General features: G+C 38.9%; 7 protein-coding genes across 9 annotated transcripts in view; 5 read left to right on the forward strand and 2 right to left on the reverse strand.

Moving 5' to 3' along the window:
• The first annotated feature begins 1,487 nt into the window (after window positions 1–1,487).
• Window positions 1,488–16,321, forward strand: foxred1 (FAD-dependent oxidoreductase domain containing 1). Its single transcript, XM_036142761.1, has 11 exons — window positions 1,488–1,851; window positions 3,276–3,496; window positions 4,903–5,013; window positions 5,980–6,098; window positions 7,535–7,629; window positions 9,613–9,714; window positions 11,050–11,126; window positions 13,390–13,550; window positions 13,708–13,837; window positions 13,928–14,032; window positions 15,094–16,321. The coding sequence occupies exons 1-11, from the start codon at window positions 1,680–1,682 to the stop codon at window positions 15,346–15,348; spliced, it is 1,548 nt and encodes a 515-aa protein (XP_035998654.1). The 5' UTR covers window positions 1,488–1,679; the 3' UTR covers window positions 15,349–16,321.
• A 5,054-nt stretch (window positions 16,322–21,375) lies between these two features.
• On the forward strand, window positions 21,376–25,656 carry kcnj1b (potassium inwardly rectifying channel subfamily J member 1b). The gene is made up of 2 exons (XM_012864419.3): window positions 21,376–22,058; window positions 23,849–25,656. Exon 2 carries the CDS (start codon window positions 23,856–23,858, stop codon window positions 25,002–25,004), a length of 1,149 nt encoding a protein of 382 aa, XP_012719873.1. The 5' UTR covers window positions 21,376–22,058; window positions 23,849–23,855; the 3' UTR covers window positions 25,005–25,656.
• Window positions 25,657–37,218: 11,562 nt separating this feature from the next.
• On the reverse strand, window positions 37,219–92,116 carry vps37d (VPS37D subunit of ESCRT-I). The gene is made up of 4 exons (XM_012864432.3): window positions 91,858–92,116; window positions 78,333–78,504; window positions 46,442–46,524; window positions 37,219–38,393 (listed from the first exon to the last, which is right to left on the reverse strand). Exons 1-4 carry the CDS (start codon window positions 92,083–92,085, stop codon window positions 37,854–37,856), a joined length of 1,023 nt encoding a protein of 340 aa, XP_012719886.2. The 5' UTR covers window positions 92,086–92,116; the 3' UTR covers window positions 37,219–37,853.
• A 9,438-nt stretch (window positions 92,117–101,554) lies between these two features.
• On the reverse strand, window positions 101,555–129,972 carry LOC105927523. 2 transcript variants are annotated; one of them, XM_012864291.3, is made up of 5 exons: window positions 129,899–129,972; window positions 129,087–129,205; window positions 122,486–122,534; window positions 105,442–105,518; window positions 101,555–102,101 (listed from the first exon to the last, which is right to left on the reverse strand). In XM_012864291.3, exons 2-5 carry the CDS (start codon window positions 129,196–129,198, stop codon window positions 101,575–101,577), a joined length of 765 nt encoding a protein of 254 aa, XP_012719745.1. In that variant the 5' UTR covers window positions 129,199–129,205; window positions 129,899–129,972; the 3' UTR covers window positions 101,555–101,574. The 2 variants fall into 2 exon arrangements, with proteins under 2 accessions (XP_012719745.1, XP_012719755.1); XM_012864301.3 differs by having other exon boundaries at window positions 129,087–129,208; window positions 129,899–129,963.
• Window positions 129,973–134,790: 4,818 nt separating this feature from the next.
• Window positions 134,791–181,393, forward strand: rabep1 (rabaptin, RAB GTPase binding effector protein 1). 2 transcript variants are annotated; one of them, XM_012864386.3, is made up of 19 exons: window positions 134,791–134,950; window positions 145,462–145,590; window positions 146,418–146,621; window positions 148,080–148,240; window positions 150,706–150,825; window positions 155,960–156,095; window positions 157,090–157,268; window positions 161,580–161,687; window positions 163,215–163,676; window positions 165,416–165,520; window positions 166,128–166,244; window positions 167,992–168,090; window positions 170,528–170,668; window positions 172,254–172,443; window positions 172,569–172,580; window positions 176,000–176,055; window positions 177,644–177,742; window positions 177,869–177,985; window positions 181,220–181,393. In XM_012864386.3, the coding sequence occupies exons 1-19, from the start codon at window positions 134,905–134,907 to the stop codon at window positions 181,319–181,321; spliced, it is 2,583 nt and encodes an 860-aa protein (XP_012719840.2). In that variant the 5' UTR covers window positions 134,791–134,904; the 3' UTR covers window positions 181,322–181,393. The 2 variants fall into 2 exon arrangements, with proteins under 2 accessions (XP_012719840.2, XP_012719850.2); XM_012864396.3 differs by lacking the exon at window positions 172,569–172,580 and having other exon boundaries at window positions 134,792–134,950.
• A 4,220-nt stretch (window positions 181,394–185,613) lies between these two features.
• On the forward strand, window positions 185,614–209,229 carry mpzl1l (myelin protein zero-like 1 like). The gene is made up of 6 exons (XM_012864407.3): window positions 185,614–185,769; window positions 192,861–193,042; window positions 196,570–196,780; window positions 201,542–201,671; window positions 206,921–207,026; window positions 208,835–209,229. Exons 1-6 carry the CDS (start codon window positions 185,697–185,699, stop codon window positions 208,928–208,930), a joined length of 798 nt encoding a protein of 265 aa, XP_012719861.1. The 5' UTR covers window positions 185,614–185,696; the 3' UTR covers window positions 208,931–209,229.
• Window positions 209,230–218,282: 9,053 nt separating this feature from the next.
• Window positions 218,283–218,509, forward strand: part of lrrc32 (leucine rich repeat containing 32) — a 16,658-nt gene continuing 16,431 nt past the window's right edge. The window contains exon 1 of the mRNA XM_012864374.3: window positions 218,283–218,509. This exon is cut by the window's right edge and continues 90 nt beyond it. The gene's annotated coding sequence lies outside the window, so the exon portion shown is untranslated.

Here is a 218,509-nt window from a genome sequence, read left to right on the forward strand (position 1 = left end):
ATGGTTTAATCAAGTAAATCAGAATCCCTCTTCAAGTAACTAAAAACAAGATATTCTAAGTTGCGGGAATTGTCACATTAGTTAGTCAAACTTAAATAATTGTGTTTAGAGTACACACAAAGTAAAGTTCACATGACATTACTTGGTTGTCTGAAATAATAATTCTGAGTAGTCTATACTAAGTCAGGAGTACATCTAAAGTTAATTGTCAAGTACAGCGCACAAAATGTCTTTAGTTACTTAAACTGAAGAGTAAGTATACTATACTAAACTGGGATTTGTAAATACAACATGCAATACCTATTCCACTGTACTTAGTTTTTTAAGTGCAATCGGTTTGCATGCTTTTTTTAAGTAAGGTTAACTAATCGGATTTTACAGTGTATATATATATATATATATATATATATATATATATAATGTCTTCTTTATTTCCTTCCTATGTGCTGCGCAGTGCTACCTTTAAGGTCCTGGGCTCTTTCTCCATGTGCATGCCTGGGTTCTCTCTGGGTACTCCGGCTTGCTCCCAGAATCCACAAACTTGACTGTTAAGTGGTTAATTTGTTTCTCCAAAATATCCCCAGATGTGCGTTTCTGTGTTGTTCGTCATGTTTTTCTCTGTGATGCAACCTCTCCAGGGTGCCTTGCCTCTTACCCAATGACCATCGGAGATACGCACCAGCTCCTCCAACCTGCATAGGTATAGACACCAGATGGATTTTTATTTTGTTCTTTTTATAACCAGAACATTTTTTTAAACAACAAAAAGCTCAGTTCTTTATAACTTTCATATGTTGCTGTAACCTTATCTGTTTACCTTATCTGTTTATAACAAATATGCGTGTTAAATATTAGATTCGTTGTCAACCACAGTTAAATATTAATAACTTCAAAGTTCTTTTTTAAATGAATGTAATTACTAAAAACAAAGTTAAACAGACCGGTAGGTCTTTCCTCTTCACCATTGGTTTATTTGGGTCACGTGAAAGCCACTGCCTCTCATTTTAGTCAAGTCAAGCCATTATTTACATCACAACTTTTTCTGTTAGATTTTCAGAATAAAACCCATCCCCTGCTACCTTTTCCCATCTAAAGAAAGACAAACTACTAACCAATAAATTATGCATCTTGCTAAATGTCTTTATTTATATTTTAAGTCATATTTGCATAGGTTGCATAAATGTAAAATCCCAAAATTTTTGGACAGTTATATTTCCAGCAAGAAACAGGGAAAAAAGGCTCATCAGACAAATAAATATCAGAGATTGTTTTCATAAAGATTAATAAGATATAATTAACATTCAGACGCGTGCTTAGTTTTCTGTATAATAAATTGTAAGCTTGTTTAGTAGCGTTAACAGTTGATAATGTTCCGCACATTTGATGCCAAAAAGCAAATTATCAATAAAAATCATCCCACCCGCTAATTTGATTTACAAAATTAGCGGGTGGGATGATTTTATTTTGAAGGGCAGATACATGAAACCGGATGTGTATTTAACTTCGCGCAGCTTACTGGTGACCTCACTGTCAGATTACAGACTTCGCTGACTTTCTGTTAATTCAGATGAAATGTAACTTTTTTTTGTTTGTTTTTTGTTCCTATTTCTCGGTCTGGTCCCGGGAACCAGCAGTCCTCCATCGGAGCCGCTGACTGACGCACTGCGCTCCCAGCAGGGATGTGTGCGTGGAGGCGGCTGCACGGAAGCGTGCGGACCCTCCGTGGATCTCTCCTCCGTGGGTGTCTCAGCTCCACAGCGGCGACACGGCGGCAGCCAGGCCGGTGTGGAGGTCTGACTCTCTGCCAGAGGCTGAGCACAGGTGGAGCCTTACGGAACGACTTCTTCAAAGGTGGGAACCAGGCTTCCGGATCCGAAGGGGCGCTAAAACAGGAGCGAGCCAGTTCTCATGTAAAATATATGCATATTAAAAATAAAACCAGTATATAAACATCGTTCCTGCGTTTATAGCTAAAGTACAATCATTTTCTTAACGACTTAAACCAGGGCAATTATTCGGCGTGAATTCAATAGACGTGATAATTATATTCAGGATTATAGTTAGATGCAATGTTACCAATTTTTGTGTTGAATTTGGTTTTTACCAAGTCTAATGATTGTAATATGCCGAATTGAAGAAAGGTTCAAGGTTCAAAAATTTTTTTCACCTTTTGGAGAACCTGCCATACCAGCTGAATAGTGAGGAAGTGATGTAAAATTATACCAGAACTTAGCATCAAAACAATATTTCAATAGAAATCTGCTCCAGTTACTTGGATGAATCTGTAAAAATATTTAAAAAAATTATGCTTTTATAATAATTATGAAATATTTAAAGATTAATTTTGAACAAATTAATAGTATTTATTGTTCTGATTACATCAGAGTTTATAAAAGATGTCACATTTCTGATGGTTATTATAATATTATTACTGTAGTTACCCTCGAAGTGGTAGTAATAACAACAATAGTAAAGTTTGGATTTTTCTAAATATGACATATTAATTAAAAGGATGATGACGGTTATGTTTACTCTCGTTGCCACAATAACAATAATAATATATTGAATATTTTTATTCAATATTTTTTATGGGTGCAATAATTTTAGATTTTACCAATGATCAACACTATAGTTCTAATAATAGTAACAATAAGAAGAAATGTTATAATCATTTTATGAAAATGAATTACAAAAAATCATTGATTAGTATTGATCTAACTGCTTTCTATAAATTTGTAAAAGTAAAATTGTACTTTTGCATCAACGAGATGATTCTTAAAAAGCTTTTTAGCTGAAAACCTGACATTTTTAAGCACCATGTGAAAACTGCCAGTATAATTTTACATTAATTAAAACGGTCAAAACTAGACAGGGTGACAAAAGACAAAGTTTAAAATTGCTAAATATTTTTTTTTTACACAAGTAGAAATAAGAAATAAAAATCATCAAAGACCAGAAACGAGACCTAAAAGACGTTCCATCATTCAGCTGATGTGTCCAGATCACCGACTGAGCCTCTGAAAAGCTTCAGTTAAAGTGGTTTGGTTTGTATTTCCTGCTCGTTAGTGTTTAGGAGACGTTTCCTTTTTTCCAAATTAGTCGTTAAAACAAACCAAAAATCAGTGGTTGGTGAGTAGATAGAAAATTAGTGAAAAAAAACTAATCAAAGTCCAGCTAAAAACCAACATAAAGTCAGACTCCTTGGGATCAAATTGATGGAAAACGTGGGGTTTGGGTTCTGCAGGTTGCTGTGAAATTTCTCACTTTTTGTTTAGATCTGGAAGACCAGCTGGCGGCGATGAGGAAGAAGGCGGCGGACGCTCTGCCGGGTAGCAGCTGGATGCCCTTCGAGATCAACCCCAACCTCCCTCCTGAGACGGCGGACATCGTGATCGTCGGAGGCGGCGTGGTGGGCTGGTCCATCGCCTACTGGCTGAAGCAGAAGGAGAGGCTCCCCAGAGGGATGCGGGTCCTTGTTGTGGAGAGGGACCCATCGGTGAGTTGTCCACCTCTGTGAATGGTTGAGTGATTCAAAAGGTCTTTGAAATGAAAGAGAAATAATAGAGAACTGGGCATTTACCAAATAAATTTAGAGAAATTATAATTATTTTTGCAAATATAAATTGGACCGGAAAACTCAGTCCATTGGTTTTGTCACTTGTGGTGGAATGAAGCATCTTAACTGCTTTGAATTGAAATTGGTCCCAAAGTTGTTGTTTTCTTAATGTTTTGTTCTGGTATTACTGTTTTTTCTGACAGACTTTTTTTATTTATATAGCGCCAACTCATGATACATGTCATCTCAAGGCTCTTTGCAAGGCTGACAAGCAGCATTCACTCCTCCTGAAAGAGCGTAGAGCCACAGTGGACAGTCGTCTGCATTGTTGATGGCTTTGCAGCAATCCCTCATACTGAGCATGCATGAAGCGACAGTGGAGAGGAAAACTCCCCTTTAACAGGGAGGAGAACCTCCAGCAGAACCAGAACCAGGCTCAGTGTGAATGGTCATCTGCCTCCACTGCAAAAACGGAACTAGAAATAAGTAATATTTTCTTAAAATTAGTATATTTGTCCTTGATTTGAGGAGGTAATTAAGATGATTTGCCAATAGAATAAGATTTTTGCACTTAAAATAGGAACAATTCATCTCCATCTTATTTCAAGTGAAGGATGTCTAATCTTATTTTACGGGTCAAAATAGTAACTCCATTGGCAAATAATCTTATTTACCTGCCCAAATCAAGGATAAATACACTAACTTTAAGAACATTTTACTTATTTTTAGATCCGTTTTTGCAGTGTCCACCCACTGGGGCTTAGAGAAGACAGAGCAGAGACACAGAAAGCACAGAAGCTCACATTGATCCAGTGGATGATCTGACAGAAAAAAGCACAATAACTGGTGTTTGCTGTCAAAAATTGTCCTTCGCTTAAGAAAACCAAAATCTTAAAAAAAAAAAATTAACTCTAAGCCCCAGTGGGTGGAGGCAGATGAGCGTTCACACTGAGCCTGGTTCTGGTTCTGCTGGAGGTTCTCCTCCCTGTTAAAGGGGAGTTTTCCTCTCCACTGTCGCTTCATGCATGCTCAGTATGAGGGATTGCTGCAAAGCCATCAACAATGCAGACGACTGTCCACTGTGGCTCTACGCTCTTTCAGGAGGAGTGAATGCTGCTTGGAGAGACTTGATGCAACCTGCTGGGTTTCCTTAGAGAGGAAACTTTCTCACCAACCTGGAGGATCTGATGGAAGCTGACTTTGGAAAGAGCCTTGAGATGACGTGTATCATGAATTGGCGCTAAATAAATAAAATTGAATTGAATTATGCCGCTTCATGCAGCAAAGCTTATGAACTGACTGTCCTCTGCTGCGTCGTAACTCCAGCCTCACCTGACTGTGTGCAGTATTCCCGGGCCTCGACGGTGCTGTCCGTCGGCGGGATCCGCCAGCAGTTCTCCTTACCCGAGAACATCTACCTCTCCTTGGCCTCTGCGGACTTCATGAGGAACATCAACGTAGGTCAACGTGCATAACGAGTATTTTTATTTTTTTTATTTTTTTTATTTTTTTTCCTAACGAGTATTTAAATGGTTCTTATTGTTTCCGGTTAGGCTAATCCTCCGCTTGTTGAATGTAAAGTTATAAAGTCCTTGGTAGGGTGAACCGGTTGGTTTTTATATATATATATATATATATATATCAATGGAGAAATTCACTCGTCACATCGGCTCATACAAGAAGGTGCAGAATAGGGAAGGTGCATTCAGTTATATACAGTGAATCTTCATATATACAATGGATCAAAAAGAATACCAAAAAAAAAAAAAAAAAAAGGAAATAGGAATGGGCATATGATGTCTTATTAACATTCATAGTGGTCTATATATATAAACATATATCTATGTGCCTACATACATACGTACCTACGCGTATATATGTGCATATACATTCGTGTATACATTTGTACATACATACATACATGTGTGCTGACTTATGTTCAGGTGTTGATAGCAGCAGAAGTCACTACATCAGGATTATTGCACGGGTTGTGGCCCAGTGTATTAATTAGATTATTGCACATTACTTATTACAGTTATGGTCACAATTACAGTGCAGCATTGTAAAATCTGATAGCAGATTTTACAATGCTGCACTTAAGTACCAGGGAGCAACCAAGCAGGTTTATGCAGTGGATGGATGCAGCTATTGTTGGCAGTCATGGTGTGGAAACTAAAGTCGCAACACCACTCTTAGTCGGGTTGCTGGTTAAAAACTGTGGTTTGTAAAGCAGCTGTGTACCTGCGCAGGTAGCCCAACTAATTAAGCAGCTAATATCAGCTTGTTTAAAGAGGAGAATGTCTAAAATGAGCGCGTAAACAGTTGGAAGCTACCATTGGATGTAGCGGCTCGTTGCTCTTTGTTGTCGCTGTGGGAACACGCCTGGGTTAAAACGAGCGAATCCCTCCTCCGTGTCCCAACAGGAGCATCTCAGCGTCATGAATGAAGACCCCGTGGATCTGCAGTTCAACCATTCGGGGTACCTCTTCTTAGCCAGCGAGGAGGTGGCTCACATCATGGAGGAGAACTACAACACACAAAGGTGACGCTCACCTCCTGCTCAGAGGAAATCCGAGCGCCTGATGTTAGGGGTGGCCGATATATCGAATATACTCGATGTATCTCAGGTTTTCCTCCACGCAATGGTTAAAATGACTATTGTGATCATCAAGTGTAAATTTTCATGGCAAGATGGAGCCGCTGTATTTAATTCACTGTGAGTTTAGTTTTTCCCACATGCAGTGAACGCATCACTCGCTCCTCCTCCAAACCAGAAAGCACTCTGGCGAACACACAACAACGAACCCGTGCGCTTAGTTATGTTAACTAGACAGCGAGAATTATGGCGACAGCGGGAGTTTCAGGTAAATAACAAAATGAGTCTGAAGAGAAACAGCGCTGGGTCAATAATCTGGCAGCGGTTTGGATTTCAGGAGAGGAAGGTAATTTATCAAAAATGAATTACAAAAAATAATTGATTAGTATTGATCTAATTGCTTTCTGTAAATTTGTAAAAAATAAAACACCTCCTGACGTATAATTGTACTTTTGCATCAACGAGGTGATTCTTAAAAAAGCTTTTTAGCTGAAAACCCTGACATTTTTAAGCACCATGTGAAAACTGCCAGTATAATTTTACATTAATTAAAACGGTCAAAACTAGACAGGGTGACAAAAGACAAAGTTTAAAATTGCTAAATATTTTTTTTTACACAATTAGAAATAAGAAATAAAAATCATCAAAGACCAGTGGGAGCTTCAGGTAAATAAGAAAATGAGTCTGAAGAGAAACGGCACTGGGTCAATAATCTGGCAGCGGTTTGGATTTCACAAGAAGGAGGTAATTTGCAAAACATGCCGTAACACCATTGCCACAAAAAGTAGCAGTAGCACAAATTAGTTCCACCTAAAACGTCATCCAGTGCAAAATGAAGACTCTTGTAAACTCTGCATGTCGACACCCCCCCATGAAGGAAACTTTAATTAAATCAGCCGTAAAACAGTTGAAACTGGCATCTTCCTTTGCTAAATCCCATATGACAGAAAAAAACGTTTGTTTTAAATTTCCCAGCACCTAAAGAGCAACGGAAATATTTTTGAGAAGCTCTGAATATGCAGCTGTAAATGGAAATATGTAAATGAAAATATTGTAATTTGTGAAAAGCTTCTATGTGCAGCGGTGGTTAAAACAATGGCTAAAATAAAACTTTTTAAATAAATTTTTATTTTGCAATAAATTTTTCAATCAAAAAAAATTGACATGTTAATATAAGATATACCAATGCAACTTTAGGCACTATTTGGCTAAAAACATTTGTTTTTTAAGGTTATTTGAACATATCGTGATATATATCGTGTATCATGATAAAGTCTAAAGATATCGTGATATTAGATTTTCTTCATATCGCTCACCCCTACCTGACTTGCTCTGAATTAGAAACGTTTTTCCGCGCTAATTCTGTCGTCATGTGATTCCAGGTTGGCTGGAGCCAAAGTCTCCCTCCTATCTCCACAACGAGTGAAGGAGAACTTTCCATGGATAAACACAGAGGGGGTAGCGCTCGCTTCATACGGTGAGAACAAGCACAGCATGAGCCGACGCTGATTTACTGCATGTAATTTAGCAAATTTACGCTCTGCTCTAATCTGCCCCATAAACGATTAAACAGCCTGATTTATATTTACGACACAATGTTTACGTAATAAGGTTTTATTAACCTCATTTTGTCACGGGGCTGTGTGTTTGTGGCTCACAAACTAAATGTCATCACCTAAAGCTAAATTAAATGTGCTGCTGGGGAGGCGAACAAACAATAATCCAAAACAAAGCTTGGCAACGTGACTAGGGCTGAACGATTTTGGAAAATAATCTAATTGCGATTATTTTTCTTAATATTGCGATTTAATGCGATTTTTTTTCCCCCAGTTTAATTTATCATGTCTTTTTAAACATATACAAACAACAAATCATTTTAGTTGCTAAAAGACCCACAGCATCTAAACTCGGAGCAGAAATTATTGCGTTCTGCCTACAATATATTTCAACCAAAATTGGAATTTTGACTTTTCTCTGCGTTAACCAGAAGCAACAGAAATGGCCTCTAAATAAAGATGTTTGTAAACAAGGACTATTTAAAACAAGAACTTTTAATGTTTTTAGAAATCAGAATATTATTCAAGAGAACAGCTTTTAATTTAATTAGACATCGATCCTTGTTGAACATTAAGTGCAACCAACAAGCAAGTCTATGTAATAAACTGATTGACCAGTACTTAATGCTATGTATGATTATATAAACTCTAAAACAAGTAATAAAATTAGATTATCTCACTGCTGCAACTGTCTTACCTTCCATGTGGAGGAAACCCACTTTAAACATTTTACCAACACCTAATGGACGCGTCTGATTCACTAATTGTTACATAGCCAAAAATTGCAGACTCTGTGATTTGGAAATTGCGTTTTTTTAAATTGCGATTATATTGAAAATGCGATTAATTGTTCAGCCCTAAACGTGACCCATGGAACCAACTCACGGTTACTCTATCAGGGATTAGCTCTGACCCATTTCGTGTCCGGAGTGATGGAAAGGTTGACTGTTGAGGACCGGCGGGAGTCCCTGTGGATTATGCCGTTTGCAGATGATATTGTGATCTGTAGTGAGAGTAGAGAGGGAGAAGAAGTAGCCGCTGAAGGTGGATGAGTTTGGGTACCAGGGGCCAACCATGTTAGCTAAAGGAAACATGTCAAAAAGGAAAATGATGATGGGCCTAGAACCCACCCCTGTGGAACGCCGCAGGTTGCAGAGGCGATCTTAGATGTTAACTTGTTTGCCATAAAAGAAAAAGTCCATCCAGATAAGTAAGAAGAAAACCAATCTAGTTCTGAACCAGAGATGGTCAATGGTGTAAACAGCTGCATTGAGATCACGTAAAATCATTATAGATTATTTAAATAATAGTAAGTGCATCTTTTTAAAATACCACAGAGCGTTAGGGCTGGACGATATAGAAAAAAAACACATCGATAATTATCAACAAATTCAAAACATATATATATTTAAGTGCAGCCCTGACCATTTTATGCTGTAGCCTAACAACCTTTTTGTAGATACAGATACACAAACCCTTTATTCAACCAACTTTTTACCAAAACTGCAAGTTTTTTTAAAAAGAAAAAAAAACGTGTGCTCTCTGAAGGGGGCGGAGCTTCTTTGGTCTGCGTTGTGATTGGTTGGGAGGATCTAATTACTATAATATTAACCTACATGATAGGCTAGAATGCAAAAGGAAGGTAAACTGTAATTCTATTGAACTTTTTATTGACCTTTTTTTCTATTATCTACTTCTATGAATTGATATATATTATTAAATTATCGTCCAGCCCTACTCAGCATAAAATATTTTATTTATTGGCTTAGTGAAATTATAGGGTTTTTGGTTGCTAACTGGAAACAAGCTACACCATAAAACTTTTTTTAACATCTTGTGAATATCTCTTCATTCTGCGTCTAGTTTTACTTCATTCTGACATGTAGGTGTTTCATGCTACGCAGGGCTGGAGAACGAGGGCTGGTTCGATCCTTGGAGTCTCCTGAACGCCTTCAGGAGGAAGGCCATCTCTCTGGGGGCCATTCAGTGCTTCGGGGAAGTCACAGGTGGGTCACTAGCACCTTCAGATGTTGTTTCACCGTTTAAGCTGAAGGAACCCTGAGGCCAGCTGAGAAACAAAGTGTCTCCAGCGTCTCCTGGGCAGATTTCTTTGTTGTTTATTTTCGCAACTTATAATGTGTAATAGGGCTGGACGATATAGAAAAAAACATATCGACAATATATAACCATATTGATCAATATCGATAATTATCAACAAATTCAAAACATATTTTTTAAGTGCAGCATTTTATGCTGTTGCTTAACGACCTATTTTTAGATAAAGACACAAACACTGAATTTAAACTCAACCCTTTATTCCACCACCGTTTGAACAAAATTGCAAGTTTTTAAAAAGAAAAAACAACGTGGGCTCTCTGAACTCTTTGAAGGGGGCGGAGCTTGGTTCCTGGGTCTGCGTTGTGATTGGTTGGGAGGATGTAATGACTGTAATATTAACCTACATGGCTAGAATCCAAAAGGAAGGAAGACTGTTATTTTATTAAACTTTTTCCATATATATATATATATATATATATATATATATATATATATATATATATATATATATATATATATATATATATATATATATATTGAACACTCCTATTGTGTAATGACACTATTATAATAGGTTTTTTTTAATATTACTGTTTCTACATTTGAGGACATTTGTTTTGTTGCTCTTGCTTTTTTATTTATTTATTTTAGTTTAGTTTCAATATTATTTTTTACCCTTTACATTTTTAATAGTTTATTCATAACTATCAGATTATTTTATTTACCCTATCAACCATATAATGGACTACACATTTTGTATGTCTTTGTGTCGGTTTAGCTATCCTTACTGGCCTTGTTTGTCTTGTTTAGCTTACAATAAAAAAATGGCGTAACACAGAGGCCTGTTTCTCTCTTCAAAATGATAAAAACCAGACAACATGCCATTTAAGTGAGGCAGATGAATGTTGATTCATCAAGGAATAGATGAAGGTACGCAGCTACTCGCATTGACTTGCTCATTTCCACAGCCAGAGTAAAAATTAATGCGTTTTAAAAGAAAAAGAAGTGTGAGAAACGAGGCTGTGGGCCTGTTGCACTTCTGCATGTCCTGGGAACCCAGTTAGACTGTGGGGCGTTAAAAAAAATAAGGACAAAGTAAAATTAAACTATACTGATTCCCCTCACTATAATTTAATTTTAAATGTTTTATAAATTAGCTAAATAAATGTGCTTTTGTTTTTTATGTTAAAGGAATATCAGGAAGACCCCCTTTTGTGAACTTTTATCATAACTCATCGATTTGTAATTGTCTGTAAAGCCGTTAATATGCTTCTCATCCACAGATTTTAAGTATACGACACATATAAGGACAACAGCCGATGAGGAACAACTGGAAACGAGGAGAATAAAATCTGTCAAAGTAAGTGGAAAATTCAGACCTGGCTGAGAGGTATTAGTAGGTAGTAGATGGAGCTGCTATGTAATTATTATTTTTTTTTGTTTTGTCATCAGTGGTGATGGTCTGGTTACTGGCAGGAGCCCTCATGGAGTCTAATGTTTGCAGATGATGTTGTGATGTATAGAGAGTATATAGAGATAATCTGGAGTTGTGTTTTAGGTAAATCTGTAATTAGAATACCATCGAAAAGTTAATTTATTTAATTAAGTCTACGAAGAAAAATTTTTTTAATCTCCTATTATATAAACTCCCTGCAGGTTTTCAAGTATTTTTTTTTCTAAATGTTTATTAATCCCTGTTTCCTTCAGTTTCCCGGAAAATTTAAATATCATGTACGACAAAGTAAAATGATGGTATGCTAGTTCTCCTCCTGCATGTAGTTATTAACAACCTCCACAAGGATGGTAAGCCACAGAAGGTCTAGGCTGTTCACAGAGTGATGTATCCAAGTATTTTCAAGGAAAGTTAGGTGGAAGAAAAAAAGTCCGCAAGCAACAGGCATAACTGCAGCATTAAGAAATTTGTAAAGCAAAGACAGAAACTGTGTCTAGATGGTCTTAAGCTTTGTTCACATGAAAGTAAAGTTTGCATTTTATTAGGAAATGATCTCAGAGTCCGAAGGAGCAGAGAGGCCCAGAATCTACATTTTGTAGTTCAGTCTAGCTTTTATTGTTTGAGGTCGATTAACAAAATTAGGCTCTATCTTCCCCTGAATGATCATTGAAACTGTTATTCATGTTTGTATTACCTCTAGACTGGACGACTGCAACTCCCTCTGGGATGAGCCAAACCTGTCTCCGTTCTCATCAGCTTGTCCAAAATGCTGCTGCGTGTTTGCTAGCTGGGCAACATGATCACATCATCACTGTTTTATCCTCTCTACAATGATTGCCTGTGCCGTTAAGAATTACTATTAATGCTTTACTTTTTGTTTTTAAACCATTTAAATGGTCCGGGACCGTCTTACCTCGTTGAAGTCTAACTAAGTCCTCGTAGGACGCTGAGATCTGAAGACTCAAAAGCGTTTAGTCCTTCTGAGGACTTTCAGCTGCAGCTCCCACTGTCTACCAGAATGGTCGGCTTTAATTGGCTTTTTATTCTGGGGAGCTTCAGCATTGACCCAATGTTGTTGTTTTTTATGGTATTATCGTTTAGTTTTTCCTTTTTGCTTGTATCGCATTGTTTATCCTGACAGAGACATTGTGTTTTATTAGTTGTTGCTTTTACCATTTTATTATTGAATTTAATTTGATTAAATTTTTTCAATTCATTTTTATTTATTTAGCACCAATTCACATCACATCATCTCAAGGCTCTTTCCAAAGTCAGATTCCATCAGATCCTCCAGGTTGGTGAGAAAGTTTCCTCTCTAAGGAAACCCAGCAGGTTGCATCAAGTCTCTCCAAGCAGCATTCACTCCTCCTGAAAGAGCGTAGAGCCACAGTGGACAGTCGTCTGCATTGTTGATGGCTTTGCAGCAATCCCTCATACTGAGCATGCATGAAGCGACAGTGGAGAGGAAAACTCCCCTTTAACAGGGAGGAGAACCTCCAGCAGAACCAGAACCAGGCTCAGTGTGAACGCTCATCTGCCTCCACCCACTGGGGCTTAGAGAAGACAGAGCAGAGACACAGAAAGCACAGAAGCTCACATTGACCCAGGAGTACTTTCTATGGTAGATGGTAATAGAGGATGATCTGCCTCCCCTGATGATGTCACAGCTAACAGAACGCCAGACCAGGTGTACCCTCTATGAAGGGAAAATGACAGAGAACAAAAAGTTAAAAGCTGAAATGATGACAATCAATGCAGATTGGAGAGCAGTAGGAGAACTCAGCAGAGAGAGAGAAATAGACCTTGATGTCCTCCAGCAGCCTAAGCCTATAGCAGCATAACTATAGAGATAGCTCAGGGTAACATGAGCCACTCTGACTAGAAGCTTTGTCACAAAGGAAAGTTTTAAGATTAGTCTTAAAAGTAGACGGGGTGTCTGCCTCACGGACCAAAACTGGGAGTTGGTTCCACAGGAGAGGAGCCTGATAGCTAAAGGATCTGCCTCCCATTCTACTTTTAGAGACTCTAGGAACCACCAGTAGATCTAACAGGTGAAGCACTGAAAATAAAAATAAAGATTAATTAATCGATTGACACAAACAAACCTGCCCCTCTTATGTCTCCTCTGGAGCAGATTGGCTTTGTGCATTTATGGGTCCGTGTCTCGCAGGTGCAGATGCCGAACAGCATGGAGTACCAGCCGGTGGAGTGTGCCATTGTGGTGAACGCAGCCGGAGCCTATTCTGGCAAACTGGCAGAGATGTTGGGAATCGGCCGAGGCCCCCAAGACTCCATCTATGGATTGCCCGTCCCTGTAGAGCCTCGGAAGAGGTCGGTCTCTCACCTGAGCTGCTTGGTTTTACCTTAAATGGAGGTTTATTGTGCTTCTACCATCTGTCAGCTTCTTTTTCAGAGTTTTATTCTTTTTATCTAAAACGGTGTTTGATTATATGTTGGAGAGTGAAGAGAGTATTTTGCTGTTTTGCAGATACGTGTATGTGGTTCACTGTCCTGATGGTCCAGGTCTGGATTGTCCTCTCTTAATTGACTATTCCGGTGTGTATTTCCGGAGAGAGGGCTTAGGAGGAAACTACATCTCTGGAATATCGCCCGAGGAGGTTGGTTTCATTTCCTGGCAGGTGTCTGTTTGTCTACACTGTAACCGAGAGATTACCTCATTTATTATCCTCCTCTGTGTGTCTTCTCAGGCCGAGGAGCCAGACACCAGCAACCTTGAGGTGGACCATCAGTTTTTTGAGGACAAGGTTTGGCCCAAATTGGCCCATAGAGTACCAGCTTTTGAGAAGCTTAAGGTAAAAATTGGAAATGTCACAATTCCTCTCTCAGGATCTGATTAGGGCTGAACAATTTTGGAAAATAATCTAATTACGATTTTTTTATCTTAATATTGCGATTTAATGCGATTCCCCCCCCCCACCCCCCAAGTTTAATTTCTGATGTCTTTTTAAACATATACAAACAACAAATCAATTTGTTTCCTCGCCATGTGGATTAGTTGCTAAAAGACCCGCAGCATCTAAACTCAGAGCAGTAATGATTGCGTTCTGACTACAATTTATTTCAACCAAAATTGCAATTTTGACTTTTCTCTGCATTAACCACAAGCAACAAAAATGTTCTCTAAATAAAGAAGTTTGTAAACAAGGACTATTTAAAACAAGAACTTTTAATGTTTCTATTAATCAGAATATTATTCAAGAGAACAGCTTTTAATTGATCAATCCTTGCTGAACATAAAGTGCAACCAACAAGCAAGTCTATATATTAAACTGATTGACCTGTACTTAATGCTATGTATGATTATATAAACTATAAAGCAAGTAATAAAGCTAGATTTTCTCACTGCTGCAACTGTCTTCCCTTCCATGTGGAGGCAAACCCACTTTAAACTTTTTACCAACACCTAAAGGACGTGTCTAATTCCCTAATTGTTACATAGCCAAAAATTGCAGACCTCTGCGATTTGGAAATTGCGTTTTTTTTAAATCGCGATTATATTGAAAATGCGATTAATTGTTCAGCCCTAGATCTGATTACCTTATACTTTAACATGTAGCGGTCTTTATCCATTTAATAGCAAATTCTTCTTCAACGGTGGAATTTTTTAACTTAAACTGTGAAGTTTCTAAAGGCTCAATATCAAGTCTTAATCTGCACACAGTAATATTGCATGGTGTGATCAGGATACACGGCTATGCTGATGACATGCAGGTCTATGCTGCTGTTTCCCCTGAAGAATTAGGACAAGTTGACGCAATTTCTAACTTTATTATTAATTTTAAGTCATGGATGGACATAAAAGAAACAGAACATAAATCAGCGTTTCGTGGTCTGACTCGCATTTTGCCGTCAGGTGACCAGCGCCTGGGCGGGTTTCTACGACTACAACACGTTCGACCAGAACGGCATCATCGGAATTCATCCTCTGATCAGCAACATGTACTTCGCCACCGGCTTCAGCGGCCACGGCCTGCAGCACTCGCCGGCGGTGGGCCGCGCCGTGGCCGAGCTCATCCTGGACGGAGGGTTTAAAACGTTGAACCTGAAAAGAATGAGTTTCAGCCGGATCTTCGCACAGGAGCCCATGTTGGAGCAGAACATCGTGTAACGGGGCTCTGCTGCAAGTGCCAAAGTTCATCAAGTCTTATTTTTTTATTTTTATTCAGTATGCCTTAAAAAGGATGCTGTCGCTTCAGAAATGTAGTTCTGAACCTGGGAACATGGTTGTCGAAATCAGGAATTATCAGATCCTCAAAACAAAAAGTCCAGGGTCCACTTCTGTTTCCACTTTATTTATTTTTTCCAGAGTGGATGGATCAACGGGTGACGCATCAAAAAATATTTCAGGCATGTGCAAAAGTCCCAGTTGTAGCTCCGATTAATGAAAGTCAGAGCTTCAGTGTGAAACGTTACCGTCTGGTGCAAAAACAGAGCAACTATTGTTGTTATTTTAGAAAACTTCTGTCAAAACGCAACTTTTTTTCTGGCTGAAGCTGTTGCGACTCTGAAGTTCAGTTTTATACGACGGTTATTGTTCCTGTGACAATGCCAATCAGTAGAAAATAAACAATTCTGCAGCTTACTTTGAAGTTTTCGACCCGTATGCACCGAGGAAAAGCGTTATATTCTGTCTTAATTTGGTTTTCTTTAACCAGGGACTCCCAGCAGACATGCAGCAGCTTTTCTTTCATTCAGTCCTGATCAAAATGACACCAGGGATTTAAAATAGACAGAAAAAGTACATGTTAATATGAAACAATGAAGGGGGAAAAAAAGTAATCTTTTAGCGAAATGACCTGCAAAGATTTTCTCCTTAAACCTAGTCTCCCCACCGAGCCTTTTACTCTGGCTGTCTGCTGTGTTTGCTCTTTGAGGCACTAATTTGGGCTGTTTTGTTTGCTGAATCTGGGAGGATTCTCCTCCTGCAGGGGTTCAACAGCAGAGTCCCAAATGTGACATAAAAGAGTGAAATCAGGCCAATACAACACTAATATCAGAAGGTTTTATAACGGTTAAGGTTTAAGAGATTTAAAAAGTTACTCCAGATGTTCTGGAAATGTGACACAGATGATAGTTACCGATACAGACTGCAGAGTTTAAGCAGGAGAGAAGACTTACAATTAAAGCCGGGATTCTGTCACAGTTTCGACTTTATGTGGAGTCACACTTAATCTTTTAAAAATGTATTACTGTGACAAACTTTATGTGAATTTCAACGATGCAGACTCCTGTGTTCACTGTGAGAGAACGCACCGGCTGGGTTATGATTATTTCACAGCGGTTACCTTTTACACCACTCTAAATTTCAGAGCAAGTTTGTAGAATGTGTGTTTTTAAAAATAAAAGCTTGCACAACTTGTCCTGTAGATGCATGCTTCTTTCATTAAGTTCATTAAGGGAGAATTGGTGAAAAGCTGTCCTTAGGTGTGTCTTTGTGTCCCTGTGATGGACCGGCGACCTGTCCAAGATGGAACCCGCCTCTCTTGCAACACATCTAAGAATGAGCGGGTACAGAGAATGAACCTCAGGGTTTATGTTATAAATGAGGTGTTACACTTTGATCTTTGGTGCTTTTCAGAGGCGGTACAGCAGATGGAGCTATTTAGTCCTTCACACAGACCGGCTGCAGAGCAATCAAAACGGCGTTGTTGTTTAAATCCTGGTCCACATTAAAGTATTTGCACCCTGTGAATCTCCTGCAAAGGGTTACGGGTCTTAGGTACCAGCAAGAGAAAACCAAGTGAAAACCTTCTGAAACCAGAAGCTTCACCCCAGGACGCCTCTGCATGTGGGTTCTGACGTCACAACATGATTTTATAAAACGCTTATCCTCATCCAAACTAGTTAAACTTTGAACATGTGTTTATTTTATATCTTCTTGTTCATTGATATTTGCCTTGTTGGGGGAAAATAACATCTACAGAGTAATGGTGCCTCCTAGAGTCATGACCGCAGTCATTAAATGGGGCAAAATTTTCATTTCTCAAACGTTTAATTTTTACTCAAATGTTTGTTTTTCAATGTAATATTTTTGTATTTTTAAATTAAAATGAATTGATCGCTTGTTTTATATTAATGCTTTCCGGTAAAGGTTACATTCACAAGTCCTTGAGTCTGAGTCGTAGGATATGTGTTAAAAATATATGAGATTATGGAATTTTCACATCAGAAACCAGCAGTAAATATGAAAAAAATATATTTTTTGGAAATTATTATTTACATTCAAATATTACAGTTACAAAATATGAAAGTCGATATTTCGATTTGTTCTCATTTCATTTTCATTTTTTAAATATGATTAATAACATCTTAAAAACATTAATATGCATTTTCATTTTTTTCAAATACTGCGACAAGCATGAATTGTGACTGTAGGGGGCGCTGTTTCTTCTGTACACCCTGATTTGCCCTCAAAGAGGATTTAACTAAAGACACAAAAAAAATACTTAATAAACAAGTGCTCAACCTCCATCAGGTTAATAAAGTGGACAGTTCTGTGAATAATAATAATAATAATAATAATAATAACCTAGAGAGTTATTTAAGCAGCTCAGTTTTAGCATCTTCATGGTGAATATGGCTCATCTCTAACAGGAAGCAATTTTGGTGTAAAGAGCAAATAATTTTTATACAAGCAGACACCAGAGGGTCAATTGAATAAGTTGGAGATTTAAACCATTAACTAGAAGACACATTTATGGTCATACTTTCTGTGTTTAAGCTGCTTTCTCTTCTTTTTCACTTGTTTCTGCCTGTTAATCAACTTCACAGCAAACCCATGTGTTGTCTGGTGACACAGCAGGGCACTGAGTAACAATCTGCAGTCAATGAGATAAAGTTTCAATCAATGACTTTTTTGTATTCCAAATGGCAGTTTAATAAATTGAGATTTGATTAATTTAATTTAACTAAAAGAAAATGTATCATTTCATTATTCACAAAACAGAAAAAACACAATTCAACTTAAAATATCTGATTGAAAAGGAGCAGAGCAGAAGAAAATCTTACATTATCTGCCTTCTAGGACAGATAATGTAAGAAATTAACCCAGTTCGTTATATTTTCCTAACATTGTGTCTTTATCATGTTTTCTAAACACAGTAATTGATTTAGCTTTTTTAATTTCTTTCTCCAGATTGCTCCACAAACTGACTAACATCTCTTCACTGCTTTAGTTCTGAACCTTTTATAAACATTTCACATCCTGTTAAATTGTAATTATCATGCTTTTTCAAATGTCTTTTGGATATTATTTAGTAAACATATTATATGAGCTTTGTACACCAGTTTCAAAACACTGTAATCAACTAAATCACCAAACTTTAATAACTAATTTGAGGAATAATGGATTGGATGGATCTTTATATCTTCTTCCATTTTTTTGTTTGTAGACTAGACTGGTTTTATGTTTGTTTTATGTTATTTCTATACAGTAAGTCAGATATAGAACAATCAAAGAATTATATAATAGATATAATGCATTTTAATTCAATGAATCTTTTACTTTATTCAACACAACAATTATTTTGACTATTTTTGTCATTAACATCGAGCTGTTTTCTTACCCTCTAACAGCCCGATTGATTTCTGGTTCTCGACCCAAAGCGATGACAACTGCTTTGCTCTGAGTTTCCTCCATCTCAGCAGACCTGTGATGTACAGAAGGAATAGCGCCACCTAGCGTCACACTGTATAATGGTTGCAGAATTAAGTGCCAGTTAAGAAATAAGGGGAAAATTGGCATTTTTATTCCTTTGAGCCAGAGATGTTATTTTTTTACATTTTTAAACAACCAAAAAGATATAAAAGCAGATTAAAATGTCTCCTCATCCATTTTAACCCCCTAAAAAAAACTGATATTTAAATATTGCACACTTTATTTTAAAATGTGAATCAGAACTTGTTCTGTTTTTCATTATTTGAGAGAATCCAGCTACAAAAATCTGCACCATCAGCAAAACCTTCCTCCAACCTGGGAAGAGTTGCTTTGGTTTCTTTCCAGAGATTTTGTTAAATGTTGGTTCAAATATTTTGCATAGAAGGGATTTTGGGCTCCCATGTGAGGAATCAATAGTTTTAGGGAATAAAACCTTGAATATCAAATTTACAATGTTCATATCTGCCAAAGTGAATTCTTTCTAAATTTATTTTTATTTCCCTTCCAAGCTGCCAGAGTTTCTTCTAGTCTATTAAACAGATCTTCAATGTAAGTTGTCCAGGTTTTCTGACAACCTTTTCTTTCTTTGGACTTTTTCTTTCATTTCCAGCCGAACATCAGAACATTTTTAAAAGAATTTTCTTAGTTTGGTTGTTTGGCCAATTAACTTTGACCCATGGATCCTTGAGGCACAGAAAACTCTAAAACTCACGATATGGACCAGTGTTGTGCTCACAGATAACAAACTACATAGAAGAGAAGTCATTGTAACCTAAATATATAGGAACTTTGTTAAAAGCAGCCCCTCATAAAGGAAATCTGCAGAATAAAGCATGGATAACCAGCTTTTATATGGCAGAAAATAATATTTGAGCTCCAACATGGTGACTCCCACAGTAGAAGGATGATGCATCTATCAGGCCTTTGCATTTAATTCATTTAAATACATTACTTATAGTTTTTAAAGTCTCACACTTCTTTAATCCTCTACTTTTGTTATTTTTAAAGACTGTGGATTATGCTGTCATGGTCAGGTACAAGGAATGGACTAAAAAACGAGTGAAAAAACAGCCAAAATCAAAAGAAAATCCTCCAAAGGCCTTCAGAGGGCTCGGAGGAACAACTGATTGAAATGCCTTTAAATTGCTGGAAAAAAAAGAAGGGTAAAAAACTTTTTTATCTTAAAGATACATGCAGATAGCACAGGAAATACATGACTTCAAACCAAAATGAAAGATTTTGGTTTTGCTACAGACAGCAGAAATTTCATGACCTGACTGATCCCTCTGTAAAAACAGGCACACCTCAGGGACGTGTCCTCGGCCTCCTTCACTTCTTCTTTGCCCCTTGACTGCCCCCGTCAGAACAGATTATCCACACACCAATTACTCCCCTTTAAAGAAATACACACTCACAAACTAAAAAAGAAGGCCAGCTGTATTTTGAAGGCCCACACCTTCGCCGGGCAACACCTGTTCCTCTCATTTCCCTCTGAAACCAGATACAGACTCGCCTGAGCTGCATAAAACAGAATAAAAAATAGCTGTCAGACGCAGAGAGGTAACAGACACCCGTACCCAGAAAAGTAATGAAAACAAAACGTTCATTTATATCCTGAGAAAAGTGAAATAACTACGCTGAAAACACTGGGATACTGCTCATTGGGCTTAATTTTATTTTTTTTATTTTTTTTGTGTAACCTGCCACAAAAAAGCAAGCTGCCAGAAACACAAACATCTCTGAGGTAAAAAAAACAGCTCCGCTCACCCGGGTGAATAAGAGCAAAGTTTCAGACGTGGAAGGTGCTTTGTAGGTATTAAAATGGACCATGTCCAAAGGTCGTGTGTAAAGTTGCCGTTAACTCTTCTGAGGCTCAATCAGAGGCACCCCCACCCTAAACATCGCACCAACCTGCTAAAATGTTAAACGGAGAAAGCATAAAGACACCGATACATCTTCCTGTACAGTTCCTGTTTCTATGCAGCACCTGAAAAAAAACTGTATATCCACTTATCGTGAGCATGGATGTTGCAAGAGTTTACTTTAATAAAATCAAAAACACAAGAAGTAGATCTTTTTTCATACTTTGTGCAAAGAGACATTTTTTAGGGATTACTATCAAAGCACCGATGTGTCAAAACAACAACAGCAATAAGGATTCTCATAGATTTTTCCTTTTTGTGCAAAGCTGTTCAAAACCTGTTTAAAAGTAGATTTTTCCCATCCCATAAATTTACAATAAATGAAAACAAATTTACAGAAAACTCCCGAATGGACACAGATTGCTCTATCTGGCTTAAAAGGGGTTTAAAAAATAAACAAAACATACCCGACCTTGATAAATTTGACATCCTTTGCATCAATACAGCCAAAGTTATGCAGAATTAACAGTAAGTTATTGTGCACACCATGTATCCTAAAGCCAAACTGATCCAACATATGAGATGGTAAAAAAAAAAAAAAAAAAAAAAGTCCCTTTTTTCAGTGCTGCATAGATCCATGTAAGAGTTTAATTGTTGAATAGTTCGGTGGAACCATCTCCTTTCGGTTTAATTTGGATGCACCACTGAAAGCTTATCTGATAGATGTCAGATTTTTCCCTTACGAGCAGAAAATGGTTCACAGATATAAAAACTGTAGCCAGCAGAACCAGGATAGCGAGGACACTGTGGTCCCTGCAGCTCTTCATTTTGATGTAAATGTGAGGCAACCTCGCAGGTTCAAAACTGGGGGAGGGGGACCTAAGGAAATGGAACTGGAGGGATCTTTTGTGTGGCCTCCTGTAAATCTCAAATGTTCTCAGAACTGAAAACAAAAACAGCATGAGCGCTGGTGCCAGCCAACTTTGGTCGCCTCAAGTGACGCACCTACTGCCCCCAACAAAGAAAAGCCCACTGAAGGCATTCAAACTGCCGTTTTCCAGACCATTCCTCCCTCCCCATCAGACTTTTACAGTGTCAAAACCATGAAGGGAGTCGCCCACCGGGAGTTCTGCAGCTGTACGAGGCCGGTGTACATGGTGGCATGTGGCTGGGATTAGGAAATTTCACTGTGGATTAAAATCTTTCCAACTCCTCCATGGCCACCGGCTAAAGGAAAAAGAGTCCAAAGCTCCAGCGCTGATCCAGTCAGCACTCCGGGTCCACAGTCTCACTGAGCAGGTAGGTTGAAACCCAACTTTTCCACTAAACTCCCATTGAACTGTTACTATTGGACTAAAAATGGATGGTATGTAAAAAATAAAATAAAGAAATAACATGCTGATTGGTAAAGTAGCTGTTTTCATATCGTCTTTTAATAATGTCAGACGTTTAGCTATATTTAAGGCTCCGTTGACAAGTTAGAGCATTTATTTATAATTACCGTATGTTGGTTGTTAACGATGGGAGAAAAAGCCGTTTTTCCTGTTTGATAATTATGACAAAACTGTGTTAACATTACAATTCAAAGAATGTTATAACGTAGCTCTTCAGAGGATAATAAATGTGCTTATAGAATGCTAGTTTTGTACTAAAGTGTAACTCTCATGTAGGGCCTGAACTACACCATGTGGTTTGTAACGCTACGGTGTGACATTGGACTAAACCACCATTCAGCAGGAGAGATGCTGAAAAACTAGTCCATGCATTTGTTACTTCAAGGCTGGACTATTGTAATTCTTTACTATCAGGAAGTTCACAAAATGCAGTTCAAAGCCTTCAGCTGATCCTAAATGCTGCAGCAAGAGTTCTGATGAAAATCAACAAGAGGGATCATATTTCTCCAATTTTAGCTTCCCTTCATTGACTTCCTGTTAAATCAAGAATAGAATTTAAAATTCTCCTTCTAACATATAAAGCCCTTAATAATCAAGCTCCATCATATATCAGAGCTCTGATTACCCCGTATGTTCCTAACAGAGCACTTCGCTCTCAGACTGCAGGTCTGCTGGTGGTTCCTAGAGTCTCTAAAAGTAGAATGGGAGGCAGATCCTTTAGCTATCAGGCTCCTCTCCTGTGGAACCAACTCCCAGTTTTGGTCCGTGAGGCAGACACCCCGTCTACTTTTAAGACTAATCTTAAAACTTTCCTTTGTGACAAAGCTTCTAGTCAGAGTGGCTCATGTTACCCTGAGCTACCTCTATAGTTATGCTGCTATAGGCTTAGGCTGCTGGAGGACATCAGGGTCTATTTCTATCACTCTGCTGAGTTCTCCTACTGCTCTCCAATTTGCATTGTTTGTTGTTATTTCAGCTTTGAACATTATGTTGTCTTGATAGTAGGTACACATGGTCTGGAGTTTTGTTAGCTGTGACATCATCAGGGGAGGCAGATCATCCTCTATTACCATCTAACATAGAAAGTACTCCTGGGTCAATGTGAGCTTCTGTGCTTTCTGTGTCTCTGCTCTGTCTTCTCTAAGCCCCAGTGGGTCGAGGCAGATGAGCGTTCACACTGAGCCTGGTTCTGGTTCTGCTGGAGGTTCTCCTCCCTGTTAAAGGGGAGTTTTCCTCTCCACTGTCGCTTCATGCATGCTCAGTATGAGGGATTGCTGCAAAGCCATCAACAATGCAGACCACTGTCCACTGTGGCTCTACGCTCTTTCAGGAGGAGTGAATGCTGCTTGAAGAGACTTGATGCAACCTGCTGGGTTTCCTTAGAGGAAGCTTTCTGACCAACCTGGAGGATCTGCATTGAATTCTGACTTTGTAAAGAGCCTTGAGATGACGTGTTGTGAAATTGTGTTATATATATATATATATAATTTAATTGAATAACTGAACTTAAATGCAACAGGACTACCCGATACACTCCTTATTGTATGATAAATCAGAAAATAATCTGCCTGTGTATTTGCTGTGTGGTGGCTTTACTGATAGAGGTCAGGGAACTGGGCATTTTCATCTTAGCGAGGCTGTCCTGTTTAGTGCATGTGTCATATTCTGTTACCAATCCTGTGTTTGTTTCTGCAGATCCAGGATGTTCCAGCTGCTCCCGGGTCAAATCCAGCAAACTGGACACCGAACCCGAAAAAGCCGTCTGGTCACCAAAGACGGACACTGTAACATTGAGTTTGGCAACATTGAGTACAGTAACCATTTTGCCTTCGTGGTAGACTTCTGGACCACCTTTGTGGAGATCCGCTGGCGCTTCGTTCTCCTCCTGTTTGTGGCTGCCTTCACAGGCAGCTGGTTCATGTTCAGCTTGTTGTGGTACTGGATCGCAAAGAGCAACGGGGACCTCGCCGTGCAGAACCGAACAGAAGGGCACGTCCGGTGTATAGACAATGTTAACGGCCTCACAACGGCATTCCTGTACTCGTTAGAGACCCAAACCACCATTGGATATGGGGGCAGGGCACTGACTGGGCACTGTGCTGGTACAGTGGCTCTGATTATTATCCAGTCCCTAGTTGGAGTCTTCATCAACTGCTTTATGTGTGGCATCATCCTGGCCAAGATCTCCTTACCCAAAAAAAGGGCAAAGACTGTCACCTTTAGCACCACAGCTGTTATCTGTTTGAAGAAAGGAAGTCTAAGTCTCCTCATCAGAGTGGCCAACCTGAGAAAGACTTTACTGATTGGAAGCCAGATTTATGGGAAGCTGCTGAAGACAACCACAACGCCAGATGGAGAGACCATCATCCTGGATCAGGTGGATGTTGACTTCATGGTTGATGCTGGCAAGGATAACTTGTTTTTTGTTTGTCCACTAACACTCTACCACGTCATTAACAAATCGAGTCCATTCTACGAGTTGTCAGCCGACACTCTCCCCCTACAGGACTTTGAGTTGGTGGTGTTTTTAGACGGGACTGCTGAATCAACCAGCTCCTCCTGCCAGGTACGAACCTCATACATCCCACAGGAGATCCAGTGGGGCTACAACTTCCTTCCCATCATCTCTCGCACTAAAACAGGAAAGTATCGAGTGGATTTCTCAAACTTTTCTAAGAGTGTCCAGGTCACCACGCCACACTGTGTACGTTGCTTTGAGACAGACGTAGACCAGAGAAACCACAACATCCACAACAAGGAGAACCACATCAACCAGCTGAAGTTGGGCATTGACAACCTGGGCTTCCAGGTGATCGACATTCACAGCCCTGTGGTTGTCACAAAGATGTGAGATGCTCCTGTTCTAGAGAAAAATTAAAAGCCAAGGAATCAGGATGTGGGTCGACCGTTTCTCTTTTAGTCAGACTTTTTCAAGTATTTCAAGTACTAAAGACAAAAGAATGGTTTTGTAATGCTAAGGGCAGTAGAAAAGAACGGTGAAAACTGTTACCTGACATGAATTAGACTGCTTATTGCAATATGACCCCCACTGGGAGTTTCTGTGGGGGTAAAATTTGGAAGACACTTTGAAGTTTTGATACGGTGAACGTTAAATAGGTAAAACAGTGAAAGGCACAGAGGGCCTTTCTTGAGAAGATTAGAGTCTGATCCTGTGCTAATGTAACGTTTGGGCCTTTTTAAGAGAACAAGCTTGTTAATCTTGGTTAAAAACTAACTCTGAGGTGTTTTTGTCATGTTGACAGATCCTGTATTTCATGATAATGAAGAAACGGTAAGGGTAGCTGTAAATGTCATAATTTAGTTATAGTCAGTCTCGAGTTTAGAGATGAAACTTTGTAATGCTGTAACATCTCAGGGAAAGTAAGACCTTTAGCTGGAATAAATCTTTTTTTCACAAGTATTTGTCTTACCGTTCATTATTGTCACGTTCAATAATGGGTCTTTGGGTGATTTAATCATAGCCTGTTTGATATAATCCCAAATGTACTGAATTTACGTACCTTTTCAAGACATACTGACCACTCATTGGCAACAAAACAGCAACACACCATGTTGTTTCCACCATTATGCTTGACAGATGGTATTTTCTTAGGTTTACAAGACTCACCCCGACTCCTCTGGACAAACTTCTTGTCCTTGTGGCGAAATAGTTGAGTCTTTGTGTCCTTTAATCATATAACAGTTTTTTTCCCAAAAGATATTTGGCTTCTCAGCATATGCTGAGACGTTGAAAGCGCACATCAGGTCCAATTTTCTGTCATCCGAGGGAGAAATTTGGACATAGGATATATCAATATGTGAGAACTGAATGGTATTATTTTGGTATAAGCCCAATTGCAGGAAAACAAACCATACATTAAGGACATGTTTAACAAATATTTCATAAAAACGAACTGATCATACATATAATTGTTTAAACAAAACAATTATAATTTAAATGCAGACTAATGTAGCACTTTCTCACTTAAATAAATTGTGTGTTTTTGTTCCACTCATTTTATTGGGTATACATTTGAATCTGTTTTTATTTCACCCATATGTCTATACGAGCTTAGCTGTGCAGGAGACCTGGTGCCTATCTACTGTCTGCAGTTATTGGGTGAGAGGCGGGGCACACCTTGGACAGGTTGCCAGTTCATCACAGGCCAACACAGGGTAAACAAGACACAACACAGGATTTGAATCTGGAACCTTAGGCGACAGTGCTACCAACTGTACCTCACATATTCCAGTATTTAAAAAAAAATGCATTTTGTCCATATAGCGTGTTCTAAAATGACTCTAGATTTAATCTAATTTCTTCTGAGCTTATCTTACATAAAATTAACCAGTTAGGTACATTTGGATTCTAATAATGTACTCAGCATAATTAGATTTTTATTTTAAATTGATCAGATTGCTGCACCAGCTCCCCTGACCACTAGAGGGCATCAGTCCCCTTCTTTGCTTCAGTGTGATCATGTAGTACTTCACTCAATTACTTCAACAAAGATTGTTTTTTTTTTTTTTTTTTTTAAATCTGTCCCAGTTCTGCCAACAGTCTCTCCTTCAAATAGGCTCAGAGAAAAGCTCCCGCCATTAAATCTCTGATGCTCACAGTGTCAGATCATTTTAGTGATATGGCAGCAGGTAGAAACAAACATCACCTGGCTGCGGCCATCGTCCTCCTCATGCAGGACGGACGAACCAAAAACACGGAGCCAAGTGGTTAACTGAGGAGCAGCTCCGACATGTTTTTGTCAGTGAAGCCTCTGAAACGGCTTTGATCCCATCTGGATTAGCGGGAGGCAAGTTTAACTGGGCCTCATCTGCATAACAATGAACAGAACTGTTGAGACGGATTGGGACAGCGGGTTTGAAGTTGATGAGACGAACAAAGGTGGGTTTAAGAAGTGGGACTTCCAACTCTGCTAATTAAAGACTTTAGAGACAGACATGGCGGCTGGAGCTACATTCCACGTCCTTAGTTACTGTTGCTACGCTGATCTGAACCTTCTAGAACCGCGCGCCAAAAGCCGTCAACGGTTGCTAGGTTATTTTAATGTTTTATTCAATACAATCACTGTAAAGATTAAATCTATACAGTGATTTGATTTATTAGTAAAAAGTTTAAAATTACTAGGGAATACGTATAATTTGTGACTATTGAGAATATAGCATAAATAATAATAATAATAAAAGTGTAGCATGGAATATAGCACCAGAGTGGTTAGCCTGTTAGCCTTGTAGGCTAATCTTAGCAATGACAAGTAATTTTATGGAACCTTCTAAGTGGCACCACCAACTCCGCCTCTTTCAATCTGCTTTCCTGGTCCAAAGAAGAACATGATAGTGGCCTTTGCTCCAGAATTACAATGGATGATAAAAATCTCTATTATGCTGAATTACCATTGGGTTTATGTTTTCAAACAGTTATTTCTATTAAACGAAACCTGTCATGCAAAATCCACTTTTTTTTTAGCCCTTCAATACATTTTGTTGTGTGCTTGGAGTCTCTGGGAGCGCAGAACCGTTAAATGTAGTATTTTTCAAGCCGTTTAGTTTTCTTTTCTTTTTTAATCAATTACGTCACAGTATTTGCTGCTGAACTGATGAACAAGGTCAGGGACTTCTGGCTTACCAGTCTTGCGGATCCACCATTTTTTCTCCTAAGAGCAATTTTCTTCTGTATGGAATACATAATTCATGGGCGGTTGGCAAACAACAAAATGCTCCATTACCGCCACCAACTGGTATTCAGAGCAATTTTGTAGTCCAAGCTGAAGGATACAAAAACTACAATCGGATAAATCATCGGTTGTTCATAACACTGGCTCCATCTGAATACCTTTATTGGGTAAAGATGCTTTAGCCAAAGTGGAAGTGTATCAGCTGTCGTCATGTTGATAAGTGCTGTCCAAATACTGCAGTCGGTAAGAAAGGAGGGAGGAAAAGGAGCCTGTAAGCTTCCTCTCACTGTTAAGTTAGCATGTGAACCTTGTGATGTCCCTTACTGGGACAACGCCATTCAGACCAAACGGTCAGTTTTTACAGGCCTGCAGCTCCCACTGAGATCACATTTTTAACCTCCTTTTTCTGAATACATAATGTATTGACTACTCAGGATAAAAGGACCGTTTTACGGCAAAAAGTTTTTCTGAATAGGATTACCAACTAAAGCTTTAATTGTTGCTCAGTGACTGAGATAACTGCTGTTAGCAACAGAAGCCGATATATGTGCATTTCTTTGCATTGAAGGAAAACAGCCTGTTAACTACATATTTGTTGTAAGGTCAGGTTTTGTGAGAAATACCCAACTTATCCATTAAAAATTCTGTCTTCAGGCGCCGTTGATCGTTGTTTCCAACTTAAAACTTGAAAGTACAGAGCTCTGGGTAAATATGGGAGCACAGCATCTGCCTTTCTGTGCGTGTCAGTCACATCTTTGACCTGTTGCCAATTACCCAACTTGTGAGATGTTTTACCAAAGGCTTTTTTACAAAACAACTCTCCCACTGTTTTGTTAGCAAAATAGAATCAGTATCTGTGTCATGATGAGCTGGGAGGACTGTGGGTTCTTTGTTTTGTGGAGGAACCACAATCTGCATGAAAACACATGACAAACGTACAATCCTTATGAACAATAAAGAGAGTTAAAACAGGAACTTATAGTATAGCAGTTTCTTGTGTTTTTCTTCTATTTGATGCGGCTCCTTTATCCTAGAAAAACTGTTTTCTGCATGTATATGAAATTCCAGAGTCCTGGTAACGGATGAAAACAACAAGACAAACTCGTCCCCGGTTCAAAATGGTTTTATTTACATCTCCTGGATCCACATAGGAAGCAAATGATGATTTCACATGTAAACATGTTGTGTAAGGTCACTTGAATGTTGAAATGTTAGCAGAACTGTAGCAACAAGAGACGTTCCCCCACTGAGAGTCTTCTTGAACAATAAATCAGCCTGATGGTGTTTAGCAGATAGCTTATGTAAAGCTCAGCATGCAGAAGAACTTTCCCAGCAGCCTCTTTTTCACCAGCTGAACTATTCAATGTGGATCAGGGAGAAAATGGGAGGTTCAAAGCCTTTTCTTCCTGTTTTTAGGGACACATTTTTATTCAGATCTTTTCTAAAAACAACAGAACCACATCCTGTGGGTTTGGAACTCATTATGTGGTTTAAAAGGCAGTTAAAGAGCATACAAACGATGACATTTTGGTACTAGTGGGAAAGTGACAAAAATGGGTTATTTACATCTCTGCTTAGATTCTGGAAAGAGGAAGGACATAGGAGACATAATTGGTGCAAGAGTCCTGCATTTTAATTAACCATTTAACAATTCATTCTGTGCAGCTACTTTAGTTTAGAACAGATTTCCGCCGTGTAATTAGAAACCGATTCAATAACTGCAGGACCCAGGAAGAATAAAGAGACCCTACGGATTTTTGAACTCTGCTTGAGAATAAATGTAGCAGTTTAATTTCCTCACCAGCAAGTGGCAGATAGAGATTAAAGGAATTACGATAATGTGGAGGAAAATAAATGATCTTTGCTTCGGAAGCGGCCCCTCAGCAAAGAGGACAATTCTGTAAATTAAATGCATTTGGAAATTCAATTTCATGGAAACATATCTGCAAACAGGAGCTGTGCCAGGAAACACATTTTCTGTGTAAAACATGTTTTACTGTAACAGCAAGGGTTATGTTGTCAAGTTCTATGTATTGTGTTCTGTAACAGCATCAGAGCTGGTTGGATATGCAAAAACTAAATATTCCTTAGCTGTCCTGGAAGCCTGGCTACGCTGCAGCATGAACTACTTTTTATTGCGGTACAATAATGCCTCGCATAAATATTAGCTGCAGTTTAACAGTGGGCTGTTAAAAACACGCCTGCCTCACTTGAATGTCATGTTATATAGTTTTTACCATTTTGTAGGGAAACGGGCCTTTATGTCACGTCATATTTATGACTCTGGTAAACAGAAAATCCAAATTAAACTTGGATTATAATTCAAAGTCCCTAGACACTCAGATCCAGTCAAAAAAGTATGGTTAATGCTTCAGTAACATTAATTAATTACCCAGGAATTTTTACTGGGTCCATTTAGCGCCACCAGTGATCTTTTAAAAAATGCTTAGCATAGATTTTGTTCCCAACTCAATATATACTGAATATAAAATATAAATCGTACTGAAAATAATCCCCCCTCCCCCTAAATTTAGTTACTAAAGGGCTGAATAAATCTTTACTAAAGGTGCCAAATGTCTGCAGGGTGCTGACAGTCCTGCAAAATGCGTGTCTGGGTAAAAGAAAATGGTGTCAACTGATGCTGTAACCGTTTCTGAAGACGCGGCGAGTTTTTGTTCAGGAATATTTTAATGAAGAGGCCAAGTTGATCCTCAAAATCTGGGTAAGAGAGAGACGGCGGCCCAATCCCATCTTCTAGGGTTTCTGCACTCAGGCGATGTGGGCGAGCAGAAACGGGCTCAGTCCTGCTGTTTTCTACCTGCACTCATGTTTCCAGTATATTCAGCATAGAAAACACTGATTATTGTAGGTTTCTTTTCTTGTACATTCTCTTGACCGTCTGTTCAAACACAGTGGAACGGTCTCTCTTATAAGACACGGAGAAGCAAAAAGGACACCTGCGGCCTTTAGGTGTGAAGGCATCAAATGAAGGGTTCTGGCTGAGGGCCTAGACTGAAGGAGAAATTATTTTAGGAAGTTGGATATATAAGTGCCGGCCCTCCAAATAGTTTGCCAAGGTAACATAAAAACAAATATTGTATCTGGGGGTTCATGAAAGTTTAGCCCAGATGTCTCAGTAAGCATCCATCCAGTCCTGAGGTGGCAGAGAGAGACGAAGCTTCTGGGGAAGATGGACGTCTGAACACAGGACCGCTTCTCAATCCATCGCCCCAAATATTTCAATCTGGACCGACCGGATGGATCTACAGGCCGACACCGTCCTCTGAGCCACGTTGCTAAGAATAGTTTTAGTTTTAAAAGAGAACCGCAGAAGGACTCCCCAACGTGAGTGAAGCAGCTGTTTCTGCGTTACAGGCGGTCCGTGAGGGTTCCTGAGCTCAGCTCCGATGTGAAAACCAGTTTTTTTGGGCGGCTGAATGAGAAGAAACGCCGCGTAGCCATCTTTACCTTCCAGGACTGAAAACGCCTCAAACCCAAACAAACGGACGGAGGGCGTGATGTACGCCATGTTTACGTCTCAGCCTCTTCTCAGCTGTACTGACAGGTTTAGCACAGTATGGCCTAATGTGCTGCGTATAAATTATTTAGCAGGTGGCCTGTTTTCAAGCTGTGTCTCAGAGGGAGGCTGAAGGCTGTTCGAACCCCCCTCCCCGCCCTTTAATGAGCGTCTCCTCTGACAGATGGCGAGATCTCAGAGTGGTCATAATTAACCCTCCCATCAGGACTATTGATGTAAAACAGCGACCTTTTAGCCACACACCTGCTCACAGGAATACAAGTGATGGTTTTATTGCTCCTACTGAACATTTCTGACCTCAGTCAATCTGAGCATGTGCAGTAGAGGCTCTAGTTCTGTAGAGCACAGGGCACACGTTTAACCACCCATAAGGTATTTATAATGTCGGCCTGTGGGGTAAAATTACCCCTAATATATGATTTTTGTTAATTTTTTGCATTTTGTAGCTTGTTTAATGTAACCAGATGTCTTTACAGTGTGTAAAAAGATAAAAAAAAAACATTTTTGTCACTGGGTGAGACCAGATTAAACGTTTCCTGTTTTAAAATCAGGATTGTCACGGCTTTTTAAGCTTCTGATAGGTTAATTCACAGTAAATGGAGGACCAGCTGTGGATGTATTTTATCCTTGTGTGACATCATGGGAAAATCAGGAGGCATCCAACATCTCAGATCCTTCTTGTTCAACAGCTGCGTTCATCCACTCAACCAGAACTCAATGGGCCAAAATTATAAGACCTTGTTGAGATGATGGCTTTAGGTGGTTAGACAGTTATTACCAGAGACACCATTACGCCACCAGCAGCAGAAAAAACAACAACACAGATTACGGTTTGAAAATGAAGGCAGGGACGAAGCCTTTAGAAAAATAGATGCCATCAGGAGGAAAGAACTTCTCCAGACATCAGCCAGGAAGTTAAAGCTTGGGCCCGGATGTAAGGTTGTCTAAAGACAACAACGTCCATGTTCTGCCCCGATCTGAGTTCTACAGAAACTCTGTGGACAGAGCTGAAAATCTGCGTTTGAGCAAGGCGGCCCAGTTCTGTCAGGAGGAATGGGCCAAATTTCCAGAAACCTTTGGGAAAAGGTTAAGGAAATCCAAAATGTTTCACCTAATCCAGACGGTTTAAAAGCTAATTCTACCAAATACTAAATAAAATGTGTGTAAAAATGGACAAAGGTAATGAAAATACCTGGCTGATAGAATTTACTATGATCACCCTAACCCACCTGAAACAATAAAGGTTCACTAATTTAAAGGAACAGTAAGTAATAATGACACCTAGTGGTTAAAATCGGAACAACACACACACAATGCCTTTCATGGACACCCGGCATTTACTCAACGGTCTGTTGTTGCACTGAATATTTATTTCCACAGGACGGGTCTGTGATGCTTCTATTCTGGTCCGCTTCTCTTACTGGCTTCCGTGTTTGCAGGCTGCTGCAAAATAAAATACCAAAAGCTGAGCTCTGTGTCGGGAACCCTGGGATCTCTCATATGATTGGCTGAGGAACCAGGAAGTAAACACGGGCTACACTCTGAACCAAAGTAGTTCTGGATTGAACCTCTAAGATATTGTTGATGATGAGGATTGATTATAGGGAATGTTACTAACATCCCAGATGACAAATGAGAATGATTTAGGTTGATTTTACAGTAAATATCTTACTTATGGCTCCTTTAATGACATACAGGGGATTTTAAAAAAATCAGTGTTTGTCATGTTTTCAACTACAGTTTAGTTGCTGGACTGAAAATGAGTAGAAAAGCATCTTATGTGTAAAGAAAATCTTGACAAAGTCTGAAAACCGAAGAAAATAGCTTTTTATACCTGTACAAAGAAACCTATTTAATCTGTTTTGACCCCAGTTTTAATCTTATTTCATTGAGGAAATTCAAGAAAATAATCATCCTGTTCGGCTTTAATTCATCTGGTTCTGACAGAAATCTTGAGCTGCATAAAAACTCCACTTTGTATCGCCTTAAACGTTTCTGTCCTCACAGAGAAACAGAGTTTCATTAAAACTATTTTCTGTGACCTAAAACTGAGCTGAAAAAGCAGAAAAAAAGGCTCAGCTCCTTCCAGCCCTCTAATATCAAACGGTTTCACTTTCAGCCCAGCTTGGATGCTGTTAGCAGAGTTTCAGTCTCCTTGCTGATCTGTCTCCTGTGATTTCCATCTGCACTCAGCCGCTGCGCCGTTGTCCAGACATTTTGGTTTAAGAGGCTGGAAAATATGAAATCTGCCTCTTTAGATAATTCAGCATAATGATTTTGGGTTGGAAAGCAGCATCGCTGCTTGTTACCGCCGGTCCTGACCAGCAGAAATCGTAACTATAAGAACTAAAAAAAAAAAGGCCTTTTTTATTGAAAACTGGTAAAAGCTTAGTTTAGCATCAGCTAGATAACCAGATTTGGTTTCAACGCGGGACATTTTATCAGCCGACAGCCAACATGAGGCCCTGCTTGCAGCGTAAGGACGTGCCTGAGCTAACTGGGATATTATTAGCGCCGCCTTACACGCCGCAGCACTGATGAAGTTTGACGGCGCTCCTAACCGTGCGGTGCGAGCGCCTGCAGCCGCGTTGGATTCCTGCGTCACAGTTAACGCTGCTGAACGTCTGACTCCTGGTTTGTGAAGCAGGAGGCTGCTGGGAGGAGCTCTCTCTAGAAAAACAGACGCATTTAATGGACGGACTGGACAGAAAACAAGCACTTCACATCATTGTCCGAGAACTTTTCAAACACATCCGGCCTTACACGAGGTCCATGCACTGCAAAAACAAAACTAAAAATAAGTCAAATTTTCTTGAAATTATTACATTTATCCTTGATTTTAGCAGGTAAATAAGATGATTTGCCAATGGAATGAGATTTTTACATTTAAAATAGGAACAACTCATCTCTATCATCTTATTTCAAATGCAGGATGTCTAATTATCTTATTTTAGGGGTGAAAATACTCATTTCATTGGCAGATATTACTATTTACCTGCTAAAATCAAGGATAAATGCACAAATTTCAAGAAAATTTGACTTATTTTTAGTTCTGTTTTTGCAGTGTGTAAGGCTTCAAGCGTCACAAACCACTATTACACACCAGCAAAGAAAAGAAATCAGCGCTGAGACACGACGATACCTGCCCCCTTCTTTTGGTAAAACCTCCCAGTTATGGTGGGATGTCTGGTGATTTGGTATCACAGTCTGACATGAGGTTCGTATAAATGACGAGTTCATGCGTGCTACACCTTATGAAGCCATTTTTGTTCTCCTCCCTAAGAACCTGAGTGGACACAGCATGTTCGAAGCCAGAGCCCAGTTGCATCACCACCCAACGTCCTCAAAACGCTCACAAAACTTTCTTTTGGTTCGTTCCTTTTAGTGAAACATCTACGACTGTTAGGGCTGCAGATGCAGATTAATTATAGACAGAGAGTGGAAGCCAGCCGTGTTCAGGGCAGCCGAATGGAACAGAATGAAAACTTTCAGAATGAAAAAGTTCCAGTCCTAAACTTTTAATAATTGTTGCTCACGAGATGTGGGGAAGATTAGGAGTTAATAACATGTTTGTCGGTCTTTCCAATTTTGCTCAATGGTGAGAGAAATGAAAGCAGAAACTGTGGCACCAGTCTCTGTTAAAAAAAAACAACAACTATTTCTTACTGGTGGATGTTGTTATTCTGTACTCACTTGATACTCAAATTAAAAGTTATCTCTGTAAAACGTTTCGTTTTTAAATGATTCTGCTGCCATAAACACAGTAAGGCCTTTAAAATGATTGATTTTGCCTGGTTCTGCTGGAGGTTCTCCTCCCTGTTAAAGGGGAGTTTTCCTCTCCACTGTCGCTTCATGCATGCTCAGTATGAGGGATTGCTGCAAAGCCATCAACAATGCAGACGACTGTCCACTGTGGCTCTACGCTCTTTCAGGAGGAGTGAATGCTGCTTGGAGAGACTTGATGCAACCTGCTGGGTTTCCTTAGAGAGGAAACTTTCTCACCAACCTGGAGGATCTGGATGGAGTCTGACTTGAAATGAAGTGTTGTTATGTGGCGCTTTATAAATAAAATTTAATTGAACTGAATCAATTTTCTGAGACTAGAGAAGGAAATAAAATCACTAATTCAGATCTTTGAATCTGTTTTTCGGATATTTTTTTGTTATTAGCAAATATTTACTAATTATTTTCAATCACATCCTCTGTGTCGTCTATAAATCTCCAACCTAGGAATTTAATTTCGTATCAGGGTGCAAATAAAAACAATGAAATCTGGAGCTGGAATGTGCCAGTTTCCACATTTTAATCTAATTTTCCTCATTTAAAAAAGGGAAAAGGTCCGTGAAGTTTCTATGTACCTGGAAAATTATAAAGAGATAAAAAAAAATTCTTTATTATGTTTAGCCCTTAAACCAGATTAGCCAAAAGTAGAAAAATTACTCAGTTTCTACGCTAAAATTTGTCGAGGAGGATGGATGTGAAACTTATCGCTCGTTAGTCCGCTCTGCAGAAACACTTTGGTCCAATTTACAGGAACCAGAAAAACCCAACAACGTTCATTTAGCTTCGTCACAATTTAAACAGCGAATTAAAGGACAAATGGGTTTAAAAACCTGAATGTGTTCAGATAAAAACACCAACATCAGCCTGTAGTTGCTACTCCAGGTATCAGAAAGATTTGTTGCTCTCCATAATCCAATAATTTGAGGCGAACAAAAATCTTTCTAACCAGAACCAAACTCGTCCCAGAGGTCCACCAGCTGGGAGTTCAGGAAGAATCAAACTCAACGTACCTACCGCCCTTTAAATAGTGGAAGTTCATCCCCGTTTACGGCTAAAGTTGTTTCCAGCAGACGTGTTTTGCAACTGGACGCTGGCTCTTTAAAGGCATTTTCATGTACTCCAACCAGCTGCTGTAAGCATGCACTTATGAGATATTGATGAGCGAAGAACAAATGTTTGTTAAAGAGCAGAATCCACAATCCAAAGTTTTTTTTCACCATAAAATCCTGCAGGACGGGCAGAGAGAAGCGTTTTGGGCTCATGGAGATTCATGTCCGCTCGCTCTGCAGCTCAGAAATGAAGTCTGTGGCGTCTCTGGAGAGGAGGAAGCAGCTCCTCGATGGAGACGACACTGAAGTCTGACGTGTGAAAACAGGATTTCTACGAATAAATAAGTCGCCCGGCGCTGTTGATGAAACGGCACCATGAAAACATTCCCTGTTCCTGGGAATGAATCCTAGCGAGAACGTCACAGTTTGAGAGGAAAAACATCGTGGTTAACGTCTAACGCTTCGTCTCCCAGCCTCTTTGTTCCAGGCTGTGTTAACCAATGAGATCCGTTTCCTTCTTCCCCTCAACATCAGTGTAAAATACTAAAATATATTATAAAATAATCTGGACTCTGTTGTTGTCACTGGGGGTGGGGTGTGATAGCAGCGGTGTTGACATAAATAGAAAAACTCCTCCAGGGTGGATTTCCACTGTCATTTACCTTTAACTGGATTTTACGTTCAGCGCCTTTTATAAACTGCAGCATCTTAACATGTACAACAAAACTTTATGAGTTTTCAGACACTGTAACGTCTTAAATTACCGTTACACTGCAAAAACGGATCTAAAAATAAGTAAAATGTTCTTAAAGTTAGTGTATGTATCCTTAATTTCAGCAGTTAGATAATATTATCTGCCAATGGAATGAGTATTTTGACCCCTAAAATAAGATATTTAGACATCCTGCACTTGAAATAAGATGGAGATGAATTGTTCCTATTCTAAGTGCAAAAATCTTATTCCATTGGCAAATCATCTTATTTACCTGCTCAAATCAAGGACAAATACACTCATTTTAAAGAATATTTTACTTATTTTTAGCTCTGTTTTTGCAGTGTAGTGATCGAAACTTCTTTTTTTCGTCCCGCCCATCGATGCACATAGTCAAATAAAAACCTGAAAACCATCTAAGATCGGATTAAAATGATGCATTTTGAAGGGGAGTGAGTGGAACAACAAGAGACACATCTCGCTAATAATAATAATAATAATAATAATAATAATAATAATAATAATAATAATTAGAGGAAAATTCCCATGAAAACGCACAACTCGGCCTAATTTGCTGAAACGTGGCTCAGCGGCGCAGAGTTAAAGGAGCGAGGAAGTTCAGACCGTCGCTTGGCAGCGGTTCTGGTTCTGTTTGGTTCTGTAAAGTAACGGAGTCAGACTCCCGGAGCAGCGGCTGGTCATCGCAGCCCACCCCCAGCTCTCCCTGCCTGCCGCCTCTCTAACCTTTCTGCTCCGCGTCTCTTCCCCCTGATGCCTCCGTGCCGTGGGTGGAGAACAGAAACGTGGGGGCCCTCGGGGGGCCGCCTGCGTCGGCCTCTGCCTGCGGGATCGGGCCCAGCCACCGTCCGGCTCCGCGGGTTGGAAGACCTGTCGGACACGTCTCTCTCTACAGCGCCCTGCGGGGACGCTACCGGTACGGCGGCTCCGGCTGCTGCGGGTTGGGTCTGTAAAGCTGCTGCACCCGGACCGGCCGCCCGTTAGCCGGCCAGCCGCCCGGCAGCTGCCCGATCACCCTGAGCCCGACCGGCTGGCCGTGGCCGGGGAGCGGGCTGCTGGGGCTCAGGATGTGGGTCTGCACCGCCGGGGAGTCGGAGGCGAGGGCGTTACCGTGATGCGGCGGAGCCGAGGCGGGAGGGGAGACGGGGTAATGGGGGACGAGGATGGCCGGCGTTAGCCCGTAGCGCACTTGGAAGACCCTGAGAGGTCCCTGTGGGGCGAAGCCGTTGGGCCGCTGGGGCTCCTGGTGCTGCTCCGAGTCCTTCTTCACCTCCGGGACCCGGTTCTGCTCGGCTCGCTTGCTTTTGTTGGGCTGCTTCTGGGCTCGGACCACCTCCTGCATTTTCTCCGCTTGAGCGCGGCGGATGTGGTAGGTCTTCCTGGAGCTTTGGAAGGAGTCCAGGAACTCGTCCAGGCTCACGTTGCCCTCCATGAACTTCTCCAGCAGCTCCTGTGAAGCGGGGCGGAGAGACAACGGCGGCATTAGAGGACCAGACAACACGCAGAGGGGGTCCGGCTGCAGGAAACGCCTCCAACTAATGCAGTACAGCTAGAAAAAAACAAGCTAGACCATGATTTAAACCAAAGAGTTTAATAATCATGTTTTTTGGGTTTCCTTAGAGAAGAAACTTTCTGACCAACCTGGAGGATTTGATGGAATCTGACTTTGGAAAAAACCTTAAGATGACGTGTTGTTAATTGGCGCAATATAAATAAAATTTAATTGAACTAAATCGCTTTTCTGAGTCTTGAGAAGGAAATAAAATCACTAATTCAGATCTTTGAATCAGTTTTGGGGATTTTTTCTTATGTTAGTTACAAATATTTTCAGTTTATTTTCAATCACATCCTCTGTGTCGTCTATAAATCTGAGTACAACCTAGGAATTTAATTTCGGATCCAGGTGCAAATAAAAATATTGATATATGGAGCTGAAGTGTGCCACAGTTTCCACATTTTAATCTGATTTTCCTCGTTTAAAAAAGGGAAAAGGTCCAGGAAGTTTCTGTGTACCTGGAAAATTATAAAGAAATTCTAAATTTTCTCTATTATGTTTTGGCCTTAAACTAAATTAGCCAAAAGTAGTAAAATGACTCGGTTTCTACGCTTAAACTAGCCGAATAGGATGGATGTGAAACTTATCGCTCGTTAGTCCGCTCTGTGGAAACTAACACGACCAATTTGGTTCAATTTACAGGTACCGGAAAAACCCAACAATGTTCATTTAGCTTCGTCACAATTTAAACAGTGAATTAAAGGACAAATGGGTTTAAAAACCTGAATGTGTTCAGATAAAACACCAACATCAGCCTGCAAAAAGATTTCCAACCAGAACCAAACTCCTCCCAGAGGTCCACCAGCTGGGAGTCCGGCTGCAGGAAACGCCTCCAACTAATGCGGTACAGCTAGAAAAAAACCAAGCTAGACCATGATTTAAACCAAAGAGGTTTAAATTATGTTTTTTGGGTTTCCTTAGAGAAGAAACTTTCTGACCAACCTGGAGGATTTGATGGAATCTGACTTTGGAAAGAACCTTAAGATGACGTGTTGTTAATTGGCGCAATATAAATAAGATTTAATTGAACTGAATCGCTTTTCTGAGTCTTGAGAAGGAAATAAAATCACTAATTCAGATCTTTGAATCAGTTTTTGGGATTTTTTTTTTATGTTAGTTACAAATATTTTCTGTTTATTTTCAATCACATCTTCTGTGTCGTCTATAAATCTGAGTACAACCTAGGAATTTAATTTCGGATCCAGGTGCAAATAAAAACATTGAAATCTGGAGCTGGAGTGTGCCAGTTTCCACATTTTAATCTGATTTTTCTCGTTTAAAAAAGGGAAAAGGTCCGGGAAGTTTCTGTGTACCTGCAAAATTATAAAGAAATTCTAAATTTTCTCTATTATGTTTTGGCCTTAAACTAAATTAGCCAAAAGTAGTAAAATGACTGTTTCTACGCTAAAACTAGCCGAGGAGGATGGATGTGAAACTTATCGCTCGTTAGTCCGCTCTGCAGAAACTAACACGACCAATTTGGTTTGATTTATCGGGTACCGGAAAAACCCGACAATGTTCATTTAGCATCATCACAGTTTAAACAGTGAATTAAAGGACAAATGGGTTTAAAAACCTGAATGTGTTCAGATAAAACAACAACATCAGCCTGCAAAAAGCTTTCCAAACAGAACCAAACTCATCAAAGAGGTCCACCAGCTGGGAGTTCAGGCAGAATCAAACTCAACGTACCTACCGCCTTTTTTTAGCACCTGATTTTTAGCTGCAGGTCATTTTATACCACTCCTGGGCTCTGTGTTGCCTCTGAATGGCTTCCCAGGGCGACACTGGTCCAGATGAACCAAACGTGGAGAACTTATTCAGAACCACAAACACATCAACAGCAGCTAACACAGATATACCTCCGTAAAGTTGAACATCGTCAGAATAAGAGTCTGTTTCTTTCAGTAATCCGATTACTGTGATGCGTTTATGCTTAATTTGCATCAGACCCTTTTTGCTGTGTTTGCGTGAGCCTGACAGGAAACAAAGATTTGAAGAAATAAAAGTTTAATCAACACTTTCCTAGAACAGCTAACAAAAAAAACATTTCCTCACTAGGGCTGAACAATTAATCGCATTTTCAATATAATCGTGATTTAAAAAAACGCAATTTCCAAATCGCAGAGTCTGCAATTTTTGGCTATGGAACAATTAGTGAATCAGACGCATCCTTTAGGTGTCAGTAAAATGTTTAAAGTGGGTTTGCCTCCACATGGAAGGGAAGACAGTTGCAGCAGTGAGATAATCTAACTTTATTACTTGTTTTAGAGTTTATATAATCATACACAGCATTAAGTACTGGTCAATCAGTTTAATACATAGACTTGTTGGTTGGTTGCACTTTATGTTCAACAAGGATTGATGTCCAAATCAACTAAAAGCTGTTCTCTTGAATAATATTCTGATTAATAGAAACATTAAAAGTTCTTGTTTTAAATAGTCCTTGTTTACAAACATCTTTATCTAGAGGCCATTTTTGTTGCTTGTGGTTAATGCGGAGAAAAGTCAAAATTGCAATTTTGGTTGAAATATATTGTAGGCAGAACGCAATAATTTCTGCTCTGAGTTTAGATGCTGTAGGTCTTTTAGCAACTAATCCGCACAGCGAGGAAACAAAATGATTTGTTGTTTGTATATGTTTAAAAAGACATGATAAATAGAACTGGAAAAAAAAAAAAAAATCGCATTAAATCGCAATATTAAGAAAAAAAAAAATCGCAATTAGATTATTTTCCAAAATCCTTCAGCCCTATTTCTCACTTCAGCTCCTTTAAAAAACAGACGACTCTGAGGCTGACAGGAGATTTGATTTATAGGATGACGGAGGATTACACGGAGTTTTGGTTTACTTCATCAGGTTTCTTTGTTCGTGTTGGTACCTGAGAACGGGTCGGACCCAGAGGGCAACAGAACAGGGGGGGCTTTTGGCCTGAAGCCCCGAAGGTTTGGATCCGTTTCTGACGCCGAGGCCAAGACGAGACCAGCTTTAGCTGATTTAAAACAGCCACAGTTACATGACTCTGAATGCTAGTGAAAAGAAAGACCGCCTCCGCAGCTACAGGTTCCCCATCAGCCATGAAAACTGAGACGTTTTTTTTCCACCGAACCGACGACCGGGCTCAATGCGAGACGTTTGAGATCCGAGCAGATAGTCACGGCGCAGCGAGACGCCTGATTGTATCGATTCAGGCTCACTAACTCTGAAGCTCTGATTAAAACACAGAGGAGAGAGCCTTTCATCTGTTTCATGCAATAATCACAAACCATCTCTTAAAAACTTGTGATTAATCAGATAAAAAAAAAAGAAAAAAAAAAGGAAATTAAAGCAGCCGGATATTTACTCTTGCATCCATACTGAGGATGTTTCAGCGAGGCGGCTGCTGGTGCTTAATCAATCAGTGAGCGGCTCCTGAAGGCATCGATCGCAGCCATGTTGGGGGGGGGGGGGGGGCTATGCATGCCTGCATCGATCCACAGAGCCTTTCGTCGGTAAATAAGCTGCGCCGAAGGTAACTGCTTGCATCAGCCTCCTCTCATGCACAGCAAAGGATTGTGGGTACTCCAGCAACACCCAACAGACGTGCATTCGGTCCTCCAATTAAAAAGAAAAAGATGAGGATTTGCAGGTGTACAGCTTCTTTCTGTCGACGCCTGCTGAAAATCAATTGACCACCAGCTCCAGCTCACGGTCATGTTTACAGACGTGCTGCTGGTTCCACGGGTTCCTGATCCGACTGGGAATTATTCACACCGTCTCTCACACGCTAACGTCTATCTGCACACTCCAGCTTCGCGGGGAGCATTTGGTCCGATGCGTTCGTGTAATTTAAACTGTTTAAAATAAAATAACATTGATTTAACTCTAGGGATCAATAACGCCTTGTTCCACATATTTATCAGATCTGCTTTTATTCAAATACACCATCCAGTTCCCGCAAATCTTCTTATAATAACCCAAAATTAGAACAAAAGCCCTGAACTAAGAGCAGCAGAGACTAAGGATGCTTTGCTCTGGCTTTTAGTAGAAAAGATTGTTTCTAATTTAACTTCATTTACATTTATCTGCAGTTTCAAGAGAGTTTCAGCTTATATTATTCTTAAAGGGGACATATCATGCCTTTCAGTTCTTCCTTTTCACATTAAATTATTTGTTAGTGGTCTATATAAAGTGGAACTGCAATGTTCCCCCACGTTTCGTCAGAGAAACTCCTTTTGCTGCCGTCTCTTTAAATCCTAAGGAGGCACTTCACACCCCGCCCCCTACAGGCCACACAGGGTTCCACTCCATCCCGTTCGGCCATTTTTGTAGTCTGCTGGGAGACGGTGTTCGCTTGGACTACAAACTTGCTCTCAAAAATAAAAATGGGGGGTTTGCCAGTCTGGTTAGCCAGAAATCTACAACCTTGTTTAGCAGCTCTGCAGCAAATACTGTGGCGTAATTTTTCAAAAAACGTAATAGAACAGAGAAAACCGAAAGGCTTGAAAAATATGAGATAAACAGAAAATAAAGATATCCACGCAGCTCCTGGACAAACTACATTAACATTTTCTGCTCTCCTAGAAACTGCAAGTACATAACAAAATGTGTTTAAGGGCTAAACAAAAGGGGACAAAATAATGTACATTTTATATATATTTATATTGATTTTGTTTCATTACCATGATTAGTTAACTTTTATATGAGCTGTTTGAATTAACAGATTTCCCTTTTTATTTAGATTTGTATTCCTCTTTTAACTACTGGTGATTTTAACACTAATTCCATTTTTTTAAAACCGACTTCTAAAGTCGTTTCATCATCGTCCACACAGTCTTTCAGACAGCAGCCCAGCCAATTACATATGGTGTAAGGTAACTGTCAATATACACTTGCCGTTTTCTTCTTGTTCTTTCTTTTCTTTTTGTTTAATGGTGGTTGGTGAAAAAGATTCAAGTGCATTACTGCCGCCAACTGGTAAGGAGTGTAAAACAGCTTCATCAGGGGTTGTAGACCCGTACTTGTAAATTTGCTTTGGAATCGTAAATTTGTGATTGTTACTCATAAATTTGCTTTCTAATTGTAAATTTATGATCCATACTCGTAAATTTGTGATTTTTACTCGTAAATTTCTGATTCAGAATCGTAAATTTATGATTTGCAATAGTGAATTTGTGATTCGTAATCGATCATTTGTGATTTTTACTCGTAAATTTGTGATTTTTACTCGTAAATTTGTGATTCGTACTTATACTGTTGCAAAGTTGTAACTCTTGAACTTGTGTCACTAACTTCTAAACTTGTATTCTGAGATAAAACATCTGATGTCACATGTATTTAAGAGTTGACAACCAGGGACAAATACAAATCTTAAATTCATTCACGTTTATTGACTTACATTTACAAATTCAGACACCTACACATACGTTTATACTGACGGTTATCTTACCCCATATTATCACATTTCCTTCATCAGCGTATGTAAACTGTTGCCCAGCAGTATAGCTGCTGCTCAACCGATAAACCTGGATCCTACACACGTCTCAATCCTTAGTTCCAAGAGGATTTTGTGCCTGAAACGTTTGTTCCTTCTTTCTGCCCAACTGTCTGATTTAGTTCTGATCCCTGAGATCAGGTCGATCCATTAGACGGTAAACATTTAAAGCATTCACCTTTTTGCAGCTATAAACGGTAACAATGTGCAGCCACTTCTGCATTTAAATCAAAACAACGCTGCAGTCCTTTTTAAATTTGAAACAAACAAGCTAAAAGCCGGGCTTCAGAGCAGCGTGTCGGCTTCCCATCCTTTGCTGCACAGACTTGCAGAAAACAGGTCCGGCTGTACGCTTCTGTTGTGAGCTCACCGTGGACGTGTCCGTGCATGCATGGAGGAGAATCAGTGCAGTTCAGTGATGGAGGCATGCAGCGCAGGCCTGCCATGCCGAGCAAACACAGCCGGTTGTTTTTTTTTTAGACACCTGTGAAAGCATCAAAGTCACCTGGCTAAACTGTTTCAGAAACATCGGTGACGTCCGGGCTTCTCTTACGTTTTAGATCTTCCAATGTTTTAATCATGAAGCAGCAGATTTGACCTCTAAAACAACTCGGCTTATTCTCTGAAACAAAGAAAAACTGAATTTGTAAATAAAGATGTTTTTTTTTTTTAAACAAGACGACCGTGGGGGGGTCAAAAATAAATCTCAAAAATAATCAGATTTGTATCAGTTTTCAATTTCGTCCCCAAATGATCACAAAATCATCAACAACAAAACTATTAAACCATTTCCCACCACACTCTGGTTTTAACTTTACTCTTATTTCAATATTTAACCTTAATACAAGTTTTAACAACTATCCAGGAGTCTTGGTCACTTCTGGCGGCTCGCATTTGAGCAACCTGCAGTTGGAGCGCTGCTGTTTTTAGACTTAGACTTAGACAACTTTATTGTCATTCGGTATGCACAAAGTGCGTACAGAACGAAATTTCGTTGGCATACAGCTTGCTGCAATTAAACACAGTTAATTGCAGCAAGTTTCAGGATAAAGATGCAGCAGCGATTATGTAAACAAATGAAATCACTTCAGCAGTGCTACCAGTTCAACAGGGCCATCCTCCTAGGTCCGGTCCAAGTCAGATGCAGATCAACGACCCACCGTCAGTGTCCTGGCTCGTTAGAGGCTATGGGTTAGTGTGAGTGGAGGACTTGTCCTGATAGGACAGTTTATTTAATCTCTATGGGATGTGCTGGACCAGTTTAGGTGAGTAGATCTTGTCTTTTAGACATTTCCAGGCCTATGAAGACGATGTCTCCCGTTTACTCTACTGAGGAGTGGCTAGGAAGAATTCAACGCGGTTTACTTATGCAGCGTTAATTCACAACACGTCGTCTCAAGGCATTTTACAAAATCAACTCTGTCAAATCATCCAGACAGGTTGGTTTAAACCTTTTCGCTCTAAGGAACCCAGCAGGATGCGTTGAGTCAGTAGCTACGTTTACATGGACAAAAGTAATCAGAATAAAACGGCCGATTGGGATAGAAACGCGTCACGTAAAAACACGGCGATCGGAATATTGTGATCGGATTAAGATCAATCGTAAGGAAATTGTTTTCCAAATAAACGGGTGGTTTATGACCATTGATAATCCGATCAACATGCATGTAAACGTTTGTCAGGATCAAGTTTTTCAGAATGTGGCAAACTGACCTGATGTAAAAGTGACGCATTTCTGACTTATTTCATATGTCGGGAAGCAAAACTGTCTCTGCTCTCAATACAACTATTATTTTCGAAATGTTAAGACGTAAAAAATTACGTCGCCCAAAATGTCGTGCAAGTCCAGCCTTGGCGCTCAGAAGATAAACATACTCGTATAATTCTGATTTGTTTATTATTTTTTTGTTGTTCAGCAAAGATGGAAGTTCTTCTTCTTTGTTTTTTTGTTTGTTTGAGGAATTTGATAACTGCGCATGTCAGAGTGGTTCTATTCTGAATAAAGGTGCATATAAACGCACATTATGATCGGATTAAATGATTGTGTCCATATAAACGGTACAACCAGATTAATTTTGTTACTTAATTCATCTTTACCATTAAAAGAGCGCAATGTGTCTGTGCAGTACAACCCCTCTGGCCAAAGCAGATTTCTCCCACTTTTCACTTTGAAAACCATGAAGATTGCTAAGTTTTTATTATCTTTATGAGATTTAAAAAATATATATATATTATTATTGACAGCAACTTCAAGGTCCAGACTAGGTTCATTTGCTTTTTTTGACAGTATAGAGGAACATCAGATTGTTTACCTAAAACTCTGATTCATTAAATTAAGCCTTAAAGGGGGTGGGCTTGCTTTGAGCGAGCGTACAGCGCTGGCAAAGCAGTAAAGCTCTGTTTTAAATAGTCAGCAGGAATAAAAAAAAAAAAAAATAAAAAAACAAGGAGCTTCTGCGTTGTTCTTACCTCTGAGTGCTCCTCGCCTCGTGCCACCTCCTCCTGCAGGAGGTTCTGCGCCGTCTGCAGGCTGCGCTTCTGCCCGCGAGCCTCTGCAACGACACAGAGAAACATCACTGATGCATGCCGAGTGATGAAGTATGCCTTCACTGGAGCTGGAGGAGAAACCCAGAGAGCCGACAAACCGCAGCAGAGGAAATCATTTTCCAGATCACAAAGAACCCCTCGTGGTATGTGCTGGAGAGGCAGCGGGCCGCTCTGGGCCTGAACAGCGCGGCGAAAAGGCAGCGAACGATGCGTTTGGAGGCAATTCAGCTCCTCTGGTCTTTTATATTTACTCGGTTTAAAAGAAAATGAATGAAGATTTAACAAAAAATCTAAACTCTATTACATAATTTTTAATATATTCCTGAGTGCGCACACAGTGTTGCGTAACATGACTGATTTGTTCGTGGCCACGTCAGTAAAATAAGAGGAGAGAGCCTTAAACAGACGGAGGAGGCATGGAGTTCCTGTCTGCACCAATCGGGCCACGGAGGATTTGAACCAGCATCCCGTCAAGAACCGAGCAAACGGCAACTCAGACTCCTCGACAAAGGCTGTGAAGTCTTAGTTCCTCTTCAAAAACGTTATTTCTAAAACGATTTGGCTCTTTTGGGTGAAGCTTTTTAGTTTTTAACGGTCTGGTTTAGCGCTGTGAACTCAGATAAATGATCAGTCGTCCGAGTGAAGCAGGGCGTTCAGGACTGATCAGGGTGAAAGACGTAGGTGAGTAAATCTGGGATGATTTGTTTACATCTTGCGGTTTTGGAAGGCAGACGTGGGAAAGATTAGCATGTTTAGCATTTCTGGGGATTACGGGAGGCGGCTGCCAGATGATAAACCCGTCTGGGTGAAATCATCCAGAACCAGGAATCTGTGGGTGGACTGAGCTTCTCTGCCGTCTCTTCAGCGTCAGCGTCGATGTACCAGAGCTCTGAGAGAGGAGCTTGTTGACTTGGAGACTGGTAGTAACAGCGACCCGTTTATAGCGTAAGAGGGAGCGAACACAGAAGGTCAAAGCTGATCCAATAAGCCGGACTGGAAAGTGGGGGAGCAATACGAGACGGGGCTCCCTCTGGACCTGAACCGACCTGCTTTCAGCTCAGCGTTCAGATCTCAGTGGGGAGCAAATAAACAGAGGAATTACTTTCAGCGGAAATCCTTTGAGCTTCTCACACAGATGTTACTTTTTAAAGAGACATCAGGAAGGCGAAAAGACTCCAACCTGATGGATACTGATAATTACGTGGGGGAACAGTAAAGCTAAACATTTCCAGTTCTTCTTTCTTCAGTCATTTAAGTCCGTATAGAAAATATAATAATTTGCAGCGAATGTTTCTGCCGAGGACAAACTTTACATACGTTGCCTGGGAAGCGAGAAACGGTGGGGAACAAAGGAAGGAGGTAGGGCTGGACGATAAAGAAAAAAAGCATATCAATAAAATACAAATCATATTGATCGATATTGATAATTATCAACAAATTCAAAACATATATTTTAGGTGTTCGCGACCCAATGAGGGATTAAGCGGGTCAGAAAATGGATGGATGGATATTTTAAGTGCAGCTCTGGCCATTTTATGCTGTTGCTTAGCGACATATTTTTACATAAAGACACAAACACTGAATTCAAACTCGACCCTTTATTCATCAACTCTTTACCAAAATTGCAGGTTTTAAAAAAAGAAAATAGAACACGTGCTCTCTGAACTCTTTAAAGGGGGCGGAGCTTCCTGGGTCTGCGTTGTGATTGGTTGGGAGGATTTAATGACTAATATTAGCCTACATGGCTAAAATGCAAAAGGAAGGAAAAGTTTTATTCTATTTTACGTTTTATTGACCCTTTTTTTTTCTATCATCGATATACGTCTATTGATCGATATATATCGTTATTGATTTATCGTCCGGCCCTAGAAGGAGGACACAAAAAAACGAAAGAGGGAAGACAGGAGTAACAATATAGGACATACAGTAGAAAGATGAGATATATGAAAAGAAATGAGGCAGGACACGAGGAGACCAGGAAGGAAGGACATGAGATAGGTAGGAAGGACACAAGGAAGAAACAAAGCAAGGAACGAAGGAAGTAAGACGTGGATGGAGGACACATTCCGAGAGGGGGGGGGGAATAGGGCAACAGGCATTTTTCAAGCCTCATTTTCTTTTTCCAAACTGATCCAGACCTGGAAAATATCTAAATGAGGTTCCAGATTTTCCCCCCCAAACTGATCCAGACAGCAAAGGAACCCTGGAAGTAAAATATTTGATTAAACTACAAACGCTGGATTCTGGACTCTGACTCAATGGGCCAGAAATGAGAATCAGTTCATTTTTCCCTGATGGCCTCTGATTGAGGTCAGTGTGTCAAATACTAAAAATCTGTTGTTTTTTTTTATCCGTTCATTACATGCAGAAACAATAAAAACTCAGATTATAGTCCACCTCTAAACGCAAAGGTTAAAGATACACTTTGCTGCATTAATGTGGATTAATATTTCCATCTCTGTTGAATTTAAAGCGGCTGCCTCTGCCAAAGAGGCACGGTTTCCACATTGGCCAGGAAACACCTGATTAATTATGACCCAAAACTCACTGAGAGGCATAAGACTGAAGGCTCAGAGGGTTTCCATCTGCGGTCAGGACTACGACTCCTAGACCAGAGAGGGTTCTCTGGTTCTCCTCTCTTTGTACGTCGCTCAGGTTACAGCTCTGACCCACATAAAGGATTTAACCTCCTGCTTCACACACACTACTACAGCTCTATGATGACTAAAACATTTAGTTCTGCCTCACGTCTCAGTTACACGCCCTGTGAAAGGGATCGTTACAGCTACCGATTAGTCCAACTTTACTTATAAAGCCTTTTTCAGACAGACGAGTGGGTAACTGGACGTGCTTTAGGCATTAAATCAAATCCTTTAAAAATAGAAGCCAAAGAGGAATAGATCAACAACAAGAATGGCAAATAATTTGACATTTATTTATTTAGTGGTGAAAATCTGATTATTTCAACTCACACAACATTGTGTGTAAATATTAAAGATCTGCCAGCAAGACGGAAGCTGTTTTACTTCCCTGCTGTTTATTGGGTTAAAATCTTTAGTGCCTGTGCGCTGATGTTGAGATATTTAAAGCCCCACATTATTTATTCTTCTTTACTTTTCTCACATTCCCCTGTTAAGCTCCAAAATTCATACAATAAAGACTTGTAACTAGACTTTTAATGATGTGTTTTTAATACTCCATTTCACCAGTAAACCCCTCGTTGACGTTTAAAATCTCATGGCTGTCCTAGCCGAAATGACAGCTGCTTAAAACTACACTAAAGTTCCTAAAAATTTAACACACTTCAAAACATCAAAAGGTCACAAACTATGAGTAAATCTACGAGTTCATTGTTTAACAATCAAAACAGCTGCATTCAGCTGACTGGCTACTTTAGGTATATTTTTAAACCCACTGAACGAAACGAGGATTCACAGAAGATTCCCTGTATGAATTACGGCGTATTTGACAGCTCCAGGCTAACCCTAGGCACCGCTAATGGGAACACATTTTTCAAGCTAACATAGTAAACTCCTGTATTTACACCAAAAGTGTAGGATTTTAAAATAAATATGACTGAAGAAGGCCAAGAATAACGTAATAAATGAGGATATGCCGATGTTAGGATAGGGGGATGTCTAAAGTAAGTATCAATTCCCCCAACAGCCTGTTTGGCTTTAACAGCGCTGAATTATTGCAACGTTCAAGTAATTGACTGCATCTGTCCCATGTCTCAGTTTAAAGCTGGTAACTGATCTAATCACAGAGGACTGGCTTTAATTTCAGGTGTAAATGGTCGTTGTAAAGCTTGTCTACTTGCATCCTGAGCTGGATGAACAGGTGCGAAGAGCACCTCAAGCCTGCAGGTGAAATATGACGGAGGACCTGTGATGCTGTGGGTCTGGTTCTGTCCAGGACTTTGGACGATAAAAGGGAGATTGTGGAAAAGGGAATGTTCAAAGACTATCCCGTCTGCAAGTATTAACCTCGTGAAACGTTATCAGAGAAGACAGAGAGCGTTCCTGTTGGAGAACAGAGGTTTTGCAGGTTAACTGTCTTCTGTAACCCCAGTCGGTCGAGGAAGATGACCGTTCATACTGAGCCCGGTTCTGCCGGAGGTTTTCCTTCCCGTTAATGGGGAGTTTTTCTTCCCACTGTCGCTTCATGCTTGCTCAGTATGAGGGATTGCAGCAAAGCCATGGACAATGCAGACGACTCTCCCTGTAGCTCTACGGTTCCCCAGGAGTGACTGCTGCTTGTCGGGACTTTGAAGCAATCAACTGGTTTCCTTATATAGGACATTTTTGACCAATCTGTATAATCTGACCCAATCTGTATAATATGATTGAACTTGACTTTGTAAAGTGCCTTGAGATGACATGATTTGGCGCTATATAAATAAAATTGAATTGAATTGAATATTAACAGGGCTGCTAATAAATGGCTGAGTTTGTAGAAACTGTCTGTGAGATGAATCTAAACTGAACTAAATGTGCTTAAATTAAAGGTTACAGTCTTCTAAATGTCTCAGCATGAGATTATGCTGGTTCAATAAAAAAATTATTTAATTCTAATGGGTTTTATACATCTTTAATAATTATGGAGGGTGCTGGAAAGCAACAAAAATCGCTGGTAGGATGTTGCTGTTTTTAATAAAATCTGTTTTTATTTTCCAATAGCGGCAGCAATACGTAAATAAAGTGGACACACACCCCTACAGTCTTAGCGGGAACTTTAGTCCATCAGATGTGGGAGTAAAAGGGCACAGCCTGTCTGCTAAATATGCAAGTAGCGCAGCTTTCTCTCTCCGGCTCACAGCATGCCTCCGCCTCCCGTGGATCACGGTCGGTAATCATTCTGAACAGGCTTGACCCATCTGACTGCGAAGCGTCTCGTCCCTCCAAGAGACGATGTGACAGCCACGCCGTCCCCGACGAGTCAAGCCGAGTTCAGCGGAGGCCGCGGGGCAAATAAAGGTCACAGTAATGACTCCAATAACTCTAAAACCCCGCAGGGGGAATGTCCACCCCACCCCTCTCCTCCCATCCAGGCAGCCCGCACAGGGCAGTCTGATAATTCAACCGGGTCCCCGGGGAGATACATTTACTTTAAAAAAGGGTTTTAGATTTAACAAACTCTCCCTGCACACTGCTCTGTTACACCGTCACCTTCGCTTTAATAATCCATTACCCCCAACCTTACTGTGAGAACATCCAGCCTGGTGTAGGCATACATTAGAGGAAGGTCCTCGCTCCTGACCCAGCGCTGGGGGGTGGGGGGGAAGACGTAATGAGAGGCGACAGCCGAGCCAACAAGTCATCCAACAGCAGCTGTACGCAACCTATATTTTGTGAGCTGATGAGGGAAGTGGACCTGAGGGGTGCCTGGAGCAGCGCAGCTTTCACTTAACGACTGAACGGTGTCACGTTGGAGTAAAACATTTTGTCTGGCTGCTGATATGAGACGATGAGGAGCACGCAGGCGGTTCGCCCGTCTGCTCTCTGAGCCTCTTCCTGCACATCTCACCGCAGACCTTTAAAAAAATTAAAATAAATAAATAACCGGCACGATTCATCTCCAGGGACTCTTTGAGCCATTTTTAGCAAACTAAGTCCTTGTGAGACTGTCATCGTGGCATCAAAGGATGCATCAGACATGCTTCTGAGAGGAGCAGCAAAAACAAAGCATTTCTGTCTCCCTGCGGATCGTCCTATTGTGTGACAATAACATCCTGCAGAAAGAACCACAGCTGACTTTACGTTAATATTTAGCAGCTAAATCCGTCTGCTGACAGCAAAACTACAAAGTACATTAAACGCTTGGGTGGTTACGATATCGCGGTGCCTCGAGGTTTTACACACAACCACGTGCGAGAAGAAGTTATCAGAGTTATTCCAGCTGCATGGAGCTCAGCAATGAAAGGTGATGCCCCTCCCCCACCTATTGCTGCACACTGCAAGTAGGCTGGCTAAAATGAGGCTCGTAAGCTTTTCCCTCAAAAAATCATAAATCGTAATAGCACAGTTGCACAAAAAAAAAAAAAAGGTCCTGGGTACAAATCCCGGCGTGTTTTTCTCAAACACATGCCTGTTAGGTTAATTTGGCTAATGAGGGTAACTATTATAAACTTAATTCATAAAAACAACACGTTATTGATATATGGAAGAAAACTAGAATGCCATTTTGTTTAAGAGAGGAGCACCACCCGTCATCCTCTTCAAATAAAATCAGTTTTATGACAAAATAGTTAGTTAGTAGGGAGGAAAATGAAGAAACAAACTATGTATTATGTATTCAATCAAACTGTTAGATATAGATTTTGTTTAAACAAATGTTATGTTTTGTGCTGCCTTTACGGGACTTTATGGTTTACTTTTGTTTTGCTCCACATGGATGACGGATCGTTTAAAAAAAAGACATCTAAAATAACAAAACCAAGTAAAACAAGGATTTGTTGCTTTTCAACATCTAAAAAGGGAGAAAACTAAAATATTTCAAACTCTGGAATTTTCTTTGACCAAAATGTAACTCGACCCACGTTTGTTTTCCATTTTCGTGCCCAAAACAACAAACTTTTTATTTCCTCACATATCCAACCAACACAAAACCATCACTGGTGTCAGCTTTTCCTTCATGTTAATAAATGTTTTATTATTTACATCAGTTAAAAAAATTCACATCTGAAGTTGCTTCATACAAGCAGAATCGTTTATTTAGATTAAAATTTTATGGGGTTTTTTGTACAATCACATGGGAGCTGCATTTACATGTTAAAAATGTTGTTGTTTAAGCCAAAAATGGCCTTTTTGTGATCTATTATTAAAGTTGGTATGATTGTAAAGAAACGACAGGAAGGAGAAAAGCTCTTTTCATCTCAAACAACATCTCCATGTTGTTGAAAACGGATTTTAAGCTCAGCCTGCGGAGGTGCAGCCGACAGAAACAAACCACATTTCACTCATCTTGGCATCCACTCTGTGAACTTATTGGTTTTTTCAATCTGATTACTTCTTTCCTTCTCCTAACGTCTAGACCTGAAGATAAGAGAGCCTTTAAAGTCACGCCTCATAGATCTGGAATGACTCGCCCCAGGTTGTTTCTCAAATCACCCTGAAAAGCAAAAAGACAGCTTTGTACAACAGCTTCACTGGGATTTATTTATATTTCAGTTTTTTTTCTTATCTGTCTGTCGGATTAAAACACCAGGGTTTGATTTCTTTAAAGATATGAGATCATTATAATACATAACTATGGCGAGGCATTTGGCCTTTAGGTATCACGTAAATCCATGGCAAGTTTCACGTAATTATTGAAATCACTTCCCAAGAAATGTTTAAATCTAATTTAAATACCTGAACAGCTTTAAACCTTCATCTGGAAACACAGTCGAACCAATGGACCGAACTCAACGTCTCTTTGGCACAAAAGCTTCCTCTAAGTATTAATTATATATTTTCTATTATTGCTGTTAAAAAAAAAAAAAGATTTTCATCTGACGTTGATTTAAAGCGAAGACCAGGCCAGGATCTTAGCACAGGGGCTAAAATGTCTATTTATTGCAGAAACTCAGAAAAATTTAACCACTTAATACGTAGATGCAGAGATGCTCAAGTCTGGTCCTGGAGGGCAACCATCCTGCAACTTTTAAATGCATCCCTGCTACAACACACCTCAGGTCCACAGTCATCTACCACAACATTTCACACCCATTCACGCTTCCTTCTGCCGACCAGCTTTATGGAGATGCTGATTTACTTTTCCAGCAGGATTTGGTACCAAAAGCTGCTTCACCGAGGTTAACGGGTGTTAACCTCATTTCTATATTGGGCCATTTTGGCATCATGAAGTCATTAAAAGAGACGGTTTCACGTGTATAGATGATACTTTTGATTTCATTTCATTTCAGTTCGCATAGAAAAAAAAATAAAAAATGCACAGTAACAAAAGTAGCACGTTAGGCCCAGTTTATACATTTTATATTCACAAAAAAGGTTGCTATACAGTTTATCTGCAAAGAAAGTTGATATTGGGGTGAGTTACACTTTAAACTCATCATTCTGCATCACTTTTTGGACAATTCTGGGTTGTTTTAATGTGTTGTGGGAAAACTGACACCTAGTGGCAGGATGCTGTTACTACATGGTTAAAAAACATCACCTTTCACTACAGGAGGCACAGTTTTAGCCACTTTAAAAGAATACATGCCTCTCCTTTATGACATGATATGCCTTTTTTGGCTCCTGAGGGCCGGATAAATTGCCTTGATGAGCCGGATTCGGCCCGCGGGCCTTGAGTTTGACACATGCCATAGAGAATCTGTGGAGTATTATCTAGAGGAAGATGAGAGGCACCAGAACCAACGATGCAGATGACCTGAAGGCTCCTCCCCAGAACCACAGTCGGATCGCCTCCATGCAGGAGCCCAGACCAGGTACTGAGAGCAGACACTGTAGAGTTCATGGACATACCAATCAAAACACTAACATATCTGTATTAAAAATCTATTTTTTTAATTAGTCTGAGGTGATATTCTAGTGTCCTGAGGAACTTTTTGGGTTTTTATTAGCTTAGAGCCAGAATCACCAAAATTTGATAAATATAACACTGATTATAACGAGCTTATATAGAAGAAGTTTCAAAATTTAAATTGAATTACTAAAATGAAATGCTAATTTACTGACTAGCCCTTGTATAAATAATAGGGTTGTTTCAGAATCAGCTTTATTTGCCAGGTATTTCTTCACACATGAGGAATTTTGACTCGGGGTGGTTTATTTTTAGCTTTGGTCATACTCTCGTATTTCACTGAACGTGTTTGGTGACTCACGTAGCTGCCGTGCGTGGTTGCGGGTCAGCAGTCATTAAAAGGTTGAAGAACCACAACAAAGCAATCGGATCTACTGTCAGCCACCGACGACGGCCTTCGGCCCTGAAGTCGCAGACGTTGTGTGCAGGCAGGTTTGGAGTCAGCAGTTAAACCCTCCACACACTGATACGAGATGATGTGGAGTCAAAACAGACATGGGTCCTGATGGGGCGGGAGCTGCAGGAACAATGATTGATGTGACAGCTAACGTGGAGCTCCCAGGAAACAGCTGAGGCTAACACATTAACAGACCCTCTGAGACAGACACAGCTCTCCACTGACTGTTCACATGCGTATTTCTGCCACACAAAAAAAGTTAAATACTCCTGTCGTGTGAGTGAAAATGAAATAAACCTCATTTGATTCTTTTGGTTGAGTGTTGAGTGATTTGTTTCCTGTTTTTGGGTTTAAAGCCTTTTTTCTAAAAGCTGGACATAATCTCTCCTACATACAACCTTGTTAGATTATCAACTGCCCAAAGACATTCAGTAGGGGTATTCATGTACTCTGCATGCATTTCCCTCCACATGACTAATCTACTGTTTTGGTATCACAAACAGACACTTTTGGTGCCTGAAGGGATATTGGTGACAGTCACGGCGACTGAAAGGATTCCTCTCACATCCAGTCGGCTCAAACCACTGGTCAGAGCCTAAATACTGTTTAAAATGTCCTAGATTTATAGTTCTCTAATCTTCCAACTTTTTGTTTTTTACCTAAATTTAAAAACACTGACGGGTCTTCGACACGGCCAGAAGGTGTTTATAAATCCTACCTGAAACAACACGTGTTGCAGCTTCATATTATACCAACCAGAGGTCAGAAACGAGTCTGCATTGTAGGAAGTGTTCAGAAATAAGATATTAGATAATGCAAAAGGTCTGGAACAACTAGTTGTTGTATTTCAAAACCAACATAAATCCTAAAACATTTTTTTACAGTTCCTGTGCAAATTCTAAGTTATCCGGGACATCACAACAGCAAACAGGCTTAAATCGGAGGCAACCAGACATTCGCTCAAGTTCTTTATAAAAAGTTTCGACACCTTTCCAGGAGTCTAGATTAATTCTGGTGGTTCGCACTGAGCAACATTTGTTTTTAACATTTCTGTATTACATGGCATGACATTTTTTTACAGTGAAAACAAAGATCTGGTCCATGCAAATATATTTAACAATTTTCAGGTCCTTTTGCATTATATTTTCTTTAGTAATCAGCTATAGCAGCAGGGTGGGTTGCTTCGGGTTCCTACATTTTTGTGCTCTAATTGTCAGTGTTAGTCTGGCTCAACCATAACCTGTCATTACTAGCCATATTAGCTAATGGTGGAGATTCGTACCGCAGTAGAACGGCGCAGTAGCGCATTCCAAAATCCAGTGACTGGGCCATCTATGAAGCTAATATTTAAACAGCTAGCGTTAGCTTATGTCGTCTGGGAGGTTCACTACTTCACTGTTGCAGCTACAGGAGCTTTGCTGAACTTTTCATTGTACTTTCAAACATTGGCGTCGTAGCATTAGCTTGTTGTGTTAGCGTAGCATGTAGCATCATTCGGCATTTTGTTTTTTTCTTGTCCGTTTGCCTTAAAGTGACAGTTTTTCCAAACTACACTTTTGTATTTCTTGCTATTCTTCCCACTTTAGGTTACTTCGATGAATAAAAATCAAGGACGTTCAAACCAAAAATGCACCTGATTAAACCAAACAAACACAGTTTATATTAAACCGTTAAGCTTCATTGTTTTAATTTTCCATCTGCTGAACTTGCTGTGCAATATGTTGTTGTAAACAGTCACTGGAAGTGCTTTGCACTGCTCATCTTGGTTTCGAAAGTTTTATGTTGTAAATAAAGCTTATTTGGAAATATTTGTTTCCTTTTCTTGAATTTGTTATAAAAATTAAAATATTTTACTTCTTTTTTAAACTTATGATTTGAAATAACAGAATTTGCACATAACTTTATATACCGATCTATCTGATTGCATCATTTTGATAGATTAAATCAGATGCTATGATCAAACAGTTACATAGTACTTGATACTAATACTTCTACTTGTGCACATATATATGGAAGTAATACTCTAACTTCAGAATCAGATTTATTGGTCAAGATTGTGTGCATAAAAAGGGATTTTCACTTTGGTTTCACATGGTAACAGCGTACAGACATCAAGCAAAACTATGTCAATTACACGATCTATGGAATAATGGAAACTTCAAGACATTTGAGGACTTAAGAACACAACATAACATTGTCTCCAGGGACTTTTATAAATATCTTCAAGTAAGACATTATGTTAAGGCCAAAATGGACTCACTTGAGTTCCCAGGGGATTATTATCTACTTGAAAACAGTATTCTTGATTGTCATAAACGTGGGAAATTTGTGTCAAGATTCTATGCTAAATTACAAGCCCTAAGGAAAGATAATTTGGAGAATCTGAGATCAACCTGGAACACAACTCTGAATAGTACAATTGATTCAGAGGCATGGGAAGACATTCTGACTCTGCCTTCTAGAATCTCAGTATGCAACCGTTACAAAGAAATGCAGTATAATATTTTACACAATGTATACATATCTCCATATATATATAGCAAGTACACACCAGGAAGTTCTCCAAATTGTCCCAAATGTAAAACAATTACAGGGACTAGAATTCACTGTTTATGGGAGTGTAAAATTATAGAGGCATTCTGGCGAGCAGTATGTCAAGAAATTAGCTCCGCAATAGGACAAGCACTTCTCCCTGGTCCAGTCATGTGTCTCCTTGGGTTCATACCCAGTCATCTGGACACTCACAAAGAAACTGTGCAATTTCTATTGATGTTGGCCAGAAAATCAATAATGCTTAAATGGGTTGGTTCTGAAGCCCCTTCGATCCAGCTATGGAAAAATTTGCTTTCTGAAGTTATTGTATTAGAAAGATTGAGATATTGTATGAAGGGGAAATATTATGCTTTTAAAAAAAGATGGAAACGTATTCTTGAATACTTCAAAATTTCACAAATAAACCAGTAACGTGAATCTGAATGACGTGTATGTATAAATTGGTTGTTTCTTATATGAAGCTGTAATTTATGTACATGCCTCCGTTTTTGATTTTGTCTTGTTTTCTGTATCTGTGCTGTATAAGTTTTGCCCTGCTAATGTTATTTTCTTTTTTGTTTTTGTATAAACGTTCAAAAAAGCCTAATAAACATAATTCATAAAAAAAAAAAAAAAAAAAAAAACTATGTCAATTTTAGATAAAATAAAATAAAAAACAATATGTACATTTATGTACATTTATGTACACAAGATATTTTTCTTTTTTAAAGCACAATGTCTGACAAAAACCTTTGGCTTCTCTCCTACCCTCGCGTCCCAATTAATGCGGGCAAACCTTACAGAAAGGGTTGTTCTCCACGCTTTGCCAAGAACATCCTAATTATTACTGACTGGTGTTAAAGCTTGCTGTGCTGAGGTCTCTCCCCAGACAGCTGTCCATCGAGGAGTTTACCGAGTCTGGACTGACTTGCTCGTCTGGACCAGATCCAAATCTGGTTCTTAGCTGTTCTTTAACAGAACCATTTAACAGGCTTTAGCATCATTGACAGCATAACAGAAAAAGAAACAAACGCGTCTTCTATTTTGGTCGGAAACCTTAGCATGCACTTACAGATCGGAGTAAGGCTGATTGTAATTAATTTAGTTTGGGGTTCAACCCCTGGTTTAGGAGCTTTTGATCCTGGAACTAAGGACTTGTTAATTTTAAAAAAAAACTAATTTCTTTATCTGTAAAAGGACGACTCTGTTTATGAAGATACATTTACATACGGTTTACAATCCAGAGAGCTTGGATTACGACCTCAAAGGATGGATTTCTTACGTTTATTTCCTCTCCGCTGGCACTCCAAGGCTTCGTATGACTCAGAGTGAGGAACCACAGATTTGATATATACTGTAAATAGCAGAACGCTGTAAGCTCTAACCTCCTGCAATATGTGGAGGTGTACGAGTGTTTACTCTGGAGCAGCCTGGTGCAATTTCCATTTGATTTAGTGCAGATAAACACAGCGTATCGGTTTTGCATAATAGCACCGCGCTCCAGTGCAAGGCTTCTTACATCCGAGCGCTCAGATTGATCGGCATCCTGCATTTGTGCTGCAGACCTTTACCAACATGAAGAAATAGCAGCTTTTCCACAGAGAATGCTGCAGAAAAACACATCCCCCAGGTTGACTGAAGTGAGCGCAATCGCTGACAGTTCTCGGTTAATTACATTTATTATGATTGTTTTAATGCTGGTTTAAATCGATTTAATGTCTGGAATTAGTTTATTTGTCTGAAATGAAACCTTATCAGTCATGTTTATGCTGGTTGGTTGGCAATGCAGCTATTTAAATGCGTCAGTGTCTGCCATTTGTTTGGGATGAAGAGACGTCTATGTGAAGTTATGCTAACTTCCAATACATTATTTTTAATACTCTGTATTTTTAAGTACTGCCAAACCTCATATTCTGGCTCAAACACACAGAATACCCTGTTGGTCAGCACGTGACTTTACATTAAAAAGGCTTCTGGAAAGTTCTGGGTGTAGACTTCCTTTTTCTTAACATAAGTTATCCTGAGCTTATCTCTGTAATTATTTGGCTGCTGGAAGAAATGCCGACTACTTTTCTTCAATCTCCTGTTTTCTCCTGTAAAATTGTAATTAAGTTAGAAATTCTTGATGCCAGTAACTTTGTTTTCGTTTCCATAGAAAGTACCCCTGATGCCGTGCTTTTGTGTATAGTCGTGTTTGTTTAGTTGGAGGCGGCTGTGGCTGAGTCACCTGGCAAACGGGATGTTTAGCGTTTGACTATAGCTCCCCCACCACATGGCGCTTGATCAGAGGACTTAACTCCAAGTTTCCTTCCCATCAGCGTGTGAGTGTTTGAGCGTTATGAGTGCTGCTGGGTGAATATGACTCGAGCGTAAAAGTGCTATGAGTCAGTAGTATGACTAGAAGGGGGCTTTTTAAGTTTGCCATTTCCTTGAAGCAGGGCATCAAAATAGCTGGAGCTACAAAAATTCAGTACTGTTGTGCAATTTTACCTATTTGATTATGAATATTATTAACAATTATAATTGGATATTACAATCAATGTTATTCTAGTCAAAGGTAAGTGACACATTTTTTCCCCAAATGGTTGTGATTAGGGACTACCAGCCTTTAATGATTATAACTAGCAATTGGGCCTATAAATGATCAATTATTAAACATTATTTACCATAAAAGATGGGTGTTTAACCAGTTGTGTACCTGAGTTAGTTTAGCCACCATCAAATATCATTAACGTTAATTTATAATTGCAAATCGAATCACTAATCATTACCCACAAGCAAAGGAAAAATGTCTATGTACATTCGTGTTGTTACCTCAAAAGGGATGATTTGTTAACTCTTACAGGCGATTCAATCACTGATAAAAACCACAGACGACCGCAGTTAAAATAGTTAAAATTTATTAAACCAATAATTCTCTGTTAACAGCATTTATTGTGATTAATGCCAATACTACTTGAAAACACTAACTACTGAATCAAAACTACAAAACATAAAAGAAGAAAATAAAACAATGAAACAAACAGCAAAGTGATGAAACCTGGTAAACCTTTTGGTGATTTTCTAACTTTAATAAGCCTCACTTAATTAAGCATTGAATAATCACTATTAAAACAGCAGCACATGTAATGTAAACAGCAATGAAATGGATCTGGCTAAACACTAGGCTGCTGTTAGCCCTGATTAGCTACAATGAGCTTCAAGCTGCTAAGCTAAAGGCTAAAGATGGCGGGGCTACACAATGAGCTGTTGCTAACAATGGTTACCCCAGGCGGCTCAAAATATACATATAAAACATTTTTAAATCGTAATTTATTTGTGAAAACTATATGCTGCTCCTGACCATCTGCATCAGTATCATTCACGTAGCGGAGCGTTAGCCAGACTGCGACAGAACCCTATCATTGGGCTGTCTGTGAAGCTAACAACAGCTAGCGTTAGCTTATGTTGTCGGGGAGGTTTACAACTTCGCTGATCCACGTTTAAGAGTTTTACAGGCCTGTCTATGTTGCGCTCAAACATCCATGTCATACAGCTAGCTTAGAATTGACGCTGTCGGTCTAATTTCAGCATAATTTTGACAACTTTCAACGTAACTGCCTATTACATTAAAACGTAACTTGCCAGTAGGAGTTACTGGCTTGTTATGCTAACTTGCCCCATTTAACCTCCCAGACATGTTCGATATTATTCAGCCTGTTGTGGAACTGAATAATTTGCCTTAACAGATTAAATGGCAGTTTCAGTAAAAAACAAATAAAAATAGAAAATTTCTAAACAAAACGTAACTTATAGTCCGACAAATATTCTGTTCCATTTTGGACTGAACAGAACTGGGTGTAGCTGGACCAGAATCTGATTACATCGTGGCTTGTAGTGGAATAAACTGGAATTATTCCAGTAGAATTTGGAGCAAACTGTATAAATTGGACCAGTTAGACTTGCAAAGTCCCCTGAGATTGCTTTTTGTGTTGAAATTGGGTCTATATGAACAACAGAATTAGAAAAGAATTTGCTTTAAGGCCATAAATCATAAATTCTGGGAAATAAATTAACTGACAAATGATGCAGCCTGACAAGAACGAAGAATATCAGCTAATGAAATGCTTGGTTATTTTTGAATAACAGTAATATTGGTAAGACAGAAAGCCTTCTGGCCTTTTAACACAACAGTCCCACATTGCACGGCTGAACTGGCAGTAACATCGTCTCCGGTCAAAAGCTGCTGAATATCAATGAGGCTCGCTGATGGAGCGACACAAACATGCAGATACCATCAGTCAATAATAATGACCACAATTCTTTCCACCTGAAAGGCTGCTAGCTGAACTGCACTGAATGGTTACAAGGAGCACATCGGCTGCTGCATGCTCAGAGCAATGTGGGCCAGACTTTACAAAGAGCTGCCTTGAAGGACACGTACGTCTCCAAGGCTTTAAAAAAATAAAATAAAATCATCCATCATGTCGGCTTTGAATTACAGCCCTGCAGCTCTTCAGACTCGTGTTAGGCCTTTCTAACACAACACATAACAAAAGGTGTAATAACAGCTTCACAGCTTCGTGGAAAACACCAACGAGAAGTCAACGTTTCAACATCGCCTTCTGACAGAGTGACACCTTCTCTGGAGAAAATATTTAAACCCTTTTAACTTAGGCATTCTGTTGCTTTTGTTTATGATCCTTGATAATCTTTGTTTTCACATTAGCTCAGGCTCATCACTTCACTTCAAATAACGGTAATACTTGCTTTAGAGCACGTTACAAACAATCTTTTACGTAGGTTTGTACTAAATCCATAAGACATATTTTACCCAGTTTCCCTAATTCTGAAGACTGAACAATGTCCTTGTTTAGATTTTAATATTGTGTGTGTTGGTGAACTTAATTTGTGACAAAAAACGTATTTAGAGAGTACAAACGCATCAGGCAAACTGTTCTGAATGCAGAACAATAAGCGTTTATCCAACTTTTTGTTTAAATACACTGAACAAGGCAGGAGCCTTTCCACCACATTTACAAGTAACAGACCGACTACTCTAAATATATTGTCAGAAAATCATTTAATCTAGAGCACTATGTAAACCACAGCAGCTTACTGTTGGTTACTAGGCAAGAAGACTCATGTTTAATCATCAAACAGCTTTTACTATGTGGACTAAAAAAAGGGATTTTACCGCATCGGGAGTTAGAATAATGGCTAAATTTGAGTAAAGAAACACTCTAAGGTCCCCCATCAAACTGGATAAAACCTTAATCCCCTGATAGAATATACTGTAGGAGGCAATTGTATAGGTGCTAAATGGGGGTAAATGCCAACAAAGACTTTCACAACAAGAATTTTATTTATTATTTTTCAAGGAAAGAAATCCATTGAGATTATTACTGTAATTTTCGGACTCTAAGTGACTCCTCTGTCATCATAGTTTGGCTTATCCTGCGAGTTTTACATAAGTTTTAAATGGTAAATTATACTGACCAACATGAACCAAGAAGTAAACATTACCATCTAGTCACAAGAGGGCGCTCTAGGCTCCTCTACCATTTAAAAATTGATTGAAAATGAATTTATAGACAACAAAGACTAAGTTTATATGTTGTTCTGTTGTTTCAGTACGGAACATAACCCCGATATTGGTTTGTCCTTCAAGCTAATAAAAGCTGCCGTTAGCTTACAGCTATGTTGTCTGGGGGATTTATAACTTCGCCGACTCTTTTTTTTTTTTTGTTTTTAAAAAATGCATGTCATACTGTTAGCTTAGCACGTAGCACCGTTATATATTTCAAGAACGTTGCTGGTTGGAGTTGCTAGCTTGTTATGCTAATTTATTCCATTCAACCTCCCAGGTGTGTTCCATGTTATTAAGCCTGTTGTAAATGCCTTACCAGACGTTAAACGTCAGGTTTTAGTCGTGGATTTTGTGAAATGAAATTCTAAATATATGCAACTAATATTCCGGTGCGACTTATATGTTTTTTCCTCTTTATGACCTATTTTTTGACTGATGTGACTTATGATCCGAAGAATACGGTAATCTCTTTTACAAGGTTGTCCTGGTTAAGATGAGAAACAGTACAATGTACAAGGTGCAACAAGCCATTTGCTTCTTTTAAGCAGAACAGAGTCAGCAAAGTTGGTGACCGCTGTGTGATAACACTCCCCTGACTTTATACCAGACTCAAATCGAAGCTCCATGCTCTAAAAATCCACACTGATATTGACTAGTTTCTGCACAGCATCTCTGTTGGTGCTGCATGGGAGATTGCTGCAGGGAATCTGATAATGTGCATCTTTGCACAACAACACCATGCAGAAAAGCAGGCTCTCTGCCCTCAGCTTCTCTTCCATCACCATACACCCCATAGCTATGTTTACATGGACAAAAGTAATTTGAATAAAAGGCCAATCGGAATAAAAAAAATGTGTCATATAAACAAGCCAATCGGAATATTGTGATCAGATTAAGCTCAGTCGGAATTAAATTGTTAAACTCAGTTGGAAATAAATAGTTTTCCCAATGAAAGGGATAGTTTATGTCAGTTGACAATCTTATGAACATGCATGGATCAATTCAATCTGAATGTGTCAAACTGACCCAAATGCACATGTGCGCCCAGCGTAAATGTGACATATTTTTGCGTTAAGTGGCGGAAATAAATCGATCAACAAAACAGTTGGGACTCTCGATACAGCCTTTCTATTCGAAAAATTAAGAGCTCAAAATTGTTATTTATTCAGTAAAGTTTCAACCATCATTAGAATCTGATGCAAGTCCAGCCTGGGCGCTCAGAAGACAAACAAATGTGCATAATAATGGTTTGTTTGCTATTTTTTGTTATGCAACACTGACGGAAATTCTTCTGTGGTTATTTTTTTAGGGGGATTTTATAACTGCGCATGTCGTAGTGGTTCTATTCTGAATAAAGCCAGGTACATATATACACACATTATGACTGGATTGTGTGCCAAGATAAACGGTACAATTTGATTATTTTTAGTTTTTTAATCCAAGTACATTTCAACCCGATCGTGAAACTATGCATGTAAACACAGCTCTGGACTGCAGAGCCTTCTGACTATTTCTGCAGATTGCAGGAGTCTGTTTTGCTCTGGAAGTTTAAGGTTGCAGAGTGAAAAGGAAAGGTGTGAGTATAGTTCCCTGTGGTGCTCCTCATCTGTAACTACCTGGTTAGACACACGACTCTTCAGTCTCTTAAAGCTTTGACCACTTTGTTTCACAGTCATTGATCCAGGCTTTGTTTTCTGCAGTTACAGTATGTTTTTGTGAATAATTAACTGAAATACTGAACTCGCCATGCTCACTTCGTTGCTTCGAAGTGAAAATCCCACAAGTGCTGCAAGTACTGCTTTAAAATTAAACAAAGCTGTAATCATTTCACACCAGGATGCTGGCAGTGCTGTAGACGAGCTAACAGATGGTTTCCAGTTTCACTGCTCTGACACCAGCTGTCAATAACACCTTCGCCATTTCTCCTCACTCTGCTCATCCTCTGTTTACACTTCCACCGCCATTGATAAAATATGCATGACTGAGAAAACTCAAATATTCACAGAGAGTCGATCTGAACCAACACCTCATAAATGTCTTTGGCACTAACTTCCTTTACGACACACACAGAAACAGTTACGCAGACACTCTCCATCTACTCACAGTCACTGAAAATCAAAACAAACAAAAACAGGATCCCTGAAGGAAGTCCTTCTTTCACTCTGCATTTCACACTGATGTGGGACAGCAATTAGTTTCTATGACCCGCCGACGTCACAGAAAGGCCTGACAGAATCCCAGAGAGCATTCCTGCTCCTGAGCGAAGACTTCCCATCTGGTCCGCATGTTCTCCAACAAGGTTTACCTTTTTTTTAACCTTTAGGAGGTAAACTTTAGTCTGTTATTTACATAAAACCAGCAGCTAAAGTTCAAAGAAACTGGTTTGTCATGATGGCTGATGTTATCAGGTCTGTTTCTTAAAATTGAAAGAGGTTTGGATATTTATTCAGCGGATCTTTTGTGGTATAAAAATATTTAAAACTTCTTTGCCTTCTTTTTTCAGCAACTGCACAACAGAAATACTGCTTAAAAAAAAACAAAAAACACCCATATTAGAATACGCTCTTTGGAACACCTGCTACACAGAGAAGTTCGAGTTTTATGACTGAACTGCACACAGTAACTGCATTTATTCATGTTTTTAAATTCAGTTCTATTTATTTACAATCACATTATTTATAATTTAAAAAAAACTCACCCTGTATTCAGGTCTATACAGTACTCTCTAGTTTCCAAAGACACTGGACTTTGTTTTTTTTAGCCTGTTTTTCTGTCCAGTGAAGCATTCTTCTGAGAGTCAGCAATGTTTGATAGGCAGTTAAATGGCATCTTGTGTGTTTAAAATGCTGTAAAACCAAAAGTATGTGTGAAAAAAAATTAGGGACTTGTTTTAGAAACATTAAAGCCTCATTTGTAGAGTTATTTAAGGAAAGAAACGTGACCGTTTCTGACCTAAGGCATGATCAAATGGCCGTGTCTCTGCTCATACCTGTACTGGTATGAGCGGGCTTAAGGGGTTAACAATCAGCATAAACCACCCGTCTCATTCGTAATATAATCTCATTCCGATTGAGCTTAATCCGATCACAATATTTCGTTTGTATGTTTGACATATGACAAATTTTTATTCCAATTGGCCCTTATGGGATGACTTTTGTCCATGTAGAAATAGCTATTGACCCTTAGAGGATAAGAGATTGCCATACAAGCACAGAGTGGACAAGACTTGATCGGTTCTAAAATGATGACTTGATAAAGTTTTAAGAGTACAAAAAGACAGGAAGTAGAGAGTGATTTAACACATATTTTATGGCACGTGGTCTCCGATTGGAACGAGCTTAAATGAGCTCTACCATGTCTGCAGAGAACAGTAGCCAACCACAATTATGCTAGAAGCTTCACAAAAGGCATGTTGTGACAAAGTGGGTGAGAACACCATTTGCCTCAGTTTATATATTTTTGGTAACATTCTTGTTTGCTTGATTTAGCCATATTGTATTTAATCTATAGTTTGCAAATGTATACTATCTAGGGTTTGTCTATGTTTTGCATTTCTACAGATTATTTACTATAACATATTGGTTTAAATCAATTCAGTTCCAGTTTGTATTTATTGTTTGATCATTTAACTTTTTTATTTGGTGAACTTATCTTACTTATCTGTGTTTCAGGGGGAAGTGTTATCTCACTTCCTGCAGTTATAACTTCCTGTTGGAGATAATGTCACAGGAAGGTACCAGGTGAAGGGGGGGAAGGGATGGCTACTTGACTTTGAGGTGGTCAAATTTGGGCATTGGATAAAATTATTCTGTGTGGATTTAATTTTACATTGTTGTGGCGATACTCAAAGAAATGTTGCTGAGGCCCATTGAAGGAAGTCATGTTGAGTTCAAGTAGAAACTATGTTCATACTGAGCCCGGTTCTGCCGGAGGTTTTCCTTCCCATTAATGGGGAGTTTTTCTTCCCACTGTCGCTTCATGCTTGCTCAGTATGAGGGATTGCTGCAAAGCCATCAGCAATGCAGACGACTGTCCACTGTGGCTCTACGCTCTTTCAGGAGGAGTGAATGCTGCTTGGAGAGACTTGATGCAACCTGCTGGGTTTCCTTAGAGAGGAATTTTTTGACCAATCTATATAATATGGTTGAACTTGACTTTGTAAAGTGCCTTGAGATGACATATTTCATGAATTGGCGCTATATAAATAAAATTGAATTGAATGTTGGGGGTGCCTGATGATGGAAGAGTCCATTGGAGGCCTTTTTTTTTTTTATCTGCCTGGAAATAAAGAATTTAAGCAGAGAACCAGGTCAGTGTAGCTGAGTACACATGACGTTAATTTTGGTTGTTTTATGAACAGTTATGATCTGTTGTGCCATAATAACCTTTGAGTTATTCATTTTGGATTTTTGTAAATATTTTTCCCCACTATTTTTCTAAATAAACCACCTGCTACACTGGACATATTTCGCCTACTGCCTTCTTTAGCCAAGCTATCTTAGACATGTGATCAGGTAAAACCAACTTTAACCAAATATTTGCCCATATTTAGCTACATCCATCATTCCCTCAAAGCAGTTTCCCAATCCCTGCAACATGATGCCGCCAATACCATGTTTCACCAAGTTCGTGGGGTTATGGGGTGTGCTGGGTTTGGGCCACACGTAAGTGCGTTCCTTGGTGGCGGAAAAGATAAATTTAGGTCTAATCTGACCAGATCACCTAGCCTGGGTGCCATTCCGAACTTAGTCCCGCCCACAACGTTTGAGGTCGGGAAGTTCGGTCTGCTCAATAGTAGCGCGAGTATGCTCGCCCAATATCTGGCGGGCCAATCAAATTGTCAGGGCGGGCTTGGGTTGAATTCGTTTACAACAACGATGGCTGCCGCTGGAGAGTTGCGGTGTGTAGATTCTGCTATTAGGTCTGTTTTAGAAGATATCGACAGCAAATTAATTTTAAAAGGAGGAACAGAGAAAAGCGATCAAGGCATTTGTTGAAAAGAAAGATGTTTTTGGCGTCCTTCTTACGGGATTCGGCAAAAGTTTAATTTATCAGCTGGCTCCGTTGGTCGCTAAGAGGTGGGGAACAATGAAAACTTGTTCGTATGTGCATTCGCCTTTATGGTTTTTCTGAAAAATGAGGTTTGTGTGTTGTTTTCTTACATTCTTTTTGCAACGCCGGCAAAAATCGTTAACGCTCATCTTCTTATGCTAGGCTAACCGTTGAGTTCCATTGACAACAATTATGCGTCGCTTAACATACGTCACACACTCCGTTGCTCTTATTGGTTGTAGGTCTATCCAATTGAGTGCAGAGGAATTATTTTTCTTGGTTTGTTCGAAACACGCCCCATAATCACAGCTCTATGGAGCAGTATCAGACTCAAATTCTGACTAGAATTGAGTATGACTATGTCAGGCTACAGATCACCTTCCTTTGGGGAGTTTTGGCAAATTCAGAACGTGCCTTTTTATTTTTTTAGCACTAATGTTTTTTTTTCTGGTCCCTCTTGCAAAAAGCCCAGCTCTATGGAGTGACGCCGGTTTGAGGAGGATGGTAAAACACAACTAAGAGTTCTTTAATAAGGTGGACTTTAAAAGCACCACGGTGAAAGCAACCACGAGAGAAAGAGGGGAGCCTTGGCAGCGAGTGTTTTAAGGAGATAATGTGAAAGGAGCCTCACTGTCATCCACATGTAAAGAGCTCATCAATCAGCGACAACAAAAAGACACACGCGGTCCTGAACAGCTCAAGAGAAATGAGTCCAATTTTCTATCGTCTGAAACAGACGTTTAAACACAGTTTTCAGCACTTTATTAAAGTGGAGTTTAAGGGAGGACGAGTCGAACGCTGGCGCTAACGCTAGGCTTCAGCAGGCCCAAAGGTTACATAAATCATGCAGAGGTCTTTAATCTAATGCATTATGAATTCAGAGTCATACAGTAATAACACAGCTGTTCGCTGCTTTCCTAAATGGAGCTACAACTGCAATTACTCTTTGCACAGAGCATTTTAAGTTTGCTGCATTAAAAACCCCAATGGGGAGTTTAGTTTAGCCTGTTTGCGTCTGACATGTTTCAGGAATATAAATATTTATGCATCACTCGCCTCCTTTATTGTGCTGAGAGTTCCTCTCATTTAAAGTGAAATATCAAAAATTAAACCTTAAAGCACCATGACCACGAGGGCCGTGTTTGCGCTGTCACGCTTAATACAAGAAACTGACGGTGATGCATTCAAGGTCATTAACAGACAAGGAAACGAAGCAAATGTTGTGGCTGGTTTTACACGCGAGCCTGAACTCAGCATTTGAAACTGTCTGCTTCACTTTTAACGTCACAACAACATGCTGACTAATGAGTGTGTAGTAAATACGTTTAGTACCTATAAATGTTCATTTAAAGCACTTTGAGTTGTCCCGTTACTGAAATGTACTATACTAATAAACAGGCCTTGCCTAAATATACTATATATATTATCTATCTATACGGCAGGAAAACTATATATCTCAGGCAATTGTTTTACATATTTATGTATTTATAATTATGTATTTCAGACATTACATCTTAACGCATATATATTCTGTGCAAATGCAAACACCAAACGACATATTTATATATGAAGGCAAAATAAATACAAACTAATTTAGTAAACATGAAGTACCCGTTACTAAGCGCCGCAAATATACCACCGTATTTAGTGAATATGCCTGAAAAGGCGTGAAAAGGAGTAAAACTTAGTTAATCGTATCTCTGTAACATTAATAACCTTGATTATTCCTGTTTTCCTGTGTTAGCAACGCGTTAGCACGGTAACACAGAGATGGGGGCGTAACGGCATACATAAATCACGGTTTAATACGATAATACGACTTCTGTATGCTTGAGTCAAGAAAAAATTAAAAAAGTGATTTCTTTCCCCCCCAACATCTAAAATTTATTTTATTTTATAAAACAATAATAAAACCACTAAAAATTGTGAAAGTTGATGTTTAGATATATATTTAAATAAGACTGAGCCCATTGTTGGGAATAAAACACGTTTAAATCGCCTTTTTGTTATTTAGATATTTAGACAGCCTGGTGTCCCAGCTGTACCTGAATGCAGCACGAGCAGCTGTGGGGAAATCTCCTCTCATCAATGGAGGGACCTGATGTTTGGGCTGATTGGATGCTGCAGGTTACCATTTAGACCTTAGCTGATTTTTCTCCATTCTCCACATTATCAGTCTGGTTCTGCTCTTATTGAATCCGTTTTTGGAAAGGAGGGACATTCAGCAGAACTCTCTGAGCTGATTGGCCGAAGCGACACCTACTGCCCGCCTACCAAAGGTTGGTTTTAGCCAATCACGGCATCAAATTAAAACGTAAGCAGCAGACGTTATAAGAAACCACAGGTTAGACTAGTCAAGGCATTTCCTGCTGTTCTTCTATCAAAGAAGAAATCGTGGATTCTGACTAAACGGATGCGATAGCAGCAGCTAGCATGCGTTCTCCTGCGCTGCTATGTTTACGTTGGTCCAGCTGTGGGTTCAACCGCTCTTGCTTTTGTCACAGCTTGTATGTCCCGCCTTAAAGCTCAATACTGCAACATGATTTTTCATTGATTTGAGCTGGTAAATAAGATTATTTGCCAATGGGACTAGTAGTTCTACCACTGAAATAAGATAATTAGATATTCTGCACTTGAAAAATAATGATGGAGATGAATTGTTCCTACTTTAAGTTCAAAAATCTTATTCCATTGGCAAATAGTCTTATTTACCTGCTCAAATCAAGAAGAAATGCACCCATTTCAAGAAAAATTTACTTAATTTTAGTTCCCTTTTTGCAGTGTACTGACCCTGCCCAACAAAATATGATAATTTTAAGAAGAGATATTAAACTGTATTTAGCCTATTTTATAAATGAATTCCAATCAGATTTTAATGCCCCAAAGTCTGCTTTTGAGTAAAAGTCGCCTTATTTACTATAAACGGTGTTGCATCATATTTATACTCCAGAGAAACAAAGTTATCTCCAAAAAGAAGTTCCCTGAAATTTTAGTCGACATAAAAAAAAAAAAAAATAGGTAAAGCAGAGACTTAGAGAACGGCTCAGTTACATTTATATTCTTAGGGGTTGTTATTTTATTATTTAAAAATCACACCAAGGAATTCTAGCTTTTTACCTAAATGTAATAAAATTAAATGTTTGATTTATCTAAATTTCTTCTGTAAGAAAAGATGTCGCACAGATTTACCAGGGATGTCTAGAAATTTGTCTCTAAAAAGTTTCTGTTCTTGTAAAAGTATTTTACACTTCAGTCTTCTTCCAAGTGTTTCCTCTGTTCAGTGCCTTCCAAAGTATTCCCACCCCCCTTTGAACATTTTCACATTTCGTCACCTTACAGCCCAAACAGCCACAAACACGTGGTTAATGCTGTTCTTCTATCAAAGAAGAAATTGTGGATTATGACTAAACGGATGCGATAGCAGCAGCTAGCATGCGTTCTCCTGCGCTGCCATGTTTACGTTGGTCCGGCTGTGGGCTCAACCGCTCTTGCTTTCGTCACAGCCGGTATGTCCCGCCTTAAACCTCAATACTGCAACGTGATTGGCCCAAACCGTTTTTGGTTCGGGCCGAACGAACAAATACAGGAACGAACAAATACCGCAAGAATTTAGCTAGCAGGAAAGCTAAATGTTTCTCCAGAACCAGTGATGTTTACGTTCAGTGATTCAGTTCAGTGCAGAAAGACGCTGACATTAAGTTCTGGTTCGATCCACCTTCCTTCCTCTACTGTAGCTGCATGAGAAACCTTCAAGTTAACAGAGTTCAGTGATCTCTGGTTGGTTTGTGGTGTCGCCTTTTAAAGCTTCCCTACAGAACGTTGCGCCGCTGCATTAAGTTCCCCCACAGAAACTACCTGCATGTGTTCAGGTAGAAAATGTTTTTTTTATCTGGTACATGTGGTATCAAACCCACAGGGCCGTACCGGATGTTTTTGGTACCAACACATGGACCGTTACACTTCTTGAGTGTTAAGTAAATATTACACCTCAAGTAACAGAAGAGTAAATCAGTCCAGTTCAGATAAAAACACTTCTGGGCTTACAGCCGGAAATTATAACACAGACGCAATTTTTTATATTTTAAAGCTAGTTTTTGATGTAATGCCAAATCCAAGTTTAATGGCATAGCTAAAAAAAAACACTCCTGTTGTGACGGCCTCAAATTGCAGTTAAAGGAGGCGGTTGTCATATTTTCATCTGTGTGTTATTTTTTAACACCTTAAAAATAGACCTCCACTCAAAGTGCCGCCTTCAGAAGACGCCCATGAGGCCTGATCTCAGGCCGGCGACAACACATCTGTGCTATTCATGTTTTAAATAGTTTCATAGCAGCGCCAGATATACCTGGAGTCGCCTCACGCCGTCAGCATCTGAGGCTTAGCTGAGGGGGAAAAAAGCACATTTCAAGACAAAACGCAGGAGAAATACTTGCTCCTTGTTGTTAGAAGACTTATTTTTAATTTATCTCTTTCTTTATATAACCCACAGCACAAAAAAAAAAACAATATGGTTCTAATATCTTAGCGCTGTAATCACAAAACATGGAGATTTTTCAGAACGGCTCTTTGTGACAATGGTGCTGCAGTAATTACAAAGAAATTGATGCACTAGATGCGCTGTCAGATATTCTACCGTTCCGTTCCTGCCAGCTGTTCTTCTCCACGCTGTGAGCGACCTCTGACCTCTTCACACCGTCTCTTTAGATCAGCAGGTGTCGAATTCCTGTCCTGGAGGGACAATGTCCTGCCACTTCCAAATGTTGTCCCAGGTCCAACAACATCCGAATTAAATTACCTCCTTATGCATCCTGGGTCTACAGCGCCGGTGTCCAAACTTTTCGGCTGTTGGGCCCAAATTGTTAAATCACAAGCACTCGAGGGCCAAAAAGGTTATATAAATAATAAAATAACTTAACCAAAAATACACTGCAAAAAGGGAACTAAAAGTAAGTAAAATTTTCTAGAAATTAGTCTATTTTTCATTGATTTGAGCAGGTAAATAAGATTATTTGCTAATGGGATTAGTAGTTCTACCACTGAAATAAGATAATTAGATATTCTGCACTTGAAAAATAATGATGGAGATGAATTGTTCCCAAGTTAAGTGCATAAATCTTATTCCATTGGCAAATAGTCTTATTTACCTGCTCAAATCAAGAAGAAATGCACCCATTTCAAGAAAAATGTACTTAATTTTAGTTCCCTTTTTGCAGTGTACTGACCCTGCCTAACAAAATATGATAATTTTAAGAAGAGATATTAAACTGTATTTAGCCTATTTTATAAATGAATTCCAATCAGATTTTAATGCACCAAAGTCTGCTTTTGAGTAAAAGTCGCCTTATTTACTATAAACGGTGTTGCATCATATTTATATTCCAGAGAAACAAAGTTATCTCCAAAAAGAAGTTCCCTGAAATTTTATTTGACATAAAAAAAAAAAAAAAACAGGTAAAGCAGAGACTTAGAGAACGGCTCAGTTACATTTATATTCTTAGGGGTTGTTATTTTACTATTTAAAAATCACACCAAGGAATTCTAGCTTTTTACCTAAATGTAATAAAATTAAATGTTTGATTTATCTAAATTTCTTCTGCAAGAAAAGATGTCGCACAGATTTACCAGGGATGTCTAGAAATTTGTCTCTAAAAAGTTTCCATTCGTATAAAAGTATTTTACATTTCAGTGCATTCCAAAGTATTCCCAACCCCCTTGTGAACATTTTCACATTTCGTCACCTTACAGCCACAAACCTGGACGAACTTCAGGAGGGATTTTATGTTGCAGCCCAAACAGCCACAAACACGTGGTTAATTGTGAAATTTGTCAGAAACGGATACGTGGTTTATAAAATGTTTTTTAGATGAGAATCAACAAAGGAAGTCAGTACTTTATGTGCACCAGCTTTGCACAGTCAGAGTTGCACATTTTCTGCCTTTTATTCTTAGTGCAGCAGCTCAAACCACGTCAGGGTGGATGGAGAGCATCTGGGGGCGTCATGTCTTCCCACAGATCCTCAACTGAACTTTGACTAGGCCATTTAAAAGCATGAATGCCCTTTGTTCTAAAAAGGAAATTGCAGCTCTGTTTTTTTTAGGTTGTATTTTTAGATTGCGAGCCTCTGAGTCTGGAGCTTGTCTCCAGCAGATCATTGGTCCACCCTGGACAGGTCGCCCATCCATCACAGGACAACACAGAGACACAAAGGACAAACAAACCTACACCTAAGCTGAAGGACCAATTAACCCTAAAGTCATGTTTTTGGACTGTGGGAGGAAGCTGGAGTACCCGGAGAGTCGCCACGAGAACAGAGAGCATTTTGTAACAGCTTTCCTCCACAGACTTGGCTTTCTTCTCGTCTCTCTTCCATAAAGTCCAAATTTTTGGAGGACACGACTAAAAAGCTGTTGTGTTGAAACATTTTCCCACCTGAGCTCCTGGGAAGTTGTTGTACACTGCAAAAACGGATGTAAAAATAAGTAAAATGTTCTTAAAATTAGTGTTTTTGTCCTAGATTTGAGCAGGTAAATAATATTATCTGCCAATAGAATGAGTATTTTGACCCCTAAAATAAGATAATTAGATATACTGCACTTGAAATAAGATGATGGAGATAGAATGTTCCTATTTTAAGTGCAAAAATCCTATTCTATTGGCAGATCATCTTATTTACCTGCTCAAATAAAGGAAAAAAACACAAATTTTAAGAAAATGTTACTTATTTTTAGTTCCGTTTTTGCAGTGTAGAACCTGATCCTGCTTTAAACTGGACCACACTACAAAAACAGAACTAAGAATAAGTAAAATCTTCTTGAAATGAGTGTAATTGTCCTTGATTTGAGCAGGAAAATAAGATTATCTGCCAATGGAAGGAGTATTTTGACCCCTAAAATAAGATAATTAGATATAATGCACTTGAAATAAGATGATGGAGATGAGTTGTTCCTATTTTAAGTGCAAAAATCTTATTCCATTGGCAGATTATCTTCTTTAACTAGTCAAATAAAGTACAAATACACTCATTTCAAGAACATTTTCACTCATTTTTAGTTTAGTTTAGTCTGTTTTTGCCCTGCAGAACCTCCTCCCTGACCCGTCTGCTGGGTTCCTTGGTCTCCATGCGGCTGTTCACACGTCTCTCGACTCATAATGTCAAACACTTTTGCCCTCATAAGTTGTTCTAGTCCAGTCTGCTCCACGCAAATCACTTACAACTCAATCTCTGGTGCAAATCTGGTCCAAATGACGTCTAAATCAGACTTTTTCTCCTGCTTAGCTGTTGATGGGTGTTTGTAGCATGACAGCAAACCCTCTCAGCATTGCAAAAAGGGAACCAAAAGTAAGTAAAATCTTCTTGAAATGTGTGTATTTTTCCTTGATTTGAGCAGCTAAATAAGACTATTTGCCAACAGAATGAGTATTTTGATGCCTAAAATAAGATAATTAGATAAACTGCACTTAAAATGAAAACAACTCATCTCCATTATCCTATTTCAAGTGCAAAATATTGGCAAATAGTCTTATTTACCTGCTCAAATCAACGAAAAATACACAAATTTCAAGAAGATTTTACTTACTTTTAGTTCCCTTTTTGCAGTGAAGACTCCTGCCGTCAAGGTTTTAGGATTTCTTACCCACCTTTTCAGCTTAAAACTGGAGGAGGAAAGACGACCGTTCCTACGAGCCCAAACAGCTGTTAAAATGCCTCGTGAACATGTGTGAAAATGCAAAAAATCTTTCATTTCTAAAAAGGTAACAGCAGAAGGAAGTAGACTCCTGGTGTAATCTTTGTGAAACTCTAAACCAGGATGGCTCCAGGCCTCTCCTCCACCTGGCGGGCTCAGATCTCAGCCCGCCAGCTTCTCCCCGCTCACAGAAACAATCGAGCCGTCCGCCACCATCCGCTCCTCCGCCGGGAACGTTTGCGTCAAGAGGAGCCATCCCATTCATCCGTCGTGTCCCCCCCCTCCGTCCCGCGCAGCCAAATGAGAATCAGATGCTGCGCGCAGGAAGGACGCGAGGACGGACCCCCGCCCATCCTGCCCCCGCCGGGGCGGCGGGATAGCATCTGTGTGCCAGGAAGTTTAGCATTCCACCCGACTTCCACGGCGGGCCTGCAGCTGAGGCACAGATCTGGCCTTCTTTGTCACAGCGCAGTGGACGGAGCAGAAGACGCTGCGGAAAACGAAGGCGGCCACGGTTATTTCATCACCTGTTTCTGATTGGCTTCGCTCCGTAGGGGCCTTTAAAGGCAAACTATGCAACATTTTTCAGGTAATTAATGTGTTCCATACCGTTTTGGATGATTAAATGAGTCATTTCAGGTCGAACAAAGGTTTTCTCGACCGCCCTGGTGGTCTGTGGGGGAAATACCGCACTTGCAATTGCAGGAGCCCTCGGCCCGCACCCACAGAGAACTCCATGTGTTTTTGCCCTGCCATACACTATATGCACGCGCGAAAGCAACAACAAAGAACCGCGTGTTAACGTCAAATAAACATGCAAGCATATCGAGTTTTTTTTAATTATTATTATTATTTTTTTTTTTATTATTATTATTTGTTGAATGTTGGTGAGGCGGTAGCGTGAGTTTGGCGAGTCCAAGATAGCGCTGCGGGAAACCCTGTTCATACTTTCACTGTGTTATTCATTGTTTTTACTGCCGTTTTTTCCACTTTTCGTTGCGTTCGCCTGTCTGCTAAGCTCAAAACAACCAAAGCGCCTGGCTTGACGTAGAAACCAGAACAGCTGAGCATCTTTATGACAGTGCACTTTTACTTTCGCCCTCTGGGGGGAGCCTCACTGGAAAATCAACCCCGGTTGCAAAGTATACCTTTAAAGCTCACCCACCGAGCTAGCTCTGTGGCTTTAAGCTTAAAGCGGCGTGCCGAGGCTCAGACATCCTCTGCAAAAAGGGAACTAAAAATAAGTAAAAATTTCTTGAAATTAGTGTATTTTTCCTTGATTTGAGCAGGTAGATAAGACTATTCGCCAATAGAATGAGATCTTTGCACTTAAAACAGGAACAATTCATCTCTAAAATAACATAATTAGACATCCTGCACTTGAAATAAGACGATGGAGATGAACTGTTCCTGTTTTTAAGTGCAAAAATCTTATTCCATTGGCAAATAGTCTTATTTACCTGCTCTAATCAAGGAAAATTACAATGATTTCAAGAAAATTTCACTTACTTTTAGTTCTGTTTTTGCAGTGCATCCTCTGCTGCTGCCCTGCAGAAGCATAACTTGCAGAAACAAACACCACCCTCCCCCCCCCCACACACGCACACACACAGAAATTCCTTGACAACTTCCTGCTGGTATTTGATATGCTGCGTTCGGTTCCCATGAGCGAGCTCCAGCCCCGCTGAGCGGCTTTTCTCTGCGCTGACGTGAGGTTTCAGACGCAGCGAGGCCGTCGCAGAGAGCAGACCGAGGCTTAAATACGGCTGCAAGCGTGGGTGCCTTTCTGCAATTAGGAGGGAAGACAACGAGGAGCCGCTGTGGGTTATCGTGTGTAATTAGCCGTCAGCCTCAGTGGTCGGGACGCAACCTTTCCTGACTCTGGATCGCTTCACGCTGCTGAGGGCTTTTCTGTTTTAGAAAGGCTGCGTTCATCGATCCGGCCGGGGATACAAACCAGTGACCTTGTCCACTGACATTTCAGCTGCATGAAACCTGACCCCCCCCTCCCCTCCCTCCCTACCCTCGGCGGCGGCGGCGATGTGAACTCACCCAGCTGACTCTGTTTCTCCCAGCACGCAGCCACCAGGCCGGACAGCTCCTTGTATTTCTCCGCCAGCTGCAGCTTGCCGTTATTAAAGCGGGGCCGCCGGGCCAGGCTGACCTCAGCCAGGCTCCGGTTGGTGGTCAGCAGCATCTCTCTGTCAACTTGAAGCTCCTGGAACTGGGAAAGAAGAAGAAAAAACATCAAATCTGAGTTTTTTTTCTCCTCCTTTTAGCGATATGACATGCATCAACCACGCAGACGACATTAATTCAATTAAATGTTATCTATATAGCACCAATTCATGACACATGTCATCAAGTAGGGCTGAACAATTTTGGAAAATAATGTAATTGCGATTTTTTTTTATCTTAATATTGCGATTTAATGTGATTATTTTTTTTTTCAGTTTAACTTATCATGTCTTTTTAAACATATACAACCTGCAAATCAATCTGTTTCGTCGCTGTGCAGATCAGGTGCTAAAAGAGCTGCTGCGTCTCAACTCTGAGCAGAAATGATTGTGTTCTGCGATTTGATTCTGACTTTTCTCTGCATTAACCACAAGCAACAAAAATGGCCTCTAGATAAAGATGTTTGTAAACAAGGATTGTTTAAAACAAGAACTTTTAATGTTTTTATTAATCAGAATATTATTCAAGAGAACAGCTTTTAGTTGATTTGGACATCAACCCTTGTTGAACATAAAGTGAAACCAACCAACAAGTCTATGTATTAAACTGATTGACCAGAACTTAATGCTGTGGTGAGATTTCTGAAAGTTTCTGGTAAAAATTATGATTATATAAACTCTAAAATAAGTAATTAAATTAGATTATCTCACTGCTGCAGCTCTGTTTCCTTCCTATGGAGGCAAACCCACTTTAAACTATTTTACTGACACCTAAAGGACGCGTCTGATTCACTAATTGTTACATAGCCAAAAATTGCAGACCTCTGCAATTTGGAAATTGCATTTTTTTTTTTATTGCGACTATATTGCAAATGCGATTAATTGTGCAGCCTTAATCTCAAGGTTTATCAGATTATACAGATTGGTGAGAAAGTTTCCTCTCTAAGGAAACCCAGCAGGTTGCATCAAGTCTCTCCAAGCAGCATTCACTCCTCCTGAAAGAGCGTAGAGCCACAGTGGACAGTCGTCTGCATTGTTGATGGCTTTGCAGCAATCCCTCATACTCAGCATGCATAAAGTGACAATACAGAGTATATATGAGGCGGTCGAGGCAGATGACCGTTCATACTGAGCCTGGTTCTGCCGGAGGTTTTCCTTCCCGTTAATGGGGAGTTTTTCTTTCCACTGTCGCTTCATGCTTGCTCAGTATGAGGGATTGCAGCAAAGCCATGGACAATGCAGACGACTGTCCACTGTGGCTCTACGGTTCCCCAGGAGTGAATGCTGCTTGTCGGGACTTTGATGCAATCAACTGGTTTCCTTATATAGGACATTTTGACCAATCTGTATAATATGATTGAACTTGGTTTTGTAAAGTGCCTTGAGATGACATGTTTCATGATTTGCCGCTATATAAATAAAATTGAATTGAATAAAAAAATAAAAAAAAACACCAGAAAAACAAAAGCTTTAACTATTGTAATTAAAATCCTGCTCCAGCGTCTGAAATGTGACCCGTTCTCTCAGATCACTGCACAGCGACCCACATCGGCTCACCGCCGCTCTGCTGCATGGCTGCAGGTTTTATTTCCCTTGTAGCGCCGCAGTGGGAGCTTTGGAGGAGCAGAAGAGCTGCAGTCGTCGAGGAAAGAACCGGATCCTGCACCCAGGAAGCTGGAACGAGCCTCGGCTGGAAGGCGACCAGGTTTAGGCTTACAGGAGCTCCGGCTTCAGGGCAGAACCAACCCGACCCGTTTTTGTTGTGGTGATTTAATGAGAAACGTTTTCAAGGCTGGTTTTCACACTATAAACAATCAGCTGCAAAACTAACTATGATGTTGGCTCTTCACCTTTCAGAAAGCCCAGAACGGCACCTCGTTTGGACCAGCTCATTACTCTTCGTCTCTTATTTCAGCCCGATTCAGTTCATTTAGCAATTGCCCCCCCCCCGGGGCTCTTTGCCAAACAAAACAGCTCCTATTCATCTCCTGCTGGAGAACCGGGCCCAATCCAGAATCCAGAATTACATCTGGGTTTTCCCAGAATCGTGTGTTTGGGCAGCCACTGCACTTTTATTATCAAATCTATTGACTTTTTAAAAATATTAATTTCCTACACCATTTTATTCTGTTTTTATTACAACAAACTTTCACATTTACTGCGAAATTAACAACTTTAAAGCATGATTTCCACCTATAAAGTCCCAACTACAGCACAAAATAAATACATATTATTGTTATTATTCCCATATTTAGTAATAGATAAAGATTGTGAGCCTTCAGGATGTCCAACCTTTAATTAAAAAGGTAATAACGACAGCTGCCACTTTTTAAACTGCGCATTAATTACTAGTTTATCTCGTTTATATTGTATTTATGTAGACCAGAAGTCTGCAACACAAAAATGCTGAAGCAATTTTTGTAAATGTCATTAAAAAAAAAAAAGTGCTTCCTTTAGCAGTTTTCATACAATATACACATAAAATGTCTACAAGGAGAGACACTAAAACTGGAAGGAATATTTTTTTTATGAAGTAATTTTTTCTTGTCTTTTGTTTACAAACTACCTGCTTTTTGAGATAATTTTCTATAAAACTTGAATGTATCATTGAAGAAAACTTAGTCGTTCCTTTCTGTGTAAAAGTTTGACAATTTCCTTTATTTCAGAATGTAAAACCAAAAACTTAAAGCAGTTTTTATTTAATTAAAAAAAACGTAAAAACAAACTTCCGGTGGTAGATTCTGTAAAATTAAGCAAATTTTATTTTTCCCTGTAGCTGTTTGTGGCTCTCAACAAATTTAATTTGGCTGGACGAGGGACAAAAATGTCTCTCTGGGCCCTGATCTAGACGTTAACATCAGAATTAGAAATGTCCGCTCTGCACATCCACACCTCCAGGCGTGGCGTTAGTCCTGAAAACGTGCGTCTAAACTCATATTCAGAGGGAAAACGTAGCAGCCAGACAGTTTTTCTACCGTCAGAGTCCGTTAAAGCAGCTTAAAAGCCGACAAAGTTTTTCTTTTCATCCCGACAGAACATCGGCGGTCGTAGTTTAACTTTTAAAACCGGAAAGCTTTTATCCCCCAGTTCTTTTTACAGTGAAGGAGATGATTTATGCATCTAAAAAAAAAAGAAACTGTCCTCGATATGAAACAACAACGTCGTCGTCGGATCCCAGGGAGAACATTTCACTCAAAAGGCCTGAAGGGAAGCAGATGTAAATGGGGCCCAACCCTGCGCTTCCGTTTTCAGGCTGATAAATGTTTGCTTTTAACGCCAGCAGGGCTCCCTGGTAACCAGGAGAAAACGCAAACATGATCTGTAGACGTTGGGGGGGAGGCGAGAAGGGGTCGGAGTGTGCAAATATATGACGGTGGTTCCTGCAGCTGAGAAGGTGAGAGGCATCGATGCATGAGAGACCATATCCTGTGGGCGCTCATCTTCTCTACGGGTGCAGGAAGGTAGCGCCGCTGTTTTGCAGGAAGCTGCTTGTTCTCATGCAGCCCGACCGAAGCCAGACTTGACGGGTGCAGTCGCTGCTGAAGGAGGACCACCTTATCGTCCCGACGCTGCGCAGACACACAAAATGTGAAGCTGTTCTCAAAGCGACGGTGACCTTCGGTTCAAATAGAAGCGCCGTGCAAAAAAAACGTTTGTACTCATGTCACAACAACAAAATGCATTCAGCTAGGTAGACAGGACATAAAAAAAAAACACAATGAAATGCTAAATTTTGCACTACTTTCAACTTTTTTGTTTTTTTTACAAATAAAACTCTTCAAAGTTTGATGTGCAACTGAATATTTATATTAAGACGACTTTACAGGTGAAAAGAAGGATGGAGAAAATGGCCAAAACATATTCCGATATATTTCTTAATTTTGGTCGATACAATATAATTACGATATCGATATAAACATGACAGCCAAGAATGCCCACATCAGATATTCAGATTGATAACGTGTAGCGCTCTAGTTCTGCATATTATCAATCTGGTTCTGCTCCATTTGAACCAGTTTGGGGAAAGGAGGGACAGTCAGCAGAACTCTCTGAGCTGATTGGGCGAAGCGGCACCTAGTGCCCGCCCACCAAAGGTTGGTTTTAGCTACAGATCAACCGATACGGGTTTTTTTAAGCCCGATACCGATAATATTGATTTCAGGCAAACCGATACCCGTTTGTTTAGTTGTTTAGTTTGTTTTTGGGCCAATTTTTGAAGCCGATATTGGCAAAGTGAGAGTAAAAGAAAACGATCATGGCTGCTGAATGCACTAATGGACCGGCGAACGTATGTACGCATCGGCTGATGGCCGATGCTTACATACCGCAAATGTGAGCCAAAATATTGGCTGGCGGATATATTTAATCGACCTCTAGTTTTAGCCAATCACGGCATCAAATTAAAACGTAAGCAGCAGTAAGCATCACCACTAGCTAAACTAGTCAAGGCGCATCTTCCTGTTCAACCATCAAAGAAGAAATCGGTTCTGACCAATCAAATGCGAGAGCAGCAGCTTAAACCTCAATGCTGCGACGTGATTGGCCCGAACCGTTTTTGGTTCTGTCACGAAACGGATGAAGCCGGAGCGGTACACGATGGATACAAGATGGACGAGAATTCATCTTGCAGGCAAGGTTACACAACAGACGCCTGTACATAACTTATGACAATTATTTTATTATGTTCATAAAACTCCTTCAATATAACATTTTACTACATAAAACCCGGAACGTCAGTCAGTGAAAAATGCTGTGATCATAAACTGTGATGTATATAGAAAGGTTACATCACCTTTATTTAATGAAGTTATATTGCGATATGTATTGACAGAGAATTAGTGTCCACTCCTAGGTGAAAACATGTAAAAAAAAAATAATAATAATAAAAAAAAATTATATATATATATATATATATATATATATATATATATATATATATATATATATATATATATATATATATATATATATATATATATATATATATATATATATATATATCCGGGATGTGAATACTTTTGCAAGGGCCAGTATTGGTGCAATAAACACTAGACACTTATCTTTATGTTTATCCTGAAAAATAGTGCAATCTACTGTGATTTTTAGAGTGATTTCTAGAGTGACTTTTTTCAAGCTGTATGCAAACGAAATTTCGTTCTGTACGCACTTTGTGTATACAAAATGACAATAAAGATATCCATCTATCTATCTATCTATCTATCTATCTATCTATCTAGAGAAGCAAAGGTCTGTAAGAGAACCAGGAGAATCGTAAAAAAAAAAAAGAAAAGTGGGAAATAAAATAAATTAAACTGACACCAACAAGGTTTTTATAGAGTCTCCCTGCGCTCACACACAGAACAAATACATTAACAGAAGCCATTTTGCTCCTTGTTAAAGTCACAGCCCTTAAAGCCGGCCTGCCAGGCTTACCGGCGAAAATAAAGATGATCTGTAGTCACTCAGACAAACATCTGAGTCCAAAATGCAGGAAGTGTTTAAAAGCGTGAAAGACAGATTGTGACACGGAGCTGCATGCAGCTGCTCTGCTTTGGGGGGGGGGGATTGGGATATTGGGAAACATGGGGGAGGGGTCCAGAACGTCACACAGTCACCAGAACATTAAAAACCCCATAAATAATTCAAATGATCGCTGCTCCCTGAAGTCCTGCTGAACAATAGAGCCGCTCCTCTCCGGCTGGATGAGACGCTCCTCCTCATCCAGCCGTCCTGAGAGACGGACACTTTCCTCACTCCATGGGGTCACTTTGTCCCTGGAGGACCCCCACATCTGTCTCACATTTCCAGGCGTCGTTAAAAAAGGTACCGGAGGACTCTGTGACGCTGTTGTAAACAGAAACATGCGCCCTGCCCTGCTGTCCTTTCAACAGGAATAACGATAAGACAGACAGGAACGAGAAGGGAGGCCCTCGTTTCCAGTAGGGCTGAACAATTAATCACATTTTCAATATAATCGCGATTTAAAAAAACGCAATTTCCAAATCGCAGAGGTCTGCAATTTTTGGCTATGTAACAATCAGGGAATTAGACACGTCCATTAGGTGTTGGTAAAATGTTTAAAGTGGGTTTGCTCCACATGGAAGGGAAGACAGTTGCAGCAGTGAGATAATCTAATTTTATTACTTGTTTTAGAGTTTATATAATCATACAAAGCATTAAGTACAGGTCAATCAGTTTAATACATAGACTTGCTTGTTGGTTGCACTTTATGTTCAACAAGGATTGATGTCCAAATCAATTAAAAGCTGTTCTCTTGAATAATATTCTGATTAATAAAAACAGTAAAAGTTCTTGTTTTAAATAGTCCTTCTTTACAAACATCTTTTTTTAGAGAACATTTTTGTTGCTTGTGGTTAATGCAGAGAAAAGTCAAAATTGCAATTTTGGTTGAAATAAATCGTAGGCAGAACGCAATAATTTTTGATCCGAGTTTAGATGCTGTGGGTCTTTTAGCAACTAATCCGCACAGTGAGGAAACAAATTGATTTGTTGTTTGTATATGTTTAAAAAAGACGTGATAAATTAAACTGGAAACAAATCGCATTTAATCACAATATTAAGAAAAAAAAAAAATCGCAATTAGATTATTTTTGCAAAATCGTTTCCAGCCGTTTTAATCGAACAACAACCAGCGCTGTGCTGAGGGACGGAGAGTCCTCTGCACTCTGATTTAACGGGCTGCAGCCTTTGCCGTCCTCTACAAATGACTTCTGACTCGTCTGGCTGCGTTTTCGTGGCGTTCCTCTTTCATCCCCAACAACATGAAGCCTAACGAGGGTTCCTGCAGTCTGGAGCCATCAATTAAACACTCAGCCCGGGACAAACGTCTCGGAAGACGATCCGTATGCAGCGGATCTGCCCTGCAAGTCTCAAGGCGTCTCAACTCAGAGCGTTTGGAAAGAGTTTAAAGCGAAAATGACTCATTTTATTATAACAACACATGAAAGGAAGGTGCGTCATCGGTAGCAGACATAATCTCATATCACCGGTCCATTCTGCAGGTCCTCTTTGAGCTTTGCCGCTCATTATGGCCGATTGTTAAGCTGTGAGGTCTGACTGACACTTCTTCAGTCTGCGAGCGTTTCCCTCACACGAATCTCTGCCTGTCGCTTTGATTCTCAGACTTACCTCAGACGGCCTGGAGGTGAAATGACAGGACATCCTGACAGCACAAAAGGAGTCTAAATACTCTCTTTTTTTTTATCTTGTCTCTGAGGATTTATTAATAGATTAATAAACAATAAATAATTGTCAGTTAAGACATGTGGATTACTGCGTGTTGAGCTGGGATGCAAACATTACGCACGGAGATCCCAGGATCGGCGTTTTCTGGCCGTGCCAAAGGAAAGAAAGAGAGCGCTGGCACCGGTTTACCGACTGGAACACATGAACCAACACATTCTGCGGTGAGGGCGGTTTTGATCGCTTGAGGATAGATTTAAAATCTTCAGAAAATCTGGTAAAAACCAGATGTATTCCAGAGCCATGAAAAAGGTAGACCCATTGGTCAGCCTACAATCAACAACCTGGATTCATTTATGCAACGGTGCACCTAAAAGCAGTGCAGAAACGTGGTTGAGACTGAAGACTTATCCAGAGACAGAAATTAGCTGTTTACGTGCACAAAATGTAACGATTGGATTGAAATTAAACTAAAAAAAAACTAAAAATAATCGTTTATATGGGCACACAATCGATTAATCCGATCATAACGCGTGTGTATATGAACCTGGCTTCAGAATAGAACCACCAATGTTCAGTTATTAAATCTCCCTACAGAAACCACAGAAGAAGAACTTCTGTTATTGTTGAACAACAAAAACAGTAAACAAAGCAGTATTATGCAAGTTGGTTTGTCTTCCCAGTGCCCAGGCTGGACTTGCACGATGTTGTAATTATGGTTGAAACTTTACTTAATAAGTAATAATTTTGAGTTCTTTAATGTTTCGAATAGAAATGTTGTATCGGGAGCCCCGACAGTTTTACTTCCCGACGTATTTCCGCCACTCAACAACGCGGAAAGCTGATGAATGTGCATCAGCTAAAGTTTGCTTTATGCTTGACACATGTAGGTCCTGCACAGAAATGAGACGTGAGGACACGACGTCTGCAGCATTTATGCTCCGTGCTGCTCTTCCTCCGAAGTAGCACTATTCTCCTGGACTCTAGAGGGCAGCGTCGCGCTCTTACGCCAAGCGTTCTACACCCCATACACGTAGAAGTGGAACACACAGTTGTTTCCAACAATTAAGCCTCTTCCTTTCTTCAGAGAGTGATGCCGATTTCCGTCCAGGAATTTTTAACAATTTGTTCATCACGGTGATCTTTAAGGACCAAATCGTAAAGATGTCTATATTTATGAACCTCCGCCGTCAACTTTCACAAACTTACAACACAGCTACAGGTTTGATTCCTTCTGATTTTCACCACAATACTCACCTCCATGCAGGTGATCACAACATCTCCCCTGTAAACTAGACCAACGATGACCATAACGACTTCCCATTACTACGGTGGTGGACCAGTTTTGGGTTAATTTGCATGTTATCTAAGCCATAACAACGCCTTTTTGGGCAATAATATAAAGCTTGGAGCTCCACACTATTCCAGACATTTGAATTGAGAAAGCTTCCTGGATGGGAAGCCAAACGTCTTTAAACTTCGGGGGGGAAAAGTCCAGTTGTTTGATTTTTAACTTTTTTTGGAATGACCATGACCTGGATGACTGAGAATCTTCACCAGCAATATCCATGCAGTTACAAATTTTCCCAGTGTGGAAACTTTGGGCCACGCGGCGGGCCGTGGAAGCCAAAACGACAGAATATGGCTGTGCAGACCTAACCGATGTGTCAAGCATAAACCAGGCTTAAGTTGTGAACCTCCCGGACAATATGAGCTAACGCTAGCTGTAATTAGCCTGATGGACAGCCCCCCCCCCCCCCCCCGTCCCCACCCCCCACCGAATGGGCCGCTGCGGGAACGCATACTGAAGCTATGAAACAAAATACAGTTTATGAAAACCCTCTACTGCAGATTTAAGGACATACTTTTAAACAACATTTTTTAAGGTTATTTTTATACATGACAAAGCATAACATAAGAGAAAAGCAATAACATAAGTGAAAAAAAACAAAAAAAAACAAAACATGGACAGTGAACATTCTTCAGAACAGAGGGGACTGCAAAACATCGCAAAAAAAAACAAAAAAATGAGATTTATGGATCACAGGGTACAAAATATGTAATTTTTTTATGAAGAGTCTTATAAAGGAGGAATTTATCCAGAAGGACCAAGTTCAGTCACAACGCGGAGCACTAATCCCCAATTACCACCCCGAGTAGTAAAAACAACATTAAAAATAAATAAATAAAAACAGGGTTAAACTAGAAAAACTGTATCTGTTTGAGCATCATCACTTCCCCCCCCTCACAATTATGCTTTACTTTTTTGTAAATAACATAAATAAAAAGACAAATGTAAAAACTTCAAAACAAAAACAGAACCTATTTAGAGGACAGATATATTTATGGGACATTTCTGTAATTCCTCCAGGTTGTGAGCGTGAGAGAGAGCAACGTTTTAGGCAGATAACAGGAAGGTTGAGTGTAGCACAACAAGGTCGCTCAGTTTTATCATATTGATGTTTCCAACCCTGTTTGTCATTAAACACGAGGGATCTTTTGTAAACCACAGGCAGCGTGACGTCACCTCTGCTCTCAATATAAATATTTAATGACCACTAATAGCAGGACGGCTAGAAAAACCATTTTGTCATCATTTCTGAAAATTCATCAGGTCAAAAACTAAGATTGACCATAAAACTCTTATTGTTGCATCGATATTAATACTACAGACAATCTACCAGCAGAATGACAGCCAAAAGCAGCGATCAGATTTAGACACAGCCATATTGATATAATATAGCTGATGTGTTTCTTAAGAAGCGCTAAACACATTTAGTTTTGCCAGAAAGACACATTACAGTTGTAGTTTCAGTATCAACACGGTTAACTTTCTAAAAAGGACGTTGCTGTCCGTTGGCATCCTTAGAAAGTAAATCAGAACGAGTATCCTAGACCTTTAATTGGCATTGAGTGAAATGTCATCTGGAGCATCTCTAGTAACGAGCTCCATTGCACCAGGCAGTCTGCAGCAGTCATGATTCACATTCATTATCACTAATTAAACCGAGCAGCTTACATAACAATCATAATTAACACAAAGCTAAGAAGCCGCACGGCTCGCACAGTTTGTCCGAGACGAGAGGCGGCAGCATGGAAGATGTCGCACACACACACACACACACACACACACACACACACACACACACACACACTCACACACACCGCCTCCTAAGCATGATTTCATGCCGTTTATGTTTTCATGCGTCTACCTGCAATGATTTGGGCTAAATCCCCGCGAGATGATCGAATCCACACAAGCGCCGTGTTGGGTATTAATGGCAGATTAATTACCGCTTCAGTCGACACTGACTAACACAGCCCCGGGCCGCTCTGAGTCAGAAATATGGGACCCCCCCCCCTCTCTCTCTCTCTCTCTTGTGATTCAACCATTTAATCTCCATCATCCCAGGGTTTTAAATTGCAAATCTTTAAACCTGATCCTGGCCAAAAGTAACGCTTTTAATTTTCTGGGCTAAATTGTGTTTTATTCAGCTTTTACCTTCTTTGGGAGACGGCGGTCAAAAACACCTAAAGGTCCAGTTCAAAGATTTTTAAAATCCAATCCCTGGTTCGCTAATCTTCTACCCCCCTCCGTGGTTCAGACGACTGCAGGGTGGCTAAACCCACGCCGGTTTATGTTTCACTGCACACTGTTGTTATCGCTCCACCCGTAGCTATGAGGAACCCATTCAACGCTGCAGCTCCTCAATGCTTTATATTGTCCACGGGAAAAACAAAACCTCATAAACAGAGCTCTTGAAAAACTTTGGGACCCCCACCGCCCCCCACCCCGGGTGGAGCTCTGAGCCGCTTTCTTCTGCGCGAGTGTCTGTTTGCATTCCCTGTGCTGTGGGGGACATAAATGTATTAATACAGTCCCATCGCGTGGGAGGAGAAGCGGCCATAGCCGTGGTTATGAAATTTTAATATCAAGTCAGGGTTTACGGGAAGGGCAAGGGTTAGAGCTGCAGCAGCGGTTAGGGGTTATACCGAGTAATTTTACCTTTTAAAAATTAAAGATGCTGTCCAGTAGTGATTTTTTTCTTCTTCTTGTTACCAACAAAACACATACTAACAACAAAAACACAGCTGAGCTACGACATTTGGGATTTCACAAAATGAATTTTAACAATGTGTTTTGTTGAGAATACAATGAAATTTGATTTAACAGTTTCAGCACAGATGCATTAACATATTTTAAATTGTTTACACTTTAAATGGGGAAGCTAACTTTGCACAAATGAACAATCTTCATAGTTTGTTGCAATAATAAAGTCACAACTTATATTTTTTCCGTGTTTCAGCTCCGTTCGTTCACAAACACATCTCAGCAAATAATAACCTATTATCCGTGATCGCGTTGAAGCTCAGCAAATTAAGCTAGGCCTCCCTTTCCCAGACTCCAACAAATACGGGCCGAAACGATATTAGTGGTGGCGATGGTCTTATTTTTGCTTGACACAAGTACGTTCCGCCCGTAAATGATTGCCATTTCCTCCGAAGTAGCACTATACTCCAGGACTCTAGGGGGCAGTGGTGTGCACCTACGCCAAGAGTACTACACCCACTACATGTTGAAGTAGAAAACAGTTGTTTCCAACACGTTAAAGCATCTTACTTTATTCTAAGAGTGATAGCGATTGTCCAAGAATGGTTAACAATTTGTTGATCACGGTGACTTTTATGAGCCAAATCATAAAGATGTCTATATTTACAAATCTCTGCCAGAAACGTTTGCTTGTTCGCCATGTTTGCATAGTTAGGAATTTTCCGGAGCGAAAGCTTTTAGCCATGCGGACCTCTTTGGTGTGTCAAACATAAATCAACCTTTAATAGGAAGACGGGGCTCCAAATAAAATTCTGCTCAGGGGCCCATCCAACCTTGGCTAAGCCCTGTAACAATTGACAACATAACACAAAAACAAAGTGAAAAACTGACCGTGATGTGCTGTTGAGGTGACAAACTACTTTAAAAGTGAGAAAGGCAAGGCTAGTAGATTTAAATATAGAGCTGGCAATTTTTCCGAAAGTTTCCCCAAGTCCCTTTTTGAATAACTGCGCATGTGAAAGACCGTCTTAGCGGCTTTATCCGCTCCTCAGGGGGATCGTACGAAAAAAATCTCCCAAATCCGCTCTGGTCTTATTTCTTTCTGCAGAAGCCTTCCTCTTCTTCTCATAAACATGAACCCAGTTTTTTTCTTGCGACTTCTAAGCCATGTTCAAAGTATGCGGTGAGAGCCGTGGCGCTACAATGAACGGCTAACACCGAAGCTAACCGCTAAGCTAATCGAAAACATAAACACTGGAAATGCGCAGCCAGCAAGCAGAAACTAACAAGGAAAGAGCACACTGGTCTTATGTGAGCACATCAGAATGATTGACGTGTGAACAACCAATAGATAAGATGATCCCCCGCATCAACCAATCACTGCCATTCAGAACAAACAGCAGTGATTGGTCAGTTTTTCCATGCCTGCAGCATGTAATTTTTTTAACCTCTTTTTGCCCTTAATAAATAATGTATTAACTACTCTCAGGATGGAAGGACCAGATTTCACCCAGCATAACAAAAACTGTTTCTGACCAGTATTACCAACTATAGCTTTAACGGTCAGCCTATTTATTACCACAGGAACATATAAGAAACAAAACTATAAAAAATTAATTAATTATGACTAATGCGAAGAAGCTCGAGTTGCTAAAAGTTGGAATCTCCCTCCAGTATTTAATTTCTAGGGAATATTATAGGGACTATAAACACTCCCACTCCTGTATGGCACCAATGTAACCCACATTGTGCTGGGAGTGGGAGTGGGAGTGGGGGGTGGTCAACGTTGCATATGAAGCCTCCTCCACCTCAGGGACCACCGAACACCACAGTAACACACATTTAAAGGAGCAGAAATGTGAATCTCACGTTTTCCACAACCCAAACTCGGATCCTTAACCCTGATGAAAGTGGGAGACCCGACCGCTCGCCACGCAGACAACCGATCACGCATCTGCTCCACACCAACCAACCAACTGCCCACTAAAAACACGCACGCGTAATTTATTTCTACTCCAGTTATTACATTTAAAAACCCATTCACTGATATTAAGCAGCGATAAAAAAGAAAAGAAGAAAAGAAAGGGGGGAGAATTAGCGCAAGAAGCCAGCGGGCTGTTTGAGCTTGTAACTGAAGATGCCTTACCTTCTCGTTGAGTCGGATAATTTGGTCCATCTTGTCGTTGCTTTGCAGCAGCTCCCGCAGCTCGGCGGTGCTCAGAGCCCGGTAGCCGTCGGGACAGGAGCTGCCCTCCTTGGAGTTGGACATCTTCGACGCCTTAAAAACGGCGCCCGGACGGGAGCGAGAGGAGCGGGTTGCGACGCAGCGACGTCCCGCCGCACACTGACTGCTGCTCGCGCAGCCAGACCGCATCGGAATGCGAGGAGCCCGCACGCGGCGGCGCACTGTGTGAAACCGCGACGCTTCCGGTGGAGCCTTTCGCAATAAAAGCGCGGCTTGGTGCCGTCACGGTGCTGCGTTCGGGTTGTGTCGGAAGTGGGAGCTTCAAGTAAAATCCGAACCTTTAAATTCAACTTCACTGAAGTTGACAAAAGCATATAGATAAAATAGAAATCATATTGATCGATCTCAATAATAATTATTGTTAAATATGAAATATTTTACAATTTTACAATTTAAATATTTTAAGTGCAGCCCTGGCTATTTTATGCTGCTGCTTGACGACCTATTTTTAGATACAGACACACACAAACACTGAATTCAAATTCAAACCTCTATTCAACCAACTTTTCACCAAAACTGCAAGTATTTAAAAAAGAAAAAAGAACACGTGATATCTGAACTCTATGAAGGGGGCGGAGCTTCCTGTGTCTGCGTTATGATTTGCTGGGAGGGAATAATGACTATAATATTAATCTACATGGCTAGAAAGCAAAAGGAAAACTTTTATTCTATTGAACTTTTTATTGACCCTTTTTCCATCATCAATATATGTCTGTCGATCGATATATATTGTTACTGAATTATCCTCTAGCCCTAGATTAACCTGACTCTTGTATCAGAGCTCTGATTACCCCGTATGTTCCTAACAGAGCACTTCGCTCTCAGACTGCAGGTCTGCTGGTGGTTCCTAGAGTCTCTAAAAGTAGAATGGGAGGCAGATCCTTTAGCTATCAGGCTCCTCTCCTGTGGAACCAACTCTCAGTTTTAGTCCGTGAGGCAGACACCCCGTCTACTTTTAAGACTAGGCTTAAAACTTTCCTTTGTGACAAAGCTTATAGTCAGAGTGGTTCATGTTACCCTGAGCTACCTCTATAGTTATGCTGCTATAGGCTTAGGCTGCTGGAGGACATCAGGGCCTATTTCTCTCACTCTGCTGAGCGAGAGAATATTAGTCTGAAACTGTTCTCCGATCTGCATTGTTTGTTGTTATTTAAAATTTGAACTTTTTGTTCTCTCATTTTTCTCTTCATAGAAGGTACACCTGGTCTGGTGTTCTGTTAGCTGTGACATCATCAGGGGAGGCAGATCATCCTCTATTACCATCTAACATAGAAAGTACTCCTGGGTCAATGTGAGCTTCTGAGCTTTCTGTGTCTCTGCTCTGTCTTCTCTAAGCCCCAGTGGGTGGAGGCAGATGAGCGTTCACACTGAGCCTGGTTCTGGTTCTGCTGGAGGTTCTCCTCCCTGTTAAAGGGGAGTTTTCCTCTCCACTGTCGCTTCATGCATGCTCAGTATGAGGGATTGCTGCAAAGCCATCAACAATGCAGACGACTGTCCACTGTGGCTCTACGCTCTTTCAGGAGGAGTGAATGCTGCTTGGAGAGACTTGATGCAACCTGCTGGGTTTCCTTAGAGAGGAAACTTTCTGACCAACCTGGAGGATCTGATGGAGTCTGACTTTGGAAAGAGACTTGAAATGACGTTTGCTGTCATTTGGTGCTATATAAATAAAATTTAATTGAATTGAGGCATCCCGATCAGATGCCCAACCACCTCAACCAAATCCTGTTGATATGGAGAAGCAGCAGATCTACTTCCAGCTACCTATCTGTAAGGTTGAGTCCAGCCTCCCTTACAGAGGAAGCTCTTTTTTGCCTCGTGTATCCAGGATGTCGTTCTGTCAGTCCATAATCCACATCATCGTGAAAGAGGTGAGGGGTCGAACCACAGAGAGAGGTAAATGGAGAGATTTCCTTCTTTTTTTTGCTCATTTTGGATTATTCACCACAATGGACCTGAGCAGCACTACAGCAGATGTAGCCTCAATCCGTCTGTCCTACCATCCCCTGTGCTGTGAACAAGATAGCTAAAATCCTCTGCTTTAGGCAGAACCTGACCCACCCCCCCCCCCCCCCCCCCCCCCCCCAAAAAAAATCTGAGGCCTCTAATTCTCACAGTTGAACTGTTTACTGATTGTGAAACTTGATTTTATATATCAGAGCAAAAGGAAAATAAATACAAATGCATTTTTTCTTATTTTTATCTGTAAAATGTTGAAAGCCAGGTATCATTTTACTTTTCCTATTTCGTGTTGCTTTGTCTCACACAGTCCTACTAAAATACATTGAATTTTGTTCTGCAATATAATGGAAAAGGTTTTTAAGGAGTGTGAAAAGTCTATACCTGTTAGCGCATAAAAGGAAAAGAATTATCACTATATTACTATATAATCTACATCTACATTAATGAGAAATATTTATGCATTCACAAAAACGTCTCAGTAAAAAGCAATTAACGTCTATTAGTCCAGGCTTGGTTGCATAGTGCATAGCTACGCAGTGAAATAGTCTGCATATTTAAAGTGTATGAATATTGCATATATGCTGCCAAGTCATTGGAAAGCAAAAATTTTCATTATTAAAACAGAATAAAAGGTGAATAATGTCTGAAATGATATTATGTGGTTAGAGAGGGGTATGTAAGTTACAGTATGTAGGTCAGAAGAGTATCAGCTAGAGTATTAGAGTTTAATTACTTTATTACTTTGTTTTATTTCTTTTATTTTTTGTAGTATATGTCATCTATTGTATATTTCTTATAATACTATTTACTGCGTACTGCTGGAAGCGGATCCGGGCCTGATAACCACCAGGGGGCGCCCAAGACAACTGGCTGTCTGGGCCCCAAAACTTTCCACCAAACAGAACTTTTCTTTTATCATCTCTGCTTTCCACTTTATCTTTATTTTATTCTACCTTTCAGACTAATATCTAGATCATTATTTGCTTCTGTGTGTTTCTTTCACAGCAAAGCACAGCACACCCATAATGGGAAAGGCTGGCAACAATAAATGCCTTTTTGATCCTTTTAAGATGAATAAATTTGATTTTAATCCATTATAATTGGAGCATAAACGTGCATCTTGTAACTTTTCGGGGCCTGACTCTCAATAATTCAACTAGAAGAAGGTGGAGGTTCTCTTTTCTAAAGAATGCGTGATTTTATTTTCACTTGTTGAGCTCTGTTTCATTAAAACAGGAAATTGAGCAACAGTTTCGCATTCCCCACTGTAATAACTGTGGGTTTCTAGAAATCCTCTTCTGATTAGCCGTCTCTGGACGTTCTTCTGACCTCTAAAGTGCCTGAAAATGAACTTGTTTGGTTTCCTCTTGGCTCATGGACTCTCAAACCACAACATTTGCTGCCAGACGTTGGTTATTCGCATAAGCCTCGGTTTGAGAAGACAAAGCTCCTGTTCTTTCCTGTGGGCTGAGGAACTGTGCTGGTGATGAATTCATCAGAAATGGAAAGTACCGTTGTTTTACCAGAGTAAAAATGTATTTTTATAGCATCTAAATCACTCAAAGATCTAAAGTTACAGATGTGTTTTTCAGTGCGAGGCCCCTCAGATTCAAATAACTTCAGATTTTATGGGCGGATCAAGCTAAGACCACTCTGATAGTATTTTAAAATGCAGTGTAATGATGTAGGACATTATTTGTGGATGAAAAGAGCACACCCTGGAGCAAACATTCTTACTTCCCCGTTTCTGAAAGGCTTTTGCAGCTCTGAAAACTGAAATAAAAAGGTTGAAGAAGCCTCAAACAAATAATTAAGGGGTGGAAGCTGACAGCAGAGAGTACACATTGTTTTTTTTTTTTGCTCTTCATGTAAAGCATAATAAAAAGGATCCTGACAGGATTCAGATAGTGTTTCGGCTTTTATAGAAAAGTCTCTCAAAAGCTCAGAGAGAACAAATAAGGAGAATTCAAATAGCTTTTTAATGTGTTTGCATGTATTTTAATTACTTGTATGTATGAATTAAAGGGAACATTTCATGCAAAATCCACTTTTTTTTAGCCCTTAAATACATTTTGTTGTGTACTTGGAGTCTCTGGGAGTGCAGAAAAGTTGAAAGTACAGCTGTGTAGAGATCTTTATGCTCTTCTTGGGTCAAACTACAAGTGGATCAGTCATCGGTTGCTTGTTATACTCTAAAAATGGCTGAACAGGGTGGAATGAAGGTTTTCCAGACCGTGCAACTCTTGATGGATTTTCTGTCTCTTTAGATCAGGGATGTCCAAAGTGTGGCCCGGGGGCCATTTGTGGCCCACAGAGGGATTTTGTGCGGCCCCATGTTGTCCTCCAGCAAAAGTGGTTGACATGGATACACTTTTCCTAATTATTTAACACATAATCTGCTTTCAATTAATTTATTAAGCTTGGCTAAATACGGCAAGTGTTTTCAAAGAAAAAAATACCCAAACTCTTTGTTTAATTGCTGAGAATAAATTAAAAAAAATTTCAATTGATCCCAAAGGCATTTGAAAACTGGATTCCCTGTTTTTAGTAAAGCATACATGCTAAACCCTTTTTTAATTTAGGATGTACAATGATTTATTCATCCCTTTCCTACAAAAACATCAGACATCTTTATCTGCTTAATTAAAATATTGCATGCTTATTTCAGTGTTGAATTAATAACAAAAAGTAATAATTTTTTTGTAATTTTAGCTTTGTTTATACATATATTTTTTGGCCCACTAATACTTTTGACTATTTTGGTCCACATGCCAAACATTCTGGACGCCTCTGCTTTAGATGAAGTATTGGTGTTTTGTTTGTTTGCTTGTTTGCTTGTTATGGTTGTGCTTGTTAAGTTAGATTCCTGATTCTTCTTCTAATCGTTTAACATGTTACGTTGCTGAATGTGTTAAATGTCTTTCACAAGTTTAAAATAAACTCTAAATCGAAATAAATATATAAATTTTTCTAAAGGGATTGTTTCTGGAGAAGTGAGCAATTTATCCATCAGACTGATTTTTAATAGATTAGTCACTAATTATCTCATGAACACTAAAAAAAAATAAACTTAACTTGGATTACTGCTGGATGCATAATGCAGTCAAATATGGACAAGAAACTGAGGATGCAATGGATGTTTTTCGCTTCCTGTCCCTCCTACATTTCAAAAGAATGCGGATTATTCATCTTGATTACTGACGACAGCCTAACAAACATGTAGGAGTAGCTCATTTAAAAAAATACTGGGTAACCACCTACCTAATGTGTCAGAGTTCAGCTTTCAGATCCAAAAAAATCAGAAACTTTGGTGTTCATGACAAAAGTGTTGGATTTTTATTTCATTTGTTATTGCTTTTTACTTTAAAACCAATTAAAAGTAAAATGAATAATACTGATGTCTTAGTGAGAGAAAAAAAAGCCTTCTTTGTAACATGAATATTTGGACATAACAGGAGAAAATCACAGCGCTTATTTACTTCAGTAGATAAATCTGTATAAAATCAGATAGTAATCTGGCTTTATAGTTAACACGAAAAGCTTTTGCTCCACTGCAGTTCAGTTCTTTGTTAACCCACATGAGGAAATGTGGTGCACAGCAGTGGTCGAGGCTTAATCCACATATATCAGCACAACATCACACTCAGCAACAATAAAACCATGTTAAATGTTGTAAAATGTGTCATGCTTGGTCAAATCTGATCAAATTTGTTTAAGAGCTCTGATAGAGATTGGTAGAAAATTATATTTATACCGATTGCACCTTATGGATGGTAACCAGTACTCTTCACCATAATATTTCACAGTACTCCCCTAGAATGGTGAGAAGAACCCAATTCATTTTTTGGGGGGGGGACTAAAAAGCTTGCTCTCTCGTTCTCTTTCATGCACCTTTGCAACTTTTCTTGCAAGGTTGAGCCTTCAGCATAGGGCTGGACGATAATTCAATAAAGATATATGCATCGATCAATAGACGTATATCGATGACAGAAAAAAGATCAATAAAAAGTTCAATAGAATAACAGTTTTCCTTCCTTTTGGATTCTAGCCATGTATGGTAATATTACATCCTCTCAACCAATCACAACGCAGGCCCAGTAAGCTTCGCCCCCTTCAAAGACTTCAGAGAACACGTGTTTTTACTTTTTAAAAACTTGTAGTTGTTTGATAACTTGTAGTTGTTTTGATAAAAAGTTGGTTGAATAAAGGGTTGAGTTTGAATTCTGCATTCTTTATTTAAATATAGGTCACTAAGCAACAGCATAAAATGGCCAGAGCTGAACTTAGAATCTATTATTTAAATTTTTGGAGAATTATCAATATCAATCAATTTGACTTACATTTTATCAATGTTTTTCTATATCATCCAGCCCTACTTCAGCATGTTAAGAAACGTTATTAAAAGTAATTATAGTAGTAATAGCATTATTCTTTATTAGTCCATATTTTACCTGCATACAGGTTTCTACCTGTTCAACCATCAACGGTATTAGGTGGAAGGTAGCAATGGTCCACCTTTATGATTACATCTAACATTTATTTGCATGCTGCTCTAATATTTAATATACTCCATCAAAGCAGCTTCAGAGGAAATTGAAGCTCATGGTATAAAAGAAAAATCTTCAAGAATAATCCAACAAAATCAAACTCCTCTTCAGAAATATATATTTACCTCAGAATCAACACACAAAAATTCAATGAGATATTATAACTATCCCACATAAATGTGGAAACTTATACATGTACAGCACTTTGAAGTAACAGATTGTAACAGTGGGTCTATAAATAAAAGGTTTTAACCGCCCATTCATCAATTCATCTGCTGTTATGTCATCTGGCTGTGAAAACCTGAAGCACAGTTTATGCCAGCCACACTAATAACATTTGCACCTAACAGCAAAAAATAAAAATAAAAACAGCACTTCTCTAAACAAAAGAACCAGATGTTCTTCTTCCAGTGATGCTGGATCCGACAAACTCATGGCAGATCATGTTTATGTCCATCTTCACTTTATGGACATCACATAGACCGAAATAGTCTTTGTCTTTAACCGATGCAGAGTACGGAAACTCCTCTCAGTGTCACATGAAGACACAGGCAGCGCCATCAAAGTCCTGATGAGAACCTCGACCTGATCAAACAAGCCCTGCAAATCCACTGGAAGTCCCCCGAGGACCTCTGCTGCCTCCACACATACATATTTATTGTGAAGGAGGGGAAACTTCACACTGAGAGCAGCTCTCTTCAGCTCAGGGTCCTGGTCTATTTTATGGTGGTGCGTGAGGCAAGCTTTGTTAGCTTTAAAGTGGCAGAGAGCTGTCTGGAAGCGGCCTCCTGCTCCAGCAGAGGTGGCTCCATGTTTAAGTGAACATGACTACATCTGACCTAACCTGGATCAGTTGTAGTCATGTACACATGCTGGTTCATTTCATTTTTTTTCACTACCTGTAAAAATACATTAAATAATCAGTAAATTAATTTCCATTCCAACTATTTTTTAATTGTATGTTTGTAGGTGTTGTCTATTTATATTTATAGAAGTTATTTCTTTGTTTTAAACCATGTTAGTTAATAATTTGTTGAATATATTACACCTTGATTCTGTTCCAAAGATAAAACATTTGTATAATTTTTTATAAAAATAATAATTTTAATGTAATTTTGTAATTTAGACCGCCATAATATATGGTAGGCTTATGTCTTATATGAGACTGCATATCTAATGGCATATGTATGTATGTATATATAAATAAATAAATGCTTTTCCACAACTGGGTATATATCCAAACTGCTAAATTTGTAAGCAAAGCAATACGACAATAATGAAAGTGCAGTAATAGCAGCCCTTTTTTCAGCCAGCTGACAAACACTATGTAGCAGTGCCCTAACCCTAGTTTTGTGTCTTTAGGGAAATTATTCCTCAGTTTTATCAATAAAGCTGGTCTAACTATTGCCATCATGCAGGTTTTACAAATGCACAAGGTTTTATCGAGTGAAAACATTTCAATCTGTTTGCCGCTGCTTTTGGATGGGCCTATATTGTAGCTTGTTTGATGAGCTTTAGCTCAAAAATGTGTCAACTCTAAGAATCTTACATCTGGACTAAAAACGGAAAGCCTGTTGTTCGTGCCAGGAATCACAGTCAACACTGGGGGCTGAGCACCCCTAAAGGTCAGATCCTAGAATCGCCCCTGGTGTACATCATGTTACATCTGACCCAAAACTATAACAGGATTTCAGAAGAGGAACATCTTGCAGGTGAATGTCTGGGGATCTCTGTGCAACTTTGAATGCTCTTTGATTCTGCAATGGGAAACTGATCCAAAACAAACAAAATAAAGGTTGTGGAGTGGCCTAGTCAAGGTCTGGACTTTAACCTTATCAGAATCCTGTTATACGACCTTAAATTGGCCATTTATATTGCAAGGCTGAGTTAAAACAATTCTGCAAGGCAGAGTGGGTCAGAATTCATCCACAGTGACGTTACCAGTTATCACAAACATCTGATCACAGTCGTTGCCGCCAAGGGATGAACAACCAGTTATTGGAGTTTAGGGTGCATTTACTTTTTCCCCCACAGAAGATCTGGTTAATTTGGACGGCTTTATTTTCCCTGGATGAATAAAACCCCAAATTATAACTGTATTTTGTATTTACTCAAGTTATTTTTTGTCAAATGTTAAGAATAATCGGAAACATTTAAGTTTGACAAATAGGTTTTAACAGCATAAAATCTCTAAAGGGGTAAATATGTTTTGACAGCACAACAATGACCCATAATTAAAATAAAATATTCAGTGTATCTTAAACTTTTGATAATTCACCTTTTTAAAACTAGAAACATGTAAAAACACACCAGTGTTGTAGTTATTTAAAACAAGTTTTTCTTTGCTGTTCTGCCATTTTGTTCACTTTTATCTTGTTTGATCATCTCTGCTCCAAAAAAAAGAAGCTTAAATGCAGTCAATCAATTATCTATTGGTGACATTCATGCAATGCATCATTCAATTAGCATATTTAATGTGAATGTTTTAATAATTCTGTGACTTTTTTTTGTTTGTTTTTATCAACACAGCTCTGCCCTCCCTGACACCTTGAGGGCACCTCAGTCCACCGAGTGTTTTAAAAAAGGCCTTAAAATATTTCTTTTTAGCAAAGCTTTTGGTCCCCTTTAGATGTTTTATTTTTAACGCTTTTTAACGGTTTTTTTTTATGTTTTTTTTTCTCTTCCCCTGTAGCACTTGGAGATCTTTTGATAGAAAGTGCTGTATAAATTAAATGTATTATTATTATTATTATTACAGTTCTGTCCTTTAAATCACATTATGGATCTCAATGAGACTGCCTGTATAAATAATAGTTGAGTTAAAAAAAACGATATGTTCACTCCTTATACATTTTTCCAAATATAAATTGAATGTGCTTTATTAAAAAAAAAAAAAACATAGTTCACAAAGTTATAAAGCAAAAAAGGGGGAAAAAAGCCTTCCACACTGATAAATGATCAGTATTAATTGATAAGTTGTGGAGGAATCATAAACTCTGCTATATCAGTCGTTCTGCTTTGTAAAAGCTGTGAATAACACTTGAAGATGAGAATAAAAGAGAATCTGCTCCTTGGGAGTCAGACAAAGGTCTCTCTTCCTCTCGTGACCTCATACCACATCATCATAGTCTTCGTCATCGTCGCCTCCGATGTCATCGTAGTCCTCCGTGGAGGCGGTGGAGTGGTTGTCCCTGGCCTTGTGATGAGACACCAGCGCCTCGTCGTCCTCCACCTTCACATAGTCCCACTGCTGGTCCGTGCTCTCCTCGTAATCGTTCTCGTCGGCGAGGTTTTCGTAGCTCTGAGCCAAAGAAATGTTGCATTTCATGTTTGGGTCGGAGTTGCAGAGAGGAGCCGGAGGAGGAAAACGCTCGGCTTCGTCCTCCACCTCCACGTAGTCCAGCTGTGGATCCATGCTCTCCTCGTAGTCGTGCTCTTCTGCCAGATTCTCGTAGCTCAGGCCGACCGAAGCCTCTGAGTTTCTGTTCGGGTGATTGCAGAGCGGAGCGGAACCGAGGATCCTGTTTTCCTCCACCTTCACGGCGTCGAGCTTCTGGTCCAGGGTCTCCTCGTAGTCGTGCTCGCTCTGGTCCTCGCAGTCCAGCTCTTCAGCCAGGTTCTCATAGCTTTGGGCGCCTGAAACGACAAATTTAATTTTTTTTTCGGTTTGCAATCATGTATGGACAAAAAAAAAACATTATTTGGTTGATTAACCTACTGTTATTTGAAACTAAACAATTAGTGCATCCTCCAACCAAGTCAATTCAATAAAATTTTATTTATATAGCGCCAATTCATGATGCATGTCATTTCCAAAGTCAAACTCAATCAGATCCTCCAGACACATTGGTCAAAAAGAGGTCAAAAGATTGCAGAAACATCTGGATGTGATGCTTGAATATAAGGACTTATAATATAATATCCTTGTTATAAAAAATATGGTAATTGTTTATACGGGGGAAACATTCAATTCAATTTTCAATTCATTTTTATTTTTATAGCGCCAATTCATGATACACATCATCTCAAGGCTCTCTCCAAAGTCAGACTCCATCAGATCCTCCAGGTTGGTGAGAAAGTTTCCTCTCTAAGGAAACCCAGCAGGTTGCATCAAGTCTCTCCAAGCAGCATTCACTCCTCCTGAAAGAGCGTAGAGCCACAGTGGACAGTCGTCTGCATTGTTGATGGCTTTGCAGCAATCCCTCATACTGAGCATGCATGAAGCGACAGTGGAGAGGAAAACTCCCCTTTAACAGGGAGGAGAACCTCCAGCAGAACCAGAACCAGGCTCAGTGTGAACGCTCATCTGCCTCCACCCACTGGGGCTTAGAGAAGACAGAACAGAGACACAGAAAGCACAGGAATCTTATCAACCGATAAGTGAGGGGTCATAACGAGATCTTCCTTAAAAGCCTCACACAAGAAGGGTCAGAGGCAGAACCAACCAGGAGAACATCATGGAGCACAAAGAAGCATTCATGCATCATCCAGAGATGTTTTTCCAAGTTCAAGTAAAATCTCAAGTCTCTGATGACTAAAAAAAAAGTTGTCATCAAACCCACGACATCTAGCTCACTTTTGAATCTTTTTTTTATTTTTTTATTTATATATATATACATTTTTATATCACCTCTTTGTGTCACCTCTGAATCTGCATCGCTCTCCTGTTTGTGCTCAGGCCTAAATTACAACATGGACATTTAATGATGATCTCTCTGTCTTTTTAATATTCATTAACAGCTATCTTTTAATATTTCACCTTCAAATATAAAACTGATAAAGGTTGCTTTTTATTATTTTGAGAATTGATCGACTATAATATTTGCCCCATTAGAAATTGGGGCAAATAAATATACATTTATGCTGTGAAAAAAACTAATAGATTAACACATGTTAATGTTAAATTTCTGATTTAATCCAACAAAGTGTTTTTTTTTTATCTTTGTTATGACCATGTTGACACCTGTTTGTCCAATTCTTCATTATGTTTTGCTCTAAACAAGCATTAAGCTTCAGAATAAAAAGAATTAAACTCAAACTGCAGAATGAATGGAACAGGAAGGGCTTTTATTTTGACATCCTAATAATTTTGCCATTAAATAATTTTGGGGGTGAGTTACTTTTTTTGTTTCCTACATAATCAAAAGCTGTTTAATGCAGAGTTCAGCTGGAAAGAGATTCATGTAGTCATTATTATGAAGCTACGCCTGACATGGACAGGTTATTATAAGCCCTTAACATCCCATAATAACTCACAAACATCACTGGCTAATATTTAGGCTCCTCTTTTTATGGTAAAACAGCCTGTAGCTCACATAGTGGCCTCCATTTACCCTTTATTTTATGAGATCAAAACTGTTAGCGAGAATCAACTTAAGCAGTTTAGAAAGGTCGGATCAGAGACCTTAAGTTGTAGCTTTAAGGATTTTGTTAATGTATGAATAGAAATAATTAGGCTTTGAATTATTAGTGATGAAACTTGTTCTAGTGAAACTAAAGAGGTCTAGTCAGGGAATTACTTCGCTTAATGTAATGTTTTTTCTTTTGGTAATTTATGAATATAAATAATTATGCTTTAAAATGTTAGTAATGAAGTTCGTTCCAGTAAAAGAATGAAAAAAAGAAGTTATTCCAGTTGTAGCTTTGGAAAATCTGGACAAAATTACTTTAATTCAGAAAAGTATTTACCTATCTTAGTTCTTATTATGAACAGAAACAATGAAGTCGTTTGATTTTATGCTTTCTGTATGTTTATTCAAATTGTTTAATATGTAAACAGTTTATAACTCATTCATAAGTGTTTATTATGCATTATTAAAGGGCGAGGAAGAGACAAAACTGACCGGTTTTGCTCTTACAAGGTAGTAATTTATCCAGGAATCTTTAATATAACCAACTCTAGATTAAATATATAGATAAACAGATTAGGCTAATTATTTGGCAAGAGAACAGTTAGTTTTGTCTCTTGCTCGGCCTTAATTAATGCATATAAAACACATATGAATGAGTTATAAACTGTTTACATATTATTTAATAATGCATCTATAAACTTCTTTATTACCCATTAATAAAGGGGGCCTTACTGGAAATTGGTACCTTGTCCTTTTGTTCTCGATGCCATCTATTTTTGATAAATGCACCAGTTTCACCTGCATGATGCCTCTTTTTCCGTACTTTATAGATGGATTGGTGTTTTTCCTCATTATCATTACGGCCCAAACTCTTCACTTTTCATCAGACCAAACAACATGTCTCTGTAAATTAAGATCTTTGTGTCAGAGTGCATTTACAAACCGTAATCTGTTTTATATCAGCACTCTTTGCACTGTGGAAAGTGACGCTTTCTTACCAGCTTCAATGTGTTTACCATTTATTGTGGGTCTGATTATTACAGATTATTTAAAAGCTTTTTTTATGAGCTTTAAAGTGGCAAACACAAAACTGTTTGTAAGAAACATTACTTTGACAAGTACCGCAAGGCTTTAAGGCCGCCTTTTCTTTTCTGCATTACGTGTCAGGCTCATAATTTCTAACGGGAGGCCATCTGCATTACATAAAAATCTGCTCTCAGTTAATCTAACTGTGTTCTGGTTTGAAAACATTCCTGGTTTGAGTCCTGAAAAAACACACCCTTAGTTTGAGAGTTAAAAAATAACTAAAAATATCTCCTGATTTCTAATACTAGTAATGACAATAATAATAATTATTATTATTATTAATATTATTATAATAATAACTCGCACTTGAGAATAACTGTGTCAAATAAAAGAGAAGGCCGTTAAATACCCTTAGCCTAAATTAAAGGAACTCTGCCTCCGAAAGCTTAACTGAAAGTGAATGTGTGGGTTTCTGTTTCTGCTCGAGTGTCAGCGTTTTTCGTGGAAAAAGTTAAACTGTCATTTTCTGCGAGGTTTTTACAGTTGCTGCAAACATTTTGTGTTTCAGGGCCCGGTACTGGAAGGGGGCGGAGCCTTACCTGCTGTGAGAAACTGCGTTCGGGGAGGAAGAGGAGGTGTGCCTGAGTCAACTTGCCTCATCTGGTATTTGTTGCTCCTAAAAAGGTTTAAGGACAAAGACACATTGAAATTAGTCTTTTGAACTATCATTCTGTTAGAAACTTGACCCTAATAACCAGATCTGGAGATGTAAAAATACAGCCGGCATGTAGACGTAACCTGTATTAAAATCTGGCCTGCACATGTCAATGAGCCTTGAATTAACACTGCATGGCTACAGTGCCTTCCTGACTTAAATGATAAATAAACATGCCAAGGTATGCATTTAACTTATTTTACCTCGGGACATGTTACAGAGCATCAAGTTTTTTGTATAAAAATGTTACGATTCTTGGGTGTTCAGGTTTTTCTTTGTGTTTGTGCTTTTATCATTTCCTTGTTGTTCATTTATATTCTAAAGATCTTGCCATACATAGTTATTTCTTTTCTGCTACTATTACTGTTAGAAAGGTGTTCCCATACATTTCCTCTATGTTTGGTTTCTTAGTTTATTCTTGTGTTTATTATCAAGTGAGAATGCTATACAGCATTCTCACTTATTGTTTTCCTGTTTTTCTGTATTTTTATCAGTGAGAATGCTATACAGCATTCTCACTTATTGTTTTCCTGTTTTTCTTTATTATTATTATTATTATTATTCCGTACGTTTTTGTGCGTCTAACTACTCCTGCATACTTCAACCGATTTCAACGATTTTCGTACCAAAACGTTCGGCTCGTTCTCGACATTACTGCTATGTCTCATGGTTATGGTACCTTTTATACTTTTTGAAGTATTTGTACTTTTTGTGCGTTTTTTGCTCCCATTGAAATGAATGCAAATTCCTTCAAATTTTTCAAATTCTTCAAATTCCTTCTAGTTCTTCTGATACAACTGATGCCAATACTATTACTACAACAGATACTACTACTACTACTACTACTAGTACTACTGATACTACTACCACTACTACTACTACTACTACTACTACTACTACTTCTACTACTAATGATACTACTGCTGCTACTGCTACTACTACTGATGCTACTGCTGATACTACAACAACTACTACTGATACTACTACTATTACTACTACTAATACAACAACTACTACTACTAGTACTACTGATACTACTACTACTACTACTACTACTACTACTGATACTACTACTACTACTACCAATGATACTACTGCTGCTACTGCTACTACAACAACTACTACTGCTACTACAACTATTACTACTACTAATACAACTACTACTAGTAGTAGTACTACTGATACTACTACTACTACTACTAATAGTACTACTGCTACAAAATTCCTTCAAATTCTTTAAAAACTGATACTACTACTACTACTGATACTACTACTGATACTACTACTATTACTACTACTAATACAACAACTACTTTTACTAGTACTACTGATACTACTACTACTACTGCTACTACTACTACTACAAATTCCTTCAAATTCTTCAAATTCCTTCAAATTCTTTAAAAACTGATACTACTACTACTACTGATACTACTCCTACGACTACTGATACTACTACTATTACTAATACAACAACTACTACTACTAGTACTACTGATACTACTACTACTACTACTACTACAAATTACTTCAAATTCTTCAAATTCCTTCAAATTCTTTAAAAACTGATACAACTACTACTACTACTGATACTACTACTACTGATACTACTACTACTACTTCTTCTACTACTACTTCTACTACTACTACTACAACTACTACTACTGAATACTACTACTACTATTACTACTACTACTGATACTACTGCTACTACTACTACAAATTGTTCAAATTTTTCAATTTCTTCAAATTTTTCAAATTCTTAAATGTTTTTCAGCTTTTTTCTCTTCTGCATGAAACGTCTGCATCTTCTCCTCAAATCATTTTGCAGATTAGCATTCTCACTCGCTGTTGCGTAGGAACAGCTTTTTCTAGTCAAGTGAGAATGCTATACAGCATTCTCACTTATTGTTTTCCTGTTTTTCTTTACTTTTTATTATTATTCCGTACGTTTTTCGACGCCTAACTCGTTCCGCATTTTTCAACCGATTTCAACCATTCTGGTATCAAAACGTTCAGCTCCTTCAGGACATTACTGCTATGACTTTTGGTAATTATAACTTTTATAATATTTAAAATATTCAACTTTTTGTGAGTTTTTTGCTCTCATTCAAATGAATGGAGAATCCTTCAAATTCTTCAAATATTTCAGCTTTTTGACAGCTTACTGCTTCAGCCTACTTTCAGCTAGAAACGCCATTCAACTTTTAAAATGTAGTGATATCTTTCAGCTATTATGGTATAGTTCAGCTTTTTCATATCTTTTACCATTTTCATATAGTACCTCCTTAAAATAATTTTGGCTTTTCAAGAAATTCAGCAAATAACATGCGTTGCTATGGTTGTCAAGGAGCCTCTGTTAGAGTGCGCACTCTAGAAATTCAACAAATTCTTCTTCTCCGAACAACTTCTTCTCACTCGCTCAATTTTCAACCTATCCACATAAATTATACATCAAAACGTAGGAATTTTTGTCTGGATTCGGAAAATGTAACCATCATTGGTGTGGGATTTATAGATTTTTCGCAAATCACCTCAGAGCGACACTAACCCGAAACCTTCCCCATTCATTTCCTATGGAGCGGTTTTCAAAAATGACACCTGGAAATCCAAAACATCACATGTATTTACATCGTCACTACTCCTAAACCGTTTCATGTACAGGCACGAGACTTTCACACATTCATGTCCAGACCCTTCTGGCGCTCACAAAAGAGAAATTTTGTCGATAAATGTTACAGTTTTGCCGCAGGAACAATTTGTTCGGGAGTAGCGTTTTGGGAAAATGCTAAAACATGATCAGACTTCAATCTCCCCAAATGAGGCACTTTTCTACATCGTCGCTACTCCTAAACCGTTTTATGTACAGGCATGAGACTTTCACACATGAATGTCCCGACCCTTCTGGCACTCATAAAAAAGGAATTTTGTGGATAACTGTTACGGTTTTTCCGCAGGAACAATTTGTTCGGGAGTAGCGAATGTGCAAAATCCTTAAAACGCTTTGGAGCTTCATTCTTCCACATCATCCACTTTTTACATCATCGCTGTGCCTACACCGATTTTTGTACTAACCTAAAAATGAACTCCATAGTCCTCAAAAGCCTGCTGATACTCAGAGTGAAAGAATTATTTTGATATCTCTTATACTTTTTCAGCTACAGCGATTTGTTCGGGACCGTTTGTAGAGGATTTCTCAAATTTCATAAAAATCCTCTTTATATCATAATTTTTTACGCCTAAATTAAAATATTTCTAGCAAAAACCGATAGTTTTTCTTGTTCTCCTATCCGTTACGAACTAAACGCTGAAAAAATTATGTCTCTACCATTTACAGAACAGGAGATATGGAGCGTTGTTTCAGGCAAAGTTCTCCATTCTATTTCAATGAGGCAGAGTCTGACAAAGTCTCTGCACTTCGGGAGACTGGCCGCTGCAGCTGTGTCAGTGAGTTTCCATGACGACGGAACTCTGAGGGCCAGAGGGAGAATCTCCATTGAGATACAATGGCAACTTTCGACGCCCGCTGCAGCGGCTATGATTAATGTAGCAATCTGAAATTCGCACAGTCACTTCCTCTTGACATTTTAAAATTTTCAAGTGACTTTCAGCGATATGTCACTTTTCTGACCCATTTTGGATTTCACATGCTTTTCTATTGGGCCTTTGCTTCCAACAGGACCTGGCATGATGCCCAGACACGACCCAATTGGCCAATACAGCACCAGCCACATGTGGGAAATGGAGCTACTGACCATTTTGGTCAAATGTTGAGTTCTGGGCCCAGATGTGGTGAGGCTGAGTTGCTAAAGGAGGCCAATCTGACCCATGAATTTTGGTCACGTTTGGTGACATTAAGTATTGGCACCCCTTTTTGAGGCACTTCCCAGTACAGGATTTGGACCAAACTGACAGAGTACAATCACCCGGTGATACTGAACACAACCATGCTAGCAGCTAACGGTTAGCATGTTGCTAACCAGAAGTAGCTTTAGAAAGGTCCTACCAACTTCTGCTTTGGCGGGGCTGTTCTGCCTTTACAGACAAATAGAGGGCTACAGCTGTGAGGGAGTCTCCATGACAACCCTTTTAGCCAGAGGCTTCTAGGAGGTCCATTGACTTAACATGGCACCTGTCGAAGGCTACTGCGGGTGCTGTGAAGACCGTAGGAAGCTGAAATTCGCAGTGTTACTCCCTGTTAGTATTTTTGACGGTACCACGAGGCAGGCGCCTTGCTAAATTTCTTCAGAATTTTTTTAGTTGTTCTTAATCTTCAAATTCTTCAATTTTTTTAAATTTTCAAATTTTTCAAATTCCTTCAAAGTTGTTCAAATTCTCCAAATTTCTTCAAAATTTTTAAATTCTTCAAATTTGTCAAATTCTTCAAATTTTTCAAATTCCTTCAAATTTTTTGAAAATTTTCAAATATTTCAAATTTCTTCAAATTCTTCAAATTTTTTCAAATTCTCCATATTTCTTCAAATTTTTCAAATTCTTCAAATTTCTTCAAACTCTTCAAATTCCTTCAAATTCTATTTCTTTCAATTCTTCAAACTTTTTCAAATTCTTCAAATCCCTTCAAATTTTTACATTTTTTCAAATTCTTCAAATCTGATTTCAATGTTTTCTGCATCTTCTGCTCAATCATTCTGCAGATTAGCATTCTCACTGCTGTTTCGCAGGAACAGCCTTTTCTAGTCAAGTGAGAATGCTATACAGCATTCTCACTTATTAAGTTCCTTCAGGTCTTGATTATTATTCCGTACGTTTTTCGGCATCTAACTACTCCTGCATACTTCAACCGATTTAAACAATTTTCGTATCAAAACGTTCAGCTCGTTCACAACATTACTGCTATGTCTTTTTGTAATTATAACTTTTATAATATTTAAAATATTTAACTTTTTGTGCGTTTTTTGCTCTCATTGAAAATGAATGGAAAATCCTTCAAATTCTTCAAATATTACAACTTTTTGTCATTTTACTGCTTCAGCCTACTTTCAGCTATAAATGTCATTCAACTTTTAAAATGTAGTAATATCTTTCAGCTATTATGGTATAGTTCAGCTTTTTCATATCTTTTACCATTTTCATATAGTACCTCCTTAAAATAATTTTGGCTTTTCAAGAAATTCAGCCAAATAACATGCGTTGCTATGGTTGTCAAGGAGCCTCTGTTAGAGTGCGCACTCTAGAAATTCAACAAATTCTTCTTCTCCGAACAACTTCTTCTCACTCGCTCAATTTTAAACCTATCCACATAAATTATATATCAAAACGTAGGAATTTTTGTCTGGATTCGGAAAATGTAGCCATCATTGGTGTGGGATTTATAGATTTTTCGCAAATCACCTCAGAGCGACACTAACCCGAAACCTTCCCCATTCATTTCCTATGGAGCGGTTTTCAAAAATGACACCTGGAAATCCAAAACATCACATGTTTTCGCATCGTCGCTACTCCTAAACCGTTTCATGTACAGGCATGAGACGTTCACACATTCATGTCCCGACCCTTCTGGCGCTCACAAAAGAGAAATTTTGTCGATAAATGTTACGGTTTTGCCGCAGGAACAATTTGTTCGGGAGTAGCGTTTTGGGAAAATGCTAAAACAGGATCAGACTTCAATCTCCCCAAATGAGGCACTTTTCTACATCGTCGCTACTCCTAAACCGTTTTATGTACAGGCATGAGACTTTCACACATGAATGTCCCGACCCTTCTGGCACTCATAAAAAAGGAATTTTGTGGATAACTGTTACGGTTTTTCCACAGGAACAATTTGTTCGGGAGTAGCGAATGTGCAAAATCCTTAAAACGCTTTGGAGCTTCATTCTTCCACATCATCCACTTTTTACATCATCGCTGTGCCTACACCGATTTTTTTACAAACCTAAAAATGAACTCCATAGTCCTCAAAAGCCTGCTGATACTCAGAGTGAAAGAATTATTTTGATATCTCTTATACTTTTTCAGCTACAGCGATTTGTTCGGGACCGTTTGTAGAGGATTTCTCAAATTTCATAAAAATCCTCTTTATATCATAATTATTTACACCTAAATTAAAATATTTCTAGCAAAAACCGATAGTTTTTCTTGTTCTCCTATCCGTTAGGAACTAAACGCTGAAAAAATTATGTCTCTACCATTTACGAAACAGGAGATATGGAGCGTTGTTTGAGGCAAAGTATTCCATTCTATTTCAAAGAGGCAGAGTCTGACAAAGTCTCTGCACTTCTGTGGACTGGCCCGCTGCAGCTGTGTCAGTGAGTTTCCATGACGACGGAACTCTGAGGGCCAGTGGGAGAATCTCCATTGAGATGCAATGGCAACTTTCGACGCCCGCTGCAGTGGCTATGATTAATGTAGCAATCTGAAATTCGCACAGTCACTTCCTCTTGACATTTTAAAATTTTCAAGTGACTTTCAGCGATATGTCACTTTTTTGACCCATTTTGGATTTCACATGCTTTTCTATTGGGCCTTTGCTTCCAACAGGACCTGGCATGATGCCCAGACACGACCCAATTGGCCAATACAGCACCAGCCACATGTGGGAAATGGAGCTACTGAGCATTTTGGTCAAATGTTGAGTTCTGGGCCCAGATGTGGTGAGGCTGAGTTTCTAAAGGAGGCCAATCTGACCCATGAACTTTGGTCACGTTTGGTGACATTAAGTATTGGCACCCCTATTTGAGGCACTTCCCAGTACAGGATTTGGACCAAACTGACAGAGTACAATCACCCAGTGATACTGAACACAACCATGCTAGCGGCTAACGGTTAGCATGTTGCTAACCAGAAGTAGCTTTAGAAAGGTCCTACCAACTTCTGCTTTGCCGGGGTTGTTCTGCCTTTACAGACAAATAGAGGGCTACAGCTGTGAGGGAGTCTCCATGACAACCCTTTTAGCCAGAGGCTTCTAGGAGGTCCATTGACTTAACATGGCACCTTTCGAAGGCTACTGTGGGTGCTGTGAAGACCGTAGGAAGCTGAAATTCGCAGTGTTACTCCCTGTTAGTATTTTTGACGGTACCACGAGGCAGGCGCCTTGCTAAATTTCTTCAGAATTTTTTTAGTTGTTCTTAATCTTCAAATTCTTCAATTTTTTTAAATTTTCAAATTTTTCAAATTCCTTCAAAGTTGTTCAAATTCTCCAAATTTCTTCAAAATTTTTAAATTCTTCAAATTTGTCAAATTCTTCAAATTTTTCAAATTCCTTCAAATTCTATTTCTTTCAATTCTTCAAACTTTTTCAAATTCTTCAAATCCCTTCAAATTTTTAAATTTTTTCAAATTCTTCAAATCTGATTTCACAGTTTTCTGCATATTCTGCTCAATCATTCTGCAGATTAGCATTCTCACTGCTGTTTCGCAGGAACAGCCTTTTCTAGTCAAGTGAGAATGCTATACAGCATTCTCACTTATTGTTTTCCTGTTTTTCTGTATTTTTATTATTATTATTATTCCGTACGTTTTTCGACTTCTAACTAGTTCTGCATTTTTCAACCGATTTCAACCATTCTGGTATCAAAACGTTCAGCTCCTTCAGGACATTACTGCTAAGACTTTTTGTAATTATAACTTTTATAATATTTAAAATATTTAACTTTTTGTGCGTTTTTTGCTCTCATTGAAATTGAATGGAGAATCCTTCAAATTCTTCAAATATTTCAGCTTTTTGACATCTTACTGCTTCAGCCTACTTTCAGCTAGAAACGTCATTCAACTTTTGAAATGTAGTGATATCTTTTGGCTATTATGGCATGTTTCAGCTTTTTCATATCTTTCACCATTTTCGTATAGTACGTCTTTAAAATAATTTTGGTTTTTCAAGAAATTCAGCAAATAATATGCGTTGCTATGGTCGTCAAGGAGCCTCTGTTAGAGTGCGCACTCTAGAAATTCAACAAATTCTTCTTCTCCGAACAACTTCTTCTCACTCGCTCAATTTTCAACCTATCCACATAAATTATACATCAAAACGTAGGAATTTTTGTCTGGATTCGGAAAATGTAACCATCATTGGTGTGGGATTTATAGATTTTTCGCAAATCACCTCAGAGCGACACTAACCCGAAACCTTCCCCATTCATTTCCTATGGAGCGGTTTTCAAAAATGACACCTGGAAATCCAAAACATCACATGTATTTACATCGTCACTACTCCTAAACCGTTTCATGTACAGGCACGAGACTTTCACACATTCATGTCCAGACCCTTCTGGCGCTCACAAAAGAGAAATTTTGTCGATAAATGTTACGGTTTTGCCGCAGGAACAATTTGTTCGGGAGTAGCGTTTTAGGAAAATGCTAAAACAGGATCAGACTTCAATCTCCCCAAATGAGGCACTTTTCTACATCGTCGCTACTCCTAAACCGTTTTATGTACAGGCATGAGACTTTCACACATGAATGTACCGACCCTTCTGGCACTCATAAAAAAGGAATTTTGTGGATAACTGTTACGGTTTTTCCGCAGGAACAATTTGTTCGGGAGTAGCGAATGTGCAAAATCCTTAAAACGCTTTGGAGCTTCATTCTTCCACATCATCCACTTTTTACATCGTCGCTGTGCCTACACCGATTTTCGTACAAACCTAAAAATAAACTCCATAGTCCTCAAAAGCCTGCTGATACTCAGAGTGAAAGAATTATTTTGATATCTCTTATACTTTTTCAGCTACAGCGATTTGTTCGGGACCGTTTGTAGAGGATTTCTCAAATTTCATAAAAATCCTCTTTATATCATAATTTTTTACGCCTAAATTAAAATATTTCTAGCAAAAACCGATAGTTTTTCTTGTTCTCCTATCCGTTACGAACTAAACGCTGAAAAAAATATGTCTGTACCATTTACAGAACAGGAGATATGGAGCGTTGTTTGAGGCAAAGTTCTCCATTCTATTTCAATGAGGCAGAGTCTGACAAAGTCTCTGCACTTCGGGAGACTGGCCGCTGCAGCTGTGTCAGTGAGTTTCCATGACGACGGAACTCTGAGGGCCAGGGGGACATGCTCCATTCGGATAGAATAGCAACTTTCAACACCCACTGCAGTGGCTGTGATTAATGTAGGAGCCTGAAATTCGCACAGTCACTTCCTCTTAACATTTTAAAATTTTCAAGTGACTTTCAGCCATGTGTCAGTTTTCTGTCCCATTTTGGATGTCACATGCTTTCCTATTGGGCCTTTGCTTCCAACAGGACCTGGCATGATGCCCAGACACGACCCAATTGGCCAATACAGCACCCCCCACATGTGGGAAATGGCGCTACTGACCATTTTGGTCAAATGTTGAGTTCTTGGCCCAGATGTGGTGAGGCTGAGTTGCTAAAGGAGGCCAATCTGACCCATGAACTTTGGTCACGTTTGGTGACATTAAGTATTGGCACCCCTTTTTGAGGCACTTCCCAGTACAGGATTTGGACCAAACTGACAGAGTACAATCACCCGGTGATACTGAACACAACCATGCTAGCGGCTAACGGTTAGCATGTTGCTAACCAGAAGTAGCTTTAGAAAGGTCCTACCAACTTCTGCTTAGCCGGGGTTGTTCTGCCTTTACAGACAAATAGAGGGCTACAGCTGTGAGGGAGTCTCCATGACAACCCTTTTAGCCAGAGGCTTCTAGGAGGTCCATTGACTTAACATGGCACCTTTCGAAGGGCACTGTGGGTGCTGTAAAGACCGTAGGAAGCTGAAATTCGCAGTGTTACTCCCCGTTAGTATTTTTGACGGTACCACGAGGCAGGCGCCTTGCTAAATTTCTTCAGAATTTTTTTTGTTGTTCTTAATCTTCAAATTCTTCAATTTTTTTTTAATTTTTCAAATTTTTCAAATTCCTTCAAATTTGTTCAAATTCTCTAAATTTCTTCTAAATGTTTTAAATTCTTCAAGTTTGTCAAATTCTTCAAATTTTTCAAATTCCTTCAAATTTTTTGAAAATTTTTAAATATTTAAAATTTCTTCAAATTTTTCAAATTCCTTCAAACTTTTTCAATTTCTCCAAATTTCTTCAAATTTTTCAAATTCTTCAAATTTTTCAAATTCTTCAAATTTCTTCAAATTTTTCAAACTTCAAAATCCTTCAAATTCTTCTATTTCTTTCAATTCTTCAAACTTTTTCAAATTCTTCAAATCTGATTTCAATGTTTTCTGCATCTTCTGCTCAATCATTCTGCAGATTAGCATTCTCACTGCTGTTTCGCAGGAACAGCCTTTTCTAGTTATTATTATTATTCCGTACGTTTTTCGACTTCTAACTAGTTCCTCATTTTTCAACCGATTTCAACCATTCTGGTATCAAAACGTTCAGCTCCTTCAGGACATTACTGCTAAGACTTTTTGTAATTATAACTTTTATAATATTTAAAATATTTAACTTTTTGTGCGTTTTTTGCTCTCATTGAAATTGAATGGAGAATCCTTCAAATTCTTCAAATATTTCAGCTTTTTGACATCTTACTGCTTCAGCCTACTTTCAGCTAGAAACGTCATTCAACTTTTGAAATGTAGTGATATCTTTTGGCTATTATGGTATGTTTCAGCTTTTTCATATCTTTCACCATTTTCATATAGTACCTCCTTAAAATAATTTTGGCTTTTCAAGAAATTCAGCAAATAACATGCGTTGCTATGGTTGTCAAGGAGCCTCTGTTAGAGTGCGCACTCTAGAAATTCAACAAATTCTTCTTCTCCGAACAACTTCTTCTCACTCGCTCAATTTTCAACCTATCCACATAAATTATACATCAAAACGTAGGAATTTTTGTCTGGATTCGGAAAATGTAACTATTATTGGTGTGGGATTTATAGATTTTTCGCAAATCACCTCAGAGCGACACTAACCCGAAACCTTCCCCATTCATTTCCTATGGAGCGGTTTTCAAAAATGACACCTGGAAATCCAAAACATCACATGTATTTACATCGTCACTACTCCTAAACCGTTTCATGTACAGGCACGAGACTTTCACACATTCATGTCCAGACCCTTCTGGCGCTCACAAAAGAGAAATTTTGTGGATAAATGTTACGGTTTTGCCGCAGGAACAATTTGTTCGGGAGTAGCGTTTTGGGAAAATGCTAAAACAGGATCAGACTTCAATCTCCCCAAATGAGGCACTTTTCTACATCGTCGCTACTCCTAAACCGTTTTATGTACAGGCATGAGACTTTCACACATGAATGTCCCGACCCTTCTGGCACTCATAAAAAAGGAATTTTGTGGATAACTGTTACGGTTTTTCCGCAGGAACAATTTGTTCGGGAGTAGCGAATGTGCAAAATCCTTAAAACGCTTTGGAGCTTCATTCTTCCACATCATCCACTTTTTACATCGTCGCTGTGCCTACACCGATTTTTGTACAAACCTAAAAATGAACTCCATAGTCCTCAAAAGCCTGCTGATACTCAGAGTGAAAGAATTATTTTGATATCTCTTATACTTTTTCAGCTACAGCGATTTGTTCGGGACCGTTTGTAGAGGATTTCTCAAATTTCATAAAAATCCTCTTTATATCATAATTTTTTACGCCTAAATTAAAATATTTCTAGCAAAAACCGATAGTTTTTCTTGTTCTCCTATCCGTTACGAACTAAACGCTGAAAAAATTATGTCTCTACCATTTACAGAACAGGAGATATGGAGCGTTGTTTGAGGCAAAGTTCTCCATTCTATTTCAATGAGGCAGAGTCTGACAAAGTCTCTGCACTTCTGTGGACTGGCCGCTGCAGCTGTGTCAGTGAGTTTCCATGACGACGGAACTCTGAGGGCCAGAGGGAGAATCTCCATTGAAATACAATGGCAACTTTCGACGCCCGCTGCAGCGGCTATGATTAATGTAGCAATCTGAAATTCGCACAGTCACTTCCTCTTGACATTTTAAAATTTTCAAGTGACTTTCAGCCATGTGTCAGTTTTCTGTCCCATTTTGGATGTCACATGCTTTCCTATTGGGCTTTTGCTTCCAACAGGACCTGGCATGATGCCCAGACACGACCCAATTGGCCAATACAGCACCCCCCACATGTGGGAAATGGCGCTACTGACCATTTTGGTCAAATGTTGAGTTCTTGGCCCAGATGTGGTGAGGCTGAGTTGCTAAAGGAGGCCAATCTGACCCATGAACTTTGGTCACGTTTGGTGACATTAAGTATTGGCACCCCTTTTTGAGGCACTTCCCAGTACAGGATTTGGACCAAACTGACAGAGTACAATCACCCGGTGATACTGAACACAACCATGCTAGCGGCTAACGGTTAGCATGTTGCTAACCAGATAGCTTTAGAAAGGTCCTACCAACTTCTGCTTAGCCGGGGTTGCTCTGCCTTTACAGACAAATAGAGGGCTACAGCTGTGAGGGAGTCTCCATGACAACCCTTTTAGCCAGAGGCTTCTAGGAGGTCCATTGACTTAACATGGTACCTTTCGAAGGCTACTGCGGGTGCTGTGAAGACCGTAGGAAGCTGAAATTCGCAGTGTTACTCCCTGTTAGTATTTTTGACGGTACCACGAGGCAGGCGCCTTGCTAAATTTCTTCAGATTTTTTTTAGTTGTTTTTAATGGTGCAAGGAGCGCAAATCTTGGGCTGTGGACAATTTGAAACATGTATTGTTCTCTGATGAGTCCACCTTTACCGTTTTCCCCACATCCGGGAGAGTTACGGTGTGGAGAAGCCCCAAAGAAGCGTACCACCCAGACTGTTGCATGCCCAGAGTGAAGCATGGTGGTGGATCAGTGATGGTTTGGGCTGCCATATCATGGCATTCCCTTGGCCCCATACTTGTGCTAGATAGGCGCGTCACTGCCAAGGACTACCGAACCATTCTGGAGGACCATGTGCATCCAATGGTTCAAACATTGTATCCTGAAGGAGGTGCCGTGTATCAGGATGACAATGCACCAATACACACAGCAAGACTGGTGAAAGATTGCTTTGATGAACATGAAAGTGAAGTTGAACATCTCCCATGGCCTGCACAGTCACCAGATCTAAATATTATTGAGCCACTTTGGGGTGTTTTGGAGGAGCGAGTCAGGAAACATTTTCCTCCACCAGCATCACGTCGTGACCTGGCCACTATCCTGCAAGAAGAATGGCTTAAAATCCCTCTGACCACTGTGCAGGACTTGTTTATGTCATTCCCAAGACGAATTGACGCTGTATTGGCCGCAAAAGGAGGCCCTACACCATACTACTGGGCCCAGATGTGGTGAGGCTGAGTTTCTAAAGGAGGCCAATCTGACCCATGAACTTTGGTCACGTTTGGTGACATTAAGTATTGGCACCCCTTTTTGAGGCACTTCCCAGTACAGGATTTGGACCAAACTGACAGAGTACAATCACCCGGTGATACTGAACACAACCATGCTAGCGGCTAACGGTTAGCATGTTGCTAACCAGATAGCTTTAGAAAGGTCCTACCAACTTCTGCTTAGCCGGGGTTGCTCTGCCTTTACAGACAAATAGAGGGCTACAGCTGTGAGGGAGTCTCCATGACAACCCTTTTAGCCAGAGGCTTCTAGGAGGTCCATTGACTTAACATGGTACCTTTCGAAGGCTACTGCGGGTGCTGTGAAGACCGTAGGAAGCTGAAATTCGCAGTGTTACTCCCTGTTAGTATTTTTGACGGTACCACGAGGCAGGCGCCTTGCTAAATTTCTTCAGAATTTTTTTAGTTGTTTGTGATCTTCAAATTATTCAATTTTTTTAATTTTTCAAATTCCTTCAAATTTGTTCAAATTCTCCAAATTTCTTCAAAATTTTTAAATTCTTCAAGTTTGTCAAATTCTTCAAAATTTTCAAATTCCTTCAAATTTTTTGAAAATTTTTAAATATTTCAAATTTCTTCAAACTTTTTCAAATTCTCCAAAATTCTTCAAATGTTTCAAACTTCAAAATCCTTCAAATTCTTCTATTTCTTTCAATTCTTCAAACTTTTTCAAATTCTTCAAATCTGATTTCAATGTTTTCTGCATCTTCTGCTCAATCATTCTGCAGATTAGCATTCTCACTGCTGTTTCGCAGGAACAGCCTTTTCTAGTTTATTATTTATTTCTCTTAGATTACTGTTGGTCACCCCCCCCCCCCCCCCCCCCTTGGTTAGTTGTTTCTTTGCGTCATGGTTCAGCTCTCTTTGAGGTAATGTGTCTCCATCCCTCAGCTTCCTTGTTTTCATTCTGCCGCAGCTCTTTCACATCTCCTCTACTTAGTTTATCTGGTTCCTTTGATACTTTCCACAACTGCCTTAGCAGTGAATCTCCTGGTTTTTCATTGTTCCTTGTTGAATTCTTCCGTTACTCCATTCATTACACTGTTAAATTAAAAGATGAATAATGTGTGTTGTACCTAGCATTTTCCATTGTGAGAAGATTTTAATGCTGGGTTACATTATTCTTGAAAATAAGAACACATCTGTCCAATAACTTTCACTTTAATGCAGACCCTGGTGCACCAAAACCTGCTTTTAATTCATTTATTAAACTTGGCTAAATATAGCAACTGTTTAAAAAAAAAAGACAGAACTAAATCCTGTCCATGTTGCTGAGAACAGACTTAAATGTCTTTCGGTTGTTTTCAGTTCAACCCAGAAGACTTAGCAAACTGGATGACCATCTTTTAATAAACCAAATGTACAAAACCCATTTTTTTTTTTTTTTTTTTTTGGATCTACATTGATTTACACCTTCCGTTTCCAAATAAAATTTGACAAATTTGTTTAGTTAAAATATTGTGAGATCATATTTTTTGGAAAAGGTTAAAAAAATCATAATGTATTTTTCTGTGAAATTTATTTTTCTTTCTAAATCATATTTCTTGGCCCTTTTAATTCAACAATTTTAAACTGACAGAAGTGGAGGGTAGATGAGATTGATCTTTAGAGCTTTATGGATATAATTTTTAAAAGTTTAAAAGGATGCTCTGTCAACGGGACAATGAGGAAAAGCTAGCAGTCTTCTAGCTGCACTCAACCCCGCTCCCTCAATAAGCCCGAGAATGCAGAGCAAAGTACTGAGTCGTTGAGGGACTAAAACCCCAGGAAAGTAAAGCCCCAGGAAAGTAAAGCCCCAGGAAAGTGAAATTAGCCGGCCAGGCTTCTGAGTGCCAATGGAAAAGGGGCTTTGGTATAAATCCTGAGGTTCTGGTCCAGTTTAAAGCAGGGTCATGTTCTGAAACAACATCCCAGAGCTCTGATCCATCCATCTGGACCTGGAGAGAGGATGGACCACCTGCAGACCTACCAGGACATGGACGTCCACCTGGACTGACAGAAGAAGCCAAGAATCTGCTGATACTGTCACAGTAATTAACTCAACGAATCTGGCTTTGAGGAGAAAGTGGCAAGAAGAAAGTTGTAAAGCCCATTACCAGTGTTGTATAGTACAACTTTTACTTTTACTTCACTATGTTTCTGAACTTAATTGCATACTTTTACTCCAATACATTTTCAATGTTTGGTTTAGTTACTCGTTACAAAAAGAGAGAGACTCACGCACGCAAATGTTTTGACCCCACCTACTGATTGACTGCGACAAAGTCGGGATTTGCCTGGGTTTGTTTATCACCACCAACAGGATAAGAAGCTGGTTCAGTGGTAAAGCAGGTTAAATTAACCTTGTGGTATAAGTAAAGCATCTAGTAGCAGAGAGTCCTAATTTTCTCAACTAAATGATACCTGCAGGTGTATCTATTAGCAGGTTTACCACTTCCTGTAGGTTAACTAAGCCTGGTTTATCACTTAACCATGTTCTTAGTATACACCCCCTGGTCTAAATTTTGCCTGAACTTGATTGTGTACAATTTTAAAGTGCATAGCACTGACTTTACTTGAAGAATGAAAACTGAAAGCTTACAAAAAGGTTGTATTTTCTGTCTAAATTTGGTCTAAATTTCTCCTGCACTTGGTTGTTTATATTATTTCAAGTGAATTTGACTTTCAAAGTTTACCAAAAATTATCTAAAAAATGTCATTCAAACTGCATTTGCTTTGTTTTACTTTTTACTTTTTATTACATTACTTGAGTACATCTATTTTTACAGTAATTTTCATACTTAAGTACAAGACATTTCAGATACTTTAAGACTTTTACTCAAGTAACATTTCAGTCAGTGACTTACCAAAGTCATATTTTGGAGCGGTACTTATACTTTTACTTGACTCCGAGATTTCAGTACTTTATACAACACTGCCTATTACTATGTTTTTTCCTCAATTCACAAAATAAATTTGCACGTTAAATGTGAACATTTTAAATATGTTTGAATACTTTTGCAAGGTATATTATGGCCAGTACAGAAGTCTTACAGAAAAGCAGAAATGGTCAAATAAATAAATAAATGAATAAATAAAGTGAATAAACATGAGCCTCATTGCTTCAGCAATTAAAATTAACTAGAAATATGAACAAAAATCAGAAAACAAAAAATTAACTTTGTGGTTTGGCTGCCGCCTGTTTTGTCAAGAGTGTATTTTTATTTTATTTTATTGGGCTTTAACTAAAACAGCATGAAAAAGAAACATGCTAACAGCTCCTTCAGCAGGACGTTGAGCTCAAAGGAGATTAAATACGTTATTTCATCACATTAATCACAATTCATGCCGATGTTTAATACCTGCCTACAAAAGCTGGCCCTCAGTTAAGAAACATTCAGCAAATTCAGAACTAATTAGATGTTGGTCTTCATTCCAACAAACCGCATCTTAAAGCGCACAGAAGTTATGATTATTTGTTTTATCGGGTTTTTTTTAAACTATACTGGTGAATTGTTGATAAAAATCGTTGTGTTTTCAGTCGTTGTGCCAGGTTCTGCGGTCCCTGTCCAATTGTCAGGCTGCACTGTTCCTGTTTTCAGCCGACCACAAGCCGGGATGTGCGTTTGCTTTTAAAAGAAACTCAGACCACATGGATGAGGAAATGCATTACTCGACTTTGACGTCAGATCTCCCCTGAAGGTTTAAAACTTGCCGTTTGCCTGTGGAAAGAAAGAAAGAAAATGATTTTAAGTTTATTGACCCTGCAGCAAAATAAACAAATAAGACTTTAGAAAATGCAAATTGAAAAGCTCACATTATGGTAAAATACTGGGAGAGGTCAGTATGCATTGTTTTATTAAAAGTGTGAATATTAATGGGTGAGGCTGTCATAAATAGAGCTAGAAAATAAAAATAAACACAAATTAAATTAGAGTAAGCAGCTTTGCAAAGAAATACATATAGCTACAATTAAAAAACATCTTCCTATTTTCATCTTTACTCATGAAACATTCCTTCCTCTCCAAATGTGTGAAATACATCATAGCAGTATTCATAGAGCACCATATTTTGTTGCATTTGTTTGCTTTTAGTTCATCTGTACTCTAAAGCCTCCCTGTTCTGCTGCAGCCGCGCCGCCGGGATCATTAAAGTTTCATCTGAGCCAATCAAATCCACGGGGTGCCTCCAATAATAGCAATTCATACAATTATAATAACTTTTCATGTGGGGCTGCAGTGAAAACCCTCGGCTGTGATTGTGACGATAATAAAGAGGTTTGGTTTCCCCACTTCCTGTTCATTTTCAGGTTACCTAAACACCGATGGCTGTTTTGACTAAAAAGAAAACTTTGCCTTACTGATTCTTTTTTTTCTGAACTGGATTTTAAATGCCTAAATATGACAGTGAAGCAATATGTTGGGTTAATGCTTGCGTCACTGATGCATTGCCTAATATTGCACAATTTTCTAGCCTCTGGTTGCTTACAAAAGAATCATGCATATATTACAGATGCTGACTAATTTATTGTAAATCATGGTAAGGATGTTTAGAGTAAAATTTAAGTAGATACATCTTTTACTGCGGTAATGATCTAGTTAATTCAAGGTTGAATTAATTGATTTTAAAGGTTTTCTATCTAAGGAAACCCAGCAGACTGCATCGAGTTGTTTGCCTTGCAGCGTTCACCCAGAAAACAGAGCAGAGATACAAAAAAAGCACAGAAGCACACATTGATCCAGGAATCTCTTCCATGTTAGAAAGGGTAACACTATGACATTTTTAGAAAATTCAGCCCTTAATTTATTTTGTTTTTATTCGGTGGGTGAAAAAAAATGGATGTTAGATGTAAATCATTTTAACAAAATTATGCTCTGAAGATGCCGCTGGCCTCTAATGAAGCTAGTCTTCTTCAGTTGTGGAAGATGAATTTTCAAACTGAGCCTGGTTCTGGTTCTGCTGGAGGTTCTCCTCCCTGTTAAAGGGGAGTTTTCCTCTCCACTGTCGCTTCATGCATGCTCAGTATGAGGGATTGCTGCAAAGCCATCAACAATGCAGACGACTGTCCACTGTGGCTCTACGCTCTTTCAGGAGGAGTGAATGCTGCTTGGAGAGACTTGATGCAACCTGCTGGGTTTCCTTAGAGAGGAAACTTTCTAACCAACCTAGTCTGAAGGATTTCATATAAAAGTAAATAGCCTGAAGATGACGTGGTGGGAGTTTGCGCTTTATGAATAAACTGAATTGAACTGAGCTGAGTTACAGTTGTTGGGCCTTCCTCTCTCCACAGTTTCTCTTGATCCTCTCTTCTGTTCAGATTTCTCCACAGGTTCGGTTTAGTGTCTGGAGACTGAGATGAACATGAAGGCTGATTTGGTGCCTGTTTAATCAGCCGTGCTTCTTGGATCGTTACTGTCCTGAAGGAGCCGATGAATGAAGTTGTCTGGCCGATACCGCCTTTTAAAAAGGCCTGTGATTTTAAAATGTCCACAGTGCTGTGCCTCGAGGAACAATCCCACGGCATCACACACCCTTCACCGTACTTAACAATCGGTTTTCCGCCACAACATGTTAGACCAGTTATCACAAATCTGTGAGTTAAGATAGATACTGATCTTAAACTTGACAGTCAGATTAGGGCGGTTGTTAAATCTAACTCACTGTAGCTTCTATCAGGCGGCTGCAGGTTGTGCAAAAATGCTGCAGCACGACTTTTAACTGGAACAAATATTTCTAAACGCATTTCCTCCATTCTGAAGTCTCTTCATTGGCTGCATATACATTTTAAAATCCATTTTAAAGTTCTCTTATTTGTTTTGAAATAATTTGCTTCGAAGATCGTGCCTTTGCTGTGGCGACTCCACGGTTGTGGAATAATCTGCCATTGCATGTCAGGTAGGCCTGAGTTTAAGACTTTATTAAAAAAAAAAAAAAAAAAAAAAAGTTTGCAGAAGCATTTTGCACATCATGAGAGGCTGACTCTTATTATTTTTTTTTAAATTACTATTAATAAATGTTATCTTTAGCTGGTCCTTGTTTTACTTGTTTATTTTAAGGTCACTGGTACTTTCAGTTGTATGTACAGCACTTTGATGACCTTAGTTGTGATAAAGTGCTTTAAAAATAAAGGCGGTATGGTATGATGACTGGATGTAAAGCAGGTGAGTCCTAAAAATCTATTTTTTAAATTTTGCTGTAATTACCTCACAAAAAAAATGCTTATAACTTATTTATTTTAAGACTTTTAACACATCTTTACTAGAGTTTCCAGCAAAATCATGTTTGGATGTTTTAGAACTAATCAATTACGGAATAACTGTGTATTACAGCTGATATTAGAGTAAATAATCAGCGACACAGTGTTTAAAAGTCAAAAGCCTTAAAACAAAAATTAAAGTAGAAATATCTCCTACCAGAAACACAGCTGCTTCAAATCTAAAGAAAGTTTGATTTGAAAAAAAAAAATCATAAATCATAAATGCAGTAAAATTAGGATGGATGCCATTTTAATTGTTTATGTTGTAGCGGAAATAAGAAGCGGATCTGTTGAAGGCAGAACAGGGTGCAGCTGCACAGTGTGTCTTTTAATGATCTCATCTGATATTATAATGAAGTTATAAGGAAGTTATAAACCAGAATCATGACTTTAATTATTTGTTTTTGTTTTTTCGCACAGAGACGTGACAGCCAAGGACAAAAGACATGCCGCTGACACAGTGCTTTTGTTTTGTGGCTTTCAGGCATTTCACTTCCAGATATATTACATTTGTGTGAAGACCCTATGCTGACATGCCGGGTTTTAACTCCTGGACCATTACTTGCTGCTGGTGACTCGATCCGCTCAAATTGTCGGACATCAGGTTCGTTAAAGAGGTTAAAGTCGGGGGGTGAAATTCACATCACTCCCTCCACCAAAGGGAGGGAGGGTATGATTTAAGGGGAAGGGTAAATTTTAAGACTAATAGATGTAGAACTACAAGGAAAAGATTATGTTTATCAATTTGCAGAGTTAAATTGTGGAACAAACTAAATGAGAACCTAAAGCAATGCCCAAACATATTCCTTTTCAAAAAAATGTACAAAGAAATTATTTTCAGAAGGTATAGATAAGTATGGTGGAAAGTTTTGTTGGTGTTTTTGTTTTGTTATATGTCTGTATATATAATTATGTATGTATATGTGTAGGTAGGTGTGTGTGTATATATATATATATATATATATATATATATATATATATATATCTATCTCTATCTATATATCTATGTGTGTATATCTCTCTGTCTATGTCTCTGTATCTCTCTCTGTCTATCTGTCTCTCTCTCTGTATCTCTCTCTCTGTCTATCTCTGTCTCTCTCTCTCTATGTCTCTCTATCTGTCTCTCTCTCTCTGTCTCTCTCTGTCTGTCTCTCTCTCTGTCTCTCTCTCTCTCTCTCTCTCTCTCTGTATATCTCTCTATCTCTCTCTCTCTCTCTCTCTCTCTCTCTCTATCTCTCTCTCTCTTCTCTCTCTCTCTCTCTCTCTCGACCCCTCCTTTATAACTCTTGTCCCTTGCCGAATCCCCGCCTTAAAGGGGTAGGAGTACATAAGTTTTACTTCTTCCTGCTCCTTTTCGCACATGTAATAGACGTATATTAACTCAGGAAAGAAGGGTACCTTGTTTATTGTTTTCTCGTCAATGTTTTTAAACATTGTTTTATTGTTTTTTTTGTTTGTTTTTTTTGTTTTTTTCTGTTTGTATATACTTCCTCCTGCATGTTCGAAATAAAGATATCAATAAAAAAATAAAAAAATAAAAAAATTTCTTAGATTGGAGCAGTGTGTGATTTTCTTAAAGTTTCCTTTTAGAAGATGTTTTGATCCACTCTTTCTGTTGCACGGCAGTCTTCCAGGGAGCAACGGGGGAGAAGTCGCTCTCGCTGTTCTGGATGTCCAAAACCGTCAAATATTCGGGTAAAAGTGACTCCGCATTCAGCCTCTGATGTCCAGCTGTGAACTTCCAGCAGGATTTCAATCTTGATGCCTTTTTTGGACAGAAGTGGCTTCTTTTTCCGTCCATCTTGTCCAAAAGTCTTTAACTCACTGTGCATTGCACACACATGCTCGTCCAGCTGCTGCCAACCTTACTGAAGCTCTGGTTCTGGAGCTTGCTGGACCGTCTTGAACAACCCGATGCCTTCGTCTGTAGCTCTCACTTTGAAGCTGCTGATGATCCAGAAAACTGTTCTTTTTCTGCAATGACTTAATCTTCTTTTTCCATAACTTTCAGGCCAACATTGAGATGCAAACTGGTGATGAGTTCTTGCTTTTGTTGTAGGTAACCATTGCTAACAACAGCAGACGTCGGTTTGTAGTGACAGTGATTTCAGCTTTGGGTGTTGCAAAGCTTTCGCTGTGACGTCTGAGCCGAAATTAAGTAAACGTGTAATTTTAGACATAAAAACAGCCCAATTCTAGTTAAAATATAGTGTCCACCTGATCGCTGTGCACTATACCATGAAAAGCAATTGCTGCCAGATGTATCTTAGTCAAAACCTTTGCACATATTTAAATAATGTCTGTCGTTTTTTCCCCTATAGCTCTTTGTGTTCTGCAGTTTTTTATAATGGTTCCTTTCTATATTCCTTCTAAAATGTCTTTTCTATCGTTTGGATCACTATTTTGTGTACATTTTGGTTACAGATAAACACTTTTAGATTTATAGGTCCTGTAAAGCTACGCTTCCCAACCCTGTTCCACATGTTTTAGGTGTCTTACTGCCACACTTTGACTTAAATGAATGGATGATTAAGAGGCTCCTGCAGCAACTTGAACATGCGAATCATTTGAATGTTGTAAAGAATACAAATAAAACTTTTCTACATGTTATTAAACTCATCAGTGCAGAATACAGAGACATTTTGGAAAAGTTCATGCCTGAAGGGGAACTGTGAGAACAAGGTCCCGGTTCGGGTCAGACGAGGTCACAAGTTTAACTTGAACTCAAGATTTGCTGAAATTCTTTTAGTTTCAGTTTGTGAAAATGAATTTTAATCATAACTGAATCAACCTGAACCACAAATATCCCCTGTGAGTTACGCTCACCAGCAAAGAAGCAGGACAAAGGTGCTCGGATCATGAGTGACGTCAAGCCAGTGTGGCTCAGCGAGCTGAAAACTCCTAAATTGCCTCATAGACGGTTCTGTTTATACGCTGGAAAACTGGAGCAGAACCGCAGATGAACGAGAAAATAAAAAAGAACGAAACAACTGAAATATTCGAATTAACTACACAACGGTTGGTGTGTTAAATCCTAAGAAGGATAACGTTAAATAAAATTAAATTATGAAATGCAGAACAAACTAATAAGACCAAACACCCCGAATGTTTGGTCTGAAGGGTTTTACACAATTCTTGTTCCTTCACTCTTGACTCATTTGATCAAATAAAATCCTCATGACGTTTAAACAGAAGAAGGTTGGATGTTTCTGTATGTTTAAAAAAAAAAGGTGAAATTTTCTTTATTTACTTACATCTTCACTTTTACTCATTCATTGCAATATTTATTTTTATTTTAGAGCTGTACGTGTTTTTATTGCAATTTTATTTTCTATAACAGATTAATTACCAGTTTACAGCAGACAAATCTGAACAGTTTTTTATTATGTTTGTTAACTTTAAACCCCCCTTCATTTTACAGCCCATCTCCCTAATTGCCCTCATTTTCATCCATTTACAGCAATCAAAAAGCGGATTTATCACAGCCGATGTTTATGAGCCCCACATGGTTAGGAATTACCATTTTTATTGACACAAACTCCAACACTTTGCATCTATTTTCTGGGTGATGGAGGCCAAATTTTTTGCACCCCTGAGCCCTAAAGCAGAATCTGTGTTCCTTTGGAGGAGACGAGCTTAAATCTGATCATGGACCTTGTTTTTAGTCACCTTCGGTACGCTGAACCGTTCAGCTCAGTCTGTGGAAATAACTGAACTGAAACAGGATTATCTAGCATTATAGTACAGTTTCTAGTCAGTAAAAACGATCATGCAAGCATTTTGTTGGCTGGATTAAGGGTGTGACAGAGAAATTTGTCCCTTTTCTTTTTTTGCTGTCATACGCTGTGGATATTTCTGATGATCGGGCAGAAAGTACAAACTGTGCGACACTATTTTCTATTTTCAGCATATAAGCACTGGGTCAATCGTCTAAAAATGGCTGATACATTGACAGAGCAACAATAACAAAAAAAAAAAACAGATGAAAACATTTCAGTGCCTTGGAAATTGAGCTTACCTTTTTTGAAAATACAGCGGTTGATGAGGATGAAGATGAGGCTGATCACCAGTGAGACAAAAATCATCCCCAGTATCACCAACACCCAGATGTACTTGCGTAAAAGAGCCATGGGATCTCTGCTGGACACCACAACGCATCAAAGACAAAATGAACCCGCTTGTTTAAGAAAAGAAAAAAAAAAGAAACAAAAAAAAAAGAAACAAGCAATTTTTCATCCGTTGCTTTTCAGTATACAAAGCTGAGGATCGGAAAGACAACCATTCACCACTTCCTCTTTTTGAGCGTCGACTGAGTCTTAAAGTTATTTTGGTTTCACCATCTGAATTGTGAGACTCGAACGAGCCTCCTGACAACCTCTAGGGACTATTTCTGGGAGGAAGTCCGCCTCATGCAGTGCCAGCAAGAGAGACAGAAATGTGATGTTTACAGATTAATTCTCCGGCTGCGGGAGTTTGCATTTCACAGCAGCATGAAGAGAGAAGGCAGCGTTAACTTTAACTGTTGATTCCATCTGGAAACACATATTTCCGTCTTAATATTTTCCATGAAATTGCTGTTTTGTTTTTTTTGTTCATTTTTTTACTCGTTTATCTTTTCTCCCCACACCCCTTTTGTCTGCAGCAACTTCCTGACGACTTCCAAGAACACATCTGCTTATTCACAATTACGCTTAAGCGGCGCCCCTTTTCATCAGCTCCAGCTTTCGTGCTGCAAATGATTATTTTTCTCTTTAAACTTTAAATTATCTGTACGTCTACAACGTGAAATTTCGCTTATAGACCCCCCCCAGGTGCAATAATCTGTCCTACCTGTTCAGCAACCAGCAGATGGATTCAAGGCTTGGTCAAAACCAGGGTGTCTGGCTCGTGGAGCTGAAGATGAAAGTGGATGGTGATCCGGCAACAGTCATCATGTGCACAAACTTTGCATAGCAGCTTCTCATTTTCTCCATTGCACTGAAGGAGCCCGCAGGCCGAGACCGGGCACTCCCCACCCCTCTTCCATGCTCTGACGACCCCAGCTTGTCGCTGTTTGCGTCTCTGACAGATTCACAGAGTCTCTGCAGCACATCTCAGGGCTCTCTGCGTGCTTAAACCCGACATTTCCAACCACCTGTACGCTTATTTCTTTCACCGAACCGAGCCGATGAAGCTGACGCCAGCGCAGATTAGCAGCACATAGGAGCCATTTACAATTTCAGTTCCTCTTATAAGACTCTGATCCTTCACCAGTTTATCTATCAGGAGGTAAAACTGTGTTGTAATGAGCAGATGCAAGGTTGTAATAACTTTATTAGAAATGTGCATCTCTGATTATACAATACAAACGGTTTCTTTTTCTAAAGGAGAGATAGTGATTATTTAAATTATTTTCAGGGAGATCATAGACCAGATCGTATCTCGTTATCAACATGAAGCAGAAAAAAGCTGTGCAGGCTAGCTTTGGTTCAGCACATGTTTCACACTGAATGTTACAAATATGTAACATATATAAATATGTGAAAATGCATACATAACTGTCGTCACAATATCAGTGTATACAATCACAGAGTACCGGCTGGACGCAATACTTGGCATTATGTTTATATTATGTTTCTGTTGTCATCACATGCACTGATGCTCTGCATTTTAATAATATATTTAGCCACTTGCAGAGACTCTGACTTCCCTTACATATCACACCTGATGTATATTTTTAGCGCCGGTGGTGCTAAAGCTCATTAAGAGTGGTGGAAACCGTATGCTAAGGTAAAAAAAAACAAAAAAAAAAAAGGATAGGGTCAGACAAATACCTGAATCAGCTTTTTGGCCAAGATTTGAATTTGGCTTTAGTTTCAAGCGCTGACATTAAGAATAGAAATCTAAAGCCAGAGATGTCAGGGTGACAGGCCTTATGTCGTTTAGTTAATCCTGTAATGGGGCGCTGCCTGGGGGCCGGGAACCTCACACAGCTCCAGACTTGTTGAAGGCGAGTGAAGTTGGGGGATAAATTAGTCAGTGGAGCTTCTCAGGGGGAAAGAAGGGTTCCTGGATCTTTCCTGGGCGCTGAAAGAGCCTTTTTACGTCTTCCTCTGTGATCTGTAGTGCAGACGGCGGCTCAGAGCGGAGAGGAGTAGAGCTGGACGATATAGAACAAAAAAACATATCGATAAAATAGAAATCACATTGATCTATATCGATAACTATCAACAAATTCAAAACATGCATTTTAAGTGCGGCCCTGTTGTTGCTTAGCAGCTGATTTTTAGATACAGACACAAACACTGAATTAAAACTCAACCCTTTATTCAAGCAACTTTTTACCAAAACTGCAAGTTTTTAAAAAGAAAAGAAGAAAAATAATGTGTGCTCTCTGAACTCTTTGAAGGGGGCGGAGCTTCCTGGGTCTGATTGTGATTAATTGGAAGGATGTAATGATGTAATATTAACCTACATGGCTAGAATGCATACGGAAGGAAACATTTTTTTGTATTCAACTTTTATTGACCTTTTTTTTCTATCATCGATACAGGTCTGTTGAGATATATCTATATATATCTATATCTATATCTATATCTATATCTATCTATCTATATATATATATATATATATATATATATATAGTTATATATATATATATATATATATATATATATATATATATATATATATATATATATATATATATATATATATATATATAGTATTAGAATTATTATTATTAGAGAGGAGGTTGTAGAGTTGTTGGTGGGGAGTGCAGGTATGACAACATACCAGCTTTATTTATGGAGCTCGTTAAACACCCACAGGATAGAAATGGTGTACACAGAACAAATGAAGGTCGTCTTTCTGAGTGGGATTGAGGTGAATGGCTGTTTTTTAAACATGCAGAACAAGCTGCAGAGGTCCTCAGCCAGTAGAGGTGTTATACCGTCTCCTGTGGTAAATGATGTGGTTCAGGGTCCTATAACTGCTGCTGAAGCTGCTTTTTTAACCCGTTTGGTCAGTTTATCTCTTGCATGCTTTTACGGGACCTGTTCTTTCTGTCAGCTTCTTCTTTGGTGTGACTCAGCTTCCTCAGACGAGTAGATGTGGTTTATTGACAATGTATGTGTGAAAGGTCCTGGTCTGCACGCACATGTTCTCACAGAAACTGACGTTTGATTTGACCCGGACTTAGACTTTATTGTCACTCAGCGGCATTCAGTTCACAAAGTACATCTGAGCGAAACTTTGTTTCAATAAGGACAGAAGAGGAACGTTATAAATATAAGTATGTGTCAGGTTTGTTGTAGCTAAGCAAAATACCTTTTATATGTACAGAAAAAGTATGTGTAAGACAATAGGAATAGTGCAAGTATCTATGTATCTATCTATGTATCTATCTATGTATCTATGTATCTATATATATATATATATATATATATATATAGAGAGAGAGAGCAACGAGTCACAATTATTGAGAATGTCACAGTTTCAGAATATATATATATATATATATAATAAATATATATATATATAGTATAATTAATATACAATTATATAGTATCGTATATCTTATCATTATATATAGATATAGAGATAGAGAGGAGAGAGACGAGAGAGAGAGAGAGAGCAACGAGACAATAATAGAGCACAGATCAGAATATATATATATATATATTTATATATATAATATATATATATATACACACACACATTTCTATATAGATATATCTATATCTATCTATCTAGCTATCTATATATATAAGTATTATATATATAATATTATTTATATTATATATATATATATATATATAGTATTATATATATATATATATATATATATATATATATTATATATATAGGAACGAGTCGCAATTATTGAGAATGTCACAGTTTCAGCATATTAATCCAGGTCAGCGGTTGAAGGTTCAAAAACACTCCGGTGATGCGGTCTTATCAGGCCTGGATCATCTGCTTTGACTCACCGGTGCACTTTGTAACTGTTCTCACCGCAGCCTGAGAGGTTTCTGAGTAGGAATGAGATGAAGGAGAGATTAATCATAAAGTCCTAAAGCTACACCAGGACAGCAAGGGACACTTCTTCATGTGTTTCTGGGTCTCTGGTGGGACACTTTACATGTTGTTTGTATTTTGGTTGTTCATTAGAGGGGTCTCCACTGTTAAAATCCCCAAGAGCAATGATCAGCCATCTTCAATTGTCCTCCCAATTACAGTTACATAACTGTATAATATATCACATTAAAACAAATCTAAATTAGCCTTTCCAAAATCTGTCCAGGACAGAGACTGCCAGCTAAAGGCAGAAAGTGGAAGTTCAGTTGTTAACATCAGGGAAAGCTCGTTGGAAATCGATGCAGCAGTAGAACAAGTGGTGAGGAGACAAAGATCAGGGGCTGGAGAAATAAAGAAGACAGACTATAGCCAAAGCATGGAATCTTATCTGGCATTCAAAGATGGTTAAAATATCTCTAACAAGAAAAAAAAAAGGTTCCAGAACAGAGGAGGATCAAATATAACTATCACAATTACACCTGAAGGTGAGAGACTGCACTATGTCCCTAATCACCAAACAGATTTTTTGGGCCACCTACCATGAAAGGGTGAGCCAAAGTTTCCTTAAACATCATGCATATTTAATTTTTTCACTTGCAGTGAATCACACATTAAGAAATTCAAAAATGTCTCACTTTTTGTTACTTTTTTCAACAGATTAGAATATAATTTATTGTTATTGTTTCATACAGTGGGTAGCACTGGTGCCTTGCAGCAAGAAGGTTCTGGGTTAAAATCCAACCCTGCGTGGCTTCTCTCCGGGTACTCCGCCTTCCTCCCACAGTCCAAAAACATGACTGTTAGGTTAATTGGCATCTCTTAATTGTCTTTAGGTGTGAGTATGCGCATGAATGGTTGTTTGTCTCGTGTTGCCCTGCGACAGACTGGCGACCTGTCCAGGGTGTACCCCGCCTCTCGCCCAGTGAAGGCTCGAGATAGGCACCAGCAACCCTTATTATTATTTTTATAATAATAATAATTGTTATTATTATTATTTTTATAATAATAATAATAATTGGTAATATTATTATACAGTGTTTCAACATGGGAACTTTAAATAATACTATTTAACAAGACAAAGTTGCCAGACTAAATATTGTTTAGGTATTATAATTAAAAAAACATTGTCGTATTGTTTCAGAATTTATTTTGAATTCCAAATGGTGTTTATTACTTTCACCAAACATTAGTAAAATGACTATAACATTTCTCAAATTAAAGGAATCATGCAAATTCCGTTTCTGGGCACAGCTGCGTTGGTGTCCAAGGCGAACATGACACTCACAACATGGCGGACGCGGTGACGTATCGTTTCTACGGGGTAGCGAAGCCAATGTGGCGCGGCGTCAGCTCTGCTCGAAAGTAAAAGCGTCTCCCTCCGTGCTTTTCTTTTGAAAGGAACAGACGGAACATGATCGAACACGATAGAGGAACGCGGGAAATATTGACACCGCCTTCAAAATAAAGCACTGACGCTGCAAATATTTAACAATGCCCATTAAATGGTTATAATAGACTTTAAAAAATATATTATATGGACTTACGTTCTTGTTGAATCGTGTTTTCTCACTCATAATTATGTGAACGTTTGCATCGAGTGTTGCTTTTTTAAAGACCAAACGTTGGGGGTTTTATTTTTGAAAGTCCAACCGGAAACTCTACATTTCCCCCCGCGTCGCTAGCTTGACGTTAGTTGTGATGTTAGCTTGTTTTCTTGGGCGCTCCTAGCAGTTTTTCCCACCTCTCTGTTGACTGCCTGAAGCTTCCCCCAGGAAACCATGGCCGAGGAGGCCGAGGGTTCCCCTCTGTCGTCCCAACATGACGGTAACTGCTCTGTGTTTCACGCCCTTCTGGGGCGGAGGGTGTAGGGGGTGGGAGTGTTGACGGCTGACCGACCCGAAGGCAGCGGCCTCTGCATCCTTGACAACATTTAGCCAGTTAGCATCATCAGTGCGACGTGTCACTTGGTCTTTATTGAAACCTTTACTGTGGCCCGCAGTGAACGTTCACGAACGCCACTTTAACCAGTTCTGCGTGGCTGAATCTTTAAATCACACAACAGGTCTTTTGTTGTGGCGTTCACCAAACCAGCCCAGTGGGTTTCTCTGCACCATCACCCTCCTTAGCTGCTGTTTAGCTGGAAGCTTTAGCCACTAATGTGATCTAAAGGTCGGTTTTGGTTCTGAGTTGACAGCCTGTCTCAGTTCTTGTGGGTCAAATGGGTCAGACGTGAAGCTCTGAGCTTGTTGGGCTGGACTTGCATGTAAGGGTGACTGGTTCACCTGCAGCCTGTGATCATTTTGCAGGACAGTCAGCCTCTAATATAAAGGAGCTTGTGACACATGATGAGATAATCACCGTGCATTCAGTTTGGGCTTAAGTAGGAACGTATGAGTTATTTCCATAATTGCAGTCTTTGTTTAGCAAAGTTGAATTGCATATAAACATCCTACCATTAGTTGGGGTCCATGTAGTCTTTCCCTCCTGGCATTGGTGCAGGGATGAGCAATATTTTGTTTCCAAACTAGCAATGTTGTAAAAAAATAAATAAATGTATGTCTGCATGGGGAGAAACTATCCTTATCCAGATGGCAAAACTAATAACACAGGCATAAATAGAGCAGCACGAGCTGTAGAGCGCCGTTGCACTGCAAACATGGAACTATAATAAGTAACATTTTCTTGAAATGTGTCCTTCATTTGAGCAGGTAAATAAGATTATTTGCCAATGGAGTAAGTATTTTGGCCCCTAAAATAAGATAATTACATATACTGCACCTGAAATAAAGATGATGGAGATGAGTTGTTCCTATTTTAAGTGCAAAAAATCTTACTCCATTGGCAGATAATCTTATTTACCTGCTCAAATCAAGGATAAATGCACTAATTTCAAAATACTTTTACTTTTAATTCCCTGTTTGCTGTTTGCAGTATGGCACTCCCAAAGGACTGATTGGGTGCAGTGTGTGGTTGGTTAGAGCATTTCAGGGTTTGAAAATAAATAAGTTTGGCCACTCGGATGGACTTTCACTCGCCTTGGTGCCCACACCTGACATAGATCTTTGTGACCTAGATTGCACAGCTCAGATAGAAGGAAATGCAGTCAGTTTCAGGGTTGCAATAACCTACATTAACATTGCGATGTCATATTTTTCTTACGTCGTAGAGCTCTAGTTGTAGAGCATTCAATATGCCAGTTTTATGTAGTTTCTCTTATTCTAAAACTCTGTTTACATGTAACCAGTGGGATGTTTCCTTTCATATTTCATAATTATCTGCTTGTTATGTTCGACTTTTAAAAGGAATCTATCCTTGGAACGATTATCAGACGGACATTATTAATGATATTTATGTAGATAAATTTATGCTTTATGTGAAAGATATTCCTTTTGACATCTGTAAGCGGTAATTTGTTTCTCATGACTAAATTAAAAAATGCAATTTGTGACACAGATGGTACCGTTTGCCAATTTGAAGTTGAGATTATATATTGAAGTTCTTTACACGGTGCAGTGGTAAAGTTTATGAATGTGCAGATTTCCTCTTTTTTTTGTCACACATTGTTTGGCTCATGAAACAACTTAAAGCTGCAGTATGGAGTTTTGAAAAAAACATGGACTTAGCCTGAAAATTTAAACAAACACACCTTCCAGGTCCCTCTTTGCTCTCCCTGTCGTGCTGATCCGATGTTTTGCGCATATGCAAGAGTGATTAACAACCAATCGGAGCCAGACATTCTTCTTGTCTCTGATTGGTTGCCTCTGACCGGGAGCTGTGTATTTCTGCGAATGCTGGTAGGACGACTGGGAAGAGCCAGAAGAGCTTAATTCTTTTCACAGATTATCCGTCTCATATTTTACCATCAATTCATGGTGAATGTGTTAATAAATTTGTAAAAAATAAATTTATACAAGTCAACTACTGCAGCTTTAACACCAGATAAAGATGACTAGTACTTGGTAAATGCATTCAAACCAACCTGGCTCTATGTGAAAAGTAATTACCCCCTGACTACTAGTTGATCTAACCTTATCAGTAATTGCTGACTGGCATTGAGCCTTTTAAATTGCTGTGGAGGTGAAAAAAAAAGATGGCCTGGACTGGCTACAGGTTATCTGCTTTGGCGCCACCTATAAGAAGTAAACGATTAGGAGCATCCATCTCTTGTCATTACCTGCTTATCCTTGCAGGGTCATGGGGGCTGGTCCCCATTTCCAATGGTCCTTTAGGAGAGAGACCCACTGAGCTATATAATACACTGGAGTGCTGATTTTGTCGAAAAACTGAAGTCACTGGCCGCCATCTTGCTACTCCCTACTCTCACAGAATCCCACAGGATTTGGTTGCAACAACAAGCAGTTTTCTGGCTGTGTGAAAACGTTTCATAGGTAATTCTACAGTCAGTGGATGTACTAACACTATCAATTACTAGGAAATTAGGTGCTAAAATATTTTACATGTTATTCATATTAAATATATATATGTATATATAAGTATGTATATATGTATATATATATATATGTATACACATATGTAAATATATGTTTTTGTATATTGTTATTTATATATTTATAAATGTTAAACATATATATTTAAATGAATAAAATGCAAAATATTTCAGCAAATGACTTTCTCAGTACTTGATAGATTTAGAACATAACATAAAGTAATTTGGCATTTGACATTTTAAAAGTCTTAAGCCCCCCCTGAACACGAGAAAATCCTTGTTATTCGATGCTGTAGCGCACATATTCCCTAGTTACTGGAGGGAAATAGGGAGTACCAAGATGGCGGCTGGTGGCTTCAAAGCGACTCGTTCAAACAGACGGTGATTAGCACTCCAGTGTATAATATAGTTTAGTGGAGAGACCGGGTTCACCCTGGACCGGCCGCCAGTCCATCACAGAACGCCAGAGGAAAACAGGGCAAAGCAACCGTGTTCACACTCTCACACCGAAGGACGATTTAGGGAGATCAGTTAAAGCTGCAGTGGATAGCTTTTGTATTAAAATAAAAATTTCACAGTGTCCTGACTGTAAGTTATGAGATATTTTGATCTGTGGAGGGGGAAAAAAATCAAGCTCCTCCTAGTGGTCCTGCTGCCATTTTCAGAAATACGCCGCTCCCAGTCAAAATCAGCCAATCAGAGCCAGGCGTTCCTCCTGACTTAGCCGTGTCGCTAACGCTCGTTGCTGCTCACACCCCTTCCGCCGCACAGCGCCACCGTCGTTCCAGCTCAAGATGGCCGGTGGGCTGCAGCTGGTGGAGAAACAACCTGCTTTACAGGAAAACTGCCAGTTTCTAAAATGGCACCTACTCAGAAAACGAAGAAAGGTAAATATCGGGGAAGCGTGGCAGGTTCCTGTGTGGAGGGAGGTCTGTAGAGCAGAGAGGAAGGTGTACTCATTAAAATTTCACGGTTGTCCCTACTGCTAACTCTGCCTGCAGGCTGAATTCTCGCTGTATTTATTCGTTCACAAACACACGGGAATCAAACAAATCGTTTAAAAACCGACAATTAAAAGGCGTTGGCAACGGATTTCGTTATTGATTCGTTGTGTCGCGCGATTAACGCGTCACTCTCCATGTCGCAGAGCCGTTTACCTCATGCAGGCGGTCGTCAATGCTAGCTGACCAGTTGGTGGCGGTAATGCACACTGAAAAGATGTTTGCTAACCGCCAATAAACTCAAGAAGAAGAAGAAATGCTAGCTGACTGACTGGCTGCAGAGTGACGTAAACGCAGCGAGGTGGAGTGGAGGCTTTTTTTGTAATAAATTCTACAAATGGCAAGAGCAAATAATCGTTAGTTGCAGCCGTAACTTGTTGTGGTTTCTCACGATGCCTGCTGCTTCATTTGATGCCGTGATTGGCTAAAACCAGCCGTTGGTAGGCGGGCACTAGGTGTCTCATCGCCCAATGAGCTCAGAAAGTTCTGCTGAATGTCCCTCCTTGCCCTGAGCAGACTGGATGGGAGCAGAACCAGACTGATGTGCAGGACAGAGATTGCTGCACATCATCACCCTACTGCAGCTTTAACCCCAAAGTTGTGTATCTTTGGAGCATTGAAGAAAAGCGGAGTACCAGGTGAGAACCCACGCATGCACGGGGAGAACATGCAAACTCTTCACAGACTGAACCCGGACTGAACCCTGGACTGAACCCCGGACTAAACCCGGACTGAACTCTCGACTGAACTCTCGACTGAACCCTGGACTGAACCCTGACTGAACTCTGGACTGAACCCCGGACTGAACCTCGGACTGAACCCTGGACTGAACCCTGGACTGAACCCCGGACTGAACCCCGGACTGAACCCTGACTAAACCCCGGACTGAACCCCGGACTGAACCCCGGACTGAACTCTGGACTGAACCCCGGACTGAACCCAGACTGAACCCCGGAGTGAACCCCAGGCTGAACCCCGGAGTGAACCCTGACTGAACCCAGACTGAACCCTGACTGAACCCCGGACTGAACTCTCGACTGAACCCTGGACTGAACCCCGGACTGAACCCTTGACTGAACCCTTGACTGAACCCTTGACTGAACCCTTGACTGAACCCCGGACTGAACCCAGACTGAACCCTGGACCTTTGGTCAGCCAGGCTGCCAATCAGTCCCTGCCCTGATTATGGACAATTCAGACATCTAAAAATCTGCTGATTTGTAATCATGACAGGAAAGGAGAAGTAGCAACATCACAAATCTTTTAATTTTAAATGTAGAACTAACACGTGCTTTTTAAAAAAACTGAAAAAAGCTCCTTTTTAACAATGTTTCACAGCATGAAAAGGCTTTTAGCCAACTCATGCGTCCAGTGAATCTGATATAAACGGATCTAGTTAAAGCCTTTAAACTCTTTTCTGTTGAACAGACCAAAGAGTGTTGGACTTTGTGGTGTTCGGTTAGTTTATGGCTTTCCTCCGAGAATGATAAAAGGTTTCTGTCACAATAAAGTTAAAGCTTAAAGCTGCGCGATGGGGCAGTGGAGCTCAGCTTTGTGTAAACCCCTTGTTGGGAGTTTCCGTGGAGTTTGCCCGGCTAACATGTGACCGCAGCGGTGCTGCTGCTGTGCGGCAACGCGTTGCTCGTTGCTCGTAAACGTTTCCATTTGTCTGTCTGCATGTGAGAATGTCAGCGTCTCTCCGCTCGCTGTGCTGGTTTTAAATAACAGGAGTTAAATCAGGTATGAGCTGCTATTGCTGTGGGGGAAAAACCTGTGACTGGATGCATTGTCAGGCTGGTTAGGTCACAATTCAAACTTTAAATTAGAAAATGACTTTTTAAGATGTTTAAAGCATATAATTATGCATTTTCTGGTCATTATGTATACCTGTTAATTATGTGAAACACGTTATTGTTTGATTTGTAAATGTAAGTATAGTTAAAAATGACCAGAGGACTGTGTCCACTACAGTCAAAGCCTCTCCTGTATATTTTCCATTATGCGGGTTTAATGTTAGTCTTTATTGATTCTTTAGTCCTTTTGATTCTGTGTATCACAACATTTCAGTTAAACGTCTAACAACAGTTTTCTACACAGACAGCTGGAAGGTTTGCTAACTATCAGTTAGATCAGGGGGGTCCAAACTTTTCGGCACAGGGGCCAAAATTGTCCAGTTAAAGGAACACGAGGGCCAAAAAATTAACACAATTTTCTGTTTTAAAACCAAAAAAATATAATGTAATTTTTTTTTACCTGCTCTACAAAATAAAAGGTAAAAAAGTGTTTTGCTTATTTGTTGTATTAAATGATGGTCATTCAGTTTGCAAATTATTTAGAATAATTTAACTTAACTTTAAAAATAATAAACTTTACTCTTTTTGGTCTAGCAATATAAGAACATTATTTGGCTCAGTTGTTATTTGAAAACACTTGCCGTAATTAATAATTGAATTCAAAGCAGATTTAATGCACCAAAGTCTGCATCTGAGAAATTAAATATCATTGGATTGATAGTTACTAAGAAATTAAAGAGGATGTCAAAAGTGTGTTTATTAAAGGAGGAATACTTTGTGTTGAACTTAACATTTTTAATTGCAGGATTTTAACTTTTCTGTCATAATTTTGACATAATTAAGAACTAAAATCTTCCATCAGCCACCTGGACCAAATCTTTCTCGAAATGCTGTTGGGGGTGGGGGGGTCACAAACGGCCTAGTTTTATACTAAGCCCTTTTATTTACCTTGTACATAAATGATATTAGAAAGAATATCTCAAATGCAGCTCTTCGTTTTTATGCAATCATTTGCGACCCATGGACTGATTGTGTTTCAAATTAGCGCAAATATGCTAACAACAAACCTTTCTAACATTTATTTCCATTTCAAAGTATTGGTCGTTTAATGCCTTTATATGTGTTTTTTTTTAACTTAGATAGTAAACAGCAACACATCCTTCCTGTGACTTTTACTCAGAAGCAGATCTTGCTGCACCCAAACCTGCTTTTAAACAATTGCGTAATTAAACTTGGCTAAATACAACAAAGATTTTAAAAGAAAGAGAGATTCAGATCTGGATTTTATCTCTGAGAATACAGGAAATTTCCTTTTTTTTGTTTTGTTTTTGCAATCAAGCCCAAAATATTTAGCAAACTGGAAGCAGAGCCTCCATGTGATGTTCAGAAGTAAAATGAAACAAGGCTCAGATGGGACAAAAATACAATGTAAAACATGAGTGAATTAAAAAACGACAAACAAAAACGTAGTGGCACACATAAAATCAGGCTGAACTATCAAGACGCCAAAGAAAAGAAAATAGAATAATATACAATAAGCTCTTTACAAATTGTTAAAAGCTAAAACGATATTAAATGGGTTTAAGAAGCGCTTTAAAAGAAAACAAGCAGCACCAGTGACTGAGAAACTGGTCCGAGTCGAGGGAAAGATGGATGGTGGTAAATACTGGAATATTCTGGCCTCCTGCTAAAGCAACAAGCCAGTGGTTTAAACGTTTAAATGTGTTGGAATGGCCGGCTGAGATCCAAAAGGTTCTGGCACAACTTCACCAACTTCCAACGGACTGGTAGATAAAAACTTCAGCAACACTTGAAGGTTAAAGAGCGGACTTTAATTAACAGACCAACGCGTTTGGGCTTGTGGCCTTCTTCAGGGTCCTTAAGTAAGGCAAGGTAAATTTATTTCTATAGCACATTTGAGTACAGAGACAATGCAAAGTGCTTTTTCTTACATGATGAAATATAGGAAAATAAAACAGAATAAAAGCAAGTTGGGATAAAATGTAGAAGTAAAATAAAACATGGGAGACTAGAAATTAAAAGCAAACATTAAAAACAGTTGGACTACAAAGTTAAACTAATGATGTTTCAGTAAAACAGTTTAATTAGAATCCTAAACAAATGTGTTTTTAATCTTGTTTTAAAAGAACTTTCAGCACTTTTACAGTTTTCTGGAAGTTTGTTCCAGATCAGTGGAGCATAGGAACTAAATGCTGCTTCTCCATGTCTGGTTCTGGTTCTGGTTCTGCAGAGCAGGCTGGAGCCAGAAGACCTGAGTGGTCTGGAGGGTTGATGCCCTGATAACAAGTCTGTGATGGATTTAGGTGCTAATTCAGGGATTTATAGACTAACAGAAGGATTTTAAAGTCTATTCTCTGAGATCCAGGGAGCCATGGAAGGACTTCAGAACCGGGTCCATGTTCTCTACGTTCTTAGTCTTAGTGAGGACTTCAGAACCGGGTCCATGTTCTCTACGTTCTTAGTCTTAGTGGAAGGACTTCAGAACCGGGTCCATGTTCTCTACGTTCTTAGTCTTAGTGAGGACTTCAGAACCGGGTCCATGTTCTCTACGTTCTTAGTCTTAGTGAGGACTTCAGAACCGGGTCCATGTTCTCTACGTTCTTAGTCTTAGTGGAAGGACTTCAGAACCGGGTCCATGTTCTCTACGTTCTTAGTCTTAGTGAGGACTTCAGAACCGGGTCCATGTTCTCTACGTTCTTAGTCTTAGTGAGGACTTCAGAACCGGGTCCATGTTCTCTACGTTCTTAGTCTTAGTGAGGACTTCAGAACCGGGTCCATGTTCTCTACGTTCTTAGTCTTAGTGAGGACTTCAGAACCGGGTCCATGTTCTCTACTTTCTTAGTCTTAGTGGAAGGACTTCAGAACCGGGTCCATGTTCTCTACGTTCTTAGTCTTAGTGAGGACTTCAGAACCGGGTCCATGTTCTCTACGTTCCTAGTCTTAGTGAGGACTTCAGAACCGGGTCCATGTTCTCTACGTTCTTAGTCTTAGTGGAAGGACTTGAGAACCGGGTCCATGTTCTCTACGTTCTTAGTCTTAGTGAGGACTTCAGAACCGGGTCCATTTCAAGATCCTGCTGAGACATGAGTCCTTTAATCCTAGAAATGTTCTCCAGGTTCTAGAAGGTCCACTTTGTCTTTAGATGGAGGTTCAGGTCTGAGTCCATCACTACACCCAGGTTTCGGGCCTGATTAGTGGTTCCTAGCTGAAGCTGTGTGCTAACTTCTGATCTCTCCTCTATTGGTCCAAAGATTATTACTTCAGTTTTGTTTTATCTAGTTGAAGAAAATTTTCGCACATCCATGCATTGATTTCTTCTAGGCATTTACTCAGTGCTTGAACTGGTCCATAGTCACCTGGTGACATGGTGATGTAGAGCTGTGTGTCGTCTGCATAGTGACGGTAGCTGATGTTGTTGTTTTTGTAGGTTTTTGTAGGCCTACTCAAAGTCCAGACCTCTGTGAATCTGTGGTTAGACTTAAAGATCGTTGTTTAGAAGCAGAAACCAACCAACATGGAGAACAGGGTCTGAAAAAAACACTCGCCAGACGGCAAATGTGAGTAAATTTTCCGTTTGGCGAATCAATTTCAGAGAGCTAGCTGCCGCATGGCGAGTAAATGTTTGCACCAAATAAATTGTGTTTTTCAGTCATCATCTCGGTGGATGCTTCTTTATGTTCCTCTGCTTTCAGCTCGTATGACAACAAACGTACACAAACACTCGCCCATGTGACGCGGGAACGACAGCAACTACGTCACGTCCGCTTGCTAACAGCTAGCGTTTAGCTCAAGCTAACGTAGCAGGATTATATGGAGATATTTAGCAGGAGTCAGTCAGAATTAAGATTTTGGCCGGTAAAAAATATGCCTGGCCGGTTTATTCTTACATCTACCGACCAACATGGCCGATGAATCAGGAAGTTATTTTCAGACACTGATGGTAAAGCTGGAGCTGTTTAGCATCACCTGCAGCTGAAACAGGTGATGGACTTTTAGGGGGTGAATAGTTCATGTTATTTTGTCCTGTTTGTTTTTTTTGCTTCACAAGAAAAGAAAAAAAAAATCCATCTTGAACGTTGAAGGCATGTTGTCCAACGATCCATTTTAATTCCAGGTTGAGAGACAACAAAACCTGAAAAATGCCAAAGGGGGGTGTAGGGCTGAACGATTTTGGAAAATAATCTAACTGCTATTTTATTTTTTTTCTTAATATTGCGATTTAATGCGATTTTTTTTTTTTTTTTTTTTTTTTTTTTTTTTTTTTTTTTTTCCCCAGTTTAATTTATCATGTCTTTTTAAACATATACAAACAACAAATCATTTTGTTTCCTTCCTGTGCAGATTAGTTGCTAAAAGACCCACAGCATCTAAACTCAGAGCAGAAATTATTGCGTTCTGCCTACAATATATTTCAACCAAAATTGCAATTTTGACTTTTCTCTGCGTTAACCACAAGCAACAAAAATGGCCTCTAAATAAAGATGTTTGTAAACAAGGACTATTTAAAACAAGAACTTTTAATGTTTCTATTAATCAGAATATTATTCAAGAGAACAGCTTTTAATTGATTTGGACATCAATCCTTGTTGAACATAAAGTGCAACCAACAAGCAAGTCTATGTATTAAACTGATTGACCAGAACTTAATGCTATGTATGATTATATAAACTCTAAAACAAGTAATAAAGTTAGATTATCTCACTGCTGCAACTGTCTTCCCTTCCATGTGGAGGAAAACCCACTTTAAACATATTACCAACACCTAATGGACGTGTCTAATTCACTAATTGTTACAGAGCCAAAAATTGCAGACTCTGTGATTTGGAAATTGCGTTTTTTTAAATCGCGATTATATTGAAAATGCGATTAATTGTTCAGCCCTAGTGGGGTGAATACTTTCGCAGGCTACTGTGGCTCTCTATTGATATTCTGCTTTTGAATCGGTGCTTCACTGCTGTATCCTTCACTGATGGCGTCATTAATGATTTCTGCAGCTGTTTTTCCCAGTTTTACACCGTGCCGCGTTGTCACCAACAGCTGACGACCCGTTTTGTTTCTCCTTCTGTCTTCCAGAGCTGCTTCAGCAGCCAGGGGCTCCTCTGGAAGGGGAGCGGGCCGAGTTCATCCGGCTCAAGCAGCAGCTGGAGGCCGAGTTCAACCAGAAGCGAGCCAAATTCAAAGAGCTGTACATGTCAAAGGAACGTAGGTATCCCAGGATAATGAGCCCAGTTTTACTCCGTAAATCATTGACAAGGAAGCACCAAGGCTCAGGAAATCAGACTTAAAGCACTGCAAAAACGGAACTAAAAATAAGTACATTTTTCTTGAAATTAGTGTATTTGTACTTTATTTGAGTATGTAAATAAGCTAATCTGCCAATGGAATAAGATTTTTGCACCTAAAATAGGAACAACTCATCTCCATCACCTTATTTCAAGTGCATTGTATCTAAGTATCTTATTTTAGGCGTCAAAATACTCATTCCATTGGAAAATAGCTTATTTACCTGCTCAAACCATGGACAAATGCACTAATTTCGAGAAAATTTTACTTATTTTTAGTTCTGTTTTTGCAGTGAGCTTGTTGATGGATGTTTGTCTTGCTGACGATGCAGCAAAGTGCATGCACTGCAAAAACGGAACAAAAATTAAGTAAATTTTTCTTGAAATGATCAGGTAAATAAGACTATTTGCCAATGGGATAAGATTTTTGCACTTAAAATAGGAACAATTCATCTCCATCATTCTTCAGAATATCTAATTATCTTATTTTAGGGGTAGAACTACTAATCCCATTGGCAAATAGTCTTATTTACCAGCTCAAATCAATGAAAAATTTACTAATTTCTAGAAAATGTTACTTACTTTTAGTTCCCTTTTTGCAGTGTGTAAAGGAGAATATCTCTAAATCCTCTTCTGTTTAACCCCTTTGGCTCGTTCAACTGAATTTAATTGAAAAACACTTTATTAACTCCCGAAACGAACAAGTCCGTGTCCCGTCTGACCCGTCTGGTTCCTCCCGGTCCCCAGAGGAACTCAAGAGACAAACGGCGGCGCTGGAGAACTCCCAGAGCGAGCTGAGCTCCGTGCGGACCCAGCTGGCTCAGGCGCAGGCCGAGATCGAGACCATCAAAGCCGTGGCCACCGTGTCGGAGAACACCAAGCAGGAAGCCATCGACCAGGTCCGCAGCCAGTGGCAGGAGGAGGTGGCCTCGCTGCAGGCCATCCTGAAAGGTAAATCCAGCACTGCAAAAAGGGAACTAAAAGTAAGTAAAATTTTCTTGAAATCATTGTATTTTTTCCTTGATTTGAGCAGGTAAATATGATTTTTTGCACTTAAAATAAGAACAATTAATCTCCATAATCTTATTTTAAGTGCAGGATATATAATTATCTTATTTTAGGGGTAAAAATACAGATTCCATTGGCAAATAGTCTTATTTAGCTCGTCAAATCAAAGAAAAATACACTAATTTCAAGAAAAATTTACTTACTTTTAGTTCCCTTTTTGCAGTGAGCCGCTGCTGCTGCTCCTCTAATCAAGTTGGTATTAAACCATTATAACAATACAAAAAAATCCCCATGAATGGTGGTACGGGTTTTATTACAGACTCTAAATGAAAAAATTAACTGTATTTTTCAGATTATAAGGCGCACTAAATATTCTTCCCAAGTGTGTAATATCACCCCTTTACGTTAGGGCTGGACGATAATTTAATAACAATATATATCGATCAATAGACGTATATCGATAATAGAAAAAAAAGGTAAATAAAAAGTTCAATAGAACAGTTTTCCTTCCTTTTGCATTCTAGTTTATCATGTAGGTTAATATTACAGTCATTAAATCCTCCCAACCAATCATAACACAGAGCCAGGAAGCCCCGCCCCCTTCAAAGAGTTCAGAGAGCACGGGTTCTTTTTTCTTTTTAAAAACATTTTTTCTTCTAAAAAAAAAAAGATTTGGTAAAAAGTTGGTTGAATAAAGGGTTTAGTTTAATTTCAGTGTTTGTGTGTTCTGTATCTATAAAACAGGTTGCTAAGCAGCAGCATAAAACGTCCAGGGCTGCACTTAAAATATATGTTTTGAATTAGTTGATAATTATCGACATCAATCAATATGATTTATCATTTTTTTTAATACTTCTAGTTTAGACATTACAGTCAGGCAGTCTGGTAGACAGCTCAGGGGTCCTATCAAGTGGTCCAGTGTACCGTAATGCTCCTAATATCCATTGAGCGGAGTGACTTCGTTGCTAACCAAAGTCATTCTTACACATTTTAACAGATTTTTAAGCGCATTGTACCACATAAAATCAGTCAGTAAGCTTAACGGTGATCATAGATAAGGCGCACCATCAATATTTAAGAAGATTTAAGGATTTTAGGTGAAATACTGCATATTTAAAAACATTCAGAGCCGTAAAATATTGAACTGAAATCCAAAGTTGAAGCTTATAATCTTAAAAGTTGTTGTTTTTTCTGAATCTGTCTGTAATTTTGTTTCCTGTAACACCCCAGAGCATCAAGTAAGGAAGATTTATGATTTAACTTTTATCCAGCAACAAAATAATATAAGGCTGCAACTAGAACTGCTAATGTTTCTGCTGTTTCATCCCTTAAATCTAAACTACACCTTGCTCTTGTCCTGTTTTTAGTTATTTTTATTTCACCGTCTCTCTCTGTCTGCAGACACGGTGTGTGAATATGAGGTCCAGTTCCATAAGCGCCTGGAGCAGGAGCGAGCCCAGTGGAACCAGTACCGAGAGGCCATGGAGAGGGAGGTGGGGGATTTGAGACATCGCCTCACAGAGGGACAGGAAGAGGAGAATCTGGAGGACGAGATGAAGAAGGTAGATTTATTTTGATCGTCTTATTTATCTGAGGGGACGACGGGTCCAGAAGGGAAACCCAGACTCTTCCTAGTAACATCCTGCAGCTCGTTCTGCGGCGTTCCCAATCCAGAGGGGATATCTAGTCCCTCCAAGCGAGTTCTGGGTTTCCTCCCAATCAGAAAACCTGATTAGATGTCAGAATTACTTCATCTGACACCCTTCGATGCGGAAAAGCAGCGGCTCTACTTTGAGCTCCCCCTGGATGACAGAGCTCCTGGCCCTCTCTCTAAGGCTGAGCCCAGCCACCCCCTCTGGAAGAAGCTCGTTTCTGCTGCTTGTATCCAGGATCTTGTTGTTTGGGTCAGACATCACGGTCATAACGGGAAGGTGGGAACGTAGATGGACGATAAAACTGTACCAACAACAGACAGGAGCAGCGGCAGCAGTACTGCAGAAGAAGCCCCAACGGGACAGGCCACGTTTGACTGAGGCTACGTTCTCACCCAAGGTCTTGATACGCAATAAAAACAAATTTTTTTGTAGTTGCTAAAAAATTTTTTTTAGATGGCCGTTGGTATTACCGCTAAATGCGACCATCATCAGACTTCTGGTTGAGCGGTTCAAGACCGCAAAACGACCCACAGGAGGAGACGTCACAGCGGAGCGCTGTTTACGGAAATAATGATGAATGTACCGTATTTTCCGGACTATAAGTCACAGTTTTTTTCATAGTTTGGCCGTGGGTGCGACTTATACTCTGGAGCACAGGTGTCAAACTCAAGGCCCGCGGGCCAAATCCGGCCCGTCAAGGTAAATTATCCGGCCCTCGAGAGCCAGAAAAAAAGGCATATATATAGTTTTAAAGTGTATAAAGTGACTAAAACTGTGCCTCCTGTAAGTGTAACTCACCCCAATATCAACTTTTTTTGCAGATAAACTGTATAAACTGGGCCTAAGGGTGCTACTTTTATGTTACTATGCATTTTGTATAGTACTATGTAAACTGGAATGAAATTATGACATGAAAAGTATTGTCTCTACACTTGCAACCGGCCCCTTTAATGACTTTATGATGCCAAAGTGGCCCCATATAGAAATTAGTTTGACACCCCTGCTCTGGAGTGACTTATGTGTGAAATTATTACACATTTTTACCGGTATATCATTACACCTGTTATTATCACACCAAACAGAAGACAAGCTTTGCGCCGGACGACCAGCGGAGCATAGCGCCTGTTATTTTACTATATGCACGCGCGAAAGCAACAACAAAAAACGCCTGTTACCGTCAAATAAACATGCAAGCATATCGACTTAGGTTTTTTTTTTGGGAATGTTGGCGAGGCGGTAGCGTGAGTTTGGCGAGGCGGCCGCCTCACCAAGATAGCGCTGCGGGAAACCCTGGTACAATTATTCAGCCTGTTGTTGCCTCCGTTCTGTTTTTATTTAAAATTGCCTTTCAAGATGACATGTCTGTTCTTGATGTCGTATATTATCAAATAAATTTCCCCAAAAAATGCGACTTGTACTCCAGAGCGACTTATAGTCCAGAAAATACGGTAATTGTTTCTAGAAGTGATCAATAAAGTTCGGTTTAAAAAAACAAAACAAAAAAACAACAAATGAACGAAATCCCGGCTCTCCCTTAGAGATAGGGTGAGGAGCTCAGTCATCCGGGGAGGACTCAGAGTAGAGCCGCTGCTCCTCCACGTCGAGAGGAGCCAGTTGAGGTGGCTCGGGCATCTGGTCAGGATGCCTCCTGGACGCCTCCCTGGTGAGGTGTTCCGGGCACGTCCCACCGGGAGGAGGCCCAGGGGAAGACCCAGGACACGCTGGAGGGACTATGTCTCCCGGCTGGCCTGGGAACGCCTTGGGATTCCTCCTGAGGAGCTGGCCCAAGTGGCCGGGGAGAGGGACGTCTGGGCCTCCCTACTGAAGCTGCTACACCCACGACCCGACCCCGGATAAGCAGAAGACAATGGAAGGATGGATGGAATACCGGCTGGCGTCTTTCCTTGTTATTATTAGTAGCTGTTACAAAATTGGAGCCGACAATATTAAGACCACATCGTAGTGAAGCTAAATAAGGTAAGAAGAAAGTAGCGACAGGAGAGAGACGTGAAAGTCGGATAAAATGCGACATGACCGTTCAGACAGCGGACGCTTTGAAAAATATCCGATACGTATCTGAATTAGTACCACATATGAAAGTGGCTCAGGTCGGATTTGCTTTGGGAGGGAAAAGTTCGGAATATGGCCGTTCACACTGCTGTGAAAAAGATCGGATTAGGGTCGCATTTCCCTGCAGTGTGAACGCAGCCTTAGCGGCACTGATTGTTGTCGTCTCTTTGCGTTAGCTGGAGGCTAATGTTTAAGATGGCGTCGCTAAGCGTGCAAAAATATAAACATGGTTTGTTCCTAAACGGTTTCCATTGCGTTTTTTTTTTATTTTTTTTTATTAGAAAGTGTTATGTTTGTTTCAGGCCCAGGAAGATGCAGAGAAGCTGCGCTCAGTGGTGATGCCCATGGAGAAGGAGATCGCAGCCCTGAAGGCCAAGCTGAGCACTGCAGAGGAGAGGGTGAAGGAGCTGGAGGCCTCCAAGGTTAGTCAGTCATGTTTTTGTTTTCAAATCATGGGAGATGTGTTAGCCTGTGGCTGAAAACTAATTATTTAGCATAACTCTGGAAAATAACTGAAATGAAATACCGGAAATGACTCGTTTTAATCAACGGTCTGGTAGATTTAGCTTCATATGAGACTCTTTGTTTTCATTTCTCTTTTTGAACTAAAATATTTTTATTGAAATTAAAGGGGGTGTTGATAAAGTAAAACTATCATGTAACAGTTGTATTAAACACCAAAATGACCGTTTCCCCATTTAGAAACTTTAAGAAACGTCCAACAGAGTATTTAGACCAGTCGTGGTTTTAATAATTTCACACAAATTTGCCAACTTTCAATCACAGCGCCATATTGTTGAATTTGTCTCAGGCTGTTTCACACATTATTTTGATGTAAAAAGTATTTGTGAATAAATAATCAATTAAAGAATCAGGAGCACTAAAAACTACATTAAAAAAAGATTCTTTGACAGATTTACATAAAATTGATTTGTTACTTTATGTTGTGCCAAAAACACCGTAGAGCTTGATGTCGAGCTGTAATTTCTAATCCTCTAAATTAGGGCTGAACAAAACTTAAATATATTTCTTAATTTTATTCGATACAGTATAATTAAGATATTAAAAGCCTCAGAAAGACTGCCAAGAATGTCCAAAACAGATGATTGCACAAACGTTCTGACAATTATTTTTGCTATGTTTATAAAACATTTTAGAAATATTTCCCTTAAAAGATAAAACATAAAATCTGGCTGGAACGTCAGTCTGTGGCAAATGCTTTAATTAAACTGTAATGTCTGAAATATCAGAAATATCATATCGCCGTTGAATAAAGTTATCTATCTATCTATCTATCTATCTATCTATCTATCTATCTATCTATCTATCTATCTATCTATCTATCTATCTATCTATCTATCTATCTATCTATCTATCTATCTATCTATCTATCTATCTATTCAATTCAATTCAATTCAATTCAATTCAATTCAATTCAATTCAATTCAATTCAATTTTATTTATATAGCGCCAAATCATGAAACATGTCATCTCAAGGCACTTTACAAAGTCAAGTTCAATCATATTATACAGATTGGGTCAGATTATACAGATTGGTCAAAAATGTCCTATATAAGGAAACCAGTTGATTGCATCAAAGTCCCGACAAGCAGCATTCACTCCTGGGGAACCGTAGAGCCACAGGAAGAGTCATCTGCATTGTACATGGCTTTGCTGCAATCCCTCATACTGAGCAAGCATGAAGCGACAGTGGGAAGAAAAACCACCCATTAACGGGAAGGAAAAACCTCCGGCAGAACCGGGCTCAGTATGAACGGTCATCTGCCTCGACCGACTGGGGTTACAGAAGACAGAGCAGAGACACAACAAGAGAGACAAACAAGCACAGAAGCACACATTGATCCAGTAATCTGTTCTTCAAGTGCAGGATATCCAATTAAAAAGTTAAATTAAAAAGTTTTAAAAAGTTAAAAGGTGAAATGACGACAGTCATTTCAATGTAATACAATGCAAAACTGGAGAACAGTAGACTGAAGAACAGTAGAAATCAGTAGAGTGAGAAAATTAGACCCTGATGTCCTCCAGCAGCCTAGGCCTATCACAGCACAACTATAGAGATAGCTCAGGGTATGAGCCACTCTAACTATAAGCTTTGTCAAAAAGGAAAGTTTTAACATTAGTCTTGAAAATAGATAGGGTGTCTGCCTCACGGACCAAAACTGGGAGTTGGTTCCACAGGAGAGGAGCCTGATAGCTAAAGGATCTGCCTCCCATTCTACTTTTAGAGACTCTAGGAACCACCAGCAGACCTGCAGTCTGAGAGCGAAGTGCTCTGTTAGGAAGATACGGGGTAATCAGAGCTCTGATATATGATGGAGCTTGATTATTAAGGGCTTTATACGTTAGGAGAATTTTAAATTCTATTCTTGATTTAACAGGAAGCCAATGAAGGGAAGCTAAAATTGGAGAAATATGATCCCTCTTGTTGATTTTCATCAGAACTCTTGCCGCAGCATTTTGAATCAGCTGAAGACTTTGAACTGCGTTTTGTGGACTTCCTGATAGTAAAGAATTACAATAGTCCAGCCTTGAAGTAACAAATGCATGGACTAGTTTTTCAGCATCACTCCTGGACAGAATGTTTCTAATTTTGGCGATATTCCGGAGGTGAAAAAAGGAAACTCTGGAAACCTGTTTAATATGGGATTTAAATGACATGTCTTGGTCGAAAACAACACCAAGATTTTTAACTTTATTACCAGAGGCCAAGTTAATGCCATCCAGATTAAGGGATTGATTAAGAACTTTATTTTTTGAAGACTCTGGCCCAAAGATTACAACTTCTGTCTTGTCAGAATTTAAATGCAGGAAATTTAAAGTCATCCAGCTTTTGATGTCATCAAGACATGACTGCAGTCGAAGTAACTGATTGGATTCATCAGGATTTATGGATAAATATAGCTGAGTGTCATCAGCATAACAGTGGAAATTAATCCCATGCTGTCTGATAATTTTGCCAATCGGAAGCATATATATAGTAAAGAGAATTGGTCCAAGGACTGAACCCTGTGGTACTCCACAAGTGACCCTAGAGTTTGAGGAAGATTTATTATTAACATGAACAAACTGGAATCTGTCCGACAGATAAGATTTAAACCAGCCTAATGCTTTTCCCTTAATCCCTACAGTATGCTCAAGTCTTTGTAGGAGAATATTGTGATCAACTGTATCAAACGCAGCACTGAGATCTAACAGGACAAGTATAGACACAAGTCCATTATCTGAGGCCATGAGAATATCATTAGTGACCTTCACCAGAGCTGTTTCAGTGCTATGATGAGCTCTGAAGCCTGACTGAAACTCCTCAAGTAGGTCATTACGTTGTAAATGTTCACATAGTTGATTAGCAACTACTTTCTCAACAATTTTAGATAAGAAAAGAAGATTAGATATAGGTCTGTAATTTACTAACTCATCTTGATCAAGAGATGGTTTCTTAAGTAAAGGTTTAATAACAGCTACTTTAAAAGCCTGTGGTACATATCCATTTACCAAGAATAGATTAATCGTGTCTAAAATAGTGCCACTGATCAGAGGGAATACCTCCTTAAACAACTTGGTTGGGATTGGGTCTAACATACAGGTAGAAGGTTTAGATGAAGCTAAAATTTTAGATAGCTCAGAAAGCTCTACTGCTTTTAAACAGTTCAGACACTGCGCAGGTTCTAAGGATTCCTCCAATGCTGCCTCACTTACTGAGGACGAGGTAATCATGTTTGGGAGGATGCCAATTATTTTATTTTTAATGGAATCAATTTTATTTATGAAGAATCCCATAAAATCATTACTGCTAAGAGCTAAGGGAATGGATGGATCAACAGAGCTGTGGCTCTGGGTAAGTTTGGCAACTGTACTAAAGAGAAATCTAGGATTATTTTTATTCTCTTCAATTAATGATGAAAAATATGCTGCTCTAGCTCTGCGAAGGGTCTTGTTATACAACAATAGACTGTTCTTCCAGATTAAGTAGGATTCCTCTTGGTGTGTAGAGCGCCATTTTCTCTCCAATTTCCTAACATTGTGCTTCAAGGAACGCAGCTCTGAATTAAACCAAGGAGCCAGCTTCCTGTGAATAATCACCTTCTTTTTCAAGGGAGCTACATTGTCTAATGCAGAACGCAATGACGAAGTCATACCGTTTACAAAGACATCTATTTGTGAATTGGAAGAAACAACATTGCTGCCATCTACAGGGCATTTCTGCAATACGGAGGATATTAAAAAGGGGACAGACTCTTTAAGTTTTGATACAGCATTATCCGATAAAAATCTACTATAATGGAACCCTCTTTTGGGGGTGGAAAACTCAGTTAGATTAAACTCAAATGTTATTAAAAAATGATCAGATAGGACAGGGTTGTGAGGAAATACTGTTAATTCTTCACAATCAATGCCATATGTCAGAACAAGGTCTAAAGTATGGAGCCGAGAGTGCGTCGGTTCATGCACATTTTGAGCAAAACCAATTGAATCTAGGATAGTTTTAAAGGCTACACTAAGGTTATCACATTCTGTGTCAACATGGATGTTAAAATCACCCACTATAATAGCCTTATCACTATCTATCTATCTATCTATCTATCTATCTATCTATCTATCTATCTATCTATCTATCTATCTATCTATCTAAATATACTGTAAATATATATATATATATATATATATATATATATATATATATATATATATATATATATATATATATATATATATATATATATATATATATATATATCTCATCAGTAGTTGTCTCTGCTTTAGGAACATATTTTTAAGTTTTTCTCTTTACCTTGGTCAATTATTTTTAACAGATATTCAGTCCAGTCCTCATAACTCAGGTACAAAAGTTTTAATTTAGGCCAAAAAAAAGCATAAAAAACCTTCAGAAAGCCTTGAGAATATTACACGCAGTTCAGTTTATTAATAATAATAATACTAATAATACTTCTGGATAAATCTGTATGATCAAATGGGAAATTTTTCTTAAGAAGACTCAGCGTCTGCAAATAGAATCAGGAATCGAGTCTTTATTGACGTTTTGTAACCATAATGACTCATGACTGATTAAGTCTGAGACGCTTAATAGTTTTTATCGTTAATGCAGTTTTGTTCTCTTTATTATTAAATGATTGTTGGTGTAACTCTGAAGCATTCTGGTCAGCTCTGGTTGTTTTTTTTTAATGTGCTAGACAAATAAATTTGACATTTTTACGTCACAAAATGTATTTCAGCCTTGGTGTGTAAACATTTAAGAGCCACAGTTAGACATTTTATCTAATAATCCCAGAAAGACTCAAGCTAACGTTTTCCCGCCCAGATAAACACTCTGCAAACCCCTTTAATTAATTTAGGCTTTTTAAATGTTTGTCTTTCGTTTTTTTCTTGTAGTTGTTTAGGAAAATGGTGAAAATGCAAAATGGGATCAATGTTGTGCCCGTGTCGAATAAAACTGTCTCAAATTTCTGTTCAGATCAGAAACTTAAAATAAAACAAACCAAAGCTGCTGTTTTATTTTTAATTTATTTTTTTGGGCAGGTGAAGGAGCTCAATCACGTTTTGGAGGCTGAGAAGTCGTGTCGTACGGACCTGGAGATGTATGTGGCGGTGCTGAACACCCAGAAGTCTGTGCTGCAGGAAGATGCCGAGAAACTACGCAAGGAGCTCCATGAGGGTTCGTTTCTGCGCTTCTAGCGGAAACCTTTCGATTAAAAGAAAATCTAGAGGCAGATTAAGTGAAAAGAAAAGTTTCAGACTTCAGATTCGCTGCAAAAAACGGATCTAAAAATAAGTAAAATGTTCTTAAAATGTGTGTTTTTGTCCTTGATTTGAGCAGGTAAATAATATTATCTGCCAATGGAAAGAGTATTTTGAAAATAAAATAAGATAATTAGACATACTGCACTTGAAATAAGATGATGGAGATGAATTGTTCCTATTTTAAGTGCAAAACTTTTATTCCGTTGGCAGATCATCTTATTTATCTGCTCAAAGCAAGAACAGATGCACTCATTTTAAGAAAATTTTACTTATTTTTAGTTTCGTTTTAGCAGTGTAATCGCTGCACTGCAAAAACGAAACGGATCGCTACTAAGACGGATTTTCTTAGAATGAGTGGATTTGTCCTTGATTTGAGCAGGTAAATAAAATGATTTGCCAATGGAATAAGATTTCTGTACTTAAAATAGGAACAACTGATCTCCATCATCTTATTTCAAGTGCAGTGTGCCTAATTATCTTATTTTAGGGGTCAAAATACTCATTCCATTGGCAAATTATCTTATTTACCTGCTCAAATCAAGGACAAATAAACTAAGTTCAAGAAAATCCATCTTATTTTTAGTTTCGTTTTTGCAGTGTTATCGCTGCTAGAAAATAAATTTTCATCATTTCATTTTGAATAAGCTAGATCCTGACTGAGCAGTTTCCAGATTCTCGCTCAATGCTTCTGTTTTGATTTTAAGGAAGTTTTTATGTTTTGGTCAGAAAACCTGGCAGCAGGAAGTCTGTTCAGGCCGGTTTTACTGTAGCTCCTGTGCAGGATTGTCATCGGTCTCGTCGTATCTTTCACCGTGTGAACAGAAACGTGGGGCTCGTGTCGTAGCGATGCGGTCGAGGTTGAAGGTGCAGCCGCTGAATCTCTCCCGGTGTCGCTCTGCTGCTTTCAGTGTGCCACAAGCTGGAGTTGGAGCGGCAGCAGCACAACCAGCTGAAACAGACGTGGCAGCGCGCCAACGACCAGTTCCTGGAGTCCCAGCGTCTCCTCATGAGGGACATGCAGAGGATAGAGAGCGTCCTGTCCTCCGAGCAGCTCCGCCAGGTGGAGGAGATGAAGAAGAAGGACCAGGTACAGCATCCGGGGACGCGTCACTTTTGGTTTCCAAGCTCCGCTCCGGACTCAAGTTTAAACATCTCTTTAAACATCTTTCCCAAATAAGGTTGGAAATAATATATAAGTGTCTGGTCACTCTGGAGGTTGATGATGATATTTTATGAAATATCTCTAGATCAAAGGGCTGAGTAAAACCTAAAAGAAAACACACGAGCTCAATCATCTTTCAGCTAAATGTTAGGAGGGTTCCTATACAAAAACAATGCAATTAAGTTTACTTTTTACACCAGTTTTATACAACACATGCACATAATTACAGTGTTAAGCGTCTCCATCCATACACTGAATTTATCCATTTATCTGGCGGCTCATTTGTCCCTCCAGTCTGTCGTTTTTACAGGTTTCATATTTAAAATTGATGTAAATATGTACTTAACATTTGTGTTTAAGTCTAGAAATTTTACAAAAATGTCCTGAAAAGACTAAAAACCACTGGTGATTTTCTTTTTTCTTTTTATCTGGGCCATAAGGCTCATTGCCTGGAGCTGCACACCTTAGGGCACCCGTGTCAAACTCGAGGCCCGCGGGCCGAATCCAGCGCGCCAACGCAATTTATCCGGCCCTCAAGAGCCAAAAAAGGCATATCATGTCATAAAGTAAAGCCATATCTCCTTTTAAGTTGTATAAAGTGGTTAAAACTGAGCCTTCTGTAGCGAATGTTGATTTTTATTTTTTATTTTTTTATTTTTATTTTTATTTTAAGGGATTAAGCAGGTCAGAAAATGGATGGATGGATGTAGTAACAGCTTCCTGCCACTAGGTTTTCACACAAAACCCAGAAATGTCCCAAAATAAAAAAAAGTGGTGCAGAATGATGAGTTTAAAATGCAACTCACCTCAATATCAACTTTTTTTTTGCAGATAAACTGTATAATCTGGGCCTAAGGTGCTACTTTAATGCTACTGTGTAAGGTTTTACATTTCTATGTGAACAGGAATCAAATTATGAAATCAAAAGTATCACCTGTACAGGTGCATCCAGCCCTTTTAATGACTTCATGATGCCAGAGTGGCTCAGTATAGAAAAGAGTTACTCTCTGCCTTAGTGGGTGACTAGGGCCATCAAAATAATCAATGTTTAGATGTTATCAATACTAAAAAATAAATGACTCAAAAATATCCGTTTGCATCAAATTTTATGTAAACTGATTATACAATCCTGCTGATTGTAGCAGATCACCAAAGAAAACTAAACAGGGCTGCTGCTGAATAAGTTTGATTGGACCAGATACATGTTTACAATGTAAAAAACAAAAAACAAAACAAACTTTAGATTATATTTGACCGTTAATTTGTCCCTCAGTGGGTAAAAATTCAGCATCTCAGCATTAAACTGACATTTAAATGGAAGCGCATAGAAGCAAACTAGTAATAAATGGCTGGGCAGGTGGCGTTGTGCGTCTTTGGTGCTCAGCTGTTCGTGTTTTTGGGATCTGCTTATCTGAGATCATAAGTGCCGTTTTCCAACCAGTTTGGTTGGTTTTTGAGCGCTACGTCTGCTGTTTGTTCCTTTAGCGCCGTTGCTCCGCTGGCGTTAGCAGCTGCAGATGGATCCTTTGCAGCGAACGGCTCCTGCTGGTCTTTGCCGAGCCTTCTAGTTCTACCTCCGTGTTTGAGAAGCAGCTCTGTTTGGATCAGGGGTCACCAACTTTTTTGAAACTGAGAGCTACTTCATCATCATACGAAGGGCTACCACTACTGACCTTTGATCTACAAACGCTCACCTTACACTGCAAAAACGGATCTAAAAATAAGTAAAATGTTCTTAAAGTTAGTGTATTTGTCCTTGATTTGAGCATGTAAATAAGATTGTCTGCCAATGGAATGAGTATTTTGACCCCTAAAATAAGATAATTAGACATCCTGCACTCTAAATAAGATGATGGAGATGATTTGCTCTTATTTTAAGTGCAAACATCTTATTCCATTGGCAAATCATCCTATTTTTCTTGCTCAAATCAAGGACAGATACACTAACTTTAAGAACATTTTACTTATTTTTAGCTCTGTTTTTGCAGTGTAACTTTTCGTAATATGTGTTTTTAATGCTTTTGTCATTTTTAAATCTATGTAAATATAGGCGTGAATAAAACGGAAGAGCAACTGAATAAAATAGCCTTTTAAATGCAGCTCAGTGTAGGGTTGTGCTATATTTTGAACAGATTTGAGCGCACCACATGTGGTCCTTGTGGGCTACCTGGTGCCCCGTGGTTTATGGTTTATGAGCGCATGCCTGAGGCCTACAACTATATATATATATATATATATATATATATATATATATATATATATATATATATATATATATATATATATATATATATATATATATATATATATATATATATAAAAATAAATGGCTTGTACTTGTATAGCGCTTTATCAAAAATAACGAACCCAGAGCGCTTTACAGTTTAGTCGTTCACCCTTTCACACCCTGACGGTGGTGAGCTACATTATAGCCACAGCTGCCCTGGAGCAGACTGACAGAAGCGAGGCTGCACAGAACCACGTTTGGGCTAAATCTCATTGCACAAAATGTAAATAATTTAATGAATGAATGAAAACTTTATTGTCATTGTCACAAGAACAACGAAATTTAAAAAGTGCCATCGATTCGTGCATATGTTTAAAAAAAAATAAATAAATAAATCTCTGTCCCACAATTTACACACAATATAAGAAATAAATAACAAATAACTGATAAAAACAACTAATAAATAAAAAATAGCACACTCTCACACACATCATCCATGATAAGTAATGCTTATTTTTGGTTGCATTTAGTTTTGTTAGTTTAGTTAATGAGAATAAAAATTTGAACGGTGAAAGATGTTCATGTCTCTCAGTTCTTCCTTAGCAGGAACCCAAGCTCTGAAATAAAAACATGCTATACAGCTGTTTAAAACATTGAAGATTTTTGTCTATCTGGTTAAATCAGTTATATCTAAACTAAGTAATCTAAAATAAGTTATTGCTATAATTTGATTCTTATTGTAGTCCGTGTAACTTGTTGCTCTCAGCGGTCCATCGGATGCATGACTGTGATCCTGATGAACCATAAAGCGGCTGCAGCGTGTCGGGAGGGACCAACTGGATCCGTTTAACTCGCAGCTTCCGGGACTTACAGGATTTGCTTTTAATGCTCTGGTGCCACGGGGCACCTTGAGAGGTTTAATGGAGCTCATTTCTCAGCAGAGCAGAGCTGCTCTCAGGAATGTGCAGCAGGCCAGAACCTCCATGTAAAATAAATGTTTTTCTGCCATGTGCAGAAGCATAATAGGTCCTTCTTAACATTTCTATTTCATGCTTTCTGCTTTTCAGCATTTTATTTCTATTTATCCCTCCCCCAAAAAACATTTTTACAATGTCTTTTTTATTTTTTTATACAATATTCATTGTTTTTAGGCTCTAGCAGTCTTAAAAACAGGTGGAAGCTGTTGTTGCACTGCAAAAAGGGAACTAAAAGTAGGTAAAATCGTCTTGAAATTAGTGTATTTTTCTTTGATGTAAGCTGGTAAATCAGACAATTTGCCAATGGAATAAGATTTTTGTACTCGAAATAAAAACAATTCATCTCTATCATCTTATTTAAAGTGCAGGATAGCTAATTATCTTATTTTAGGGGTAGAAATTCTCATTCCATTGGCAAATAGCCTTATTTAGCTGCTCAAATCAAAGAAAAATGTGCAAATTTTAAGAAAAGTTTACTTACTTTTAGTTCTGTTTTTGCAGTGTGCGCCGCCTTCCAATAAAAAGAGCACTGCAAAAACAGAACTAAAAATAAGTAAAACTTTCTTGAAATGAGTGCATTCACCTTGGTTTGAGCAGGTAAATAAGATTATCTGCTAATGGAAAGAGTAATTTTACCCCTAAAATAAGCTAATTAGATATAATACACTTGGAATAAGTTGATGGAGATGAGTTCTTCCTATTTTAAGTGCAAAAGTCTTATTCCATTGGCAGATTGTCTTATCTATCTACTCAAATAAAGTACAAGTACACTCATTTCAAGAACATTTTAACGTATTTTTAGTTTAGTTTAGTCTGTTTTTGCAGTGAGGGAACAAATATGCATCATCCGGTTAGACGAAGCCCTCCTGACTGCTGCTCGGCATCACTTGACGTTATTGTCTTCGATGACTGGATCGTATTAGATTTTCACAGGTTTATCTAATAAAGACGGCACTTAGTGAGGGTCTGAGTAGATTATTGTTGTGACAAATCCTGCTAAAGATATTTTATTCTCTTGTCCTCGGTTTGCAGGAGGAGGATGAGAAGGAGAGGCTGAGCCTGGTGAAGGACCTGCAGGAGGACGATGGAGGAGACAACACAGAGCCTCTGGAGGACTTCCTGGGGCTGAGCATTGAGGAGGTACGAGTGTCATGTCATCTGACTCCCCCCCGCCTCCCTGAGACGCACACAGCAGCTTGTCTTTGTCCTACGTCATGTTATATTCCCTTGTGGTAATGTGAGCTTCCTCACCTTCATGCTCTGCCCTTCTGTCTTACGTTCCTCGCAGCTTTACGCTCATATTCTTCTTTTCTGTCCCAACGTTCCCACTGCAAAAACAGAACTAAAAATAACAAAAAATGTCTTGAAATTAGTACGTTTGTCCTAGATCTGAGAAGGTAAATAAGATTATCAGCCAATAGAATGAGTATTTTGACCCCTAAAATAAGATAATTAGACATACTGCACTTGAAATAAGATGATGGAGATGCGTTGTTCCAATTTTAAGCGCATAAATCTATTTCCGTTGGCAGATCATCTTATTTACCTGCTCAAATCAAGGATAAATGCACTCCTATCAAGACAATTTTTGTTATTTTCAGTTCCATTTTTGCAGTGTAGGGCTGAGTATAGATAAAAATGTAAAGAATTGATCCGATTCTCAAGATTTAGAATTAATTCCTTTCGATCTGATCTCAGATTGGGTTGCTGGTATTAATTAAAGACTTTTTAGTCGTTACCTGAATTTCATGACTGTGTAGTTATGCAACATATTGACTTTTAACTGCAAATTAATAAAGTAATGGTAGCTAAAGGCGGCTGTAAGGACTACACTGCAAAAACGGATCTAAAAATAAGTAAAATGTTCTTAAAGTTAGTGTATTTATCCTTGATTTGGGCAGGTAAATAAGATTATCTGCCAATGGAGTGAGTATTTTGACCTAAAATAAGATAATTAGACATCCTGCACTTAAAATAAGATGATGGTGATAAATTGTGCAAAAATCTTATTCCATTGGCAAATCATCTTATTAACCTGCTCAAATCAAGGACAAATACACTGATTTTAAGAACATTTTACTTATTTCTAGTTCCGTTTTTGTAGTGCAAAGCCTCTCCCTGAATGTTGAGAGAATTATTTTCACAAACATGCTGTGGGGCAGAAAACCCAAACCGGTCCAGGGTGGAAAACAGAGACAGCAGAGAAATCTACAGCTGCTATTTCTATTTAATTCAACTTAAGAAGACAGAGCAGAGACACAGAAAGCACAGAAGCTCACATTGACCCAGGAGTACTTTCTATGTTAGATGGTAATAGAGGATGATCTGCCTCCCCTGGATGATGTCACAGCTAATAGAACACCAGCACAAATTGTACGTATTTTTAGTTCTCTTTTTGCAGCGCAGAGGCTATTGCTTGGTGTGAGCTGTTTACTTGTTCAGCTGAATCCTGATGACACTCCTTATGTAATTTCTTTGGAATGAGTGTCAGCGGCGGCGTGTAGATGCTGGAAAGCTGAAACCGCTATCCTCCCCCGCTGTTCAGTGTCTGTTTCACTGTTTTGACAAAGACGGCTTCTTTCATCCATTTTTCAATTTTTTAACACAAACTGTTAATTTGTCAGTTCTCTGAGACCTTGTTTCTTTTTTTTATTCCCCCTCTTTCAGCCTCATGCCAACCACAGCGCTCATGGTTCCATACACTCCTTAGACACCGACGTCGTGGCCGGGGGCCCCTCGGACCCCTACAAGGACAACCTGCGGAGAGTCCAGTCGACCGACAGCCTCGGCTCCTCGCTGTCGTCGCAGCAGGGACTCGGCGGTCACAACCACAAGGCCAAGTCGGCCAGCAACCTGGACGAATCGGACTTTGGGCCCCTAGTTGGGGCGGACTGCGGCATGGCGGACAGTAGCTTTGCCGAGACCTCGTCTATCGGCTCCATCAAGCTGACTGCGGGTCACTTCCTGTTGACTAAAGACCAGGAGAAAGCCATCAAAGCTATGACGCCCGAGCAGGAGGAGACGGCGTCGCTGCTGTCCAGCATCTCGAACGCTCCTGACACCGCCTATTTACCGCCTGCAGGCTACCGGCTCGTCAGCGACACCGAGTGGAACCTGCTGCAGCAAGAGGTACAGCTCCCACCATATTTCCTACCAATCAGTCTTTTTATTCGTTTTATTGGTAATATCGAGGGCCAATTCACACTGCAAAAAGAGAACTAAAAATAAGTAAAATTTTCTTGAAATGAATGTATTTACACTTGATTTGAGCAGGTAAATAAGATTATTTGCCAATGCAATGAGTATTTCTACCCCTAAAATAAGATAATTAGATATACTGCACTTGAAATAAGATGATGGAGATGAATTGTTCCTATTTTAAGTGCTAAACTCTTATTCCATTGGCAAATAATCTTATTTACCTGCTCAAATCAAGGGCAAATACATTCATTTCAAGAAAATTTTACTTGTTTTTAGTTCTATTTTTGCAGTGCAGTCTGACTGAGTCACATCGGGATCATCTGGATACATTCGGGGATTTCATGTCATTTATATTTTATCCAAAAATGGCTGCAAAGTTACTTTTTTACGTCAGTTTGCATGTTTCCAGAAAGCAAAGGTAGCTTCGTTAGTTAAAACATGAGAGGGGTCAGAATGAGGCCTGGAGGAACCCCACACATAACGAGAAAGGGTGTAAATCACCATCTTTATCACAATACGATGTTATATCGATTCGTTTGGATTACAGTACGATATTTGCTGATATTACAAAGTGTGTTCCGATTTTAGATTGATGTGATCGATATTATGCAATATCATCTGCTATTATTTACATTGATATCGACTCCCAAAACAAAATATGATTTGACCATTTTATTTCTACGTTGTTAGATGCATCAGGCGTTTAAATCAAAAACAGTATTCGGTTACACTTTATTTGAATGTTTAGGACTGTTGTCATTAATTGTCATTCGGTAAATTATGACACTATTAAAGCAAAGTTGACATTGTTTAAAATGTCTTTGTTATGACAACTTGACATTAACAGAGACAAGGTTAAGTTTAGGGCTTGAGTTGGGATTAGGTTAAATTAAAGGCTTGGGGTTTTGTTAAGTTAAGGGCTTGTCATAACAAAGACATTTTAAACAATGTCAACTTTGCTTTAATGGTGTCATAATTTACCTAATGACAACAGTCCTAAACATTCATAAAGAGTCATTTATGTTCATAACAGGTGTTATGTCATGTTTATGACAGTGTAATGTCAGTCTTATGTACACCCCTTCAAATAAAGTGTCACCCAATATTCTTCTAATTTTAATATATTAATGATAACGATGATAATAGATCACCTGTTCCATTATAGTCAGGGTTCTCGCCAGCGCATTTCAGTGTAGTGGACCGTTACGCTAAAAGTTGTCAAAGTTATGTTGAAATTAGACCGTTACGCTAATTTTCTGAGTCTTTATGACACGGATGTTTGAGAGCAACACAGAAAAGTCAATAAAGCTCTTGAATGTATATCAGCGCAGCTATAAACCTCCCGAAAAATATTAGCTAACGCTATTATTTATTAGCTTGACGAACAGCTCTTTTCGAGCTTCACTACGCAGCGCTTCGCCGTAGGAATGCATTCAGAGAAGTAGCGCCGACAGCCATCCACCGTTACGCTAAAAAGAAATCCTGATGGTCTCATGCCCGAATTTCAAAATAGAGTCGTATCTCAAAAATTACGGATTATGGATCGATATTATCATTTTGTGCCAGTTTAATTGGATCGTTAATCGTTTAATCGATATATCGATGTATTGTTAGAACCCTAGTAATGGGTGCTGATGTGGACTTGTGTCGTGTTGGTGTTCAACCAGGTAAAGAACGCCGGCAGGAAGCTCGGCCGACGCTGCGACATGTGCTCCAACTACGAGAAGCAGCTGCAGGCCATTCAGGGGCAGGAGGCCGAAACACGAGACCAGGTTCGTGTCTCTTCTTTACCGATGAAAACTCACAGAGAGGTTGTTCTTTTATGAAGGCACGATTGTTGCTGTTGTGAAAAGAAATAGCAGCATAATAGCAGCAAATAGCAGCAGGATGGTTATAGGAGCAGCTAACCCGGTCGACATCAGCTTCTCAGAGGAAAGTTTCCTTTTTAAAAGAGCAGAATAACAGACGAGACATAATATTCTGCACCAAAAGCAAACTTAGCTCAGGTTTAAACGGTTCTGATCCTGTTTTATGTTTAGGGCTTCCTCCACTGGGCACCTCTGTTTGTTTCTCTTATTTAAATTGTTCCGTTTGCCCAATGGAGTTTAAGCTGATATTAACATTTTCAATTCAATCGCTCCATGAAACTGAGTTACGATTTCAGGCTTAGTCTGCGAAATGTCTAGAGTTAAACCTGATTTAAAGTCCTTGTGAAAACCGTCGTCACTGTGAGTACAGGCACGATTGGTGAGACGATGTTTCCTTGTTTTTCATGAAGCGTCGTCATAATTTAACTGAGATGCTTTTTGGGTTGGAAGTCAACCATAGTCTGTCAAATAAGAGCTTTGTGTCAACGTTTTTTTTTTTTTTCCCCTTCAGGTGAAGAAGCTGCAGGTCATGCTTCGCCAGGCTAACGATCAGCTGGAGACGACGATGACAGAGAAACAAAATCTAGAAGATTCTGTAAAAGTAGGAAATGAGGAAACTGCCACTAAGGTCTGTATACTGCAAATCTAATGATACGTTTAAAGCACTAAAAATACATGTATTTTGCTGATATTAATGCCATCTTAATTTTTATTGAAATGTTCAAGTTGCAGATGATGATTTAAAGTTAAAAACCTTTTACACTAATACGATTTAACAACTATTCACTTCTGTATACTCGGGCAAATTCTGAGCTTAAACGATTTGTTTATGATTGAATTAAAGAATAAGAGATTGTTCACCTGACCATCTTGGGCTGAAACTTCAGTGCTCTTTACACAATGTGCTCCCAGGCTGACAAATATTCATATTTATTCATATCCATATAAATATTACCTTAAAGTGTTAGCTACATCAGCAGGTGCGTTAATATAAACCAGTTCCCCTATTCTCAAAGACTAAAAGTAGCTTTTAGGAGGCAAAAAATCGTAGAATTCGTGAAATACTACAAATTTTATCTTGGTAAGATAAAAGTTAGCAAATGATTAGTAAAAACTTGGATAATCATAAATAAAAAGTGGAGAAATTTACAAAGATTTTATATAAAAGAGGAGAGAAAGTATTTTTCTGTATTGCATGATAATGTCAGTAGCCTAAAAGGTGATCTAGATGTGATCTAGATCGCTTGTGATGCCATCTCCTCTCTTTTATTGCTACAGCACTTCTCATTTCCAGGCTGGTGCGTAAAGCACCAAGATGCGCAGAGAGAATAATGCATTAATCTGCGGCAATGCGCTTTAAAGTCCCCCTATTTGTGCTGTGATCCAGGGACTAATTTACTTTTCAACAGTCCTCTGTTCTCCTCTCAGAGCTGTACATTGGGCTTCCCTGCAGTCCGGTTTGACTTTTTTCTTGCTCTTTTCCATTTCATGTCAGTCATTTTGCCAAATCTGACCACTTTATACAAGCAGGCGATCCCAGTAAAATGCTGGGATCTTTGTTGCAGAGATTCTCACTCTGCAACAAACATCCATTTGACATAGTCCCTCATAGGGCTTAAAAATAAAATTACCAATTTTATTATATCAAACCTGATTAATCCATTTTCCTCCCTCCTTTTCATTTCACAAGAAGAAATTTAAGGAATTATTTTTAAAAAAGTTGCTTTTATTTCAAACGTTTCATCTGGGAGGTGACCTGAATTCAAAGGGCAACTAAACACAAGCTGTGAAACATTGTTGTAAACATTGAAAATATAACAAAATGTTTGCTGCTAATGGTTTTACACAATGAGCTGAGAACAGGCTTCACTTGTGTAACTTCAAACCAACCTGAAAAAAGGAAATTAATAAATCAAAGTGTCTTGTCATATGGTAAAAAAAAATAGAAAAGTTTCCTCTTTACACCATATTTTCCTAAACATATATTCAGCATTGTATGCTATTCTATTCATGGAAGCCCAATGAGTGCATTTGCAAAATAAAATCCTGATTTTTTCCAAAAAATTTATTTGAATGAATCGATTAAATTGATTTATCACCCAGTCCTAGTTCCTCATGACTATTTTCTCCAATAAAATAGTCTGTCCTGTTTTCAATAGTCCATCCGACACCATGATCTAGCTAATGCGTCATCATCCATTCATGGTACTTTCTGTTTTTAGTTGAGGAGAAGCCAAAATGAGCTTTTGATATACGTTTTGTTTGAAAAACAGTGGAAAGTTCTTTTAAATTTCAATTTTAGACACATTTTATGTCAATATTTGCTTCTCAGCCTTTAGTTGTGTAACTTTCTAACATACATCCCCCTCTCATAGGTGTCAGCCCTCCTGCAGAGAGTCCAGGAATCAGAAACGCTGCTCAGCACACTACAGCAGGCCTTCGGTGAGGCTAAGAGGAACACCCAGGAACAGATGGTGAGCAGCATGTTCAGCTGTTAACGCCACACTGCCTGTCCCTGCCTGATGACTCTATTATCAGCAAATAAAAGATGCCAGCCAGCCTGGAAATCATCACCAGTTTGTCTTTGTTGATCTCTTGCAGCCAAAGCTAATTGGCAGCTTGTAGCTCCTGTCTGTTGTTTTTATATCACCCTCACCGTTTAATCACCGCTCTTCTTCACAGCCACGAGATCATAAGACAAGCCGTTTAGGATGTCATATTTGCACATCATCGCGTCTTTATATCGTCGCTGATCGGACTTTTATTTCAAGTTGATTTGTTCAAGTTTGACAACAATTAAAAAGAGGGCTTATTGGAAAGTTAAAGGGGAATATTTAATTATAAATATGCAACCAAGTAGAAAGCAACAGCTCCCACCAGCTACTTGAAGGATTTAGTTTGAGATAAATTAGAACAGTAATAGAAATAAAAGCATGTCAATAAAAAGGCCATTAGGACTAAGAAAATAAATGAAGCAGTTGGAAAATGAAGAGATTAAATTGTTAAAAGTTATGAAAAAAACATAAATCCCATCAAAATGTAACAGATTTGGTTTTACAGCAATAGGTTTTACAGCTATGAAATATCAAAGCTTAAAGAGCTTAGTCTGAAATAAATTAGAAAAGTAATAGCAATAAAAGCATGTTGTTTAAAAGGCCATTAGGACTAAGAAAATAAAAGAAGCAAGAGGTAAATAAAGGGATTCTAAAAATTATTGAAAAGTTAAGAAAAAACATGAATCCCATTATAACGTAAGCATTTTGGTTTCAAAGCAATAGGTTTTGCAGCTATAAAATATCAAAGCTTAAAGAAATTAATATTTGTAGTAAATCTGATTTAAACCTGAAAAAATGGTAAAGTCTTGAAATTTGCTTTAACAAGAGTTACTTTTTATTAGTTATTTTACTTAGAGATACAGACCAATTTTTATTAGTTATTTTACTTAGAGATACAGACCAATAGTTTTTGTTAGCCACATTAGCCTCTGATAGCTTTACAGCTAAATGGCGACGCAATGAAAGGAGTGCACTGGTTTGTTTCGTTGCTGCACTATTTAATAGCCGACTGAGCTGTCAGCTGATTAACATTTTCCTGCATTAATTCTTACCGCAGCAGAATGGAGCAGAACTAATAGGGGAGACAGAACTCCGTCATTGGGCTGTTTGTGAAGCTAACATTTAAAAAGCTAGCGTTAGCCTATGTCGTCAGGGAGGTTGGCTACTTCACTGTTGCAGATACAGGAGCTTTACTGACTTTTTAAGTTTTCCTGTCTAACATCTGTGTTGTAGCATTAGCTTCTAGCGTTAGCTTCTACCATTAGCTTCTACCATTAGCTTCTAGCGTTAGCTTCTACCATTAGCTTCTAGCGTTAGCATCCAGCATTAGCTTCTAGTGTAGCTTCACACTCTAGACGTTTTTCTGGCGGTACTCGACATGTCAGAAGAAGTGTGACTATTTGGGCAGATGTGAATCGGTCAGTTTATATTGATCTTTACACAAATGAGTATCTTTTAATATTTTTATTTTATTTTAGCATTGATTATATTGAGACATTTACTTTTTTTTTTTTTGACAACCCTAGCCCCCAGGCAAGGCACTGAACCCCAGGTTGCCTATTGATCTCTGAATTAGTGTATGGATGTGTACACATTAGTGAGTCAGTATAACTAGAAAAGCACTGTATAAATTCTGTTAATGTACAATTTATTTAACATTTAGCTGGTTTAGGGTGTGAATAATAACAAAAGATAAAATCCTTGTTTGTTTGTTTTTCTTTAGGGCATAATAATGTACAACATTAGGCTCTCTCTCTGCTGGGTGTCCTGATGTGGCAGCCCCTATTATTGAGGCTGACCAAAATTTCCAAGACCCACTTCTCTCATGTGCTTTTTGCTTCCTCTCACCTCTCTCCAGCCACCCTTTCTACGCTTTGCGTCTATTAAATAAAGACAACACGTAATACCAAATATATATATATATACAAATGCATTATTTGAAGGATCCCTCTTTGCAACGTGCACATGTATGCATTAGCAGCAAATATCTCCTTGCAAGTCCGTGATCCAAAATGAAAATAAGGACTTAAATGTGGTCAGATTTAATAAATTGCTACTCCATCTGTGTAACGACATGCTTAAATAATATATGTAGTTATTTACTAATATTAATAATCCTTTGCTAGACATGATGTGCAAACTTTAAACTTATGGGTTTAAATCGTATCATGATTGAAAATCCACACCTTAGAGGAAATATAAAAACAAAGGATCTGGCTGGGAAATCAGCTGTTGTGGGGTTACTTATAGAAAAGGGGGTTAGAAAAAAAGACGGGCAGCTACATGACAAGAAGTGAAAGGATTTTTTTTCTTTGTTATTCCACTTTATTTCACTTATTTTTCTTGTTTCTTTCAGGCAGTGCTGTTGAAGTCGAGGGAGCAGGTGGCGGATGAGCTAAGCCGACTACAGAGAGACAACGAGAGCCTGCAGGGTAAACACCGGCTGCATCTAGAACTGCAGCAGCAAGAAGACTTCCAGATGCCCAACACTGTGCAGGTACGTCTTTAATGCACTCTGAATGATCCTCAGCAGGTTCAGGGTTACTTTAATTCAGTGGTTCCTAAATGTTTTATGTTGCCCCCACCCTTTTTAAACTACATAATACACTGCCTGGCCAAAAAATAGTCACCACCTGGACTTACATAAGCAAATAGGTACGATCCTCCCGTTGGATAATTACTGCTTGCCAGGTGGGAATAAATCATAAACTTATCGAAACAAGGTTACAGCGAATGCGTGCCGTAATCAAAGCTAAAGGCGGTCCAACGAAATATTAGCGCGTGTGACCGTTTTTATTTATTTTTTTCTCTACTTTTTTGATGGTGGCTTTTTTTTTTTGATCAGGCAGTGTGTTAACGACAATGTAAATGGCTTTTAGCCCGACTCGTACATATCGGCTGGACGATATAGAAAAAATAGCATATCGATAAAAAACAAAATCATATTGATCAATGTTGATAATTCATACTCAACCCTTTATTCAACCAACTTTTTACCAAAACTGTAAGTAAAAAAAAGAAAAAAAAAGAAAACAGAACACGTGCTCTTTGAACTCTTAGAAGGGGGCGGAGCTTGGTTCCTGGGTCTGCGTTGTGATTGGTTGGGAGGAGGTAATGATGTAATATTAACCTACATGACTAGAATGCATAAGGAAGGAAAACTTTTGTTCTATTGAACTTTTTATTGGCCTTTTTTTCTATTATCGATATACGTCTATTGATCGATATATATTGTTATTGGATTATCATCGAGTCCTATTCGTACCTGCATTCGATGTTTTACTAACTATGAACCTCATATGGCAAAATATCAAACCATTAATATCAAAGATAAACTTCAGTTTCATTAAGTGTTGTATTTTGTTACGGGTTTGTTAATAGTATTCATCATACTACCGAACGCAGGTACAGACCAAACAGCAGAGGGTGCTGTTGACACATTTGTGCTGTATTTTCTGGACCAAAAAGGCGAGGCTTTTCTTACAATAATCTTATTTACCTGCTCAAATCAAAGACAAATACATTAATATCAAGAAAACTTTACTTACATTTTGTTCCCTTTTTGCAGTGGAAAATGTTTCAGGTTCGGTTGTTTTAGTTGAATTTCTGCAACGCAATAATCTCTTAATGTTGATCTAATTTATTGAGATGCACCAGTAGAAAATATTTATTACAGCGAGGCGTTCTGCTTTTATGGAAACATGCCTGGCACTCTTGTAGCTCACGCGCCGCCAACTCTTAGGGTGATGATGATATCCTTTAGATTATTCCTGAATCTGTTTTAAGCTCCCATCTACTCCCACACTGTTACTCCTAGCAGCTTGCTAAATTATCCTCCTAGTGCATAAAAAAAAGGAACGGAGGTGGATGTTCCAGTCAGATTTCTAGCTTTTTTTCTGGACATTTTTTTTTTCTGATAAATTATTTATTTAGTACGTACATAGCAGCTATAAAAGGATATGTTTAACAACTGTATAACATAAATGTGAAACAACTGTAGGACCAACTACTTCGACCCAAACTCGTTTGCTTCCTACCTTTAGAAGACGAGTTAATTAGCTCCCAACCCTGATTTTGTGCAGGATCTGCAAGTCCTGGTGCTGCAGCTGCGGGACGACATCGTGGCGCTGCGGACGGCGGCCGATCACATAGAGGAGAAGCTGAAAGCTGAGATCCTGTTCCTGAAGGAGCAGATCCAGGCGGAGCAGTGTCTGAAGGAGAACCTGGAGGACACCCTGCAGCTGGAGATCGAGGGCTGTAAGGAGGAGATAGGTGAGAATCCGCTGGGTAAATGGCAATCATCAAGCTGTTTTATGGGCATTATTTAAAAACCCTCTTCTGTTTCTGCCTTTTTTTTTTTTTTTTTTTTTTTACATCCGTTGATTGTTGTCGTACAGACATCTTGGAAGGTATGAGAATAAGTTTGAAAAAGCTTAATTTAACAGCTTGCGGGTTTGTTAAAAGCACACTGTTCCTTGCAAAAAGCATTGACATTCTTTGCTCTTTTTCACATTTTGTTTAATTTATGTGCAAAGCAGTGCAGGTGGACTTTATCTACTATTTAGGTGACTTCTAAGTGGAATTGGTTGCACAAGTTATCATTTAGAGGTATCAGGGTAAAGAGGCTAAATCCAAATTCACAAAACCTGCATAGAATGTTTTTTAATTTTTTAATTTTTATTTTTTTTACAATATTTTGTCTTAAAACATATTTAAAAAGCAATAAAAAACTTTTTTGCTTTCACCATGCACATTCATGCACTCCTCTGTGATGGTCTGTCACATTAACGCTGTGGTTTCAACAGGACAACAAAATGTGGGAAAGTCCAAGAGATCTGAATACTACACTGGGTGACAGGTTCAAACAGCCAGAAGGAATTAATGAATTAAAATTATCCAATCAAAGAAAGTAAAATGATGCAAACTCCAAAACAAATTAACAAAAGAAAAATTATGCAACCCCAGAAGATAGAAAGAAGCAAAATTAAAAATGCCGCAAACTGGCTCTAAATAAAGTAGAAGTGCTCCAGACCACTAGGGGGAGACAACCACCAAGTCACATGGGATCAGACCATTGCTAATATTACCTATGAAATATGCTGATGTTATATTTTAAAAGATTGTGGCTAAATGTTTAAAAAAAGAAAAGAACTAAAACATACCTTTTTTCTTCCCTCCAACTTTATTCTGAGCATCAAGTTAAAGCTTCAGCTGTTAACTATTGTAAATAAATTATTTTTGTCATGAGGTTGTGGCGCATAGTTCTTCCTGCAGTCTTTTTCAGGTAACTGTGGCTGTGACTGCATGTCAATTATTGCCCAATAGGCACTAATACTGTCCTTAAAAACATTTAAAGATGTAACATATAGTAAAACAAAATTCGAAATATGACTCATTGGGGCTCAAGTTACATTAAGAAGTGTGATTTATGTATTTATTTTTTTACCAAGCTGCACACAGTAACTTCAACTTATTATGATTGATGCCCTCAATAAACCAACAGTGGAGAAAATAGCAATTCTGGGGGTTTCAGACACCACTAGTTGGATTTTATCGATGTGAAGATAAATCCAAATTCTTATCACAAAGAGGAGTTTTTCAAGACAACTATAAAACAATACGTTAAAGGTCCAGCCCTATTTGAAAATGTGATTTAGTGTCATAAGCAGAGCCATTAGTGATGAGGGGATTGTATGGAACAAACAGCCGAGCGGTGTGTGAACAAACAAGCATAACTGCTTTCTATACTCAAATATTATCAGTGACCGGTTATTTATTTTTAAATCATTAAAAAGTCAGATAGTAAATACAGAAAGCCCACAAGTGAAATGGAATCGGACGAAATATGAAATGAATCTGCATATTCTCTTAATAATAATAGGATGTTATCTTAAGTTGTCTGAGGTAAAAAAACTCCAGGGTTTCATTCAAGCTCAAATCCCGCCTGACTTGGTGGTCGGCTCCCCCTAGTGGTCCGGTGCCCTTCCGTTTTTTTAAAAATCTTTTCACTTGCTATTGTTTTTAGGTCTTCTGTATATTTTCTGTGATTGTAACATTTTTCTGTTGCATTTTTTTTGTGTGTGTGTTTTAAAGTTTGCATGATTCAGTGCATTTGGCCGTTTGCTGCCCACTCACACCTGTCGATACTTTTTTGCAAACACTGACAATAATGGGCTTCAAGGCAACATGGAGCTTTTTTGTTTCCTCACCTTTGATAACTGCTGTGAAAAAAAACTGACCTCACTGTGTCCTTGATAATCTCACTGGTAATATTTTACGGTACAGTGCAAACGCCTTTAAACGTCCCCTTATTTCTTGGTACTTTAATACTAAGAAGCCAGAATTTCTTCCCCGCATTTTAATAAACGTCTTGATCAGTGGTCCTCTAGGCTTCCTGGAGGTCTTTTAATGGTTTTCTTTGAACCTTTGCTGCTTTAATTCTGGGATATTCTGAGAATCTCCTTTCTTATAATACAATAAGTGAGGGGTGACTTAAGACTTTTGCACAGTGCTGTATCCGTAGATGTGGCTTTTTCTGTGCCTGCTTGATAAGTTAGTCATGTATGCCCAAGGTGGGGTTTTAATACCATTTCACGGACTTTAAACCAAGTAGGGATCTCCTGGCTGAATCTCTACCTCTTTATGAAACCTTTTCAAGTAATTTAGGTTACTTTTAAGATCTTTAAATGCAGGAAAATGCCTTGTTTTGATGTTGATCAGTTTGTTTTTGTCAAACCAAGCTATGGTATATAATTTATATTCCTGACCAAAAGTGTTGGCTTTTAAAATTTTCCAGAGAAATTAAGCTTTTCTCCCACAAATTTTGTGGGAGTGTTTTGTTAAACACATTAATTCCTTCTGTCTGTTTTTGGAATGACACCAAAAAGCAAAGGCAATTTTTTTTACTTAATACTTAATTTCAATTAAAGCCATAAAAATGTGCCAGATAAAATTTTTGGCACCCTGCACTTAACCGTATTTTTCAGACTATAAGTCGCTGCGGAATATAAGTTGCATCAGTCAAAAAAAATACACCATAAAGAGGAAATCATATCTAAGTCACAAGGACTGTACGCATTTATTTAGAAATTTATTTCACACAATTCAAAATTAAAAACTGATCTTTTTTTAAATCTTGATCCAAAACACACAAAGGAAATAAACGTGTAACAAAACAAAACGGGTGTAGATGAAATAGAAAGAGAAACGTTTAATTTACTGTAAACATTTCAGGGTTACCAACAAAATAAAAATATTGTTTATTTAGATCTACCAAGCACAGGATTGCTGCAGTGAGTGTATTAGTTTCCTAATTCAAACAATCAGATATCTATATTAACTTTAGAAAATAAAATTAAAATGTTTGATCCTGTAAAGGTTTGACCTTTTTTTAAATCTTTTCACTAAAGTAAATGCGTCACTGATCAAACGCCACCACACCGTCCAGGAAGAGGCTCTCTTTATTATCATAACAAAGCCTTCTTCTTCTGTCCAGCTTCTGGGTGTCGTCTCAGTTTTCTGAGGGGCTGTTTGGTCTTTGCCGTCATGAATCCACAGAATATCTTCGTGTTGTTTTTACGGTCCAGCCTCGCGCTGAAGGTTCGGTCGGTTTGTTAACTTTTAGCATCTGGTTGGTTTGGATCTCTCGCTGCCTTTTGAACACAAGTGAAGCACAAAAATGTCCCTGAGCGCTGCCGCTTTGTTGAATTATTCATCAATGTGAAGCAAAGAACTCCACGGAGAATAACGGTTTCGGATGAGCTCCACGGTCCTCTAACGATCCCCTCTTTTGTTGATTGTTTTTGTTTTTGTTTTTTTCCTTCCACAGCGTCTTTCTCCAGCCTGAAGACTGAGCTGGAGCGCATCAAGGCAGAGAAGGAGCAGGTGATGTTGCCTCTCTTTTATGAAATGTTGTTGCAGCAGCGAAGCCGTGTGTGGTCTAGAAAACAGTAAATGAATCTCATCTTTCTAGAGGAAATAATTCAGGATATGAACGCGTCATGTGATTAAAAAGATTCTGGCCTGAATGCGGCGTTCCTTCTCAGTCTGGAGAGAATTAATTGGAAATAAACCAGAACATCCAGCAGTCTGGTTTTTCTGGCTTTAATTTGGGATTTACACTGCAAAAAGGGAACTAAAAGTAAGTAAAATTTCTTCAACTGAGTGTATTTGAGCTTGATTTGAGCAGATGAATACATTTATTTGCCAATAGAATGAGTATTTTTGCCTCTAAAATAAGATAATTAGATAAACTGCACTTGAAATAAGATGATAGAGATGAGTTGTTCCTGTTTTAAGGGCAAAAATCTTATTCCATTGGCAGATAATCTTATTTATCTACTCAAGTAAAGGGCAAATACACTGATTTCAAGAAATTTCTACTTGCTTTTATTAGGGCTGGACAATTAATCACATTTGCAATATAATCACAATTTCAAAATATGCATTTTCCAAATTGCAGAGGTCTGCAATTAATTAACAATTAATAGATCAGACGCGTCCTTTAGGTGTCGGTAAAATGTTTAAAGTGGGTTTGCTCCACATGGAAGGGAAGAGAACTGCAGCAGAGAGATAATCTAATTTTATCATTTGTTTTAGAGTTCATATAATCAGATGTTTTTATACCAGAAACTTTCAGGAATCTCACCACAGCATTAAGTAGGGCTGTGCATAAAAATCGATACAAAGATTAATATCAATGTTTTTAAAAACAATTTAATATCGATATTCTGGCTTTCAATGTCGATATACCTCCCAACCCCTAGGGGGCGATATTACAGCCATTACTGCTCACAGCGAGGAAGAGCAGTGAGACGAATTAGCGAAACGGCCGACAGGATTTTAGAAGCTCCTACGTCCCTAAAATCAGATATTTGGGCACATTTTTGCTTTCTGTGATACGTTAAATGCATTGAACCAAATGCACTTTGTTTTCCTGTTAATATATCAGTGTTCAATAAATGTAACATAAATATAATATTTGGCTGGTTTTGTTGATTGAACGACTTTGAGCATTAATTTGAAAGTAATAGATATCGATATTTGAGTTAAATAATGCTGAGCTTTATAGAGAATCATATCAAATCGGCTCATCCTAGATGATACCCAGCCCTATCATTAAGTCAGACTGTTTATTACATAGACTCGTTTGTTGGCTGCAATTTATGTTCAACAAGGATTGATGTCCAACTCAACAAGCTGTTCTCTTAGATAATAATATTCAGATTAATAAAAACGGTTACATTTCTTGTTTTAAACAGTCCTCGTTTACAAACATCTTTTATCTACAGGCCAGTTTGGTTGTTTGTGGTTTAATGCAGAGAAAAGTCTAAATCAAATCGCAATTATGGTTGAAATATATCGCAATTTTGATTTTTGTAAAATCAAAAAGGACTGAATATTGAGGAATATTGTGGAAACTGCACAGACCAGGTCGCGTCATCCTGACCGTCTGGTGTTGCTGTTTCTGCAGCTGCAGAGCAGTTTAGCAGAGAAGACCGAGACGCTGGACGGCATCCGGCGCATGAAGATGAGCCTGGAGCAGCAGCTCAGAGAGCTCACCAGTGCAAAGGTCTGTTTCTGCCGCTATGCCTCACTCTTCATTAAAATTAAACCCTTTTGGCTGTTGAACAAACCGATTTTATTTGAAACAACACCTGAGAACCGTGGCGTCTGACTGTGTGTGCTCCTGCCGCAGGGAGCGTTAGAAAGTCAGGTCCTCGACGAACGAGACAAAGCCCAGCGGCTGCAGACGGAGCTGGACGTCAGCGAGCAGGTCCAGAAGGACTTTGTCAAACTCTCTCAGACGCTTCAGGTAAGCAGGGCGTGTTCAGGTTTGCAGCACTGCAAAAAAGCAACTAAAATTAAGTGAAATTTACTCAAAATTAGTGTATTTGTCCTTGATTTAAACTGGTAAATAAGATTATCTTCCAATGGAATGAGTATATTTACCCCTAAAATAAGATGATTAGATATACTGTACTTGAAATAAGATGAGTTGTTCCTATTTTAAGTGGAAAAAATCTTATTCCATTGGCAGATAATTATATTTAGCTGCTCAAATCAAGGATAAATTCACTAATTTCAAGTAAAGTTTACTTTACACTGCAAAAAGGGAACTAAAAGAAGGTAAAATCCTCTTGAAATGAGTGTATTTTTCATTGATTTGAGCTGGTAAATCAGACTATTTGTCAATGGAATAAGATTTTTGCTCTTAAAATAAGAACAGTTCATCTCCATCATCTTATTTCAAGTGCAAGATATCTAAGTATCTTATTTTAGGGGTAGAAATTCTCATTATATTGGCAAATAGTCTTATTCAGCTGCTCAAATCAAGGACAAATATACAAATTTTAAGAACATTTTACTTACTTTTAGTTCCCTTTTTGCAGTGAGTTTGCTTCTGTTGATTATGTGGGTGAGTTTTTTCTCTTTATAAAAGCTTTTCTGTAATCACTTGGACCTTCCTGCTGTCTGCTGAGGTCCAGTTTAACCGCTGGAGATGGTGTGTTCAGGGTTTTCCATGTAGATCAATAAGTTCAGTCCTGGCGCCGTCTGATCAGAGGACCTTCTTCCACATGTTTGCTCTGTTCACTGCTTAGGGACTTTTTATGAACTTATTTTTACCAAACGACTCAATTCAGAGATCCTCCCACCTGAGCTGTGGGTCTCTGCAGCTCCTCCAGAGCCTCCATGGTCCTCCTGCTTCTCTGATCAATGCTCTCCTGGTCCAGCCTGTCAGTCCAGGTGGACGTCCATGTCCTGGTAGGTCTGCAGGAGGTCCAGATGATGGATGGATCAGAGCTCTGGACCAGAACCTCCTCCCTGACCCGTCTGCTGGGTTATCTAAAGAACCTCTGAGGCCAGAAACAGAACATCTGCAGATTAAATTAGATTGACTCTGTCGACTAATTAGGCGATTACTGCGTTTACTGCATTTTGCACCATTATTATTTTGCACTGCCAACGTTGAACTTTTTGAATTAAAGCCTTTTTTGCACCACTATCTTTGCACTATAAACATGGTGGAACATCCTTCTGCACACTTTTTTAAAAAAAACATTTTTTTTTCCTGCACTGTTGCATTCTCTTTATATTGTAATGTTATTTTGTTTCAATTGCAATCTCTTTACACTGTCGTACACTGCAAAAACAGAACTAAAAATAAGTAAGAATTTTCTTGAAATGAGTGTATTTGTCCTTGATCTGAGCAGGTAAATAAGATTATCTGCCAATGGAAAGAGTAATTTTACCCCTAAAATAAGATAATTAGATATAATGCACTTAAAATAAGTTGATAGAGAAGAGTTCTTCCTATTTTGACTGGAAAAATCTTATTCCATTGGCAGATTATCTTATTTCCCTGCTCAAATAAAGAACAAATACACTAATTTCAAGAAAAATATAACTTATTTTTAGTTTAGTTTATTCTGTGTTTGCAGTGTAAGCTGTATGCAACGACTGCATGTGCATACAAAATGACAAAGTTTGTCTAAGACTAAAGCAGGTTGTTGTGCTGGGTTTTATTCAGGCATATAAAAATGGGGTTGAATACAAATGCCTCTTAGTTTTTGTTTTGTGTTTGCATTAAAACACAGCTCAACGTTCCACTTCCCAATGAGGCCCTGCTTTTTGGTGATCTGTCACATAAACTGGTGAAATATAAGTTTATGTGACTGATATAAATAGATAAATAGCTCAAACTGTGTTAGATTGGAACGGGAGACCCAATTCTCTGTAAAGTCACTTTACCGTCACTTTACTTTGACGGTAAAGTGACAGAATCAGAATTAGACATACTTTAATAATCCCAGGGGGAAATTACTTTTGTTACATGCTCCAGAATACACACATTGTTATTTATATATATTAGGGCTGGGCAACGATTAAAATATTTAATCGCGATTAATCGCACTGATTAATCGCGATTAATCGCATTGTATTTACAAACTCCAAGAATGAATTCAAAAGTAGTGTAAAGAGCACTTTTATTTTAATGTTCTGCTGCCATATGAACAAAAGTGTTGTAACATTTGTAGCACTTATCAGTAACACATATTTAGTGTAAAGCTCAACTTAAACATGTAAAACAAAAAATAGCAATAATAATAAATTAAAGCTTATTGCCACTGACAGGGAATTCTCTTTATGGGGAAAAAATCTACCAAAAACAGGCAATTTCTGAGGTAACAGCAGGGAGCAGCATTATCATTTTATGTTCAATACCAAAGTTTAACTTGGCAGTGGTTACAACTAACTTGTTTCTGTCATATTCCATGCTGGAAGAACTTTAAACTGAAATGCTTGCGTTTATTTGACGTTGACACGCGGTTTTTTGTTGTTGCTTTCTCGCGTGCATATAGTGAATGGCAGGGGGAAAACAGGCAAAAATACATGGATACTTTGAAACGAGAAGCGACTTCACCGACGGCGTCGATGCAGACCCCCCCCCCCCGCTCCGCTCCGCACAAAACTTGTTCCGGCCGCCAACTCACCGCCTCGCCTCGCCCCGCCTAAGCTCGCTCGCGGTACCTGCGGGAAACACCGCCTTCCGCATGTCAGCTGTGTTTTTTTCCGGCCAGCACCTTTCTTCCTCTTTGAATCTGAGGCTGGGCTGACAGCGAGGTTATTGGCGCATTATCGCCACCTACTGTTCTGATTCAAACCCCTACACCGCAGCAACAGACCTTCACAAAATAAAAGCATGTGACCAACATGCGTTAACGCGCGTTAAAGAAAATATCGCCGTTAATAGTCGAATGAGTTAACGCGAAATTAACGCGTTAACTTGCCCAGCCCTAATATATATATATATATATATATATATATATATGTATATGTATATGTATAAAACTAAAAATACAAGTGAAGTGATAGTGACTTGTGCAAGAACAGTGCAAAGAATGCATAAATGTCAGCCACAGAACAGGGAAAAGCTCACAGTGCATGGATGCTTTTGCACTGCGGCGTCGTGCAAAGCCAGCAGGGCGACCCGGATCGTCCTGTGGAAACTCCAAATGATGAATTTGGCGTCTGTTTGGGTCCGCAGGTGCAGCTGGAGCGAATACGGCAGGCCGACTCTCTGGATCGGATCAAAGTCATCCTGAACGACACCAACCTGACCGACATCAACCAGCTTCCGGAGACATGATGGCCCCCCCCGGGGCGAGGACCGGCTCCGGCTTCGTTCCCCTCGCTGCGCGCCCCCCCCCCCCCCCCCCCCCCCCCCCACCCCCACCCCACCGGCCCGCTAACGTCATCACCCGTCCCGTACCGCCGCCCGTAACCACACTGGAAGAGTTTGGAAGGACGAGAAACCCGAGGCGCCCGCGGCGAGCTCCCGGCCCGCCGGCGTACATTTCGGGTAGAATAATGAAGAAGAACACTACTAAAATGTGTAAATAGCTAAATGTGTGACTGTGGGGCGAGAGGGGGGGAAGCCCCCCTTCTGCCCGTGGGGGGTCTGCCTGTGTCATGTTTCTACTGTAGATAACGACTGTCTGTGTTAGCTCAACCAAAAACCAAGGTCCGTCGTCCTCTGATGCACTTTCCATCCGTCGGTCTCCCTCTGCGCTCCAAGCGTCTGATAATCGCTCCTTTAATCCACTCACTTCGTCATTCTTTTGTCTTTTTCTAACCCCCCCCCCCTCCCTCCCTCCTCCTCCATGCAGCAGATTATGAAGGATGGGGAAAAAAACTTGCACATAACTGGGATAAAAGGAGCAGAATACAAGGAGTAACTTCCGTTTCTCCACCGCGTTTCCTGTTTGTGCCGCTCTCCTATTGTCTGACAGGAGGAGACGTTTGAGTCTATTTCCCCCCCCCCGACTGTGAGAAAACACTATTTAACTCCAGCATTTAGAGACCAACAGATAAGTCAGCAGAGGGGGAGTAAATAGGAAGGAATGGATTTTATTTCCCTTCTTTTTTTCCCCCCCACTGATCAGCCTTGAACTGACGATCTTAATGTCTTTTTGAAGATCTTAAATGTTAGCGGGCAGCTTTTAGGCTACGATGGAAGAGCCCCCAGAAGAAGAAGTGGATTCTTAACGAGCTGTTTTCTGCCCCCCCGCCCCCTTCAGCAGCTGCTTGTCTTCACTAAACTGTCATGAGAAGGTTTGTCTGTCACTACCAGAACTTCTGTTGTCTGTGAACTGATTTGAATTAAATGACCTCAAAAGTTGGACTGCATGGTTTCTCGGTGTCGAATATTATGCAAAAATTCCCTTTTTGGTCTGCAGGAGTGCATAAAATGTAAATATAGTCTGCGGTATATGTTCCAAGTAGTAGCACTAGAACATAGTTTTACTCAAAAGTAACAAGTAGCCAGCTAAGAAATGACTCGAACAGTAAAAACGTGTTTGGTAAGAAGGCAATTCAAGTACTGAGTAACTAGAACATTCCACTTAATTATATGTATCCGGAAAAACAAGAATATAGTCGTATGCAAAATTTGGTGTTTAAAAGACAAATAAAACAAACAACGAAAGAATAATAACAAATTCATGCAGAAGAAACGCTTCTCAACATAAATTTTGTATAACAAAGTCTCACTTTAACATAAACTGTATTAATGTCTCTCTGGTCCATTTTTGGGTAAAACGCGTCTTCCTTATTCAGTGAAGCTCCTCCCAGTAGGTGGAGTAGTCAGAAGTAAGAATAACTATACTTTACAACAATCTTACTCAAAAGTAAAAAGCACAGTGCAGTAAAATTACTCGTAAAAGTAAATTTGTGTTAAAAAGTTTATGTATATATATATATATATATATATATATATATATATATATATATATATATATATATATATATATATATATATATAAAGCACTTAGCTACAAACACAACATCCTAGCATTTTATTTCCTGACTGGTGCACCAAAAAGCCTAAACCAGGCGTCTGCAACCTGTGGCTCTTTACACCTTCTGCTTTGGCTCTTAAAAACTTTGACAAAAATTTGGGGGAAGAAATTGGTCAATGTTTCTAAATGTAAAGGTAATTTAAAATTGCGAGCTGTAGGATGCATTTAGTTCTGCAATACATGCATAACATTTCCAGAAAGAAAGAAACTAATGGTGTATAGAATATATTTACTATAGATAAATTAAGTATCTTTTTGTATTTTCTTTTTTCTTTTTCAGCATTATGATGCTATTTGCATCATAATAAAAATCAAATGTCCAATTGAAGAAAATGCATTAAACCTAAACATAAAACTGTTGATCTTTAATTTAAAAAAGATTACACAAATTTCCTATAGTATACTAAATAGACAAGCTCTTGTTTCCAAGACGTGTAACTTTTTATGCTAAACTTAATATGTTTAGCTGGACTGGGGGCAAAAATGTCTCTGCGGGTTGTAAAGGTTGCTCAACTCTGGATTAAACTAATGGATTAATGGATTAAAACAGGTCCTTGTGCAGATAGCATAATTTTGAAAATTAAAAAAATACAAGGTTCTTATAATTTTCTTATACACTTTTTTCCAGTTACTTTTTATAATAATTTCTCTGCTACATGGATTGTTTTGGGGGTTTTTTTGCACTTAAAAAAGTGCCAATGAAAATAATTTTTACATAGAAGAGGCCAGTGTTCTTTGTTGGCTCTTAAAGATGACATTTCTGATCTGTCCTGGTTTGTGTGGAACCAGACTGGCTGCACACTTCTGGAAAGCCTGCAGGGGGAGACAAACACAAGAAATCTGCTCCATGAAGAAGACAGTAGTGAAGGTGGTGAAACAAAAAAAGCAGAAGAACATGACAGTGAAGTAAGCTTCTGATTCCTTGGTAGGTAAAGGGTTTTTCCAGATTTTTGGTGCTGAGGCCCTCAGATCAACTATAGTTCAAAATCTTTGATACAGAAATTCCCACAGAAAGCATTGAAATTACTTATTTTGCTTTTCCAGATGCTTATAAATACAATAAAGATTACACTTTCTTAACTGCATGTTAAATAATCTGTTTTATTCTGTCCTACAAATTATTTAGGACTACGTGATTTTAAAAAATAGTTTTTGGGGTGTTATTTAAGGTTTAAAATATCTTTGTAAAGTTAAATGTAAAAAATAATACAAAATGTATTTACCATATTTGTGTATAAAGCACTGTACAAGAACAAAGGTCAACAAAGTGCCCACAATACAAAGGTGTGCATTATATAAATTTAATGGACACTTTTTGTTGTTTATTTTTAAATTGGGGGGGTTAGATGGCACAGAATGAATTAGTGTTGTGCAATTTGACCCTAAGGTGATCTTTAGGTGAGTTTTAGGGCAAAGAGAAAACGGTTTACTACTTTTCAAATAGCCTTTTAAAGAATTTGTATTTTGTGTATAGCTGTATAACTAAGATTTCTTTATTCTATATATTTTATCGTATTAACAAGGCTGTTGTAGTACTGTATAAATGGGGGGGGGGGGGAGCAATAATTCTTGTTTTCTTAAATAAAAGAGAACATTTAATGGACCTCAACCCATTTTTTTTTTAAGAATTTATATTTAACAGAATAACCTGTTGGAAAAAATGAAATTTTGTGTTGGTAATTGAACTGGCATGGATTTAGTGTAAAAACAACCTGATTCAGATGACATGATTCTGTACATATTCTGTTGTTTGAACTGTTTTAAAGAATTTGTTTTTGGTGCAGAATAATCTAGTTGATGGATGATCAACATTAGCCTAGATGTCAATAAACAGCTGAATAAATAAATAGAATAATGTTAAATAATTGAGCTGGGAAGGCATTTTTTGTTTTTTGTTTTGTTTTGACGTTGGAATGAGTAAGTTAATGAAATGCAATAAAATTAACCTTTTTTTTTTTTTTTAAAGGAATATTTCATGTTGGTTTACATGCAAACAAAAACAACCACAACAATAACGTTCATCTCTTTGAGTTTTTAGAAATAAAAAAGGGATTTTATAAAAGATATCCATCCATCCATTATTCGCTTATCAGTAGCAGGGGCAACATCTCCGTCCTCCAGCTCACTCTGGGGGATCCTGCGGAGTTCCCGGGCCAGACGGGATGTATAGTCCCTCCAGCGAGTTCCCGGTCTTCCCTGGGGCCCAGAACCCCCCAATATAATGAAGCCCCTCAGAGGGCATCATGATCAGGTGTTAGAAAAAAAAAAAAAAACATCAACTGTGTTTTAAATTATTAGCATTTAGCGCAGAATAATCTAAACCAGACTCCTCTCCTCTAACTGTTTTATTTAAACTGCGCCTCATCCAAGATTGTATGGAAGCCCAAAGGTGCTTTAATGTATTTTACATTTTGGGGGTTTTAACAACCAATATTAATGGTTATACGAATCACAAACTGTGCCTCAAATGATCTATACTTCTCATAGGATAGTCCAGTTTAGGTTATTTTAGTGTTTTTTGGGGTATATTTTTGAACCGAAGGTGCGTGGGACTCCATAAAAGAGGCGAACTCTGCCTTTAACCAACCCCCCCATCGGAAGCTAGCTGTCGGAAGCTAACTTCAGCGTCGTGGCAGAGGAGCTACTCCTGTTTACAACAACATAATGGAGCCCAGATGGCTGAAGGACGTCTGCAGGCGTGTTTTATGGCCTGGATGTTTGTTATACGTTGTGTTTGGTGAGTATTAAACGGCGGAGCGGGTTTAATTCTCCTTCTGTGACGCCTGGATCCGAGCTAGCCGTTTTTGTTCCGTGGTCAATCTGGCTCGATCGCTCTGCGATGTTATCATCGCTGCTTCCCCTCCACCCTCTGGTTCTCTCGTTAAAACGGACTTATTTAGCCCCGAAGACTGAGCCGACGGTGAGAAAAACCCACCCGGAGCCGTGTTTGCCGTGTAATTGTTCCCGTTCGCGGCTCCCACGCAGGTCGCCGCGCGGTCAGGGGAAAACGGGCGTTAAATCGGCCGAAATGTGAAGGGAGTCTGGTGGGAGACGGGGCGGCTGCCGCCCTGTTGAGGGGGGGCTCCCCCTCAGCGACGAACGACGCCTCGGTCACATTCACCTCAGGGACAATCTCTGGCTCGTTTGGGCAGTTTTTTTTTTTTTTAAATGTGTAAAAAAAACTAAACCTAAGCGATAAAATATGATAAAATAAAATACAATGAGGTAATATATCAGCCGTGTTCCCTACGTGTCACGCAGTGGAGGGGGAGAAACCTCCTTAAATATATTAACTTTTTAACCAGGGAGCTTTTATTTATGGCGTTTTTTGCCCCTATATGTGTGCTTTGCCAGCAGCAGCTGTAGTTCATCATTAGGGAAACACATCGGCGGGTTTGGCCCAAACCCAGAAGATAACATCTGATTTTCCTGTTTCCTCCTGAACCAGACAGAGACGCTATCATCTCCAGTGGCGGTTCTACACCAGATTTACAAGGGGGGGGGCAAAGTGGGCCCAGTGTTTTTTTTTTTTTTTTTTTTTTTTCATAGGGGCACATAAAAGAATTAAATTATACAACAGGGCAATATTTAATCGTTTAATAATAATAATAATAATAAGTGACCCTGTGGCTCTGGAAATGCAGGTTTCCAACCCCTGATCTAGCAGATAAAAACTTTGATTCCAGCTCAGCACGGCTGAAGCTAAACGTGAAACACCTTAATTTTTAAATCCTTGTTAGAGTGAAACTGTAATGGTACAAAGATAAACAGTGACCAATTAATTATGGCTTTTTCGCCAGTGCATACAATCATAAGAAATGTATTTAATGTTGTCTTTACTACAGGGGCACTGGCCCCCGTTGGCCCCCCGTCTAGAGCCGCCCCTTGATCATCTCACATGTCGATTAATTAAATATCAGCGCATTGTGCAGGCCTGTAGCATTGATCAATTTGTCGGCATGCAACTACAGTCACCGTGTTATGTGTGCTACGTGTCTATAGGATTCATTCCTTTTTGTTTATGATAGAATAAAATACAAATATCCTTTTAACTGCGAGAGGAATAAAGTTGATGAGCCGTACAGTGAAGTTATGGGAAAGGGTAGTGAAAGCTAGACTGAGGTGTAGAAGTGAGTATCTGTGAGCAGCCGTTTGGTTTTATGCCACAATAAAAGTACTAAATACGAAGTATTTGCTTTGAGGTTGTTGATGAAGAAGAACTGAGAGGGTCAGAGGAAGCTGCACTGTGTTGGTAGGGACGGACACCTTTCACTTTTGAACCGATACCCGGTACCTGGGAATCAATACCGGTACTTAATGGTACCTATCTTTGGTACTTTTGTGTTTTTTATGGAGCAATAAATGTTAGTTAAGTAACAAATAAAAAGATTTTCCGAAGAAGAACAGCCAGCGTTAAAAGTGAGATGCTTTAGGTTTAGGTAATCAGATTTTAAACCTAAACAAATTTGAGAGGAGAGTCGTTGTCAGTCCACACGGCGATTCAGTGAGGCGAGATTTCAGCTCAACAGATGGAAATGAGTGACAGAGCTGCAAAAAAAAAGTATAAAAATGTGTAAACACGAATGGAAATCCAAAATAACCTGCAGACATTCTTAATCGTAACACAGATTTTGGTCTTTTTGCAGAACGTGGAGCGGTTCCTTTTTTTTACCGGCGCCTTACGTGTTCCTCTTGAGTCATTTGGGGAATATTTTTATGCAGCAGATCTGCAATTTCCACTGTTTTTTTAAAATACATCTTTAATCCTCAGGCAGCAGTTTAACAAATAGAAACTAGTAGCTGCTTTAAAAAACAGATCTCTATAAAAGCCTAGCGTGCAACACACTGCAAAAAGGGAACCAAAAGTGAGTAAAATCTTCTTAAAATTGGTGCATTTTTCCTTGATTTGGGCAGGTAAATGAGATTATTTGCCAATGGAATGAGTATTTTGACCCATAAAGTAAGACAATTAGATAAACTGCACTTGAAATAAGATGATGGAGATGAGTTGTTACTATTTTAAGGGCAAAAATCTTATTCCAGTGGCAAATAGTCTTATTTACCTGCTCAAATCAAGGAAAAATACATTAATTTCAAGAATATTTTACTTTTAGTTTCCTTTTTGCAGTGCACGGAGAAGTGGTCTGCTCTAAATCTCAGATATCATCTGACAGGGAGGAAATGGATGAGAACGATGTTTATTCTGGGAAATCATCTCCAGCTCGAGTCTTAATGGCGTTAGAGTTGTTTGTCTTTCTGATTCTTTCCCCTGGAGACTGAATATTTGACCTGCAGCCTTTTAGATCCACCGCTTTTAAAGAAAAGATCCAGTCATTGGGTTCTTAATTTAGAAATATGGCGCCTGTCTCCATTTGCTTTCAAGGTGAGATTTCATTGAAGCTGAGTTATTAATCAGTAGCCTTTGCATTTAGTGTTTTACTGTAAAGCTACACGGACAAAAGTAATCGGAATAAAGGGCCAATCGGAATAAAAAATGCGTCATTTAAACAAGCCAATCGGTATATTGTGATCAGATTAAGATCAATCTGAATGAAAATTGTAATCCGGATGAGAACTGTGGTTTATGCCGATTGATAATCCGATCAACGTTCATATAAACTGTGTGCGCCCGACGTAAACGTGACGTATTTCTAGGGCTGGACGATATAGAGGGGGGAAAAAAGCATATCCATAAAAAAATTAATTATATTTATCGATATCAATAATAAGCAACAAATTAAAAACTTACATTTTAAGTGCAGCCCTGGTCATTTTATGATGTGGCTTAATGACTTATTTTTTGGTACAGACACACAAACACTGAATTCAAACTCAACCCTTTATTCAACCAACTTTTTACCAAAGCTGCAAGTTTTCAGAAAAGCAAAAAGAACGCGTGCAAAACTCTGAAGTGGGCGGGGCTTCCTGGGTCTGCGTTGTGATTGGTTGGGAGGATGTAATTACTGTAATATTAACCTACATGGCTCAAATGTAAAAGGAAGGAAAACTGTTAATCTATTGAACTTTTTGACTTTTTTTTCCCATCATAGATATGTCTATAGATGGATATATATTGTTATTAAATTATCGTCCAGCCCAGCGCATTTCTGCGCTGTTGAGTGGCGGAAAGCAAAAAACTGCCTCTGCTGCCGTTACCTTTCTGTTCGAAACATTTAAAAAAAAAAAAAAATTCTTCTGTTATTGGCTGTTGCCAAAGTTAGCAGCTGTTGGCTAAATTAAAGCGGTTAAAAAGCTGAAACATTGTGAAGATTTGCATGATTTTTTTTAAAGAGAGTAGTCGGTGGGCATCAGCTTCCTGCATGAAGGACTGCTGAGGAGTTTATGTTGATTATTTTGGAGCTGAATGAAAGTGGTGCAAAGCTCAATGAGCTCCAAGTTGCCTCAGCATAGGTCTGCAAGCAGGAAAGCGACTAATGAGGCAAAGCACGCAGATTCACACAAAGGTGCAAATATCTAAACGGAAACTAAGAATAAGAGACTTTACAGCAGTGGTGTTCAAACGTTTTTGTCGCAAGGCCAAAATCAAGCCAAAGGTAGGTTAAAAAAACGCAATTTCCAAATCGCAGAGTCTGCAATTTTTGGCTATGTAACAATTAGTTAATCAGACGTGTCCTTTAGGTGTTGGTAAAATGTTTAAAGTGGGTTTGCCTCCACATGGAATGGAAGACAGTTGCAGCAGTGAGATAATCTAATTTTATTACTTGTTTTAGAGTTTATATAATCATACATAGCATTAAGTACAGGTCAATCGGTTTAATACATAGACTTGTTTGTTGGTTGCACTTTATGTTCAACATGGATTGATGTCCAAATCAACTAAAAGCTGTTCTCTTGAATAATATTCTGATTAATAGAAACATTAAAAGTTCTTGTTTTAAATAGTCCTTGTTTACAAACATCTTTATTTAGAGGCCATTTTTGTTGCTTGTGGTTAACGCAGAGAAAAGTCAAAAAAAGCAATTGTGGTTGAAATAAATCGTAGTCAGAACGCAATCATTTTTGATCCGAGTTTAGATGCTGTGGGTCTTTTAGCAACTAATCTGTAGGCGAGGAAACAAATTGATTTATTGTTTGTATATGTTTAAAAAGACATGATAAATTAAACTGGGGATAAAAATCGCATTAAATCGCAATATTAAGAAAAAAAAATCGCAAATGGATTATTTTCCAAAATCGTTCAGCCCTACTCAACAATATACTACAAAGGCCAAAACACACCGGATCGGATCCTCATTGGCATCTGATTCGACAGATAATCGGGACGTATGACGTAAAGCTATTAAGCTGCAGGTCTTGGTGCTTAATTCAGATTTTTTTTTTTTTTTTTGCTGAAACCGGATTTTTTTTGAGGTGTCAGTTTATGCTACTATTAAACGCGACCATCATCAGACTTTTGTCTGAACGGTTCAAGACCGCAAAGAGACCCGATTGCACAGATACCAGGAGTTTGTGGCGGTAATGGTGAATGTAATTGTTTCTAGAAGTGATCGCTGAAGTTTTGTCTAAAGAAAAATAAAAAATCTAAAAACACGGATACCGTCCGGCGTCGCTCCTTGTTATTATTAAAAAGCTGTTGAGCAATGAGAGCCGACATTATTGAGACCACATCATAGCAAGACGCAGCAGGGTAAGAAAAAAAGCAGCACACTTTCAGTCACTTTCCACACAGAGAAGTTGGGATCTATTAAGAAAATAAAAAATCCTGACGGGAAAATGTGCGGCCCTAACGACAACTCTGACGCCATTTTTATTCTTGTTTATTTTGACGTACGTACAGTTTTAGTTTGGATTCTATGCACTGTTTTAATAAATGAGACTCGGACCGGCGGATCAATTTAATGGTAAAGAGTCAAACAGAAAGTGAGACACAATGGGAAAGTAAAACACGTCCATTTTAGGGAAAATTTCAAAGGAAAATCCACGACGGAAACGGTATGCAACCTCCGTGGAGTTCGATTAAATTTTATTTATATAGCGCCAATTCATGAAACATGTCATCTTGAGGCACTTTACAAAGTCAAAATCAACCATATTATACAGATTGGTTAAAAACTTCTTATATAAGGGAACCAGTAGGTTGCATCAAGTCTCTCCAAGCAGCATTCACTCCTCCTGAAAGAGCGTAGAGCCACAGTGGACAGTCGTCTGCATTGTTGATGGCTTTGCAGCAATCCCTCATACTGAGCATGCATGAAGCGACAGTGGAAAGAAAAAACACCCATTAGCGGGAAGGAAAAACCTCCAGCAGAATCAGGGCTGGGTGTCATCTAGGATGAGCTGATACGATTCTCGATTATAGCTCAGCTTGATTTTATTTGACTCCAATATCGATATTTATTACTTTCAAATTAATGCTCAAAGTCATTCAATCAACAAAACCAGCCAAATATCATATTTATGTTCAATTTATAGAACACTGATATATTAACAGAGAAATAAAGTGCTTTTGGTTCAATTCATTTAACGTATCACAGAAACCAAAAATGTACCAAACGTCTGATTTTAGGGACGAAGGAGCTTCTAAAATCCTTTCAGCTGTTCCGCAAATTCATCTCACTGCTCTTCCTCGCTGTGAACAGTAATGGCTGTAATAACGCCCTCTAGGGGTTGGGAGGTATATCGACATTCAAAGCCAGAATATAGATATTACATTTTTAAAAACATCGATATTAATCTTTGTATCAATTTTTATGCACAGCCGTAGTTGAGATTTTTTTTTATTCATTAGTTTTGCCACACCGGCTTGTGTTGTTGTCAGGATTTCAAGGATAAACTCGATAATGCGAGTCTGGCGGTCTATAGGTGGAACCTCTAGTCAGAGCCTGTGTGCTTTTTTTTTTTTCTTCCAATGAACGGTCAGAAGCATCTGGTGTTTTTAGTTCCTAACATTTTAGTAAGTTGTCATCTTTGAAAACAAAATGATCTGTAAATCGTAGGTTTGGCCTATTTAAAGAGTGCAGACAGGTTAAATGTTGTGGGTTTTTTTCTCAACGTGGGGGGGGGCTGTTACAGAGACGGTAACATTTGCCCTATTTAGCCAAGTTGTTGTCCTTTAAAACTTTTAATGCTTTAAGATTTCAACAGATCCTCGCGCTGCAGCAGATGACTGTGCTGTAGAGGAATTGGGGTCAGAGGTCGCCCTTTGGACACCTCTGCTGTACAGACAGAGCAAATTTTACAACATATGAAGGAAAAAATTAGGATCATTTAAATCTGTCATGGATAATATAATTAATAGACAATAAGGAGTAATTGTCGGTTGTCCCACACTGCAAAAAGGGAACTAAAAGTAAGTGAAATTTTCTTGAAATTAGTGTATTTTTCCTTGATTAGAGCAGGTAAATAAGACTATCTGCCAATAGAATGAGATTTTTGCACTTAAAATAGGAACAACTCATCTCCATCATCTTATTTCAAGTGCAGTAAATATAATTATCTTATTTTAAGGTGTAGAAATACTCATCCCATTAGCAAATAGTCTTATTTGGCTGCTCAAATCAAGGAAAAATACACTGATTTCAAGAAATTTTTACTTACTTTTAGTTCCCTTTTTTCAGTGCAGTGTGTATAAGCGTACCAAAAAGTGCAGAAACACACTTTTTTTCCCTCTGATCCAAACCCTGTCGTGTTTTTAGGCTGATGTTGCAACCTAAAATCCTCCTGCAACTCATTGTTCCCCCCCAGTGACCTCCTGCTGAGCTGCGTGTTGTTTTTACTGCAGTTGTTTTCACTCTGCTCCCCCCCCTGCTGACATGTTGTTACTAATGCATTCCCTGCTTTTTTTTCTTGTTTTTTTTCCTCCAACAGTCAGCGGACCTGCGTCTGCGATCGACATACACACCGACCCGGAAGTGATAGTGCAGAACGGCACGACGGGAGTCCTGCAGTGCACCTTTAAGTCCAGCGAGGTGGTCACCAAAAGCACCACGGTGACCTGGAGCTTCCAGTCCAATCAGCCCGACCATCAGTACTTCAAAGCGCCGTATGTGGTGAGTCCCCGCCGCTCGCGTCTTCTCCGGGAAGCTCCCCACAGTCCCAGGATGTTTTCCTGCGATTGTGCGACCTCCTCTGACACGTAAATAAGTGTTCCAGCTGTTCCTCGGGGAGGGAGGTGGCGATTCGGCGTCGGGCTTTTGGTTTTAGGGTCACCCCTGCTTTGCTGCACTGCAAAAACGGATCTAAAAAAAAGTTAAATGTTCTTAAAGTTAGTGTATTTATCCTTGATTTGAGCTGGTAAATAAGATTATCTGCCAATGGGATGAGTATTTTGTAGCCTCGTGAGACCATCCTGATCTCGCGAGCTTTCAAGGTTTCACTCGCAGATCAGTCTGGCTACTCTCCGTTAAAGAAAATTTGGAGCCGTTCACCAAACGAACGTCCAATCAGCGTTGGCTTTGAGGCGGGTTGAGGTGTGACGCAACGAGAAGATCGACAGTTCAGTCTTAACAACATGGCGGCTTCAGCCGATGAAACTAGCGTTAGCGTGGCTATCGAGCAAGTTTTATCGGAATTACAGAGTATTTCTTTGCTGAGCTAACGAGCCTTTACCTGCAGCAGCAAGAGTAGCTTGGCTTGTGGTTGTGTTTTTGTCGTCGCTCGTAACAGAGTGACGACGAATCTGATTGGTTCATTTGGCCCGTCTATCACCAACATAGGCCAATCAGCTAACCAGTATTTTCGCCCCTTCCCAAAATTACTTCAACGGAAGGTTTCCAGATGGATATGCGGAGCAAATCTATCTGGCGGAGTCAGGTAAAGTATTTTGACCCCTAAAATAAGATAATTAGACATTCTGCACTTGAAATAAGATGATGGAGATGAGTTGTTCCTTTTTAAGTGCAAAAATCTTCTTCCATTGGCAAATCATCTTATTTACCTGCTCAAATCAAGGACAAATACACAGATTTTAAGAACATTTTACGTATTTTTAGTTCCGTTTTTGCAGTGTGGAGCGACACTTTTCATCCATTTCACCCCCACACATTCTGTGATTTGGGTCGGATGTTTGCATCGTGGCGCTGCATGTAAGCCGACTCGTGGTGTTTATATTCGGTTCTCCCGCTCGCAGCAGGCGCATTGATTTGGTTCTAGCAGAACGATTTATTTGTCTCGTGACATCCATTGAACTTGTCAAAGAAACATTAGCCGTTAAACTCATTATTACAAAACTTTGATTGATTTTGACTCTGTAAAGACGACACGTGTCGTGAATTTGGCGCTCTTTTGAATTTAAAGCACCTGGAGGGAAAAGAAAGTCTTTTTTTCTGAAGGACTCGTATACAACAGCAGTCTAAATGAACCCAAAAAGTTTGTATTTACTAAGAAAAAAACCTAAATTTTGACCCATTTTTCTTTTTTTGGTGTGTTTTTGTTAACAGACCAGTCGGACTGGTGCACAGCCTTTAATTTGCAGAGTCCTGCCAGAACAGATGTATGCAGTCAGCGTTTGGAGAATGTGTGTTGCACAATGGGCCGAGCTAAAAACATCCTTTTTTCTTTCCTTTCTTCTGAAGTTTCAGCCCCTTCTGGTTCAACAAAATGCTCTAAACTAACAGCCTCGCCTTTCTGTTTCAGACGGCGACCGTTTGCAACTCAGAGGAAGCTTTTTTTTTTATTATTATTCAGGACTGGGTTGTTTTGGTTCCCTTAATAAATGAAATCATCATTTTAAAAACATGCAAATGTGTCAGAAAAGCAAAAAAACATTTATGTCAATGTAGGGCTGTGCAATAAATCGATTTTATGGATTACTTCAATTTGCAACTCATGAAGATTTACTTTTAGAAAATCAAATTATTTAATTTTTTAATTTTTTTGCCAATCCACTCTCCTGGTCGTTCATGAAACTTTGCACTATTTCAGTCCTGAGAGGGGAAGTTGTTTTAGTAATAGCATGCAATGTTGAATATATATTTAGGAAAACATATTGTCATAACTTTTTTACCCTAAGACAAGGCACCGTAAGTTATTAATTTATGTATTTTTATAAGTTGGTGTGAAGTTACACAAGTGAAGTAAAGCCTGTTTCATTATTTTCTATGGCAGGGACGCCATCTTGTTTTATAAAGGTGCACTTTGAATTCAGCTCAACTGAAATAAAAGTACTTTTTAAAAAATTATTTGTTTTTATTAAACAAGAGAAGAAAATCGGATTCTGTAAAAAGATATTGGAGATTTAATTTATTACTTTCAAATTAATGCTCAGTCATTCAATCAACAAAACCAGCCAAATATTATATTTGTTTAATTTAGTGAACGCTGATATATTAAAAGGGAGATAAAATGCATTTGGTTCAATGTATTTAACGTTTCACAGATACCAAAAATGTACCAAACGTCTGATTTTAGGGACGAAGGAGCTTCTAAAATCCTGTCGGCTGTTCCGTAAATTCGTCTCACTTGCTCTTCCTCGCTGTGAACAGTAATGGCTTTAATAACGCCCTCTAGGGGTTGGGAGGTATATCGATATGAAATCGTTTTTAAAAACATCTATATTAATCTATGTATTTTTACGCACATCCTTCATGTTAATGGGGTAAAAACGTGCTTTTGATGAACTAAGAGCTGTTCAAACGAATACATTCGTTCCCTGCTTGGTTTTAGCTAGCCTGTTTCTGCTGCTCGTAATTTTGCAGTTTTATTACCTGCTATCTAGTATCAGTAGCCTTTTCTCTACCATTAGTATCATTAATAAAAAAACAAAAAAACAACTCAGGCATAGCTTTGTTTTCAGTCATCGCTCGAAAACCCTAACCCTAATTTTGTTGCAGCGTCATGCTGCGATTTTCATGTTTGTAGGTTACAAAAAGGAGGAAAAGCTTACGTTTCATACCGGCTCACTGGGTTTATTTAGGCTGAGCGTAAACTCGTCTTCGACTGTATGCCTCCCACTTTTAAGATTCTTTTAGTGTGCAGATAACCAGATTTAGTTGATATTCAACTATAAAACGTGAAAAAATAGCTGAAAATTTAAGCTGTGTGACCATTTTCACTACAGAGGCAGCTAGCACCAACCAGAAAGGGCTGAGCTTTTAATTCTTTTTATTCAAGAAAATAATTTAATTTCTTGTTTATTTGCCCCTTTTTTGTTGTTTTCTAAGTAATTAGGAGAAAAATCTGCAGCATTGGCCCGTTTTTTTTTTTTTTTTTTTTTAATCCGGTTACTTGATCGAATACTCGATTACTAAAATAATCGTTAGTGTCTGTCCAGCTCTTTGGTTGTGTGTTAATATGTTAACGAACCTTTAAAAGCCCCAAATTAAAAGAGATCCATGGCAACTATAAATGTTCCTTGTTTCTGTCCTGAGTTCTTTATCGACACTCAAGCAGAGAAAAATGAATCGTTTCTCTGACTGAGTTCAATGAGGTTTTAGTTTCATAGTTCTTATACTTGTAGTGCTGCCATAACTAAGTGGGTCGAAGTAAAACAATATGATACTTGGTGACTTTTCTTCTGCATCTGTTTGTCATTTTAATGTCTTTTTTTTTTTTTTTTTTTTTGCTCTCCTGTTTCTAGATTTACTACTTTTCTAACGGACAAGGATATCCAGCCAACACTGAGTTCAAAGAGAGGGTGCAGTTTATCGGAGACATCAACAAGAAGGACGCGTCGATACAGCTGAGCCCGGCTCAGTTCAGTGACAACGGGACGTTCTTCTGCGACGTCAAGAACCCGCCAGACGTAACAGGAACCCAGGCTCGGACGGAGCTCAGGGTGGTTCTGAAAGGTAAAGTTCTGCCCGTTTTTTAAAAAAGCAGCCGCACCCTCCAATGAAACATATTCATCCATACAGGCGTTCATAATAGGAAATGATCCCGAACCCTACGGACCCTTTCTATTACTATTCTGTTTTATCATGTTATAAATAGAGCTGGGTGATATGGATTAAAAAATAAATCTCTGATTTTATCATACCAAATCCGATTAATCGATTTTTTTTCCCTCCTTTTTGTTTCATAAAAAGAAATTAAAGAAATTATTTTAAAACCTTGTTTTTATGTCAAGCATTTTGTCAGGGAGTTGACCTGAATTCAAAGTGCAACTAAAAACAAGCTGTGAAACATGCTTGTAAAACAAGATGGCAGCCGTGCCATTATAAACAATGAAAATATAACAAAACATTTGCTGCTAGTGGTTTTACACATGGAGCTAAGAACAGGCTTCACTGCACTTGTGAACTTCAAACTAAGTTAAAAAAAAAAGTAAATAAGTAAATGAAGTACCTCGTATTATGGTAAAAAAAAAAAAATTCTACTTAACAATATTTTGACAATACATTTGCCTAAACATATATTCAGCATCACATGCTGTTCTCTTCATGGAAACCCAATGAGTGTATTGGCAAAATAAAATCCAGATTTTCCAAAAATGAAATCTTAAAGAATTGTAAATTCGAATTAATCGATTAAATCGATTTATCGCCCAGCCCTAGTTATAAACTCGACATACAACGCGTTTTATTGAGATTTTATGTGCTGGATCAATGCAAAGCTGTACATGGTTTAATGTGACATGAAAAGGAGGAAATTTTACCGGTTTATTCACTCCTCCTGAAAGAGCGTAGAGCCACAGTGGACAGTCGTCTGCATTGTTGATGGCTTTGCAGCAATCCCTCATACTGAGCATGCATGAAGCGACAGTGGAGAGGAAAACTCCCCTTTAACAGGGAGGAGAACCTCCAGCAGAACCAGAACCAGGCTCAGTGTGAACGCTCATCTGCCTCCACCCACTGGGGCTTAGAGAAGAATGTAGATCAGGTATGGACACCTAGCTCAGTTTGAGTCTATCCAAACTGATGGTCCAGGAAATTGTGAGGAAACTTCACATTAAAAAAGAAAAATAATAATTTTTGTTTGCTTTAAAAAACAAAAAACGTCAGGCTTTCACATTTTCTTTGCATCATAATCAAAACGTTAAACCAAAAAAAAAAAAAAAAAATCTTCCTCATGTTTTCTGCATTTTTATATAGGGTGTGTAAAATATAATAATTTGTATGTTGTAAATTGTATGTTCAGAAAAATGCTGAAGACTTTGCTGAAGAGATCAAAACGATATGTTTGGAGGTATAGAGCTAAATGTAATGTCTTACCAAGTACTGGACCCCAGAGGTTCTTTGTGATATTGCAAAGATTGATTTTGTGGTTCAACATAATGTGCAGCTTTAATTTGTAAGTCATGACTAATTAGATTTAGATCTGGAAATTGACTGGACCATCTAACACATGAAACAGAGCTAATTTTTAATTTATCTTGTTTCCGAGGTAAAATTCCCGTCCTAAATCAAAGGAGACATCTAACCAGACATGTTTGTTAGAGAGGGGTAGCTCTCAGGAATGAGCTGCCAGGCCCACATGTGGCTGCTTGTTATTTGCGTTCAGCTACGTGAAATGAACATCTTCATGTGACGACTTGTTATCTTTTGGTTCAGCTCAGCTTTCAGCTCTTCTCTGCATCTCAGGTTCACATGACGTAACAAAAAAACTGTTGCCTTAAATAGGCAGAGTGGAGGCCAAAGTTGTGATAAAAACCTGGAGATTTTTGTCTGAATAATGCACTTTATAAAGAATAAAAAGAAAAGCGCAAGGTGGGACCTGGCGGGAGGTTTTGATTGTGCATTAAAACTGAATGTTTTACTGCACAGCTCCTGTAAATGCCACTGCCAGGTACCCATATTTCTCACTGAACAACCTGTTGAACTCCCACCAGTGCTCGTAGGAGGACTTCCTGTGCGGTTCCACGGCAGAGCACTTACCTCAGCAGTGGGTGGGAGGTGGTAAACTAAAGCAACCGCTTCCCGTGCTGTGGTAACCTTTGGGTTAGTTACACATCAGCTGAACGCTGCAGGTTCACTTTTTGTTCCCATGAATGCTGTTACTAACAGCAATCCCCTCTCCATTAACCCTGTTAATAACAGCAATCCCCTCTCCATTAATCCTGTTAATAACAGCAATCCCCTCTCCATTAATCCTGTTAATACCAGCAATCCCCTCCCCATGAATGCTGTTAATAACAGCAATCCCCTCTCCATTAATGCTGTTATTAACAGCAATCCCCTCTCCATTAATGCTGTTAACAGCAATCCCCTCCCCCATGAATGCTGTTAACAGCAATCCCCTCCCCCACAAATGCTTTTAACAGTGTGAATGCTATTAATAACAGCAATCCCCTCTCCATTAATGCTGTTATTAACAGCAATCCCCTCTCCATTAATGCTGTTATTAACAGCAATCCCCTCCCCCATGAATGCTGTTAACAGCAATCCCCTCCCCCACAAATGCTTTTAACAGTGTGAATGCTATTAATAACAGCAATCCCCCCACAAATGCTGTTAATAACAGCAATCCCCTCCCCATGAATGCTATTATTAACAGAAATCCCCTCTCCATTAATGCTGTTAATAACAGCAATCTCCTCCCCATGAATGCTGTTAACAGCAATCCCCTCTCCATTAATCCTGTTAATAACAGCAATCCCCTCCCTCATGAATGCTGTTATTAACAGCAATCCCCTCTCCATTAATGCTGTTAATAACAGCAATCCCTTCCCCCGTGAATGCTTTTGTTTACAGCAATCATGCTGTTAATTAAACAATGAATGCTGTTATTAACAGCAATCACTTCCCTCACAAATGCTTTCATTAACAGCATTCATACTGTTAATAACAGCAATCCCCTCCCCATTAATGCTTTTATTAACAGCATTCATACTGTTAATAAAAGCATTAATGGGGAGGGGATTGCTTTTATTAACAGCATTCATGGTGAAGGGGATTCATCCATACCCGGGATTCTTTCTGGGGGTTTTCTTTCTGTGTATAAATTACCCTTTCAAAGATTGTCATACATTTATTTAGAAAGGCTATTATTAACTGCAGCTTTCAAGATACAAACAAAATATTTATAAATTCTCAAAAATCCATTATAGTACATATATATGTAATGCATATATTTACATATATATGATGTACTATAAATTTTTGAGAATTTATAAATATTTTGTGTGTATCTTGAAAGCTGCAGTTAATAATAACAATAAATTGTGTGTGTATGTATGTATGTATATATATATATATATATATATATATATATATATATATATATATATATATATATATATATATATATATATATATATATATGTATGTATGTATGTATGTATGTATGTATGTATGTATGTGTATATATATATATATATATATGTATGTATGTATGTATGTATGTATGTATGTATGTATGTATGTATGTATGTATATATATATATATATATATATATATATATATATATATATATATATATATATATATATATATATATATATATATATATATATATATATATGTGTGTGTGTGTATATGTATGTATATATGTGTGTTACAATAGTCTATTCCTGGGGTTTGCAGCCTGTGGCTCCACTTTAACGCTTATAAAACCCAGTAAGAAATGTTGTTTTCTGAACTTTTTACTGAGAAAGCGAGTTACGTTTTTACAGCTGTATGACTTTAGACGACGCTTTAGCTTTAGAGTTTTAACTATTGTTTCAAAAACAGTTGAAGGAGAGCCGGATTATTTTCACATTATTTACCAGGGCATCCGTGCATCAACAGTGAAATAAATCGGAGGTGAAAAACAGAAACAGACCTAACTGGCTTGACATATGCGGCTCACTTGGTTCATATTCTGCAGAAACTGTTCGTCTGAACCCTGAGGGAGTCACACCTTTTGAAAAGGTCTCCGTTGTGTAGATCATCCAGAAACCGTCGCTGGTTTCGGCCTTTTTTACTTGAGGCCATTTTTAAATAATACAAAAAAGTTCCTTGCCTTTACAGCTCAGATTCTCCACCTGTATGTTTCCCAGATATATGGTAACCACACCAAAAAGAAATGTTTTTAATTACAAAGGTGATGAATTAGGCTGGTTGTAGCCGTTCTTCTCTCTGCTTCTAGAACATCTCCAACGGAATAGTATGAGGCATTTAAAAGTAATTTAATGGTTTTTAACTCCAAACTGTGTTTTTATATATTTTTTTTTTTTTGACTGGGCTACATGTCTTTTATTCATTTTACATCTTTATGGATAAGGCTCACTCTACTAAACAGTTTTATTTTCTTTACAAAAGATCCTTCATTTTGTTGTAAAATCTGACGTCAAAGATAAATGTTAGCTTAATTTTCTTGTCTTTCAAAATAAAACATTTTAACTAGTGCATGTTTTATAATTTTATTTTTTTTTGCGACTTTAGGAGCATTTTATTTTGTAGCAGAGGTGTCTGTTGAATTGTAAAGGTTGTCGGCCCCTGGCCTAGTCAAAGTCCAACCTAGAACATCTGATATAGTTTGTAATCTGCTCTGTGTTGGTCCATCTCATTAAATCACCACAAAAAACACCAATTTTTTTTGGGTTAAAACATTAGAAAATGTGAAAAAGTTGAAAAAAAAGGTATGAATAATTGTTTTTCTGTGCCTGAATGTTGCTGCTGTGTTCCTGCAGAGTCGCTCCCTCAGAGCAGCACCGTGATCATAATCTGGGCGGTGTGCGGCGCTCTCTTTCTGCTCGTCATCATCGCCGTCGCCGCCTGCTTCGCCATAAAGGTGCTTCACAACCGGCACGATTACGAAGGGTGAGTAGCGCCGCTTTCCCTCGTCTGAACACAGCCACACAACGGAGATGTCCTTTTATTTATGTTAAACATCCGTAAAAGTGCGACACTCTAAATAGAAATGTTTCCTTTTCAGCAAACTGGAAATATTTTACTCCTCCATCCAGCTTTATGTACAGTAGAGGCTGGGATGGCTTTAAACGTTCTTATTGCTGTTGAATCTAATTGTATTTCTGGGTATTTATCAGCCTTTATTTGCTCGGCTGATTTATATCGGCTGCATGGTCTTGTTTTCCGTCAAAGAATCCTGTTTCCTGACTTCTCTAACTCCTTCCTGCATGGGAGCTGCACCACTGTCTCCGCTTGTTGGGGAAATGATGCGGAACAAATCTCTGGGTGCTTTACCTTGATTATTAAATATTAACCTTTTTTATTTTTTTTCCCCCCTTCACAAACTGCAGTTGGTATGCTTGAGGTAGTGCATGGTCAAGCAACCCTCTGGTAATTTAACTGTGAATGTACATTTTAACCTCAAACATGATAGTTGGTGTGAAACTTGGTTAGGAGAAAACCAGCCTCTTGTTTGCCGGTTTGAATCCACGACCGCTTTGGTTGGCCGTCTTTGGGGTTGCTGTTTGCTCTGGTGTCAGTCATTGTTCTCCATCTCCACTAACAACTGACCCCACACTAACATTTTTATTTTAACATCACTAACAAACTCTGTGTAATCCAAGCAACGCATCGTCTTTGTCATTTATACATTTACACGCAGTCATGTCACCTGTTTACTGTCAGCTTTTCTCAATTAATCGGCTTTATTTGTACAGAATCTCACACTAACGGCGCAACAATTTGCTTTACAGATTAAGCCCCACCCGAATGACTCCTTCAAGCTCATTGCTGTTCATTTATTCAACTTCCCTTTGAGTTTAATTAAGGATTTTTTTTATTATCATTAATATTATCGTATTGAATTAACGGCTAACAACAAAATATCCTGTATAAATGCACTTCCAACGGAATGCATTAACAGATTTAGCGCATATACACCTTCATAGTTATCCCAGAAAAGCATCTTTACTACATGAGGAAGCTCTGGAGAATAAAACATAAGATACATAAATAAATTTGTTCAAAAACAACAATTAAATTAAGCTAATATTTACAGAATAAGTCCTGCAACTCTAAGTATAGATGAATATTTAGAATAAAAATTAATAAATGCATACATTAAATTGACAGAAGGATAAAATGACCTTTTTTTTATCTCAGTTAAATAAAACCTAAAATGTATGAATTAAGTGAGATGAAATTAAATATTATCTTTTTGAAACTGGTCCAAGCCACAATACAAGCCGAATGAAGAACTAAGATCTAAAAGAAGTCAAACTGCTTCAATTAAAAGGAAATGTTTTAAATTTACTGGAAGAAATGTCTAAAATCTTTGGGTCTTTGAGGCTTCACTCGAATTTTATGGAAAGCTAATATCTGCATCCAGATGACCTGAGGGTCTAGAACCAGGTTCATAAAATGGAAACAGTTCTGCTAATAAGACGAACCGAGAATGTTAAAACTTTGGCTTGTTTCTAAAGAACCTGGTCGCCATAAACTAGGTTAATTTGTAGTAAAAAACATTTTGTACGTCAGGTTTTTCTAACACAAAACTTAAGTTTCAAACCAATTGCTTGAGAAAGTTTCTAAAAACATAAAACTCAAAGGTCTTGTTTCGACCGTGTGTTTAAATGAATTATGGATATAATATACACCCATACTCAGCCTTTTTAAACACCATTTAATGAGATTTTCGAGACGTGTTAAATGTACATAGCCACGTTATATGCTTATAAAACAAACAGATAAAAAAAGGTTATATACACAAAGCCTCGATCCTGATAATGTTTTATGGTCCTTTTTGTAGATAAATAGCCCCAGCACCGGGCGCAATTAGTAGATATAAACAGATGTGGCGCCATCTAGTGACAGTATCACAGAACTATCATAATGCCGGTTTGCTTAATTAATAAATCAAAATTAAATAATGGCGGACCGAGCCTGACCCTCTGCAATGCCTCTGATTAAAGCAGCAGCTCGGCGTGATCAAAGACCAACATTATTAACTAAATAAACCTATCTACAGCAACTTTAAGAGAACATTTACTCACATCTATCAACTCTGCGTCACATCTGAGCCTCGGCAGGTTTAGCGTCTGCTTCAGTGAACACCAACGTTCAGACTGTATTCCCAGAGACATTACTGGCTTTTTTTTACCTCTTAGAATCATATTTCTTTGCATTTTATTCACCAGGTCTTGGAACATTCTTCATTGTTTTGCTGGGAGATGCTAATAGCCGTTAGCCGCCTCCTTGTTTTATCCCCTGCTGCTCATGCGCGGTACGTAGGTTTTATTTACAGATTGAGCAAAAACAAAGCATAAAACAACTAGTACACCAGCAGAACATGATGATCTTTTGTAAAAACGTTGTATGCAACCAGAATTAGCCACTGACGTATAATAAAAAAAAAAAAGTCAAATAACGTGGCTATGCACCTTTAAAGTTTTCTCCAGTTAGCAAGCTGTCAGTTGAAATTTCTGCACATGTTAAAATTTAGCAAGTGGAAACCAGAGGAATCCTGCTCAGTATTACCTTTTTTAAATAAAAGCTGTTATGAAAAAAAAAAGCTTTAATTAAATATGATAGTAAGCATATCTGTCAGTAACATGAACGGCAGCAGGATGGTTATAGGAGCAGCTAACGCGGCCGACATCAGCTTCTCAGAGGAAAGTTTCCTTTTTAAAAGAGCAGAATAACAGACAAGACATAATATTCTGCACCAAAAGCAAACTTAGCTCAGGTTTAAACGGTTCTGATCCTGTTTTTATGTTTAGGGCTTCCTCCACTGGGCACGTCTGTTTGTTTCTCTTATTTAAATTGTTGTGTTTGCCCAATGGAGTTTCAGCTGAAATTAACTTTTTCAATTCAATCGCTCCATGAAACCGAGTTACGATTTCAGGCTTAGTCTGCGAAATGTCTAGAGTTAAACCTGATTTAAAGTCCTTATGAAAACCGTCGTTGCTGTGAGTACAGGAAGGCTGGAGATGTCCTGAAGCATTTCCTAAATACCAGGATTCAATATCTAGCATCGGACCAGAATCAAATTTGATTAAATATTTTATACATTAATTACTCACAGAAAATGTGTGTGGGAGGTGTTGCCATCAGACACTGTATCTCCCCAGGTTACGCTCATTCATCAGGTTACTGCTGTTCATGTAAATGTCTAAAACCAGCCGGTCCTCTTTGTCTGCCGTCCTCCATCTTCAGCTGTCGCTACTCTCCGTTCACTTAAATATCAACAGGTTGTTGTTGTTTTGTTCTTTTCTTTTAGTTTTTTCCTTGGAAATGATGTGACATAAAGTGAAATCTTATTGTTCATGTTGAATCTATTCTATTTTAAAAAACCTCTCTGTGTATCTGGCTATGGGAAGCTCCTTCTGGGGTGATCAAACACGGACGCTTTACGACCGGAGCAGGTAGCTGCTTGGCATGTAGGCACCAATCCCACCGTTTATACGCATCACATGTCAGATCCTGGTTTTCCATCCTATGAAGATCTTACCAGCTCCTCATCTTTATTCTGGATTGTCCACTCAACAGTTTCCAAAGTCTAGTGACTTTAAACGGACACTTTTCCTGTAGTGGCAGACCTCTGTAGATCATTTATTTTGGTATTCCTGTAATGTTTTTCTTATTAGCCTTAAGCTAAGCGTGCTAGCTGCCTGTAGGGCCAAGAAGGATGGGGTGTCCTGTCCTGACTAGGGGTGGGTATTGCCAAAGAAGTCACAATTCGATTCAAATCACGATTCACATGCCACGATCCAATTCTATCACGATGCATCACGATACTTGAATTATTGTGATGTATCGCAATGCATTCCAACATTTTCACTGAACATTGTTAGAAAAAAATGCAGCCATTACCAGTGGCTGATTGGCTGTGTATGATCTGGGTAGTGTCTTCAATTGATGCATAACTGAAAGCAACTGAATTTATACATAGCTGTATTTATTGAAACGATTTTTGGAGGTATTGCCATGAAAACAAATATTACTGTTACTGGAGAGGACACACTGACAAAAAGTGTTTAGGATTTATAAAAGTTAAAATAACAAAATAAGGATAATCAGTGCCGTTTACATGGCCTCAGTGGTCCTTTAAACCAATGAAGTTGTATTCCACTTGTTTTTGGCTGATGTTCGCCAACCACTAATGCAATTTTATTTATTGATTTATTTATTTTTTATTAATAATCGATACTTGGCGTCAAGAATCGATGCAGTAGATCATGAAACTTAGAATCACGATGCATCGTCATGACGATTATTTTGCCCACCCCTAGTCCTGACCAGCTTGTGACTGAGAGGCAAGGGTGAGACGTGGCATCGCTCGGATAGAGGAGTCCCGCTGTCTCGTCGTCAGACACCCTTAAAGGTGCATAGTGCGAGTTTTCAAGTTAAATGCTATTTATTTTCTTTCCCATACGTGCCCTTACGATTGTCCAGTGTTTAAAAACGAGTTATCTTTTATTTACCGCAGTTCCTCCATAGGCTTCAGTGGTCAGTTCATGATAGAGTGATTCGGGCCGAATCCTCTGGGCGTGACGCGCTGCCCGCTCTAGTTCGCCAGCTACTACGATGCGTTAGCGATGTGTTAGCGATGCGTTAGCGAGAGAACACACGCTAACTTCAATATCTACAAGCTTTCTTACCTCAGAGGACATCACGCCTCTAAACAAAAGACCCGTGGAGTCGCAGCGGCACATACCCAATGCGTAACACTGGTGTAATTTCAACCCATCGCCAGAGGGGGGCAGACTTCTGCTGAAATCGTGGAAGTTGCGCTATGCACCTTTTAAGGGCTGCAGGATTTGCAGGCGATTTGCAATGGTGCAGCATCATTAATTAATTTATTTTTATTTTATTTTTTTAATAATTTCTGATGTTGTGCGGCCCCGCCCACCCAGAGAGCTAGGCCTGATGTTATTTCTAGTCCTGTAATGACGAACGGCAACCTTACACCATCCAAACCCCATCAGTGCTCCTCTAATCTTCTCACACCTGCTTGGTCTCATGTGCTCATCTCTCATTGCTTTTATTTATTTATTTGCCTTTTTTTTTTTTGCCTTTTTGTCCCATCATCTGTGTTCATGTCGCTATGACTGTGCTCCGCTGGTTGCTCGACACCACGGCAAACGGTAACCCTAAACTAGATGTACGACCCTGGAGGGCGGGAGCTCTGACGCTCCGCGGCCGCTAAAGAAGGTGGAGTCCAGCCGGGAGGGCTCCAGGTGTACCAGCCCCTCGGGTCCGCTGCAGGTAGGAGCTGGGGGATGAGGAGATCAGCCATGGGGGGGCGGGGGGGGAGGTCTGTTTCACTGATTTTTATGTGTCTGTAAATTCAGCCGTTCAGGTCTGTCAGATGTCAAGTCCCAGTTTTGTAATTGGCTTAGCACAACTGAAATAATGAAGAAAATGTTGTTTTTAAATGTGATTTATGTTTTAAAAATGAATTTAACAAGCAGCTGCATCATTAAAATCATCAAACTAGATGGATGTCTGAACTTCTCCGGGTGCCGTTTTGGATCAGGTCGGTGCCTGAAGTGGCCTTTTGTGGGCGGGACGGAGAAAAAGAACAGCTTTCATTTGTTGTTTGTTCTGCTTTCTTTCAGTGTTTGAATGGGCAAAATTACGTAGCATTGTGATATTTTATAGGACTGGACGATATAGAAATAAAGCATATTGATAAAATAGAAATAATATTGATCAATAGCGATAATTATTATCAATTATCAAATTTTATTTATGTTTTAAGTGCAGCCCGGGCCATTTTATGCTGCTGCTTTTTGAAAAAGCACGTCTCTGAGCTCTTTGAAGGGGGCGGAGCTTCCTAGACCTGCGTTGTGATTGGTTGGGAGGATGTAATGACTTAAATCCTTGTCCATTCTAGCCATGTAGGTTAATATTAAAAACTGTTATTCTATTTAACTTTTTATTTACTTTTTTTGCTATCGATCGATATGTATTGTTATTTAACTTTTGAATTCAAAAGTTGATAATTGATTATTGATCAATATTTCTATTTTATAGATACGCTTTTTCCCCCCTATATCGTCCAGCCCTAATTGAAATTATTTAAAAATGGGTCCACCAATCCAAACTCTTCCCATCAATCCAGCCATTTTAATCCAGTCGTCCCATCTATCCTTACCTTCATCCCTTCCATACACTCCTGTCTATCCGTCCCTTCTGTCACCATCCATCCTTTTATTATACAGTCAATTCAATTTTATTTATATAGCTTCAATCCATGAAACACACATCATCTCAAGACTCCTTACAAAGTCAAATTCAAATCCTCCAGGTTGGTGAGAAAGTTTCCTCTCTAAGGAAACCCAGCAGGTTGCATCAAGTCTCTCCAAGCAGCATTCAATCCTCCTGAAAGAGCGTAGAGCCACAGTGGACAGTCGTCTGCATTGTTGATGGCTTTGCAGCAATCCCTCATACTGAGCATGCATGAAGCGACAGTGGAGAGGAAAACTCCCCTTTAACAGGGAGGAGAACCTCCAGCAGAACCAGAACCAGGCTCAGTGTGAACGCTCATCGGCCTCGACCCACTGGGGCTTAGAGAAGACAGAGCAGAGACACAGAAAGCTCAGAAGCTCACATTGACCCAGGAGTACTTTCTATGGTAGATGGTAATAGAGGATGATCTGCCTCCCCTGATGATGTCACAGCTAACAGAACACCAGACCAGGTGTACCTTCTATGAAGAGAAAAATGACAGAGAGCAAAAAGTTAAAAGCTGAAATAACAACAAACAATGCAGATTGGAGAGTAGTAGGAGAACTCAGCAGAGTGAGAGAAATAGACCTTCATCTTTCCTTCTTTGTCTTCCTTCCCTCCATCCATCCCTCTCTCTTCCTGGGTTTTAGCGTTGCATATTGTGTACTCATCACCAGTCCAGCCTACAAAATCCCACTAAGCATTTTAACTGTGTTACCAAATTATATTGGAGGTAAAAACATTGATGGTGCGCCTCGTCAAGACGCCTGTTCCTTAATTTGCCTCAGATCGTCTTAATGATTGATTCTCCTTCCTCTCCTGCATTTTGTCTTGTGCTTTAGGGCCCGGTGATATACGCCCAGTTGGATCACTCAGGCAGTAAAAACTCGTTCCATAAGATGGAGCCCGTGGTCTACGCAGACATCCGTAAAAACTGAAGATGGGGACCAAAAACTACAAAAACAAACTAAAAAATGATAATAAAACACACTAAAGTATGAGACCTCTCTATTAGCTGCTCTGGGGATGGGTGGGAAAGGTTTAACAGGGACAGAATTGGTAACGTTTTCTCTCCATTCTCTTCTTTCTCCATATTTTGTCCTCTGACAGCATGTTATATGATAAAGTAATGTCTCCGCGTGCTTTGTTGTTGACTTTTAAAAAAAATAACTAAGGAAACACTCCTGACGATACATCATATCAGCCTTTAAAAAGTTCTCCAACACAGGGATAAAAATTTAAAATAACGCCTTCATTAACATCATTCCAAGTGTAAATTATTTTATTTTAACCGTTGTATTGCTGCCCCCCCATAGCCTCACAAACGCCCAGCGTACGAGAGATTTGCAGGCTGTTGCACCAACGCAGCCAAAGTCTCTTCTTGACTTGATGTCTTAACAAGTGAAACCAAAAAGGTGCAGAAGTTTCTTTTTAAATCAAAGCAGTGTTAAGTTTCAATGAAAGAGAAAGCCAATTCTAACAAGATAATAAAAAAAACTTCTATTTGAGCGGTCTAAACAAAAAAAAAAACTGTTCAATATCTCCTTTTTATAAACTGTAAGGCAAGATGTCAGAACCTTTCTAAGGATGCTCAATATTTAGTTTTCATCCAGCCGAAGGTTGTATGAATTCGTCTCAGCCAAAACCAGAGCAGGGCTGAATCCCATGAAGCGTTTCTCCCCCCCGGGCCTTAATCAAATTTGTACCTCACAATTACTTACAAATTAACAAAATGTGTTTTTAAACAATTTACAGTACACATTAAGAAGTTGTTTTTATGCCTTATCTGTTAGTCAGTCCTCAAAATGGGAAAGACAGAAGAACTTTGCATTGAAGTAAGGCAGATGCAGTGTTTCCCCTACCTTTTATCCAAAAGAAACATCCAACCTGCCTGCCCCCAAGATGATAATGGCATGTAGTAAATTATTAAGTCTTTGTTATTAAGTTATTGCCAAATCACATCCTGAGCTAGTTCTAACCCATCCGCCTCAAAAAAGACAAACTTTGTTGGGGAAACACTGAGATGTGTCTGGATCTTTGGACATATTTGGACTAAACTTACAGTCAGTGCAGTTGTTCATTAGTATGCCTGAAAAAAAATGTAAATAACATGCAATAGTCTTCACCCAATGGTGTATAAATTTGTCAAATTGTGAGTTAGACCTGTACCGGGATCCAAAATTGGGATTGAAAGGGGTGAATTGAGACCTCGTGCACAAATAGCCGGGTCTTTATTAAAACAAATATGTCCTCAATGTCACTTTTTAAAAATGGTGTCACACACATGTGATCATTTTCACAAACCTGCACAAATACGCCACTGAGCGTTGTTTTAAACATTCCACACACATAGAGGGCAGTGTAGCGCAAAACTAAAACCCATGTCAGCCAATCAGAATGCTTTAAAACGACCCATGAAGGCCCGACATATTGGGAGGGTGTAAAAACTGCTCTTTCTCCTTTGCACCTCAATCTGTTAGAACAGTTGGACTAAAAGCGTCCGAACCAATGTAAAAAAAAATCACCTTTCTGTTGGCATTAATTTTTCCGCCAATTCGGTAATAACGATCGCACACGTGACCTCAGCACCGCACTACTTGTCGCAGACTGTGACGCGGGGGACCCTAAAGCTCTGTCTTGTCATGTATACACACAGACACAAATACAGGGCTTTCTCAAGTCTCCACTGTGGTCTGACATTTCAAAAATAGTCGTTTTTAGTGACGTAAAACAGAGTTTTCATGTGGATGAAAAGCCAAAACACATTAATATGTATTAGTTTTCCAAGATATCCGGTTATGTGTGGACAAGTCCTGATATTTAAAGGCGCAATAAGTGATATTTCACCGCTTGAGTGCTGTCTGTAGACCAAAACAAGACATGATTAAAGCCACGCCTCTCCCTATCTCAGTTTCCCCTTCTCACCCATTGGCTCATATGAGTCTATTTGCAGACGATAAAAACACAGCAAAGCAGCTTTACCTTTTTGAGGAACATGTCTAGTGAAGAAGTACCTAACTCATAACTTTATAACGTTGTTGGCAAGAGAACGTTTTGATCCGATCAGAAATTTAATGGGCAGGGAGTGGGCAGCTGTCCACGTGCGCGTACGTGTGCGGCCGGCCCGGCTACGTAAACAAGAGACTGGAGAACAACAGAGAGATGGTGTGTGACGTTTAACCATAGTCCATCTAAAAAGATACTTTTAGTTCTCCCCAAAACTATTTTTGTTAGTTCTTTCTATCTATCTAAAATAATGAAAATTTGCTTATTGCTCCTTTTTTAATTGGGGACCAGCAACCCCCTTATGGCTTCTTAAAGGAGCCTCCAACTTAACAGGGAAATGTTTGACACACTGCCTGACTAATGTGCCTGATAAATGGGGGGATTCAGCCCCATAAGCTCAGACTCTTTGACAAAAATCAGGTTCTGATCCTCATTTGAGATGCTGATGTCATGGTGCTTTAAGTCGACAATGTTTACCCTGATCTAATGCAGGTGATGTTAAACTTAAAAAAGAGGATTGATATGCAGAAATTTAAAGGTGCGATGTAAATATACCACACCATCAGTGCTTTCTCGGGCGCCTTGTCATTTAGGTGACCTACGTTGTTATTAAAGCCGGTGTGATGGCGCATCTGTGTCAGAACCCTGATGCTAACAGTCGATAGGGCTAACTGTGGCGTTTTATGCTAGTGAGTGTCAAACGTTTACCAACATAAACACAGAGAAGGGATGAGATCTGAGAGGAGTTTAAACCCCCAGACAGAAATCTGCATCCTAGTAAAAACGTTAAAATTCAGCTGCACTACGTTCAAAGGTTTTACTTCACCCTCCATATCATAAATACAAATATCTTTTTTTTTATTATTAATTTGTTTGCATTACAGGTCAGTTTTCAGTTTATCTGCTTGTGCAGTTGGAGGTGGAGCGGGTCACCCACCCTCCTACCATCCGTGCACCTTACAAAACCCAACATAGCCGTGCAATGAACAAATCCGTCCAAATTTATATTTCCAAATGCATGTAAGAAAGTGTTTTTTTTTTTACCCAAAAAAAGTTATATCTGGCAGGGTTTTCTAATCTGGTTTTCAGCTCAGTTTCAGGAATATAAACACTAACGATACTGGGTTAAAAGTAGTGTTGCGCCAATGCCATTTTTTGGCCCCGATACCTGGCTGTGCTGTATTGGCTGATACCATCTGTTTAAAATTGATGTGTGTGTGTGTATATATGACAAACTGCATACTACTTTGGGTAGTAGAACTTTTTATTGCCTACCTGGAATGGGTGACAATAGTTGAATAAACTGTTGGCTCTCAAAGGCCAAAATAGTGCAACATTCGAGAAATTATAACATGTATAATAGTAGTGCAACAGTAAGACAGTAAAATTACATTAATAATTGAATAATCTCTTTCAAACCCTGAGTTTTGGCTCTCAAATGTCAAAATAGTGCAACTTTCATGAACTTATATAACATGTATAATACTAGTGGGGAGAGAGAAGGCTGCGTTCAAGTGACATACAAACATCAAAATGGTATCGGTGCCCTATTTGTTGGTACTCGCCGATACCGATACCACCATTTTAGTGCTGGATCGGGGCCCCGTACCAATACTGGTATCGGTGCAACACTAGTTAAAAGTATAGCAAACAGTTTAAAATATGCAAAAGCTTAAAACCTGCACAGATTTTCTTTTGGGTGTTTGGCTGCAACATCCATTTAATTCCCTGCTGCAAGCAGTCAAATCTAGAGCTACATATTTAGATAGCAAGCAATGGTAATACTGTTGAATATTCCAATGACTATATCAGTGCGATTTAATTCTTGTCCTCTTCCATCAGTAATGTCTCTCTTTGGTATCAAGGCCGGTGTGAGCCCAGCCAACTCGCCAAATATCTCAGCATGGCGCTGAAAAATATTAGCCGACTCATCGACATTCGGACAATAATTTTGATTGGAGCTAATCAAGGTGCAGCTTGTGGGTAAAATAAATCTAAAGTAGCGTTTCTGGTGCAACGGTCTGCAGAAGCCACAGTTGATCTCAGTCATGGGCGACTTCATCCTGATCTTGTTTGTTTTTTTTTTTGTTTTTTTTTTTTTTTTTTAGAGGCTTTTAGTAATGTAGAGTTAGATATTGGCCCACAGTAACGTTGCATGCAGTAATAGTAACATCTACGAAGTGAAGTTGGTACTGTCCACCCAGCTAGTTATTTTTTCGCGCAGAAGAGGCCGCCTGACGTTGTGTTACTGTGAATGCTTCAGCTCGCTGTGAAGTTCTGGCATGTTGTTATGGTACCTTTTTTAAAAATAAATAAGATGTATATTCCCTTTGTGGACTTTCACCTCAGTGGAACATTCAGCTGATTCAAAATTAAAGAAATTTGTGTTGAATCTAATTTTAATTGTTGGGGGCTTCTCGGTTATTTAGCTCCATGTTAATCCTTTGTTTTTGTTTTTTTAAATATGTGTATTAACAAATGTTCAGCTGAGGTGAATTCTCCTCTTTTTATAAAAACTGGGAACAAAACAACTTCTAAATACACTGTTTGCATGCAATTTACTAACAAAACAAGCAAATTATTTTTTCCAAAATGTCTTATTTCTCTGTCATGTTTTTCCTCATTAATGGGCCAAATATGAACGGTTTTACTTTGCAGATACTGTTAAGCTTTAAATGCATTCCACGTCGATTTTATTTCCGTTCGTCTTAACGCATTTTTAAAGCCAAATCTGTTTTATAATTGTGTTGACTTTTTGTTGTACAACCAGTCTGAAAGCCATCAACTCACCCAGAATGCAGTAAATGTCCACAAGTGTTTTTGTTTCTATAAGTTAACTCACCAGTTGAAAATGTAGTGCTGTTTACTGTAACTCATTCCAGTGTGGTGCGCCGGTGGGTTGTCTTTCCGGAGGAAGGACAGAAAGATGCTGATTTATTTGTTCGTTTCCACTTCAAGTCTTAATTCTTCTTAACCAGACATTCAAACATACACAGTGCCTCCATGTGTTGATCTGAGTGCTTCAAAATGGTCAGAATTAAGGATTTCCTCCTTTTTGTAGGCTTCTCACTAGGTAGAAGAAAGACAAACTCATACCTCCTGTACTTGTAAATAAAAGTTTTATTCATGAAGGATCAGTAAAAGAAGAGATTTAACTGCTGAGTAATGTAACAACAAGTTGCTATGGCGATTCCCGCCTTATTTTTTTTAGCTTCCTTAACACCCAGCCAAAAAAGGAGGGTCACAGGTTACTATGGCAATTCCCGCCTTTTTTTTTAGCTTCCTTAGCACCCAGCCAAAAAAGGAGGGTCACGGGTTACTATGGCAATTCCCGCCTTTTTTCTTTTAGCTGAGTGGATGAGGGCCTTTCTCAACACGCGGCCAAAAAATATACAATGATTCCCACTTTTTCTTTTCTTGTTTTTTTTGGGTGTTATCAGCAAACACAGACAAGTTTTTAAGCTTTATATACACAAACTGCTGCTCTTGGTGCTATGGGTTGCTCAACACGCACTTTTTTTTTTTTTTTTTTTTTTACATCCAAACTCATCCACACACAAATAATCCAAATGGTTGAAGGTCATACAAACAAAGGTTAAAGTTACATCAATGGGGGCTGCTGGATCGAATCTGGATTTGATAAAGTCAGTGACCCCTTTTTTGTGTTATTTTGTTTACCTGGAGATATCATACTAATGTTACAGAACTATTCCTTACAAAAAAAAAATCCTAATTTTGTCCATTTTGACGCCAGATAATGCAGGCACTGTGTAGTCTTCCACTTGATCCGTCCTCCTTGGTTCTGGTTTTTGTTTCCCGTTGCCGCTCAGCACCATGCATGTCGTATACCGACTAACCCGACAGGAACAGGAACAACCATGTAAGATACCGACAAACCCTTTACTGCTGGTCGCTTTGCTTCTAATTGTGACTTGTTGCAGTGTTTAGTGATGTTGTAAAAATTGTGATGTAAAGTAAATTATGAAAGATTCCCGATCCGGCTGAGCTCATGTACGTGGCGAGGGTTTTCGGGTGAACGCAGGGCTGAACGGTTCGCTCGCGACGAGTCTTCAGGAGCGTGCTCTGTGCTTCTCGATGGTTAGATAGCTGTGTGTAATTTACGAATTGTTTGGTATGTTGTGTAAAATCTGCACTATGTCTTGCGTAACAAAGACAACGAATGGCCTGTGATTATTTTTATTTTTTTTTTGTTCCTCTGAATGACCATGGCATCTGTTTAATGTCTTTAAAACTGGAATGTTGTACATTTAGTGCCTTTTACATTTCATCAGCTAACTTGAACATCCGCTCAATAATAGAAAAGATAAGATTCATTTATTTTCCTTTTATTGGATGTATTTTTTTATACACATAATATCGTCTCTGTATCCACTGTTCAAATTTTATATAAAACCTACTCCTGGCCAATAAACCTCGTCTCGGCTCAAGTTATTTTACTCTCACATCCAACACTTTTGGATTTAATTCAATTTCAATTAAATTCAATCTTATTTATATAGCACCAATTCACATCACATGTCATCTCAGGTCACTTTCCAAAGTCAGACTCCATCAGATCCTCCAGGTTGGTGAGAAAGTTTCCTCTCTAAGGAAACCCAGCAGGTTGCATCAAGTCTCTCCAAGCAGCATTCACTCCTCCTGAAAGAGCGTAGAGCCACAGTGGACAGTCGTCTGCATTGTTGATGGCTTTGCAGCAATCCCTCATACTGAGCATCTTTTTTTCTTTTTTTTTTTACACCATTTTTTTTATTCCCCAAAATAAAACAAAAATAAACAAACTGCACATTCCAAGTGAAAATACTAAAGATCAGTTTGAGTAAACATATAAATCCATAAACTTGCACTTAGATGTTTTCAGTGATGTTATTTTTAAGTAAAGTAAACCAGCTAATTAACAGTTTGGCAGTTGAATAAGTCCTGATTCGGTAGCTTTCGGCCATGTTGGCCTAATAAATAAATGTTTCAACACACTGGTAGACGTGCAGCCTGCTGCAGGTTCAATGACTTGAGTCAGAACAAAACGCTCCACCAGGGGGCGCCAGGAAAGGCCAAAAATATGAATGATTTTAAAAAAATATAACTGGAAACTTAATGCGGTCGGAGTCTAGAAAAGTCTGCGAGTCGATTTAAATTCACTGTAGAAAATGTTTTATTTACAAACTTTATTTCTGATCCCATTGCCTTACAGTTGTCTGTTTATTCAGTCTGTGCATCGTCTTCCTGGTGGTCTGAGGTTCTCCCGGCTTCCACTACAAGTCCGAGCACTGTTGAAATATCTGACGTTAATTTATAGTTTATACTTTAGTTATGCAAAATCTGAATAAGTCCTTTAAAGATATGTCTGGAAACGTATAAAATTATTACCTGATATAGCTGAATCTTGTATCTTGCTGGCCAATCAGGTTCAGTAAAAACTGGAGCAGCTTTTGGTACCTTTGGCTGTGTGGGTCAGTACAAAGTCCTGCTGGGAAATGTAATCAGCATCTGAACTGCTCTAAACTTCCCTGGTAGACACCAGTGCTGAGTTTGGACTCAATAAAACCCAGTTGACCAGCACCAGCAGAGCGCATGGGTCCCCAAGTCATCTCTGCAGGTGGAAACTTTGCAGATAACTCCAAACGGCTTGGATTGTTCTCGCCTCTCCACTTTCTCCAGACTCTGGGATGTTGATGTCCAAATGAAATGCAGAGGACGTTGGACCACTGAGCATAAAAAAATTAAATTTCTTTATTAAAAAGATATTTTTATTGCTGTCACACAATATGTTTAATGTGTGAGAAACTGAATTTTGGGGTTTTATTACCCGTCAGCCATGATCATTCAATATTACAGAAATATATACTTTGAATGTATTATTCTGGGTGCAATGAATCTATATATATATACACTGATACATGTTCCAAAGAGGCTCATTTGTTAAATTAATAGCCTTAAAAAGCATTCAAGCTGCTATTAAACATATTTTTCATCACATCCACATTTGTTTATGGTTGTTTTTATTGGTCTGATGTTGTATTCTTAGTTTTTAATCAGCAGAAAGCTTTTGTATCTAATAGAAATAAAGACTTGAAAACGTCGGTCTGTGTGTAATTAATCTATGTTTTGTGTTTCATTTTTGTTAATTAAGTTAATGAAATAAATTCACTTAATATTCTAGATCAGGGGTGTCAAACATACGGCCCGCGGGCCGAATCCGGCCCGCCGAACAATTTTGTCCGGCCCTGTGGCTAAATGCATTATTATTTTCATTTTTTCAGTGTCCTGTCTGGCAATGTGGCAATAAGATGCCACAAAGAGCTCATCAGATTTGACTTTCACAAGTGGACAAGATAAAAGGAAGAGAATGATAAAACAATTATTGAAAAAAAACATGTATTTTGTTTAATTGAAAATATGCAGATCCTATATTGTCCACGAGGGGCGCTGTGTTTTAATTAGCAGATTAAGCTTCAGGTGTGGAAAAATTTAAATCATTTCTTAATTTTTATCTGTTTGATGTATATTGTCATGCAGAACAATGTTTTTAAGTTCCAAAAAATGTGAATAAATGTTTTTCAACAGTGTATAATCACTGTGATCAGTTCTTATGCATAATGCACTTAAGTAAATGTTTAACTGAGTAAAAGTATTGTTGAATTTGCACATACTTTTCTTAAAAACACTGAGGTTATTCATAATATATTGTGTAAAAGTGAAATTAATTTAATACAAAAATCAACAACAAGTCCACATTTATTAGTTCTATTTAATCTTGCAATGAGTTTACTCGTGTGGCCCTCTTGAGATCAGATTGAGCTGTATGCGGCCCCTAAACCAAAATGAGTTTGACACCCCTGTTCTAGATGATTGGGTCTGTAATGTGAGCATTATGAAGCTGCTGATGTACAGAAAACTTTAGGATTTAATAAAAATAAATACTTCAAAACATCGGTCTGTGCGTAATTAATATATTGTTTCATTTAGTGAATTGAGTTAATGAAATAAATTCACTTAACATTCTAGTTGATTGGGTCTGTAATGTGAGTGTTATGAAGCTGCAGATGTAAAGAAAACTTTTGTATTCAATAATTCTTGAAAACATAGATCCGTGTGTAATTAATATATATATTGTTCTTTATTTTAGTTGAGTAAATGAAATAAATTAACGAGTTGATTGAATGCATTATGAAGCTGCTCCTCTGCTGGCTGTTGGATCACAGCGAGCTGCAGTACCTGATGATCACCAGCAGGTGGCGGAAGACTCCGCCGGGCCAGAGGGTGAAACGTCCCTCTGTGCGTTTGTTTATATATATATAAATAAATGTTGTGGGAATAACTCTCCACGGAGGCCTTTGTGGTTCTCCACGCAGGAAACAAACATTGCAATGAGGGAAAACCTTAAACTCCACCTGGCTATCGCCGTTTCACCGGAAGCGAAAAGGAAACAAAACGAGAAAACTCTGGGAATCCCGGCGGGATGAAGTCCCCTTACGTACAGGTGTAACATGAGG

The sequence above is a fragment of the Fundulus heteroclitus genome, chromosome 11 (genome assembly GCF_011125445.2).
Source record: "Fundulus heteroclitus isolate FHET01 chromosome 11, MU-UCD_Fhet_4.1, whole genome shotgun sequence".
NCBI classification, from domain to species: domain Eukaryota; kingdom Metazoa; phylum Chordata; class Actinopteri; order Cyprinodontiformes; family Fundulidae; genus Fundulus; species Fundulus heteroclitus.

Coding starts and splice junctions, on each gene's coding strand:
- mpzl1l (XM_012864407.3), top strand. CDS start 185,697: ATGGAGCCCAGATGGCTGAAGGACGTCTGCAGGCGTGTTTTATGGCCT. Junction 201,672..206,920: donor AACCGGCACGATTACGAAGG/GTGAGTAGCGCC, acceptor ACCCTAAACTAG/ATGTACGACCCTGGAGGGCG. Junction 207,027..208,834: donor GCCCCTCGGGTCCGCTGCAG/GTAGGAGCTGGG, acceptor CTTGTGCTTTAG/GGCCCGGTGATATACGCCCA.
- LOC105927523 (XM_012864291.3), bottom strand. CDS start 129,198: ATGGCTCTTTTACGCAAGTACATCTGGGTGTTGGTGATACTGGGGATG. Junction 122,535..129,086: donor CCGCTGTATTTTCAAAAAAG/GTAAGCTCAATT, acceptor TTCTTTCCACAG/GCAAACGGCAAGTTTTAAAC. Junction 102,102..105,441: donor AACGCAGTTTCTCACAGCAG/GTAAGGCTCCGC, acceptor TTGTCGTTTCAG/GCGCCCAAAGCTATGAGAAC.
- vps37d (XM_012864432.3), bottom strand. CDS start 92,085: ATGCGGTCTGGCTGCGCGAGCAGCAGTCAGTGTGCGGCGGGACGTCGC. Junction 78,505..91,857: donor TTATCCGACTCAACGAGAAG/GTAAGGCATCTT, acceptor CTTCTTTCCCAG/TTCCAGGAGCTTCAAGTTGA. Junction 46,525..78,332: donor GGAGAAACAGAGTCAGCTGG/GTGAGTTCACAT, acceptor GTGTCGTTGCAG/AGGCTCGCGGGCAGAAGCGC.
- foxred1 (XM_036142761.1), top strand. CDS start 1,680: ATGTGTGCGTGGAGGCGGCTGCACGGAAGCGTGCGGACCCTCCGTGGA. Junction 3,497..4,902: donor TTGTGGAGAGGGACCCATCG/GTGAGTTGTCCA, acceptor GACTGTGTGCAG/TATTCCCGGGCCTCGACGGT. Junction 6,099..7,534: donor GAGAACTACAACACACAAAG/GTGACGCTCACC, acceptor ATGTGATTCCAG/GTTGGCTGGAGCCAAAGTCT.
- rabep1 (XM_012864386.3), top strand. CDS start 134,905: ATGGCCGAGGAGGCCGAGGGTTCCCCTCTGTCGTCCCAACATGACG. Junction 148,241..150,705: donor TGGAGGACGAGATGAAGAAG/GTAGATTTATTT, acceptor TGTTTGTTTCAG/GCCCAGGAAGATGCAGAGAA. Junction 170,669..172,253: donor AGATGCCCAACACTGTGCAG/GTACGTCTTTAA, acceptor GATTTTGTGCAG/GATCTGCAAGTCCTGGTGCT.
- kcnj1b (XM_012864419.3), top strand. CDS start 23,856: ATGTTCCAGCTGCTCCCGGGTCAAATCCAGCAAACTGGACACCGAACC.